This window comes from Mustela nigripes, chromosome 9 (genome assembly GCF_022355385.1).
Source record: "Mustela nigripes isolate SB6536 chromosome 9, MUSNIG.SB6536, whole genome shotgun sequence".
Lineage (NCBI taxonomy): Eukaryota > Metazoa > Chordata > Mammalia > Carnivora > Mustelidae > Mustela > Mustela nigripes.
The window spans coordinates 71904181-72192538 of record NC_081565.1 but is presented as its reverse complement, the minus strand read 5'-3'; the positions used below and the strand labels follow the sequence as shown (position 1 = coordinate 72192538).

Below are 288358 nucleotides of genomic sequence, written 5' to 3'. Positions count from 1 at the left end.
AGGAACCAGTGTCCATACTTCCTCAGTTCTGAACCAGGATACTGTACTTGATCATAATTTTATTCGGGTTTATTTACCTCAGGAGTTCTCAAAGGGCTATCCCGAGACCAATGATAGGCTCCTCCCTGTCATAGGCACCATAAGGTCAAAACCGTGATACTAAGATCATAATACTTAAATGATCTTGCCTCTGTCAAATACTAAATACTATCAGTAAATACTGTTAGTATTTCACGAGGTTACTTGGAGATTTCCAGAGGCTGTCTGACACGGGATGTCACAATAGGCTGAATGAAGAAGCTGTCTTTTATTAAACCAGACATTGTGGAGATTTGCAAAACAACAACAAAAAACATACAACAACCCCACTTTCCTCACTAAACCTTTTATTTAGACAATATTGGTATGTTGATAAAAATATGTGTTATTCATGTTAACCTGTAATGGGCTTATAATTGCTGCTTTGTGATAATTTAAAAAGTGCTTTTAACACTTGCAGGTTTTAATTTCTAATAGTGATAGCTAAAAACCCACATAAACAAGAGCTCTTTCAAGTTCTCAAACATTTTTAGGAGTATAAAGGGGATCCTGAGACCAAAATGTTTGGAAAACACTGGTTTGGTTGGAAGAATTAACATCCGTAAAAGAAATAAGATTCATAGACGAAATGAAGCCCAAGAGGATATTTATAAAATAGTCCCTGCTAACTCTCAACTCTGAACACAAAATGACAGCATCTGCCTAGCAACTGAAGCATTCAGACACCTGAAATGTTCCTCATAGCCCAGTGGTTAGCGGTTATGGACAAAACATTCTGGATATTTGAGTGAATGTGGGCAGGGTTCCATGGTGAGGAGGGTTCTCCCTGAATTATTTGGCACCTCATAAACCCAGCCTGAGCATTTTCTATTTAATTGGAAAATTTCATCATCTCTTGTTTATAGCACAAGGAATAGGACACCAGGCATCCTTAAGTGAAATAAAAATAGAACCAACTCCTCATTTTAAACATCTGGAATCTTTTCCTTGAAATGTGGCCTCCAGGTCTCTCCCACGGAATTAACTGGACTACGACTGTTCAGCCACTGTCCAAGGTGGTCGAAGCCTGACTCCATAAAATACTCAGTCACTCTGCGTCTCCACCTGCTCCCTGTCTACCGTGGCACGGTATCTACATTGTGCTTGGGTCTGATTTTCACTTTCATTGGCAAAGGAAAAGTAATGAAACAGCTGATCATAAGAGATCAGTTATGGAGGACACATTTTTTCATTAGAAAACAAACAGGCAAACAAACAACAAACAACGCCCCCCCAAAACTAACTTCAGTCTTCTGTCATAACTAAGAAAAATGATTTCTCTTTGTAAAAGCCTAACATACTTTATACTGTATCTGAAACTAAACTTGAAGTCAACAAAAGAAATCACCTCGCCGAGGGGAGGGAGGAAGAAAGGAAGGAAGGAAAGAAAGAGAGAGAGAGAGAGAGAGAATAACAATATATTAAATTAGTAAGAGGTTTTTTATTTTGTTTTGTTTTGTGGGTTTTTTTTGGTGGGGGAGCTGTTCTTATAGCCTGTTTAACATACTATACCCCAGGAAACATTTATATTTGCACAGACTTGCAAGCAGAAATTTTCATATTACTCTGAGAATCCTTCTGTTTGAACTTAACCTTTCTAAGGTTCTGACTTTTCCTGTTGTAAATATGTCCTTGCAGACTTATAATGTATGTGAAAAGTGCATAACCCTACAAAGATATGTATACTCATGTCTTGTATTATTATTGCAAGTAAAGAAAGCAAAAGAAAAAAAAAGTTATTGACACTACTTCTATATAATCCCCTCCATTGATTCCTAAGAGTGTCTTTGTGAATCCAAAGTGTCTTATTTCTTGGCTAATGAAACATTTCTATACTGACCCTTTGAAGTGGATATGCCATCATGTAATCCATCTGTAACTTGGAGCCCTCTATGTTTTAAGATCTCCAAGTCTTTCTTGGATACTAGTTAATCTTTTCTGGAGAGATTCTTTATTAGCAAAGCTCAACAATATGCATTCCTCCATGTACCTGAATACTGAAACAAAATAATGATTTGTAGATGTTATAATAGACAATGGCAAAACTATACCATTATCTTTATAGTTACTTTCACAGATATCTTTGAGCACATTGATACATTCTCCAGGGCTAGATTTTCCAATTCAGAAAACCAAGAGGTTCTCAGAATATTAGGGAGGGAAAAATAACATGAAAAGTCAAACATTTAGAATAACAAACTCATAATAACTGTCATTCCTGTTGTGGGGACTCAATTTCTTTGAACAGACTTGACTAGAAAAATAATATTCAATAAATGTGAGGATGTGGAATCATTATTGTATTTCCTTGAAATCATTCATAATAGTTAGAAAGACATCATGACACTGTAAGATGAAACTACTTCCGTAATTATTCTGCTGTTAAGAACTATAAACACATGAATGCAAACTTTGTCAATAGAATTTTATAAAATCTGCCATAAAGTGATCATTTACTTAGAGGCCCTCAGTCATCCTATCGCTTTAATGTTCTTTAGCTTTTTGGCATACCAGGACAATGATTTGGATGGGGTGGATCTCCAGAAAATATTTACTTCGCAGATTAGCTTGTGTGTGATGTAATCCTTTATTCATTGAAGTCTCTATATCCCATCTTTGTTTCCCTGTTAGTGTCACTCTAAAATGAAGAAAGGGAAGGGAAAGATGTGAAAATGCTTTTTCTTCTTAAATCTTCTACTATACTCAGCAAACACTGTTAATAAATGAGAACCTCAATGCCAGTTACAAAAGAGATGCATAGAAGGTATTTTGGAATGTCCTAAGGAGATGCCTCTTATTTTTTTTTTAACTTTTTAAATTTTTTTCAGTGTTCCAGGATTCATTGTTTATGCACCACACCCAGTGCTCCATGCAATACGTGCCCTCCTTAATACCCACCACCAGGCTCACCCAACCCCCGACCCCTCTCCCTTCCAAAACCCTCAGTTTGTTTCTCAGAGTCCACAGTCACTCATGCTTCATCTCCCCCTCTGATTTCCCCCAACTCACTTCTCTCCTCCTCCCAGTGCCCTCTGTGTTATTCCTTATGCTCCACAAGTGAGTGAAACCATATAATAATTGACTCTCTCTGCTTGACTTATTTCACTCAGCATAATCTCCTCCAGTCCCGTCCATGTTGATGCAAATATTGGGTATTCACCCTTTCTGATGGCTGAGTAATATTTCTTTGTATACATGGATCATATCTTCTTTATCCATTCGTCTGTTGAACAATGCCTCTTATTCTTAAGTGCATCATACATTTAGAAAGAAAGATGCCTTTATAAGGGGGGGGGGGGAGATAGAAGAGTAGAATTTCCAGTTTCAGTAAGTACGTTTGCTTCAGAGAAGGAAGAAGCAGGCAATTTTGACAGTCCTTACATATTTCTAGAAGGCAGTGAGATGCCCTATATTGCCCAGCATTACAACACTGATATCATAGATTTTGCCCCAAATAAGTCTCTCTGTCAATCATACATGAAAAATTGGATTATAAAATCATTAGAAAGGATTTAAATGTGTTTAAATTTGCCATTTATATATTCATGGAGATTATATAAGTATGGAATAACACCAAAGCCTATATAACAAATAAAATATCATGCTTAGCATAAACCAGGCAAAATATTTGGTTTAATATTTGATGCATCTGAACATTTTTTTATTGGCATTTCAGGCTATTTTTCCACTATCTTCTTTCTAGGTAATGTTGTTAATGAATAATACAGAAAGTATAAAGTTGTCAACCCCCTCCCGTTCCCTTTTGTTGGGGCTGGGCAATCAGCTGGTGCATTCAGTGGGACAGAGTTTTTTATCAAGGTTAGGGCTGAGGGAGAGCTTATGAGATCAGATATTGGCTAAATATTTAGGGATATTGAACAAATATATAAAATAAATGAACGGAGGACAACAGGAAGCAGATTTCTCACTGTTGAAGACAGTATAAATAGAGAAAGAGGGAATGCTAGAAGTAACATTGTACTACTAAACTGGAATTGAAAGTGTTGATATGGAATCATGTTTTTCAAGATACATAAATAGAAGCAGGTGTAGCTGCCTGTGGGCATGTGTGGATGTGTGTATATAGGCACATATTCCTTAGTTCTGTCTGCAGGAAGAATCTAGATGGAATGACACACTTGTAACAACATCCAAGGTACTCAGATCTTGACTCCTAAGTAGCTTCCGCTGGTTCCAAAGAAACCAAGGGTTCTGGAGAAATGGCTGAATATAATAAGGCTGGGACAGGGAAACAACCAGATGAGCCTGGACTATCTTGTGCCAGAAATAAAAATTGTCCCAGAATATTGTGTCAAAAGGACATAGGAGCCATCTTGAAGCAGCTTTCATTGGCTAACCCTGAGACAATTTGGTCATCGAGACATATAATAATAATAATGGGTTGTAAGACATTGAATGAAATGGGAATCTGGGTCAAACCTGGTGCAGAAGGTAGGGAGGTAGATAGAGGATGGATAGATAGAGATAAATTGGTTGGTCTAGCTTTTATGGTGAAAGGAAAACTCTATCATATGGTAGAATGACATACATATATTAAAAAAAGATCCAATTTATAAGATTGCCATTTGCCAGCCATCATAGAAATAATAAAACTGGTGGGTAAAGATCTGATGAGGAGCAGCGTATTTACATAGCCTCAACATTTTCTCTGCAAATTCCTTAATTACTTACCAATCAAGAGGTACAAAACACATAGAAAGTAATCTTATAATGGAGAAACCTGGAGAATACGATCTAAAGCAAATGAGAAGAGTTAATTGCACCAAGAATGGGACATATGGAAATCATGTGCCTCCAGAAATAATGCCCTGAGAACACTTCTATGATGCTTCTGCCAAAAAAATGTGTAAATTACAAGAAAACGTCAGATAAATCGTGATTGTGGGACATTCTACAAAAAATTGGCTGGTACCCTTCAAACTTTTCAAGGTCATGAAAGATAAGGAAAGACAGAAACTGTTCCAGTTTGAAGAAAACGGAAGAAATAGAACTGAATACAACATGTGACCTTAGATTAGATCTTACACTTTATAAAGAGAGTTGTTAGGAGAACTGGCAAAATTTGAATAGGTTTATGGATTAGATGGGAATATTTGATCAATGTCAGTTCTTTGATTTTAAAAGTTTGGCTGTGCTGATGTAGGAGAGTGTCCTCATTTTTAGAAAGTATGCATTAGAAACTATTAAATGTTAATAGGGTAACATGTCTGAAACTTAAATGTTTCAGAAAAATTTGTTGTAATGTGCACATAGATATATAGTGTGTATATGTGTGTGTGTGAATGAGTGTGAGAAAGAGCAATAAAATAAATGTACTAAAATGTCAATATCTGAGAACCTGATTACAAGGCATACCAGAGATCTTTGCACAATAATGCACCTTTTCTGTAATTTTAAAAGTCACTTCAAAGTGAAAAGTTAAGAAAAAACTCAGTTCTCCTCACTTCCCAATAAAAGGGCATCAACCATGATTTTAAAAAGCAAAACAAAACACTCACACTCATAAACACAAGAAGCAGTGGTCTGGGGACACCTGAATGGCTGGGGATGGTTAAGCATCCAGCTTTTGATTTCAGCTCAGGTCTTGATCTCAAGATTGTGAGTTCAAGCCCCGGGTTGAGCTTGGACTCCATCCTAGGCATGGAGCCTACCTAAAAAAAAAAAATGTGATCCAGAATATCTACAAAAAATAATTCAGGGTTGCATTAAACTATTAAAATTTAACAAGGAAAGACAGTTGTGTATTTTACCCACTTCTGTCTCCTAGGAGATGGATGTCAAAATTTGGGTTCCAAATTTATGTCCACTTTTCTATATTTCAATTTATTGATTTCTGGCTTCTCAGAGAGTCATTTTGGCAGACTGCATCTCTTTCCAGTATTTCTCAGTGAGGCTACTTTCCAAATATCCATCTAAATTTTTATAAATGTTCTCAACATGACCACGTATCATATCTCTCCCCTCTAGGAAAACAGAGATTTTTTAATTCCTAGACAATAACTAGTATTTTAATTTGAGGCACTGCACCTAAAAAATTATCTTTTCTCCCCTAGAGTTTGGACTTAAACAAGGAACCTTTAGATGGTAGGCAGAAGAGAGGAATATTATCAGAGGTGTCTCTTTTCAGCTCTGGAGTTTTGTAATACAGCCAGTTTCATGTTTTTCTATGGTTTTTCCCAATTCTAGATATTGAGTTTCATGATTAAAGCTTAACTATCTTACAGGTATGATGTTTTTTAAAGAGGGAATCTTGTTCAGTCTCAATATTTATTTGAGTTATAAACTACCATAAGCAACATTTTTTCACTGTCACATTCTTCTAAGCTTTTAAATTATTGATTGATTAGTAATTGTGTTTAAAGTTAAGAACTTCTCCCCCAAAAGAAACTAAATAATTTGCCTGCTGTGTTGGGAAGATCAAATAATTGAGTTTGGGTAGAAATCTAGGGTTACAGAGGTCCAGCTAGATCCAAAATGGTGATAATGTTGATGATGGTGGTGTTGGTAGTGGTGATATTAATGATCGTGATAGTGTTTGTGATGATGATGGTGATGATTTTGGTGATAAAGGTGGTGACAATGATAATCGTGATGATTATGATGGTGGTGGTAGTGACGATGAGATGATGATGATGGTGGTGGTGGTAGTGGTGATATTAATGATCATGATAGTGTTTGTGATGATGATGGTGATGATGTTGGTGATTAAGGTGGTGACAATGATGATGGTGATGATGATTACGATGGTGATAACTGTGGTTATGATGATTATGATGGTGATGGTGGTGGTGATGAGATGATGATGATGGTGGTGGTGGTGGTATCATAGTAATGATGATGATAGTGATGCCGATGTGGGGGATAGTGATAGTAATGACAATGGTGGTGATGTTGATGATAGTGATAGTGGTGGTGATAATGGTGGTGGTGATGAGATGATGATGATGGTGGTGGTGGTAGTGGTAGTGATAGTCATGATGATGGTGAAGGAGAAGGATGGAGATAAAATGATGATGATGATGATTGTAAGTGCTAACAATAAGAACTTATTTGGACCCATCACTTTTCGGCCTTTCGACTAAGGTCAAGTGTAGAACTTATTTGGACCTTCCTTTAAGGGTCGTACATGTCCTTGACATGTTTAATCTTTAAAATAATCCTATCAAAAACTATGCCCATTTATAAATGAAGAAGCTGAATTCCAGAAACACAGATAAGTTACCAGAAGTCACAGAATCAGTAAAATGTGGATCCATGCTCCAATCCCAGGTCAGTACATCTCATTCACCCTAATGTGTTGATTTAAGAGTTGTGCTCCTGGGGCACGTAGGTGGCTCAGTGGGCTAAGCCTCTGCCTTTGGCTCAGGTCATGATCTCAGGGTCCTGGGATCGAGCCCCGCATCGGGCTCTCTGCTCAGTGGAGTCTGCTTCCCCCTCTCTGCCTGCCTCTCTGCCTACTTGTCATCTCTCTCTCTCTCTCTGTTTCAAATAAATAAATAAAACCTTAAAAAAAAAAAAAAAGAGTTGTGCTCCCCTTCCAGGTCTCCTCTACCAGCACATACTTACTATATTCTCTAAATTTCTTGGAACCCAGAAGTTGAATGGGAAAGAATTTTAGTTCTGTCCACTGTTGTAGTTCAGATGTATAGACACCTCTGACCCACTTGTTGGGCAGGAGAACTATGGTAGCTAGATTACAGATACCAACAAAGAAGCCTCACACACACGCAGAAATCACTACCATAGCCGTTGAGGTCTGAATGAGCTGACTGTTACCTTTCTGACACTATTTCCTAACACTTTCATCATTGCTTACTCTGCTCCTATCACACTGGCCTCCTTGATGTTCCATGGACACATTAAGAGTATATAAAACTCAAGGTCTTGGCATTTGCTAATCCCTTTGTTTACACAAATAACATACACACCTCCATTTTTAATGTGTGTATGTGTGTCTGAGAGAGAGAGATTGATTGAGATTCATAAGGAAGAGCAGCCTCCTGAAATAAAGAGAGCAGTGGTTCAAAATGTATGGGAGATGTTGTTATGGAATCCACACTGATGTAGAATCGGGGAGATGCATGTTTCTCTGCCCCAGAAGTTTGGGACTAAAATGCAAAACCAAAAGAAATGCCATTGAAGGTTGATGCAACTCTGCTGGGTGGCAGAGTTCATTGCATGAACTCTCTCTCCCGTGTTCATTGCAGCTGAAGAGGGGGACGCTAGAGGAGACAGGCGCAACCTGAGGCTAGTGGGAAGAGCAGTGATCCTAATTATGCTCAAGTTAATGGGTGGGTCAGCACCACTGCTGGGCACCCTAAGGTGGCATCAGCTGCCAAGTGGCATCAAAGCCCAGCACTCAGCCACCAAGAGGGACAGGCTGAGCAAGAAGTACAACCAAGCAAAGCAGAGAAAGAGGAAGGTGATGATGTGCATTTCACATGAGGCAATCTTTCCTGGAAGCCTGAACTGAGGTCCAAGAACACAGAAGGACTGAGTTTCTGTCTTCGAGGGGCAGGAGCTCTTGAGTTCTGCAACTTAGGAGTAAAGTCTTAAAGTGATTCATCATCAGAGCTACACACTTGTGACAGCTGGGGATGTTTGAGTTAACACTAATGCTGAAGAGACCACTCGATTAGATCTGCTTTTTTTTTTTTTTAAGATTTTATTTTTTTATTTGGGAGAGAGAGAGAGTGAACGAGAGAGAACAAGCAGAGGGAGAGGGGGAAGCAGGCTCCCCAATGAGCAGAGAGCTCCATCCAGGGCTTGAACCCAGGACCCTGAGATCATGACCCTTTGAGCCACGCAGGCTCCCCTAGATTTGCTTTCTGTTCCTGAGTTCTTCAAATCCCTACTTTTACTTTGTAAATTTCTGTTATGAAAGAGGAGCTAGGAACAAATTAAAATTCTGTATATTTTCCTAACAAACTGTCCAGACACCCAAATGCAGAAACTGATGATTTGCTGTTTTTCATTGCTCTTCCCAATATAGTTAAAAGCTTGTTCAGAGACGGATCTGCTGCACTGCCATGACTTCATTCATTTCCTTATTCTGCAAACACCTGTTGAGTGTTTACTCGGTACCAAGTAGTTAATAGATCCAGCAAGTGAGGGTTATAATGCAGGGAGAGAGATCATTAACACAGTGTGCAATTAATAAGTTAATTATTGGGAATGTTAGAAAACACAAGTGCTATGGAGAAGGAAAGGAGAGTAAATTAAAATAAAGAGATCAGTGACGGCAGACATGGGAAGGGAAGGGAGGTTGCAGCATTAAGTAGAAGGAATAATTCTAATGTTTAGCAATGAGAAAAAGTCAGAATTGTTTAATTTGGCCCATCCCCAGGCTGCTTCCAAATGTGCTGCCGTTAGTTGTCCAGATGAAAATGTTCAGTTAGAATAATTGAACTAGAATAATTTAAATTCTTGAGCATAATAATTTAACTTTGTGTGTGATGATATAATTGATATGTTATGGCATTATTTAGTTTTAGAAATAAAAAAGGTCTAATTAGAAAACTGTCGGCTTCTCATCCCACAGATAAAAATACTAGACCCTGAGAGTTTAAGTGATTTGCTGCACCATCGTTCAGCCAGTAAATGGTATAAAGAGAACCAACATATAGTTTCATCCAAAAATTTTTTTTGTAAACACGATTTTCAAATGTTCCACCACGTACGTTTATTCTGATATTTCCTGTTTAGTTGTCTAATTCCCACACCATTTCCAATCCACCCCGTTCCTCCCTGCTTTGCTGCTCAGTTATGTGGGTGTGTTCCTGTGTATCCTTTAGGTGCTCCTTTATGAAAGTACAAAAAAATATGATTACATCGTGTACCCTGTTTTAGACACAAAAGTAACAGATAGACGCCGCTCTGTACTTTTGTTGACTTCGTTGTTTTTTAAAAGAGATCCTTTCCCCATTCCCCTAAATTCTCCCGTTCCTATCTTGCACCAAGGGATATAATACTAGCAGCGATCTTTTCTTGGCAGAGATTGGGACTATAGAACAGAGTTCTTTAATCAGGGTTTCAGTTAGAAAGGCTACAGTTTGCAGATAACAGAAACCTGATTTACAGAGACTCAAACAAACAGGCATTTTATTCTCCTTTTCGAACAAGAACCCCCCAGGTAGGTGTTTGCTGGCATTGAGTCAGCGTTCAACAATGAATCAGGGAGCTGGATCTTGTTTTTTCATGCTTCCATTCTTGAAAGCTGGCTTTTATCCACGTACTGTCGCCTTGCCATTGTGAAAGGCTATTGCGCCTCGAGGCATCATCTGAGGCCTGTCTCTCGGGTTGCTTTGTATTATTATCCCAGAAGGAAAATCCTGCTGCCAGGCCTCCCGTTACAGCCCATTGGCCAAAACTGAGTCACATGCCCATTCCCAAACCAATCACAGACCAAGAGGATGAAGGTTACCTGGCGCGTATACACCAATCAGGCCCAGGGGCGGAGGTAGGCGTGGAGCCTCGCGTCAGGAAGTTAGGGTTCGCCTAACTGTTCAGACTGTTACACCTTCTCGCGTCCCCCCCATCGTCCATTGTGTGGCCTTGCTGTAGTACATTCGTTCAAGGGCACAGATTTGAAGAAGAATAATAAAAGGAGAAATCACAGGAGAAGAAGAAATTGAAAGAATGGGGGAGAGGGGACTAATTTCTGAGATGGCACATGGAAGGGGAGGAAAGGAGACCAGGACCTCTGAACCTGGATAGAGGTTATCTTAGAATTTAAAAACCTGGGTGGCTCAGTGGGTTAAGCCTCTGCCTTCAGCTCAGGTCATGATCTCAGCGTCCTAGGATCGAGCCTTGCATGGGGCTCTCTGCTCAGCAGGTAGCCTGCTTCCCCCTCTTTCTCTGCCTGCCTCTCTGCCTACTTGTGCGCGCTCTCTCTCTCTCTCTCTCTCTCTGTCAAATAAATAAATAAAAACTTAAAAAAAAAAAAAAGCATTTAAAAACCTGTGCTCCGATAAGGCTGTTCCAAGCTACACGTTAAACATAGATGTAAATAAATATTAACAAATCCTAGCTCTGTCCTTATTAATGCTTGCTATTTACAAATGGGAAAATAACTTTATAGTGGAGAAATCTGGCAGGCATCACCTTAATGAAGGAATCAAAGTTAACATGGCCAGCAGGGAGATAAATTGAAACCATGTGCCACGTGATACGATGCAATGAATAACTTGCCAAATAGGTATAACCTATATCTAATCATGAGGAAGCATCAGGCAAGCCCAAATCAGGGATAGTCTGCAAATGGACTGGTCTCCGATCATCAAAATGTGAAGGTCAAAAAATTAAGAAGAGACAGAGAGCAAACTATTCCCGAATGAGAGCAACGTTTCCAGAATGAGAAACCTCATGACCGCTAAATGCACACACAATTGTGGACTGGATCCTTTTCCAACAAAGGACGCTGTTAGGACAATTAACAAAAACAGAAAGGAGTCTGAGGATGAGATGTTGGGAACTTACTGATGTTAACTCCTGATTTTGATGTTTGTATGAGTAGTAGTGCAGCATAATGTCCCTTTCTGTAGAAAATATACACTAAAAATATTTAGAAGTGATGGAGCATTATGTCAGCAACTTATAACAGATTCAGGGAACAAAAATGTTTGTATTATCTATGCAAGCTTTCCAAAATTTGATTGTGTTTCAAAATAAAAACATTGTTCTGCTGTTCTCACTTAATGATACATAGAGATGCCAATTCTTGGCTACATAGTATTCTAGTACAGGGAAGTAACTAGTTTTCTATTGATGGACTAAAATTTAGATTGCTTTGCACCCTATGCTGTTACACTCTATTCTGCAGTATTTCTGTACTTAGCATTTTTTATGTGTGCCACTTTTCCTGTAAAATAAATATCTAGAAGTAGAAATTATTTTCACTGATTTTCAATCAGTGCAAGATACATTTCCAAGATATATAGTACGCAGCACTCAATGACAACATATTTACTAAAACTATTTGAGGTTGATTGATCTGGTTTTGGTTTGGTTTGGTTTTTAGAGAATGAGGAAGCATGGGCATGTGAGGGGCTGGGAGGGGCAGAGAGAGAGAGGAGAGGGTGAATCTTAAAAAGGCTCTGTGTCCAGCACAGAGCAACGTGGCTTTAATAATCTCATGACCCTGTGATCATGACCTGAGCCAAAATCAAGGGTAGTTCCCTTTACCAACTGAGACACCCAGGTGCCCCTGATCTGGTTTAATCATATTTTCATTTATTGGTTGGACAAATATTTTTCAGTTTGTTCCTACAGAGTAAGCTCTGTATCAGTTCTAGAAAATAATAATCTTTGCCTTCAAAGGATATAAACATTTGAGAGATTTAGCAAGCAAAATTAAATTTAATTAATTTAAAGTTTTTCCCCAAGTAAACTATTTAATATTGACAAATCTTAAATGGAAGCAGAAAAAAATTAAAACATTTTTTTCTCTCAAGGTGTGTGAAAAAATGTTTTCAACGTGGGAAGGAAACCGTTTAAAAGGTTTAGCTTTTTACTAAAATCACTTATCAGTGATTTTAAGTCACTTATCAGTGATTTTAAGTGTTGCTATTAATATTATATCTATTAATACTGTCTATGTTATGGTGATTTCGGTTAAGCCCAGTTGGCAGTTTGACGCACTGATTTCTCTGTCTTTTCACCCAGCTTAAGGTTTCGTTGCACTTCCTTGGAGGTCAACCATCTCCTGAAAGATGGAGAACAATGGCCCATTTCTACAAGAATGAAATATTATTTTCAAGGTTGTTTTTTCCATATATTTCCCAGAAAGAACTCAAAAGTAAATACATTAATAAAGATTTTTCAATTATAAGTGGAAGCCACTAAAGACTCCTACTCTAGAAAATTTATACTTACAGAATTGACAAATCGCATAAATGTCCTTTTATGGGTGTTAATACTAGCTGTGCCGACAGAAGAGGGTCTCTATCAAGAATTTATCAAGGAGATTCCCCAAAAATAAATAATAGTGCAAAACCCAGGATATTCCTAGCCAGCTTTGTTAAGGAATAAATAATAACAATTAAGACTCCAATTACAAGGAAATAAATCTCTTAAGGTCAAAAAGTCATTCTCTAGGGGCACTTGGGTGGCTCAGTTGGTTAGGCATCTGTCTTTGGCTGGGGTCATGATCCCAGGGACCTGGGATCTAGCCCCACATGGGGCTCCTTACTCAGTGGGAAGCCTTCTTCTCCCTCTCGTCCTTTCTTGTGCTCTCTCTCACTATCTCTGTCACTGTCTCTCTCTCTCTCTCAAATAAATAAATAAAATCTTAAAAAAAAAAAAAAAGTCATTCCTCTAAATTGAGGACCTCCGTGAAAAGCTTTGGAGTTAGAGCTAGCGATTTGTCCCAATGTGAAGTCAGTCTCCGGTTTTGAAAGGGCCAGGCAAAGCCCCGGGTGCAGAACTGTGCCTGGTTGGGAGCCTGGCGGCTTGCGATGCATATCCTCAGTATTTCGTACAGTGAGTGTTCAGTGGGTTAATGATTTACCATCTCCAAGCCTCGGTTTCTTCAGCCCTTTTAGGAAATAACAATGCCATCTTTACCCAAGACCTAAATAAAAATAATCTAATCTAGTAGCGGGTTGGCCTTGAGTTGAGATTTGCATATGAGTGTGCCTGTAGATTTCTGTGGGGCATCTTAGTGCATCCTTAAAGACCTGCCCTGAGCCTGCTTTTCCAGCCTCACCTGTCTCCACACCTTTCCTCCTAAACTACACTTTGGAAATAATCCCCAGGATGCCATGGAGTTCCCTATGCAGCTTCACATCTGTTCCTCTAGCCTGGAATATTTTCTGCTCCTCGTGATCAGCACGAGGGTGATACCCATCAGGAAGCCTTGGCTCACCACTGGGTTTCCCACTGGGCCATGTCCAGCATGGGCGCATGGGCCTGTTCTTGTTGAGGAGGAAACGGGATGGAGGGGCAGAGAGAGGAGAGAGTTCAGGAAGCGAGAGATTCGAGAGGCTGAGGAGGTCCTTTAGGGCCAGATTGGGGAGGGCCTTACATGTACACGGAAGAGTTTGTCCTCATCTTAAGGGCACAATCTTACAAAGGCTAGAGAGCATTTTACTAGAGGAGTGACATGATCAAGATATCTTTTATTTAGAAAGATGATCTAGCCACAGTGACGAGGATAGATTGGAACTGGGGGTAGCATCACAAATCCAGATGGGGTCTCTCTGAATGACGAGAACATGTCTCCCAGCAAACTGCTTTCTCCTCTCCTCTGGAGTTTCACGGGAGCTGGTTGGTTGGTGTGTGGACCCAGACGGGGTGGCATTTAATGGGAGTCCTGAAGCCTTACCAAGCATCGGGAGGTGAATATCAGGGTCCCCGAGGGATGAGTCCGATTGTAGCAGCCCAACATCTCCCCATGTTCTGCTCTCAGCACTCCTTTCCTAATAACAGAGAAGACAGACGGCAACATGAATTTCTTCTAACAATGAACACAGAGAGGGAGTTGGAGAAGTAGGTGTAGACAGCAGAGGAAGAAGGAGCACACTTACAAAAGTTGTTACCTCTTTTGCCTACAGATACTGTGCTGGAAGCTTTTTCTACTTAGTGGTTCTCAAGCCATTATAATCACAGAAAGGACTCATTAAACCATAGAATCAGTGATTCTGCTTCTACAGGGTGGCCGTGGGGCCAATAATTTGCCATTCTACCAAGACCCCATGTGAGGCTGATGCTGTTGGTTCAGGGGCCATACTTGAAGAACCACTTGTCCTGTTTTGTTTCTTCTGTTCCTCTCAATAACCTGGCGAGGCACTCTTGGCACTGTTCCAACAGAAGAAGAACCCTCTCCTGGAGGACTTTGTAACCTGTCCCCTACCTTAAGTCAACTAGCAAGAAAACACAAAACCGTGGGGCCAGGTTGTGCTTGGCTCAAAAGCCATGTGTTCCCAACCTCACCTCCCTTTCCCCGACAGCTGTCTTGAGCCCTTAGCTAGGACAGATGGAGCTCCCAGCTTTTTCCTTCGCATCAGGGTCCCAATGGCCCACAGCTCTTAAGTGTGAGGGTGGTGTGTAAACGAACATATTGTACATCTGAGCACTTCCTTTTCTCCAAAAGCTGTTTTAACTCCTTCGGCTGTGGTTCCTCACTCTGTCCCAAGAGGTGATATCAAACTATTGCCTGTGCAGTTAGTTGCTCCTGGAACATTTTCTTTCAGAGAGGTATGAAATGAACATCCAACGGCTCCGCGCATAACACGGTGCCTGGAAGTCTGCAATCTGCCCACATACATCTTGCCTTTGATGCCTTTTCCAGTAAGTTTGAGCCTCCCCTTGTGCTTGCATTGTTAACCCTTAGCACAACCACAACCATGTGGTTTTATATGGAATTGCCCACTGTGCTCTCTGCAGGCAAGTCTTCCCCATTTCTTCTTTCTAAAAACATTTCCACATGCTGTGTATGTCCTATCAAATCCTGTTTCTGACGTTGGATCTTTGTCTTTACTTGCTGGTTGTCCACTTAGAGCTAGAAAGAAAGAAAAAAGAAGCACCCAAGGAAACCATTCATGTTCCATATACCTGTGCTTTGGAATGAATTATTTTATCTACAAGTAATATGTAATTACCTCTTTGGGGCCTGCTTTTTGACCAAAGGAAACATTTTAACCTCATATTTCCTTGTTGCTGTTTTCAAAGGTAATATTCAACTGATAAAGCAGCAAGGTTGGCTTGAGGAATTTTATAAATTCTTTCTTTCTGTGTTATCTACAATGAATATGTTCCTTTACTACAATATTCAAAAGAAGGCTAATTTCCCTGAGATTTTTTTTCTACATAAGGTCCGTCCCCCACCGAATAGAGAGGTAGTAAGCACCAACAATAAATTTTTCCCACCTGAGTTTGCACAAAGTAGAACATGTTAATCCTCCTGAACTTCCAAATTTACCTCATTGGTATAGTTCTTGTTCACCTCATTAACTTAGTATTAGTTGATTTAGGATTAATCCAGCTTAGTATTCCTTGACTCTGGGTAGCATTTTTGTCAATGTTGGTTTTGCTTTTTAAATCATTAGACTGTGCATAGTGTAAGAAAGTGAAAAAATTATTTTCATAAATGTGAATTTTCAGAGTCTAATGTATTTTTCCTTTTCTTCTCTTTTGTCTCTTTTTCTCTTCCCTCTTTCCTTTTCCCCCCCCTTCCTCTTGCTTTTCTTTCTCTTCCCTTCCTTTCCCAATAGTTCAGCCTCAGAGCTATCAGGTCGTGAAGGAGGGGACAGCTCCGGGAGGGGTGTCACAACTCCAGTGACGTGAGGAGGGCTGTGCACTGGCGGATGGTGGTGCTGGGTGTTCCAGCATGGGAGGTGGCCACATTTTGCAAATAAAAATACGGGAAGCCTAGTTAGGTTTGAATTTCAGTGAAACACTGAATGGTTTTCTTTTAGTGTAAATATATCCCATGCAATATTTTATACTAAAAAAAAAGTATATTAATTTGAAATTCAAATTTAGCTGGATGCCCTATATTTATTTTATCTACCAATACTATCCGTGTGGGGTGTCAGAACTCAGTCTCGATGAGAAGGGTTTCCATATGGGGAAGGAGCAGCAGGTTAACATAGAGCGTCAAAGCTAAGCAAGATGACAAGGACATCACTAAAGTAGAGACATCACCCAAGACACTGTCTATTCATAAAGTAATTGGTCAAATTGGGAAACATATTTTATATATATAATATATGTAAATATATTATATAATATATATTCCAAATAGTCAAAATTTGGAAAAAGAAAAAAATAGAATGAACCCTGTTTTGTGGGGTTAGGATTATAGACATTGGTGAGAACTCATGGTTGATAATGAGCAAATGGTATATACATTTGCTTGACATGCACGGACTGTCTCTGGAAGATGAGTGAGAAAGTAGTAATGGTGTTTACCCCTAAGGAATAGATCTGAGTGGCTGGGGCATGGAAGGGAAAAATGACTTCTTATATTTCCTTTGCTACTTTTTATATTTTGTGTCACAAGCTCATGTGACTTGCACTAGACGATATTTTTTTAAACATTTGAAAAATAGAATTGGCTGTATTTCAAATCAGAGTATTAGAGGTAGCAGGGAGCTTAGAGGTTTTTCAAGGCCACATTTGTGAATTTAAGATGTTGTAAAAGAAGACTAGAAACTTTAAGTGAACTTCAAGGTCAGAGGACGAAGTAGTGTGTTATATTGGAAAGAAAGATCTCTGAATGAAATTGTGATTCTATGCCATGGCAGCAAGGTGCCCTTGGGCAAGTCACTCACTTCTCTGAACCTCATATACCCCCATAGTACAGAGTATGAAGCAAGGGCTCAAGGTCAGCTCACTGAGGGATGAGTCCTGCTCAGCTTTACCTGTCACAGTGCATGAACTTGGGCGAGTCAACTGGACCCTTTAAACTGCAGAATCGTCGTTTGTTATGATTGCATTAGTTTTACTTTATCAAATATAAGAAGCCTTAGATTATTTAAAATGCACCATTATTTAATGTTCCACTAAGAAATTTTTTAAGTGCCGCAATTAATTGTAAGATGGTAACCATCACGAGAGGCATGCTGACTTCAAAATGTTAAAATGTGAAAAAAGAAATGCATCTTAGAATCAATGTCATATGATCGTATTTACCAAGGGAACAGATTTACAATATAAGAGGTGGTCCAGTGGTAACTGAGAAATAAATGGATACAAGTGAAGGAAATCAAGCTGGCATTTAAAAACATTATGAGGACAGGAGAAAACAAGAAACAAAGTAAAGATATAATGGGAAGTAAATCCCATAATCTTTATACAGTTTTGATCCAGAAAACAGACGGTTGGTCTGTTTACTTAGATACTTAGAAGTAAACACAACACAAAAAAATAAAATAAAATAGAACTGGAGTCCATTCTCAGGAAGACAGGACCTGGTGTCGAGTAATTTGGCCAAGAACCAAAACCCGTCCTCTGTTTTAAAATGAGATTTTAGGAGGAAGTGGCAGATATGTGGTTCTGGCTCAAGCATGGAGATAAGCAGCCCTGGGGAGCTCCAGGGTGGGTGGGGGTAGGTACTGCCTCTGGGCCAGCATCTGGGTGAAATCAAAAGGAGCAACAAAGTAAGAAGGGGATCTTGTGAGTTCTGTAAAATATATAACTCTAAGCATGAATGCCTGAGAATTTTGGAGGGATGGTGGCCCTATTTAATTGTCCCATTGGCCCTGGTAGGATACGGAAATTGAAAAATAGTATGGTTGTGTATCTAGGTGGTGTCACCCGTCCCACTAAGTAATCAATACTGGATCAACTCCCAGAACAAGGGAACCATGTGGGGGAAGGAGCAGACGATTACCCTAGAGCCCCAGCCTGGGATGAAAGGCATCCAGCCGATTGGTTGATCCAGTTGGTCAGGTCAGTCTGACCTTATAATCCCCCAGTGAGGCTGCGAAGTTGGGTGTTGAGAAGGAAGAAAACACTTACCTCAGAGAGGTGTTATAAGAATTAAACGAAATTACCACATCTGGCACGTGGTAAGGGCTCAATAAATGTTAGCTATTGGTAAATGGGGAACAAAAAAAGCTTTATCGACCATAAATTTATATCATTTCAGGTTTTTTTGAAGCACCATCATGATCAGATCCTGATTCTTGAGGCTCACAATCTAGACCTCTTTGCAACATGCTACATTATGCTTATTTCATGCACTATTACTTTAAGTTGAACCCTTTTGCAGTAAACTGCATTATATACACTTGTTCATAAACAATAGTTGTGTGCATGGGGTGCTGTTTATCTTTCAGATATTTCCATAATGCATACACATGATGTAACATAGAAACATAGATTTTTCTTTTAAAGAGTAAAGCTTCAGCACTTTCTCTTGAATGTTATTCTGTCATTTGACTACATTATATTTCTGATGCTCAATTTGCACTGAGTACATTATGGACTTCTCTAGGGAACAGAAAGAAATTTTTTTAAGTAAACATAAAATGCTTTGATAAATCAAAACATGTGAATGAAATTTCTCTTAAAAAGGTTCCAATCTGTTTTGAGACTTGAAATAAAGCTCTGTCTTTAACGTAATAGAAACCATTAACCCAAAGCCAACAACAAAGTAATAATAACTTGTTATAGGAGTAATGCATAAGCTTATTTTAAAAGGTTAGTTGTTATATAAAATGCAAAAGGAAATCTTGCTATAAACTAATTGTAAAGAAACTTAAAAGCTGTAAAATCTGTTCTTTCTGATTTAAACTGGCAATAAGAAGTTGTACGTTGTTTGGAATCCACACATTAAGAGCTTATATCATAAACTGGCCATAATCTCTCATACTGAAAAGTCACCCATATCATGTAGTATCACCTCAGTAGTAGCTCTGTGAGAATAAGACCCTGCCTGGGCCATCACAACTGTATTCCCAGTATCTAGAATGATGTCTGTCCAGAGTAGAGCTCAATAAATATATCTTGAATGAATAAATGAATGAACAGTTCATGTAGAAATTCAGCGATTTTAGAAATACCAATGAACAAAGTTCTCAATACAAAAAATAGGTAATTGGAGAATGATAATTTAAAATACAAAACAGTGATAAGAGCTTGCAAGTTTGGTATGAATCAAAGGGACAGTGGAACAGAGATCTGAAAATCTTAGCTCAGCTAACTATATTTAGTAAGTCACATAGCTGAGCCATGTAACTTCTGAATTTTTGTTTCTTCACCCCTAAAATTAAGAGGGGGGGTGGCTGGAACCAGTGATTCTAAAAGTCCTTCCGATTCTAAAATTCTATTATGCTGGAAACACAAAGGCCCACCTCCAGGCATGTATGGGTAGGCTTGCTCATTTTTACTTGAGATAAAAACAGAAAAATGTGTAGCTAAATCACTGTGAAAATTGACAATGTGGAATAGACATCTGGGTGTCCTCCAAAACCTGCTTTCCCCTTCTGCCTGGGCACAGAGTTAGGCTACGTATCTCAGCTTCTGCTGCAGTAAGATGTGACCATGTGTCCAAGTCCTAAGGATGAAACATTAGGAAGTGGAGTGCACCACCTTCAAGCTTGCCGTGTGAGACCTTCCATGCTTTCTCCTCCAAACCCTTCTCCTTCTAGCTTTCTGCGATGGTGACACACCATCCCCTCCAGTAACCTTAGAGGCCATACACTGAACATAGCTGAGTCATCGCCAGTCTGGATCTCTGAATACCTTTGTGCAGTACAATGCCTACTCCCTCCCTCGCCCCAGAAGTGTTGGGCACTTCTCCTCGGGTCTCTCCTGTTTCTGAATGTCCTGTAAACAGAGGCACTGGCTCTCTTTCTTTCAGACTCTTGTCAAGGATGCTGGTACAGTGAACCATAGCCTTGGAAGACAGAGATAGTGTCTTCTTGAGAAGCAAAAGGCAGGTTTCTTTTTTGTCCAGTGTGATAAAGATAACATCTTCCTCAGGGTAACAAAGGGCAGTTTTGCTTACAGCTCACTCTACAAGGTCCAGGTTCCCTAAGTTCAGGGATCCTTAGGGACGACTCACACTCACCCTAGGTGCTGAGTTCACACTGGACAAGCTATGTCCTCCTGTGGGACTTGGAGGATGTGGAGAAATGACACAAGCATGAAGCTCATGCTGCTTTCAGTGACATGAGTAATCAAGTCATATGTGCTCGACCCAGAAACTGTGTCTTCTGCCAGCTTCTATGAACCTATGGTGGGCTGCCTAAGTCATAAGCTCGCGAGTCAGGTCAGATCTCACATAGCCACAGTTCTTGATAGCTGCTCACCCTTCCCACCCCACAAAAACCCTGGACTCTTAGGTGAGTGAGTCACTACCTTTAGGTCTCTCTCTCTCTCTCTCTCTATATATATATATATATATATATCTCCATCCTTAACTGACATAGCAGAAGTCACATCTCCATTGAAAAATCAATATGAAATTAGAGTCAGCTACCTTATCTTTACCAAATAAAGTGATGAAAATAAAGGATATGAGTCTGTTAAATGAGGGAATTGAATTAGATAAATATTTTCAAAATGTAACAGGGTACACTAGTGCTGTGTCTGTTGAAAATAATGTTCTGTATTCAAGTATGTTTGCAATATGCTCACTGTTTAAATCTTATTCCCCCCTCCTTCCCTGGAGAGTCACAATGCACATAAGTTTATTAAAGACTCTGAGAAATCCTGTGGTAAAGAAAATTATTTGCATTATTTAACCAGCAGTATTTTCCTAAATTTTTTCAGCGTAACCCCTATTGACATTCTAGGAAATGAGTGTTCCACGGAATACACAGGGGGAAATGCAGGGCTAGATCATTTCTAACATCCCTTTATGCATCTATGAGTCAAACATCTGAAAATATGTAAGAAACATATTTATTCATTTATTAGACTAATGTGAGTACAGTCGGTGCTTCTTAAACTTTAATGTACACCTGGGAATCTTGGTAAAGTGTAGCTTTTGATTCTGAATGTCAGTGTAGGACCTGATACCCACATGTCTTTGAGTTGCCAGGTGATAATCAGACCAATGTTTGAGTAACAAGGATCTAGACAATACAGAATCTAAAAAGTGAAGAGTGACACGATGATTGTGTTAAGACATAGCAAACCTGTAGTTAAGGCTATGTTACTGCAAATGAGTTTTTTTATTACATATATGGGGGGAAAGTGCTCCAGAGTTCCTGTTGGACAGCTTAGGGGTGTTTTCAGAATTTTTCGGTATTACCTGATGAATTTAGGGACATGTTGACTAACTGGAAAAATGAATGGGTGTCAGTCTGGGGACTCTGTCTCATCGTGCAGCCTCTTCCCTGTTTAGAATTTTGAGCACAGCATTGAGTTCTTCAATAAAGACACTGCCAGAGAGTTTGTGATTCAACCCAGCAAAAGGGATTAATCTGACCAGATCGTTCCCTATCTGCTCTAGATTAAAGATGGAGAAACTTTTTTCTCTCCAGAAAAGAATGTTTTTCTTTCTTTTGTTTCCTCCTAACTCAAATTTGAATTTCCCTGGCCTATTTTTCAAGAAATCATTTCTCCCACTCTAACGGTTCTACAACAGAATTTTTTCAACAAAATGTAAAGGCATATGAGATCAGGTAGAAAGCTTATAAGGAGATGAGCTTACAGGAGCATAAAAACTTAATATTACTGAAGTTACTTCAAACAATGAAAGTTTGGCATGTGCTAATTAAGGAATTTGATATGTGTGAATTTGTTTCCAATTATGAGATCTGAGTCCAATAATGAATTCTTTGAACCTGTTTCCAAAGTAACATATTTGGTTCTATAATAAAATCTCATAGCAATCCCTAAATAAAAATAATTTGCAACCTTCACGCTAGTGAGAGGAAAAATGTCAAAGAAGGCGCACCACATGCTCTCAATGGGAAAATCATTTTTTTAAAATTTGACTTTGTAAGAATTTGAGAGAAATCCATGATATAATTTTATGTGAAATAAGAATAAAAGAAAGTCTTTCTCTGCTATAAGTAGACAATAAGAAAATGAAACCAATTCAGCGGGTGGGGTGATAAAATCATGAGTGCATTTTTCTTTCTTTTGGCTCCTGTTAATATTGGACTTCCACTCTCAGTAGACATTATGTGATTTAAAATAAATATATTAAGGTGGCTCATGCTGATGGGTCTGTGGAAACAGTAGTAGTTATGTCAATGGGAGTTAGAAAAATACCATATTTGTTTTGTTAATTTTTTTTAACATGATGGCGTGGGAGAAATGTTGCTTGATTGGAACTTTCTGTCAATGTAGTGTATAATCTGTTATACGGAGGGAAACTACCTTTCCTTAGAAACTTGGCAGAAAACAGTCGGCAAGCCCAAAGTGAACGGTCGAGGAGAGTTTAATCAACTATTTACAAAGGTGAAGGCAGGGTTTATGGCAGTCCCTGGAGGCATAGCAGAGAGCAAGCTGTTGTCACCGTAAGCCAGAGGAAACAAGACTAAGGTAGTCCCAGGGACCTAGGTTGGGCAGCCAATTGGAAGTGGCTACTGCAGGAGAGAGACAACTAATGTGGACCCGCAGCATTCTGTCAAGGGAAGCCCCAGAAATGGACATCCCGACCTCCCATCCCTCCTGCCCTTTTCGCTCCTAGGGGTGCCACCCCAACCAAAGCCAAAGGCCAAGGGAGCTAGTTGGTGCACCTCAACCTTGGAGTGGGGCGAGAGAAGCGTGGGCCGGGGATACGGAGGGAGCATATGGTGGGACCAGGGGAGGAGAAGCAGAACGGGGGGCTCAGACAACAGTTCAAAACCAGGATCTGTGCATTTACACAAGGGGGCACGTGAGGGCTCATGCTAAGTGCTTCGGGCGAATGCTAATGAAGAAAAATATGGCCAAAGGCGTTTCTGAAAACCTGGAGCATTGCATAAACATGTTTATTTCTCCTTATGTGCAAGAGTGCTCATGCTGTGTTTGCTTGGCGAAAATAAAATGTTCCCAGACATCCTGTGCTCGCCTTTGCATTAATAGCAAGAGCTAATGGATCTTAAAACAAGAAAAATCTCAGTCAGACCTTTGTTTAAAAATCTCTCCTACTCAGCTTTTATATGTATTATACAGAGAACATATGTGTGATATAAAAGTAATAAATCACCATTATTCTCTCATTGAGCCTCTCTTGACTTCCAAATTTCCCCCTAGAACAATACCTTTTTTTTTTTTTTTTGCTGGAAGTGTAAATGAGTGTTGATGGTGATGATGATGATGATGATGATGATGATGATGATGATGATGATGATAGCTATCACTTATTGAATGCTTACTATGTGCCCAAGCACCTATGAGGTCGGTGCTATTATCGTCTCTATTTTAACACTATATGGGTGAAGAATTGAGGCTAAAGGAAGATCATTAACTTCTTCCGGTTACATCAGCAGAAATAAGTGACTGGGCTTTTAAAGACAGCCAGATTACAGAACCCCAAATCTTAAACATCCTGTTATCTCTCTCTTTGGAAACATTGCATTATACACTTTTTTTTTAAATACTGGAAAAGATGATTGGTGTTCTTTAAAACTTTTGCTTGAAAGCTAATCATGTAAAACACAAGACTGCTAAAGATGGAGAAAGAACAAAAAGAATAGACAGCAGAGGTAGGGTGAGCAGGGCGGGGATACGGGCAGGGAGAGGGGGAAGTGTCCGCTGAGAAAGGTTCTACACTGATGTCTGTCTACATGCCGGTTCCTGCGATTCACGAATGTTTTCTTCTGCCCCTTTCCATCTAAACTGGGATGTTTTATCCTTCCTGTACCTAAATGATCCCTGTGAACACTTGGAAGTGGGAAGATCATTAACTTGGAAGTGGTTCGATCATTTTGTTGAATCTGTATGAAAGTCCTAGGTACTGAGTTGTAATAGGAGGGGTTTGCCATAGGCCTTCAACTTATCCTGTATCAGCTTTGTTCAATGAAATGCTGAGAAATGTGATGAAATTGTGAAATGTGCATACAGCCACATTGCATCTGTCATGTGAACAGCTTTACTAACATGTTTAAGCTGCTTTTGTAAAACATTCTGATCGACCAAACCAAATACAGATAACCACATATGGATAGCTGAGGGTTATCCAAGGGTTATCCATTTTACTCCGCAGCTTCAATGCTCAAAACATGAAAACATTATAAAGAAATAAACAACAATTCTCACTTTGCCTTGGGATGTCAAGGGATAAACTGATAATTATAGATTGTTGAGACTTGATACTTCTCCATTTCTGTACTGCTTGGCTCATTTTTCTATTTATCGGGTGGTAGTCCTGAAAAATATGTAAAAATGGAACCCTTCAGTAAGTTAATTTAATGACTTGTTAACAGCTTTGACAAAAAGATTGGTGATGAAATTAAAATAGTTATGGAAGATGACATATTGAGGTTAACAGTGGGATTCAATTATCCATGATATCCATTAGCATGGAAGGATAAGAAGTTGCTGGATATTTCCTAAAGCTTCAACCATATATAGCAGAAGAGATGAGAAGGAAGTCATTGGCTCCAAACTGATCCGATTTGCCTGGTGGCTGTGTGCCCGTGAGTGCTAGTGCGGATGTCGGAACTGTGGGCTTCTGAAGATGCTCCTGTAGTAGCTCGTGTCTCTGCCACAGCTAAAGAAGACCTTATCTGGGCCAGACCTGGATTTCTGAAATAGTTTCCTGTCATGGCCATTTGTTGTTTTTGCCTCTCTGGTATCCGTTCCCTTTTTCTTCAGATTACAATACTTCAGATTTCCTTTGAGAAGCTATTCCATCCCCATGTGGTTTGGTCATGTGGTTTGAGATGGATCGTGTGACCCAGCACTCAATTTTCTGAGCTATATTGATTTGCTCAGACATGGGCTCATGAACCAGGCCTGCCCTAGCATCAGAATTCCATCCTTCTAGGTGCATGGATTGGTTTAGAGATAGGCATAAACCCAAGCTGATGCAGAGTCTTGAGAAGGTACACAGACACACACACACACACACACAAAGAAAGAAAGGAAAGTCTTCTCTGTTTGGATGACTAGCACTAACAATGATATAATGCTAGAGTTATAGGGCATCTTTATGGATTCTATGAATGTAATGCAGAAAAAGCCAAGAAACTAATCCTTGCTAATGTTGTTTGAGCCCCTGGATCAAACTGTGCCTAAAAATATGAGTATTGAACTTCCAGTGATATTAGTTAATTTATCCTTATTTTTTGCTTAAATGAGTTTAAATCAGGTTTCCTGTCACATGCAACAAGAGATTTCTAAATAATGTAACTCTTATCTACATTTATTCTCATATTCTTGTTCTAGAAGAATCTCGTTATTGATCTCCCTTTTGATCTAGCGCTCTTCCGTTAAAGGACGTTTAACAATGAGTCTTCAGTGCTTAGCCGAACAGGCACAATCCAGTCTCTGCCTTACCTTTGGCTGGCTCACCCATGTGGCTTACCAGCATGAGGGCATTTGTAGGAAAGAACAAATAGGACTCAATGGGAAGCGGTCAGGGGACCATAGCCTGCTTGGGAGAGGACAGTGTGCCATCTGGGAGCAGTGTCCTGTGGCCAGTTTAAAAATCCCAAGTGAAATAAATATGGACAACTGGAGACGTAAAACAAATATTTCAGAGACATCATTCTGGGAAATCTGAGTCATCAAAAGGAGACCCAGTGACGCTGTAGCTCAAGGGCGAGGCTAGTTTCCCCCAGACCATCGGTTCTGCCTGGCTGCAGGCAGACAATTAGCCATTTGGTTGGGCCACCAGGGCTTACTCTGGAGAGTGGCCATGTTAAGCCTCACCTGGCAGGGGACACACCGATTACTACCAAATGCTCTAACCCTGTTAATATTCACTCAAGAAATCTGATGATTTGGAACCTGTGAGTGAGGGCTTTACTATGTTCAGCTGCAGAAAACAGAGGCAGGGAGCAATGGTGGCTGCCAGCAGGTGCAACCAACAGATCCCAGAGCTGTAGTAGGCTTCCAAGCATTGGCTTGGAAACCAATGCAGACCTAGGCTTGAGTCCCAGATCCACCACGAGCTACTGGTATGGCCTTAAGCAATGGTTTAAATTGTCTATGCCTCCGTCTTTTCATCCACAAAGTAATTCTTCCTCAGAAGATAGTGATGAGGATTAATTGAAAATGGTGTATAAAAGGTTTAGCACAAGAGTAAATATTCAATGAACGCTGCCTCTCATTATATCCCTATACAGCTGATAAGCTGGATGTACCATGTACCATTACCTGTACCATTAGCTGGTACTCTCCATCTTCGCACATTCCATTTTCTTCCCTTATGTTTCCCTACTGAAATTCTACCCAGCCATTAAGATTTAATTCAAAAGTCATCACTTTCAGGAAGGCTTCTTTCCAACTAGATGGAATCTTTCCTTTGGCTTTAGCTTTTTGTAACAGATAGAAACCACATATAGGGCAGTAGTTCTTAATCCTGGCTGCATATTAAAACCACCTGGAAATCTATTAAAAATATTGATGCCTGGGCCCCTATCCCAGAAATTCTGATTTAATTGGTCTGGGGTGAGGCTCAAGCATCAATATGTTTAAAAAGCTCCCTAGGTGATTCTAATGTGTAGCCAAGATTTAGAACTGATGGTTGAATGAGTATGTTCTTAAATAATGTTTATCAATGAATTCAAGCTAAGATATTAATGGCTTAAAGTTTTAATAGACTAACCTTTAGAAGACTTGTATTTTTATTAAAAGCAATATAAAAATGCAAAGGTAAATAAAATTTCTAAATAACATTTAGCCTAAAGAAAGTAATCATAATTAACTGGGGAGATGCATATAGAACTGTAAGCATAGAATATGATATATGAATGGTATCCTAGAAATATATCTGAAATATTGGGGGAGCACAAATAGAAAACATCCCTAATTTGGAGTGGCAGAAAAAGAAGAAGAAAAGTGGCTTTAAAATGTGGGTGCCACTCGGGGGACCTGGGTGGCTCAGTTGATTAGGCATCTGACTCCTGGTTTTGGCTCAGGTCATGTTCTTGGGGTTGTGGGATTGAGCCCCACGTCAGGCACCACACTGAGCGTGGAGCCTGCTTGGGATTCTCTCTCTCCCTCTCTTTCTCTCTGCTCCTCCTCCTCCTATGCTCACACTCTCCCCACACCCCCACTCTCAAATATATATATATATATAGAATATATATATATATATATGTATATATATACATATATATATTCTATATATATATAATCTTTTCAAAAATGTGGATGACATTGAGCTGAGTATTGAAATGCAAAAACAGGTTTTCGAGGTAAACCTCCCAGGCCACCTATGGAGGTGTCAGAGAGTACATGGCCCATTCCAGTTCATACACTTTCATCACCCCAAGAATGAACTGCTACCAAAGAAAATGGCAGCTCTGTCTGTCTAGGTCTTAGTCATGAGGGGGTGAGAGGATGTTTGGGGACAGGAGAACTATTTCTAGAGTAGTCTAGAGTAGACTACTTAGGTTTTAATAGACCAGCTTCCAACTTGATTTATTTTTTTTTAAAAAAAGGAAGACTTGCCTTCTAAAACCGACTCATAGGATGAGTATGATAGCATTCAGGGATAACTGTATCAGAAACTGGAATGCCCCCAACACTTCATTCTCCTCCTTTCTTCTGTACTTCTCCCTGAATGTCAGTTGCTTTACCATAGGCTTGCTTTGTCCGTGTTCCCATGGATGATGTCACAGATTCCTAGATTCACAGGTGCTCAGCTCTCCCACCCTTGAAAGCATTTTGAATAGCCCGAATTAAGTCTTGTCTGCAACCAAGCCAAGCACAAAGGCGAGATAGGGAGTATTCTGATTAACCTAGGTTGGATCAGGTGCCCACCTCTGCCTAATCACTATGGCCAAGGAAGCAGAGTCAATAGGAAGATGTCAGCGTTCTCTGAAGTAAGTTCTGTGGTTAAAAGAAGCATTTCTTAGAAGACAGGAAGTGAGTGCTACTTGGAAAAGAATAAGAGTGCTAGCTGGGCAGATCTTAAAGATAAATCACTACCACTGTCCATCTCTTGGGCACCTAGCTCTCTCATATACCTTCTTCTTTGTATTTAAATAATTCCCCGCACAGCCTCTGTGGTTGACTGATTGCAGAAATGGCTCCAGTTCCCCACTTTGCCCTCTACCCACACTCTTTGCAATGTAACTTTCATCAACAGGTGGATTCCCCCCCATCCTCTCAGCCTAGACCGGCCTACGGCTTGCTGTGGCCAATAAAGTGGGACAGAAGTGACAGTAGGTTAATTCTCACCCTAGGCTTGAAATGAAAAGGCCCTGTGTGCTTCTGTTCTTTCTACCAACATTAGAGCCAGCCCAGGCTGGTCTGATGGAAGATTATGGACTTTGGAGGCAGAGCCAGATCACTGTAGGTGAGGACATTTTAGACCGGACATCCCCTAGCCAGCCTACCAGCTTGAGTCGCAGACGCATGAGTGTGCGTAGCCAAGATCAATCAAGCCTCGCCAAGACTGAAAAACTGCCCAAGCAACCCACAAACCCATGAGCTAAGTAAGATGATTGTTGTTTTAAGCCACTGAATTTTGTGGTTGCACGTTAACAGATTTTTTTTTTTGTGTGGAGAAAGATCATCAAAAAAGCCAGTAGTTTATAAATGCAGTGATCTCCCATATAAACACAGATGTATTCAGCCCACCTCAGGGCAAATAGCTGAATGTCCAGTATCACAAGGTGATGTCTGTTCCTATTTAGTAAGTATAAATGTGACTTTTCTGATATTAATATTTGATGGTGGCAGAAAATGAACCTAACGCTAATCAAAACTTTCCACGCAGGAACAGGAGATAGAAAAGCCACGTTCAGGGGCAAATGCTACCTGGCGTTGAAGAATGCTATTGATCCTTGTCCAGAGTGCTCCAATTTCCTTTGGGAATTTCCCTTGGGCATTGCATGTGTGTGGCTCTTGGCAGGAGAGTGTTTCTAGCATCCTCCATCCACCCCCCCCCAAAAAAAAATACCCTGCTGGTCAGGCATAATAAGATACATGATGACGCTAGTAGGCCTCACTGGCATCTATGTGTTGAATCATTTCCCTGGCAGTATATCGAGTTCTTTAACTGGCCAATCTGGTAGCACAGGTTGTGCCAGCTGGGTGATTTCCCTCCTCCATTTTCATCAGCAGGAACCCCAAGAGAAGGGAGAGAGGTTTGGGGACGTTTGAACACCCAAGCGTCCAGCTCGCCTACAATTGGTACACGCCTAGGGGTGTAAGGATTTCTTCGGTGCTTAAGCGATCACCAGCTTCCGTGTCCAGATTTGAGATTGGTCTGGCAACGTTCTATTTGCCCAGTCAGCAGCGCCAGAACTGTGGTCCAGCCTGAAATGTGAACTAAACATCACCATCATTTTTTCCTCCTAGCCTTCATCTGCCTAGATCTAAGTTTAAAGAATTAGATCTCTGCCTCTGCTTTGTGCTTGGAAAGGATGGGTAGAGAAGGGAGGTAAAACCGTTTTCTCCCCTAACTTTAGCTAATGCCCAGGAGTGGCCTCGGAGATCAGACTTCCCAAATCCCTTGGGCTTTAACCAGTCTCCCACGTTAGCTTAGGCTGAGAAATAGACTTTTACAATTTGCCAGTGCATGAATCCCAGACCTTCAGTTATAGCACCACTGCTGAGGACAGAAAGGGATTCACTTAGCAAAACCATTTTGTTCTCCTGCTGCTCTGTCTTTAATATGGGCCGAGCACATCTTTCTCTCATGGCACCACGTGGAGAACTCTAAGAGGTGGCCCCACGCTCTGCTATCCTGACATTTTTCTACCATATCCTCTACAGCTTCAGTCTTGATGGAGCTGGGCTTTGAATTCCAAGATACCACAAGCTGCAGTTTAGCCAAAAGCTTCAAATCTGCGTAAAAGCCCAGGATTTGAACCATACGCTTGGAAGACTTTTTTAGAGGAAGAAGTGTGCTCTTCCCAGAGCATCAATATTCTGGGCAAACAAAGGAAATCTCTGACTCCTCCAACACCACTTTGAACCCTGCTCCTCTGAGGTTGCCAGCTCTGATTATTGGTAGGGGCTGCTGTCAGTGCTACATCGAAAGAATTCTGAGACCATGCCCTGAGTCTATGAGGAAGAATGCCATGATTAATTAGCTCTGTCTGCCAAGGTCAAGTGATAGGAGAGTAACAAGACATATGTCATGTTTTGTCATCCTTGTTCTACACCAATTAAGTGTAAGATTAGGTCTGCCGTGTGGCTTTGTCTCTACAAGATAAGAATTTGAGAATTTGATAAGCGTTGGAGATAAAATTTGAGAAGAGCCTCGTAGGAAAAGTCATCACCTTAACTCCCAAATAGAATAACCTTCGCTTTTCAGAAAACTAGTTCATTTGTATATATAAATCAACATTGTCGACAGAAGATCTTGTTTGTGCTCTGTGTATGCTCCAGTCATTCCCCTGCTGAAACTGTCACGTACTCAAGGTTATACATCTCTTTCTTTTAACATAAAAGTCAGGTAATAACTGGAATACCCCATATACTCTAAAGGAATCTCATCTTTCTGAAGCTCAAACAGAATCCCTGCTGTGCCCGCATCTCAGTCTTGTTAGGATCGGATGAACTTTGAAAACCTTAAAATGGTGTAGGAAAGCTCTTTTCCCTGTTTTCCACTTTGGAAACAGTAATACTCGGAGTCAATTATTTTTACCGCCGTATGCTTTTTTTTTTGCTACCTAATGTGGATCCTTGGTCCTAGAGCGTCCTGGTCTTTTTTGGGGGTTGCCCTCAGGCACTGTGAGTGGGGCATCTGCGGGATTCTGATTCCAGTACTAATGATCTGCAAACAACAGGGCAAGAGTGGGGACATGGAATCCTGCTTCCACTTCCACTCATTTCTGAATCTGCCGATGTGCAGGCAGGTGAGAAAGCTCAGCGGAATCTGATGCTTGCTCCTGAGAAACTGGCTGATTTTAGGTGGAAGTCAGCAGCCCTGAGCAGATGGGGTCACTTTTTCAGGGGAGGCTGAGAAGGTGGCCCAGGATTGATTTTGACTTGACCATTTCCAGGGATGACAATGGCTATGCCTCCTGCTGCCCAACGTCCCTCCTTGTCTTCTGTCCATTGTCCAAATCACATTTTCCAGTCTCCCAGTGAAACTGTCATTGCCGCGTATCTTCTGTGAATGCCCTCCCCCATTTTATCTTACAGCCTTACGCACTCATTGCAGTAAATCTATTGCAAACAAGCCGTGGGTGTTGCGGCACTGGGTAGAGTAATGAATGTGGAGCACAGACACGACGCGTGTCAGTGTCTTGTGCATTGAGCCTGAAATGTAGCAGGTGCTACAATAATCACTGAGGAAATGCAAGTATGGAATCCAAGTGACCTCTGACCTCTGTGCTGTAATCGGCCCAGGGCTGATTCCCATGCGGCTCCAGACAGCGTGTCTGAGTTCAAAGCTGGAAGAGCCATGCCGCCCACATCTGTCCCCTTTGATGAGGGGAGTCATCTTTCCTGGAAGCCATTGTCCCAAAATCTCCTGCTTCCTCCTCTTTCACCACCATCCCCTGTGGTCATGGAGGTTGGGAAATCATGTATGCCACATGAGTCTGGACCTTTTGGTGCCACGAACGGGTAAACGTTCTGTGATTAAGGAAGAAATGGGTGACTAGATGTTGGGTAGGCAACCAATGATGTCTGCAAAGAAAAAAAAAAGAAAGAAAGAAAGTCTAATGCACACGAGCCTCGGTCCCCACGGTCCATTCCATCTGCCCCCCCGCCAAGCAAGTTGTCCGTGCAGAGGCTGTGCTAAGTCTGAAGGTAGGGCCTTACTTTCAGACACAAACATGGAAGCTCTGGTACCAGAGGAGGACTCACTTCTGCAGAGGACCCACAATCAGTATAGCCGACTGAGGTCTTCGAAGCCTAAAGGTTTCTAACTGGAGGCAGAGACAGCCCTTAAATACCTAGAACGAAAGCACCTACCTGTGAAGTGTTTCTAGGGATATAGTCATTCCCGTCCAGTTCCACATGCTGTCAACAGTCCTGCGGGACCTTTCCCGACAGCCTTACAAGGGCCGCTGTAGACTCCTGACCCCACCCTGACCTGCCCCTTTAGGACAGATGGTCCCAGGGGACCCCAGTAACCCAGCAGTGACCCTTGCCACTCTGACCTCTCCTGGAGCTCCCTGTCTGTCACCGCAAGAACTAAACAGCCCCATCCTACACCCCGCGGAGGCCCCAGACGCTGGGCCCACGGAGTAGCTAATTGGTTTTTTACAAGCTTGAGATAATTCAGACATTTAAATATTGATGTTCATTTCTGGGCAGCTATAAACACAAAAGGGGGGAAAGAGCATGTTTAACTGCTTCCTCTGGTTTGTTCTCACCGGCACAATGGTCTTCAGTCAATGGGCCCAGCTTTCTGAAGAAGGGCTTCATTTGCATTAAAAAGGATGTGCCTGTCTCACGGTGACAGAATGGTCCACCCACTGGGTAGCTACTCTGTTCACCCCACAGCCTCACCTTTTGGGGTGGCAGGAGAGCTATGGAATGCCTGGGTCCTGGGCTGAGGGAAGAACAAAGCCCGCGATGTTCGGGGCCCACGGAAGCATTTTCCAGTAGCCAGGGAGACCCTGCTGAGGACAGAGAGGCCCGGATACCCAACTCCAGATCCAGAGTGGGAGCCCATGCCACCCCTACCTGTCTGTCCCTGAAGCACAGCTGTGAGTAGGGACGCAGGTGGGGACTTTGGGTGCCTGGAGTGGGTCACTGAGCTGCCGGGTCCAGAAAGGAACCATCTCCTGGTCCCGTTCCCCTCCTCCCTTAAAGTCATTCTTTGCTCTTGTCAGGGCCTCAGAACCACTTGTCCGTGTGTCTCTGACATCTGCTTAGGTTTTCCTTGCATTAGTTTGTATTGTTTCTGGAAAACGCCCAGCAACAAGCAGACAGTAATCTACTCCAGTGCTGATACTTCTGTCTATTTGACTGTTATTATTAAAGGTTTGTAATCCACCCATAGGATCTGCTTCTTTCTTAATCAGGATCAAGGATATGAAGATGTATAGGGGCGCCTGGGTGGCTCAGTGGGTTAAAGCCTCAGCCTCCAGCTCCTGTCATGATCCAGGGGCTCTTGGGATCAATCAGGTGGTATAGAGCTCTCTGCTCAGCAGGGAGCCTGCTTCCCTTCCTCTCTCTCTGCCCTCTGCCTACTTGTGACCTCTGTCTGTTAAATAAATAAATAAAATATTTTTTAAAAAAGAATATGAAGATGTATAAACAATGTTAATGATGAAGCATCCTTTGATTCAACTAAAATGCCATTAATATTACAGTACATAGGTCATAGAATCACAATTTGCTAATTTAGGCGTAATTGAAAGATAGATGGTCTTTGATACTGGGTTCCTCATGTTATGTTTGTTTATGTAGGTTCCCATATTATCACTCCTCAGGTTTTAGACTTCTTGAGGGCAGCGACCTCATTACTCTGGGGTTGTAGAGTCACATAGTTGTAGAGTACAGTTCAGTGACAGTACAAGTCAGAAGTTGATGGAAGGGACAGTTTCTTTCATTTTTCCACTAACTGTTCTCCTTTTATAAATGCCTAACTGGTCAGTGAGGAAAAAGGAAAAAAAAACAACAAGTTTATTTTAACAAGCCAGAAAATTTCAACCTCTTCATTAATTTTTACTTTTTCTCCACTTAACCACTCGGTCTCTTTTGGAAGAAGTGTTCCACCTTTCAGATTTCTGCTTCCTCTTCCTGTTTTCCCCAAGATGACCTCTGGGCACATGGGGAGAGGTCCTGGGGTTTCTGTGGCTTTGTGGAGTTTGGGGGGGCGCGGGGGGGGGGGTGACAAGATCCTCAGATCAGCAGAGTCTACCCTGGGTCCTCGTGACCTGCTACAGAGGCACTGACAAAGAATTTTCCAGGCAATGTGGACCCATCCCGGAGCAGGGAGCTAGAGTAACTGGTAGTTTTCTCTTTCTTGATCTGGAGCTGGTCATTTCCCTGCTAACTTAGTCCCACATTTGCTTTGCCAGTGCTGAGGACTCCCCAAAAATCCTGGCCCAGCCAGTCAACCTGGCAGTCCTCAATTGCTGCCTGTAACACAGTGACTGCCCTCCTTCTAGAGAGTTCCTGTCCAACTCTTCCTGAACTTTTCAGTCTTTCTCTCCTTGGTTCCTTTGGGTCTCCTTCTATGTCGCGGAGAAGCAGACAGCAGTTCAAGAGGTCTGCCCTTTGCCTCACTTTGGGGTATCTATGGGTTTACTTTATGATGGCCATTCTTGGCTGCCGAGGGTAGGTTACAAAGCTCTGTCCTCACAGAGCCACAAGTGGAAAGGAGAGCAGAAGCACCTCTTTTCACCTTTTACTTCAACTTAGAACATTTCTTTGGATATATAATGCTCTCGAGTTTAAGATATACCAACATTCTATATACCACTGAAGGAGAAAATAACAGTGCTTTGGAAGATGTGACACATTCTGGTGCATCCTGGTTTCAGAGATATAAAAGGGTGAAAATATATGAATGATCAGTGAATGATTTTTGTCTGTAATATATGCTCCTATTCACAGAACATTGACCCAAGAACCAAGATGGCGGCATGGGCCTGACCACTACTAACCCTCCTCTCTCACTTCCTTTTCTCCACAATCCCTCAGGCCCAGGGAATAAGTTGGGGCTTTTTGCTTCTCGTCATTGCATTCTCCTGCGACCTCAGGTCAGTAAGCTCACTGTCTAGCTTCCATTCCCCTCTCATGGAAGCGACCAATTAAGCCAGGCCTTAGCTCTTAAGATGATGGTACGATGAATTTGGAAAGTCCTTTCTGTTTCAACAAAGCCTGGCTTTCAAGCCTATATTGACTTGTGACAAAATCCCCTTTTGGACATCAGAAATTGAATATTAGCTCTTTTTTTTCTTTTCATTGTGAATGATTTCTGTAACAATCCTAAACTTCTAGAAAGTGAGCTTTTCGAATGCTTGTGGCAGAATGGGGAAGAGTTCAGTTAAGGAAAACAAAACAATTAAGGAGGGGGGAATCAAAGCACGTCAAAATATTATCAAAAAATTATGCTATTTTATTTTTATCACCCCACTAGGCTTAGCGTGGAGCAATGGGCAAAACTGACATGCAGTAAATTCTAGCAGAAAAACAAGGAATGAAAATATTTGCCCTCATTCCCAAAGCTCCTTTTTATGAGTACCTCTGAAGGCAGAAATTTGTATCATTGACTTTCTTGGCAATTTCCCACAGAAAACTTAGTTTCCAGGGGCCCCCACAGTGGATGTTGACTTAGAAGTTAACCTCCTTACCATTTCCAAATTGATAATATCTCTCCCACCAAAACTAACCCTGAAGGCCTATATACTTTTGTATTTCTTTGTGTTGCAATCTTTGGATGAGGAGTGAATATTTGCTTCTTTTTGCTATTCTAGGACTGGTGTCCCACAGGCAGAATAGAGTTTACAGATGGAAATTTTGGGGGCACCCAGGTGGCTCTGTTGGTTAAGTGGCTAACTCTTGATTTCGGCTCAGGTCATGATTTCAGGGTCAAGGGATCGAGGCCCACGAGCTATGCACAGGTGTCTGTGCGTTGAGGGGACCTGGCTTCAGGATTATTTTCCCTCAGGCCCTCCCTCTGCTGGCTCTCTCTCTCTCTCAAAAAAAAATAAATCTTTAAAAAAAGGGGGGGGGGGGCGCCTGGGTGGCTCAGTGGGTTAAGCCGCTGCCTTTGGCTCAGGTCATAATCTCAGGGTCCTGGGATCGAGGCCCGCATGGGGCTCTCTGCTCAGCAGGGAGCCTGCTTCCCTCTCTCTCTCTCTGCCTGCCTCCCTGTCTACTTGTGATCTCTGTCTGTCAAATAAATAAATAAAATCTTAAAAAAAAAAAAAGGTACAAATCATATGCAACTCTTAAAAAAAAGAAAATTGTTATCATATTGTATAAATATGACTTTTTTTTCCCACTATTATGTTGGTGAAGGCAGAAAGAGAAATTCCAGGGGCAGGACTCCTTGTAATGTAGGGCTTTTGTGCCGCTACTGAAACTTTTTCTTCCTGTCGTCCTTTAAAAAAGAACTTTACAGAGAAGCCTGGTGAAGTAATAGGAGTCGTTTCTTCCGCCAGGATTTAGCTGGCTACACAAGGAACAATGATCTCCGAGGGCCTTTCTCCTGGCTAGCCTGTCCCAAGACCCTGGGGACAAAATCTAAATATAAACCTAAAGTAGGGGCACCTGAGTGGCTCAGTGGGTTAAACCTCTGCCTTTGGCTCAGGTCATGATCTCGGGGTACTGGAATCGAGCCCCTCATCAGGCTCCTACTCAGCGGGAAGCCTGCTTCCCCCTCTCTCTGCCTGCCTCTCTGCCTACTTGTGATCTCTGTCTGTCAAATAAATTATAAAAATCTTAAAAAAAAAACAAAAAAAAAACCTAAAGCAATTAGCAGGTCAACAGTTGATAGTACCAGAAGTATACCAAAGAGATCATGCAATGATAGCACTGACTTATGAATAGGTAGCTCAATGAAGTAAAAACTTACAAAATCACACACACGGGGCGCCTGGGTGGCTCAGTGGATTAGGCCGCTGCCTTCGGCTCAGGTCATGATCTCAGTGTCCTGGGATCGAGCCCCGCATCGGGCTCTTTGCTCAGCGGGAGCCTGCTTCTCTCTCTCTCTCTGCCTGACTCTCCGCCTACTTGTGATTTCTCTCTCTGTCAAATAAATAATAAATAAAATCTTTAAAAAACAAACAAACAAACAAACAAAAAAAACAAAATCACACACACTTCTTCCTTTGTATTTTTCTTCCCCAAAATCTCATTAATTTTTTCTCCTATTTTCAGTTGCAATGTTTTGATCACATAACTGTCGTTTAAAAATATAATTTAAGGGGAACTATCATATTCCTTTAAATGTGCATTTCAAAGTGGGATCTTTATCATTGAGGCAAAATTGTGTGTGTGTGTGTGTGTGTGTGTATAGCACTTAATCCCTCTACTTCACTTTAATATGGCAGTATCAGGAACAGGAGTGAATGTCACTAAAGTTCACATTACAGACATTTCTTTACGATACTGGTTATATATTCTGCAAACGGATCCTAAAAATACATGAAACCTATTAGTTAAAAGATCTTCCCATATATTGGAGGGATTTCTCAAGCAGGATAAAAATATTGTATTAATGGTTACTAATTGTTAATGGCTTTCTCTAGCTGCAAACATGACCCAGTATTTCCTCATCAGGTTTTTATGCTCTTTGTAACAGCTCCTGTGCCTAAGTCTGTGTAACATTTCCCACCAGCAGGTTAATGGGATGCAACACACAAAAAAGGCCCAAGAATCTGTTTGTTACAGTCTACTTACTAAAGCTATGGCTACAACACTCCAGTGCTGAAGTCAGGGAAAAGGCATCATCCAAATACAATCCAAGGAAAATGCAAGCTGATACAGCACAAAGATGCTTTGTTTAAGAATGGCAGAAATTTCCAGCAACTATCTGGAAAAAAAAAAAAAAAATGCAGGATGGGAGGGAATGTAATCAAATAACAAAACAAACCCAAACTAAAAGAGAATCTTTATAAACCAGCACAAGGACACTTTGTTTTTAAGTGCACACAATGAATTTTAAAGATCTTTGTTCAGAAGGGAAATAAAGTATTATGAAGGACTGACACATTTGATGGATGGATGGTTTCTGGAAGAAAAAAAAAAAAAAAGAACAGAACAACAAAACAACAACAAAAAAACCCACCCCACATTATCAATTACTTTTTCCTTGTTTGGTTCCAGTCCAATAATTTTTATTTGAACAAGCCACATGCTAGCCTGGGTTTGATTGCAGGAAGTGACTGGTTGTTGTTAAAAGGCTACTATTTCACTCGGGGGCTTATCTCTTCCTCCCCCCTCCCCTTTCTGATGGGACTCTGATAGGAAAGGCACAGTTTCAGTTGTTATAAACAGAGTCAGGGATTGTTTGATAGACCCGCCCGTGTTTTGCTTTTCAGCCTTCCGTGGTACAATCTGGACAGGGGATTCAGCAGCGCTTCAAAAAACAAATACTTGAATTTAGCAATTTCTGTCCTTGACTTTGATATGAAATTTTGATTTTTCTGACATTTATTTCTCTCACAAATTTAGGTGTATCAGAAAAAAAAAACAGTTATGAATCTGACATCTTTTTTTCTTCTCTTTCTTCTTCTTTTCTTTTTCAGTAGACTCAAATGAACCGTGCTGAGAAAAAAAGGATCTTTATGAAACAGTTAAACTAAAATGTGTCAAGGATCTTCTCAAACAGTCCTATGCCTTGTTCTTGCTTTGCTTATTTTTTATCTAATCAAAACAAGTACATTAGGACACTGATTATTAGTCTAAATATAAGAAATATAGCTAATTAAACTATATTATTAAGTGTTACCAGTTTTCATCCATAATTAAACAAAGATTTGGATACAGTCATTAGCAGGCAGGAAATTATGTATGAAATCAACTGTTGATACTCATACAGACGTGTGTATGTGTGTGTGAGAGTATCTGCTATTCATAATAGCTTCCTTTATGACTGGATCTTTTTGCATGTTATCATGCCTGAGACTTAAAATATTTCCAGATTCCCAGAGTAGCATGTTGACAACAGGCTTTGGATTGTTACTTAAGTATGGTTCCTAGTTCTATATTTTAAAAACTAGTTTTAGGGGTGCGTGGGTGGCTCAGTGGCTTAAAGCCTCTGCCTTCGGCTCAGGTCATGATCCCAGGGTCCTGGGATCGAGCCCCGCATCAGGCTCTCTGCTCAGCAGAGAGCCTGCTTCCCTCTCTCTCTGCCTGCCTCTCTGCCTACTTGTGATCTCTGTCTGCCAAATAAATAAAATTTAAAAAAATAAAATAAAAACTAATTTTAGTGGTTATTCTTCTGCAGAGAATGAAAAAATAAATTTAAAAAAATGGGCTTAAGGATGGTCATTTGATTATTCATCAGAACATCAAAACAATTTGAATGAATTTGGATTTAATCTTGTTCAATGGAGGAAATCTAAATTTAGCAAACATTTGTTGACTTATTGGTTCATATCAAAATTCTTCTAAAGAAGATCACAAGCATAGAGAGACATGTATAAAATATATTATTAGCCCGATTTCCTGAAAACAAAATGAAGAAAACAAGAGATATTTTATATCAAAATTCTATAGCTGAATGTCTTATTCCTTTCTGACCTAGAAAAAGGTGGCTCAGAAGCAGCAAAAAACAAAAGCTGAAAAACCTGAAAAACCAGAAAACCTTCTAAAGAAATCACCCTGAGTGTGAATCTCTGTGCAATGCACAGGCTGGGTGAATTCATGCAAGTAAGGGCATTTGTTCCAGAGCCCATGGACTCACCTTTAAAATGAAAATGAGATGGAGTTTAAGGTTTTGTATTAGATCATTTATTTGGCAGTGTCTGGCACGCTCGGTGGACCTCGTCAGACAGTGTGGTAACCAGTGGGTGATTACTGGTTACCCAACTGTGGAATAAACACAGGTCCTTCCTAAGATAGAACAGAAGTCCACAGGGCAAGGTTCACACAAGTAATCAGTTACTTTCCAGCACCAGAAGTCTTGATACTCAAAATATCAAAACCAAAATTACACATCCCTCTTTGTCGCTATAAATTTTCAGTTGAGTTGACTAGTTTTAGTATTTTATTTGGCAATTATTCCTCCTGAAGCTATGATTTTGTATCTATTTGGTTTTAATAATTAGTCAAGTTCTAGTTGTGCATGCAGCAGCTTTACAGATAATAAAAATTTAATTAAACTTACTTTGATGCAACTTCGATTATAAATTTTCCTAAGCATTGTATAAATAATTCAAAAATGTATGTGACTAACATACGTCATTCAACAGAAAGTCAATTTTCAAAAACTCCATGCTCAGTATAGTTGTTTTTGTTCGGCTATCATAAACATTTTGCTCTAGAACTGATAGAAAATATACAGTTAGCGGACCTTTTGCCGGTATAGTTGTTACTATCCAGCATTTTCATAGCTTAGATTTGAATCCTGAAGCTGACTAATTTTTACATGATTCGCATGTTTACTGTTTTTGGAGCAAGCCGTTAGAGAACATTGCTGCATAGCAATCTAAATGTTGTAAAAATGCGTCTAACTACAATTTGTAATAAATATTTGACAATTCTTTATTTTACATTTTCAATGTCTTATTAAACTATACTTATACATGATAATTACCATCACAATAAATCATTTTCCACATGATTAATTAGATATCTTAAGATTTTCAAAGAATATAACATCCTCCAGGGAATTAAAAACAAACTGTTTCCTTTCAAGAAAGCATAAGTACTAAGTTTCGTAAGCCTGTAAAGGAAAAGTAGTCTATGCTGCTGTTTAAATCCTTGACAGACGTCATTCCTAGAGATTATAAGATTATTTCCAGCATGGCTTCCCTTTCAAAAGCCTTAATTTCTCTTTAAATTTCCGCTGGATGAATTCTAAAAAGTGCCTCAGTTTGGGTTACAAACTGAGAATGGAGAAGGAGCGAGTTATCTCTGCATGTCTCCCTTTCTTACGTAGATGTTACAAAAATTAGACTCAGAACTCAACCCTCTGGGATGAAAATGCTACACAGTGGCAGCTCTACTGGGGAAACACAGTCCTGCCAGCGCTGTTGTTGAAATGAGGTGGGGTGAGTGAAGAGGGCTGCTAGACTGGATGATCATTGGGTGGTATCGGCAATTGAGCACATCAAGGGGGTAGAGAGAACCATGGGACAGGGATGGTTAATACTCTACTTTCATTTGTTTGCCCTACTGAGTTTTTAACTCTCTCTGTAAACCTTCAGTAAAAGTGTTCATCGCAGACAGCTTGGGTTAAGGGTACATCAGAAGAGGAGAGGAAGTCTGAAAAGATAGCCTGGTGTGGAAAAGGGACAGAGGAGCAGAAGGCATCAAGCAGAGATCAAGAGTCTCACCAGAAATAAGAGATTACAGCCAGGGATGGTAAAGAGAAACAGAGACCCTCCAGAATCCTTGGAGGATGGATTTCCTACTGTATGTGGGTTGGTGGTGAATCACTCCTGTCGTAAGCCATAAGAGCAAGGAATCCAGCAGGCTGGAAGATGAGAACATCCAGTTAACTGACACATGGGTTACAGGGATAACACCTTTCTATATATTTTCCAAGTTTATATATTGTAGGACATTAACTATTATTATATATGGTATATATGGCTATATGTATCAATTTGGATAGAAGAGTAGGGATGTACCCAAGTTCTACACACCTGAGTTAGGCCAGCCACCTTTCTGAGTTACAGTTTTCACATTTTTTAAGGTGGTCACGATCCCTGCTCTCCTCACCTAACTGGGTTTTATAGGGAAGGAGGAAGCATGAGGAAACACTTTGTAAAGCACCATGCCTCATAATTAAACCATGGTATTAAAAGGCAGCCCTAGTGGAGTGGGAAGAAGTGCAATTGAAAGGTCAAGTTTGATTCCCCTTTGCTTACTAGTTGTACAATCTTCAGGAGGCCAATGGTTTCTCGGAATGTCAGTTTCCTAGTCTGTAAAATGGGGGTTTTCATACCCATTCTTCCCATCTCTCAGGGTCTTCACAAATTTCCGGATACAATGACATGTGACACACTATGTAAACACTCGTGGTCCATACAGAAATGAAGTGCCCACTGGTCTCTCTTGTGGATACATTTAATAAAAAACCATAACAAAAGCATTTAAATCTTGTTTCACTTAAGCCAAGCAGTGGAGGAGTATGTGTAGGGTGTCTCCGTGAATGAAAATTTCCCAGAATTACAGACTTTTCTAAAAGTCGTAGTGCACTACGCTAGATATTACACTATGAATGATGGCTCCTTCACACTATTTTACAAGGATTTCTATTAAAGGAAGTCATGTGACTTACCAGAATTGTTCCAGGTTCCATAATAGTGAAGACAAGTCCTGAATTAAATTGTTAGCAGTGGGAGCCAACATGCCAGCCTTGAGATTATAGACCCTTACAATTTTGATCACTTTATAAGACAACTAATCCATTCTCAACAAAACGTGTCTGCTTCCACTTCCCCCAAGTAATATTTACTCCAGACGTTCATTTCTTTGGAAGTATTAAAGAAAGGGAAAGAAAACATGATCACACTCAGCAGGTGATCCTGAAGCAAAATCCATTCTATATGATCCCTGCAACTCCCTAATTCTACAATAAAACGTTCTGGGGGTGGCAAGGGTTTGCCTTTAGTGGGGAGAGGTTTGTCTTCTCTACAGAGGAAACACCCAATGGATGAAGTCAGGCAAAAGGGACTAACCAAAGTTGATCAGGTCATGGTAGATTGTGAACTGAGCCCCGGTTCCTATGAGAGGAATACTGGACTTTCATGACTGATTTTCTCACACAAAGCAGTATGGTATCTAGTTATCCTGTCCTACACCTACCCCATTCCCACGCCACTCACTTCAGAAAGTGAATCCAATTTTTCTCTTGGAATATCTGCCTTGCAGGCTGTTTTGATAGCATGAGTGGGCGCCTTTGGGAAGGCATGGTGGGAGAAGCGGAGTGGATGTGAGCCCTGCTGTTGTGGAAAGTAGAAGGACTGGTGCCTGAGCATCGTCCTTCTCTCTTGCATTGTGCTTATCAAGCCTGCAGAGAGATTGAGGCTGGGGCCTGGAGGGAAAGGGGGAGTGCGCTTTGCTTCATGCATCCATGGGAAGCCTCAGGTTCAAGTTTTTCCCACTGGCAGCTGCAACACAGTCATCTCCCTGATTTTACCCTCCACTCGCATTTTAGCAATAAAATCTCTGCTTGAGAAGGAGTAAACCGTGCAGGTGAGTTGGGGAATGGTGAAATCACATACTTTAATTGAATACCCACTTGTGGAAAGCGGGTTTTAGATAGGTATGGAAGAAGGAGGCAGGAGACAGAAGTTTGACCTCTACTTCTATACTTCTAAACTGTACAGCTTTGGGCAAGTAACTTCTCTTTAAGCCTCAGTTGATTAATCTTTAAAGTGGGGATAGTAATATCTTGTTTGCTTTAAGGCGGGGTGGGGTGTGGAACAGAAGTATCTCTTAATGGCCACTTCTAGATTCAAGGAAAGTAAATATAATGTGAATTTTTCTTGAGCAAGAGGGAATTTTTTCCCAAGATTTTATTTATTTATTTGAGAGAGAGAGAGAGAGAGCTCATGAATGGGAAGGGGGACAGAGGGACAAGCTGATTCCCCACTGAGGCAGAAGCCCAACACAACATGGGGCTCACTCTTAGGACCCTGAGATCATGACCAGAGCCAAAGTCAGATGCTTAACTGACTGAGCCACTCCAGCACCCCAAGAAGGTCCTTTTTAATAAGTATATTTTAAAAATATAGTTTGCTTTACCAGCTTAGAGTATAAATAAATTCACAGATCCTTTTAAATGTGCAGACAAATTGTCAACTGTTAATTGCTCAGACTAGCTAGAAGTTCAGGGTCTCTCTCAGACACTTGGAACTATTGCTGACATATCGTGTAACTGTAGGAGACAGGGTCTTCCATAGACCTTATCATCCTCATACAGCCATTTATCCCAAAGCACTCCATTAGTGCTAGCATGAGTAAGCCAAAGGAGTTTCCTATCTTTAACCCAGACTTCTTTCAGAATAAGAAAGATCCATAGCCCCTGCATCGGTAGCTACTGATGCTGAGACTAGGTCACTGGTCCATTCTCCTGTTGACTTCATGACGCATTCTAGACAACCCCCCACACCCTGCCACGTCTGTGCTCCCCCAGAAGGGAAGAGACAGGTTTCAGTGTTCCTTCTTGCCAGTAGACTTAATTAGAGACCATGTGAAAGGGTTCAAACAATGTAGCATTTCAAGAAGACTTCTTCTTTCCCAGAAACCCCCTTAGTCTCTATACACATTTGTCCACCCTACTCCCAGGCCAAGTGCCACCCTTCCCCAAGAAAGTAATGTGCGCCCACTTGCCTTTTATCCACCAAATTAAGAAAAGACATCACAACACAAAGATAGCTTGGCAACCTCTACCACTAAACACAGAGGCAGCTGGCAGAGATGAGCCTCTGCCTCACCAGGCAAGTTCAGAGATTAGGCGTTCTCTTTGACGTTGATTCACTCAATCTTTTCAACTAAGGAGAATACTATAGAGTTATGCCCATCTTATCATAGATGGGAGAGCGGTGTGTAGTCAGTTATGGGGCAAATCAATTGCTGCTCTAGAAATGAATCCACATGTCCTGGATTCTCTATGATTATTGCTGTGCTACTGGTTCATTGAAGGCAGAACTTGACATTTCTGAATTGCATAAATGGCCTCTATTCAAATTAAAATGTACCCATCACTTAATAGTGGGGTTAGGCAGTGCCAGTGCTAAGGGGATGTCTCCCTTCATAGTCTGCATTAGCTGACCCAAATAAAGGTAATAAATACTCTTTAATATGGAAAAGGATGTTTTCTTAGTCTTAGGGCCAAGTACGAGTAAGGGTGCTTACAGACCAGTTTCATATTTGTAATGATCCTGTCGCTCCCTGTTTACAATCCTTCCCCCACCCACATGGCTTTCCATTACACTCAGAATAGAAAACAAATGCCTTTATCAGAGGTCAAACATTCCATGTGACCTGGACCCATAGATGTGGCAGTGACCTGGTCCTATACTATTTTTACTTTTTTCGAAGCCCTCACATTCATCAACACTTCCCCAGATGGGGCCTTTGTATCCACCTGAAGCTTGCTGCTCAGCGGTCACTGCCATGGCTGCCTCTTCCTGGCAGCCCCTCTGGGCAGCCCACTGCCATCTGAACTACTCCATCTGCCCACCTTGCTTCCTTGTTTTACTTCTCTTCATAGCATGTACGACAACTTTCATATTACACGGTTACTCATTCAGCTGTTTGTCTGCCTTTCAATCAGAATGTAAGTCCCCAAAGGGAAGAGACGGTGCATATGTTGTTTACTGCATCAGTCTGAGTCCAATTACACAGTAATTTGAACAAGAGAAGTTCAATATAAAGATTTACTAATTATGACGGGAAATGGGAGTAGAGAGGGGCTGGGAAATAAAAGGTAAAGAGAACCCTGAAGAATGTAGAAATAGCAGATATAAAGGAAGAGCCATCACCTTTAGGGCTGACATAGAGGACTCAAGAAAGAGCCTCCCCAAGACACCCCCCCCCCCCCAACACACACACACACCCTATGGCTGAAATCCGACCTTGTTCTAGAGGGCACAGCTGGAGCAAGAAGACCCTGATGGACATCTCTGTTCTGAAACTTGCCGGAAATCCACACTCCAGAACTTACTGGAAATTGATTCTGGGGTGGGGGTGAGGGGAGGCAAGAAAGCCGTTCAGGGAATGTCTCAGCAGAGGCAGTTTGCTCTGAAATTACATAAGGTGGGGGTGGAGGGGATAGTGAGGGGTGGGGGTGTGGGGGGGTCATGGAGGAAGCTACTGACTGCTGGGTGCAACTGATTCCCACCTGTGCTGTAGTAATCTGCCTAACCTGCAGGCAAAATCAGGAAGCAAAACCCTTTCCTCTTGTAAAGCCTCCCCAGCACCCTCTGTGGACAAAGCTTTGGTACCCTTTGACAAAGGAAACTATTTAAAGGGCCCAGATCTGTTTTCACAGAGCAGGCAAAGAGGATGAATTTGAAGCTGAGAGACAACAAATGAAAAATAGCCAATTTATTGTTAAATTCCCACATATGAGGCCACAATTTTTTTTTTCAAATAAATACTTGGTGGAGGGATACGTAATTTATAACAAAGAAGAGAAAATAATGAATAATGTGGTTGCTTTGCATACATCACATAAAGATTGGAACCCCAGGCCTAGCTTCCAATAGGAATGCTGCTGCTGAGCCTGCCCACATAAAAATTCTGGAGCTCCCCACTGTGTGAGATAAGATAAGCCCCCAGCTGACATCACAGCTTGGCTCAATAGTCTGTGAAAGTGTAAAAATAGGGCCTCCTGGGTGGCTCAGTGGGTTAAAGCCTATGTCTTCGGCTCAGGTCATGATCCCAGGGTCCTGGGATCAAGCCCCATATCAGGCTTTCTGTTCAGCAGGGAGTCTGCTTCCCTTCCTCTCTCTCTCTCTGCCTGCCTCTCTGCCTGCTTGTGAAGGGGAACCACAGGGGTGCCTGGCTGGCTCAGTTGGAAAAGCATGTGACTCTTGATCTCCATGTGGTGAGTTCGAGCCCCAGGTTGGGTGTAGGGATTACTACAAACAAACAGTCAAACAAACAAACTTGAAAAGACAGAAAAGCCGGAACAGAGAGTAGAAGAGTCAAAAGCAGCTCTTTGCCCCATCCACTCTCTGCGTTCTTCTGGGACCCTGGTGGCTTCATCTGGCATCTTTCTGAGACCTCACTGTCATGTAGATCTGCCAAATGAGCAAAGTGTGAATCACATCCAAGGGCAGTATTTCAAAACTGGACTTAATAAAAAGTAAAGAAACATCCTGATTTCTTGTTACTTTTCTATTGACACAAACTTTTGAAAGAGTTTAGGAGAATGCTTCCTGTCATTAGTTATTTGAGATTTCCTAACAGAGCAGTTTCCCCTTGGTCCACTAACCCTTTGAAATAGCTCTTCAGGTTCTATTACTAGGATTCTCATTCCCTGTCCTGGGATATAACTGTACAGAATCTCAATAAATATGGCCCAAATGATACAGAACCTTTTATACTGACACAACATGGTGTTTGCTCATGAATGCCATCAGCAGGTATTTACTGAGCACCAACTCTGTGCCATACATCATTCTCAGCATCTGGAGTGTGGCTGTGAACATAATCAAGTTCCAGTTCTTATGGAACTTTTGTTAACATTCTGGCAAGAACAGATAACATGGAACTTCCTACAGAGGCACCGTGGGTGATTTAACGAACTATTGAAAAGCTCCACTGGGAGCAAATAACCAACCCTAGAATAAGATGTGATTGTTGCTGGTGTTCTTAGAAAATTCACTTTCCTAGTGTAGAAATTGTATCACGCAAGTCTTCTAACTTTTGGTTCTCAGGGATGTTTCAAAAACAGTGCTGTCGGGGAAGCCTGGATGGATCAGGCGTTAAGCGTCTGCCTTTGGCTCAGGTCATGATCTCAGGGTTCTCCCCGTGCCACTCCCTGCCCCCTCTTCTCTATCAAATAAATAAATTAAATCTTAAAACAAAAACAACAACAAAAACAGTGCTGTCCAATGGAAATATGTGAGCAACATCAAGGAATTTAAACCTTCCTAATATCTGGGTTTAAAAAATTAAAAACAAACAGAAAAAATAATTTTAGTAACATATTTTGTTTAAACAATTATATTCAAAATATTAGAATTTCACCATGTAATCATATAAATTATTGAGCTATTTCATGTTCCTTTTTTGTTGTTGTAATAACTCTTCAAAATCAGCGTGTATGTGTTCTTACAGCACATCTCATTTTGGACTGGGACATGGGACAGAGGAGATTCAGAAAACTGTCCAGAGTTCTCCATCCTTATCTGGGGATGGAGATAGTATTTGCTGAATTGAATTGCTGAAAGTATCTGGGGATGGAGTTCACATTGTGAAGATCATCACAGCCTTCGTTTGCACTGGCCCTCCCACAGTGCCCAGCACAGGGAGAAACCCATAGAATGTGTTAGGTTGGACATTAAGTCATTGATTTGTCCACTGAGGCTTGGGATATCACTAAGAAGATTGATTTTCCACCAACGGTGAAGCATCTCTGCCAATGTCACGAGTTAGATTAGGCAAATGACACTGAGAAGTAAACGTCCAAAGCAGACCCTTAAATTCGTCGTCAACTTGGCTTTTTCTGAATTCCTCCAAGCCCCCGAAAGGCTAGAGGCTCACTAGGAAAAGCTACCAGCCACAGCGACCCCCCTTAAACCAGGGAGTTATCCCTAGCTGGATGAAGCGTAAAGGTGAAGGCGCTCTCTGCCCGGGACCATCCTTTCTGCCCACGGAGTCTGTTCCCACCTCCTTAGCCCCTTCCCTAAAAACGCCTCCCCGTCCCCGCCATTTTCCCGAAATTTGTCCCGTTGGTGGCCGACCCGCCCTATCTCGCGGCCCGCGTGGCCCGGCCCGTTTCAGCCGCGTCAAACTTGACTTGCTCCTCCAAAGAGCAGGAGAGAAAGAGGGACAGTCTTGTTTCTGATCCGGTGGAAAGGAGTATCTCAGGGGCGCAGCGGCGTTTTCTACCCTGTGCCTGCGTCAGGTACCTCGTTGACACTGTCCTAGTGCAGGACTGCGGAATGCGGGTGGTCCCCTTCGACTAAATTTCTTTGGGAATCGGGTGACCCCTGTCCCCGGGCCTCCAGCCCCACCCCGAGACTCCACGGTTACGCCCCCGCGGCCCTCGAGGGGAGCGACTTGGGGGTGCTTCCTCTCATAGCTCCTTGGGGAAACCGGCCCCACTTCGGGGTTAAATGGCAATCACAGACCTCTCGGGGCTCGGAGGGGCGCCCTCCCCACCCGCGCCCCTGGCCCCCTGCCCCGGGAAGCGTCTCGCAGCTCAGTCTCCTGCTCTAAACAAGAACAGGGGCTCGAGTCCGCGTTCACACGGAAAATTATGCCGGCTCCAGCGGCGCGTAAAATTGATGTGAACCGAACGGAGTGGGATCGGCGTGATCCTCCCTCTCTTGTCTCAACAGGGGTTTCGGCGCGTTACACAAGGCCGAGCTTGTCTCTTTAAGGAGACATCGGACCCTAATTAGTCTGCATTCCTAGCGCGGCCGAGGACCGAGGGGCCGAGGGTGTTTGGGTTGGAGGGGGGCGGGTGGGAAGACGAGACTCGGAAGATCTTCTGACCAACGCTCGAGTCTTACCGCCCCCACCACCCTCTTTATTTTGCCGCCGCCACCGCCACCAACACCCAGTTCTAAAGATGCAGCCAGGGCAGCAGCAGCAGCAGCAGCAGCAGCAGCAGCAGCCGCCGCCACCGCTTCTCCCAGGCCCACGTTACTTTGATTGACAGCTGAACAAATGTTTCCCCGGTTCGAACGCTCGCGCTAAGGAACGTCAGCCAAGACGAAGCTCCGCCTTGGGCGGGCCATCTCCGCTCCGCCTCCGCTAACCCCATCACGTTCCGTTCATTGGTCTGAACGGCGGACGACGCCCGGCCCCCACGTGGGCCTCAGCCCGGCCAGCTCCTCCCCTCTGGCTCGCCATTTGTCAGCAGTGAAATGATGGGCAGTAACACAGAACGGCGATTAATGTTCAGCCATCTCTGATTGGTTGCTGGAGACACCTACCGGGCCGAGGGTGGGCGGGGCGTTAGAAGAGCGTCCCAGAGCGGTCGCGTGGCGGGCCGGTGATTGTAGTCAATCTGGCCGAATCCTCGACCACGGTCGCTGGGGGTGGACTACATCTCCCGGGATGCTCCGCGGTCCCTCCGCGGACGGTTGTGAATATGTATCAGAATGTTAATGATTAGCTGCTGCTAAATTTGGTCAAAGAAGTCACCTACACAGAGCGTGTTGTTAGAGCTGTTCTGAGCGGGTGTTTGGGCTGTTGGCTGCTTGCTTCCCCCTCTCTCACACACTTGTATATTATTTTGAGGTGGTGTTCGCAGAGTTTGAAAGGAGAGAGAATTAAAAAAAAAAAAAGCCGCAAGCGTTTCACTCTCTTTTATTTTTATAATCCCCTTCAATTTGGGGTTAAAAAAAAAAAGACAAGAAAACAGGAAGGAAGAAAAATAAGGAAATGAGATGTGGTAAAAGAAGCTAAAAGGTGCCTTTTTAAAAGATCGTTGCTGTGAAGTGAAAAAATCTCCAGAGAAACCAAAAAGCACCGCCGAGACCTCTTCCGAACCAAAGGAGTTTGTGTTTGCTTTTAGGAAAGAAGAGAGAGATCATTCATTCGGAGGAATAACAACCAATTAAAAGACAAATAAAAAAAAGTTTGGAGTGGGACGAGCGAGCGAGCGAGCGGGCGGGCGGCGCTGCCGGCGGGCGCTGGTGCGCGGAGCTCGCACTTTTCCCGGCCCGGGGGAACGGCGCGGTAGCGGCGCTGGGCTCGGCGGGCGCGCCTCGGCGGAGCGAACGTCGGAGCGTTGCCGCGGGAGACGCGCGCCGGACAATGCCCGCGGCGGGCCAGTGACGCCCGCGAGGAATGCCGAGCGGCCCGGCCGCCCGCACCCAGCCGCCGCCGCCGCCGCCGCGCGTTCCTGCCGCCCGCGTCACGCGAGACCCGGCGGGGGCCGGGACCGCCCGAGCCGCCCCTCGGACCCGGCCGGCCGCCTCCGCCGCCGCCTCCTCCACCTCCTCCTCGGGGCCATTAAAGCCAATGAGCCGCGCGCCTCTGCCCAGCGCAGCCAACTAAATCGGTTTGGATGATTCGCGACCTGAGCAAGATGTACCCGCAGACCAGACACCCGGTGAGTGCGGGCGGCGGGGCGCGAGCTCGCCGAGCGCGGGGGGATTCCCCGCGTCGCCCCCTGCGCGCCGAGTTGTGTCTGGGGCCGAAGGGGCGGGGAGGGCGGCTAGCGCCCCGCGGCCCGCTCGGGGAGCTGCCTGCCGTCACCCCCCACCCTCCGGCGCGGTGGCACTCTCGGAGGGGGTGCGGAGAGGCAATTGAGTTGTAGCCATTTTCTTATTGTTGTCTTTGAAGCCCCTGGAAGCCGCGCGGAGCCGTTCGCCGTCCCCGCGCAGCGACTCCTCGGGGCGGGGGGGTCGGCGAGCGATGGAGGAGGCGCGACTCCGCGCCGGGGCGGGGAGGGCGCCCTCGGCGGCGGCGCGGCTAGTCCGGCTGCGGCTCGGGAGTCGGGGCGCCGGCCCCTCGCGCCGAGGGCCCCGGGGACGCGCGAGCGAGCCCGCCGGCCGGCCGCGGAGGGTGGCGGCCGCGTCTCCCTCCTCCCGCGACCTGACCGCGGCCAGACGCCATGGCGCGAGTCCCCCCGACGGGCCAGTTTCGATTCCGGGTGGGGTGGGAGTGGGTGCGGCGCGCCGGTCCCCGGTCGCCCGCGGTTGGCGAGGGAGCGGAGCGGGGTCTCGAACCTGCAGGGTCCGGGGCGGGCCAGAGCACGCGGGGGCCGGGGGCCAGCCAGAAACCAGCCCCTGTCGGCTGTGTGGCGAGGCCGGGGGTGGGGGGGGGGGGGGCGCTAGATGAGAGTTTTAATCGCTCTTTGCCTGCCTGCACGGTGACCCCCCCCTCCCCCGCTAGCGCCGCGTGGTATGTTTTCTCCATCTCCCTGCCTCGCCTGTGATGTGGGCTAATTAAATATTTTATTGTTGTTCTTTAGGCACCGCATCAGCCTGCTCAACCCTTTAAATTTACAATTTCCGAGTCCTGTGATCGGATTAAGGAAGAGTTTCAGTTTTTACAGGCTCAGTACCACAGGTAACGATATTGACTTTAGCTGATCCTCCTGTTTGCTTAGCTCTTGTCTCTCCACTCCCCCCCCCCCCAAACACACACAGACACCCCCCTCCCCTTTTTTTTGGCCTCCACAAAGGTGATATTATCATTTTTACTTGTGGGCAGAAAGGGCAAGTCAAGGCCTCTTTTATTCAGGCAGGTGTAAAGAAATTAAGCATTCTTTCCTTCTCCAGTAAATAAATAAAAAGGAGGCAGAACAATCGAAACTGGGGAGACTTGGAAAATGCTGAGGCCAAACTTTCGATATTGATTTATTGGGGCCAGGAGAATGGAAGGTTGGGAAGATTCTGGGGCCTTTTGACTTCCTTGGTTCTTTATTACTCGGGGCTTGATTCCGTCTCACTTTTTTCTGCCATTCCACTGAAATACCGTGAGCTTAGAGCCCTGGGAAGTCACAAGTGAGCGATTTCATTACTTTTATGCTGAAAAAATGTTTTCTTCTTAGAGGCAGTTGTTAGAGTGCCTTTGACATATTTTTCTTTTCGCTGGCTTTCTAATGACGTGTAATTCTTATTTCTTAAATGCAAGAACCAAAAGGAGCCACTGAACCCGATCCACACTTTGCCCCTGGGTGGTGGTATTCAACTTGTCTCTGTTTTGGAGGCAACAAATAAGACATCATTCATGAGACATGATTGATTCATATTTTCATTAATCTCTTTGTGGAACATTAAAGAAAAAAAAAAAACTCCCTTGTGACCTTTTGGGGGACTTAAATTTGCGCTTGGGTATGTACACATTGTTGTTTATTTTTGTTTTCTTCTTTCATTAAATGAATTTAGTGAATGTTCATTTCTGGATGTGGCTCCGGAATTAAATTGTCTAGAGGATTTTTTTTCTTAAACAAAAACCCCACATTTGATCCTCATTGAAAGGGCAAGTCCGGGCTGGTTCCAGTTACCCCTTTCTCTCCCACCACTTCTTCTTCAGTAATGAGGGTGCTATTTAAGATCGTTGATTTGGCATTTTGTAGGTGATGATTTAGAGGAGGGAATGTCTATTTATATTTGAAGAATGTAAGTCAGGGTCTGCATTGTACTTAGATTTCATTATGTCTTGAACAGCCTGAAGCTGGAATGTGAGAAGCTCGCCAGTGAGAAGACCGAGATGCAGCGGCATTATGTCATGGTAAGAAAACTGTGTCACAGATTCAAAGTGCCTATTAGTTTAGGATACCAAAAGCAAGGATCTGTTCAGATTGCTGGAGGCTGTAGGATAGATCCCCGTCACAGCGTGCAAGTGCAGTTGGGGTTGTGGGAATGTGATCATTAGCAGCCTGTAATTCCAGGATGTTATAACTTGTCTCTGACAACCAGCTTTGATTTGAATTTTCAAAAAGTTCAGCTGCGTGGGGTATGATCCTCTGTGCTTTGTTTTTATAGACTGGAGGGGAAAAAAAGACCCTCATTTATGTTTTGTCGATAGTCACAAGCAAAATGTTTTTGCGTTAGTGGTTTTCTTTATTGTTTTACTGCTGTTGTTCCAAACAGTCTTACCAGTTTTTCTGTATACAGTTTGATTTTTAAGGTTTCATTTCTTTTAGAAAATAATGATGGACATCAAAAGACACCAGATGCCTTTTCACATTTTTCTCGCTTTTTATGTTATGTGTGTGTGTGTGTGTGTATTTGCATGTGTTTTGTGTGTTTTCAATTTCTGTGGTGTTACATTGGTTTGAAGCGTGTTGTCGTCTCCTGTATAACCGATTTGTTCTGTCAGAATTTCTGTAATGACAGTTACGCTACACATCCAAAAAAAATCAGATCTGCTTTTTCAGAAGTCTTACCAAGCATGTTTTTATGCTTGTTCATAAAGGCTCCAGAGTAACTCATTCATTTCCTATCAAGCCTTTTTCCTTTGAATGTATGAACATGAGCAGTACGCTAAAAATGAGAAACGGAACTCTGAAATAGCATCACCTTTCTGAATAGTTCTTTCAAAGCATCAGCATTTGTTATGAGACACTCGCCATTAACTTGCCCGCTGTGCCTAGGAATTTGAGTCCATATGGTACTAAATTTTCAACAGGTCTTACTGATTCATCCGCTTGTGATGTATAAAGACAACTGGAGATTTTAAGAATGCTATATGTGAAGTTGATTTTCTTAGTTTTGTGAGTTACTCTCTTAGAGTCTGTGTCTTAGGGTGGCTGCTAGTTTATTCAGTTCCTCCTTAGCATAGGTATTGTGGATATTTTGCTTTAGGTGAGGCTTTTATGTTTGTTTTAAACATACTTGAGGCATTTGAAACAAACTAGGGAGACTGATGAAAGGCACGAAATTAATTGCTTTCCCTTCTTTGACAGTATTATGAGATGTCCTATGGGTTGAATATAGAAATGCACAAGCAGGTAAGTTACTTCTTTATAACCATTATAACCATTTGAAACGATAATAATACTGTGCACTTTAGAAAGAAAATTGTATGTTTTGCAATTTTATTCTTCATGTTTTTGTGATTTCCTGTATTTTGAAAGACTACTCAAGGGAATACTATCTTTTCAGGTGTGGTTCTCCATCCTTTTTGCATTTTGTCCTGAATTTAATCATTTAAAAACGTGACGTAAAATGTCTGAATGCATATTCAATTTTGTCCACTTTCAAAAACAGGATGCTAAATTTTAAAAAATGTCTTGTTTTTCTTTTGAAGGAGTTAATTTATGTATTTTGGGCATTGCAAACCTGTCGTAGGGGAGGGCTTTTCTTAGAAAATATTAAGAAGAGGAACTGTAAATTGTGTGGAACCTTCCTTGGCTTGGTGTGAAAGAATGGATAGTGGGTGAGCTGGGAGAATTCACAATGAAATCTGTGTCGCTACAAAAGAAATTGATGTAAAATAAAATCCTGGTACCAGTCCCCCGAGGATCCTTATTTGGGTCTTAACCAGGAACTATAACTGCACTTCCAAAATTTGTACAGGGTAAATTGAGCTTGATAGGAGCGTGTGATAGTGCTCAGCACTGGGCCTTCACATCTAGTAACTAGTTCAGCCAAAAGAAAAAGACAAAACAAAACAAAAAGATAATGATTAGTCAGAAAGTGTTGAGAGGTATGACTCAAACAGCCTTTTTTTTTTTTTCCCCCTTTAAGAAACCGAGTAAAATGGGGTTTGGTTTAAATTTTCTACATAGAAAGGGAAGAGGTATATAAAAAATAGTGCTTGGCAATAATACTCTATTTTTAATGACCTCCTAGTGAAACTGTTTCAGGTCTGTCTCATCAACTATTTCACAGTAGGTGTGTATGTATTTACCTGCTGGGAAAAGATGAGGGAAAACTTAATGCTTTTCCTTTCTTATTTATACTCTTGGTAGATACCATTACTCTCTAAGTTTAAAACATACAAAATAATCACTTATTATTAGGCCTTTAGTACTTATGGATTCCTTTCTGATATACTTAATCACCACGTACTTGTAGATAGTAGATCTGTCAGAGATGACTGGTGGACAGGAAAAGGCATTGGAGAAACAGTATTTGAAAACAGAAAGTTGGAAAAAAAGATGAGTCGTCACTTATGCTGAGGATCTTTTATTTCAGATACTCTTTTTACTTCATAAGCTATTTAATTATGTCAATATTAACATTATAGTTTGCCGCACGTTAAAATTAAGTGCTTATTTTAGCATCTTTGCCATTTCTGTTTAGATTCATAATGTAAGTATCTCCTGCTTAACAGAAAACCGTCAAGCTTATGTATGGACTCCCCTTAGCTCTACCTTACAGGAATAAATTACATAAGAGATACAGTTTGTTAATTATGCTCATTACATGGCATTTTAGGTCTGGATCTCATACATGTGTTTCTTTCTTTCTTTCTTTTTTTTTTTTTTTGTCCTCACCCCACCGTCCAAGATTAATTAGTGTCTTTTTCAAGATTGTGCCAGATGATTAATGTTCTTTTATTTTTCCTCCTGTATCTTATTTACCATAACACTTACTTTCCAGATCTCTTTATACAATTTGCAGTTTTGAGAGACACAGAGCTTGTATTTGATTGTATGCATTTCTTGGGGGGGTTGATATGTGTGATCCCTTAATTTTACACATTTTGTACCTCTGTAATTCTGTCATCCACTTGTCCAGGTGGCCTCAAATGCCATCCATTTAAAATTGAGAATAGAGTACATTTTCCCTTTTTTTTTTTTCTTGCTTTTAAATTCAATCATATCAAGAATCCTGAGGGCAGTTTATCACATTATGAAATACAGACAGCCCTGCAAACCACCTACTTATTATATTTTCTTTCTTTCCCCCTTTAAGCACAGAGGCATATCTGTCTTTATTTGTTTTCCTAGGCAGACAGCCTTGGTTCCTCTTGGCCTCTCTTCCAGATGCACTCGCTGGATACCCTCGTAATGGAAAGCAGCAATAATGCAGGGAAGTTGCCCTGCGGCATAATTGGGCCTAGTTCTCAAGATCGGGTTAGGCTTATTCACTTATTAGATTTGTGTCTCTGAAGGGTTCAAGAGTAGGAGTCCCCGGAGTCCTTGGAAGTACCCTAGTAATTGGTGGCCCTGAGATTCGAAACCTTTGTGTATTTTTTGGTTAACGCTCCTGTTCTTCTTGGCTGCTGCCAACCACAGAGTATTTATTTTTAGAGAAATTTTTCATTGGAACAGAAAATGATGGCTGTGATGGAGTCATGACTCTGTGACTTAGCAGACTGATAAAAGGATAAAAGCACAGAGCAGGGACAAAACAGGGTTGGGGGTCTGGTATTATGGGCCCTCCCCTTTCTGTATGATGTTCATCGTCAGTCACCCTGTGTTGATTCTGATAGAGAACTATAGAGTGAAATCTATGGGGAATTTGTCATTCTGAAATGAAAGCTAATGTAATTAGTACCAATTAAAGTACATTTAGTAAATTGGATTTAATCTTAATTAAGCCTGCATAATGTTGCCAATTTTTAACAATTATGTTTGAGAACATAATTAATTTAAATTTTGGTAACTGAGTAAATAGCATTAGTCTGGTAGAATTAGTTGATTTTTTTTTTTTTTTTTAAAGGGGAACTCGGTGACATGACATGGAATTAGAGCATAAAATATGAATCTAATTTCTGGTACTCTTTAGTGGGATCGATAGAACTGAGCAGAGGAAGCTGGGGGAAAAAAAAGAAACAGAAAAGTTAGGATGGACTGTTCTAGGCCCTGATGTGAATTTATGTTTCACCACTGTCTTTAGTTCCAACATGAGCATGAAGATGACAAATGGGACATGGTTAGAAATGACACATGTTTTATTGTGATGTCTTCATATTGGAATTTTTTTAAATGGAAGAACGTTGACCTTTATTCCCTAAAGATTTCCCTAAGTGTGGGGTTTTTTGTATTCTTTTTGTTGTTGCTGTTGTTCTGGATGGACCAGTTGGCCCATGGTTTAGTTGTTACTTTCTTGGCTGATTGTTCCTCTTTATAAATACAGTGTGGCTTCTAAATGGGTCAGTGGCCATGGGCAGAACAGGGTGATGCGTGCACTTGATAACATTGCTAAATACTGCCCGTTCCCATCCTTCACCTGTAACACTGTAATTAAAGAAGACCTCCCTGATTTAATCTGACAGCAGCAGTTACCACTTTAGAAAGCGAATATTGGATATAGATTAGGAGCAGTAGGTATGTGAGTTCCATCTATAGGAAGTCTAAATGGAGATGAATATACCGCATTTTGAGAATGTCACGGGACTTTCTCATAGTCAATATTCTGTAGTCTGAAGGTTGTTTTTGCTTCTAAAAAAAATTGAGCTTAGTATTTGAATTTTAGAATTTGGAACTTTTGGAAACCTACAACATTTAGAACCTAAAAGAAGTGAACACTGCACATTTGTATACACATGTCTATGTGTTTGGGGCCATGCATGTGTATATATATGTGTGTGTATGTATGCATGTGTGTAAATGTATGTGTGGATAGATACATAATTGTTATTTTTTAATCAGAGCAGGAAAACTCCTGTTTGACTGCAAGCCATGTAAATTTTATTACAAGACTTGGGCCACAACCATTTGAGTGCTCCTAAAATATTAATTGAATAGAAATGAAAGGGCCTTGCCAACTGATAGGATATCATAATCATAGCCTCTCTGGTCGATGGTAAATGATGATAAATGACATTAGGAACCTTTTAGCAAACTGTAATAACTACAAGGAGGGAAGCAGTATGGATTTGCATTATATCTGATACCCTCTAGTACCAAGTGGATTGCCAATACTGCTTGTTTAGCATTTTCTAAGGGCAATAGGATATTGATTTCTGACTTACAAGGAACAGCTCTATTTTCACCATTGAAAAGTATTGCAGGTTGTTAAGAAGAAATTGACTTGAAGAGGCCGACTGCTGCCCATCATGGAGCAAATAAAGCAAAACTGCCGAAGCATGGTGGAGCAGCGAGACGGGCCCTCAGCAATTTGTTGCTATTAATTTACCATGCTCGACAGCAAATCAATCGGCATCTACTTCATCTGCTGGAGAAAATGCTGTCCAGGGCAGATAAAAGGCTCGGCATGGTACAGAGAATAGACTGGATTGGCCAAAAGGAGGCTGAAGTTAATGTGTAAATAAGTGAAATGAAGGCCACTGTTGCAGAGGAAGCTGTTGTTAATTAGTTTGGTGCTTTTTTTAGCAAACTATTTTAGAAAGTAGCCTAGGATTTGAAGAGTAAAATGAGATTTATTGAGGTTGAAGTAATATATGACTGGCATGACATTCCAGCCTTGAGTGGACTTGGGTGCACTAAAGGTGCAGTAAATTTATTTGGGGACAGAACTTGCAGTGGAAGTCCATTTGTTTAAAGTTCCGTTTTGATCAGATTTCCTCTAAGAAAACTAATTAAAAAAAATACATTACTGGTTTCTTGCACATCTCCTGTCTTAGACTATAGGCTCTTGGATTTGGAGGATTAGATGCAGAGAGTAGGTGTTCGGGACTGTGTATTGTATTCTCCTACAGTGACTGATTATTTTTTTCAGCAGTGGATGATTGAATTCTTGTATGGCAATGAAAGTGAGCGATTTCCGAAGGTGGGATGTTATAGCCGAAAGGAATAAATCAATGAAAATTTTACTTGACAGGATTTTTGTTTGCTTTATAAACATGAGGGAATAGTCTAGGGCGTGGGGAACAGAGGATGCACACTGCTGCACTGGAAAATCTCAAAGGGATTACAAGTAAAATTTTGATGACTGTGCAAAAACCCTCCAGGTACAATTAGAAGAGGGTGGGGGAGGGGCTTCTTGGGCTTTTGTGTGTGTTTTTCATTGAGACTTAAAGCCACCTCTTCTATTTTAGGACTACTTAGCCTTCAGTAGTACTTCACAATTAATATTAACCAAACAGGTTATTGGTGGTGGTTTTTTACCTCTGGCATGTCTGATCTGGACATTTTGGGATAGGGACCCAGGCTCAGTCCTATTTAGTAAATCTGGGTAATACGTAGATTTTATGTTTTTCCCAAAACTCTTGAGAGGATCTAGTCTTGGGACAGTTGATATCAAGTTGGCAGTGCCTTGAACAGGACCCAGTGAGCTGCCATTTTACTTGTCACAAGGCTTCATGAGGAGCAGATCTGTGAGGAGGAAATTTAACCTGTCAGGGTATGTGCATAATTAGTGTTTTCTGGATGGCGTGGGTTTCCCCTTTTTCTCTTCTCACATGTAGAGTGCTGAATTTTCTTTTTTTGAGTTCTTATAGAATATCTGAAGATTGTTCACCTAAAGCAGTGATCGTTGAGTGGAATTGGAAATTCCTTTCAGTGGAAGTAAATGTTATTATATATCTGGCATGTGCTTACCGCTTATCTGGGCACACTGCCAAAATTCTTTAATTCTCACAATGATCCTAAGAAAGGGATTATGTCCAATCAAAGGGTGATTAAACAGGATCAGATCTGCACCAGGTGATATAGTTATTAGGGAGTGGATTCAGGATTCAGATGAATTCACCTGGGAGGTTGTCTCTTGGGAGACAGGTCTGTCCTGGGTTGGAGATTTCAGGCCGCCCTTTGTTCCAGGAATGGAGCGCCCTTGGGAGGCTGGGATAGGCCTGGGGTTTGTCATGAAGTCACTGAACTTTGGGCTCATACTCAGAATCCCTGGAGTGTCCGTCAGATTGCTTTCAGTGGGTGACAAGATGAGGGCCGCTTTCCCGGGGCGTCTCCCACAGCTGGGCTGAGGAGAGCTGACTGCTGCTGAAGACCGAGTTTGCTTCCTCCCTGGGCAACCTATTTTTCATTTGTTTATAAACTTGTTCTTCCATTTAACTTTTATCTTTTCCTTGTGGCTTCTAAAACTATGCCTGAAGACAAGGGGCTGTTTGTTAATCACCATCTTGTGGGTTTTTGAAGGGGAAAACAGGGAGGGGAAAATGTGATGTTTTGTGGCCTCTTTGTAGTTCAGAAAGAGGTTCTTAGATGCCGGAAATCACACACAGCTCAAACTAAAATGAAGGCAAATATTTTGCTTTTACTAATAAAAGATTTTCTTTGCAGCTTTCAAACAAAAGGATATTTCCTTCCAGTGCCCCTTAATTCGTACTGGATATTGTTTTTATTTATCTTCTGGGCAAAGTTCTTTGTATCTTAAGTAATAATACCTTTGAGCTGGGTTGGACTATCTTGTGTCTTTAGGCGCTGCTGCAGCCATAGTGAAATCTGGAGATCGTGCTGGCAAAGAGTAATGTTCTCACATTCTTCATTTCCCCTTTTCTCTCCTAGAATTTTACTTTTTTTTTTTTCCTTTTTGTACAATAGGATAGGTAAAGTCCATTGGGAATGAAATGTTTAAAATGTGCACTTAGGAGTTATATGTGTGTGTATGTCTGCGTGTATTGTTTAATGAGGACATTTTTACTACCTTTGATATGACTGGCTAGTCTGATTTATTGCTCCAGGACAGCAGTAATAGGTTTGATGGTGACGGAGCGAGTAGAGGGGATGTGATTTTTTTAGAAGGTGCTTTCCCTTGATCCCCTTTTGCACCTCCACTTCAAAAACCTAGCACTCAGGGCGCCTGGGTGGCTCAGTGGTTAAAGCCTCTGCCTTCGGCTCAGGTTGTGATTCCAGGGGTCCTGGGATCGAGCCCCGCATCGGGCTCTCGCTCAGCAGGGAGCCTGCTTCCCTCTCTCTCTCTCTGCCTGCCTCTCTGCCTACTTGTGATCTCCGTCAAATAAATAAAATCTTAAAAAAAAAAACAACAACCTAGCACTCTAGGGAGGGTGGCACAAAGTGGTCTTGTGGCTCAGTTACCACTTGCCAGAGCTGCACTGTTGGGGAAGAGCCCCGAGACAGCGTATTTGGGAGAGAGGCAGCTGAGTGTTTACACCGACAGTGGCAGTGTGTGAGGCTTAGGACCTGACTCGTTCCCTACTAAGTGTACTGCAATCAGGATGCATGAAATTAATACTACTCTACTTTAAGCGGAAAGGGCTTCAAAAGTTTTATTTATTTATTTACTTTTTAAGATCTTGTTTATTTATTTGACAGACAGAGATCACAAGTAGGCAGAGAGGCAGGCAGAGTGTGTGTGTTGGTGGGCGAAGCAGGCTCCCTGCTGAGCAGAGAGCCCGATGCGGGGCTCTATCCCAGGACCCTGGGATCATGACCTGAGCTGAAGGCAGAGGCTTTAACCCACTGAGCCACCCAGGCACCCTGGGCTTCGGAAGTTTTAGCGAAGACCAGAAGTCAGGGTTGTTTTGACTTCGCCTTAGTAACAGCTGTCAGTGGTCGTTGCTGTACGTCTGGAAAGAGGGATTTAGCCAGCATTCATCAGTGCAGATCTATACACCTTCTCTGCTTTCATTGGAAGTGACCCAGTGTTTACGCCAGGCACATGCTGTTTCTCTACCAGCAGGGCCAAAACTTTGCTCAGAACTTCACTGTGTAACCCGTGCTCTCGCCAGGGTGTGGAGGGAGGGCAAGGTGCGGCTTTTCTTAGCTGGACTGTTGGAGAAGCAGAAGAGAAATGTCCTGGGCGCCCCTCAGGTCCTCGGTCTGCCGGTCATTTGTGTCACTTCGTCGTTATTTTTGAGGATTCTGCGCACAGGTGCTTCAGATCTGTGCTGTGGAGGGAGCTTCTGCGTTTCGCGGCAAGCCAGGGTGGCTGCTGTCCTGGCGCGGGCCTGGGGCTCCGTGTGGAGCCTGGCCGCGGGGGGACACTCCAGATCCCGGCCGGGGCCTGGCGCTTGCCACAGCGAGCCGTGGAGGAAACGAAGAGGGGTACCTGCTTCCTGATTTCTTAGCAAGCTCATTCCACTGACTGTTACTCATTAGGATACTGTTACTTTCTGACCGCGTTTTCTGCTTCTCTAGGCCTGTGGATTATTTTGGTTAAGGAGTTTGAAAATACAAGGAAATAAAACCGGAAAGAATAGTAATTGTAGAAATTATGAGCACGGGTACCCTGTAACACCCTCTCTTTACACAGAGCTTAAGGATTTTATATGTTCTCCTTAATCTTCCTGCTGTTCCTGTAAAGCAAGTAGCAAGCTTTGGATCCGTGTATTTATTTAAATAGCTTCTGTCAGCGGAGTACTCCACAGTTTGCCAAGCGGTGTCATTCCACTGGCCTCCTCGAACAGATGACACTGAGGCTTAAGGGCTTAAGAGACTAGCCCAGTGTCACAGTACGGGCGGATCAGCCCGCGGGCGGGGAGCCTAGGGTTCACACAGGTCGGTGAGCTCGCCCGAGGTCGCATAGCGAGAGTCGCTGGCAGAAAAGGAAGTGGCCTTCTTGACTTCCCTTCCAGGGCTCCCTTCCCTGACCATGCTGTTTCCAGACAGCGAGTAGTGTGCTTGTTCCGGCGATGTTCTTGGCTCCGTGCGACGTGAGGAGCATGGCGATGCCGTTGGCAGTCCAGTGGGTATTAAGTGTCCTCGTGAGCTAGACCTCTGATCTGGGTGTTTGTGTGTGAGTACAGAGCCTTCCTCTTTTCCTCTCTGCCCTTCCAGTGCCTGGGCCCTGCCCAAAGGGAGGCTTAGGATCCACAAATGAAAACCCAAAGCCTAGATCCACTTTTAGCAAAGTGCCTAATACAACTGGCTTTTCCTGTGTTCCTAGAGTATGCCCTGCGAACACTATGCTAGGTACAACCTTGTTCCTTGCCAGTCTCCCTTACCCCCCTAGAATGTAAGCTTAATGGGAAAGGGGTGTCTCTTTTCCGTGCGGTCCCTGGTACTGAGAACTGTGCCTGTCACACAAAAGGTGCCCTGGAAATACCTGGGGAGGGGAGAAGACTCACAGATCGAGCTAGCCAAGAATATGTGTGACTTATTTGTGTGACTTATTATTTTCAGGGGCTACTACTGAGGTTCTAAGATAACAAAAATGGAGCTCCCAAGCCTAGTTAGGCCTGTGGTGCCTACTTATTAAGTTTGTGGGGAAAGTGACAGATGGAAAGGGAAGTAAAATGACTGAGCTCGGTGTACCTTTCGGGAGTGAGTTCGGATAGAGTAGAACACATGTATTTGAGCATGTGGAATCTGCCTTTTTTTTTTTTTTTTTTTAAGATTGTATTTATTTATTTGTCAGAGAGAGAGAGAGAGAGAAGAGAGTGAGCAAAAGCAGTCAGAGTGGCAGGCAGAGGCAGAGGGAGAAGCAGGTGCCCTGCCGAGCAAGGAGCCTGATGTGGGACTCAATCCTAGTATGCTGGGATCAATACCTGAGTCGAAGTCAGCTGCTTGACCAACTGAGCCACCCAGACGTCCCTGGAATCTGCCTTTTTAAAGATGAAAACATGAACGTGTCCTAACTGAATTTAAAATTCAGTTTGAACACCACTGTATCACTAGTCACTGTTTATCTGAAGAATTCTTTCACTGCTAATAAGTCTGCGCACATGTGGTTTGAGTGAGTGTGGGGAGAGCCTGATCTTGACACACTGTCATGTGCTTAGCTGACTACCTTCCAGATCAGTAGAAGTGCAGGTGTCTAGTACTTTTCAAGGAACAAGGAACTTTAAAGACCTCTTAGTTTTTTATTAGTGGAGATGGTATAGTGTTAACGAAAAAGTAATCATCATTACAGTATTTTTATGTAATCATCATAAAAATACTGTTTTTAAGTATTTTACATATTTTTAAGTAATCATCATAACAGTGATTTTTAGAGAGCTTATTATGAGGGTGGTAGTTCACTTAATCTCACAATAACCTTACGAGATTATAGTATATAATTATTTCCATTTTCTCTATGAAGAGGAGGCTGAGATACAGAAATTAAATAACATCATGAAACAGGTCCTTGGTTTGATTCTGTTTTTAGATTATTGGTATAGTAGATATTTCTGCCATGTTCCAAATGCTATGTTTGGGATACTCTACTACCAACATATACCCTACTGTTTCCCCTCAAATACTTGACTGAATCCAGGGATTCCGACTCTAGTTCTGGCCTTGCTAGTGACCAGCTTTGTGATACTGCTGAGTATTTGAACTTCTCAGCACTATACTTTTCTCAGTTTCAATTAGGGTATAAATGAACATCGAGATCCCTGTTAGCTGCTGTGGTCTAAAATCGCCCTTTGGTTTTGGTTATTTTCTGTGACCAGCTGACTAGAAATTGAGGCTTACTATCATTTTTTTTAGTCTTAGGAAGTTTCCCTAAACAACTCTTCTCAAAGGTTGCTTGTTTGCTTGCTTGCTTTCAGTCCAAAATAAACCTAATGAAGTTAGGAGTAGAAATGGATATTTAAGTTTATATGGTACTTTGTATTTTGCAAGGTGCTTGCTTTCTCATCCATTATTTAAGTTACAATAATGTTGCTAAAGTATTTTCCCTATCTTGGGGAGGAATAAAATAAGATATAGATGTTAAATGATTAAATCCCATAGTTAACTAGTAGATGGTTCAGAATTCACTGATTTATGTAATATCACTATGACAGGGGATATAAAAATATGTTATACCAGTATTTCTTTAAGGTCATCTGTTTTTAAAGATTTATTTTTATTTTTTTTTATTTACTTATTTGACAGAGATCACAAGTAGGCAGAGAGAGAGAGGAGGAAGCAGGCTCCCCGCCCAGCAGAGAGCCTGATGCGGGGCTCGATCCCACATCCCTGGGATCATGACCCGAGCCCAAGGCAGAGGCTTTAAACCACTGAGCCATCCAGGCACCTCTAAAGTCATCTGCTTTTATACCTTTATTTTGGCATATGTATTAGAAAACTTAACCATACAACTTGTGAAATGTATAATTTATATTGGGATCCAGTAATTTTCTACCAGTGTGTTAGGGGGTATATAGTCGTTTGTTAACTATTACGTAATTAGCTCCTGGGATTTGTTACCCCTCCAGAATCCATAGTAGATGTCAGTTTCTTTAGCCGAGGTTTACCTTGGGTCACTCAGTGTAAAACATGTCTGTAAACTGGCTTACAATGAACTTGAGATCTTTAGTCCTTGGGTGTCTTGCATTGTCCTATCCGGGATCCTTTATTTGGGGGAGGGTTTGCACTTCACAGCTTGGTTTATGGTAAGTTAATCATAAGCAAATAAAAGGGGACGATGGTTAATCTTGGCCGTTTTGAGTTGATGAATCAAAAACATAGTAAAGTGTCCTGTACTAAGGCATAAGCTCCGAAAAGGAAGAATGTGTTTTGTTACTTCTATACCTCTAAGCACCTAAAACAGTTCCTGGAACATAGTAGAAGAAATGAATGTGTGCATGCTGGAATAACTAAAGGAAGGGTATCATTTTCCATTTCATTGCCTTTCTACCTATGTCAACCACCTATGTGTAAGTTTTGTTTCTGAGCTATTAGGACTTTCTCCGCTTTGTGCTGAGCAAAAAAAAGGCCTAAATAGGCAATAAGGAGTTAGGTGTTCTCTTTGCAGTTTTGCCATAGGTCCTGGAGTTGGTGATGGGCTATTTTAAAATTTAGGATTTGGATTAATTACCAGACGATGGTTTATTTCTAAGGTGTCTTTTACCTCTAACATCGTATGATTTAAAAATAACCAGCATTAGCAAAAGGTTCATTTTTAATTTCATTGTTTCACATTAGAGACGTGCCATTTAAGTTGGGGTTTAGAATCAATTTTATGTGACAGGAAATTATGTATATATTGCATATATATATGCCATACCTGACTGAGAGAAGTATTAGACTATTGGAGCAGCTAATAGAAAAATCCCAGTGTTGCCAGTATTTTACAATCTAGAACCATGTTCTCTGTTGTTTTTTTCCATAGCTACGGCTGTGTCTTGCAAGTCCTTCTCTAGGCTAAGAGCTCATCAGTGACTAGATGGAGTTACAGATTTTTCCTGTATGTGTATGGCAAGTTTGATGATAATAATAAGTTAATATTTATTAAGCACTTCCTGTGTACCAGGTGATGCAGAAAGTCTTTCAGATGTGTTAATTTGTTTAATGGATAATCCTTGAGGAGAAGGGATCTGGTTGTCCTCACCATGTTAGAAGAAACTAACTTCAAGAGCAGCTAAGAAATTTGCCAGGGTTTAGTATGTTGCAGAGTGGGAATTTAAGCCTGGGCAGTCTGGCTTTGGAGTCTTTGTTCTTGAACCAGTGGTGATACCTGCCTCCCAAGTGACCATTTTAATATGGTAAGATTTTTTTGTTTTGTTTTTATTTTTAAAATGTACGTTGGTACTAGTCTGCTGCTACGTTCTGTACACAGGGAGCTTAAGTGTTAAAAATAATAGTGAGTTTTTTTGGGTATGTATTTGTATCAGAAAAGTGTCTTTTGAATTCTCAGATCAGTCAGTTCTTTGCCCCCTAGTCCGTGTTGGAAAGTGTGGTGTTGGGGCGAAGCAGGCTCCTGATTAACCAAAGCCACGTTTTCTGCCAGCTGCCGTCCCCTCCATGGGCAGTGTGGCTCCAGCCCTGCTTTCTTTCCGTGGGCAGTCCAGTTCTGGCTCTACGCTTCTTCAGCAATATGCAGTGGAAGGAAGACTTTTAATGAGTAATAATACCTGTGGTCTCCAGATTGAGTTTCTAATATACAAAACAATTCCTTTTTGTTTTTGTTTGCTTCGGGACTTTCTACTACTGTAACTGTTGAGTAGAAACGTGGATTGGGGTTAGTTTATCAGCCGAGGCTACAGGGCCCTGCGTAAGACCTTCATTTGGTTTAGTTACTCAGGTTGAAGAAAAAATACTATTTTTCTTTTTTTTTTTTAAATCAACAAGTGCACTGAGTTAATGAACCAATTAGGTTCATCTTTATTGAAGATATTCATTGCTGGCTCCTGGTCTGATGACCACAGCCAATGGGTATTTTTGTACTTCTGACTAGGAAATCTCTAGAACAGGGTAGTACCTTTTTTAACCACATGAGAGTGTCCAGAGAACTAAAAAACTGCCTGCTTAGGAGTAAAAATGGGATGAGGGTCATTGGCTGGGTTTTAAAGGATCCTTGAACATGGTCCTTGACTTCTTTGCAAAATTGTATGCCTTTTTCTATGGAAAAGGAGTCCGTAAGCATTCACTGATCCAGTGAGGAAGCCAGGACCCAGATGAAAGAGTTTGAGAACTACTACTAGAGCAGTGCTCTCTAACTGGGCCAATTGCTTTCTCCCAAGGACCATTTTGGCAGTGTCTGGTTGTCACAACTTGGAGGTGCTACTGATGTGGAATTTGTAGAGGCCAAGAGTCAACCTTACCTGGCTTCTCTAGTTAATTCTGTCAATTTGAGAGAACATGTCAAGTCATGGTTGTCTTTTTAGGTTTTCTGGTAATGCTAGGAAGAGTGAGGTTGGTGGTAGTGGGTTATTCCAAGCTCTAAATGGGGATATTCCATGGTCTCCTGCAATCATTTCTCCCTTTCTTCCCTCCCTCCCTTCTTCCTTTCCTTTCCTTTCTCCTTCCTTCCTTCCTCCTCTTCCCTTCCTTCCTCCCTTCCTGCCTCATTTCCTTCCTTCCTTTCTTCCTTTCTTCATTTCTGAAGGGAGATTTTTTTCATTGAAACTATTGGACTAGTGGAAGTTTTCTTGGCCTTAAGTGGGGCCTGTTTGTCCTGACTACTCGTAGAAGGTCCCAGAATTAGTCTTAGTTCTCTTGTAGGGAACAGTTGGTCCTTCATCAGCCTTCATTTGTCCATGCTGAACATAGTTGGTCATTTCAGCCGTTGTCATGGGCACTCACCTGGTTAGGACCAAGATGTATATGATAGACAGGACCACTTGAGATCTGAACATCATACCTTGGCCTGATCTGCCCCAAGTTGAGGGATCAGGGCAGTTCTGTCTTTTCACTTGGTCTCTTGCTGAGGTCAAAGGGCATTGTGCTTGTCTTTGTCTAGTCCTGGTCACATTGTAATAAACAAAATGGAACCCTGACTCTGAGTTTTCTCAGTAGTCTGTGGGTCTAGAACATGGATTTATTTTATATTTGAATGCATGGGCACTGATCCGTGAACCTGAGTTTTGCTTGGACTTACTTTTTCCCTCCTGTATATTCCATTGAGTTGTACTATGAATGTGGGTGACTGTTTTAAAAGCTTTTGATTTTTTGGGATATAGAATTGTTTTGGAGTGTGGCTTATTACCTCAAAGTACATCCATGTTGGTTAACCTCAAAAAATATTAAAGTTAACCTAAAGTGGCCAAAAAAAACATGGTGGCAATTCCACAGTTACTTGCTCTACTATTTTTTTGGCTAACTTGGACAGAATGTAAGTTTGGGCTTCTTAATGGAGAAATTGTGTCCTGCAAAATTCCAGAATGCCCTTCTTAGGCTTTCACCTTTATGTAGGTTCCAGGAATGTGGAGGTGACAGTTCGGCAGCTCGGCTTCCTTGCGAGTCTTTCCTTACATTTATGAGGTGGCAGATTTAGGAGAGGCTAGTTCAGGCATAGTACATTTATGTACAAAAACCTGACTTTTTAATATGGCTAGTTGTTTCCAAATGCTTGATGTGGTTGGCCGAGGAAGATGGCTCGAAGTTTGGACCTATTTTAACCAGATTCTAAGCAAAACTGATAGGATTTTCTTAAAATCTAAGCAAGAATTCAGGATGTTTTGCATCAATTTTGCATCCGTATGGAGAAAATTCTGGTAAGATCTTTGTTGCATTTGGGTTGTGAGATGGTATTCATGCCAGCATCGCATGCTTAGATTGATAAATCATCCTGCATCTTTTCCTTGATTCAGGAATATCTTGGAGGTACCGGCAGATTTGGTTCCAGACCATCACAATAAAGCAAATATTGAAATAAGCCAAGTCAGATGAATTTTTTGGTTTCCCAGTGCCTATAAAAATTATGTTTACACTATACTGTAGTCTACTAAAAGTGTGCAGTAGCATTTAAAAAATGCTTAAAAAAATGCACATTAAAAAACACTCTTGCTAAAAAAATGTTAGCCATCATCTGAGCTTTCAGCAAGTCGTAATCACTGATCATAGATCACCATAATAGGATAATAATGAAAAGGTGTGAAATATTGGGAGAATTACCAAAATGGGATGCAGAGATGTAAAATGAGCAAATGCTGTTGGAAAATGGTGCTGATAGATTTTCTTGATGTTGGATTGCCACAAACTCGCAACTTACAAAAAAAATGCAGTATCTGTGAAGCACAGTAAAGTGAAGTGTACTAAAACTCTGTATTTGATTGTCCAGTTTGGGGCATGCTTTTGCCACGTTTGTTTGATGCTCACCCCAAAACTATCTATGTAAGATGGAAATACTTAGCTTCTCAAAATGAAGTATCTAATACGGGACCTACAGTGATCCAGAAGATTATAATACCTAAACCTGAGGTTGTTTTAGTCTTCCTACATTGAGAGAGTTCCTTGGTGAAGAGAAGGTGGTGCGGGAGACCTCTGATGTAAGGCTGAGGCGAGATGGCTTTGAATTCTTCTTCAAGCAAATGCTGATTGCTCTCACACTACCTGTAGGGCACACTTTGAGGTCTAGGAAATTAGAAGAGGTGATAGGCTTGCCTTTGTGGAATTCTAGTCGTTTTATGAGATTTGGACCAATGTAAACAAAACAAGGCATTGTGTGGGGATGGCACTGTGACATAGGGGAGAGGGAGTCCGGAGGGGATTAAGGATGCTATTCCCAAGGTAGATGCAGGGGCATTTTAGTGGGCCATCAAGAGGAGGGGGTCACTTGGGAAGAAAGGAAAGGGGATAATTCCAAGTGAGAGCCACATAGATGGGTAAGAGCTGTGTATACTCAGGCTCTTGTTAGCATTTACAGCTTGATCGGGATGGGGAAAGGATGGTGAGTGGGGAAGGCAGGTTTGGGATTCATTTATAGAAGGCCTTGAATGCTAGTATAGTGTGTGGGCTATTGAAGGAGAGCAAGAAGATTAATCAGACCGTAGGGCAAGGATATGTCTGCTTTGCAGTTGCCTTATTCTCAGCAGCTAGCATGGGCCATGACAGCAGATGTTCAGTGAATGTTGGCTGAACTGATCTGGGAGAAGAGAGACAGGACTGGAGAGGGACAGGGTTGAGGAGGCATGTGGGACTCACAAGGAGGAACCCAAATGATGCAGCATTCATTGGATGAGGCGTGTGCAGATGCATAGGAGAGAGGTCCTAAGACATTGACCCCTGTAGCCTGGCAGAATCCTCATGCTGCTGATAGAAAAGGAAACCTTGGAAGGGAGAACTTGCTCTCGATTATGCTGGCCATGAGCTACCTAGGGAGGAGGGAGTGATAGAAGGAAGAGGAGGAAAGCAAAGTAAATGTGTTGCTTCTCCTTCTTTCTTGCCCTCATATCCCTGTCTTCCCTTCATCTCCTGCCAAATCTGTACCCCTGCCAAGGGCCTCAAGGGTTCTCTTACGGAAGACCTGTAGTTGTGCCTTTATTTTCTTCCCCGGGCGAGGATGCACTTTGCCAGGCAGCTCTTTGCAGACCGTGGATTTAGGAACTTCCCTTAATTTTAAAGAAGGCGTGTGACCTTTGTGTTAGTGTATCGAGAGAGTGTTTCTCTTCATCATTTTTGCTTGATTACTGCCATTACCTTTATATAGATAGAATAGTGGGAGTTTGCTAATTATCTGATTTTTGACTTTTTCCTTTTTGAAGTTTTTTAACATTAAAAATAGGTACAGATTCTCTAAATTATTCATCAGCTGTGGAAACTTTGCTCCATTCTTTTTTTTTTTTTTACTTTTATACCATTTGGCCAATGACTGTGTTAGGTCAGTGATTCCATATCCTTTTTGTGTTGAGAAATTTTGTGTAAACATGAGTCTGAGTCTGTAATTGTTTTGAGAAACTACTGTATTTCAAAACAAATAATTTTCCCCATTGTTCATTATGTATGATCTAAATACTGAAATTGCAATGAATGCTTCAGTCAATGCAAATTATATGTGCAGTTAATTTTCTTCTTTTTTCCCTAATGTGGCATATTCTATATTTTAATCTCCCCCCCCCCCCTTTAGACACTTGTCTTAAACTGCTGTAGTGGAATGAGAACAGCAATGATAGTAAGGAAAGTTAAGTAAACATGAAATTAAAAAGGCCATAGAGTACATTTTGGTAAACCAAAATATTGCTTGGTGGCATAAAACCACAGATCCATTCCAAAAAGAAAAAAAAAAACACATGCGGAAATGTGGTTTTGCTGTCTGTCATGCAGTCTGTTTTCAACTGTCAGAAACATAACGTTGCTTTCCGGGGTTTTTTTTTTTTTTTTTTCAAGTCTGACCACAGCTTTTAATTTCCTTCACTCCACCCACACCTCCCACCACACCTCCATGTATCTAGTGCTAATTTATGGGTGATTTAAATGTACTGACATAATCATCGACCAGCAGAAAGGTCAGCAGTTGTGGCAAAAGTTTCGTGTCTCAGATGTGCTGGGTGCCAATTCTGTGCTTTTGGAAAAGTCTATAATCAGAACACAGTGATTGTCCTTGATTTTGGACTTTTTTTTCCCCCCACCAAAGATTTTTATTTATTTATTTGACAGAGAGAGATCACAAGTAGGCAGAGAGGCAGGCAGAGAGAGAGGGAGAAGCAGGCTCCCCGCTGAGCAGGGAGCCCCATGTAGGACTTCATCCAAGGACCCCGGGATCATGACCTGAGTTGAAGGCAGATGCTTAAGGACAGAGCCACCTAGGTGCCCTGGACTTTTAAATTTAAATTGTGATCTTTAAAAGTGGTTTTGAAATGCTTGGTTGTTTTTTTTTTGTTGTTGGGTTTTTTGTTGTTGTTTTTTGTTTGTTTGTTTGTTTGTTTTGCTAAAAAGGTAGTATTAGGAAGAAGAATCATCCATGATCCTTCCACTCTGAGCTAACTGCCGACCTAGGCAGAAGGCCAAGGCTCAGGCCTTACTGTCTCTCCACCGTTTGCACTATGGCTGATGCAAAATTATGTCTGCCTACCCCTCCTCGAAAGTACTGGTCAAGGTTCAAAGGGTAATACAAAAATAGACACGTATATGTTTTATTTCTTTTAAAAGTACAAAAGTACAAAAAGTATTTGTGTAGTAAAATGAAACCTTAGATCTTTAAAATTAATTTTGATTTATTGGTAACTTTATGGTTTATGTCTTTTGTGGGCAACACAACTGTAAATTTGTCTTCAGGATGTGCTTTTAATTAGCCACTAGCTCCCTGTGATCTTGGTAAATTATTTAACATCCCCGAGTTCTCATGTGTAACTAGAAAATGAGGGGATAGGACCAGATCAATCTGTTTCATAAAATGCTGGTGCCCGAGCCCCAGAACCTGGGACTTGAGCATGGGCATTTTCCTAAACGCTCCAGGGTGATTCTGATGTGCAGCAGGGTCAAGAACCGGTGAATTAAAGCAGTGCTTCTCAGACTTCCGTGTGCATACAAATCACCGGGGATCCTGTTAGAATCCAGTGCTCTTTCAGCAGGGTTGGAGTGGTGCCTGCGAGATGATGTCCAGGTGATGCTGACGGTGCTGGTCCACTGACCGCGTGTGCAGTAGCAGGGAGCCATAAAATCTTTACAGTTTCTTCCATTTCTTTGTCATTACTTATTGCCGTGATATAGTAGTCTGTATAGTACATGGGGGAGTCCGTGTGCTGTGCGAATCACACCCCCGGGTTAGGATGTCAGGATTGATAGGTAGTGTGGTATCTGTATAACCTTCCCTTGCTTAGATTCCAGACCTGCATCTCTGGAACAGTTCAGCCAAGCGAAGTAGTTTTAATAGCACCTTGCTTCAGGCAGCCTGACTGCGTGCCGGCTGGGGGGCTGGTGAGCTTGGTACATTGTTACGGAGAAGGGGGCCACTTTCCAGTTGTCCCTCCTCTGCTCACTGAGAACCCACTGTAACAGGTGCTTACGCTTTCAGATTCTGTCTCCTTTCTTCCCATCCTCCAGTGGCTACCCTGCCCAGATTGACCTCTTAGTTCCTGAGCAGTATTTTAGGTAAATGAGGGGGGAAAAAAAAATTATGAAGTAGTACATTTTGTTCTAACTTGATTTCTCACGTGAGCACATTTGATGCAGAAAATTTATTAAGCCTAAGTTTTAAGCAAGCAGAACTCCCACTTTTGAGGTGTATTTTGTTGTGGAAGAAACACAAACATCCTTGAGCGGTTGGTTACATTGGCCATGCTCTTCTCTAACCCTATCATTTAGAAATAAAAAAGTACTGTTCATAATTGTAGTCCTTTCCTTTTGTTTGCTGTAGCATGGCATCAGACTGGCAGGCAGCAGGATCTGCTGGGAGGGCCCTGCTGAGGTCTGAGGTGTCTGCAGACCTGAGTTTTAGGCCTTCAGCTGCCCTTAAGCGGTTAAGTACAACTGTGGCCACTTAGCTTCTCCGTGTAAAGCAGGCAGGGATCAGAGAACGCTGCATTTATTAGTGCTGCGTTACAGAATTCTGTTGCCTGGAAGGAATATACTTACCACCTTTTCTAAAGTCCCAGGCAATAAGAAATTACAGTTTGCAATGTGGGAGTGTTGGTTTAGAGTAGTGTTACTCAGTGTGGTCTGCGGACTGGAGCAGGTCTGCGAGTGATTTGGCGTAGGTGGGCGTTAACAATAAGGAGCTTCCACCAGACTGTAAATCACACCCGTTTCTTCATTGCAGATGTCTTCATTGTTGAAAAACAAAACCAAAGAACAAAAAAAACCCCACCTAGCTGAACTGAACAGTAGTTGATTTAACTCTGGCACACGACCGTTGTCTTTTTGCTGCTGGCCAACAGTTTGAGGATTGGCCGCCCTTCAGTAGCCCTGCTGCAGAATATGTAATCAGGCGGTTTATCAGGGTTGTTGTATTAGTTAGGAATAGACAAATAGAGGTTCATAAATGAAGGTGTAACCTGAAAGATAAAAAAGTAAACTTAGAGGCAAGTTAGGTTAAAGGTAAAAACAAGTTCTCGGTCGTAGGGAATGTGCAAAACAATAAGTTAAGTCAAGGCACTTGACACAGATTCACAAGTGGGAAGCTCTTCAGAGTCACTGCAGTTTGTGCACTGGTTAGTGCAAAACTCATTTAAATTCTTCTGGAGTACTTCTTGAATTCTAGTCTTAGAATTTGGGTTTTTCCTTTTCATCGTCTATCTCCGGTGGAAAGAACGCATTTCTGTAAGCCTCATATAACTGTTTTCTGTAGTCTTAAATTACAAGAAGCTTTGAAATTAAGCGTGACTTCCCCTCCACCTCTCCTCCTCTCCCCACAGCCCGCTATTCTATACTCTTTAATACGGTGTATAAAATTTACTGCATCCAGGGCAAGTATCTGTTTACCAAGAAGAGAGGAAGAGAGATCCTTTGCCAGTGGCAAAACGTAAATACTAGAATGTCTTTTCTGGGTCATAGTGCAAGAAAGTGGAGAAACAGCACATTTTCTGGAGCTGGGCTTGTGACTCGTTCCTCTTCCCAGTCAGGAAGCACTGTCCTCTGTTATCACTGTGCCAACGAGTCTCCCACGTTCCCTCCACCCCATCCCCTTTAGATGTGCAGCCCTTCCCTGGTGTAATATAAATTAGTGAGGGATGCCTTCTTAATTGAGAGACAGGAAGAGCCTAAGCTTGAATCGATACCTAACAATACAGCTACTCAATTTGTAGCACTATCTAATCTCAGTTCTGTCTTAGAACATAACTACTTACCTTGAGGGATTTCATTCATAAGTGTATCCTCATAAATAGTTCTGCCAAGCACATATGGGGCAGCTAGTATTCTTCCCATTTCACGGGTGTAGATATGGAGTCCCAAATCATTTAGGGGTTTGCTTAAAGTCATGGTTCAGCTGGACTAGTAAATAGAGTCATCCTGGGATTTGGCACTCCGCAGTTGTATCATTCTCAGTGTCTGGTGTGCTTTCTGGAATGTTTCATCATCTGCGTTCAGCTTTTTCCCTTTGCCTTACGTAACTGCCCTTCACAACACACCTTGAAACTAACCACCTAACTAACCATGTGACTTCCCTATCCTAATGATTGGTAGCACCATACCCAGGTTTTACATGTTGGGATTATGGGTTCCTTACTTCTCATCTTCAGATTTTAGGGAGGTCACAACATGCTGCTGGTTTTCCCTGCGCAGAGTATCTCCTTTGCTTGCCCCCTCCGTCACCAAGCCTTACGTGGGCTTAGGGGCGCACAGGGAACACTTTGGTATTTGTCCACATTGGTTCATTCCTTAGGGGTCCTTCTCCCCTCCTGAAAGTCAGCCAGAATTCCCATCATGGCTCTCTTCACTTCTCTGCTTATTTTTACCCTTTACCTTGATGGTGACCTTGTCTGCTCCGTTTGATAGATGGATCCCAAATTTTTTCTAGAGCCTGCATCTCTCCTCTGAGACTGCCCTATGAAACCGAGTCCTCATTTCCATTCAGTGCCTCAAAAGTACTTAAACTCTCAGTGTCCCCAGATGACATCATCCCCCCGCAAGCCTGCTTGTGGTCCAGTGATCTCTATCTCGGAAATGCCAGACCCATCCACCCAGTTTCCCAGGCGGGAGACCTGGAGGCAGGTGATGATTGCCTTTCCTTCTTGCTCATTAGCCACACCCAGTCAGTCGTCTAGCTGGTCTCTATCTGGTCTCTCAGAATCTACTCCCAGTTACTCCCGCATCTATTTATTTCTCCAGCTGTCTGAGCGTGGTGAATTACTTAACCCAGGTTCTTCTTTGGCTTTATCTGTAAAATGAGGGCAGAGTAATTCTCATAGAATTGTTCTGCACTGAGGCGAAATACCTGCTACGGGGGAAATTCCATGAGCATTGGGATGACGACCGTGCTCGTGACCACGATTGGCACATTTAGCCGCCTTCCACGTTTAAGATGACTTTCCCAGTGGTCCAGCCTGAGTGGAGATAATACCAGTACCTTTCTTTCACCTGTCCTTTTGGTTGAATATGAATGTCGCATGTTGATGCAGCAGTCTGATCCGTTTTGGAATGTTCATGCCCTTTTCCCTGCTCCTCTCTCCTTTGTCTGTAAGATTCACTTCACCCTCAGTTACTCAGGGAACCAGAGTCCTCTGTTAAGCATTTTAAATACCATGCATTTTGTATCTTTTTTCCCCGTGTCTGTTTCCTTTGCTAGATTATGGGCTCTATAAATCCTGTGTTGTTCTGCTACTCCGTTTCTCAGACTATGACACAGTGCCTGGCAGAAAAGGAGACCATTATTGGAAACTGTGGACTTAATATGGCTCACATGCACCTCCCCAAAGCCTCGGGGAAGACTTCAGCCGGAAGGGGTTTCATCCACCCTCAGCCCCATTTCTAGGGCTCTTCTGTGTACCACCTAGGCCCCATATGCTGTTACTGTGTTTATTTGCCTTCGGTCTTTGTACTAGATTATAAACACTTCAGAGTCCAGATCAATCCTGCATTCACTGCCGTTCCCATCATAGCTGCTTGCTTAGAGTAGGAGTGAGTGAATGAGCTGGTATCTGAAAACGTCTTGTTGAATTCCCCAAGTTCGTAGCGCTGTGGGATTTCATACTGTTCCTATTCTGAAGTTATCTTCCATCCTCCATCTTTCCTTTTGTGGTATGTTTCGTGGTTATAAATCTCTTCACCACCATTCAAATATTATCAAGAAGGGGGTGGAGGTCCGAAATGTGCCAGAGTGTCTTGACCTCCTGTCTGGTATTTATCATAGCTTTCCTAGGAATCGTCCTCGATAGGTCCTTTCTGCCTCGCACATAAAGTTCAGGCTCTTCGGTGCGGCACTCAGGACTTTGCACAGACTCACCCTGGGAGACCTTTCTGTCCTCATTTTCCACTCCCTTTTTTATTGCACACGTCCTGTACTCGAGCTAATGGTTTTCAATTCTGCCATTAGAATCACCTGGGGAGTTGGGGCACCTGGGTGGCTCAGTGGGTTAAGCTGCTGCCTTCGGCTCAGGTCATGATCTCGGGGTCCTGGGATCGAGTCCCGCATCGGGCTCTCCGCTCAGCGGGGAGCCTGCTTCCTCCTCTCTCTCTCTCTCTCTCTGCCTGCCTCTCTGCCTGCTTGTGATCTCTGTCAAATAAAATAAATAAAATCTTAAAAAAAAAAAAAAAAGAATCACCTGGGGAGCTTTAAAATAATACACTGAGGCATGGGTTCTGCCCTCCAGGAGTGAGTTCACCGGTCTGTGGTAGGGCCTGGGCATTGGTGTTTGTGAAAAGATCCACCGGTGGTGCTGTTTTGTAAAGCCAGGCCTGGAAACCATTGACCAGCTCAGTGTTGGCCACAAAGCGTGATCTGCTCCAAGAGCTTTGAGCAGAAAGGGTTCCGCAGTCAAGCTGGATTGGTACCGCCTTTTCTGTGCGCCTTTCCACATATTTGTAACTAGCGCTATCGAATGAAAGGTCTCAGGTGTCCAACAGCAAAGGAACCTGCTTAACTCTATTTAAGCCCGGGGAGGTCATCTGGTCAGGGAGCCCTTTATGTGTATAAATACTTGTTAACAACATCTGCAAAATAAAAACGCTGCTTCCAGCCTTATCTCAGCTTTTAAGTCCGTTCTATATGTGCTCTTCTTTAATCACCTCTTCCAAATCAGGCCCATGCCCTGCCTCAGCCCTCTCTCTCAGAACCCCCATTTTACCTTCTGAAGCACTTCCCACATCTGAAATTCCTCTGCATCGACCTGTCTGTTCGCTTCTGGCTCCCACCCCTGCAGTGTGCACTCCACGACAGCGGGGACTTCTCTGTCTTGTTCACCCTTGTGTCTCAGCACCTAAAGTAGGCCTGGCAAATAGTAGGTGCTTAATAAATATTTGTTGAGTGGACAGAAAGGCAGCCATACACTTGTGGTTTGGGCTTCTTCTAAGGTACACATTTAAATATTTAGACTGCCTGCACAATTTAATTAAAAGCAGCTTGAAATACATTTGAACAATATCTAGAAGTACAGGAACAAGAGGGGATGATAGTAGTTTCTTAAACATTTAATTTTCTCAACCTATCTCGTAGAATATTAAAAAAAGCAAAAGCAAAAGTAGATACGAGCCTGACTGTCAAGATAATGCTATTTTTCTGATTATAAAGAGGTGTGGGACGGTGGTGTGGGACCTCTTTTTTCTTTTTTTCTTTTTGAACCAGCCTGTTACAGGTGGCTTCTCCCAGCCTGAGGGAGTCCCACCTCTGTGGATCATGATGAGTTTGGGTGAGGCATCCTTGAGTGATGGCGGACGTTTGTGTGGGATACGCTGCTGCACAAAGGACAAAAACACACAAAATCCGCCAGGAATTAGTACGTTCTGTGGAAAAACATCCCCCTACAGTGAGAGTATTCAAACAGGTTTGTTCAGGGTGGCAGGGAGGGGATTTGCATATTTGAATCTGCGCATGGATCCCAGCAGTTTCTGGCCTTTGTTTGGCAGGGAATGGAATGGCCTGTTCTCTGTAGGAGTTCTCATGCGGCCTCTGTGTCCCTGGCTCCTGAAGCCTGGCTCCTGACTGTCCCAAGTTCTGAGTGGGATTGGCATGGGGAACTGCCCTGCACGTGTGGTGGTTCCTGTGTGACCCACTATACCTCGAATTACCAGGAACTGCTCTTTGTACTTCTGGTGAGAGCGTGGATGCCAGTGCATGGCTCGGGCCGGGCCCTTCCTTGGGCTGTGAGGTGCATCACCCCGCTTTACTCTGGAGATACCCTCGTGGAGATTTACCTTGATGCAGCATATGAGGCGCTCCCCGTTGTGTGCTCTTACAAATACCCCAGTTCTGGTGGGGAGGATATCAGCCGTCTGGTGTGATTAACCTAAGGAGGGAGGTGGAGTGGCATCTCCTTTTATCCTATTTCTAAACAATCTTTTAAAACACATGTCCTGCCAAGGTTTCAGAATGGAAGTTGTGGTCATTTACTTACTATTTACTTACTATTGTGACGGGGAAGGGGAAACCTTTGGTAGAGGCCAAGGGGAGGCCTTGCTAGAATTGAAAGGACAAGAGAAAAGGAAATGCTGAGGAATGTGGATAGAGACATAGGTTTTCCAGAAAATAGAGAGAAGAGAAAAACAGACAAGGAAAGGAAGTCTTTAGCCTGAAGTAAGAGGATAGACTGAAAAATAGAGCATGGCTGTCAGTGTATAGAAGGCGGTTTATTGCTTTACTTGGAGGTAGGTTTCCTTGATGAGCTTAAGGACCATTTGTATTTTTATTTGTCTTACTGTTTTTTTCCAAATTTCCAGAGTTCTTCTGTCTTTAGGTATTTCTTATATATAGTTTAATCACATAGATCATGTTGGGAAAAATTAAGGTAGATGATCATCACCTGCTGTGGGTGATGAATATTTGCTCCCTCTACTATTGCTAAGGATGAAAATGCTTAATTGTTAGTCAGCATCCTAAGGCACCTGTACACTTACGTCAGTAGGAAAGAGTAAGGTGAAAACAGCTGGAGAGATTGATGGATGGATTCAGAGACAGGGAGAGAGAAGAGAAATCAGACAGCTGGCCTGAGGAAATGAGCGTTTGCATGGGGGTCTTAGGACTCCGAGTAATCAGGTTCTCTGACCAGCTCAACCTTGTTGGGCGAAAGCTGACCTCACGCTCACCAGAGAAAGTCATTTTCTTTCCCTACTCCTGACATCCCACTTTTCCCTCCCATCTTTCCCCCCCATTTTCCCTGCCACTCCCCTCTGGTTGAGCGGAGTATAATCATGATAACATTGGTTACAGTGTTTCTCAGACTTGAAAACTGAAATGATTTGACCTTGTGGGAGTAATTGGATGTCTGGCACAATGATTGTCATTCTTAACCTTGATAATATATCACTCTCAACATTTAGAGCTGTTTTTAAACACAATAACCAGAGCTTGGAAAATATGGTAAGGATAATAGGCATCTGTCGGGGATTTCCCTTAAAGACCTTAGAGAGCTCAAGAGATGAGAGGAAAGGGCACTTTTTTCTAATTGTGGCCAAAATGCATCAGTAAAATGCAGCTTTACGGTGGGGATGGATTGGAATAGTTCAATGAAATGTAGATACATCGTGATACTCTTCAGGAAGGGCATTGCCCCTTGTACTCTTGAGCTAGCATCACAAATAGTAGCACCTGTATATTTCTTTAGGACAAACAAATGGTATGCTTCAGGGTCTGCAGTGAACTGAACTACAGACTGGGTACTTTTTCTTTCCCCCCCCTTTTTTTTTTTTTAAGATTTTATTTATTTGATAGATCACAAGCAGGCAGAGAGGCAGGCAGAGAGAGGGGTGGAGGAAGCAGGCTCCCTACTGAGCAGAGAGCCCAACTTGGGGCTTGATCCCAGGACCCTGGGATCATGACCTGAGCTGAAGGCAGAGGCTTTAACCCACTGAGCCACCCAGGCGCCCCGGACTGGGTTCTGAATGGCATACTTTGCACTCAGTAAATTAGCATAGATAGGAGTTCAAAACACAAAACAGATTGACATTGCTTTGAGGTGTTACTGTTGATAGAATCATTGCTTTAGTTCAACTCCCTAAAGGAGGTGGGATTGGGGTGCTGACTAAAAATTGGTTCATATCGTTCAAGGTAAGACTGAGTATTCCTAGGTGGTACCTCTTTCTTATTAGAGGGAAGTGGGATGATGAGAGCTTTTAAAAGTCTTAACACTTGCCCCCCCACCCACAAAAAAGTCTTAGTTGTTTGAATTAAGTCCCTTATGGAAACTGATAGATGTTTTATTAAATTGATTCTCACAATGTTATCACTTCATTTATTGCTTTATTAAGCAATATAAAATATTTTGTGCAAAATAAGTACCTGAACTAAAATAAAACGTAGGCATCTGGTTTACCAGCTTGCCAGCAATGCTGACTGTACCTTTCATCTAAATCTCTATGCCTTATTCCAGTTTGGCTTTTTAAAAATTTTTTTAATACAAAAATTAGTTTTGTCCATTATAGTGGGAATTGTAGTAAAGTTGAATTTTGATGACAAGATAAAAACTGAGTTGTCAGTTTCAAGGAATATTACTACTTGAATATTACTCCTTAGGTTGAGCCTGGATTTTTAAGAAGTCGGAAAGAATTTCTCATTAGTCCTCTTGACTTTTAATCTAGGAACAAGCAGGATCAGTTCCAGAAGCTAGGGCATTTCTTAGAAAATTTGGAACGGATCCGTGAACAAATGAAGATAATTTATCTTTGATTGAAATAAAAAATTACAGTCTTTGGTTGTGTAGAGGTAAAAGAAGGGTGGGGGCGAGAGTTGCAGAATTTATTTGTACTTATTCCAAAAAGGATTTCAGGTAGAGTAAGGAGAAATTTCTCTTCACCTTTTTGAAGTGTTTTATATAATTGGTGAATGTATGTTCTTGATAAATGCTTAATAAAATAGAGTCTCTCTTAAAACCATTTTTGGCAAAGAAACTGCTGCAGAAAGCAAATTAATTGTGAAATGTTATTCAAGAATGTTTTTCTGAAACTATAATTATTTGTGTTTTGTTGTTGTTGTTTTCTGGTTGGCTGCTAAAATGGTGTCCTAATTTGTTTTTCTGTTTTAGTTCAACAATATTGTGTAGTAGGTTGCTCCTGTTTTGATGAGAGACTAAAACTCCAAGAAATATTTTTTAAACCAATAATTGCTTTTGATACATCTCTTTGATTACTAAAATAAAGTTATCTGTGCTTTCTCTCAAGTTTATTATGTCATAAAAATAAAATTTGTTTAATTTTTTTAAGGAAATCATAGGCGGAAGTAATCTAAATAAAAATTAGGTTTTTATTATATTACAACTATTTGAGGGGATGTAATTTAATTCAAGTGTAGGCTTAACCAGGTTTTTGTCTTACTTAAATGACTAATGTAATTTGTTATGTGATAAAGAAAATATGTATTTGATATTGTGTTCTTCAGTATTTGTTACTTTTTTAATCTAATGGTTGAATTGTGGCATTCTTTTCAGTGCATGATGTTGCTTTGCCATGATGCAAGGGAGTTAAAGCATTTTTTAATAGATCTTGAGTTTAGGAGTATGAAGAAAAAAGTGGTGAAAACTTCTTCCTTGTGTTTTTGTGTTCCATTACCAATTGGTTAGGCCACTGGACGTCTCCGTTTTGGAGGTGTTAGCCTCTCAGCATTCCTGTGCCAAATGTTGAGTGCATAGCCAAGGTGTTTTCATAGACTGCCTTTTTCTAAAGTATTTTGCATAGTTTGGGTGTGTGTGTGTGTGTGTGTGTGTATGTATGTGTAGGGATGGTCACTTACTGGTTCTTTTCATCGGAAGGTGGCATAAAGGTGGGAAATTACAGGAGGAGGAAATAGAGTATTGGTGAAATGAGGGTAGGAAAATACTATTTTTGAAACTTATTTTTAAATGACTGTCTTCATGGGTAGAGGAAGACAATCGAAATATCAAAAATTGTTAATGGATTCGACAAACGGCAGCTCTAAAAACAAATTACTTTGTTACGATTTGGCATGAACAATTGTCCTTTTATTGGGGCCGTTAATGCTATTTTGGAATATCGTGGGCATCTAAAGACAATAGTCTAGCTGCGTCTGTAAGGCCTCGAATACCACAATAACATCAGCAGCCCTAACAGCAGTATTTCAGAATCTTGGCCTGTTTAAATGGGCTCTCTGTGAACGTAGTTGTTCAGGGATGCATGAGCCACATCACCTATAAATTTGATTGGAAGCTACAGCGCTGGCATAGGCTGATGGATAGCAGATTAGAGCCCTGATTAACCATGTGATTCGAAGACTGGGAATATATTGTCTAAGCAAGATTCATCAGACGCAATCAGAATTTCAAGTGGTCAGATGAAATTCAAATGTGTATTGTGGCTTTTCTTCCCCTAGTGCTTTTCCTCCTAGGTTGCCTTTTTTTTTCCCCCTCTCTTTCCCCAAAGCTGAAAAATACTTCTTTGATGAATCTGCTCCTTACCCTAAAGCTGTCTGTCTGTTATTCATCAGAAAGCAGGTCGCAGTTCAGTGAGCAGAAGAAAAGATTTTAATAGAAGCTGTGCCAAGGGCTGTAATGCATCATTTTAGGGCCCTAATTACATTACAATGACAAATATCAATGGTGACAACAGCAATAACCTACATCCTTTAATGGCTGTGCTGGAAAAGGAGTTTGGGCCCCACGCCATTAGATTAGACTCAGTTTCAAAACATAGGCCATTAGAAGTGTGTGTCCACAGTATTATTGGCTGATCACTGAAGCCCAGTGGAAAGGCCTGTAAATAAATGATGCCTCCCTAAAGCTGGGTCCTGTGGGACAAAAGAGGCAAAATTAGTTGACCATGGAAGCAGCAGTGTTTCCGAGGCAACTTTAGCTTTCAAAGTGAGGAATGACCTGCTTAATTTTATGAAATCACACACACATCCACCCCCCTGCCGCCAATTAGCCTGACCATGAAAAATCCATTGGCATGACAACTTAAAGAAATTAAGAAGTCTTTTAAACAAAAGGAGACCTATAAAGAAAAAGTTTGCAAGACCCTTCCCTTTTCTCTGTTACGTGTGTTAATATACGTGAATAAATAAATCAACTTTTCTACTTTTCTACATTTATTTTTAAGAAAATGCAGATTTATTATTACTTTTTTTTTTCCCACAGTTGCTCAGACTTAAAATAGCCTAGGTCCAAAATCGAAGAGGCCAAATAAATACCTCTTGGTCTTCATTTTGCCCGATGAGTAAGTTTCCTTAGAGTAGTTTTTATTGCCTAGATTATGTAGGCAAACTAAAGAACTCAGTTTTCTTATGTGCCCACACATTTTTAAACCCTCCTAGCAAGGGACTATTTTATTTATGTAAACAACATAATGAGGAAAATATGCTTGGCAGATGGTTCTAAGCATTAGAATCATCAGTTTGGTCTGCCCCAAAGTGTCTCATTATCTTTTATTCTCTCCCCCTCCATCTCTCCCTACAAAAAGCTTAACAACCAAATGCCTTTGAGATGCAGTGCTTTCGGTCTGGTGAATGCTACTCTGTTTTCTCGGCTCACACTGGAATTTCACCCATAACCACTGTGGTATGTCCGCCCAGGTGGAGAGTGGTTAGGTGATTCCCACTGCAGCTTTTCATGGTGGTTTAAGCATTCTTAAAGGATAGCTAAATGCTCCGTGGGGCCAGTGCAGTAAATTAAATCAGGTCAGCACAGTTGGGTCCTTATTCACTGCTGTGTTACTGGTGCTGGGTTTTTGTCCATCCTGTTAGGACAGGCTGGGAAGGAAAGCCTGGGTTTGAAACTTCCTTCACGGTGAATTTGTGTTTTCTCTTGGCTGGCGAAGGTTTTAAGGTGCTGGCATTTAAAAGATTGCATAGCTGCAAAGTCAGAAGGGTGCTGATGAAAGAAGGAAACCTAGATTGCATGAGGAGAGTGTAGTGTCGCTGTCATTCTGGTAATGGCTTAGCAAGAAAAAGAGCATTTTTGTCCTCTTATAAAATGAGAAACTGACCCTGGATGGAATTTATTTTAAGAATGTCTCAGGAAAAGTAATTGCTTTACATTTTCTGCCTCTCTACACTTCTTGCCTGTCCTTCAACCCATCCCATCATTTAAAATATAAGCTATTTTGCATGTATGTGTATCAAAAAACCATGTGTTTACATGTCCCCATCCTGAAGTATATAAGGAGCAGTCGGATAATACAAATTAAGATGATCACCAATGAAGCTCTGGGTAGATTTTTAAAGAAAAGTTAGTGGGTAGCACTAATTTCTTTCTTTTTCTTTTTCTCTTTTTCTTTCTCTTTCTTTCTAAATTTCTTCTAACTTTCCTTCTTTCACTCACTGTAGCATCCTATTGATAGAAAATTTCTATACTTAACAGAAATTATTAGGGAATAAATTCTGTATTATCTGATGTTGCTGAGACTTTGCAGATCTGTAGTTCAAGAATAAGTAATGTTCCCAAGGTTAGTTTCTGTATATATACAAATCCCTTTCTGCTAAGTGTAGGGAAATTTTACCATGGTCTGCCTCTGCACAGTGAAAACCCTGGTGGGACACATTTTTGGAAATTTTCATGATTGAAGAAAACCTGCTGTTCCCTATCAATTTATAACTTCAGGATCTCAGTTAATCATCTTACCTGTGTTGGTTGGGTGTTCTTCTTTTGGGAAGTTGGGGGCTTTAGCAAAGGCCACAAATGAAGAAATCCAATGAGTTGCTGAGAGAAACTGGGATGGTAGGATGAATGTATCTTTACTGTTAAAACGAAAAACCATATTAGAATGAACAAGGGTCCTGTTGAAGGCTTTTGAAAACTGACTTCCAGTCATGAAAATTAAATTCCTTTTTTATGTTGTCCTGGTGCTTGAAGGTTGACTTTTTAAGATGAATGCCGGTTAATAAATTGTGCTATTAATGTGGCACTGTTGTCACTGCCTCCTTTTAATGGGCTTGCTGATGAGAGTTCTCCTCTTCCTTAGGAAGTACGCCAGCCAGAATATAAAGTGTGTTTTAATATCATCCTGTTAATATTTTGGGAATTTGTAACCAGCTGACTGTTCTCTTTATTGCTTTCCTTTCCTTTTTTTTTTTTTTTTTTTTTTAAATGCAGGCAGAGATTGTCAAGAGGCTGAATGCTATCTGTGCGCAAGTCATTCCCTTCCTGTCCCAAGAGGTAAGGCAGTTGGTTTGAGACACTGGGCTAGAAGGTGCCATTTTAGTGGTTTTGCAGAAGAGGGATTGTGGAACTGACTCTTTGGCCATGTCAGTCTCTTGGTGTTTGTATGGCACATTTCTAAGATACAGTGTTCACATTCCAACTTCTACACCTTATTAACATTCCGTGGAGAATAATTGTGTTCATATAATGGAACATTTTCTAACGTGTGAAGCAAAATTCAATTGTTAAAATATCTTGCTGTTATTGGACGATGTATTGTTGTTGCTCAGAATTATGACTGTTTTCCATAATGGCCTCTCATAGGGTGGATTGAAATGTTGCCCAGAAGGGTTTGTTACATGCTTTGGTCACTGGGCATTAAGAGTTGCCATAAAGACACATCCAGAGAAAGTGCTTTATATAGTAAATGGACTAAGGTAACTTTTGGCTAGCTGCTTTAAAAAAGTTACCTACTACCTGATGAAATCTTAACACTGTGTCTGCACTTGGAAAAAGATAGGCAGGATGGACTCTGTGGGCTCGGCGCTCTGAGTACCACAGACTTTGTGCCCCTCTCGCTCACCAGCCGTGGAAGCACACGCTGTCTGCAGATATGCTCATGTTGGAATGAGAAGGTGCATTTCTCGGGGATGGTGGCGTCCTTGTGACTTTTCTGGCCTCTTTTTGTTTGCTTGCTTGCTTTTGGTAGGCAAAGTTTAGGTGGAAGTGCTTCTGGATTACTGAATCCGTCATTTGCTCAGGTAAGAGCACCTGTGAAAAGGTGTGTCTCGGCCACCGAGTTTTGTGCTGTGGGCTAGAAGGCACCGCAGCACTTTCCTCCTACCCTCCACTTCTGTAGGTACGTTGTGGCGTTGCTTTCCAGGAGAGCTGCCCGTCTGCCTGCCTGCCCGTGGGCATGTACTGATGTGAGCCTGCAGCGGGTGTTTGAGCATGGGTGTGTATTACAGATCATGTGAATTCCTATGTAAATTCTTACTTGGTTTGAACTCGGTTGGATCTCAGTAACCATGGGTACCTTTCATCAGGTAAATATCCCACAGAGTACTCATGTTCACGAACCATGGATCTGAGTTAACATCCTTAATTCAAATGTTCTTCTGGACCACAAACAACAATGGAGGAATTGTCTTTCTTTTCCTTTAGCTGTGACCACAAAACCACTACCCACTATATCCGCATTTGCCTATTTCTGCTCAGGATTTGCTTGTGACTAGATTGGGTGGAGTTAAGAGGCCTGTTTGCATTTCTTTAGGAAGCCTGGCCTAGCTTGCCCAAGGCAGACCAGTGTGTCTCTTAGTTGAAGCTGCTCTGCTTTATGGAGCTGGAGGATGGGGAGAATGTGTGTGCAACCCACAGAGCTGTAACCGTGTGAGGTGTTACACCCCAGGTGGAGGGAAGAGTTTGAACTATCCCTGGGGGGGTATGACACTTGAGACCTTTGCAAGCATAGACCCCCCCATCTGTAATCACTGGTAGATCTTATGCCTATGGCATTTTTGCAGAATCTGTGGGGTTATATGCCAAAGGGGAAGGAGATCTTGGGGGTGGTGGTGGAGCTGATCTGCAAATAGGTTGTTTTCCCACCTGAGTTGTGTTGTTTGTGCTGGGAGGCCCATTAGGAGGAGAATGTGTAATGGTAGTGGTGCCGAGCAAGACCGGACTGGAATGAATTGGCTAAGGAAGTAGTTGTACCCCACAGAGGAAAGCCACAGGGAGATACTTGCAACTCCTCTCTGCTTGAGGCTGGGAAGACAGCATCATGATCTCACCACTTACTGTTTATTTCACCAATACTTTTGACATTTCTTGGTTAAAATCCTTGATTTGTGTGTAACGAATGACCTGTGTCATAGTTCTCTAAATCCTAAATCTTTTCTTCTGCTTTGGATTTAATTGGCTCTTCTTTTTTCAGTTTCTGAAGGTGTGCGTCTCTCTTTTAATGTGTGGGCCACAGACATGTTTGTTCCTGTCCAACCCAGGCCTCTCTGAGGTTTTGTGTCTGAACATTGCCCACCTCGTTTCATCTTCTGGGCATTCTGTGAGCATCAGACTTGTCGCTTCTGTCCTGAGGCCAGATGGACCGTAATCTGGAGGGAGGGAAGGAGGCAGGTTATTAGAGGAAGATGAATTCTATTTCCTGTCTCTTCAGAGGCATGGAAAATCACTCTTGCATGGCTGCGAGCGTCACTCGGTGCCAGGACTGAAGGCTCTTAATCTGATCTTTTAACACCGGCTCTCTGTGTGACAGTCTCACTGCCAAAACGGCAGCTGTGGCATTAGAATTTATTTTAGAACGTTTTTATTTAAAAATGAAATGATTGTATTTAGAAAAAAGGAGAACATTCCCTGAAGACTAGTACATATAAGGTACAGGACAGTGGTTGGAGGGGGTTTTTTCGGGAATTTGACGGGAACAGAGGTACATACCTTTAGAAGCCCGTTTTAAATTTAGCCTTCGTGTGCTTGTTAACGTACCTGCTTAATACTGCTTGTGGTTAGTATACCACATTTCCTAAAATTTAAAAAATTACACATGCAATGCTGAATGACAACTATTAAATAAATTTAGTTTTAAGTGCCAGACTTTTTTTTGGAAATAAGTTGTGTAATTGTGGTTCATAAGTACTTAAAGAATGTCTGTATTGCAGGAAACAATCATAGGAAAAGACATTTTCCTGGTAGATTTCACAAAACAGTTTTTAGAATTATAGCCAATGTATATTTTAATGATGTGTCTGTTGCACTTACTACTGCAGAAGTCCCAGGCGTTAGACAAAGGTAATTGCCAACTTTTGTCGTCAAAGCAAGTATCACATAAAATTCTTTTTCTTTCTTTCTTTTTATTTTTTTTAAAGATTTTATTTATTTATTTTGATAGACAGAGGCAGTAGGCAGAGATGCAGGCAGAGAGAAGGGAAAGCCGGCTCCCTGCTGAGCTGAGAGCCCGATGCACGGTTGGATCGCAGGGCCCAGAGACCATGACTTGAGCAGAAGGCAGAGGCTTAACCCACTGAGCTACTCAGGTGCCCCTAGTTCTTTTTCTTCTTCTTCTTCTTCTTTTTTTTTTTTTTTTTTTTTAAGGCAGGGTGAGGCATGCAAGCAGGAGGGGGAGGGGCAGAGGAAGAGAGAGAACCTTAAGCAGGCTCCATGCTCTGTATCATGCCTGACACAGGGCTTGGTCTCGCAACCCTGAGATCATGACCCGAGCTGGAATCAAGAGTCAGAGGCTTAACCTGTGCCACCCAGGCACCTCTCACATATAGTTCTAAAAATTTTATAGGATCCCTAATACCAGAGTTTAAAGAAGCCTCGTGAGTGAGTCCTCACCTGTCCGAAGCTGTTTTTTTCCTCCCACTTTCTTTTGGATTTTAGGAATGAGTAAGACTGATCTAGATTCTATTGCCATCAGGTTTCTTCTTTAAAAGGCAGATCTCAACGAAGTAAGTGGGAAGTTCTTCTCTCTCCTGCTTTGGGTCTCCTTCGCAGGAGGGGAGCTATAAATAATCAACTCCCCGTTGGCAGGTCCAGAAGCAAGAGATGCCAAAATGATGACAGTTGGATCTGGGTAGAGTCCTGGCCTCCCTGTTACAAATTATGTGGCTTACTATAGCCAAGTAAAGCTGGGTGACCTTTTTAGCAAATGGTTTGCCTCTGGAAGCCTCAGTCTCCTCACCTGTACCTGAGGTTAGTGTGCGATGCGTGCTTGTGCCCAGTAAGCCCCTCCGGATGCTGGGTCGCCGCGGTGCCTGCTACAGGAGGAGCAGCACAGCTCTGAGTTTCCTGTTGGAGAAGACGTGGAACCAGCCCTCCCGCCCCTTTTTACTCATTACCTTTCGAAGAATGAATTGGTTATCTTCCTCTCTTCTGTCGTCCTTATAGAGGAAAAGAGTGTAAATTAAAACTGAAGTTAGGGCTGTGAACTAGCTAAAAATCTCAGTGAGGCATATTTGGTAGCCCTAAGGGTGATTTCTCTTCTAGCTCCAAAAATTAATTTTCTAGTGTAGCGAACACCTGTCTCTCCCCAAGGAACAAGCAAATATCCGGAGAGGGTTCGGCCTGTAGTGCTGACCTCTGGAGTGCAGTGGTTTGGGATGTGGTCTGTGTTTTACCCACGAAGCTATCTAGAAAAACAAACTTCTCAGTCCACTTGGGGACTGGCTCTTTTCCAAATATCTGGTTGCTTAGCTGAAGTTAGTTTTGTTTTTACACGTAGTTTATGGATGGACTCTCTTTTTCATCAGTGATTTCAGGATATCTCTTGTAGACCGTTAGACCTTATGAGGCTTCAGCAAAATTGAAGGATGCTCGTAAGTAATGACTTGCCTGCAGGACCCCTCACCCCCCAACCCCTGTTTCTTGTTTCTTGAGTTACTTAAGTGGAGGCAGAACTGCTTTATTGCTGGTGGAGGAACCCTGTCGACTTGTTCTCCCAGACCTGAGGCAGAGTTATGGCAGAACCCCCAGCTTTGAGGCCTGGGCTTCCTAGTCAGCAGCTGTTTCTTCCTTGTTTGTGAAAATACTGATTTTATGGGAAATGAAATGAATAATTTAAATCATTCTTTTGACCACATTTAATAATAGTTCTCTGGTCATTAGAAATTTTAGGCTATAAAAGGGAAATCAGGAGTGAAATTTTTAAGCCTTTTATTTTTATTCTGTATTTACCTAGGGAAAAGAGAGTATTCCAACTTGAAGAGTTTCTGGTGCACATTTAATTGTGATTCAAAACTTGGTTTTTATTATCCTGATAGCCTATTTAGTGAGTAGAACCAAATAGTGTCTTCCTCTGGAATTATGTAGATTTATTTGGGTGCTTTCCATTGCATTTAAATAGTAGAAAATCATACATAAGTACATAATGGTATAATACGTGCTTCTTTAAATTCCAATTCCAATAGCAAGAATAGCTACGGTACCTGACTTTCTGTTTTGTACATGCCATAAATTTGGTCCTTTTAATTTGATGGCAAACAAACCCCTTCTATGATATGAGATATGAGTGTATCTCAAATGCTGCTTTTTTAGTACCTGGGTTAATATGGTGCTGAATTGCTCTGAACCACATTTTGCATGTATAGAATAATTGTAAAATGGACGTTGAAAAATGTGATCAGTCACTTTCATACTGTGCCTCAGGGAGGAAATGAACAAAATACAGTGGTTACATGCACTGGTGGCGGTGTTCTCGCCTCATAATGGCACCAGGTTAACTCGTCTTATTGCTTGTTAACTTCGTAAGGAACCACTGGCTTGTGATAACATGGTTTGATGTAGGCGAGCTTGGCTGAACTCACCAGAGATCTCCTGATAAGTATGCGGTGACACCCGCAAGACCATCTTCAGAGATCGTTCATTAAATGCCAGCAGCCTTCATAGGACACGTCTGCGTTCCAGTCAGGGCCATTTTGTCAGTGCTGGTAATACATTATGACAGTGCTATATATCTAAAGGATGTCCTGAAATGACTAATACACCTAGATTGAGGCTTTCATGAATTTTGTCTCGTTTTCGGATTCTTACATTGGACAATCTTTCATTTAAAGTCTGGGTTTTTTTTCCCTTACAAAACTGACTGAAGCATCAGGGAGCATAATCCTGTCCCTCGTTCCGTGGTTTGGCCAGCTGACTTCTTTTATGTGACCGAGTACTTTAGTGACAGTTGTGTATTTGGCGAGATCCTTATGGTGACATTATAGCCTGCTTGCCCTCGGTAAGTAAATGGTCCTCAGGAAGGAGAACTTCTCTGCAGGTTTCAATGTCAGCCTCCTTTCAGAAGCAGCAATGCCAACCCTTACCAATATGTGTTGAAAAAATTAACCTGCTTTCGAGAAACCTACTCATTTCTTTGACTTTCAGTTAGGTGATGATTGGATTATTACTGAATTATTACTTTACAATGCTTTAAGTAGAGCTTATAATATCTATTAAGGTAGCCATAGCCACATGTGGCTATTTAGATTTAAAATTAATCTGGGGCACCTGAGTGGCTCAGTGGGTTAAAGCCTCTGCCTTCGGCTCAGGTCATTATCCCAGGGTCCTGGGATCGAGCCCCGCATCAGGCTTTCTGCTCAGCAGAGCCTGCTTCCTCCTCTCTCTCTGTCTGCCTCTCTGCCTACTTGTGATCTCTGTCTGTCAAATAAATAAATAAAATCTTAAAAAAAAGTGAAAATAAAATTAATCAAAGTTACATAAGGTTACAAATTAAGTTTTCCAATCACATTAGCCCCATTTCAAGTGCTCAGTATCCACTGGTAGGTGGCTAGTGGCCACCAGATTATCAGCACAGATTTAGAAAGTTTCTGACATCGTAGAAAGTTCTCTTGGAAAGCAGGGACTTGAGAATTTATTGGATAGGTCAGGCAAGCATGCTCTGTCCTCGTGTGGGTCAGAGCAGTGAAGGTGAGGCTAGGTGGTCAGTAGGAAAAAGCCTTGTACAGTACTTTCCAAGCCTTAGTCCCAAGTTTCACAGATAAAATTGTATGTAAAACCTTGCATACATATTCAGTCTCTGAGATTTGAAGCTCAGAGAAGACCTGCCATTTACCAGGTATAGGCAGAATTAAACCTGGTGGGTTTTTTGTTTTGTTTTTGTTTTAAGTAATACCTGATTTCTTGTGGGACTAACATTTCTTGGGATACCATTAAGAATGGCCAATTTGAATTTAAAGCTTATTTGGGCCAGTAGAGTTGCTGAAACAGACTGAGTGGGATTTTAGCCTGACTTACTGGGCATGGAGTGACTCTTTCACTCAGATTTGACCTGCTTAGCCACGCCGGCAGTATTCTGTCTTACCACCTAGAGCACCACAGCGGAGCGTCAGTGGAGCGGCCAGAGGATGAGTGGCTTAAAGCCAGTGGCCTAGGGATATTTAACTGGGGATATAGAAAGTGAAAACAAACATTAGGCCATTTTTGTGTACTTGAAGTGCAGTCCATTGGAGGAGAATGTAGAGGCAAAACTGGATCCAGTGGGAAGAAGTTGGGAGAGGTAGCTTTCTAATAATATTAGAGCCCATTCTCCCCACATAGGAAAAGCTTGTGCATGAGGTGGGTGGAGAGATCCCTTCCAGAGGATATTATCAAGAGAGACTGACGTACTGCTTGGGGAGGGTATGGCAGGGGAAACGCATCTGTTGGATAGTAATGGCTTTTGGCCTGTGGCTGATACTACAAGGCCACCCACCAGTCCCCGCAGCCAGGGCACCATTTAGAAATCTGTAGGCTTTTGGGAAGGTGGAGAGACTTTTGTTGGTCAGTTTATAGTTACAGTGCTTGGGGCACTGCTGCCATCTGGGTCTCATGTTCTAAGGCTTTTACTAGTTCTGAGCAAGTGGCTTTTTATGTACATGTGGCTAATGAGTCCTGTTGAGCAGGAAGGGCATTTGGTCCAAGTTCAAGTTTATCTTTCACTCTAGAGTATTGTGTTAGCCTTCTGCCTGTTCTCCCTCCTGTCTGGCTCATCTCTCTGTCATCCAGTTTCTTTACTATCCCAGGTCTATCTTGCTGAGATGCAGAACTGATAACACTCAGCTGCTTTAAAATTTCTAACAAAAATTTTGCCCACCTGGGGATATCTGGGTAGTACGATCGATTAAACATCTGACTCTTGATTTCTGCCTAGGTCATGATTTCAGGGTCGTGAGATTGAGCCCCACTCAGGCTCCTCACTTAGCTCAGAGTCTGCTCGAGATTCTCTCTCCCTCTGCTTCTCGCATTCATGCAAGCTCTTTCTTTCTTTCTCTCTAAAATCAATCTTTAAAAAAAAAAAAAAAAAAAAAAAAGAATGCCTTACCAGGATAAAGTCCCAAGTTTTCTGCATGTCATGCAGAGCCTGTCTGTGTTTGGCCTCCTCCTGCCTTACACATTTCACTTCCGCTAGTATGGTTCTAGAGCGCGTGCCTGGGCCCTACCCATGTGACTTCGGGCTCTTGCCTTTGTTGTTATTTTTGTGAATACTTTTCCACTTAAAGTTTTGCCTGTGTGTTTTGCCCTGCCCGAGAAGGCTTTCATTCCCACCTTGCTTTGTCTCTCCCAATTCTGCTCCTTAGCCTGTTCTTTTGCAACCATCCACGTTGGTTCTCTTCCTTGACAGACCCGCGCCTTTCTCCTCCAGGGACCTGGCCAAAGCTCTTCTCTCTGCCTGAGATTCTTTTCTCCTTGCTTTATCCACAGAACTCCTGCACATGCTTCTGGTCTCGGTTGTTGGGTCAGCTTTCACAGGGAGCCTGCCCTCAGCCCTCAGATTCCATTAGCTGTCTCCCCAATAAGTGATTGCATAGCATCCTGTAATTTTCTTCATGGAAATTATCCTCCCGTTGTGATATTACTGAGCCTTTGGGTGTTACTCATTCACTGAGTGTCTTGTTCATGACTCTAGTCTTGGTTCCTGCCACAGTCATCTGGCACACAGTAGGTTCCTAATAAATAATTGACTGAATGAATAAGCAAGCAAAGCCTTTCCTGATGCTCTAGGAAGTATGCTGGGCATGCCTTCCTATAACCTCCCCTAGTATTATTTTATGTCTTGGCTTTGCTATATAATATAAGGTGCTCTGTGTCTGGGAGTTCCTTTTGAGGATTGGGGGCCATTATCCCAAGTGCTGACTTTTTCATGTCACGTGTCAGGAATATTAATGTTGTTCATTATAAAAATCCTACTTCACTTTACACCTCTGCCTTTACCCACTACCTCTTTACTTACCCCTATCAGTAAGGTAGGTAGGAGGTAAGGAGGGGGGAGTGGGTATGAAAAAAAAAATTCCAAGTTGTAATGTAGAGGTTTTTCCCCCTGGTTTTATTAGAAATACTACATCTGTTACCATGCCCTAAAATATTGGCTGGCAAGTATGGTCATTGTCATCTCTTCCCCAAAACCTACATTAAACACCTGTTATACATGCATTAGTGGTTTGTTAAGGTCTGTTTTCTCAGCAGGCTTTGTTGGACTTATGACTTCTATCGTTTCAGTCTCTTTCTTGTTGAAAAATTAATCTCAAGCCTTTTCCTGAAAAATGCAAAAAATAATTTGATGATGAAAGTTAAGTAGGAAAGTGACGTAATGTGTAGAATTTCATTCTAATGGCCCCATCCCTGCTTGTATTCCCTAAATCACAGTGTTTAATTGAGATACAACTTACACATCACAAAATTCATTTGTTTAAAATGTATATATAATCCAGTGATTTTCAGTAAATATACAGAGTTGTGCAGCCATAATCACAGTACAGGGTTTTTGTTTTTGTTTTTGTTTTTTGTTTTTTGGCTTTTTTGAAAGGTTTCTTTTTTAAAATTACAAATCTCAGTATTTTAAAGACTAAATTATTGGGCTTTCCCCCTACCCTTCCGAGTCCCAGTTAGAGCCTCCCTCTCTCCTCTTAGGCTTATTGATATGTTCTTAGTAGCACTTGATTTGGTGATGCTGGTAGAAAAAGTTCAGTCGGGGCCCCTGCGTGAGGGAGCAGCTTGAGCAGTAAACGGCCACAGGACTGTTGCTCTCTGCAGATTGACTGGGGCTGGAGTGGCTGTCACCACTTGTGGTGAGGGGGCAGAGGGGAGAAGCAGGAAGTGGGAGAGGAAATGAGCTGCAGGGTGGAGTGGGAGGAGAGAAGCCGACGGGGAAGGGGAAGAAAAGGGGAAGAGATGGCAGATGTAATGGGAAAACCATCAGGGTTCTAAGGAGATGTGAAAACTTGGTTTTCTGAGTCAGAGAGCTTCTTATTTGTTAAAATTGGAAATGGAAAAAAAAATGCCACCTTTGGGTCAGTTTTTGAGGATTTGGGGCTTCTTTATCGAGTGTTCATTTTTTTCTTTGAACGTTTGCCTTTTCTTTCCTGGGGTGTGCTGCTTCTTGGGTTACTAACATGGCTGAGTGAGCAGGGTCAGGGTGTTTCTGGTGCTTTCAGAGCACACTGGGAGGAGGCATTCTTTGCCTTAGGGAGCTTCAAACAGCAGATGATTCACAGTTGTAAGCAGAAATAGGGAAGTAAAATCCTGAACTACAGGTAGAGTTCAGCTGTGGTGTTAGCCCATGGCCACTGCCATGAAAGGAAACAAAGGAGCTGAATCATGACTTCCATTGTCATTTTAGCTTTTTAGCAAGAGTTTCTATAGGGACATCAGATGTCACTGTTCTGGCTCACTGCTGTGTTTCTGGTTTTCTCAGGAAATGCTCTTGATTTTAATGCTGAGCCAGAAAGATACCCTTTCTGCCCTCAGGCATCTTTGCCTGTTTTGGCAGTTGGGAGTCCAGGTTATGAAGCAAGAGTTGAACAATCTTCATGGTAGAAAGGCCTTAACTAGCTGTATTTCCTGCATGTCCGTCTTACAAAACTGTTTTTTGAATACGTAATATAAAGTAGAGGATATTTACTAATGTGGAAATATTTCAGTAATATATAGAAATTGGACAGAGTAGGAACTTAAAAAGGCTTTTGTTGAATGTTTGGATGCCTGAGTGGAATGAATGATACGTGTTTTGGATGTGAGCTCATGTGGTCCTTTTGGCTTTCAGTTTCTTCAAGTTTTGAGCAGCCATTATTGAATGTTGGAAAGTAGAAGGTGGAGAATCCATTACCAGTTGCTGTCCATATACTCACTTTGAGTATTTGAAAAATCCCAGTCATCTTACATGTCGTCTTTTTCTCTGTTGTCCAAGTACTGCCATTTTACACTACTCTGACAACTAGATTGCTTTAAATCTAAACATGAACTCTGTATTTGTAGGTTAACAGACTGGTTAGGATAGCTTTAAGGAAGAACTGCTGTTACCGGTCACTGTATAGAGTGTACCCCTCTGTTCCTTCTAATGTCTTTCTAAATCTTGAGGACTTTTACTTTCTTCAGATAGAGAAGGAAATGAGTTATTTCACTTTTGGGAAATATTTTAAAGAGTAAGAGAATGGATGGAGATACTTAGAAAGACGTTTGGGGCACCTGGGTGGTTCAGTCCGCTAAGCTTCTGCCTTCAGGTCAGGATCTCATGGTCCTGATATCTGGGCTCCCTGCTCACTGCTCAGCGGGGGAGTCTGCTTCTCCCTCTGCCTGTCCCCCTGCTCTTGTGCATTCTCTCTCTCTCTCTTTCTCTCAAATAAATAAAATCTTAAGAAAAGATGACTTTGAGATTGTTTCTTAAGCCCTTTTAAAACTCTTAAAATTAAGAAAAAATCAAAGGTATCTACTTTAAAGTTCAGAGTTTACTAAAAGCTCAAAATGCAGTGATCCATTTGACATTTTTCTTTCCATTATATTATAGGCACAAAATGTACATTTCTATTAGGAAATCAAGGGTGAAAACACCACGTATGGATAACTAAAGCAGTTTTCTTTTCCACACTCCACACCCCCTCTGACCCTACACAGCTGAGAGGTAGCAGTGTTGGTCACCCTAGTTAATGGCAGTTACTGTGTATATTTGAGAGTTTGGGAGTGTAATACCAGGTAGCTCAAGAGGAATCTCATGTATAATTGATGGCTTAGCGTTTTGTGTGTATTAAGCAATATGCTAGCAAAGCTTCATATTCACTTCAAATCAGTGGAGAAGGTTAGCCACATTTCTCAACTAGGATCAGTCAAAACAAGTTTCTTCCTAGCCACACAGAGGAGTGCTTGTCTTATAGCACGGTCTTTTTGGCTCTTCATTCACTAAACCTAGTTGAAAAAAGTCCAAAGGAGACCTTTTTTAGACTAAATCTGAGAATATAGATACTAGAGTGTTCAAGTGTATTTAGTTGAGAATATTATTTATATTTGGGGGGTGCTTGTGCACGCAGTGGTGTGTGTCCAGAAGTGAGTGAGTGAGTGCCTCCTTGCAGACACTTCTGTGCTACTTCCTTTTTAAAATATTACATAAATTATCGATACTCTGTTCTTGCTTATTCGCTTTAGTACTGGATAGAGGGTGGGATTTTCCTATACTATCCACCCTAGTTTTTCCAGAGGATAAATAAATGAAACTTTTAGGTTTTAGTTTTCTATTGCATGTAAAAGAAACACCTGAAGTCCTTAGACATTACTGCTAGTGAAAGTTGTACATCTTTAATCTCTTTTAAATATACAGCCCTTCATGACAGGAATTAAAGCCTTCTAGTGCTTACTGTAACAACAATCAGGAGAAATTTTAAAAATAAGTACTTCCAGGAAATATTTTCAGAATTTTTATGTAGTTGGCAGAGAAAAGGGGGTACAAAGAAAGCAGGTGGGGGTTGGGTTGTGTTGTTGTGTTTGTTAGTATTAGTGGAAGATGCTGGGCCACAGTGCACCACTGGATATCCAAGTAAAATTTAAGCTGCTTCTACCAGTTGTAGGGGTGCAGTTGGATGCCCATTACTTCTCTGCGGTAGAGACCCAGATGTACCCTAGACATTTAGTCAGTGACCACCTGGGCTTTTGTTTGAAATATGGAGACCCCTAAATCCTGTTTTGCATGTAATTGAAGTTAGAGGACATGTTAGGAAAAGCTGTTCTTGACTGACTAGAAAGCAAATAATTGTATTCTGTTTCTGATCTTCATTTATAGCACCAGCAACAAGTGGTGCAGGCTGTGGAACGGGCCAAGCAGGTGACCATGGCCGAACTGAACGCCATCATTGGGGTACGTGGCCTTTCCATTTTAGCTCTGATCTTAGTGTGTGTCATCCGCTTGCTTGCTCTCTCTCTTTAAATTTTGTTCCATCAAAAGGGCAAAAGGCAATAGGGGACCACAAAGTGAAATTCAGCACTTTGCCTTCTGTCTCATGGTCTCATGTGAAATTGGATGGCTACCTCCAAAGCTTTGGATCACATTCTCACCAATTCCAGTTGACAAGTTCCCAGAAATTCTCCCCTCAGGAGACCAGATAGTTATTTTTCATATTTCTTTCCTTTGCAATCAGCACATGTTGCTGGCCTAGGCCTGGGGGTAAAAAAAAAAAAAAAAAAAAAAAAAAAAAGATGGAGATTGCCCTGATGTAAAATGATTTGATTTCTTTGGTCTTTCCACAAATACAGAGTACCTTCATACCGTTTTTGGTGAAATAAAATGTACATTTTTGTATCTCCCAGCTACTCTTCCTCCTCTGTGATGAGTGGTTCTTCAGGGCTAGTGTCCATTTGTAGTAGGAGATACTAGATGAGAGGTGTACCTTTTGGCAAAATCCGTGGCCCAGTTAGGATATTCTTCCTGGTGATGGTAGTTTTAATGTTGCATGGAAATCCTGCTGGAACTCATAGGTTTGGGCAATCATTCCAACTCCCCTTAGATTTTTGTTCCTCTCAGATGAAGGTAACAAGCAATAAAATACTGTGCTAAAACTTAAGGGATAATAAAGGTGAAAAATCTTAGCTGAAAAGAGCACAATATTACATCTCTATTTATGCAGCTGGTACATGCAGTTCCTTAGATTATTGTAATGAAGACAATACAACTATACTTTCCTCTCTCTGCCCCCTCCCAAATACTTTCTTTTGTGTATAGATGATACACAAAAGTCTTTTCTCTTTTTTTTCCTTCCCTCAGTGTATCAAACACACTTTGAAATGCTAATTATTCCATTTACTTTCATTAAAATTCAAATTGCTGAGTGAAGATGCGGATAAGGGTCGCCTGATAATCAATCTGAAGTGAAGATATTGCTTCAATTATGCCTCTGTCTTTTAACAAGGAAATCACAACTCTGGGATGACTGGCGGTGGTGGTGGAGCCGGAGTCTGATTGTGGCTTGTTTTTTAATGGGCTATTTTGAGCTCTGTTTTGTGGTCAGAGGGCCACAATTACTGGTAGTAAATTGGAAGACATCAGAAATAGGAAGGGGCAACCTTTATTTCCTCAGAAGTGCGCCCTTGGAAAGAAGGCGGAATCAGAACCAGCCGTGTAGACTCATCTGTCGTACACTTCTACGCTCTAGGGATGAGGGAGAGATGAGAGATGAATACATTTTACAAGCAGTTTTTATTTCATAAAACTCCAGAAAATAGCAGCAGGTTATATATTTTTTAAAGTTGAAGAAGCTATAATTTTAGAGTTAGCTCTATGTGTTTGCTTGAAGCACTCGTGTTCGCGTTGGGATGTATTTTGGTTACCAGACCTCCCAAGGTCACCAGGGATAGAACCAGCATTTCTCACCCACCACACCACTGTCTGCTGTTGAAGGAGAGAACGTGTGCAGGAGGGCTGATAGGGGAGCGTGCTCGGTCATTTCTGGTTTATTAGTGTTCACTGTTTGTGTGAACTGCAAAAACACAAGTGTCCATCCTACCTTAGGACTGGTTGGCAGCAGGTTCTCCGGGAAACAGAGGCTGTTTTGTTTCTTTTCCCAGTCTTATTCGTTACTGTCTGCACAGTGGAGAGATTAATCTGAATCAAAACCCCATTGTTCTATGTTGACTATTTCTTCAAAATAGGAGGGAAGATCTAAAACTCAGAACAGGTTCCCTTCTCTTCACACATCAAGTATCTTTTCAGTGCTGTTTCATATATCTATTTGATTCTACATACCTTGTTTTGGATGGGATGGCAGATTGCCTTTTCTCAGGGAAAGGGTGATGTATGAGACTGTTGTCAGGTTACTGACCTATTGTGTATATATGGATTTAATTATTAAAATCTAGCAAGTTGAATTTTGTGACCTAAACAACTTAGTTGAAGATCTTACTCGGTAGAGACACATACTATCAAAGCAGTGCTGTTGGGGATCTGGTAGGGGTTCTAGGTTATTGGGGTCTGAGCAGGAAATGGAGTCACTGTCATACTCTCTTACTCTTCTGAAAAACAGATTGCAGAGATAGAAAAACAAACCCAGCAGTTGTAGGGAGTCACAAACCAAATGAAAAAACTCCCAACTCACTTGATACTTCTCTACTCCTGCTTTTCTCTATGGTGTGTGGTCTTTGTCTCTTTCAGCCCCAGTGATGCCTTCTGTCCAGTAGTTTTCAGTTATCACATGGTGGAATTTACAGCACATGCTTGCTCCTCTGTGTCCCCTTGAGCATGGCTGTGTTGTGAGGTGGTGCCATTTTGACTTGCTACTGAAAGTGATGAGGGACCAATTTTATATATATTTTTTTGTACTTGGTTTTGGGATTGGAGTCGGCCATGATTTTTTCCACTGAGGGAATGAAAATTCTCCTCCCAAGAGGCAAAGACCCATCTAAAGCCCCTGCGAACAGACCTTCATTTGTTTATCACTACATATGTATCTGTTTTATATGTATGCACACCATGCAGACAAGCGCAAATGTTCCCAGATTTAATGAAATCTGATGAAGCACCTTTTTAACTCTGCAATATTATTCTACCTTCATTGGTAAATGAGCCAAACCAGTGATCCATGCAGTTTAAATGCAAAATGCTGAAGTGAGCCCGAAACCTGGAGAGGCGGCTTGTTCTCTTGACAATAAGCTAGTTGTGTTTAATGGAATGAAACACAGTTATAATGATTTCTTTCACAGGTCATGTTCAGTTTAAAACTGTTGATAGATTGAAATAAGTTAAATATCATTTATCTTTTATTTATAAGGAGAAAACCTAGGAAAATTCCTGTGTTGTATTCTACAGTCAGTATTTTGTGTGGTGTTTTGAGTTGGTCATATCTCAGATTTCCTTGAAGCTTTCCCAGAGTTCCCCCAAATGGGCTGAGGGAATGTTATGTATCTAGTTTGATCTTGTCATGTGTCCTACTAGCCACTGTGTTTTTAAATTAGAATCTCTGCGAGATCACACTGTTGGAACAGCACACAAATTGTAGTTTTAAATCAGTAATATGATCTAATTAGAAATGATGTTTTCATTTCCTGTATTATTAAATTGAGTCATCTGACTATCTTAAAATGCTTTTTAAATCCATTACACTATATAATCAGCACATGCTGTGTGAATGTGGTTATGCTTAATAAAGGAGACTGGCTTGGAAACTCATAAGAATTTCACTAAAGAAGGCACCATTAGGGGGAAAAAAAAGTTTTGTTAGTATGAACATTGGAAAAGAAAATGTTCCGCTTTTAAAAATAGAAAGTGGGGTTCCTTTGGATTTCCCTCCACGCTCTTTTTTTTAACCTAACTCTTTGAGGGGGGAAAATGGTAGAAATATGCATTTTAAAAAGAAAGAAAGAAAGAAAAACCCTTAAAAAAATTCTTTAAGAACAGGTATGTCATGGTGTTTGTAGGAAAATGCAGTTTAGCACAAGAAATGCTGAACCTCAATTTTTAGCAGTGACATTTTAATGATAGGAAGTCTGCAAAATTATTTGCCATCAATTGTGAAGGCAATAACAAGCCTTGGTGGTTTTTCACACTCTCTGTGTTAAGTGCTTTCAGAATGACAGCGTAAACTGTGTTAGAGAACTCCAAGGAAGTAAAACTGATTAAAATGTTCATGCTTGAATGGTGCTGATGGAATAGTTCATTTGGACTTTCTCTACCTCCTGCAGCTCAAGCTGAAATATTAAAATTCAGTGGATTTAAATCTCTCTCCTCTCAGCTCAGGAAAAAAACATTACATTTTAATAGGTTTTAAACCCATAATTCATTGGTTTGGAGCAGCACTATTAAATCTATTTAAATATTACTTGTATTACTAAGGAAATGATTTAAATGACTTTGCCTTTACTATCCTATGTGTTTGAGTTAGTTTAAAAAAAGGAAGAAAATACCTTGGGGGATTTTTTTCTTTCTCTTAGCATTTTGTTTTATTGTCCTTGTCATATGATTGGGCCTTAAATTATATACACACACAGAAACACACACACACACACACACACACACACATTCCAGATTGGCATTTTGGCTGAGGGTCTTGCGGTATGACAGTTTGAAAATGTACGTTCCTCTTTTTCCATGATAGATTTCAAAACTGCCATTTTAAGTTCCAGAAGCATGTAGATACGCCATTGTGGTAGTGTTTCTTGTTGTCTTTGTAAACTAATCAGTCATTAGACAAAAAACTGGAAGATACAAATATGTAGGTATTTATAAAAATGTGTGTGTGTTCCTGCCTGTCTTATCACAGGTTCCAGTAACACAAAATTTGACAGACAATTAAAAATACTTCATTATTCTCAACAAAAGCAGAAAGATACTAAGTATCCAAGAGCCACATTTTCATCCCACCTCTGTATTTGCTAATAAAGGGCTTGCTAGAGGTATTGTTAATTTTGCTATAGTTGTGCTCTTGTCCTCTTTTGGGCACAGGTGTCCCCCCCTCATGCTAAGGGAGTGGTGTCCCTCCTGGGCTACCACATTCCCGCAGTTCCCTTTCTCCCCTTGTCTGCTTTCTCTCTGGCCCTGGCCAGTACAACTGCAGTGTTTCCCCAGGCCTGGCAACACCTGTCCTCAGCCACACGGTGAAGCTCTTGCATTTCCAGGTGCTCTTGGTGGGGAATCCACCCTTCACGTACCCCTGAGCAGTATGAAAGGGTCAGGTATATACACCGACCCCCATGAGGTAATCTGGACACACAGGCAAACATCCGGGGAAGTGACACCCCCCCCCCCCCCCCCCGCTGCTGCCCCATTGGTGGGTGGGCAATTTTGAGATCCTTTCTTCATTGCTCCACAAAGGGTCCCAACAGGACAGAGTTCCAGCTAGTGGCCCATGGTAGTCATTGACTCAGGGTTACATACCTTGTTCTCAATTTCCATTCTTCCCTGATTCACTGTCCCTAGGTCTCACTCCTGTCCTGGGATCTTTTTTTTTAAAATTACGTGCAGCCAAAGCCCTGTCTCTTTACTTTTGGACAAACTAGGAAACTCAGGATTTTACTTCATCAGCCCCGAGCCCTTCAGGGGGCTTGGGTAGGTAGGCAGCTGTACTCAGGTGCTGGGATCGTGGTATGTTTTTGGACATGAGTTCTGCACATAAAACATTATTTCTTGAACAGCTTAGCTTTCAGATTCTTTTTTAAATAAGTAGTTTTCCATAAATTTGTAGACGAGCTTCCCTTTCTTTTTCTTCTCCCAGCTGATACATGATATGGAATAAACTTAAAAACAAGCTGTGAAATAGATTTGGGTTTCATCAGAGATCGTTAACTCCACCTTTGTGACTGTCTTTACCAGAGAGTGTGCCTGGAGTTGAAAGGCTTTATGAGACATGCTGGCCCCTGGCTGCACGAGGCTTGCGGGGATAAAGGCTGGGGGAGGGGGGCTGCTGTTCTGCAGTTGCAGGGCTCTGCTCACCTGCTCTCAGTCCTTGTGAGTCCTTGTGAGAGCAGGTGAGCAGAGCCCTGCAACTCGTGCGTGCACGGGAGCCAACGCGGTCTTCATCCTAAGTCTACACATTCCTCTATATGTTGATATGCCTGCCCCTCACTCTTTTTGTTTTGTTTTTCACAGATTCATTTATTGTGGATCAGGGGGCTACATTATTGATTGATGCAGTCATAATCTAATCTTTGTACTACAATTTGATGAGGCTCTAAGAAGCAGCAATTTCCCTTCTCTCATGGCGAAGACTCTCATATATTTAAGTAATTTTTTTTTTTTTTTTAGCTCTGTCTCCACTTTAGGACTCCCTAAGAAACCTGGGTAAAGAACAGGATTTCTAATTTGTATTTATGGTATATACTCTGTCAGATTCTGTTACATAGCTTTCTTAGAAGAAATTTCTAGACGCTAGTTGGTTTTCCTTCCTTTCTTCCTCCCTCCCTTCCTTCCTTTCTTCCTCTCTTCCTCTCTCTTTCTCTTTTCCCCTTTTTCTCTTCCTCCCTCCCTCTCTTCTTCCCTTCCTGTTGCCAACCTGAAGTGCTACTCTTTTTCTTTCTGTTGAGGAAGGAACCCTTCTCTCGCTCCTTCCGGCTAATACGTGTATTTCCAGAGCTCAAGGTAGAACTCCGCACAGAGTGTGACAAGAGTTTCAGAACGTGTCTTGGTGGGTGCATCTGACTTAGTAAAAGGCCTGTGGGCTTTGCGTTTCCACTGTTAAGGAGATGTAGAGTTTCCCAGATCTGTGATCTGCCCTTCGTTCACACCAGAGCACAGCAGGCCGAGCCTGTGTAGGGGTCTAGGGCTCTGGGTGTAAGAGTTAACACAGAAAAACAGGCTTCACTCAGGGCAGCTTGCAAGCTTGCACTTTGTTATCCCTTTGATTGGTTAGTGGTTTGTTGTGTTTCTCTTTTTTGTACCCCTTTTTCTGATTCTCTTATTGACCTCTTGCTCTTAGTGTCCCTACAAGCAGCAGCAGTGCCCGTGTAGCTAGACGCTCTGCTTTGTGCCCTTCGAAGCTGGGAAGAAGGCAATGGACAGGCTCCCCAGAACAACAGCTCAGGGGTTTAAGGACTTAGGCTAAAAGGACCGTTGGTGTGTGTTCTCCTCAAAGCTCCGTAGGAAATTAGTTTGGGAATCTTTGATCTAAAAATGGATTTATGATCCTAGGTGTTTTCCTAAGGTCCTTTGTGAAAAGGTTAGAACCTTTTATCAAATGGTTAAAAATGATGATTATATCTACCCCTTCATTCATGCAGCAAATATTTGAATACCTTCAGCAAGTCGTATCAAAGGGGCGCATTTTATGTTCTCTTTGAATGATATTTTTAAACCTCTTCTAAAGTGTATTCTGAAATGATTCTCAAATTACATTTGAATCATCTTTAAGGTTTTGGTAGTTGTAAACTTTCTGGTTTTGCATTTTACTACACATAATCAACTTTCAATTTACACATTTTAATTTCTGTAAAACTTTAGTTTTCAAGAACAACAGAACAAAGAGAGACAGAAAACATAATAAAAACGAGGCATACATTTATGAATTTATATTTTTTATACTTGGTAGCAGGAGTTAGCAAGACATTCATTATTGATATTCTGTATGCTTCAAAAAGATTTATCGAGGTATAATTTATATAAAGTGAAGTTGACCCTTTCTAGCATAGAGTACTATGGATTTTGGCAGCTGAATACAGTCATGTACACTACCACCACAATGAAGAGAGAGAATATTTCTCTCTTGTCCTCCTCCCCAAATTCCCTTGTTCTGTATCATCAGTTTTTATCCCTACCCCAGCCCCTGGCACCTGCCCATGATGTTTTTTCTCCCAAAGTGAGCCTTTTGAAATGTCCCATAAATGGAATTAAACACTAATACAGCCTTTTGAGTTTTCATCTTCATTTAGAGTAATGCATTTGAGGTTTGTCTGTGCTTACCTGTATTCCTGGTTCCTTTGTATGGCTGAACAATATTCTGTTGTAGGGTAGACTAGTGTGTTTACTCCCTGAAGGACAGTTGGGTTAGCTGTAGCTTTTTGTGATTGTGAACAAAGTCCTAGTGAATACTAACATACAGATTTATATAAGTTTTTGTAAGTGAATATAAGATTTCCTTTCTTCTGGGTGATTATCTGGAAGTGGGATTGCCGAGTTACATGGTTAGTGTATTTTAAAAGTAACTGACTTACTATTTTCCAGAGTAACCATATAGTTTTGTACTCTCACTAATAACACTCTGTGAGACAACCTTTACTCCACGTCTTCAGCAGCAAGAGGAGTTGTAGGCTTTTCGAGTCATTAGCAATTTTCGATAGGCGGATTGTAGTACCCGTGTGTTTATGCATTTCTGTAACAGCTCATGACTTGTTGAGTGTCTGAATTCTTTGGGAAGTTTCTGCTCATATCTTTGCCTCCCTTTTTCCTTGAGTCAGTTATTTATTGTGAAGTTCTGAGAGTTTAAAAAAAAAGTACTGGATGTAAGTCCTTTGTATGTTTTGCAAATATTTTCTCCCAATCAGTAATCATTCTTTAATCTTTTTTTAATAGTATCTTTTGAAGAGCAGAAATTTTTAACACTGAGGAAGTCGGGTATATGAATTATTTCTTCATGAGCCTGAACTTTTGGTGGTGTCTCTCAGTAATCTTTGTCTCACCCAAGACCACAAAGATGTTCTCCTAGCTTTTCTTCTAGAAGAAGTATGTTGAGGCCTGTGATCGAGTTTGAGCTTACTTTGTTTGTGGTATGAGATGTAGAGCTAGTTTCTTTCTCTCTCTCTTTCTTTCTTTAGGTGGACCTTTGATTTGATGGTTCCAGCACATTTGTTAAAGTAACTCTTTTCTCCTTTGAATTGCCTTAACACCATTGTTGAAGATCTAATGGCTGTATGTATGTGGGTTCTCTTCCAGACCCTCTTCTGCTCCACTAAACTGGGTGTCTGTTCTTTTGCCAATGACAAACTGTCTCGATACCCGTAGCTTTCATTATCTTTATTCCCCATTCCGTTTTGTGCGTATTTTTTGCTGTTCTTGCTTTCTCTCTTTCCAGTAGCCCTCAGAACTTGGGTCTTCATTGTCCGTGTCCTAGAGACTGGCTGGTGAAAGAAGGGAAGGAAATACAAGCTCAATAAAAAACTTTCCAAAAACGGTCTCTATTGTGCCTCCAGACTGTTCTGTCAAAGGTGACTCCACTTCCTGTCTCCCTCTGGTCTCCAGCCTCCTCCTCATAGGGCTGCTTGTTTTACACATTTGTCTCTCTCTCCTCTATCCTACCTGATCTTCTGAATTACAGCTTGGGTCCTATTGCTCCCCTACTTAAAACTTGTCTCCGAGGGCTGCCAGTTTTGCTTAGAATGAAACCTAACTATCTTACTGTGGCCTACAGATTTCTTCATGAGCTGAATCTTTGCCCACCTCTCTGATGTTATATACCACTCATTCTCTTCATTTGTATTTCACCCACATTCCCACCCTGGCCTCTGTCTTCTCTCCCTGGGTCACCCCAGGCTGCTCTTGACCTCGAGTTTGTGCGTCAGTGCTTGTGAAGGCTCACCCTCCATGTCCTGACGCGGTCCTCCTAGTGCTCCTTTAAGTCCCAGCCCATGTCTCTCCGGAGAAAGGACTTCCCTGATCAGCAGGCTTTAGTAGCTCGTTTACCCAGTTCCTTCTCTGCCATATTAGCCTGTTCTGTTTTTCTCATAGCATTTACCATTTATTTGTTCATGAATGCATCACACCGCCCTCACTAGCAAGTGAGATTTTGTTCACTTTTCCTGCTGTGGTGCCTAGAACAATGTGTAGCTCATCACATTCAATTAATACTTGTACAGTAAAGATTCAGTAACTGTTTGTTCAATAAACATGCAGTAAGGGACGCCTGGGTGGCTAAGTCATTAGGCGTCTGCCTTTGGCTCAGGTCATGATCCCAAGGTCCTGGGATCGAGCCCTGCATTGGGCTCTCTGCTCGGCAGGGAGTGTGCTTCCTCCTCTCTCTCTGCCTGCCTCTCTGCCTACTTGTGATCTCTCTCTCTCTCTCTCTCTGTGAAATAAATCTTTTAAAAAAAACTTTTTTAAAAATACAGTAATTTATTATGTTTAATAAATATTTGTTAAATGAATAAATACTCTATTTTGAACTATTTTTGCACTCCCTCCCCGCAATGTGCATACTGTTTTGAGAGAAACTTTGGACTGGTAGAAAATCCACAATCCTGAGTATCACAGTATGATCTTAGGAATTTCATTTAACAGTTTTCTCACCTGTAGGCTGCATGGCTGGAGCAGATAGCCACTAAAGTATTCTTACTTTTCTAGCATTGTATGCATTGTATGGTTTCTAAGCCTCTTTATTTTGGTAACTGTAGGGTTTTTTATTTTAAAGCTAGAGAGCCTTTTGTGTCACAGTTATTTCTCTTGATTTACATCCGTAGGCTTAGATGCTTTTCCCTCAACAGGTAAGTAAAAATAGCAAATGTTTATGATTTGTTTTGTGTCAGTACTGCTTTTAATCTTCACATCAACCCCGTGGTGGAAGATAGTATTACTTTCCCAGCTTTACAAAAATTGCAACCAAGGCTCTGAAGGGGTAAGTAGTTTTCTAAAGGCCACGCAGGGAGGAAGTGGCAGAATGGGGGTTCCCACTTAGACCGACTTCAGAGCTCACACATTCAGCCATTCTGTTACACTTGTCCTTTTTTGTTCCCTGGACTCTGTGTTCTTCTTTCTTTTATACTAGATCAATAGTCTCTTCATCCCAAGACCCACTGTAGGATTGTCCAGTGTTTAGTGTGCAGGGCTGAGTGAGGGAAATGGAAATTGGGTGTGCCTTATGCACATACTAATTGGTTAGCCTGAGTTGTCTGAAGCGATTAGTTGCATAGATCATCTGGCTACTTCTGACTCATACTGTGTTTCTCCCTGTCTGTTCTAACTTTCTCTCATATGTAAGAATCACAAGTTTTTATGAACACCACTTTTAAACCGAGGTCCTTGGTATTTTAAGTCTAGGCCCTTGGATCTTCTTGGATTTCATGGTTGGGTATTAGGCTGTCTGTTAGCTCCCTAAAATGTTGACAAAATTATAGGTCAGTGAAAGAAATACGTATATTTTCGAGAGAAGAAATTTTGGACTTAGTTTCACAAAAGGTCCCATGACACAAAAAAGGTTGAGCCTGTGTTTTATGGCTGTAGAACTGTGCCGGGTCTTGGTGGGAAATAGTAAACTTCCTGGTGGGATGTGTGCAGCTAGAAAGCAGTTGTCTGCAGCCTTGAAAGGAGACATTGCTAGACAGAGTTGTTCAGAAATCTGGAGATAAGGAGTTTATACTGAATTTGTTTCTAAATATTGCCCAGGGGATGGGGGAGTTCATTGAGCTGTTGATGGTTTAAAAATAAAAAAACGAACAAACAAAGCAACCCAAAGCTATATTTATTTGGTTCATATCATCATACATACTATGGAACATAAGTCAGCCATTTAAACATTTAAGCTTAACTGACAGTTCGTGATAATGGCTGGTCAGGATGTTGTTTATATTAAGAGGAATTAACTGGAGCCAGGAGCTGCCTTCATTCATATAGTTGTATTAAAAACAATACAGACAAGTCAGTATTCCTTCAGAAACTTTATTAGTTTCCTGTTTATACCAGCACGCTTTAAAGTGCTGGGGAACAATGGCAACTAAAAACTGGTCCCTGCCTCTTTGGTGCTCATGATCTCATGGGGAGAGGTAGATCCGAAGATGGATAAATCATGTTAATATTAAATCATGAATCAAGCACCGGGGTAGCAGTTACCCAGTGAAAGCAGATGTGTGAGGGTAAGCGAATTATAGGCAGCAGTGGCTGAAGAAGGGAACGTTGGTAGAGGAGGACCCTAGAGGGCCATTGGCCTGTCAAAGGCACATAAATAAGAATCTGTGGGGATTGCCAGTATATTGGGGGGAGTCCTATTTGAAATTATTTCATGGTCTTATGATAAACTGTTTACTTTTTTCCTGCTTTCCATTTCTCCATCTGGAGAAAGTCTTGTCCATTCTGCTTGTGAATAGCAGCTGCTTGGTGGGTGCCATAAAAAGCCCACTGTAGTAGTCGCGCGGACCCAGTAAGTGATAGTGAATGCTAAGCCCTACACATAAACCCTGCAAGGAAGACTCAGAGGGGTACATTCACAAACCCTCTTTAAGGCAGCTCCACAGCCTCTCTGTCCCTTGTGATTTTCATACATTATTTTCCCATGGTAGATTTATAAAAAGGGGGAGATTTTATCCAGGCACCCAGATTATCTTCTCCACGGGGCCAATGCCGCTGTGGCTCTGAAGTGGACTGGCAGTCATGTATTTTCCCTCCTGGGTAGTTCTGGGTTGACTATAAGCAATTTGTAGAACGATCTCTGCACGAAAGAGTATGTGGGAGAAGGAACCGTTATAAGGGGAAGTTTAAGCTGCTGCCTACTTGGATTAAAAGCTCAGAGATGGTTTGGGGTCTCTTTCAGCGAAGAGCTTCGGACTGGCCTGTGAGCGAAGATGGATGTCGAGGCAGGTTTTGTTGGTTGTTTCTTGCAAGCTGAGCCTGTCCCTCCTGCTGAGGAGGCCAACCCATCCGGGTGCTCTATCCAGGCTTCCTTGTAGCTGGGCTGTGTGCAGTGACCCCATCCAAGTCCCATGAGATAGAAGAAAAACCCAGAAAAAGAAAATTGCCCTCTTTCTGCGTATGAACCTGGTTGTGTGAGGATGAGTTAATGCTTGGAGCCATCTTGGTATGGAAATGGGACATGAGAGAGGCCTTGAGAGCCAGAGGGACGTTGACACAAAACCTTGATATGGCCAGGTCATCCGACTAATCCTGGACTTGTTAAGTGAGAACTAAAAATCTCTGTTACTTAGGCCACTTTGATTTGGGTATTCTATAACATATACATCAGAGGGGCATGTAGTTCAGTGGGGGGGGGGGTGGCCCCTAATAAGTACTACTGAGGGGATAGTTGGTTATTCTTGCAGAAGAAAGGAAATTGGGTCCACCTGTCTCCTTGTTTGCAGAAGTCAATCCAAAAAGCACACGAAAGACAGAACCTTAAAACTTTCAGGAAAAAAAAAGAATCTTTATGGGTTGAGAAGTATTTTTTAATGGGTCACAGAAAGCTGAAACCATAAGAAAAAAGACTGATGATGTTACCTAGTTAAAATTACAAACACCCGTTCACCTAAAGATGAGGTAAAGAAAGTGGAAAGACAGGCCCCAGAAACAGAGAAAATACTGGCAACACATACAGCCAGCAAATGATTGCAATCCAGCTTCTGTCCATTAAGGACAAACTAAAAGTTTAATTTGAAAGAAAAAACAAAACTGGGAAAACTCACCACGGCCTAAAGCTCTCCTTATTCTTACATGAAAGTCTAAATTCCTTTCTGTCCCTACTCTGATTCCCGTATTTCTTTTCTCCCATACTTTCCCTTGCTCCCTGGGCTCCCACCAGACATTCTTTTGCTCCGTTGGTCATCTCAGGGCCTTTCTGGTTCTGGGCCTTTGTGCACCTGTTTCTCTCTTGCCTGATTCCTTTCTCCCAGAACTCTGCAAGGTGCTCTTCTTCTTAACTTTCATGTCTTAGTTTAGAAATCATTTCCCGAGGGGCAGTCTCTCTTGATTCTTATGAAGGATTGCTTACCTCTTGGGGTCAGACCTCCCTAGTTAAGAAAGGCCCCCATGGGGCAGGGAGTGCCATCACTGGACTGGATGGTGGGGGCTTGTGCTTCATTCTTGATACTGATAAAATCTACTGACTCACGTGTGTGGGTGTTGGGCTATAAGACTCTAAAGCCTGTTCCGCAGGGTGGGAGGATTTCCACTGCACCAGGCAATTCTCTAACACCAATTGGGTGTCCCGTAATCCAGCTCAATTCTGATACTATCTGAAGATAGCATCCTGCCTTAGCCCTGCCAGACAACTTCCCACCACCCCCACCACCACCATCTCCTCCTCTTTAGAAGCCAGTTGCAAGTCCAAGTTGTCAGCTGGGCTTCCAGTTCCCTTCTTGGGTTCCATTAATTTGCTAGAGCAGCTCACAGAACTCAGAGGAATAATTTAGTTACAAGATTAGTATTGTAAAAGGATATAACTCAGGAACCAGAAGATAGAATAAGATGATTTAAACAAAATATGGGGCAAGGGTGTGGAGTTTCCTGCCCTCTCCTAGTGCACATTTTCTCCAGCTCTCCCCTGCTGTTGGTCAGCCGGGAAGCTTTCCCAACCCTGTTCTTCTGAGTTTTTCATGGAGGTTTGGCATGATTGATTAAATCATCTGTCAGTGGTGATGGGACTCCATCTCTAGCACACTCCTCTGCCCTGAGGTCAGAGAGTGGGGCTGAAGTTCTAACCCTCTAATCAGAAGGTTCTCTTAGCAACCAGCTCCCCAAAATCACCTTATTAACATAACAAAAAACACCTTTGCTGCTAGCCTTGCTTGGGAAATCTCAAGGGTTCTTTGTGCCAGAAATAGTGGACAAAGACTAAATCTATAATTCTTACTATAAATCACAACATCGCAGTCTGGTTCAGTGTTTTTCAAATTGTGAGTCAGACTCATGAGTGTGCAGTGAAATCAATTTAGTGAGCCATTGTCAGAATTTTTTATTAAGAAGTGGAAGAGAACAGAAAGTATTATAGGAAGTAGGGACGCCTGGGTGGCTCAGTCGGTTAAACGGCTGCCTTCAGCTCAGGTCATGATCCCAGCATCCTGGGATCGAGTCCAACATTGGGCTCCTTGCTCCGTGGGGAGCCTGCATCTCCCTCTGCCTGCCACTCTGCCTGCCTGTACTCTTTCTGTCTCTCTGACAAATAAATAAAATCGTTAAAAAAAGAAAAAGAAAATATTACAGGAAGCTCTACATACCATTTGGTATTGCTAATATTTTGTTTTGTTTACATGTGTATTCTCTGCAGATACGTGCATGTCCACACATGTACAGTACACACATGAGTTTTGGTCAAAATGTTGGAAAGCAGCTCATCTCGGTATCATCTGAAATTCATTCTACTTTTGAAGGTTAATTGCAGGATTACTGAAGAACCTAAAGTAGATAGGCTTTTTAAACACAGCTTAACTTTTTTAAAGCACTCTGAAATAACTAAAGAACACTTTCCTGAGCAAGATCCTCTCACTTGGTGACTTTAACAACTAAAACCCAAAATAGAAGCATTGGTTTCAGCAAGATACATGTTAAAAAGCTCTTAAAAATTGTTTTTAAAGCTTAAGCAAGTTTCCAGGAAATTTTATTTCTCTTGTCAATTTGCTTAGAACTACCTTTTCTAGTAAACTTTGGACCACTTCAGAAAAGAAATTTTAGCAGGTTCTCCGATGGGAAAGTTAACATAATAATTCAGATTTGGGGGATTTTCCCCCCCCTTTTTTCTTGCCATTATCAGTTTGTGAGTTAAACTGCAAATTAAGACAATAGAGTTCTTGGCAGAGGAGTCACAGAATTGCTTACTTTACTTGTTACGTGTTTTCCTCGTAAAGACCAGCGCAGGGAGCTTGAAGAGCACAGAGATTTGTGGTGTTAGTATGAGAAACATCCTTGCAGTGATAATCTTCTTGTGGGTTGTTCTAAATGTAGGTCCTGCCCCTGCAGTAAAACTCGTTCATGTTTTAAGTCATTAGAGTGAGTTACAGATAAATTTCGGTTGAAAAATTCCTTGTTTTTTTCTTTTTATTCTTGCTTCTTTTCATATATTCACTTACTGGCTTTTGCTAGATGTATTTGTTAAAAGCAAGAACTCGTAGGGCATGTGGGTGGCTCAGTTGGTTTTAAGCTTCGGTCTTTGGCTCGGGTGGGCTCAGGCTCTCCACTCAGTGGGGAGTCTAGTCCCTTTCTTCCTCTGTGCCTCTTCCCACTTGTGTGTGCATTCTCTCTCCCTCTCAAATAAATAAAAAAGGAAAAAAAAAAAAGAAAAAGCAAGACCTCCCAGTCTTTTGTCCAGAAGGGCACATCTATTTTTCCCATCCCAACAACTACAGAGAATTAGAAAGAATAGTAAAATCAAAACTGTGTACTCTTCACCTAGACTAAACCAGTTAACATTTTGTCTTTTGTGTGTGTACTGAACTGTTTGAACGGAAGAGGCCATTGTGATGACGGTTCACCTTGTGATACATCACCATGCATCTTCTATAAACAAGGGTGTTTTCCTCTATAAGGGTACAGTTAACACATCCATATACGCAGTGTATTTTTTGTGTTCCCAGTTCTACAGTCCGCAAAATGTCTGTGGTAGCACTTTCTCTTCCCAGCAGTCCAACCCCTCCCACCCCCAATCTGTGACTCATACTCACAAATGTCTTTGTTCCTCAGTCTCTGCAGTCTTCTCTAAGGTAGAATAGTTCCCAAACCGTTTACTTTATGACTTGGACATTTTAGAAGACTCTAGACCAGTCTTGTGGCATGTCTCAGAACCTTGATTTGTCTGATTGTTTCCTCATGTTTAGATTCAGATTAAGTATTTTTAGTAAAAATACTACCTGGGTGCTGGTGTATTTATGGTTGTATCACCTTATTGGTGAAGCTTGGTAACTGTGGGTTGATGTTTGACAGTGAATCATTTGACTCCCAACAACTTCTTACCCATTGGTTTTAGCCTCAGTTGATGCTATTAATACAGTTGGGGTGGTGAAGTGGTAGATTTTAAATTATTTTCCCTTTTAAATTAATTTTCTGTAAAGAAGAACTCCCCTGACCCCTCATCCTCCTGTGTGTGTGTGTATGTGTGTGCGTGTGTGTGTATACACAGACTTCTGGATACCTTTTTCCAGTGATAGCAGTCACCATTTATTGTTTTTTTATTTGCCAAGCTCTATGCTAAGGGTTTTACATGAACAATCTCACAGAATTCTCCCAACACCCTTGGGATAGATTTTAAAACTGTTCCACTTTGTACATGAAGACACTGAGGCCCAGAAATGTTGAGTGAGTGGCTCTTCCTTAACGTAGATGGTGATGATCCCAGCTTGGTGGCTCTGATGGCCTCTTCATTATCCTGCATCACTGACTGCCTTTCAGGATCTCTTTTTTCAGATTGAGCCCAGCCCCCACAGACCATGTCCTTACCAAAGGGCATCTTCACAGTTCAAAGAGAATAGATACCAGCCCAGTCCTGGGCCCTTCCATAGGCTTGCTACTCCATTTCAGAGTCTTTTGCCTCCTCTTTCTCAGCTTTTCTCAGTCAGGGTGACTGGGTCCCCCATTACTTCTCTCAGCATGGTGTCCCCTGTTTAGCTCAAGGCACACATGCTCTGTATCCACGTTGGCCAGCTGGTGTAAGACTGTTGTGAACTTGTGAACCGTTCCCTAGTCCTTGGTCCCAGAATGCCCCACAGCCTCACCTATTTTCTTAGGGTACTGTGGACCCCACTCCTGGAAACTGTTTCTTAAAATGTGTTAAATGTGTTAGAATCTGTTAGAGTTATTATTCCTCATGATGCTTTTAAATTGTCTCAAGTTTTGCCAGTCAGGACCCTTCTCGTTGGCCCGGTGTCCTAGTTGTCACTCCCCATTAGTTCGATTTAGATAGCTTCCTTACTTCCTGGCACAAGAGCTCCGAGGCTCACCATGCACTTTTTTTTTTTTTTTTTTTTTTTTAAAGAAACCAAGATTTGACACTAAGTGTGCTGCTTGCCACTGGGGTATCTTTGTTCTGAGAAAGATGCTGCCTTTTATTTTTTTTCCCCTCTTTTTAGGATTTTTTTTGTGGTTGATAGCATAGTAGAGGTGAGAGTAGTGGGCAAGAAAATCTCTGCCTGGTTTCCAGCTGTTGTCCAGAATTGCTAAGGATTTGTATTTCCTGAAGCTCTGCATTTATTGTGCTCCTACTTGGTCATTGGCCTCTCAGGCCCTGACAGTCAAGCAGTTGGGGACATTCAATTAAAAATAATTCCTCCTTGGGACACCTGGGGGGCTCGGTTGGTTAAATGTCTGCCTTCAGCTCAGGTTGTGCTCTCAGGGTCCTAGCATTGAGCCCTGTGTAGGGCCTCCTCCTCAGCGGGGAGTCTGCTGCTCCCCCTCCCTCTGCCCCCCAACTCATGCTCTCTCTCTCAAATAAAATCTTAAAAAAACAATTCCTCTTTTTGTAGAAAGAAAACATTTCAAAAAACATTTCCTGTGAACTTGATTCGCTCATGGGTCCTTTTCTACCCTTCATTCCAAACTTAAAACTGCAGGGAAATAATTCTTTGTTATAGAAACTCCAGTAAAAAGCTATTAACAAAATTGAGGCTATGTCTACCACTCATTGCTGTATATTTTCAGAAGTAATTACTGGCTATTTTTCAAAATTAAATTAATTATCTTAATGGAATGCTTACTTGTCTAAGTTTAAAGTTCACTCCATTTTAATGTTTATGCTCTTGAATGGCCCATCAAGGGAACTGGGCGGGGGGAGGGATTTTTTATTTTGTATTGTTGTTTGAGATAAGGGAGTGTTTTGGGTTTTGTTTTTCCCTTTTTACTGCCCCCCCCCTTTTTAATTAAGTAACTGAAAGATAGTAACAGCCTTGGGGAGCTCAGTGAGAATTTTTCCAAGGTATGTTATCTTTCTTGGTAGGTTTTTCTCAGTTATGGTTACACAGAGTGTATTTTATTTTAATGTTTACTTAGTACTACACTCTATGTTGTTCTTTTTTGATTTTTGGCTTTTTTTTTCTTATAAAGTCATTTTTTAACTTGTCTATAATTATATGGTGATTTGTCTTATTTTAGTAACAAGTCAGTGTTGAACTATGTACTCTTAATATACATTGCCTTTCCTTCCATCTTTAAAGAGCAAAAAGTTTTATGTTTCTTAGCAGGACTGTAGTAGCATAAAGTAGTAAACCTTGCAAGTTAATTGCTCTGTAATTAACACAGATGGGGCGGAGACCAGAGGACACCATGGGGCAACTTCAGCAAGCTTTCCTTGTGTTGTAGGGCAACCCGTTAGGTTATGCTGCTTTCAGCTTCTGGAATAATATTCAGTGAAACTTAGTTTGCTCCTTGGTAATCTGCTTTGAGTTTTCCTCTGTCAATGAGAAGACTTGACAGAGATTCTTTTTTGTATTGAATTCTTGAATGTTATTTGAAGTTTGATAGATAGAAGCCATTTTATTTTTCAACCTAGGAAAGGCGGGGTTCAGTTGATTTGTTGATGACTCACTGCTTTTATTTAAAGAAGATGGTGTCTTATATGTTTGTGTTATTGACTAATCAGGAGTCATTATCAGTGTGCATCTGGCATTCTACTTCTAGGATAGTTTCTAAGTGTGAACTTACAAAGAAGCTTAAAAATGACCACCTAATACAGAAAGTAGTCCGTTTCATTGATGTAAACATTTTAAAACATACTAAATTATTTCTGTGTATCTGTTTTACATTTTTATCATATTTCTTTTGGTGACTTATTTAATTGCATTCTTATTTTATAATTTTGTATTTTAAACACTTGATAAAGATTACTCCTTTCTGAATATGTTTTTTTGTTTGATATTTTAAATGTATAGTGGATATGTTTTTTTGTTTGATATTTTATATGTATAGTGGATGACTTGTGAAATGGGTTCATGCTTAGCCCCTTCTCATTCTTTTTTTCTCTCCTAAGTTCAAGGCATATTCTGTTCACCAACATGATTATAATTTGGATGTTGCCATTCTTAAGATCTATGAAAGATCTATGATTATAATTTTGATGTTTCCATTCTTAGATCTATAAAGATCTAAGATCTATTTATAATTTTGGTACAGTAACATGTGAAACATTAAAACTTGTCAGTGCAGTATGGCATCCTAGAACAGAAAAATGGCATTAGTTGGAAAATCAGAGAAATCTGAATAAAGTCTGTAGTTTGATTAATAGTAATGCATTATGTTAATATTTTAGTTCTGATAATTTCTGTGGTTATGTAAGATATGAACTTTAATGGAAGCCAGGTAAGGGGTATATAGGAGCTCTTTTCAATGAAATTTAATTTATCAAAAGCTTTAAATGTATGACGAAATACATATGACTAAATAGTGGTAAGTTAGGTGCCAGGGGTACAGAGGCCGGAGGCTGGTCTCTTCTCTCCAGAGCATTACGGTCTTGCTGGCAAGCTGAGGTCTCCTTAGGCATAAAAAGATGGATAACAGTACCTTTCCAAGGCAGCCTGTGCCAGTGAATGATACAGGGAGTCCAGTGAGATAGTAGACATTTGGGATGCTTGAGAGGCCGTTGTAGAGTGGGTGGATGGAACATGAGGTGAGCCGGGATGGATGACTGACTATAGCTTAGTTAGGTGAAGGTGAGGTGGTTTTAAGAGATGGGAGATGACATGAATTGAGGGGGAAGACATACCAGTGGAGATACAGGATGAATTCATTGGAATTCAAGTGAGCTAACAGGAGGCTTCTTCTAATCAAAGTATGATAAGGGTCTGATGGGTATGGTGGTGGTAGAAATACAAGGAATTGAGAATTGATAGGATTTGGTGATTAAGGATGTAGGAGCACAGAAGAAAAACAAATCAATGGTAGCTGGTTAACCTGAGCCAGTGGTTGTTACCTAGGGGGGTTGTGTTAAACATTTCTGTTTTAACGTAATGCTGGACTGCCAAGCAGGGCTATGTGGCAAGAAGTTAGACCTGGGCTACCAGACGGTGGGAGAAGAACAAAATATTAAGGACTGTTGACTCTTTAGTGAGGAGAAGAAAAAAAAAAAAAAAACAAGGAAAGCTAATAGCAGAACATTTCAGACAGGTAGGAGAGGGCTTGGGGTCACTGCGGTATTCCCGCTGCAGGTAGAGGAAAGTTTCATCAAAGATATACGTATGTCAGAGAGAAAACTGTAAAATCTTGAACCAGTTGCTGTCTGGTTTCATGAGAAACCATCAGTTTCTCATCAGTTTCATGAGAAGGTTGGGTCTGGAATCCAGATTATAGGGAGTTAAAGAGGAAGTGTGTGTGTGTGTGTGCGCACGCACGCGTGCATGCAGGAGGGGGTTCCTGAGAAGTGGAAAGAGCAAATTTACACTAGTTTTTAGTGAAGTTTGGCTCTGCAAAGTCAAGGGCGTGCGTGCGCGTGCGCACACACACGCTCTCTCTCTAGTAACTGAAGAGGGCAAAAAAGGTTATTTTAATTAAATTTAACAAACATTTATCAAGTGCCAGTTATGTACAGGGCACGCATTAAGGGCAGTGGAAGACACAAAAAGTGATTAAAATACAGTGTTATTCCCTTCTGAAAAAGTGCTACCCCAAGTTCTTTTGGCATTCGCTTGGCAGTTCATCTCAAAATTCTAGGGCTGCTGGTATCCAGCTGGCTAGCCCGAAGGCCAGAATCAGTGACCGCACAACTGAAGGTGGGGGCGAGCCCTGGACAGTCAACAGCATTGAAAGGAGGAGGGACGGGCAGCTGACACGGCCTGTGTAGGCGGGGAGTGGTCTTGGCCTCAGAAAGGTAAAGGGTCTCTCCTTCCTCAAAGATGGACGGATAGGGAGGAGAGGAGAAGCTGGTGTCAGAGAGGCTTTGAGGTGGGATGGTGAGGCTCTCAGGACGTCTCTCCTGTGAATGGCGTGTGCAGCAGACTTGGGGTGTCTTTTCTGCCTTTGAAATGTTCTTGGTTGGGCGGAAAAATGAGGGTGATGGTGCTCATTTTTTGCCCTGAAAGAGAAAAATGTAAGTGAAACACCTGGATCATTGAAGGTATTGTTTCCGACTGAGGCTTTTTTTTTTTTTTTTAAATGTCTAATGAAATCGACGTACGTACTTTGAAATTGCCCAGGTATTCCGAGTCTCAGTGCGTGCAGGGAGCCCGGGTTTGCGTCAGATACAGACTCGCAGAGCTTAGTGTCTGGGAAGGGTGATAAGACAGACACATTTGCAGGCTCTTAATAAATGCTCACCAATTGAACTCTGATCTGAGGTACAAAGTGGCTGCGTGCCCGACCCATACACATGAAGTCTTAGGAGATTTATAGGAGGAAGGGAATTGGAGCAGTTTCTGGTGATTGCTGTTGAATAAGGTTTTGAAATAAATTTGCCAAATATTTGCCTTGTTTTCTTCATAGACGTTATTTTCTGGGCATTGAGAAAATACGATCATGTGCTCATACTTTTTGGTCACAGCTAAGTAATTGTATATAAGAAATTATGAACATGACTTTGGCTACTCAAGGAGAAATACATCGCGATGAACTATCCAGTTAGGTGGTGCTTTGCGGGACTGCGGGGTGGCTGTCAGTTGGTGGAGTATCTGGATCACGGCTCTGATTTTTCAATGTTGTATATGTAAACTTGCTTTAAAAGTATTAGTACCTTAAAAAAAGTGTTAGTACTTTATTTTATTGACTGTATTTTAAGTGCATGTAGCCAGAAAACAGTTGCAGGTCACTTGGAGAAAAGAGCTAATTAGTGCTGTACTTTGACTTTTATAGTCAGACACAGGAAGACGACAGGTAGAGGGGAAGAGGAAGGAAATAAAAATGATTTGGGGAGGAGGGAAAACCATTCACTTTTTTCTTCGAAGTATTTTCTTTAAATATTAAAAAAAAAGGCATTTCAAAATCCTTTTTATCAGTGAAGGGGAGCAGCATAGTGGTCCTCCTTGAAGGATTCTAGAAGACTGTTGGGCTATCATAGGATTGATCTGACAAGTGATTTACTTGAAGGCATTAATTAAAATGCAGTCGCTGCAAAAGTTAGTCTGAGAATTCCTCAGCACCACTTCTCCTGGAACACCGTTAAGCAGGTCTCCAGTGGAAGGGGGTTCCTGTGGAAGGACATACTTACCTTGGGAGATCTCCCCTTACCTGCCCCTCCTCCCCGCTCGGAGGAGGCAGCCAGGCCTGCCCAGAGCAGTTCCTGTAGCCCAGCGTGATGTGGCCTCTGCTGAGGTCAAGCACTCCTGCTCCAGCCTCTTGAGGGCTTTCTCCATGTGTCGCCAGTGTGCTGGGGAAAATGACTTTAAACTCTTGTCAGCACGGTTACCGGTGCATGCATCACAGTCCCACTCAGATAAACCTGTCACAACACAGAGGCGGCCGCTGGAGAAGAGTGCGAGGGCAGGCCTCTAGCTTTCCGTTCGAGCATCACTAAACGTGCACAGAGTGCCCAATTATTTCAGCATTATTGAGCAAGCCTACAGGAGGACCCCAGCCTTGCTACATTAGATTTTCTTTAGTAATTTGCTCAAGTACCGCTGAGGACACTTAAAGGGCTTAAAACTGTGGCTGCAACCAGTTTCCTTTTCTGGGTTGTTAATTCAGGTTTTCTCTTTCAAATTAACTCTCACTGCATGCTGTGCAGCGGCTCTGGGAGAACTGTTTAACACTAATTTTCTCAATTTTCAGCTTTTTTTGTTCAACATAACTGCTTTAACAGTTAGTCACGTATATGTTTTGATTAGAAATGTATGCTAGCAAGGCCGTATGTTTGGGAGAACAAAATACAGACATTTTGTTGAAGAAATCTGAGTTTCAGCTATTAAAAGGTACTTAGCTAATTTCACTATTTAAAAATTAAGTTCCTTACAGTAGGGTGCAGACCCCCCAAATCCAAGTTAGAAAGAGCATTTCTCCACTCTACGTCTCCCTCCCTCCCTTTTCTAAAAAATCTGTATGCGAAGGACAAATCCTTCCTTTGTGGGTGCTGGGTTTTCCGTGATCTTTCTGCACCTCGTTTCTTTTAATGGTGGGGGGACGCGGTTATAGGGAACAAGTTCAATATCTTTGTCTCGTTCCTCACAGCAGCAACAACTCCAGGCCCAGCATTTATCACATGGACATGGTCTGCCGGTGCCTCTGACCCCACACCCTTCTGGGCTTCAGCCCCCTGCCATTCCTCCCATCGGGAGCAGTGCTGGCCTTCTGGCCCTCTCCAGTGCCCTGGGAGGCCAGTCCCACCTGCCAATTAAAGATGAGAAGAAGCACCATGACAACGATCACCAAAGAGGTGAGTGATTTCTCTTGAGATTCCCTCTGCTGTTACCTGCCTGCCACCCGGGGTGGGTCCCGGATACTGTTGTTTATTCTGTCTCTGGATTTAATTTTCCTAGTGACTACACAAAGGATTTCTGCTGGAAGGTAAATGAATGATTGGAAGCAGTCTTTTTCCAGAGGACCCCCTGGTGGTTGGCAACAGTGAACGCAGTCCCCAAAGGCAAGGGGTCCTATTTCCTGGTTATTGCCTTTGATCCTCTGCTCCCTCCTATGTTCCCCAAGTCTAAATCAGTCGTGAAATCCCCACACTGCTCTGTGTTTGAAATAGTGAGTGGCATTAATAGCTGATTTTGACCTATTCTATTTGGGGAATCTATTTTGGGGAAGGCTTACTGATAAAGACTCACTTGATAATTTGACAATTATTATTTATAAATCAAATCAGCCTATATGGTGCAGTAAAAATCTCTCAGGTAAGAAAACAACTTTAGTAGTCTTAGTAATTGAGAAAGTGCAGCCCAAATTAATGAAATCTGTTGGTTTAACTACCTCTCTTCATAGGTTGTCTGGAAGCTTGAAATTAACTCATTTCTTCCTATAAGAACAACACAACTGTTTATGCTCATAACTGATTTAAAGGACAGTTGTACTCCTTTTAGATTGGTTTTCTCTCTCCATTAAAGTATCTGAGTGGTTCAGAGATACTTGATGTGACCACGTTTGTATGGTGCTTACTAATAATTTTTATTAGCTGCAGAAAAGCACATGAAGAAGTCTCTCCCAGCATTCCTTTGTGGGAATTTAGTTAGCCCATGGGTGGTTGATTGGTTAAGAAGGGTGTGGTTATAATTAAAGCCTCATATCTCCTTCTGTTTCAGTGTCATTACTGTGAATTACAATCTTGGGTAAATGATTTTTATCACATAAATATAAATTTCCCATATCTGATGTTGGAAGCACTGTAATATTTCTCATCCAGTTACATTAATGCTATGAAGCAGAGCTGAAGCTGGACTGTGAACAGTTTTTTAAGTGGACAAGTTGATAAGGAGTATAAATAATCTGAATATCCAACTTTAGTCTCTGAAATTGTGTCAGAGGTAGATTGGCGCTTTGTGGATCTCGTCGAGCAGTATTAATAATTAACTTTACTGCAAAGATGACATCTGTGCCATTTATTATTTAGCAGAGATCAAGTTTGATAAATGTATGATTTTATGTAAACTTACTGGTACTTTTCTTTTTTCTTCTTCCCACCACCTGTGTTGCTGCTGTTTGGCCTGTAGACAGAGACTCCATCAAGGTAGGACCCAACTTCACAGATGCAGGGATGGCTTAGAAGGTCTCTAAATGATTTGAGTAAATCTAGCAATGGTGAATTCTCTGAGATTTACAGAATGATTTGGTGGGCTTTACCAAAATGTGGTTAAATGTATTTTTGACTCCTATCAGTTGTGTGTGGTTGAGATTTTTGAAAATATTGGTCTCATTTTTCTATCACAATTGGATTTGTAGTCCAGGATGGAACTATGGAAAATCTGCGTCACATTGCTTCTTTCATATGTCTTACTTTGTGAGGAAGAATAACTTTTAACTTTTTCTCCAGTTACGGTTTGACTATCAGATAAATAATAATGAAAAGTAAATAAATAGATTTATAAGAAATATATATTAGTCTCATTTTAGAAAACAGTTCCATCCTACAAAACATATGAAAGCATTCTTCTCTGCCAGAAAGATATTTATTTAACAACATCTTGTGTTCCAGTATAGCAAGTTATTCTCCTTAGGGTCTGCATCTCTCTTATCTGCCTCTCTATCTCTTTACAGACAAGTTGTAGGGAGAGGAAAAGTATGTAGGAACTAATGACTTGGATGTGCTTGTGTAACACCAGAATGGGATGTGCTAAGGATGCCTGAATTTATAGAGTAACCAAACAAGAAAAACTGGCTACCACGGCAGGAAATGGAGAAAATACGAAAATTGCTTGATCACTTTTGAGCCAGGCACAATGTAAATACACCACTGTGTTATGCTTAATTGCCTGTATATATGTGTTCTGTAGAGATTAAAAGGACAAGGCAGTTCTCAAGCATTGGCCAGTGCACAGATGCTGTCAAGGCCCTTCCTTGTATTTTGCAACAATTGTTTTAGAACATAGTCAGCTACTTGTAGTTTTTAATGAAGTTATGCATATGAAGACTAAAATCCTCCCCTGAAACCACCTGTGCTGTCACTTTGAACGACTCTTTATTCCTTTTTTTTTTTCCCAAAAGCCTTACATAATGGAAAATAAAAATTAAGTATCTATTTTACCCTTCAAGAGTCTTTGGAATTTGAAAGGGAGTCTGTACACCCATAGAAATGTCAACATTTACAGTTGGAACTGCACACACTGAATTATTTAATTATGCTTTTATAGTTGTGTATTTTGTTGTATAATATGCATATCAGGACCTAGATTTTTAAAAAAGCAATTTTGATCAGAGTGTTCCACGCATGTGTACTTAGGAAGTGGTAGGTAAATGCCTTGACCAGGAGAAGCTGATAGCAGCTGTTGGAAAGCCTGTCTAGTTTTTCTGGGGCCAATAATATAAACGTTCCCTGCCTTCTTATGATAAATACATACCTTAAGGCAGGCCAGTGAACTAAACAAAAGCCTCCTCTCCTGCCCCACTCTGAGAAGACTGTGAAAATATTTATACTCCAGTGCACACTTTTGTGTCAATTACATTTTATATTCCCTTATGCCAGAGTAGGGCGTATTTTGAAATCATCTATAATCATTCTGGATGAGTCTGGGAGTGAGTGTCAGTATAGCTAGAAGCCAGGGGGAAAACAAAGAGGAAATAGAGGTGGATGATTTGGCCTTGATTTATTATGGAACAGTAGCTATAAATAGATGTTTTTGTTGGGTACGGTTCTCAAGATTTGAAGTTGTGTCAGTTTTGGGGCTGTGCTCCGGCTTTGCAAGGTGAAACAAGTTCACTAATTTTCGTAAATGTGTTCTGTGATGCTCAGAGAAGCAGTTAGTTGCTTGTTCCATTGATCGTCCCCATCCTCCCTTAAGTGGCTCCTGGTTAAGAGGGGCTTTTTATGATTGTCTGCTGTGTGACTTGAGATGGTTTTTATCAGCCAGAGCATGCCAGTTGCCTGCAGCTGGAGTCAGGCTTGTATGAAATAATTTATTCATGCAGGATAATGCTCCTTAACATTTAACAGGTAATGAACGTGACATAAATTTCCTTCTTGCTTTTAATTTTTCCCTTTCCTCTTCTAATGTGCAAACAGGCAGCTCTGGTACTCTAAATAATAAGTAATTTTTGGCCATCTGTCAAAAGGAAATTTCAATACAAATTTAAATTAATGGTGCCTGAAATTTTTTATAGCTCCTCTAAAAGCCTCTAATGTGCAGAAAATTCTGAATCTGCTGGTAGTAATTAGTGTTGCATGTAATGAGGATGTGGGCAATGTTATACAGCCCCAGTGTAACATTTTGATATGGTAGCAAAATTTTGATTTATACAAGGTTGTGGATGGGTTTAATTGTGAGAGACACTTTAAAATGTTTTCTTGACGTTACAGATTATTAAACAGGGCAGATTTCAGAATAGCTCATAAAATGTAATTTAAGCTTACTGTAAAGATTCAGGTAATTAAGGTGCTTTACCTTTTTAGGTGTCAAGTAAAATGAGAGTAATTCACTTGTTGAGGTGTTGGGCCTTTTTCTTCCTTTTCCTTTCTCTTCTTGGAAGTTCTGTGGCCACTAAACCACATGCTATTGGCTTTATTGATCTTGTTTTCTATAACTCCAGTAGCCAAGTTCATTCCTAAGCCTTTTATTTATAGACCTGTATCTGAAGTTTTTCAACAAGGGTAGAGAATGTAAATATGAACCTAAAGGAGAAAGCACTAGGAGAGCCCAAGAAGTTTATTTGAGGAAGAGAAACCAGAACGGGGTGTATGCTAGGGCTGTCGAGGTAAGGGTTCAGGGCACCTGCTTGTCACATGGCTATCTAGTAACTCCATGTGTCCAAAACGAAGCCCTAGAAACATGGACTGTGATCCACTCTTGTCCTTAGTGGTAGGTTGGAACGCCCAAATTTAGCTGTCCCAAGAGGCCCCCCAGAATGAGTCTCCTGCCTTCCTCTCCTCACTGGCGACTTTCTCACCATCTTCTGGAGTATTTAGTACCATTTCTCTCATCCTTTGAAACAACATAAGCAAAACCAAGGAAGCATTTTCTAGGGTGGTGGAACCTTCCAGTGTTCATGCCTTCTGAGGGCAAAAAGGTAAAAGTTGTTGGCTCCAAAGTGGTGACAGAGCAAATATTTCCACAAGCTGCCAGGGGCTGCCCAGTTGCGGGTGGTACCAGTTCACGAAGAGAAGTCATCACGTTTCTCACATCACTGTCCATTCTCTTCTGAGGGGCCGATGTGAGACTAATGATTCAGATCTATGGAAGCCAAGTTACCCAAAACTTGCTAGGGAATTTGAGGTTGAGAAACTAGTCTTATTACCCCCCAAATGTCTACACGTCTCTAATGCCCTCTAGCAAATAGTGGTATACAAATGAAGACAAGTTTCAATAGACATAGCAAAATTCACTGTCACCAACTATTGGTAAGCTCCACGGCCCCTCCCAAGTTGATATTGTGCAAGCTTTATTACTTCATTGGCCCCCCCTTTTTATTTTAAAGACTTATTTATTTATTTGACAGAGATCACAAGTAGGCAGAGAGGCAGACAGAGAGGAAGCAGCCCGATGTGGGGCAGAGAGCCCGATGTGGGGCAGAGAGCCCGATGTGGGGCTCGATCCCAGGACCCTGGGATCATGACCTGAGCCGAAAGCAGAGGCTTTAACCCACTGAGCCACCCAGCTGCCCTTCATTGGCCCTTTTAATGTATATTTTGTATCCTGTTTTTTATCCCAAATGTCTAACCTCGAGTCCGATATGGGAAGGATTTCCCATTTTTTTATTTGTAAAGTGGAGCATAAGTACATTTTTTTCCTACAAAATTATTTCATTGGCTCGTCTTCCCCAAAATGCTAAGTGCCTCATCAGAGTATGACCATTTTTAGTGACTTGTACACTGCCAGATTAATCTCCAAAAACAGTGTACCACCGTAAAATGCTGTGTTTATTCTCACACAATCCATTAGTATTGAAATTTATAGTTTTTGTAATTTTTGCTAGTGTAAGTATAGATGGTGCACTTTATCTTTCTAAACTTACATTTTTCAAGCTAAATGCTTTTCTATGAGTGTACATACTGTGTGTCCCCTCCACGCCTTCCCGCTGTCCATGTGAATTCTTTGTTTTTGTTTAAGAATTTTCACAATGATCTGTTTATTAGTAGCATCCAAGGCAGTGCCCGTTCATTCTGCCTCAGCTGTATTTTGGTGTTTTTTCTATGCGGATGACTAAAATTTTACATCATCATATGTTGCTTTTCTTCTAGTCTCCAAATATTTTCTGATGGCAATAAAGGTTTATCAATAGAGAATTAGACTCAAGCTATTTTTACATAAGAATTCAAGTATGTGATTCAGGCCAAGAAAGCACTTTTACCTCGTTAGTTGGGTGATAGAGGTGAAAGTGGGTTTTTAGCCTGAATCAGAATAACAGAATGATTACTTCTGTTTGCCACTTTGCTTTGTACTTCAAGACTTAATGGTTAAGGTTCTGTTTTAGGATCTTGTGTGACCCACCTGATTTTGTTTCCTGGCTCAAGGAGTATCAGCCCGAGAAGAGTGTTCCTTTTATATGTTTAACCCTTTGGCATGTGTTGTGTGGGAGAAAGTGGAGAAGAAGCCACTCGAGAAAGAAAGTGGGGGGGCCGTGGGAGAGGGGATAACCAGATGGTCCAGGCAGTTGTGTTTTTTAACCTCCCCCCACCCACATGCAACTGTGTAAAATAAGAATGTTTGTAATTTTACCTTTCAGGAGAAAGCTTGGTGGGATTAATTTTCATTACTAAAGGATTTAGAAGGATGTGTTATAGAAAGACAAAGGCATAAAGTAAGAGGAGACTGGATTTAGAAGAGGAATGCTAAGGAGAGAGTATAAACAAAAAATAAAAAATAAAACAAACAAAAACACCACCACCAAACTTAAACTGTATTGGGGCTTGCATTATGGCCTATTTTTTCCTTCAGTCATCAGTAATCTGAGAAAAGAAGCTGTGTAATTAAGGACTGTAACTTGGACACTGCATCTTATCCATTCTGGCCTCAGGAAAAATAAGGTGGATTCCTACTCAGTCCCACTGCTGCATGTGTACCTCATAGTTCCGATTTCAACTGGGAGGGTGGGTGGCATATATGCTTATTAGTCTTTTTTCAGACATGAGGAAAGTCTTAGAGGTGTTAAAGCCCTGTCCAAGGTCACATAGCCAGTGCCACCCTCAAAGAAAAGCTTTTTGGGTGATTCAGTCTGATTCTTTGTTAATAAAAATTTGAAATATACTTAGAGGTAGAAATAATAGTGCAAAGATCCTCCATATACTTAATATCAAGGTGTAAGAGCTATCAGTTTTTAGCCACATTTTAATCTGTTCTTTCTTTCTTTGCTGAAATATTTTAAAGCAAACCCAGATAGCATGCATTTTGCCTGTATGTACTTCAGGATGTAAAATGAACACATCTCTTTAAATAATAGACATTTTTTGGTCTAAAAATAGATACCCAGTAATAGATGTAATGCCTCTAATCACTCAGTGAAAGTATTTATTTGATAGCTTCTAATACCTAGCCTATAAGCAAACTTCTTTGATGATTTCCAATAATTGGTTAGCTTTGAAATGGGGTCCAGATAGGATCCATTTCATTTTGTTGTAGTATCTCTCAGGTTTCTTTTAATTTAAGTGTTTCCTTCACTTTTAAAATTTTTTCCTGTGCCACTGACTTGTTGAAGAACCTGGTCTAGCTTTCTGTAGGATGGCCCATATTCTAGATGTCTCTGTGTGCTTTCTTGCGGTGGCTGGAATGCTTTCTGCTCAGTCATACCAGGGAAAGTCTTTTTCTTATGCTGGGAAAATGGCTAGAAGAATGATTACCACGTAAGTGTTGGCGATGAACAGTTTAATGAAATTTACTAATAAACAAGGGAGTAAAATATCTAGAAATGATGCTGAGCAGTGATAAATAGAATTCTCTTCATATCCTTTAACCTTCAAACACAGACTATGGTGTTTATTTGAAATCCAACTCCACTTTCCAGACATAAATATTGCTTAAATCAGGGCTTTAAAAATAGATTTTTAAGTAGGATTTTTAAAATATGTTAAGTACATCTGTTTCCTTGTGGGTGGTGACCTATAGATGCTGTGTGCCCCAACAGAATAAAGTTCTCTGCCATTAAATTTTTAGCTCCTTGAGGGCAAGAATCTTAATCTTCTTTGTTGGAGCTGTATAGGAAGACAAATCAAGGATTAGTTAAGATGGGAATTGTAGTAGAATTAGGAAAATCCATACCCTGCTAAGAATCCTCTCTCCCTCTGGTAAGCTGTGTGTCAGTGGCAAGTCAGTTTAACTTCCTGAATCTCAAAGATAATGCTAGGTATTTTTCCAAGCTTTGTGGAATTAGATGGTTTCTTACGTAGTTCAATCCCATACTACAAGTGAATTTTACAATAAAAATCTTATGCCATAGGGTATGTTTCATCAATATAGTTGATTATACCATTAGCTACATAAACACAGTGGTAATTGTATTTCATTTTGGGGGATGAGGGTAAGGGGATAGTTTAATATTTTAAAGCATATCTCTTCAGCATTCAGTGTTTAATTCTTCAATTTTACAAAATAAGGTAATTTGGGGTTAAATGTTTCAGCATCGCTGTTGCTTTTTTGTTCTTTATAGAAATATTTGTTTCTAATGTGTATTTTATAATTTAGAGTTACTGTATCAAAGGACAACCAGGAACTTTTGTTCTGTGGGTTTATGATGCAGTAATTTGTTCAGTATTAATTGATACCTGCCCCTAGGCATGTGAGCTGTGTGAAATGTAACAGGTGCCCTAATTCCAGAAAATATGTTGTAATTGTTTGTTTGTCAGACAGATGAATAAATATCTTTAGGGCATAGCTGGTCCTCCGGTGGCAAGCATGAATGGATTAATGATGTGACTGGGGGAGACATGCTTGTTGGCTGTGCCCTCCTCCACCACTGATCACCCAGGCAGAACAAGTAATAATTAACGGGGGCAGGTTGGTGGTGGGGTCTGCCTTCCCCAGCTGATTTTTGGCAAGGGTGGTTTCTTCTACTCCATGAACCAACCCTCTTCCTTATTAGATAAACATTTTCATCTTGGTGTTTAGTGTATATAAATATAAAAAGAAAAGAAATATAACTAATTTTAAAAATAGAAATATAAATTTCTTAATTAGAATGCACTCCATCTATTTCATGGAAACTATTGCACGGTAAAGTTAATACCTTAAATTTCTTGAATTTTTAGAGCGACCCAAGACTTACTAAATGTTTTAACTAGCACTTTAATTTCAAAAGCGTTTTTTCCTCAAAATGTAGGTGATTCTTCCAAAAGAACTATTCCAAAGAATTGTTCACCATCTTTTTTTGTATTCTTCCAGTAATATTTACTCATAACCTACTCTGGCAAAATTCTAAGATCACCTGGCGTAGCTGCAAAGTCTCACTTCTCTGCTGGTAATCATTTCTTTTACCTGTATCCAACTTACATATTTTGTTCTATGTTGGTTTGGAGTAATTCATGTATCTTTTAGGTTAAAGGCTTCCTACACTTGGGGGCCATCACTAAGGGTTATATTTTCAGAGGTAAAGAGGAGTCATATCTAATTTTTACCATGACAGCTGCTCTGGGACAGGATTGAACACAATTTGGGTCTCATGAAAGAGGACCAGAAAGGAAGTGTGCTGAAGGCTGAGTAGTACTTTCTGCAAGAATTTTAGATTCTTTGAAATAAGCTTGCCATTAAATGCAAATAATAAAATCATATTTCAAGACTAACTAAATGCTGCTTAGATCTGTCAAGTCAAAACTTTAAATCTTAGAGTTGAATACTTAGTTGTTTTACTTTGAATCTAAAAATCGAACCAAAGTACTGTTACTTTAACTTTATTAGATACATTACTCAGATCCAATCCCAGTTGTTTCTGCCTGTAGTAAATTATAGTGCTCTAAAAAACATTTTGGGCTTCCCTTACTAGTATTGTAACTTAGATTCCTACTTATCTATTATAATTGTAGTTGGTGATTAAGCACCCTCCTCCCCCCACCCAGGGGACCCCCCCAATGCCTGTGGTTGAGCGTGAGCCCCGTGGAAAACAGCCACATGCACCTGTGTGGAGCCCATTCCGGCATCATCTCCCTTCCTTCCCTCGCTGTCGAATAGTCCATCCCCTCTGCAACCTCCAAACGTGCAAGAAGAGCTTATGCTTTCCTGTCCTTCGCGGCCCGCCACCCTTGGACTGAATTGCAGTGGGGTGGAAGTTAAAATGTCTTAAGTATTACTATTGTAAGTGAGCTTTCTAAGACGGTGATGGGGTGAGCAAGAGGAATTCTTTTTCATGGAAATGGACTCATTATTTAATTGTATCATACCCTAAGGATTCTTGAATCTGTCTTTCAAAATTGGTACTTTTCAAGTTGCTGAGTATTCAGATATAAGGGGAGGAAGAGAAGGAAGGGGGAAGTAAACAGGTTAGTGATGCCACCCAATGAGAGAGGCCAGTAGGCGAGATAATAACGCATTTGTATTTACTACTTACGGTCATTTTAATTGTAGAAATTTTTGACTATAATCTTCATTTCTCTTTCTTTAAACTTCTGTTTTCTTGAGCGACATTTGGCCTTTTGAACAACAAAATAAAATTGGAAATGCTAATGTTTTGAGCCAACTAAAGGCGGAAAATAAAAATGTCACCATGGTAACAAAGCTGCTTTCTAGATGGTTTCCTAAGATATGCCTGAACTAGAAGCAGATGTCTGATTTGAGAATCTTGCCTCCTTCAATGTAAACAAATAACTTCTGGGCAGGTGTTGGAAATAATATGGAAATCCTATTAAGGGGCCCTGGGTTCCTGTCAGTCAGGAAGCCCGTGCCACAAAAGGGCTGGTTGTCACATAAAGGAGCAGAGTAAATTCTCATTAGGCTTGAGCTTTTCCCAGGAAATGATTGTCTCGGTGTGTTCGCTCTCCTGTGAATCTGAATGTAAGCTGTTGCTTCTATTGATCTATTCACTGGCTTTATTTTTCTCCTCTTCATACCAGATCCTCCCTCGCCCAGCCAGCCTGTATTCTCCCCCTCACCCACCCCTTCCCTTTAGATTAACACTTGATCTGTGCTACTGCTCTGAGAGTTGTGACATTTGTGATTTTAACCTCCCACCCTGGGCTGGGTTGGGGGGGCCGTGGGGAGGAGAAGGGGAAGTCAGTCTTCATCCCTGGGCCTGTTGGACAAAGAACCTGGTTGATTAGGCCGCGGCCGTGGGCTGTTTGGAGCCAGCACAGTGAGTGGCTGCCAGTCCTGAATACTGCTCTGTGTGTATTTACTTGGGGTTATATTTGTGTTAATTAAGCAGAAACTAAAAGCATGAAGAGGCAGCATTTTGTGAACTTTTTAAAACGTACCTAGTTGTCTTGGTAAGTCTGTAAAACTGCGTGACTGCGCGTTAGCCCCTGGTCGCGTGGTTTTAAATTTAAATTTGTTACAATGAAATAAGATTTTAAGAAAAACTAGTTTCGTGGTTGCACTAGCCACACTTCATGTGCTCAGTGGCCCTGTGTGGCTGCCATCCCCCTGCCGGTATCACAGAAAGTTGTGTTGGGTAAGAAGAGGCTTTGGCCCAGTAAGGCTTGCTGGTTCCTGCTGTTCCTTCTGGTTAAAACCAACTGGGTTGTTCAAAGGCAAGGTTCCTCCGCATGCACGGGAAATAAGGGGCATGTGCATGTTTTGGTTTTGTAGTGGCTTCTGTTCTGCTCAGAAATCGCTGATGTGGTCAGCTGCACTAATATAGTGATCTTTAAATGGTTGTAGGTCTTTTTTTCCCTAGTGGAACTGGTTGAACAGTTTCACATGGATCTTCCCAAAATGGACCCCCAGGAGATGCATTTTTAATGTTTCTAGATAGAAAGTTGAGGCAGTTTGGTGGTGGTGGTGGGAGGGTTTGAAGGCTGTGCATAACGATGCCTCTTTATAATACTCGGAAGGTTAAATGTGGATAAGCACAAAACAAGGCTTCAGAAAAGCCACACTATTATTATGCAGCATTTCTCGGACTATAGTCCCTGAGACGCACTTCATAAAGCCAATAAAGCTCGCACTGGTGGTCTCCCGTTGCCCTAGCAACGGACCATGGGGCACAGTGTATGTGAAATGCATGAACATCTGTGAATTAATCTTTTTTAGTTTGTTCTTTTCTTGGCACTGATTGGGCCGCTCGGGCTTGTGCCTGTGACACTGTGTGTGGAGGGGTAATCTGGAGCAGTCCCCAGGGTCTTGCCCTAAAGTGGATGGTGGAATGGCAAGTGAAGGGAGATTTATCCTGGGTAGTGCATTCAGCAGTGGAGGGATTTGGCCTGACAGCACTCTCGGTAGGATGTTATTAGCTTACTTTCTGGTGCATGGGGAAATGAATAAAAATTTTTCTAGTAAATCTGGGCATTATTGGGTTTATTGGGTTGCCCTGAAAAAATAATCTTTGGAGAAAATTGAAATAATCACTTGTGTTTCTACCACAGTGATCAGGACTTGAAAGGTCTCTGAGTCGTCCAAGACCCTTGCCCCAGCCCCAGGCCCAGGTTTGGCCTGGGGATTATAATCAAACCATACTGTGCTAGTCAGAGGGAGGCTCCTGGATTGGGTGCTTAGGCTGGCATCTGTTTTCATAATAAAATCTCGTAGTAGCCTAGTCTGTCCTTATTTAGGAAATTTTAAACTAACTTGGTGACATTTTTGCCCTTGGGAAAATGGAGCAGATGATGACTAATAGAAAATTAGAGAGAGGCATCCGGGAATAATACTTTGGTTAGATAAGTTACTCCCCCACTCCTAACAGGATTGTCTTCAGTTCCTCCCATTTCCAAACTGGCACCCCCCACCCCCCACCCCGCCACCCCAGACAGTAGCTCTGAGCCGCAGACTCTGTGCTCAGTTCCTCCTGTCAGTGCCAGATGCTCACTTGTGAACTGGTTTGCTCACCCTTGTCATTTTCAATTCCTTTCTCCTCTTCCTTTTTTCTTCCTCTCCCCTTTTTTGGTCTCCCTCCAATATGGGTTGACCCTCTTTCGTCCCTGGGGAGGAATGAAAGAGGAATGTTACATAGGAATTGTCCCATGTTGGAGGGAGTCTGTGTGTTCAGTTTGTAGGGAGAAGAAATGCTTTAATAAGTGTATTAAGACAAAAGTCCGTGGAACATGCTAGTCCATATGTGATTCGCTTGGTTGTCTTTAATATTGATGGTCATTTAAGTAGGAAGAACTGTCAGTGTGGGTGTTTTCCTTTAGATACTAAAAAGGCACAGCTAAACCCCTAAGGCTGAGAGATTTTCCTTAGACAGCGAACCCCAAGTTACTATTTTAATGGTTCCTGACTTCGAAACCTGTCGGTGTTGATACATGAACTTGAAAATTGAGCAATGCAGCCTAAAGAAAATATTCCAAGGTGGTAGGTATTGATTTGGTAGCTGGAGGGGCAAATAGGCCTGAACCGGGTCTTTGGGGGTGCATGGTAAACAGTAGATACAATCCCTTCCCTCAAATTGTTTTTCCATTAAAGTATGGAACGGAGATGTGCATTCTGAGTAGAATACAATATATTAATGGATGGTTTCTCTTTATTTCTCTGTGCTTCCGGTTAGTCCCGAGTTCTTTTAAAACGTGCATATGAAACTAGTTTAGGACAGCTTTTGAAGGCAGTCTTCCCAGGAAGTTGCCAGGGCTGATGCGTAAATAGGTGCAAACCTGGAACCTCTAGCAAACACCCACGGCAGTGCCAGTGGCAACATTCTGCAGACTCCCAGCCTTGATGGTGGGGTGTGCCTTTTCACTCATATTCAGGTAGTGTTGGTACGAATCAGCAAAACAACTGGACAGATGTTTTATCACTGGACTTGCAGGTGTTTGAACCCCCTCAACTTGCTTTTCAGGTGGATTCTCTGATTCAAAAAAGTTTTCTCTTGCTGCCCCCAGTAAATAGCCCCATTTCAGTTCAGAAGAAATTGTCTTCTTTCAAGAATCTTCTTATTTTTTTCTTCAAGAATCTTTTTTAAAGTTACCAACTTTCTAGTTGATACTGGAAGCCAGGTCTCAGAAAATACAACAGTTACAGGGGTTATTAAAGACCTATAGGAGGAAGTAGAATTCTCTAGTTGTTCTTTGTGCCCTAGTCTAGTATTTGCTTTTTGAAAGCACAATTCTTTATGCCAAGAACTAAAAATTCTTAGATCTTCCGGTGAGAAGTGAGAATCCTACAGCGATGTAATTAATGGCCGTGAGTACGCTGGCTGCGGTGAGCAGACATGAGTTTGACGTTGCTGTTTCCTTCACCTGTGTTTGACCAAGTGTGTTATGAGCAGTAATTTTATAATCTGGCTGTTTGAAGGCTGGAAAAGGAAAGCGAACACAAATAATCTAGAAGGGAAAAGGTCTGTCTCTAGCATTCAGATTTTTCATTCTTACTGATGGACTAACCTAATAAACAACATAACCCTTCAGTTTTATTTTTAACTTTTTAATGTTCTATGTTTTTGAAGTGTTTATAGAAATAAAATTAGTACTTTCGTTCCTGTTGTGGATCATACCTGGATCTGTAAAAATACCGAAGAATTTTTAAGGGAGAAAATTCTCGCATGGTTTTCAGATGCATTGCAGTGGAACGTTTGGCCTAGAAGTGATCTCAAAAGATGGGGTTCCCAAAATGACATGCTAGCCCCCGTGTGCCTACCCCTAACATTTATGGGGCTTGGCAAAGAATACCAATGGGGGCCCTCGTATCATATGTCTGATTATTTAAGAGTTACAAATCCAGTTAAAAAATACACCTTCACGATTATCGGAAAGGCGAGGACTGAATTTAAGATTCTCCGGCCCCTTGGAGTTCATTGCTGAAACCACGTGGGCCCTCACCTGTGCTCTTGTAGTAGCTAGCCCAGCTCTCAGTTCAAAGCTTTGCTGCATGCCAGGGGCTGCCCTCAGGTCCAGGTAAGACTTGGGTAAACCCTGCATGAGGGTCGGGAGTGCAGGGTCCTGGTGCCCACCCAGCTCAGGGCCCAGAGGCAGAGTGTGTGGGGCCACGTCCCTTTGGTCCTGAGGGAGGGATTCAGCTGGATGCGGGCCCAGACCCCCGTCAGAGTTTTCCCTCTTGCCAGGTCGTTCGGTTTATGTATGACTTCGTTTATGTATGACTTAGCAAGCCCTACATTTAAGAGAAAAGAGGAAAGTGAGGATTTGGAATGGTTACATCTCAGAGTAATTCTTCATTAAATAAACGTCAACATTTTTATCCGAAGTAGGCCAAGGGATTGATGTTCTAAAATACAGTCATTTAGGAACAGGTACTTCTAAACTATGCTTTGTAGCTTTGTAGCTCGTTAATACATTTCTAATTATGCTTTCAAAATGCTCCATTGAAAATCGTAAATGCGTATTATACCTGCCGGCAGTGGTCATGAAAGGTAGAGGGGGAGCTTTTAAACTTGAACAAGTTGGAAGATAGTGGAGTGCCACGGTTGCTCATGGGTTGCCCTGAATGGCTGAGTAAGAGGCTGTCTGCTCCCCCCGACACCCCCAGTCCGGGGCATCGTGAAGCTTAGGCCTGTAGTGACAATGCCAGGCAAGGTTAGACCCAGAAGGATTAGTTGTAAAGACTTGGCTTTCTTAGACTAGAGATTATCACCGGGAACTAACTCGGGTCATGATTTCTGTTTTCATCCGCTTTTGTTCCTTTATGTGCTTCTGCAGTCGGACAGCTGGAAAGTGCCGCAGGAATATTTGAAGAGCCCTGTTCAGTAGTTTACGTGGAAAGTCATTGAATAATTCACATAACAAATGATTAGACAAGCACTTGTCCATCTAACTGAATTATTCTACATGTTTGCTGAAGCAGCAAAGGAGGAGCACAGCGTTTCCTCCTCCAGAGGGTATACAGTGGCCATATTGACCCATCTAGTTATTGGGTTTCAGCCTTTTGTTGACATTGTTGTAAATGAAAGCAGCCGGGAAGAGCTTTGGAGCAGCTGGGCTGGATAATTGTGAAGGATTCATGCTTGTTGCTGTTACCCCCAGTGTTTGCAGTGGGTTGTTTGCTTTGACTTTTGTTGAACTGTTGACAAAAGCATTAGATACAAATGGGAACAAATAAAGTGGTGAGATGCCAGGAGGGCTTGGCAGGAGTAGAGGTTTTCATTCCGACTTAAATGGGGGCTGTCGGGGCTGTCGGAACTTATCTAGATGCGAAATGGAAGGTGTATTGTGTTTGTGTGTGTGTGTGTGTGTGTGTGTGTGTGTGTGTGTGTGTCTGGTTTTCTTTTCAGATCCCAAACTGGAAAATAGTTTGCTGTTTATGTACCTTGGCTCACAGAGGTGAGAGATTTGAGGAGGCCACCATGTCTTACAACCTTTAAAAAGCCACGCTAGACTTCTTCCCTTCGGATGTTTTGCTGGTCAGGAATGCTGTAACACAAATAGACAGTTTCTGGATTTCCCCTTCCCAGCTTGGTCGGGGGTGGGGGAGAGATTTTTAATACTGGAAGTATTTTGGACTGGGGAGATGGCGCACATGACGTTGAGGTAGGGAGGATTAAGAAAGACAGTATATGCTAAAATAGTGTAGCTAGCAAAATGGAAGTCATTTACTGGAACGCTTTTAATTTGGCTTAAACAAAATACTCTTTTGTATATTCAAATGGGAGTAGCTCAGCTGTTGTGAAGCCAGAAAATTAATGGTATTTTGAGTGAAATAGCAAAAGCATGTCAACAACATAGCTGCCGATGATAATGCTGGCATTTTATTCATGAGGAATTATCAATGCAGGTTACTGGACAACATAGTGTGACTGAAAATGATTGAGTGTTGGAGAAGCTGCTGTCCTTCTGCTCGATGATTTCATTTCGCATTTGGTCTTCCTGGGGCTTCATTTGTGCATGTATTTTCCCTGTCACAACCTAAAATATAAAGTTTTCTGGGCTGAGGATTGTATGCATATTTCTCCCTTTAAAATAACCAAATGTGGAAGTTCCCTTTGAGTGTCGACTCGAAAGCCGTGGAGTATGTTTTCGGGGCCCAGGTGGTCAGTGGAGGTGATGGGTGGTGCTGGGGAGAAAGGTTCCTCTGAAGAATTGACTGCAGTGAGTCTATGGGAGTTGTCTAAGGGCACCTTAACCAACAAACCTGACCACCATGCGGTCGATGATGGCAAGTAAGGGATTTGGAATACCTCGTGAGGCCAGAGAAATGTTTACAAACCTTGAGCAAGAATAGACCAACTGTATTTAGGAAGTTAAATGCCCTCGAGGCCAGTGCGTTTCAGTGCTGTGATTAATCGAAAGGTTTGCTGAAAATGTATGTGAGTGGTCAGAATAGTTAAGCCATGCCTTTGTGTGTTTGGTCTTTAATTTTGGTTCGAAGCTCTTTGGGCACCTTCGTTAAGATCTCCTTTGGTCGGTACTGCTTTGCCCACCATTGGGTCAAGGAGGCTGGTGCTTCCTCTTCTGTGTTCCATTCGCCTTTGGAATTCCCTCCCCTGCTAGTGACAAAAACAAGGGATGATGGTACCTTTGTGTAGTCACTCTTCTTCGGTTCTAGTGCCTCATGTGACCGACTCTGAAGGAATTATAGGAGAAAAGGATGGATTCTGAGTTTATGCTAACAGTAGGAATGTTCAGTTTTAATCTTTGCAGCACCTGTGGTCCTAGAGACTAGTAATCATTTGAGCAGTGGAGGTGACTTTATGAGTAAAAGGACACGTCACAGTACTCTCCAGTTTGCCAAAAAGAACTGCAAGATGAATGCTCTCTAGGTTTCAACTCGTAGGTGCTATTTTGCCAACTTCAGTAGGAGGTGATCGAGTGCAGGGATGTAGATGTGAAGTTCGTGAGCAAGAAATCCCCGAAAGGGCCGGTATGGAGTGGGAATAGGAGCATCCATGGGCCTGAGCTGTTGACGCCTCTGACAGAGGTTAGTCCTCGAGGGAGGAGGCGGGGGTTTCATGCAGGTTAGAAAACATGAAAAGACAACAAGGCAAAAAGTTTGTCATTAACAAGCTGGAAGAAGAAAAGAGAGAGGCCTAGACTCCACAGACTTGACTCAGCATGACTCTGAAATTATAAGAGACCTGAGCAAAAACACAATAAAAGGCTTGCTGGCAAAAGGAGTGAGTTCAAGGGAAATTGACTTAAGCCGAGACAGGTAGATGGGCCCGCTGTGCCCCTCAGGCAGGGGTGGGGGCCACAGACGCACCCACGACCCCGTTTCATAGACAGCCCTGCCTTGGTCTTGCCTCCTCCTCTTTTCCCACCCCTCAATCATGTCTGCTGTGCTCTTCAAGCTGAAATAACATCCTCATAAAGGGTGACTCAGGGTGGCTCTTTGTACACTGTTTGAACCACATTTCTTCATATTGGGAAGCTGGTGTGTGTTAGGACCTGTCCACATCTGCGCGTGTGACACGCCGTGACCTCCATAACCAGCCTGCAGGCGAAAAGCAGTGTTAGAGATTAGAGGGCCTGGGTTCACACACTGCCCTCTGACATTTGCCAACATTGTGACACACTGCCAACTTTGGGCAACCTCCTTCTCTGTGTCCTTGTTACTGTAATGGGGCACTGGTGGGGGGAGGTGGTAAGGGTAAATTTTCAGGGGTGCCTAATGCTTAGTAGGTGCCCCGTGAATCTTTCTGTTAATACTTTTAGTGCACAATATGGATAATTTGAAAATAACTTGGTTTTATTTATTCTTTTGGGATTTAATATTTAAATCAACTTGCATTTCACAAGCAAACACCAGACTGACAGCAGAAAGCAGCAAACTAGAAAGAAATGTGTTAGGCTGTGGGGGAAATTATTCTGGGATTAAAATTTTGCTGCAGAAAATCTACAAAATGGATCTTGTACGTGCAGATGGTTGAGAATTAACTTTAGCTGATCCGAGCACATATTTAATTCCAAAGGGGATTTCGTGTTTCAGGATAGTTCAACTTCAGCTGAGAGCGTGACTTTTGTGTATTTTACAGCAAAAACCACTTGCCACTCATAACAGATGAAATTGGAGACCAAACCATGAGAACCTTGTGGGTTCCTGTCAGTCTGAATCCTCATTTTAAAAGATATTCCCTTGCTGGGGCAGCACAGTGTGCTGGGAGCACCGACTAGCCTTCGACTAGCCTCACACTAGCCTCATTGGCGCTGAAGGAGTGGCCCGCGGCCTGAGGTCCCACAGCTTACCTTGCGTTCTGCGGAGAGCCTCTTCTATTTTCATGTCAGATTATCTGTAAAATGGACTTCTCCCTCCCGTGCTGTAAACCGTAACAATTCTGGCATTCCTCTAATTGTGTGGGGAGAGGGAGTATACCCAATAGAGGCTTGTCGAGCAGGGGAGACTTGCTGCTTTTCATTATTTTACTACTCATACACCTAATCCCTGTCAATAAGGTCGGCTGTATGGGGAAGAACACACATCCCTGCACTATAATACTGATTTATTGGCAGCTCCTTTTCTTCAGGCTGAGTGAACAGAGCAATCTCACAAGGCCACGAGACTCAGTCTTGGTCTGGGCTTTGGCAGGGTGCATCTGAGGGTGAAAAGGATGTTTGCAGCATCTGGGGTGCTGGGGAGTGACGGCGGTCCTGGGTTGCAGCAGGGGAGGCTCGGGACTGCCACCACTCCTATTCGAGAAGAGCTCTTGTAAAGGTGGACGTCGAGAAGGCCGAGGTTCACCTGGGTGCTGTGTCTTCAAGTAGAGAGATTCGATTGACCTCAGTTTATCTAGAATGTCTGGAGGATTTCATACGGCCTGTGCTTTTCAGGCTGTTGAGACCATATTTTACCTTCCTTTGCTTATCTTTTGGTGTGTACCCTTTCAGGGATGCGTGCTCTGCTCTGCTACGTTGCTGTCTTCCAGACCTTACAAAAATGAGGGACCCCTCCCATTGTGGGGAGAGGGCACCTAGGATGTGAATTCAGATTACTCAAAAGAGTCAGACTAGGATTTAAGAACATTCCGTATTTCCTTAATAGGAATGACAAAAGGGCCAGAGTTCTGGAGAGCAGGAGAACACCCGGGCACTGGGTGGTGCTTGCCCTTACCGGGAGGGCTTTGGCGTAGCCAGGTCTCCCATGGGGGATGGGCAGTGAGGGGCACCTGAGCAGGTAAGGATTTCAGCTTCCCCACAGGGGCCACAGCCAGTCTCACAAAGTTTTAGAAGGAGTCTTTCAGATGACTCTTTGAGAAGAGAATGAACCTCATCTGGATGGTTAGAGCCGTCTTCCTGGCTAATCTGTTTTCTGTGAGACAGAGCACCTGGGAACCATCAGGCCATATCTGGGGGCTCCCCATTCTTAACTACTCACCAAACCTTTGTTTTTAGGAAAGTCTTATTTCCACAAACGCTCAAGAATCCTTTGTGAGATCAACTGTACTTGAGAATTCTTGAGTTTTTCTTTTTACTTTCTCCTACCCGAAATGCCACTTTTGAGTGCTTATTAGCTCAGGTTTGAAATTTGATGAAGAGGGATTCACATTTCTCTGGTTATCGAAACTGAACAGCAACTGTGTTTCTTTGTAGAGATGTATTTTATTTAAAAAGATAAGGAAAAGGAATATACGCTAGTTCAGAAAACCCTACAAAGAAAGACTCGATTAAGTGGAAACTTTCTAGAGCCACAATTAGACTTCTGTTACAGAAACAAGTACAAGGGAGGCCAGGTGGGGAGTAGAGTGCTCTCAGCCCAGGGACTCAATTAAAAATGCTTTAAAAATGTAATTCCAATCAATTTGGATAGTCTTAGAACATTGCAAGATGTGTGAAAACATGCTTTAAATGCCAGCAACCAGTGAAAAGGGCACGGTTTCAGAAACCCTGCTATAAATTATGTGCCTTTGGCTTTCAAAAATGCGCAGGATACATCACTGAGATATTCAGAATAAATATCAGAGAGAATTGTATAGTCTTTGCATCCAAGAAGGAATGAAATTTTTAAAGAGCTAGTTTTGTTTGGGCTGAGATCCTGAATTTTTTCTTAGGGTTGTCACAACATTTGTTTTGGGAGATGTACAAATCAAATCTGATTATAACAAATATCATTACAACGAAAATATCCCTATCATCAAACAATTTCTAGACCCCAACCAATAGTCCACTTACTTAAAACAATACTGAATGTAACCTAATTCCATTAAGGCAAAATAAATAATGTGGGTTAGTCTCGGAGGTTTTTCCTTCATGATGTACCTCCTGGAATCCACATATGTGAATTGGCAATAAGTGATTTCAAAAATGTTTGTTTACCTTGGGAATATACTGTATGATTTTTCTTTTTTTTTTAAAGTATCATTTTCCTTTCAAAGAATTCTGTGTATAGGTCCATATCAAAGCACTTGCTTTTGTGGGAGGGTTCCACCTCAAATGAAATGTTTTGGTCTGAGTCTCTGCTTTGCATATTTTAGATTTTTATTTTTATATCTAGAAAATTTTGCATGTGTAACTTTACCCTAAAAAAAATTTAAAGTTGCAGTATAATCCCCAGTTTACTCCTTGTAAGCCACCAAAACCATAGGCCTCAACTTGCTCAAATGTAGTAAATGTGAAACAAAACATAGGCTCAAAATACAGTTAACAGTGAGTAGTCATTGTCACATGTGAGTAGTTTTTGCCTCTGAGCCCTGGTGGCATTTGCTTCCAGCCTGGCTTTGTGTTCTTTCCTCAGAGGGATGGCTTTGTAGACCAGGTGGTTCTGGTTGGTGGCCCTTGCCTCTGGCTGTCCCTGGGCCCATCGCCCTGGAATCTTCCCCTTAATTGCCCGTACCTTCTTTAGTCCCTTCACATGACACATGCCTGAGGCTTCCCTTCCTGTTGCAGGAGGGGGGCCTGTTGCTTTCCTCAATGTTTATGAAAATTGCCAGAAGGCTGCTCAGTGTAGAGTGAAGAGGCACAGGCTTTATAGCCACTGTCATTGATTCTAAAAACAACTCTGCCACCTGCTAGCTTTGTGATCTTGGATAATAATAATAATCAGCACTGAGGGTATGTTTATTCTGTGCTGGCTAGGTCCTTCGCTTGCAGCTCTCCTTTGGTTTAATCATAACAGGCTGAGGAAAGTGGAACACAAAAACTAAGACGACTTGCCCACGGTCACCTGGAATATAATCCATCCAATGAGCTGATTAGAAGAACAGGGTTAGTCTCCAGCGCTTCCTCTCCACCTCCACGCAAGGGTCCGTTTAAATCTCATCTGAGCAGACCCTACTGGGTGTTGGATCTTAAGTGTGAGGATTAGAGGACGTGTATGAGGAGACCCAGCAAAACGCCTGCCACTTAGGAGGACAACTGTGATAGTATCTGAGTTTCTTCCTTTCATGTCTGTCAAATGCACAAAAATCCAAAGCAAATAGATGCTGATTTTGTGCACAGGTAATAATGCTGTTGTGATGTGTTCACTCGTGCGGGGGCTTACGTGTCACACATCCTTACGAGAGTACACTCTTCACTAGGGGAAGGCATGCATTTGTAATCATGGTGATTTGAGGCCATTTTTGTTACTCAGCATTTTGGAATGTTAAAACACAGTCCTGTGTGTGTTTTTCTGTTAGATTTCTCATGTCCAGCAGATGTAGCCTCCTCCTCTTACAGCTCAGAATCTGTTATCTGATTAATTGAAATTTATGCAGATGAAAAATCAGACAAGAATTTCACTTGTAGCCTCATCTGCTTGTTGGAAGTTAATAAAAATACTCTTACAGTCATAGACTTCCCTAATTTAGGTTTTACAGTTTTTGTCCTTTTTTTCCATGGAGAAGCAGGGGTAGTTTTGCTTTTTTTTTTTTTTAATGTATAACTACTATTTAATAGTACTTTCTGACTTAAGTATCTGTAATAATTTGTCATTTTTTAAAGAAAATTTTATTTATTTGACAGAGACAGCAAGAGAGGAAACACAAGCAGGGGGAGTGGGAGAGGGAGAAGCAGGCTTCCCACTGAACAGGGAGCCCAGTGTGGGATTCAATCCCAGGACCCTGGGATCATGATCTGAGCTGAAGGCAGATGCCCGATGGCTGGGCCACCCAGGCATCCCAATAATTTGTAATTTGTAATTATTTATGCTTGCTTATAGATGCTCATATTTTCAGTGTTCTGGTTGTAATTTTTATCAGCTGACTTTTGAAGATTGATGACACAGATTGCGGAAGGACCACTTACATTTCCTAACTCAGAGGCCCCTTTGGACTATTCTCAGTTTTCCTTTCCAGGCCATTCGTTCCCTCTGCTGCTAGCCCTCCTCCCTCCAAAAAAGGATGACCTTGGTACTTTGGAACAGAGAAGATGGGGTAGTTGTGTAGGAGTCATGGAGGAATGAATGCTTGATTGCAGTGCTGTATATTGGTTGAGAATAACATGAAGAATTAAGTTGGGGGCTACATACGATTGTTATTTATACTTTCAGAATACCAAACTGGGGCCCATGGCTTGATAAGAGCGTTTTTGTGCCAATTTGTGAATCTGTTTGGAACGAATTAAGAGAAATGGAATTTAATTAATTAATTAATCTATTTGAAGTGAAAATCAAATGTGATATCGGGCTATCCTGTCAATCCACAGTGGATACTCATTAACAGATATTTATGACTGGGGGCTTTAATCATTTTCAGGATCCCTCTTTTGTTCCTTGTAAGCACTGTCCACGCCACCCCGATTATTCATTCTGTTTCTTCTTTAAACACAACACTCCGCTTTTACATTCGAGAGCTGAGGTGAGGAGAGGGAGATGTGCTTTAGAATCCTCTCCCAACCACTTTGATCAGATCGGTTCACAGGCATCTCGTAAGTGCTTAAAGCGGGGCTTCCGTGGTAGAGTGGCAGTAAGGAAATGTTATTGTATGCTCATTTTAGTCTACTGCCATATCTGATGACCTGTTAATTGCCACTGATGTTTGTTTTAAAGACTCTAATTAATGGAATTCTTCACTGTTTTTGGCTCACCAGATTCTTTCCAACACAGGGCACAACAGATAAAGTAAATAAATCACTGCTTTTGTTACTACTGAAACTATTCTAGTTCAGTAGTCTAACTCATTGAGGGTACTTTCTAAAATAAAATATGTAGAGGGGCACCTGGTGGCTCACTCTACTACGCATCTGCCTTTGGCTCAGGCTACATCTTGATCACAGGGTCTTGGGATTGAGCCCAGGGCTCCTTGCTCAGCGGGGAGTCTGCTTCTCCCTCTCCCTTTGCCCCATCCCTGCTTGCATGAGTCCGCACCCTCTCTCAAATAAATAAATAAAATCTTTTTTTAAAAACATGTAGAAAGGGGGCGCCTGGGTGGCTCAGTGGATTAAAGCCTCTGCCTTCAGCTCAAGTCATGATCCCAGAGTCATGGGATCGAGCCCCACATCAGGCTCTCTGCTCAGCAGGGAGCCTGCTTCCCTTCCTCCCCCTCTGCCTGCGTCTCCACCTACTTGTGATTTCTCTCTGTCAAATAAATAAATAAAATCTTTAAAAAAAAAAATAAAACATGTAGAAAGAAGAAAAGCCAACTGGTGATAAAGTAGAATGAGCATTGGACTGGGAGTCAGGGAATCGGCTGTGTTATCCAACCTTGTGTATGGCCTCTTCTCTCTCAACCTCAGTTTTCCCACCGGATTGCATGACTGCTTGCGCTCTTCAGAACCTAGAACTTAAGGCGTATTATATGATAAATATAATGAAGTATTGTGAATTTCGTTTAATATTTGGGAGTAGTTTGATGATTCAGTATTTAATAGCAGTATTTGATTGTGCAAAAGCCCCAGTTTATTAGTGGGCCATGTGATTTTTGTGTCTTATCTCATTTTAGGGTGTTGTTTCTTTTTCCTTCAAGATGTTCATTTTAATTATATGTGAGTACTAGATCACAATAACAAGGGACACGATGACATGGTGGGAGCTTCAAAAAATTTTTTTATGTTAATAATCACAGGTCCTGATAAACTGATTTCTTCCTTAAGCTTTTTGTAAGACACTTCTATATTTTGGATTTATATATAACCAGTGCCAGATTTAACTTTTTACTTATTTTCTTTTCTGGAAATAAACTTAACATTGAGCCTGTACTGTCCCCCAATTTTTAAGGTTTGGCATCCTCACAGTGAAACTCCTTTTGAATTTTGTAAGCTTGTCATTAATTTCACATCTGTATTAACGTAGCCTAGTGGTGGGTACTCTCTTGCCTATGGAATCAGAAGTGGACAGTGTAAGACATTTCACATTTACCAAACTCAGAAACTTAAGGAGGAAAATTAATAAAAGATTAGCCTTATCAGGTGCTCTTAGTAAAACTTACTTCTTTTTTGAATGCCTGTTTGTACATAAAAGTGCGCATCAGATCAGAAGCTTGTTAGCAGAACAAGTAGTGAGCGGCATGCAATTGCTGCAGAATTCGGAGAATATTTTGTATTGTATGAAGTGCTCAGGTTTGTTAGAGAATAGCAGGAAATGTTAACTGTATTCTGAAATACATGGAATGAGGCGGAAAAGAAATTGGGCACAAGCCTTGTCAATGATGCAGGATGAGCCTCCTCTGTTTATGTGTACCGACCTGCCTTTTTGATAATTAGAAACTTTGTTTCTTCGTAATCTTGACCCTGTGAATCTAATGTAACACAGCTAGAACTAATCCGTAGGCTTTAATCTGTATCTATTGTCTGGGGTAAACCTCCTTGTTCATCAGCAGAATTCCATTCCTTGAATCAGAAACTAGAAAGTCCTAGCTTCCCCTCTTACATTTGTACGACCTCAGACAAATCCCACCACTTGCTTTTACTTAAGTATTAAAACCAAAGTGTTTGGACAGGAGCTTTAAGTTTGTTGTCCATCAGATTCATTCTGGGAAATATAATGTGTTGATGCGTTAGAAAGAATCTTGGCTCTACTCTGCTTACTGTGGTGAAAGGCGCTCACTCTCCATCCGCCAGTTCAATGAACACTGCAGTTTGGTTTTCGTGTTTAAGTATATAAATTACAAATAAAAGTCACTTTCATAGATTTGTTAGGTTTTGACAGAGGGCTTGTTTCCTACAGGGTTTTGTGGCAGAAGTCAAGGTCATTTGGGCCCAGCCTCTTTCCTCATAGAGTGACAGGGACGTACATACCGAGAATGTCATAAAATCTCTAGCTTTCATATTATCAGGTGTTGGAGCACATTTTCTTGGGAATTGGAGAGACAACATCCCCATGACGGTGGCCTGCTTCTAAGAGCATACTACTTTTCTAGCCACATAATCACAGGTATTTAATGATTTGGTAGATAATGAGAAAGCTATATACTTTCCTTAACTGTCTCTTAGGGGATATTTTATGTATTTTTGTAATCTGATTTTTTAATAACTTTTGGGCATGCAGGAGAATGTTACCAAGGGTAAACTCTTGACTAGCTTGAATTCCCTCACTTGCATCTCAGGTAACCCTGTTGACTTTGTAAAGATCTCATGCCGTAAAGAAGGCCACCTGGTGCAGTGAAAGTTGACAGCGGCTTAGAGTTTGGACCCGGAATGGCAATATGCTATGGTTTTCTTAAGTTAAAACTTCATTTTAAAAGAAGGAGAAAGGTAAAATAAGTTCACAGTCTCTTCTGAGACCGGGCAGGCCCAGCCTTACCTTCATCTACTACTTTAACCCCTGCAGTTGGTATCCACTACCCTGACATCCAGAGAGCTCTGAAAACAAAGTGTTTGCATCTCATTTGGTAACAAAACTGAACTGACTGTAGAAATATGAATGTTTGGCTCTGGGCTCTTATCCCAGAGCATGTACAGTAAGTGTATCTCACTCCCAAACACTGAATGTTTAAAGCACATCTGGCCTCTGAAGGATTTCCTGCCATGGAGCCTCTAAGTGCAGCCTTAGAACTTGCGTGCTTATCTTATCTCTAACTTTGCCATGGACAAAATGCTTTGAGGGCAAAGGCCTTGTCCTTTCCGGCTTTGAACATTCCTGTATTGCTGTCGGGGTGCCCCTGTCACAGCAGTCCTTTCGTTGTTACACTCTTGAATAAACCAGTGGAGGGAGGGAACAGTGTTCAGCCGACTCAGCCCATTCTCCTTCAAACAAGTCAGTCCACAATTTTTTGTCCAGTATCCCAGGCATAGTAAGTTACGCCATGAAACTGGGTTGACAGATAACTGAAGTTCTTAAGATGACAACTTATGACCTTTCCCTTGCGTTTAAAATAATGAGAATCAAAATGCTCTGGTCTCTCAGAGTGGTGCGCCGAGCCGGGTGGCGTGGCAGGTCATACCGTGCAGACCCGTCTTTCGTCTCTCAGGACTTGCTGAATGCCCCCTGTGGAGAGAATACTGGAAACTTGATAGGATTGCTGTGGTGATATTCTTCAGAGTGTAAGAAAAATGAAGGAATACAGCACATTCTCTTGAAGTTACAGAGATGAGGGGCGGGCAGACTAGGGCCAAATTCATTTCTTACTTTTCTTTTTCATTTCCTTTTCTTTTTTTGTGGCCCACGAACTAAGACTGGTTTTATATTTTTAAAAGGTTGTGAACAAATAAAGAGATTGCAACAGAGACCTTATGTGGTCTGCAAAGCCTAAAGTGATTACTAATAAGCCTTTTGCAAAAGAAGTTGGCCAACCTTTGATACAAACCATTAATTTAATTCCCAGCCTAACTCTTCTCTTTTGGATGAATCCTTTCCTCCTTTGTGTGCCTGTGCTTTGTGTTCAGGCGTCCCCCAACTCCATGGTCATTCTTCTGAGGGCTTAGGTGATACATTTTGTGTGTGTGTGTGTGTGTGTGTGTGTGTGTGAAAAAGGTGCTTTTTATTCTCTTTTTAAAATGTCCTCAGGAGGAAATTTAAGTGAAGATGAGATGTAGAACTAAGTGGAACATAAGCATGAAGTTGAGAGTTGTTTTAATATTCAGATGTGGAGAGAGCCAATTACAGGGCTTCCACGACACCTGTCCTGACTAGTTTGATGGAGGTATCATTACTCTGATCCCTTTATCTTCAACATTCCTTTGATTCCCCAAAGTGTGTGCATAATTTGAATACTGAGAGCTATTTAAAAATATTAACTTGGGAAAATAATCTGTTGCTTTTTAAAGAAATGATATTTTAATTCATATCTAACTTATGTAATCCTGGAATATCAATGTAGTTTAGGATTTATATTGGGAACTATTCTGTTTTTTCTAAGTTATTTCAGTTACATCAATATGGTTTTTATATCTTGCTTTTTTACTCCATGAATTGATCAGGTGTGAGTAATCTCACTGACCTTGTTGTGTTCTCCCGACTTCATGCATTAGTGAAAATCAGTTCAGGTCTAGAGTCAGAATCCCTGTATTCCAATACCAGCTTTCCTTCTTGCTACCTCAGGCAGTCCCTAAATCTCACTAGACTTCTGTTTGCTCATCACTAACATGGTGGTGATAATGATATCCTAACAAAGTTTTGGAGAGGGCAAATGCGATGATAGATGTTGAAATGATTGGAAAATTTTAGAGTGATAATCTTTCAAATGTCAGTTGGTATTGGTGAAGCAGTAATGACTCTCTGATAGTTTACCATGTATACAGATGTTGATTCATTTCTTAAGGTATTAGAACTGATAAGGCTGAGAAGTAGGAAAGAATGAGCTTGCTTCTTAATTTACATTATTTTCTTCTATTCTTTATAGCTTAAAGAAGGGAAAGAGGCATATATTCTTATGGTACTTATACTTAATTAAATGGTAATAAGTTAGCAGTAGTGTAATAGTCTTCTAAAACTTGGTGGTATAAAATGAAAATTATATGTTATATCTTTTTTATTTTTATTTATTTATTTTTTTTAAAGATTTTATTTATTTATTTGTCAGAGAGAGAGAGAGTGAGAGCGAGCACAGGCAGACAGAGTGGAAGGCAGAGGCAGAGGGAGAAGCAGGCTCCCTGCCGAGCAAGGAGCCCGATGTGGGACTCGATCCCAGGATGCTGGGATCATGACCTGAGCCGAAGGCCGCTGCTCAACCAACTGAGCCACCCAGGCGTCCCTCTTTTTTATCTTTTTTAAGATTTTATTTATTTAGTTGAGAGAGAGCGTGTGAGAGAGAGCGAGAGCATAAGCAGGGAGGAGGGGCAGAAGGAGAAGCAGACTCGGCACCGAGCAGGGAGTCCGAAGTGGGATTTAGTCCCAGGGCCCTAGGATCATGACCTGAGCCAAAGGCAGACGCTAAAGGGATTGAGCTATCCAGGTGTCCGTGTTGTCTTTAGTCTCTGTGTTAGCTGTGGGAAAAGTCCTTCTACCTGGGCTGGGCTGATCTTGTCTGAAGTCAGCTGGGTGGTCTAGAATGTCTTCAACTGAGATGATCTGGCTCTCCCCCATGTATTTCTTGTAGCCACCCAGCAGGCTAGCCAAGGGCTTGTTTTTTGTTTTTGTTTTTGTTTTGCAGTGGCAGAGTTCAGGTGAACCTTTGGGGCTGTACTCTTGGCCAAAGCAATTCACATGACCAAGTCTAGTATCAGTGTGAGAAAGCACTACCAAATGGGGCTACAGGGAGATCTGAAAAACTGTGGCCGCTTTTGCGGTCAGTGTACACAGTGGTCTTAGGAGTAAAGGAAGATCTTCCCAAGTGGGAACCAGAGGAGAGCCCCGCATGTGAGTCAGGGTAGTCCTGTGTTCTTGTGAACATCTTGCATAATTTCAGTGCTTACATACTCCCAATCCTCATCAGTGTACTAGAACCTTGGCAGCCTCACAGTCCTACTGCTTCACAAGAAATAGCCCACGCCCAAACATGCACCTCGTGTGTTTTAAATAATACAAAGAATATTGTTTCCAAGACAACTTTGATGAAATGTCAGCTTTCTCTAGGTTCTAAACCCACATAAGAAGCATTGTTATCCTCATCCCTGCTGGGTAATTTGTATACTGCAGGAGTTTGTTTGGAAACATGCCTGTTGTTCTTTAAAATATGCTTAATGCTAGATTAGAGAATAGATTTTTTTTTTCTGTTTATGCAAGCTCATTTCTAAAGCATTTAAAATAAAGAGCTTGGGCATGTATGGTATTTAAAAACCCTTCACATGATGTTTTTAAAACAGATCAATTTCAGCATTAAAATGTTAGGAATTCAGCCAAGGAAAATTCAACTTGGATTGTATAGCTGTAATGATAATGTATTATAACCATCTTCTTTGAAAGTGATTGTACTAGCCAGAGTTGAACCTGGTGAATTACATAATTTAAGAGTGTTTGCCAGAACACTGTTGTAGGGGTATTATTCAAGCCTTTCCTAAACAAAAGCAAAATGAAAGATGGATTTTATTATGAGGTACTTAAATCACAAGAATTGTTGTCACAAAATATCTAAAGATAACTCATTTGAATTGAACAGAAGGTCATATGTCTGCATGTCAGTTATCACACTAACTACTTGGCAGAATATTAGGATGTAAGAGAGCATGATTTCTGTTTTTTTAGCTTCTTTGGCTTGAATTAAAAATGAGTTTGCTTATTACTTGACCCAAGAAGTATTTTCAAGTCCAAAGTTATCTCAGAGATTGAGACTTTAGTGATTTGAAATATTGGCTTCCAAGTCATTAGGAAGTTTACTCCTCAGTCACATTATTTAGGCATATCATTAACCTTTTTAAAGATTTTTTTTTTTTTTTTTTTTTTTTTTTTTAAGGAAAAAGCTCACATATTCTTGGTTCACACTCAGCCCAGTAGCCCTTTGTCTCAAAGGACCATACATCGCAGGATGAATACTTTTGTGGGTCTGTGGCATCTTGTCTCCTGCTCCCCTCTCTCATTCAAGATCTTGAGTAAGAGAATGTTTTGGAGCGTCAAGTTCATCATTTTGTAGTATAAATATTGTTCCTCTGGAGAAGTGCTGCAGGTTGAGTTCCTTAGTACTTTCAGTGATGGAGATGAAATAAGAAGGGGGTTAAAATAAAATAAAATAAAAACATTTATTTTCGAAGCCAGTGCCTCTGCCCTGACACTGAGACCACCTGGATATGTGAGAAAGTCATCTAGACAGAATAGTTCCGAGATACTTCAGTGATAGTGTCACTGTTGCGGGGGATGGGGACAGGGAAGTACGTGAAGTGGGAGAGGAGAGGGCCACGTGAAGACAGGCAGAGATTGGAGCTATGCTGCCACACACCAAGCAGCGCCAAGAGTTGCCAGCAACCACCAGAAGCTGTAGATGTAAGGAAGGATTCTTCCCTAGAGACCTGAGTGGAAGCGTGGTCCTCCTGATACCTTGGGCACGACTTCTAGCCTCCCAAGCTGTGAGAGAAAACATTTCTGTTGTTTTAAACCACCTGGTTTGTGAGAATTTGTACCGCCGCCCTGGGGACTAATCTAGCTCCCAAGAGTTAAGTTTATCTGTCGGTTTTGTTCCATCACTCAGTGTAGCAATTGCTGTGTGATGGTAAATACAGGGAACATCTCCGTACGATAAGCTACAAAACTGTTCTTTGTTAAATGCTCTTAAAATATTGCTCTTCGGTCAGGAGCCAAGTACAGGCACTCTACTTGGGCTGTGGGGACACAGCGGTGAAAAGATAAATGTCTGCCCTCATGGAGCTCACAGTTCATTGGGAAGAGAAGCATTCACTCTAAAATTAAGAATTCTTATAAAATTGCCTCAGTGTTTTTTATGGAGCCTGCATTCTTGTTCCTTTTTTTGTCATTGTCTAGAATCCTAATCGACCTTTGGGATGCAGCCTCAGTTGATGGGACAAGGTGCCCGTGCTTGTCATTTCCTTGGGAGTTAGTCTGGCCGTCGAGATGCGTAGCGCCCACAGTCTTCAGCCTGCATCCTCCGTGGTCCTGTGTGGTGGCCCCACCGAGGCCACATTTTCTCTCATGTTGCCATCTTCCTTCAGAAATATAAAGTGGAGACTACACAGCTTCACAGCTTTTCCTTTTCTGGAGGTTTTCTTTTTTAATACACGTTTTAATGATCTTTTCATCTTCTGTATTTATAGAATTTTAAGTTTTCATTTCCTACATGTTTCAGACTTCTCGGCCTAGGTAGAGTGTATTTGAACTCAGGTCTGTCAGATTAATGAAGCAAGCTCCTTGTTGTTCTCTTGACTCCTTTTGTGTCCTCTTTTACTGAGGATGCCTCGTTGCTCTGTAGACAGGTTGGTTTCTATTGACCGCACACAGGCATCATTTCCTGTGCCTCTTATTAAAATCAGAGGACCATCTTCCAAGTGTCTGCCCTGTTGGTTTGAGTTACTTCATCCTCGGGATTCAGGTTTCTTCCTATAGAAAGGGAGGAGGTTGAAGTAGACAGGTGCTTGTCAAACATTTAGTGAGCATGAGAAGCACACATGGGTTAACTGCAGATTCTGAATCAGATGGTGTGGGGCGGGGCCTGCGGCAGTGCCTTTCCAACAAGCTCTCAGAGGAGATCTGCATGCTGCGGGACAGTGAGTGGGCCGTCCTCAGGAGTAAGCAGGGGACTAGATTTCCCCGGTCCCTCCCAGATAAAGATGAGCACTTCCAGTCTTGTTCAGTAGCACCTGCTGATAGCCGTGAGCTTCCCATTGAGAAGGCCCACTCTGGGTTTGGCATTCCGGTGTTCTTACCAGCCCTGCTCGCTGCGTCCCACCGGAAGGGGCAAGGTACACTCGGTGCCCTCCAGTAGTGCTTGAAAGGACCTGCCGTCTGCGCTTCACGTTTGATAGCTTGATCCATTTTCTTAGACTGAAGCTAAACCCACTTTCTAATGCATAATTAGCCTCAGCCTTCAGGTTACATAGTTCTTGGTGTGGCTGTTTGCCTTGGGTTTCCCCATTCCTTCATCTTATAGTAATGATAGATTTATAACTGTCCTCATAACTATGATTAAATGTCTCAATTCTTTTGCTTTATGTGGCGTTCTTGGCCACTTAATTACACTACATTAAATGGTATGTTGTTGCTGTCAGTGCACTTGGATTGCGTTGTGGATAGCATCTTTGGATATTTTGAAAAATGTTCCTATCATACAATTTGAGCTTGTAAACAGAAGTGCTGAGCATGCATAAATGCGCCTTAAGAAATTATTTCTTTATTGCTGTTTAGTTGAACTGATGGTGACACTAAACATCAAGACTTTGATGTTGTATGCGGCATTCTTCCCCACTAATTAACTTCATTAGTGCAGTTAATTACTGGGGAAGAATACCGTATAAAACATCAAAGTCTTGATGTTTAATCACAGCTTAAAAAAGAAGTTTTATACTCTTCAATTGCCAAACACATTCCAATTAGCCAAAGGAAGGTCAAACATTTTGTTTTCCCTCTTCTGGTCTTCCAAGCTTTTCCTGCTCTTCTGGTTGACCATTGGTTACTTGAGCCTGAGTGTTAATCCTCTAGGCAAGTTGACAGTGGCATGTGGAGGGCGAAAGCTCTTCCCACAAGCTGTAAACCAGCGTATGTGAGAGACTCGCTTTCTGCAAAAGGTAGTGAAGATTTCTTGTAACGTGGTGATGGCGGGGGGAGATTACGCTCCAGGAGTAATGGGTATTTTTCTCATGTACTAATTTTATGATTAATTTAGAACCACTCCATTTTCCTATATGTTACCCTTTTGAGCCACCTAACATCTGATAGGCATATTTCTTTAATGAACTCAGACTTCAAAGTTGAAGAAACAGGTATGGTTTAAGGGGATTGCACGGATGGAGGGCCCACAGAGTTGATTGTGTGACTTCTTCCGTGAGACCAGTAGTCAGGCAGCAAGAACAAGAATTCCTTCTCAGGTCATTTCCCTGTGGTGTGTATGTTAGATCAGTTTTTACTGTTTTTTGGGTTTTTTTGTGTGTGTGTTTTTTTAATCAAGTGGGGTTTGCAATAGCATAATGCAGTTCAGATAAGCAATTATTGTAATTGACCTTGGCGATGAGTATCCTTGGCTTTTACCACAGTTTACTTAATACCTGAGGATGGCCAATTATCTCATAATACCCACTTTATTGAGATTATTGTTTTAATTATGGCACTCAGAATACATCACTTTGTCAGCATTGTGGAGTCTTGCTTGGGAACACCACATTCAGGCGTTCAGAAATGTGTAAAGAGCGTGTATCCTCATCTTAAGGCATGGTTGTGATTGAGTTTTTTCTCACTCTCAACTCCAAACTATGATTTTGAAATATGTTATTTCTTACCACTTAAATGTGGGTCCTCCTGGTGAGAACAGCCACAGGGAGATAAAGTCTGGGATGCTATCGCTGCCTCTGAGCTAATTGTGCCCTCTGAAAGGGCTGGAGGTGACTTGGTTCTAACAGGTAGGTGGTTCAGGTTGATCAGGCATTCTAACTGACAGCAGTCCCAGCGGCTGCTGGTTATTTGAATACACCCTAGGTCAGAGGTTCTTAACTTTTAGAGTTACTTGGGGGCTTGTAAAATTGCTGGGGGCCCCTCCTCAGTCTGACTCCATTGCTCTAGGGCAGGGCACAGGTGGCATTTTGTTAGTTGTTGTTTAAAGCTCCACGGGGTGAGTCTGTTGTGAAGTCAGGGTGGAGAATCACTGCCCATTGAATTCCTCCCCACCAGTTTGTCTCATCTGTGACCCTGTCCCAGAGAATGGACACCTTTCGGTCCTTGCTGCTCTGTGTTTTACTCCTCTCCTCTTCCGGCCAGACTTAGCCTCGCCTTCCCCCTTGCCTGCCGTCCCTTCGGTCCAGTTGGGACCCTGGCAGCGCTTACTCCTCCTTCCCATGCCGTGCCCGGCCTCCTGATCCCACAGCGGTCTCAGCGGCCAGCTCCTGCCCCTTCTGAAACGTCTCGCCTTGCTCTTCTCTCCACGTTTTCTGGTCACCACGGAGAGATGTCTTGCCTCCCTGCTTTCTACGTTTCCTTGAATTGGGATGGACTTTATTCTTCGGCGCTTATCTCCAGTGCCTAGTAAACCACTTCACGGAAGTGTAATTCTGGCTGATGAGTTCAGTTGTGTGCAAGACACCCCCCCCCCCCGCCTTCTGTCATGAGCAGGGAGGATGCTGTTCACATGTGCCATGTGGTCCCATGACCACCCTAAGGTTAAGAGCTTTCTTGTGGGATACCTAGGAAAGGACAGGAACCCTTTCTTTTTCTAGTAGAAACTGTCACAGTGAATATCAATGAAGTGTTTACAAACTTGATTTCATTCTAATTATGTGCATACAAACATACATATATCCACACACATAGATTTGTACAAATATATACATATAAACACATATATATATTTTATATATATATATATACATATGCACACACCCTGGAATATATGCATACTGACACACACCACACACGCATGATTGTATGGAGTAAGTCACCAGGTTACGTGTCTCCATCTTTCTGAAACCTGTGCTGTTCTCCCCTTCTCCAGCACCCCCTCCAGTCTGAGCCGCCGTTGTCTCCCTGGACCACTGCTTCCCTTCCACAGCTCTGGTCGCCGCAGGCCCAGCGGAGACCTGCTAACTGTATGAGTGCAAGCAGGAACACCAAAACTGGTGAAAGCTCAGCTTTGACGATCTGAATCACAATTTTTAATTTTAGCATAGTGCAAGGTTTATATTATACACTTAGAGTTGCTTTTATTTTTAATTACTGAGTAATTTTTAAGTACTTTTTAAAGTCTTAACTCTGACTCTGGCCCCTGTCTAACATAGAACTTTCCAAAGATGATCTTAATGATGTTTAGAGCATGTGTCATCTCCTCATCCCTTCAGTGGCACTTAGTGTAACTGCTGAGCCCTGCACAGCCTGGCCCCTTCCTCTGTCCAACACCCCCCCGCCCCCTGCAACCTTACCCCCCCCCCCCCAAAGCCGGCCCCCCGCCCCTCCTGGCCCTACAGTGTCACTGCAGACTTCCTTCCCCTTCAGGGTCCGCACAGGTGCTGTTCCCTCTGTCTCCAGCTTTCTTCTCCTGGCTGTCACAGTTGGCTCCAGCTTTCGCTCCCGCTGTCAGCCTGAATATCATTTCTTTGAAGAGGCCATCCCTGGCCACCCTGTCAGTAGGCTGAATTTTAGCATTCCGTTCGTGTCCTTTGTAACACATTGCCATTTGCACTTATTAATTTTTTATTAATACATTAATGAGAGTGTATTTTTATGCCCCCTTACTACTACAGCAAGTGCTCTCTGAGGGCAGGGTCTCCATCTGCCCTTTTTACCGTGTGCTGAGCCAGTGCCTTACAGCCCAGCGGAGTGCCTGGTCTTCAGGTCAGCAACTGATGGTATTCAGTTTTCTGCAAGGGAAACACATGCTGTGTCCCCACAACCCCATTAGTCCTCACACTGCACTAACTGGAGAGTCATTTGTCAAGCTCCAGTGAAGTTGGGGTTGCAGGTTTAGACTTCACTCTTACCCCAGCTCAGTGTCGTGTCAGAAGGTGTGCTTGACGGGAATTCTGCAAAGGAGGAAGAGCAGATCTTCTGAAGAGGGCGCTAAGCCAACAAGGCAGGTAGGTGCCCAAACTAGGGAATCTGCTGTCTGAAACATTTGAATCCACACACACTATGTAGTGGTCTTTGCCCGGAACCCCGAGGAACTGCCCATCACCCTCTCTCAAAGCAAAGCTTTTGAAAGGAGGAGACACTGTAGCAGCTCTCGGGGCATCTTCTTGCCTGGTTGGGTCTGGCAAAGCCTTGGACTTTGACTTCTCGGCTCGATTCCAGAAGTCTGCATGAAAGGAAGGGGGCAGTGTGCCTGCCACTTCGTGTAGCTGTCTCATTTAATCTTCATGATGATCTCCTAGGACAGAGATCTTTATTTTACAGGTATGAACACTGAGGCTTCAGGGGCTAACTTGCCAGAATCACACGGCTGATAAGTGCTGGCCGGAGATTTGAAACCAGAGCGCACTCGCTCTAGCGCTTGTGACGGATCGTTTCCACCCCCTTCCGTCCAGACGCCACAGTGCCTTAAAACCGGGGCCTCTCTCACATTGTGTCCCCGGCATCTAACACCCTGCCGGTACGGAGTGGTGCTCCGCTCAAGCTGTAGGAGTTTCTTGGCGTCACTGCACGAGACTGTGCTTGCGAAGTCTTTTGTTGTTCTTTAGAAAGAGGAGTATAGCTTCATTTTTTCATCCACCAGCTAGTATTGAAAGCACTTATACAAAATCATCCTCTGTCCCTCCAGTGTGGCTGGCTCTTGCGGGGCTGCTAATGGCCTCTCTGACCCACTCTCTGTTCCCAGAGGAAGGCCTTGCCTGTGCGCTTTAGCTGACTTTCAGTGGCTCAAGGTCTATGACGTGCCATTTGGTGAATCCAGTGCTGGATGCCTTGATGCACATACAAAGCTGTAGGACCTTCTGCATCTAATTCCTATGCCCTGGTCGCTTCCAAACAAAAAAGATTAGCAAGAGGCTGGACCATTGGCTGTATTAGCGGAGGGCTATCCTGCGACAGGATGCAGATGTGCATGTGTGCGTGCGCGCGTGCGTGCAGATGTGGGGAGAGAGGGTTATACCTGCTCTTGGAGTTACTTTCGTCTTCATCCCTTCAGTCAGCGAGCATTTACTGGACTGTCCATACATTATGAAGTGCAGGATTCCCTCAAGCCGTGATTAGTAGTAAATAGAAAAGCATACCACCGGGCTAGTGCTCTTGCTTTTTAACAAAAGAGTGATTGATCAGGTGGTATTCCCTCCTTTCTCACTGTGGTGAGTGAGAGGATTTTCTTCCAGCCCATTTTCAGCATGCTGCTACTACCACCCCATTTAGCTCGGTGCCAAATTGCAGTCGGCTCCGTTCACTTCTGTTTACCCGAGCAGCGCCGCAGTGATTAAATGTCACTGGGGACACCGAGTACACAAAAGTAATTAACCTAAAAGGACGTGTTAGAATAAGGGTCAACAACCTCTTTAGCCCACCGTGCCCCCAGCAAGACTAAGTATTGACAGAGGTGTCGCGGGCAGGGCAGGGGCCAGGTGAGGGGTGGGAGGGAAGGACAGGGAAAGGTCCGAGAAGCCGGAGCAACCGACCGGCACTCCCGGTTGTTTGGGGCGGCAAGCAGACCGCTCTGAGACGTGCCCTGTAGTTCCCTTATGATTTCGCTCTTTGACCTATGATCGAATGGTGGTTGGTGGCGGGGGTGGTATTAGACCATGAACTGACTTCACTTTCAGCATCTCGGCCCTGATTAGGGCTGTTTCCTGGTTAGACCAGACTAAGCTTGCTTGGCACACACTTGGTGAATCAACCTGTTCTTCCAGTGTTTTCAGTATTTTGTCAACCCTGCATCTTTACACCTACTTGTCAGATGAAAACTGCTGCTTAGAATCATTTCTTCGGAAGGATTTGAAATTGCGTCTCTAGGTATCTGTGTCTGGTTTGTTTTCATCCCTCAAGTCACTTGTGAAACTGATATTAATGCTTTATATACTAAAATTTACATAAAACTCTAGATAGTCCTAAGTGACGTATCAGCCATTTTAAAGCTTTAAAAAAAAAAAAAAAAAAAAAAACAAGTATTATCTCTGTCTGCTCTATATTTGGCTTTTTCTTTCATTACCTGTGTGTGGTGACTTACTCTTCAGGAAAAAAAAAAGTGAGTAGTGAGGGATTTTTTTTTTTCCTTTTTTCCACATACCTCCTTGGGAGATAAACATTCTAGGAGATCCCCAGGGATCACTATTCTCTAAATGAGCAGCCACAGAAAAACTGCTGATGCCTGCATTCTTCATGTGGTCGGTCTGTCAGGCAGGATTCATTTAAATCCTGCCTTTTTGGTGGTCAGACCTGAGTAAGATTTGTTTCTCCCCGGTCACAGACAGGTGATGAGTACATGATGAAAGACAAAAGAGAGCCAGTTGAAAAATGTCTCCCTTATGTGGAAGATTTATCTCTCTTAAAATAAGAATAATTGGTGGCCTTGATACGTTTATGCAACAACAAATATTTCTTGTGTGTCCACTCAGAGGTCAGATCGTGGTACTGACCTTGGAGGGGGGTGGCTGTGCCCTTGCTGATGGGGAGCAAACAGGGAAAAGGTACCACCTTTGACCCTCTCTTCCACCTGGCATCTCTTCAGCCTTTGTTCAGTTTTAATTTGTGCACCACTTCCTCTCAGTGTCTTTTCAGCGTAGCCCTAAAAATTGTCTTGTCACTGTATCACTTTCAAAAATTACCACTTTCGACTTTTGAAGGGTGCCTCCTTTCTTTGGTGTGCCTGCACACACCTGCACTCGCACCCGCACACCCCCCCCCCCCCCCCCCCCCCCCCCCCCCCCCCCCCCCCCCCCGCCCCACGCAGCTGTTCTTCCGACTACGGCAGTCATTAATACTGAGTGCTGAGAATACAAAGAAATAAGGCACAGTAGCTTATGCCCTTCCGGAATGCACAACCTCTACTCTCAAAACAATGAAAATAATATGGGAGCAAGTAAGACATACGCAAGAGTGTTGTTGCCTGAGCAGATCAAGTTTTGTAGTCACTCCTTTGTTCAGCAGCCATTAACTGAGACACCAAACCAAGTGGATGGTCTCTGCCTTTGTGGGACTTCTAGTCAAGTAGAGGAGATAAGAAAATAATCAAAATGATGGGTGTGATACAAATGCTAGGAAGGAAGGAAGTAAGGGGTTATGATAGAGATTTCTAGCAGAGAGCTCCTTGGGTAATGCCACCGACAAGACCTTTCTGAGAAAGTGGCATTTAAGCTGAGACAGAGGTGAAAAATGCTAACCACTCAGAGGTTGGGGAAGAGTTCTTGGCAGAAGCCCACACTGAGGGATGAAAGACAGTGGGGTGTCCAGCATCCGACAAAGAGAAGATGCTTGTGTGAAGGGACATGATACCTATTGTGCCTTTAGGATTGTTGAGGCCTGTGGCATCCAATATAGTAGCCACAAGCCACATGTGGCTGTTAAGCCCTGGAAACGTAGCCAGGCCAAATCGAGATGTGCAGCAAATGCGAAATACAGGCCAGACTTCAAAGACCTAGTACTAAAAAAAAAAAAAAAAAAAAGTAAAAAGGTAAAATGTGTCACTAATAATTTTGATATTGATTATATGTTGATGTGGTATTTTTAGGTACAGAGGTTTAAATAAATAAATACATGACTAAAATTAATTTTACTGTTTCTTTTCAATTTTTAAAAATTTGGCTACCATAAAAATTTAAATATATCCGTGGCTCCTGTTATATTTGTCAGTTTTGTTCTAGAGCACAAACTTTAGTGTTTTAATGAAGGACCTTAAGACCAAATTGTCCAACTGTTTTTTACCATATTGAGATGGTATGAAGTTTCTTATTAGCCATCTGAAAACCGTTTGGCAGCCTCCCTTTAAGTTGATATACTATTGTTGCCTATCTTTGTTCTTGCTGAATTACCCTCGATGTTGTAGAGTATATTTGCATACATAATACATAGGAATATATATGAAGCTCTTGGAGTTAACACTCTCTGGAAGAAAAAAATGTTTAGCCTTTCAGATAGATTAAAACAGTTTACTGGAAAAAATAGCAACATGAAAAGACTTTCTTTTCCAATAAATTTTAATAGTTACTAAAATGAGGATTCTGGTCCATTAAGATAGAGCTTGCCAAGTCTTCAAGCTGAGTCACTTATTTTCTCTGAGCAGCTACTCTACTCCAGTTTCTTTCAAAGCAGCTGTTAGAAATGTGTTGATATTTCAATTCAGGAACAGAACACAGTGCAACTACAGGTCTAAAGTCAATTCCCCTTCCCAGAAAATTAAGGAAGGACATTTTTGCCAGCCCTCCCCCCCTTTTTGTTTTAGTTCAGTTAACCTCAGGTACCAGGTCAGACTTGTCAGTGAGACATAGTAACATTGATTATAAGGTGGTAGGTGAAGAATGATCTAGGATAAATTTTATGGGTGCTATACAAAAAAAAAAAAAAATTTTTTTTAAATCCCAGAAAGAAATGACAGGTGCACGTGTCTGTACTTTACAAAGTACATACAAGATTTATAAAGTATCTATTAATGAGGGAAAGGAATTCTTGGTGGAGAGCAAATGCATGTAGGAACATTAGGTCTTGTGAACTTTAAGGAGGTCCATTGGATTCAAGGGCATGCAGTGGCTTTGGGGTGATTAGCTGGGTTAAAAGATGGGACTTTGACGTACCATCTGTGGGCTCACTTCTCCATCAGTGGTGAGGGGATGTACTTGTCCCTTCTCATTCTCCCAGTTGCTTGCTCGTGTGACCAAGCAGTTCAGACCAAGAGCAGACAGTTGGCTGTCAACAGAGGGAAACTAAAGTGCCTACACAAGGATCAAACCTGTATTTTTGGTGTCAAAGCATCATGTTCCAGCAGCTCAGCTCGCCAGCTCAAGTAACCGTATTTAATGAAATTTCTGGGGTAGAGCCAACAGCTTTATTCCAGGAAGAGGAAATAACAGTCAAGAAACCCCAGGAGGACATTAAGATAATGTTCTAATTTAAAATCAATTTTATTGATACCTTATAAATTATTATAGCATTTTCTCCTGACCAAGTAATACATAATGCTGAGGCCATGGAAACAAAACATGAATGACTGACTATTGAAGTACTGTATAGTTTACTGCATGAAGCACAAAATATGTAGGACTTCTGTACTCCAGTATTTTTAACTCATCGAGCCTTCCGGACAGCAAGGTGTAGATTTCATTCATCTTTGTATTTCTGTACTTTAGTGGGTATTCAGTAGATACTTGTTGAAGGAGCCCCTAAGTAGACTGAGACTGTGTAGGGGTCTCACATTCGCATAGGAATTGGAGCTCTCCATGATGCTAGCTACTGCGTTCCCAACATGCATGCTCTATCTCGGGGGCAACGTTCTAAGCAGATAGCCTCGTTTTGCCCATTGGGGAACTGGAAGCTTAAGAGAGGTTCTTTAGCTTGTCCAAGGTCACACAGCTGGTGGTACAACCTAGTCTGGAACCCAGGGCTGTCTGACCTTGTACCCATACCGTAACCACTGTGGATACTGCCTCTCTTCTTAATCATTCCTCTCTCAGCTCTTGTTTTGATTATCAGCCAGAGAAATTTATTTTGCCCCAAGTGTCTCTTACCAGGAAAGAAGCAGAAAGACAAAGACAACAAGAGAACGTTTTAAAGCGCGTGTTGTTCATGACATGTTGTAGAAGGTGAAACATTTATTAAGAACAGATTCATTATTTTATATGGAGATTATATTTTAACAAGGGCAGGTCTTCAGAAAGTCCCGGTCATTTTTGAAGGTGAATTTTGATTTATGTTAATTTGGAAGAAGCAAGTTCTGTGAGGGTTATATACAGATTGTGTTTTTAATGACTTCCTTAATCAAGCAGGTTATTTTTAAAAAGTCTTACTGTCGTGAGCAGTAAACTGACACCAGTGACTAGCTTAGAGCCCTACCATATTCAGGTTTTTCACCACGAGCATGCTATAAATTTTAAGTTAATTTACATAAATTTGCATGTGTTATGAGTCAGTATGTAAGATGTGTGTATTTCAGCCAAATGATTTTTATTTTCTAATTTTTCCCAACTGAGGATTATTTTCTCTATCTCTGCTGGTTATTTTTTTAATAGGTGGGATGGTAAATATTAAAATGTTTTATTAGTTAATAACTAAATGAATAGAAATGAAAACATCCAGTGTAACACTATATAATAAAACCTCAATCAGAAATGCACTGGGCGGAGGTGGTTGGGGAGGGGGGCGCTCCTGGGTGGCTCAGTGGATTAAAGGCTCTGCCTTCAGCTCAGGTCATAATCCAGGGGTCCTGGGATCAAGCCCTGCATTGGGCTCTCTGCTCAGCAGGGAGCCTGCCTCCCCCCTCTCTCTGCCTTCCTCTCTGCCTACTTGTGATCTCTCTCTGTCAAATAAATAAAATCTTAAAAAAAAAAAAAGTGCACTGGGGTATTGTGCTATGTTTGTTTGGTATATATAGGTTTATTGAGGATATTACTTCTATTTTGGAACTTGCTGAAAGTATTTTGTAACTCTGAAATGCTTTGAGGACTAGTAAACAAATTGACCCAGCGTGACTCATGTTTGTCGGGCTCCTACTGAAGGCCCTTCTGCTTGGCAAGGAGAGTGGGCTGAGTCCCCCTGATCTCAGGCTGATTTCAGGCATTATATTGGCCTTTCTGAATTTGAGAGTGTCAACCATATTCATTTCTGCTTTAGTCCTATGTTTTGTTGCTGTTGTTGTTGTTCAGAGGAAATGATGCTTGAGGACTTTAGTTATGGCATCAGTCAAGGGTCAACAGGCCTCTTGAGCCTGTCTTCTCCGTCCTGCTCTCCCCCGCTGGCATTACCCAGCTCCCTCTGAATTGTCCCTGACCCAAACTAATTCCTGTACTGAATGAACTGCAGTTTGACTAGCAGTATTAATTTATCTTCTAAACTGGGCTGGTTTTGAGTAAAGTAGGCCTGGACAGCAGTTGTAAGGGGAGGGCAAAACCCTGGCCAGATTTTTGTGGTACCTCTTGCCCTGTCATCATGCCCTTGATCTGTTTGAAAATGGATTTACCCTTTGGTGCCAAGTAGATGGGGTGTTGGGAGGCTGTAGCTGATGAACAGACACAACAGTGAGTTTTAGAGTTTTAGAGTTTTAGAGTTTCTGGTCATGGTTGTCCAACCATTCCTTCTGGTTGGAATCTTGCAAGTGGGCAGGGACATATGAACTTATGCGAATGGTGAGCCGAATTAGCTTGATGTGCATTTGAAATCGAATTAGAAAGTCCGATGTGGAGGCGGTATTTATAGTCCTGCCTGCTGTATTGAACCAAAACCTTATTGTGTTGAAAGGAGATGTGTTTTGGTTAATAGCAGCCTATTGAAGCCCTATCATTATGGACCATCTGTGTATCTGTGCTGAGGGGCAGGGCTACACAGATGCCGAGAATAGTCCTTATGTGAGGCTTAAAATAGAAGAGCCACACTAGCTCTGTAGTAAGTGGCGTGCGGCGCAGCCCCAGTGCGGAGTTGCTGTTGCGGAGGGGCTCGGTTATCGGTCCGGGACTGTGCCTTGTACTACTCTATGGAGGTTCTTTCAGCTGGTCCTCAAAGCAGCTCCGGGAGGGAGTGGGTGGAGTATTCTTGTCTCAGACTACAGAGACTGAGACTGAGCAGTATCCCTAAGGCTACACAGCTATTAAGTGGAAAACTCTAGACTCAAATCCAGACAAGCAGTCTGACTCCAGACAGATGCTGTTGCCTGCTAGTAAAAATCTGTGCTACCTGTTATTAAAACTAGCTAATTGTAACAACACTACCTCTTGTTTTCTTTTGGGGGGAGGGTGTGTACTTTATAGAACTCTCTGTCATACATGGTCATCTTTGATCTTGGGGTGGCAGAAGAGGAAAGGTGAAAGGGCGGGGCTATCCATTTCAGCTGCTGGAGGTGTCCATTTTCTGTCTGACTTGGTCAGTAACCTTTTGTAAAATCTTAGTTGGGTTTCAAACTAGGACCTAGAATTTTCTCATTTGGAGGTGAAATGTGATTTATAATTTTAGGAGTAACTCTGTTAAAGCTTATCTTTTGCTTTCAAAGCAACTGGGATTTCCGTCTTAGACGACTTAACAAATTTTTAGTATTTTCTTCTCATTTGTCCGTGTCTGCCCTCTTTCTTTTCTTTCATTAAACTTCTTTTTACTATCCCAGTAATAAGAGTGTTTCATTTTTAAAAATGCAGAGCTCTGTAGTAAGCATTCAGATGTAAGGTCTTTGGCCTTGTCTTGATTGGCCTCTGCGTCTGACTGTTAATGGCCCTCCATTCTTAACACATTCGCCGATGTACTCACCTGATCCAACTGTAATGAGAAAATGTTTCTAAGTCTGTAGATTGATCCAGAGTCATGATGCAACTCCAACTACATTTCCTGTGTAGTGAGCTAAGGAAATACCTAACCTAGGTAAGCTTTTAAAATAATGATAGAGAAATAAAAGTATTTTCTAGTAAAACCAGACTTTGTCTTTAAAAGTATTTACTTAATTCTTCCTCTTCACATGCTCAGCAAAAATCCAAGTGGCCTTCCAGTGGCAGAATGGTGGACTTGTAAGATTCATGACGAGAGCCTGTGCCAAGTCCAATTTGATTCCAGAGCAATTATGTTATTAGAACATTGCTGATTGCCCCAGTGCCCATTGTGTAGCTTAACCTTTAAATGCTAGTGATAATTAACTACTTTATCATTCTACCAGGAAACTCCAACATATGACTCTGTTCTGTGGTAAAATTTCACAAATAAAATACTGCCCACAGAGCCAGAAACAACCAGTTAAGGAAAAGTAAAGCTGTTTGTACATATATGTCAATAAATAGGCATAAAGATCTAACTAAATAAGTATTACCATTTAGTGTTAATTTTTCTGAAAGTATCTTATAATTGTTTAAAAATCAGTTTTTCCTTTTGGACAAATTGGAAATAACTTTCAGTAGAGTATCTCAGAATCAACGGCTCAGGTTGTTGTTAATCACACAAACACACAGTTCTTTTCTTATTTTTGTAAAATAGCCAATGAGTAGGATGAAGTCACATGGAAATAGGTAGAGGAGTGGAGGGGAAGAAGAGACATGACTGTGCAGCTAATCCCCAGGGGTGGCACTACTCCGAACTTACTGTAGTGGATGGTTTCTTGTGTAACTGTTCAGCCGAGTGGTCTTCTGAAAGGGAATTATATGAATTTTAGGTTAAGATTGAGGAGTTCAAAAGGAATCTTTGCTCATTTATGTTCAGAAACATTTCTGGGCAGTTCTCTGATGCTCACTGGGCCAGGTCCCACCCCCCATCCCCCCACCCCGAGTAACACACAGCCTGTAGTGGGAAGTGGCCTTGTAAACAAATAGCCACATATTGATTGCCAGTGCTCTACTCACGGGGTGAACAAAGTGTTAAGGGAACAAAGAAGAATTGAGTGATTAATTCTGCCTGACAGCATCTGAGCAAGCTTTAAAAGGTGACATTAGAGCTGGTCCTTAAGAATAAGGATTTCAACAAAAAGATACTGAGGGGAAATGGGCATTCTCATAAGCCAGGGAAAAAAGGCTACAGATACAATGAAAATGCACAGAGCACTGGAAAACAACAGGCTCATAGTGCTGAGCTCTAAGGCCAGGGCCCTGGTTAGGGCGTGGAGAGAAGGGCTTTGGAAATGGCCACACACAGAAATGTGTGGACTTTTCCTCCCCTATCGACAGTGGGAAAACAATTTTGTTGTTGTTGTTTTTAAGGAATTGTGAGAAGTGGTCGAATGTCTCTTTGGGAAACATGAACCCTGGAAATGTGGAGGATAGATTGGAGTGGAGGCAGACTAGATAATGGGGTTCTGACCTCAAATGTTGTAGGTCGCGGGCTAACGGATGATGTTTGCAAGCATGATTTTGATGAAATAATGGTCACAAAAATCTGACCATGGCATAAAAGCAAAGCAGATGCATTCAACCAAGTCTTATGGCGTGGGAATGAGGATTGGAACTCAGCAGAGAAACAAGAAGAAGCTGTCTGATTTAAAAAATTGTTTGGCTTCTAATGTTTTGCTTTGGTCTTTGGCCTTACTTAATGATGTCTGCCATCTTTTCTGCTATTAAGCTTAAGGGTGAATGAGTAGGGATGGTTTCAGGATTTGGTGCCTCCGATATAGAAAATTCATTGAGGACTCTGATAGAGAATGGTACAGGAAGGAAGGGTTTAGAGGTACCCAGCCCTATCACTGGGAATCCACTCGTTCTTCCCATCTTCCTGACACCAGACCCCTACCTCCTTCCTGCTTTGGGAGCTAGTAGTGGAGCTGCTGTCTCCACAACTGACCACTAGGGGGTGATGTCTTGGTAGAGAAACTGACCCAGGCATTGGCTGGTGGGGGAGAGGGGGAGGTTCATTGATTTTCCTCTGATAGGCTTCAAAAGTTTAGCCACAAAAGAAAATGGGGCATTAAGGTTCAACGGAAGTGAAATGGGATATAGAAACAAAAGTTCTGGATATCGCACTGCCTCCCATAGTTCATTTAAAAGCCCTTATAAATGTTATGTATCTTCATAAATGTTAATTATTACCATCAGACTTAAGATAAAAGAAAAAAAATGAACAAGGGGTTAGTTTTATGTGAGAAGAATGAAGCTATCAATGAGGAAGAGCTTTATGGAACAGTTTCCTGAATTGTTTCAGATGCAAAGCAGAGGTAGTCTGGTGGTGATTCTTTGTTCTTCCTAGAACTTGTTTTCTCATCTCCAGGTGTTCTTTCCACTGCCCAGCCTGGGTTAATTTAGCACTCAGAGCTGGGCGCTGGTGCCCTGCTGAGGGGCTTAGTTTTTCTGGCCTTTTCAACCCGCCCTCCACAGGTCAGCCCTGCTTGTCTCTCACACCTCACCTGTGTGGTCTGTCCTGTACTGAGTCACTACCCAGTTCATAAGGTTGCTTCCAGTTTTCGTTGATGCTTTTCTCACTTCCTCATAAATGATGTTAAGCCTCATACTGTCTACATGTGCCCAGTAGTAACCACCGTGGCCTGAATGCCAGACAGACTCACTCTCTGTGCTTCAGTGTTTATTTTTGGCGTGTAGGCCTCCTCCAGTTGGGAGCTCTTTGGAAGAGCAGAAATGACAGACACTGCTCGCTCCCGATTGTGATCCCACAAGGGAGGGACTGTCTTTCCCAATTACCTGGTCCTAATTAGGGATTCCAGGGTTTCCAGGGATATAAAGGAGCAGGTTCATGAAAACTATAGGAGTCAAAAAGGAATAAAGTGAATTTTTGCAGGTGTTTCGTTTTTGTTATGATTATTTGCCACTCAGTCTTCCATGCCCTTAAAAAAGGGACTTAGCAAAATTCCGTAAATAGAACCTTTGTGTCACAGGATCACCATTTTTTGGTTGCTTAAATTCCCAAAGAGTACCTGTCTTCCTTTTTTCTTTGAAGAATTACTAGTTTTTCTCGAGATACATAGCATACTCTGTCTCTGGACAGGCTTAAGTTACTGGCTTCCCATCAGCCAGCAAACTTGGGGCTGGAGCCGGCTGGGGCCTGACTCTTCCTCCATTTTCTTTTCTATCTGCTTCCTTTCTCACCTCTTTGAAGATGCTGCGCCAGTGTAATCTCTGTATCCTTGGGACCAGATCCATCCTGTCTTCTGAATTTGCTGTTCCTTGCCTCCTTGCCTCCCTCTCTGGGCCTGTCTCCATTTCTTCTTTCCTGTCTGTTGCTTTTCCCCCGCATTCCCTCTTCCCTGTTTTTTTCTTGGTTTTCTGTCTCCACCTATGTTGCCCTCTTCCTTTTACCTCCTCCCTTCTCTCCTGTCTCCTCCTAACAGTTTTGCAGGTGCACATTAACAAACAAAAACGACAGTGCGCCTGAAAAACTCACTCTTCAGTGAATGGTCATTTCTCAACCCTGCTTTCTTTTCTAATTCCAGAGCTCTTCGGTATCCCCGTCTGCCAGTTTCCGAGGTGCCGAGAAGCACAGAAACTCCACAGACTACTCCTCTGATAGCAAAAAGCAGAAAACTGAAGAAAAGGAAATTGCAGCTCGCTATGTAGGTTCCTCTGCCTTTGCTTTGGGGGATGTCAGTTTACTCCAGCAGTCGTTTTACCCTTTGACTATTACCAACCAAAATGAGAACATAGGAGGAAAAAAAACATCTACTTGGAGAAAAAAAAATAGTGCTTGTCTTTATAGCTGCGTCTCAGTTGGCTAGCACAAGTCCTGTGTGTGTGCAGGTCTGCGCACGTGTGGATGTGAGTCGGAACAGAGTGCTTTTTCTGGCAGCTAATAGAAGATGTCGTGGGTGTCCTATAATACCATTCCTAGAGATGTATTTGCTTCCCTCTGTGTATTTCAAGGTGGTTGAACTTTCTGTGGTCAACTGGAAATGTTAAGGAAAAACGTAAAATCATAGAAACCCCGTTAAAACATGTAAAATGAATTCATGCTGAGGAATAAAGAGAGTTTTGTGGAGTATAACTTGCAGAAGCATCCATATGTGTCGCTAACATGGGTTGAAGCCCATATTCCTTCAGTGACTAAGCCTTCGGGTCACTTAGTGTGAAGGGAGCAAGCTGGATGGCACCGGGCTGGCTGCAGGCAAGCCCCTGCTCCCCCTTGCTGTGGTGAGGCCCTGCGGGACTGCGAGGCCTCAAAAAAATCAGAAAGTTTGGACTTGGCTGTGAAACCTCCCAATTTTAAAATGGTAACTACATAACCCAGTTTTTTAAACTGAGAGAATAAATCACACCCAGCCACAGGCAGGATTTAGCCCAGACAGGCCAGCTTCCACGAGATGCTCTGGAGTACCAAGTAAGCCATAGGCTTCAGTTGTTTAAACGGTAAAGCAGAATCCTCATATACCTACCTTGTAACATCATCATGAGGATTAGAGAATATAGTACATTGTAAAGTGTTTGGCACTGTTCGGTGCAGTTCATTTTTATAAGCTGTGAGGAATTCGTCTGAACTTACCGGGGTGAATATGGCCCTCGTGCGTGTGTGCTGGGGGAGGAGGTAATGCTTGTCACTTGTCAATGCAGGACAGCGATGGTGAGAAGAGTGACGACAATTTGGTGGTTGACGTTTCCAACGAGGTACGTTTTCTGGCTCGTTCAGCTTCCTGCTCTTGTACTGTAACAGGGACTACTAGCTGGAGTCCGCAGTCAGTATTCAAAATGTGTGCTTCGTTTCCAAAGGGGACCCACTTTTTATTTACCTGAAAAATGTATGTATTACTGATTTTATGTATTATTGATCCTTTTTCATTGTTATTCTATTCTATAAAAGTAGAAGTGTGTTTTGCTATCACCTTAAATGCACAGCAGACATGGGGTCAGCCTGCAGATCTCATTGACAGAGGACCTGTGGATCTGTTGGGTTCTGATTTTTGTTTTGAGTAAGTACAGCTGACCCTTGAATAGTGCAGGTAGGGGAGTGGTTTTTTGGGGCACCAACCTCCCAAGAAGTTGAAAATACACATGTAACTTCCCCCTCCCCTTTTAAAATAAGTGTCGTTGACACACAATGTTACATTGATTTCAGGTGTACAGCAGAGTGATTGAGCAAGTCTGCACACGATGCTGCCACATACACCTTTTGACTCCCCCACAACTTAACTATTAATAGCCTACGATAGCATCAGTAGTCGATGAACATGTATTTTGCAAGTTACATGTTTCATACTGTGTTCTTATGATAAAGACAGCTAGAGGAAAGAAAATGTTACTAAGAAAATGTTATTAGGAAGAGAAAATTCAATTTTTAGTACTATAGTGTATTTACCCAAAAAATCTGCATATAAGTGGACCCATGCAGATCCAACCCATGTTGTTCAAGGGTCAGCTGTGCTATAAATATTTAATATTTTTTTTTACCTCAATACCAAATATTTTCTTTAGCAGTTTCGTACGTCTTTTGTTATCGGTTATGGGACATTTTGCACTTCTCCATGCTTTGCGCTAGAAACATCCACACTCAAGTACTCTAGCATTGTGAATGTGCTGTGCTGCGTTAGTACCCTTGATGTTCCTTCACAGGATCCGTCTTCCCCTCGAGGGAGCCCAGCACACTCCCCGAGAGAGAATGGCCTGGACAAGACGCGCCTGCTCAAGAAAGATGCCCCCATCAGTCCAGCCTCTATTGCGTCCTCCAGCAGCACTCCTTCCTCCAAATCCAAAGAACTTAGCCTTGTAAGCTGTCCTTCATCATCGTTCTTAGCCTTGCCTGTTTCAAGATGATTGGCTTTGAATATTTTGTAAATTCGGTATTTTTCACATTTTCTATAGGGCTCTTGTTTCCAAATATATGTGTACATTCAGTATTCAAGTTTAATTGACAAAAGTACTTTGGGAACAGAGTGGGTTTACGGACTTAGCGGTGATAGATGTTTGTTTTATGAGTGTTTTTACAAGGACAGGGGTGGAATATGGGGAAATTGAGTGAAACGTGTCTCAGCAAAGATGAAGAAATACACACTGGGCTTACAGAGATGGTTTTATCACCTATGGTTTATGGTAAATTTAGTTTTCAGCTGGGATGTGATTTTGTTGCTAGCTTTGTTTGAATTACCACGCTATATATGACTGCAATAATTTTCCCTTCCTATCTAAGAAATAATCTGTCATTTACAAAAGTCTACCTTGACTCAACACCACAAATCACTAAAGCAAAAATGAAATTGCTTGCAACTCAGGAGAATCTCCCCATACCCTCTTCTTCTTTGGCTCTGTAGTTAATTGCATTTTTGTGTGTGTCTTCCTTTTTCCTTGCCAATTATTTCCTTGTAGCATAACATTAAAAAAGAAAAAAGACTCCGTTCTCATATAACCTTCTGAATTCACAAATTCACAACTGAAGGAAAGAGAGTTCTTCAGTTTGTCTGCAAGTTAAGGGGATGTGTCTGGCACGGGGCTACATTAAGTTTATTTCTGTGGTTCTCTCTTGGCCTTCTGGCCTTCTTGTATTGCCACCTCCTCTGTGCTGGTCTCTGTGACCATAGGGGCGTGGATCTGTTCTAAGAGGACCCATTAACCAGGAAGCCACTTGTGACATGAACAGTCTACCAGAAACACAGCTCAAGCATCCTTAAATCAAAGCAGCCAACAAGTGTTTGGTCACAGGACGTCATGATTTGTCAGCCTCTGTCTGACTCAGACCCAGTTTCCTGGAAATCATTGACTGCCCTAAATTCTGCTTCGGTTTATATCCTCTTGAACGTTGGTTTTGTGGTCTCAGGGAGCTCTTTCTGTTTGTTGGTTTGTTCTTTTTTAATTATGAAAATAAAGGCCCAACCTGAAGAACTTTTTCCATTCCTTACTCTTTTCCTTTTGACTTGTCTTTTTAAACGTTTAACATTATTGTTAAAACTGTTATGGGGCACCCGGGTGGCTCAGTGGGTTAAAGCCTCTGCCTTCAGCTCAGGTCGTGGTCCCAGGGTCCTGGGACCGTGCATCGAGCTCTCTGCTCAGCAGGGAGCCTGCCTCCTCCCCTCTCTACTTGTGATCTCTCTTTGTCAAATAAATAAATAAAATCTTAAGGGGGAAAAAAAAAACCAAAAAGAAAACTGTGTTCTGACTGCCACTATATTCTCTTCCATCTCTTGTTAGAATGAAAAATCTACTACTCCTGTTTCAAAGTCCAATACCCCTACTCCACGAACCGATGCACCCACCCCAGGCAGTAATTCCACTCCTGGACTGAGGCCTGTGCCTGGAAAACCACCAGGAGTCGACCCCTTGGGTTAGTAATAAGAAGGGCTTTCTGGGTATTTATGCTTCATGTTTTTAAAGAAATTCAAGCAATTTAAACAGTGCAATACCTTAAGAGTAGTAATAAACAGTATTGAAAAGCGATAGAGTTATTTTTTTTAACCTGAACCAAGCACCTTAATGACTTTTGAGAATATTACTTTAAGCGAATTTGAGCCCTGGATCCTATTTTTTTTAAGGTATATGTTAATGCCTCACTTCCTTATTGTTTCCTGTGTTCTTGGTTTTTCTCTTCTCTCCTTTCATTTTGGTGTGTAGCCTCAAGCCTCAGAACCCCGATGGCAGTCCCTTGTCCATACCCAACCCCGTTCGGGATCGTGCCCCACGCCGGGATGAACGGGGAGCTGACCAGCCCCGGCGCCGCCTACGCGGGGCTGCACAACATTTCACCGCAGATGAGCGCAGCCGCAGCTGCCGCCGCCGCCGCCGCTGCCTACGGGAGATCACCGGTGGTATGTTCCTGGGCCTTCACAAAAGCAAGCCATTCCACAGATCACCAGACGTTACTTTCGAACGTAGTTTATATAATTTGAGGTATTTGTAGAGGAACCCATCACATCTGTAAATTAAACTACACGCAGTTGTACTGTGAGATCCATTTCCTTTTCTAAGGAGAGGAAATGTCCTTGTTATTTTAGGTTTCCTTTAAATTTTAAACCTACAAGAGCAGAGCGAATGAACATGACTGTAGTGAACCCTGTGTTTCCCTCATAAACTTCAAAAATTAAACAAGTAATTTTTTTCATGTATATTCCATCCCCAGGTATGTTACCCCTAAAGTCATGAACATCCTGTCTTTTCATTAGTAGATACTTTTGTATGTGTACCTCTAAAAATCGTATTTAAAGTCTGTATTCTCCCAAGATCTAGAGAGGTATTGAGGAGGCTGAAATGAGTTAATGTAATTTTGTGTGTTTTTGTTGTTTTGCTTGGGAAAATTCTAGGTTGGATTTGATCCACACCATCACATGCGCGTACCAGCCATACCTCCGAACCTGACAGGCATTCCGGGAGGAAAACCGTGAGTACCTCTGAGCCTCATGCTCCCCACCGTGCTCCAGACCCCAGGCCCTTGCCGGCCTTTCTGGATGATCACTGCTAGGCAGTGTAGGGGAGCTCCTGGAGCTCGATGTGGTTTTTTTTGTTTCTGTTTGATTTTTTCCCTTGCAAAGAATTTCCATTTTCTCTCACACAAGAAAAGAAGTAATGAGGTGGGGTTTTGTATTTTCAATTTAAAATCTTGAGCTTCTAATATGGAAATGCAAATTACTGAGACATCTCCAGCAGTCAGGTCTGCTCTACGTCTGTTACTGAATTCTTTTGTTGCCTTGAAGAAAAAACGTCCTATGTGCAAACCTGGATGCTCAAAATTTGAGCGTGTTGGGAAAAGACATGCCAAACTTCAAAGGCTGTGAAAAGAAAGAAGTGTGGTCTTATGCTCAGTTTTGTTCATAGGAAAGGTGGCTTTGCTTATTTGGCTTCTTGTCCCAGGAGCTGGACATTTGGAGCATCTGTATTCACAGCCCCCTTGAGTTACGAAGGCAAAACGCACACATCAGCTTTTCCAGCCTCTTCTTGTACATTCTAATCTCTCACCATACCTCATTCCACAGCCTTCCATTTCAGTCCCGCACACCTTTTTATGACTACCTACGCACGGTTCTCCTGCTCTCTGTCTTCATATTCCCAGATACAAAGACTTGACTATAAAATAACACCACTCTTCCTTTAAAATCCTAGCTTGCTTCCTCTCTCCTGTCTTCAGGAAGCATCCCCACAGACCCTTCCTGCCTTACTAGTTCCCCACGGGTGTGTATGCTCCTGGCTCTTCCCGCTGGCATCCTGTCTGTCACCACACACGCCGTCCATGTGCTGCTTCCCCGAGCTGGTGCTTTCTCCTCAGCCTGTGCTACCCACACTTGACCCTCAGTAGCCAGTAAGTCCCTTCTCCCCAAGGCTTCCTTGGTGGCTTGGCTGCCTCGGGGCATTTGGTCTTACTGGTCCTTCCTGCAGCACTTTTCCTGTGGCTTCTTGTCTCACTTCAAAAGTGTCTGCTAAAGTGTCACTTATTAGAGCATTCTGCCCTTGCAGTCCTATCTAAAAGAGCATCCTTCTCTCGCTTCCTCTCCCCATTGTTGTTCTTTTCTACCTGTCTGTAGCTGTGATCTGCTTCTCCCTGCTTGAATGTAAGTTTGTGAGAGCAGAACAGAACTCTTTGCTGTTCGGTTATAGGAGTAGCTCCGGTGCCTAGAGTGGTACCTGGTACCTGGTGCTCACAGTACATACTTTTTAACTGAGGGGGAGAGAGTGCGCACAGGTGAGCCAGCCCGTTTCTTTCTTCTCCGATCTCTGACTGCTTCTTTATTCGCTGCTGTACACTCAGGTGCTTAGTTGTCACTGTGTTATTTCCTATAGGTGACTTCTTGGTGTAACTTACTTCGGTACAGTTCTGTGCTGAACTTCCCCTGTTGCATCACAGTGCTGGCTCCATAGCCAAGTTGCTCCGTAAATATTTGACTGATTAATAAGGGAGGCAAGGCAAATTAGACTTTGAGTTCCCTGAGAATCAAAGGTATAAATACCCATTACCATAAAGTTCTGTGTATTTGTGTGTGTTCTGCAAATAGTTGTTGACTGACTTAGAAGTCTTGTTGACCGAGAGCTCTGATGTATTTGAAGGTGAAAGTTTGGTCTCTTTCAGGCAGTGATTAAATAACAAGGTCATAGGATTAATCAAATAACTCAAATCCCTCTGAGTTCCACATGAACCTGTGGGGAAGGAGATGTTTCTTTAGGGAAAGGGTATCATCCCATGTTCAGGTACTGTGTAGTTACCATGTGGTTGACTAGCTGTGGCACCAGGGCTGTGGTGTAACCACTAGTGCAATACTGCCCCGAACCCTGCGGGGTGAAGAGAGGGGAAGGGAGCTTAGGTGCCTGTAAAGAAGAAGGACGGTCTTGATTTCACTTTGGTCCATCTGAACCACTGTTGAGTTAGAGCTGGTCTGATTCGGGAGGCATTTCTCTGAGCCTTGAGTGGGACTCCCTTTCTTCCCCCAGAATTATCAAATTGTTGAGATTCTTTTGGGAAGGGGGATGGGTTTGAGGATGGTTGCAAATTTTCATTCCTGGGAGTGATAGAGCCACATGTCATGCAGTTGGCAGATGACATTAGGAGTCCCAAAGAGAGCATGGTGGGGTCAACAAAGTTGAGTTCTGGGATGTGACAGGTCAAAATTTGAATTTTTACTCTGCCAATTGAGAACTGGAGGACAGTGTCTTAACTTGGGGAGCTTCAGTTGGCTCATCTATAAACCGAGGATGGCACCTGCCTTGACAGACGGGGCGTAAGAGTAATGTAAGATAATATCTCATGCGTTTGGGATGGTGTTTGGCATATGGGACTCCTCAGTCAACCGCAGCCTCATTTCCGGTTTAGCTTTGCCCTAGGTCATTATCAGCTTTTCAGGTGCTTATGCAGTTGAACTGAGCTGCATTTCTGTAGTGGGCAGAAATGACCCAAGAAAATTAGATTGGAGTAAATAGACTCTACATTCCTGTCATTGGTGTGTCTTTATTAAGAGGACGTCAAGACATGTAAATTCACATTCATTTATGCATAAAGAGATCATATATTTTTATTACCGATTTCTCAGAGGAAGTAATGATAACAGGTGGCTCGTCAGATCTTAAGATACAGAATTGTGAAACTTTGTCTTCTGTGTGTGTTTCAAGAGAAACGACTTTTTTGTGCTATAACATGAAACATAATGAGTCACCTAAAGGCTTCCCCTACTGCACACACAAAGTAAACTGCCTTTTTCCAGAAAGACTCAAAGCAGTTGTGCATCTCTGTCCTAATTAACTTTTACAGAATGAATTGTTAGATGTTATCAAAAGTTATAATTAAATGCATGTCACCAACTAATGAATAAAGTAGCATTTATTTAATAATTCACATTGGATCCTCTTGTCTATTCTGGTGAATTAGTAAAAGTTGCATTCAGCTTGTAATTGGAATGACAACGTAGTTTAATTTTGACGTAAGCCCGAAATGGACTTTCCTCCTCACCTATTACTTAAATGAGACATTTATAAATAGGGTAAAACTATTCAATTAAAACCATAGTACTAACTACATCGTGGGACATGGCATATGGATGGAGCCATGAGAGAAGAGCACAGGTTTGTTGGTTTTCAGCTGCTCATAATTCAGAAAATTTACCGTGGTGTTCTATTTGTTTTTGTAAAGCGGGATTTTTCAAAATAGGAACAATGCTTGAGACACAGTAAGCCCTTAGCAGTATTTGTTGGCTGGCTGATGTACGAGTGGGTTCATATGCCGCTTCGAGCCTGATTTTCTAGCATACTTTATAAAGCACAATGGCCAGATCTTTTATTGTGAATTTAAGGTCTTGTCCCATCTCGTGAGACATTGAAAACTTTGGAGAAGGCGTTGCGAAGTATGAGACAGATGAGTTCAACATTCTAGAACTGGACCTTTTAGGGAGAGTAAATGAGGTTGGGGGTGGGAAGGCCAAGGACCTTCTTTAAATATGCTGGGTTTTCATCGAAAGATGATGTTTCAGGTAAAATAGCATCTTCGGTGCACATGTTTTTAAAAAGAGCGATTTGCAGATGCCTTGGTGGAGGTGTAGTTCTGTCAGAAAGTCCAAGGTGCTTCTGTTCTCTTTACCGTCTTTCTTAGCCATTCTTAGCTTTTAGTGCTTTCACCTGCTGTGCTCACACGTGCTTGTGTGTCTGTATGTCTGGGTGTGTGTGTTTTGGTGGAAGAGTCCACTGTGTTCCCTGCACCCTATCCCTCCAGCCCTACATCTGTAGTTATGCGCTGGACACCTCAGACATCTTGCGTGTGTGTTATCTGCACGTCAAAGTCAGCATATCATGATGCTTCTTCTCCAGACGAGGCCTTCCTCCCACATTGCCCATCAGGAGTATTGATTGGTATTCTGATCCTTGTTTCCTAAGCTCAGAAACTCAATTATTATTGGCTCCTTCCTCACATCTTACTCGTTAAGTCCTGCCGAATTTTACATCCACTGTTACTTTTACTGTCTTCCTTGGGAACTAGCCTGGTTCAGGTCCCCCAGTACCTTGCATCTAGATGATTGGAATCATTGTCTCTTAGTCCTCCTGGCCAACTGTATTCCTTGCGATCAAATTTATTGTCCGTTGCCCCAGTTCCCCCTCCACAAAACCCTTCAGTGAATTCTGTTTGTGGCGTTCTTAGGCTGGCCTTGCAGGCTCTCCCTTTTTACAGCCCTCCCTTTTCTAGCAGATAGACAGCAGTGTGAGAGAGAGAGAGAGAGAGTGTGTGTGTGTGTGTGTGTGTGTGTGTGTGTGTGTAGTATAAATGTATATATTCCTGATGCATTTGATCAGACTGTGCTCAGGCCAGCTCCTCCAACCACTTAACCCTGGGGTGGTTATTGAACAAATGAATTCTTTGTATTAAAACCAGCCCAGGAATTTCCATCATTGCTCCCCATCCTTTGAGAGCCCTTGCTCTGCTCTTTCTGCCCGCCTCCCCCCCAAATTGTTTTTCCGTCTTCCTCCCTCCTCTGTGAGAATCCCTCCATTCTGCAAAACCCATCTCTAGAACCATGTCACTATCGAGACCTCAGCTTTGTCTTGAACCACCACAGAACTTCCCACTTCTCATATTTCATCTGGTATTGTGGCCACTTCTTTGCTTTTCTCATCAAACTTCCTAGATTAGAAGCTGCTAGTGGGCAAGGCCAGTGCCTTCCCTTGTTTTGTGTTCTTAGCATGACGTCTCTATCCATGTGGCTGAGAGGCCTTACCGATCCATTGAATCGGGTAGAAAAAGAGGAGTTCGTCAAGCCTGGGTTTCTGATTTCTAGAGTCTGGCTTTCGTTACACATTCCAGTACACTTCGCCAGCTACACGTCAGAGTTAGTTGAAATCTGATAAGATTCTTACTAGAGTTTTATTCTTTCCAGTCTTGAGTATCTTACATGTACTAATAGCAAGCAGAGGGCTGCATTACATCCTTAGTGTAAGTAGGCTCTTGACATTCTTGTTAAAGGGGGTTCCAGGAACATAGTAGGTGCTCACAGAGTGCTTTGTGGTTGAGTTGAAGAATATCCTATCAAAAACCTCGAAAGAAATCTTGTGTCTGGTTTCTTAACTATTTAAATTCTCAAAGCTCCTTAAAAACCACTTAGTGATACTAGGGAGAAGAGAAGGGATGGCTTTTCAAGTAAATTATCATTAAGAATGTATGAGACCATCTAAGTGTGGAATAACCTTCCTCTCCTTTCCTTTAAGATTTAGTCTCATGACCTCTTTCATTGCTAAATCAATAGCCTTTTTCTCCATCGTCATCCTTCAGAACCTCAGCCTTTCTCTGAGACCACTGCTGCCTTCCCCTCCTTGCCTGATTGGCACCTGGTTCTCTCCCCAAGGAACCCCCTCCACCTGCAGCTCTCTGAGGGGGTGCCCCTTGGTTTGTTTCATATCCTTGAATCTTCAGAGCCAGTGATGGGTGATAAAGGCTGTGTCATCCTCCCCACCCCTCTGCCGCCCCCACCACCAGTCTTTTCTAGAACTGAGCTCCTTTATCTTTTTGTGAGAAAACTCTGGCTCTTTCAGGCTTGTGTCATGGATTCTACCTACCCTTACGCCTTGTTGGGGGATTTCCTTTTTATTAAAGACTTGGCGCTGACTTAGGGTCTTCCTCCTTGGAGCCACCCTCATTCCACAGGAGTCTGGTGTTCGCAAGGTCAGCCCCCAGTAACCCTGTCATGGGGCTTGGACCCCTGTAGCTGTGGACCACTGCTTGGCCAGCTGTAGCTGTCCTTGACTGTTTAAAAGGCTCACAAGGAAGGATCTCGTCCCCGCCCCCCTCACTGTGTCACTTCCAGAACCCAGGTGACCCATCCAGCACAGCCTTCTCTGCTTCCACCCAGCCGGAGTGATCTTTAGAACCGCACATCTGTTCCCAGCTGTCGGACTGTCTCCCAGGCACAGACCTCCTGTCTAGGCTCCTCTTCCCGTTCTGTCCCCTCCAATCCATTCTTCACCCAGCAGCCAGAATAGCACTTTAAAACATGAACTGAATCCTGTTATTCCCTGCCGAGAAGTCCCAGTAACTTCCCACTCCACCCAGGATAATGTGCATTCCTCATCACGGCCCACCAGGGTTTTTTCCCGCTGCCTGCCCTCTGTCTCTCCAGCCTGCCCCTCGCCACTCAGTACACACTAGTGTTCTCACTTGTTTCTGCTTTAGGGACTCTGCATTGTTCCTCTACCTCCATGTTCCACATTCCTCCCCCACCCCCCCACCCCCCCACCCCCAGTGTGTACCAGGGCCTGCGTCCTTTCATCTTGTCTCTTCTCACATGTACCCCAGACCTGTGCCGCGTGCGTGCGTGTGGGGGGGGGGTGTGTGCGTGTGTGTGTGTGTGTGCGTGTGTCTTGCCATCTGATGGGGATCTGAGGTTACTTATTTTTCTGCTTATATATGGTATTTGCTTTCCCTTCTAGATGTTGACCCTGGAGGATAGAGACTTTGTTCACCCCTGATTTCCCAGCATCTTTGATAGTACCAGGTTCAGAGTAGGCATTCAATAAATAGTTTCTGACTAAATGGATACCAAACGTTCCGTCTCACTGTGGCCTTCGTATTTGCCATGCCCCGCCCCTTCACACCATCTTGTCTTTGTATCGAAGCCCCATTGCCTCACCCCGTCAAATCCCACAGTACCAGGCATGTCCACTGTTCATCGCGTTGACCTTCTGACACTGTTATATTTATTTATGTGATTATCTCACTAATCAGTCTGCCCCTCGACCTACCTGCTGCCTACTCCCACAGGCTGTAAACTCAGGAGAACCAGGGATGCAGGGTTTGTTTGTTTTTCTTCTGTTGTAACCCTACAAATATGGTGCTTGGTACACGGGGATACCCAAGAAATTTGTGTTGAATCGTTGAATCTCTTAATACGTTGTCAAGTGATTGACCATCTTCTCCTATCTCTGGACTTGCCGTCTCTCTCAATCATCTGTGTCTCCGACTGCTCTTGCTGGAGGGTCCATAGATGTAAGCAGCCCCCTAAATCCTGCGTTCGTCCCCTCACTGTATGATCTGCTATGGCATTACTGCTCTGCTCCCTTAGCTTCCACTCTCACTTCTTAGTCAATAAGCGCACGTTGTCTTTCTAACCTAACCTCTCACCTGAGTCACAGTACTCTGCTTACTGTTGAACTCTTTGGATTCCCAGCTGCCCTTAAATTAAAGAAAACCAAACCAGTTAGCTCCTTGAGTGTGTAGCTTTTGGTCATGCTTCTCTGTCTCTTCACTAACATGTTGTCCCCCTGAATCACGTGGGTTCTGAGCCTGAGAGCCCTCCTACCCACCTCTCCCAGGTCACTGGTTCAGTGTGTCTCCCAAGTCCTGTTGATTTGACCGAGGACATGTCTTCTGTCTCTTGTCTCCCGAGCTTCCGCCTCCTTCCCCGCCAGCAGTGCCACGTACCACGTTTCTGCTACGGGCTGGGCCTCTGCTTCTCTGTTGTTACCGAGAAGGAAAATGCCCTCCGCTATCTGGCACCACGTCTTCCACGGCCACATACTGCGTCATCCCTCCTGGGGACAGTTCGGAGGGTGATGAGGTCCTTAGTAATGGGACGAGTTTTGATGAATGTGGCTAGCCTGTAGCTTTTTGCATTAAGGTGCCATAAACTGTTTTGATTCTAAAACTTCCCTGAGAGGTCCAAGCTCCAGTCCTTTGTGCACCCACAGATGCTTTCCCTTGGTATGTCTTTCCCAAACTTCGTCCTATAAACAGAGCACATTCCAAAGCTTCATGCCAAAGCAGAATGACATAATTTCCAAAATGGGCTATTGCCCATGATAGAAGACAGGCCCAGCTCCCTGTCCCCACCCCGTGCATCACACAGCCTCACTGATGTGTCCACCCTGACCTCAGCACCCTAAGAATAGAGATCTCGAGGGAGATGTTCGAATGGAAGTTGCATTTAGAACCAAATGTTTTCATAAGTGTAGAGCTTTCCTTGGAGATGAACTGGAGTTGGAGCTGATGATAGGCACTTATAGGTGGGCCTTTGGGGTAGTCACACAGGACGCCTTTACAGGTCCTAATTTCATCAGGAATTACTTGAATTAATGATTGTCAAGTCCGATAGGACTTATTGTGGTGCGTGTGCTGGGGTCACAGCTGTCGTTTCACTGTGGGCCTAGAGACTCAACTCCTTGGAGCTTGATCGTTTTGACTCATTGATCTCCATTAGTAAATCACTTGATTGGCGTGAATTCATATACAGGCAGAAATAGTATCACAGGCTTCTGGGTCACCCAAAGTAGAAAACAGAGCAAGTTTGCAGAGTGTCCTGAATATACTAGGTGTTGGCTTTACTAGATAGATACTATACTAATGTTGACTTTCTTATTTAATTCTCTGTGAAGTGTAGGTAGCATTCTCTCCCTTTGAAAGATGAGAACTGAGGTTCAGAGAGGCTCAGTGACTACTTAATGCCACACACCAGTTAGTGAAGAGTCGACCTGACATTTGATCGTAGGTCTAGCTCTGAAAATTAGGTTTTCTCCTTTGTACCAGGTAAATTTGACTTACTTGCAAATTATAAAGTTACACTGAAAAGGTTTTCTTTCTCATCTCCTCACACTGATCAGTTAACTAATGTTTTTCACCTTCCGCTCCTACTTTTCCTTCTCCCACTGCACTACCGTAGAGCGTACTCCTTCCACGTCACCGCAGACGGCCAGATGCAGCCTGTCCCTTTCCCCCCCGACGCCCTCATCGGACCCGGAATCCCCCGGCACGCGCGCCAGATCAACACCCTGAACCACGGGGAGGTGGTGTGCGCGGTGACCATCAGCAACCCCACGAGACACGTGTACACGGGCGGCAAGGGCTGCGTCAAGGTCTGGGACATCAGCCACCCCGGCAACAAGAGCCCCGTCTCTCAGCTCGACTGTCTGGTGAGCGAACATGGAGGCACCTTCATTCAGAAAACGGGATGGAATAGTGAGAGACTTGGTTGAACGGGCAACACATGGAATTGATTCCAAGTGGGTAATTGTCTTCGGTGGTTTGTGGCCCTTCATGTGGAGAGTGCAACTTTCATGAGTCCTGCCCAATTCGTGGGCACAGGCTCACTACCCGTTTTCCGGTCTGATAAAGGAGTATAAGAAACGTTAAAAGCCCAGGAGGGCTTCTGTGAGAGCGCACCTCTCGGTCTGTCACATGGTGACATTACCAGAGTAACGTCTTGCTTTCTGCGCAGACAGTAGACTATTCCCTTGCCTGTGTCTTGGGCGTTTGTCCTTCCATCATTTATAAAACTTCTGCTGGACATTCTTCCTTAAACCAGCAGTGGAATTTCTGCTGCTCCACAATGTTAGGCTGGTTTGACATATTTGTTGTACACAACATTCCCAGACCCTCACGTTGGAAGGACCTTTTTTCTCACTCCCCCTCCCTTAATATGCCTCGATCAAATTTTGCCTCCAGTTGATGCTGCTTGATCAACCACTGCTGTCCAGGACTCGTGCGCTCCTGCGTTGGGGTGTGTGTGTGTGTGTATGTGTGTGTGTGCGCAAATGAGTCAGGCAGCTGGGTGATTTGGTTGGTGGTGGTGGGAGTTGGGTCTAGATCTTTGCATTTTCATGCTAATTAAGATTAAATATCTCAGCACTAAATTTGTAGATCAAGTTTAAGTACTTCCCTAATTTCATGTAATTTTCTAGCATTAATCCACTTTATCATTGTCATAAGTAAAAATGGCTCATTAAAACCAGGAGGGAACACAATACTTTCCTGGATTTCTGCTCTCATGTTAATGCTGTTTTCCTTTCCTCATGAGTGATCTCTTGATGGTTTTTGTCTCTACAGAACAGGGATAACTACATCCGTTCCTGCCGATTGCTCCCTGACGGTCGCACCCTCATCGTGGGAGGGGAGGCCAGCACTCTGTCCATCTGGGACCTGGCGGCTCCGACCCCACGCATCAAGGCAGAGCTGACGTCCTCGGCCCCCGCGTGCTACGCCCTGGCCATCAGCCCCGACTCCAAGGTCTGCTTCTCGTGCTGCAGTGACGGTAACATCGCCGTCTGGGACCTGCACAACCAGACGCTGGTGAGGTGGGTCAGCAGGATCCCTGCCCAGGGCACGCCAGGGAGCCGATTTTACCTCTCTGTGCCAAAGAGCCGTGTGTGTCTAAAACAATGAAATAGAATTCTGCTAAAATGTGTTAGGAACAGGCTCGTTTGAAAGGTGGCTAGAGGGCGCCTGGGTGGCTCAGTTGGTTAAGTGACTGCCTGCAGTTTAGGTTATGATCTGAGGCTCCTGGGATTGAGTCCCGCATCCGGCTGCCTGCTCAGCAGGGGGCCTGTTTCTCCCTCTCCTCCCTGCTCCTGCCCTCTCTCACTATCTCTGTCCCACTCTCTTCAATAAACAAATAGAATCTTAAAAAAAGAAAAAAGTCTAGAAACAAATTACTGATGTAAAATCTTATTTTCTGCCTTTGAACTTTTGAACTTACCAAATGAGGGATTGTTCTCTTTCTTTGTTTTGTTTTTTTTTGGGACATTATCCTAAGTATCACTGTTTTGGGTTTTTTAAAAAAATGAGGTCATTTTTACATAATTAATGTACATCATGTTCCCATGACCTCATGAGCTCGTTAGACGTCTATAATTTGCCATCTGCCCTTGCTAACCAGCCGTCACTGTCGCTAGACACTCCCCAAGAAGATTCACAGCACAGGGCAGTGTCCTCCATGCCACGTGTATCCCACGTGTGCCTTCTGTCAGTAGATCATCACTGAAGCCCTGCCACGGGCCTCAGCATTGTGCTTCACTCTGAAATGGTCTAGATTATCTGTAATCCCACCATTAAGGATGGGTCGATGCACTGAGATGTCTGTTTAGAAGTGAAATTATATGGCATTGGTGTTGGTAGGTAATGCCCTGAAATGAGTCTCCAGATGTCAGCACCCGAGAGAGCAGGAAGTATGAGGTATGATTTGCTGAAGGGTGTGAGAAGGTTGTAATCTGGCCTAGCCGCAAGTCGAGGGGAGTATGTAAGGAGAAGAGGCCTCTACTGGCCATCTGTCAGATATTTTTTGCAGGACTGAGCTCTATGCATGATTCCAAAAATAAAGTGGTCACCATTTGTTTCATCTTGGGTAAGGCTCTTACGAGGAACTGCTTCTAATCTCTTCTTTTCCCAGTGTCTTTTGTACATTCTGCCAGCTCCTGGAACAGCTGAGCCACACTGAGTTTCTTTCCATGTGCCTTACTTGAGAGCATAGCCTTTTTGTGGTCTTGCACAGCCTGCTACAGTTGCATAACTGCGCACTGGCAAAATTTGCTCTGTGACTCCTGTGGCCATCCCCATAGCTTTTGTAGAAAGGAACATATAACATGCCTTACCTCCTCTTAAACCCTTTCCTTCATATTACAATGATAAAATCAGTCTTAGATGTATTTTTGATTAGTTCATATACATATAGCTGTGTGTTTTCTTTTATTCCAGTTGGAGATTTTTTTTTTCCCTTTGGTTATATCAGTTGTTTGTTGGGATGACAGTCAAAGACCCCTAACTGTTCAAAAATAAAAAGTGTAAGAAATTGAACCTCTCAGTTAAACCTGAATCTCTCTATGAATATGCTTTCTTAGTTGAATAATTAGAAAACACAGTAAGACCTACAATGAAACTGATCCCTGAGAAGTTCTCAATTTTTTTTTTTTACTGAAGTATAATTAACATTGAGTGTTATTGTAGTTTCAAGTGTACAAAATCATGATTCAGCAAGTCTGTGCATGACTCAGTGCTCATCACCACAAATGTACTTTTAATTCCCTTCATCTCATTCACCCATTCTCCCACCACTTCCCTTCTGGTAACCATCAGTTTGTTCTTCGTATAAGTCTGTTTGTCTCTTTTTTTCTTCATTTGTTCATTTGTTTTATTTCTTAAATTCTTACAGATGAGTGAAGTCATATAGTATTTATCTTTCTTTGACTTATTTCAATTAGCGTTATACTCTGTATTCATCCATGTTATTGCAAATGACAAGGACTTACTCTTTTTTATGGCTGAATAATATTCCATCTTATATGTATACCACATCTTCTTTACCCATCTATCAATGGACACTTGGGCTGCTTCCATATCTTGGCTATTGTAAATAATGCTGCAGTGAACATAGGGGGGCGGACATCTTTTCAAAGTAGTGTTTTCCTTTTCTTTGGGTAAATACCAGTCATGGAGTCACTGGATCTTATGGTAATTCACCTTTTAATTTTTTATAGAACTCCACACTGTTTTCCACAGTGGCTGCACTGACGAGCTCGGAATTGAGTTCACATAAAAACTAACTTTTTCAAGGTTTTCCCTCTGTTTTGACATTTTTCAGGCAATTCCAGGGCCACACAGACGGGGCCAGCTGTATTGACATTTCTAACGACGGCACCAAGCTCTGGACGGGCGGCCTGGACAACACGGTCAGGTCCTGGGACCTGCGTGAGGGGCGGCAGCTGCAGCAGCACGACTTCACCTCACAGGTACAGGCGTGGGCCCGGGACACTCCAGAAGACACAGTTTTGTGATATACATGACAGACTATACCATGTGACAAAGTCCCTTTTGACTCTGGGTTAGATAACTCAGTTCTGTCAAAACACAGTAATGTGTACTAAAGGATTAGAAAAAAATCTCATTTATAAGCTTTTAGCAGGTTTTTCCTGCAAAGACCATTACTTTGTATTCTTTGAATTTTGCCTAATTGATTCATTAAATGATATTGTGCAGATGTATGTGTTACTTGGGCATCACCCATTTGGCTGTGATTTCTTCTTATATAATTGGAATCATCTAGACTTCCTTCACAATTTAAATAGTATCCTCAGAAGAAGCAGTACCTCCTGCGAGAGGCAGCGTTTCTTCTCTAGGCACCATCACTCTGAACTGTTCCACTCGTAGATCTTTTCTCTGGGCTACTGCCCAACCGGAGAGTGGCTGGCTGTGGGGATGGAGAACAGTAACGTGGAAGTGCTGCACGTCACCAAGCCGGACAAATACCAGCTGCATCTCCACGAGAGCTGCGTCCTGTCGCTCAAGTTTGCCCATTGTGGTAAGCAGCCCCCTCCCGTCCATTTCCTGTCCGTGACAGTCCACCCCCTTTGCCCTCCCGCGGATGCGTCCTCACTCCACTCCTTTGGTTTAGTAACTTGTCCCTCTTCCAAAGTACATATGTGCCTGCGTCTCTAATGCCATGTGCCGATCCACTCACCATTGTTGGAAGGATAAATGACTCACTAAATCTAGGACAGTGAGCTTTATGTTTCCAGTGAAAAGAAACTTTTGTTGCAAATTAGAAGAGTTTTCCATGAATAGTTTGTGCGCTATAAAGCAAATCTCTGGTATCTGACACAGTAACACAAACAAGACCTTTTTCCAAACTGTTTCTGTAGGCAAATGGTTTGTAAGCACTGGAAAGGACAACCTTCTGAATGCCTGGAGAACACCTTATGGGGCCAGTATATTCCAGGTAACACTTGTCCAGCTCCCATCTAGTGCGTGCTCCCTGCATGGCGATGGTTTACCCAGAGTCTCTCTGTGCATTCTGTCAGATTAATAAGGCTCCTGAGTGTCCTCGGAGGTAGGGCAAGAGAAGACTACCTTGCCTGAGGGAAGGTGGTGTCACAGCCCCACAGTGTGGAGCTGGGGGGGGGGGGGTGACCTCCAGTTCTCTTCGACCCAGGGCCGAGACACTGCCCATTGCACTAACCAGCTTTCCGTGCCTCAGTCCCATGTATACGTTAGAGTTTTTGCATCCTCTGTGATTTGTGTGTGTGTGTGTTGTGTCTTTAAAGTGCTTCTATTTAAAAACGTTGAGCATTTTGCCTGAATATTCCTATTAGTATTGTTATTTCTTTGATTTTTTTTTTTCCCCAAAGAAGTGTTGTGGAAAGTTTAGTAAATCTTAATTAATTTCAGAAATGTTTATTCTTACTGACTTAGTGGTACTTAATGTGTAGTGTGTGAAATTATTTGTAGGAGGACCAAATGGTAGATGTGATCAACATGGGCACACTCATCGTCTCTGTGCTCTCCCTGGCTGGAATGTGGAAATTTCACAGGCAGTTTAAAGAACACTTCTCTTTTTTAATCTATACTTGGGATGTTATTTTTTAGATGTGCTTTTTTTTTTTTTTAAGGGACAACAACAGATTTGCAGTTTTCTTGAGCGTAGTATTATGTCATCATAGAGTAGATCAACGCATAATACAAAAATACATATATTGAGTGAAAATACTGTGCCAGGTAATCGATAGGACAAAAGTAGCTGATTATTGCTGTCATGAAATTTATAACTGAATATAGTATACATTGTTAATATTATGGGTCACAACCTTTCTGGTGGTCCCAAAAAGGACTGGGAATTAAAAAAAGGAAATCTATATAATCTTAGAGTGGCTCTTTTATAGTAAGCATAAAGTGTTGTATCTTTTGTGTATACTGGATTGTGAAGTAAAATGGATTAATTACAGGTTACAGTCAATTGGGACGCCTGGGTGGCTCAGTCGGTTAAGCCGCTGCCTTTGGCTCAGGTCATGATCCCAGGATTCTGGGATTGAGTCCCACATTGGGCTCCTTGCTCAGGAGTCTGCTTCTCTTTCCATCTCTGCCTGCCACTCTGCCTGCTTGTGCATGCGCTCTCTCGCTCTCTCGCTCGCTCGCTCTCCCTGACAAATAATTAAAATCATTTAAAAAAAAATACAGGTTACAATGAAAAAAGTTTGAGAAACACTGGCCGTAGGTTAGCTTCTGCACATCAGGTGTTAATTTTTTAAGTCTTCAGAGTTCTGGTTAAAATCCTGCAGCATTCATTTGTTTAGCACAGTTCAGTTCAAAGTTGACCTTGATCTCCTTGCGGTTGGTGAGTTGAGCATGGTATCCAGGACTCTTAAGTATGGAACATTTCTCCTTCTAACTGTTGAACTCCTCCCTACTTGGAGATATGCATTCTTTTTTCACACAGGAGAATTGGGCTTTCTATTAGAAATATTTTTACTTTCCCAATTTCAAAAAATGTAGTGTTTTCCATGACATTTTCCACTTGAACTCTGAGGCAACTCTCTTGAGGTGGCAGGCAGGTGAGCGGTCCTGACCTGTTTGTAAGGTAGGAGTTTCACCAGGGTTCAGTGACCGGCCTGGTGTTCCACAGCCCGACCTCCAAGCCATCTGACGGAAGTGGGGAATGCTAAGAACACTCTGCTCTTACCTGTCTGGAGAAGAGGGTTCGAGACCAGGCCTTACTTCTTCAAAACCTGTGCTTGTGCAGCTGGCTTGCCTGCCACCTGATGTCCCCATTGCAGGAGCCTGTAGGCTAGCGTGGTGAGGTGTCCCTAGAGTGTCCTGGGCCCCGCCATTTTGAGGGAGGGCCGGGACTGCCTTGCCTGGCGGGCTGCTCCTGTTTGGACAACAGGACACCTTCACGCTTGTTTTTACTCTGTCGTCCAGTCCCACCTCATGGGTTTTTCTTTCAGTAGGTAACATTTGTATTTGTTTCTTTCCTAGTCCAAAGAATCCTCATCGGTGCTTAGCTGTGACATCTCTGTGGATGACAAATACATTGTCACTGGCTCTGGGGATAAGAAGGCCACGGTTTATGAAGTTATTTATTAAGGACAAATCTTCATGCGAACTGGACCCCTTCTCCTTGTAGCACTTTGTTCTATCATCCTCTTCCCCCCGCATCTAAAACCAAGGATTTCAGATACTCATTGCAGTTGTGGAGTTTAATCCCATCTCTTACCCCCACTTCCTCCCTTGCTATTGAATTGTGAATACTCATTAAGAACCTGTGATACCAAATCTTCAGCGCTCTGCTTGGAAGAACATGGAATTACCACACTTAACAGTGACGGAATCTTTAATTATGTATTATATCTGTAATATATTTATTTTGTTTAAAGAAGGCTTTCTAACTTTGACTGAATAAAGCTGTCTGCTCCTGCATTGATAATGAAGATGCGTTGTATTTGATACCCCTCCCCCCCTTTTTTTGGCAAAGGAGGGGAAAGGAAGGTTTAACATAATTGATGAAAAATGTCACTAAATGTAGACTAAGGACTGTATAGAGATGTGAAATGTATAATTACATATGGAAGCAATATGTTGCTGTGTTGTTAGATTTTTTGTTTTGTTTTGTTTTCTACTTACTTTAAATGTTTGGAAATTTGAACAATTAGAACATGACAGGCCACGTCGTATTCATTTGAGTCTATCTGGACAACTTTTAACCAATATATCTATAGCTTTAGATTCTATTTGATAAAAGTAATTGGACTTTTTTTTTCATTTTTGACTTGTTGACAAGTGTCTTTGTACTAAGTTTTTAATTCCTTTTTTTAATGTATTATAGACAGATGAACAAATTAAATTTGGCCTAAAGAGAGAACTTAATCCCTTCTGGATATTTTTGCCACGTTTCTTTACAAAGGGAGATGTATACCTTTGGGCAGTTTTGTCATTACGAGAAATTACAGGCTATATTTTGGCATGTTCTTTGGGAACTGCGCGGATTCAGGGGAGGAGTCCTCCTGCTGTGCAAGTCAAGTCTTTTACAAAATGAGGACAGCAGAGGAGACTTGCAAGGACCTCCCTCTGAAAACCAGAAAGAATGGACTCTCACCTGGGATGAGGACTTGCTTTCTTTACCTCCGGTTCTTTCCCTGTCTTAGTTGGATGTCCCCGAAATGGACACAGGCTGTGCCATTGTGCCGGAAACATTGTGTTATCTTTTATGTTGTTGTTGTTGCTGTTCAACTATGATATGTGACTCCTCTTTTTTTTTTTATTATTTTTTTGTTTGAATGCTTTAAAGATCTTTTTAAGTCTGTGGATCTGCTGATGTACAGTGCCTTTGCTGCTATGGATCAAAATCAAGAGAACTGTGTAGATAAACTTTATTGTGTAAGTAGAAAATTACTTAATTTCATACTAGAAACGGATGGATGCTGCAAGTTGAAATGGACTGTCCATTGACGTTCCTAATGTGGTAGCAGAAAAAAAAAATGGTGTCTTAAGTGCTTAGTGTTTGATGTCATTAACAGTTTCGTAAAACTCTACAGTGTAGAAAGATTTTGATACTAAACTGTGCATTGTACATAGTTCTAATGCATCGTATTGACCACCAGTACTTCTATAATGGTAGATTGTTTGTGCATTCAGACTTTTAAGCATTAAACATAAATAACTTCTAGTATGCTTATTTCTAATTCTTTGTTTGGCTGGCTTTCATTTTTGTCCGACTGTACCACTCCCATATACTAAAAATTACTAGCTTCATTCGAGGGAGACTGGTGTTAAAGTCACATGGGCTTTGTTATTATTGCATTTTTAGTTTTGTTTTTATTTTCATTTGACAGGAACTAGAAGGGAGAGCAGAGGGAGGTTAGCAAGGACAGGTTGTACCAAACACTGACCGAGTGCCTCTTCGGTTTGTAAAACGACTATCAGAAAGTCGTCACGTTACTCAGATGCTTTAGGGCTGCACTGTTCGGTGTGGTTGCACTAGCTATTTGTGGCTATTTAAATTTAACTCTACTAAAATTAGTTTTAAAAAAATAGGTTTATTAGTCACACTAACTGCATTTCAAGTATTCAGTACCTGCATATGGCTAATGGCTACCATATTGGACAACTCAAATTTATAGAACACATCCAGCATCACAGAAAGTTCCATGGGAGCAGTGCTGCCTTAGAATTAGCTTCTACACACCATTTGGGTTTGGGAAACATGTCAAGTGGAATACCCTGGAGTTGTTGAACGCATGAAGCCCAGTGCGCTGCTGCTGGTGGGGTGTGTAAAGATTGAGTCTAAGAAGGTGCTTAAAGAATTCTAAATACCCAAGACTTGAAAATCTGTCATTTTAAAGGATGCACCCAGTAGAAAGAAGGCTGGGGTTGGGGGCTATGGTCTGGGGTGTGCTCAGTGCTCAGCTGTAAGACACACTAACTCTTTAGCATTGACTTTTCAGCGGTGTGCACCAGTGGGGTTGGAAGCTGCACTTCATGTGTGAGTACTGTGAATGCTACTACTTCAGACGATTTTAAAGGATTCTTAACTCAGTATCTGTGCATCCTTACCAAAATGTCTTTAAAGGTATAGGGATTTGGAGTTGAAAACAATCATTTGGTATAAAGAATATGACACTGGCACCATGTTTATATGTCCAGAGGGAGAATGTGCCTGCCTTAGGGAGATGGAATTCCCCGTTGGTGCCTGGTGGTCAGATCTCTTTAGGAAGATCCAACATTGGCCGTTGAGATGAATGCTTATATAGACCTAGCCTTTTAAAATTAATGGGTATCAATTTCCTCTCATTGCCAAGGTTTTATCAGATTAGATTTTTATGTCTTTGATATAAATCCCAGACCTAGATTGATCTACACAAAAATCTTGGTGTTGTAATTATAACTTGGTTTACAATAGTTTTTGCTCCAAGTATGGTCTCTCAGAATTCAGAACGACAAAGATAGGAATCAACCGGAACCAGAGTTGACTTGTTCCAGTCAAAGAACACTGGTGTATGACTGGAAGAGTGACTCACATGAAACTACCAAGAAGTACAAACTCAGATTGAGGAAGCCATCAAGACTTTCCTAAGAGAAGCAGATAAAATGTAGAGTGACCAACTCCAAGGTCTTTCAAGTGTTTACAGATACACATCTCCCTGGGGCCGGGACTTAGCAGGGTGGTTTCCTGTCTAACTAGCTGCCAGAGGTCCAGCCTTGTCTTGGAGGGTGTATGCTAAAACAACCGCAACCCTGTAACACCTACCATGGCTAGGAATTATGCAGCCATGAGATACAGAACCATCTTGTAGCCACGAAATTCTAAGACCTTACAGCCAAAAGCAGGGGAAATTGATAACCCCCCAGTTAGAAGGCAGCATTCTAGAAAGAGATGTAGTATACACATGAACAGCTAGACCATCAGTGATACCCTCAACTACCAACTAGGCTGGCTGCTTCCTCAGTCCAGATGATCTCAGCAGAGTTGTATCACCTGGAAACAAAACATCCAACTTGAGTATTTGTCATTTGTTATTTTTGGCAGTTGTAAGGAAATTGTACTGGAATTCCTTGCCAGCATCAAGACATTATAAAGTTATAAAGATGTAGGTACCAAAAAATATAATAAGCCTTCATGTTCTTGAGGCTCGTTTGCATTGCTGTCTAGCTCCTGGGCAACCTGTAGAGTGGCGTTCAACAGTGACCTCTGGGTCCTGCCGACCCTCACCAGTAGAAGCAGCGCCTCACAACCAGCCTGTTTTTCTGAGCTAATTGTGTTTATTTGCCTGTCAATTAATTCCAGCTTTCACTCAGAGCTGACAATGGCAATGTTTTCGCTCTGTTTTAGTAACCTGAGCACATCAGGAAACCTCTCATGTATCACTCTTTTTAACAACAGTGCCACCATAATGGTAGGAACTCTCATTCATTATAAGCCACCACATATTATTTTAGTTGGGTTTGGGTTTTTGGCAGCAGTAACAGAATCTTTTGGGTCCCAGATAGGAATTAGCAGGGGGATTGGTCTCTGGTTCACCTCTCTCCAGGGAAGGAAATATCCTGCTGCGATCTTAGGTGTTTGGCCTATAGGGAAGGAGAATTCCTGCGGGGCTGCCTTTAGACTGGAAGAAAATAAAAAATAGAAGTGTTTTCACAAAAAATCGCCCCGTTTGGTCTCACAGCAGTATAGACAGGCTGAGTGCCAGAATACTGAGTTTACATAAAAGCGCACGTGGGATCAAAGAAGAAAATCAATTACCCAAATGCCTTATCTCTCAAGGGGGACAAGCTGACCTGAACCCCAAGGCTCCAGACTTGGGGGTTGGACTTCTGTGCTATCTGCCCACCGTGGCAGATTTGGGAGTGTTATGGATACCCGCCTTGCTTCTCTCCGCTCCTTAGTTTCCTACAAGTTACCCAACTTGGGAATTCAGCATCACAGAAACTTGAAAATTTAATCACATGCCATCTTTTGAGTTCCTTATAATGTGTCTACTGTGGACTGTGGTACATACAAGGCAAAAGCCCACTTTTGGCCACGTAGACTTACTCAAGCGGGACCCTGGGCATCTTACTGCCTCCCCAATTCAAGTGACATCATGGCTTAATGAGAACATTTATAACTAACAAGCTTTTGTTATTTTGGAAGAAGACTTAAATTCACTTAAATGTCATGCTTTAATTGACTTGAGCCCAGCAAAACTAACCCACACCAGAAGGTATTTGTGAACTATTAGGATTTTGAGAATTTAGGCAGTAAGTGTTTGGACTCTAGGTGTTCAAACACCCAAGTGGTTTTTAGAGGCCTAGCATTTTCCCACAGAGACCTCATAAGTAGGGCTAGTTGGCCATTTCCCAACCTAGTAGGTATCTCCATAGCTGTTTCCAAAAAACTACTCCCGAGGTAGTATCCTGGCCATACCTTGTGTCATGTGGCGGAAAGTATGAGTTGAGCTGGACATTTTGTTCTCCCAGGAGACTGGGAGGAAGCAGGAGAATTAGTCATAGTGAGATCTTAGTCAAAGATCCTGCTGCTGCCCTTGGGCTCATAAAGGCTCCAGCAGAGAAGACTAAAGCGGAGCATGTGCCCTTCCTCTTTATAAAGACAGAAAGAGGCACCAGCAGGAGCCATCGTCAGATGGAGTGAGACCCCTGGACCGCCATACATCAAGCAGAAGAGTTTTCCTGAGGACAACTTGCTGTTATTTGAAGCACTTCAGTCGGACACCTCATCACCTAAAGAGTTGAGAACTTACCCCTATCCATCTCAACATCTATGAAGTCAGCTTTCAGCATCGTGATTCTAATATGGAGAAGTCTGGTGTGACTGAGAACAAAGCACGTTCCCCCAAAAGCCTGTTAGCCTTTCCCAGGGGAATGAAAACAAGTGTCTGGAGTGATTGAAGAAATCATCAGTTAAACTTCGTTCTCAAGTCTCCTTCAGATATTAATAGCCCCTTTTGTTTTTCCTCCAAGTAGACAATCACTGTTAATGAAATGTGATTTCAGGGTTTATGGCTGAGTCAGGAAATTCAACATTGAGTTAAAACACCGACGATCAGTCAACCCCACCGCACCTACATCTTTAGGCCTCAGCATTTTTGTGGAACAAGAACAGCCTTCTGGGCACAAACTGGTTATGAAGGTTACTCTGAGGACAAAAGCCGTGGTTTATAGACACTTATTCCTGAGCTGTGGTCTTAAAAATAAAGCGTAATAAATAAAGCACCCCTAATGAGAATCGTAGTGGTGGCTCAAGTTGCTTAAAAGTGAAGGACGTGGTGTGAATCTCTCAAGGGCATGCTTGCTTTCATGTTGAGGGGCTTGGCTGAGGTGGTTGGTCTGGGCCTACCTAGCTCTGCTGACATCCCTGCCGCCCCAATTCCCCCAACTCCAGGCCATGTGGGTGGCTTTGAGCCAGGAGTACCAAATGAAATTGCGTTCAACTGCTTCAGGCTTTTGGCAGACAGCATTTACTTGAGTATGTGCTTTCCTTACTGAAGATCTGTTTTCATATGAGTTCCAGAGAGGAGTGTTATGATGGAGTCTTTTCACATTGCGATTAGGTTTGCAAAAGTCGTGTGAGCTTGTAACCTGACCGCAGGGATGGAGAAGGTAAGGCAAGTTGGTGTTTGAGCTTATATAGATTTACCTTACCTCCCATGCTCCTGCCTGGACCCCAAAACCCCCCACAAAGGCACATCCATCTGTGGATAGATGCCTACCCATTGTTTTTGAGGGTGTGATACAAGCGAGAGCCTTCTTTTCCTGCCACCTCGCTGATGTTGCTCTACCAAGTTTTATCTTTTTAAGAATTTACCCATTTTTTGCTGTGAATGATTTTATGGCATCATGATTTACTTCAGTCGGCCAACTTTTTCAGAAAATGAAAAAGCCCATGTGGTTTAATTTTCCAAATGACCCTGCCTCTCAGAATCATCCTATCAGGAGCACCTGGGTGGCTCAGTGGGTTAAAGCCTCTGCCTTGGGCTCAGGTCATGATCCCAGGGTCCTGGGATCGAGCCCCACATCAGGCTCTCTGCTGGGCAGGGAGCCTGCTTCCCTTCCTCTCTCTCTGCCTGCCTCTTTGCCTACTTGTGATCTCTGTCTGTCAAATAAATAAATAAAATCTTAAAACACACACACATATCAGAAAGATCATATAATTGCCTATCTCTGTTTAACTTATTTCACTTAGCATAATACCCTCTAGTTCCATCCACATCATTGCAAATGCCAAGATTTTGGGGGTTTTGATGGCTGCATAGTATTCCATTGTGTGTGTGTATATATATACACACACACACACACATATAAAATATTAAATCTATATATTAAATATTAAATTAAAATTTTTATATTATATTATATATATATATATGTATATGTATTTACACCACATCTTCTTTTTCCATTCTTCTGTTGATGGACATTTAGGTTCTTCCCATAGTTTGGCTATTGTGGACATCACTGCTATAAATCATTGGGTTCATGTGCCCCTTCATATCACTACATTTGTATCTTTACAGTAAATACCTAGTAGTGTGTTGGGTCATATGCTAGCTCTATTCTCAACTTTTTGAGGAGCCTCCATACTGTTTTCCAGAGTGGCTGCACTAGCTTGCATTCCCACCAATAGTGTAGGAGGGTTCCCCTTTTTCTGCATCCTCGCCAATATCTGTCGGTTCCTGACTTAATTTTAGCCACTCTGACTGGTGTGAGGTAGTATCTCACTGTGGTTTTGATTTACATTTTGCTGATGTCGAGTGATGTTGAGCACATTTTCAGGTGTCTGTTGGCCATTTAGATGTCTTTTTTGCAGAAATGTCTATTCATGTCTTCTGCCCATTTCTTGATTGGATTCTTTGTTCTTTGGGTGTTGAGTTGGATAAGTTCTTTATAGATCCGGGATACTAGCTCTTTATCTGATATATCATTTGCAAGTATCTTCTCCCATTCTGTCGGTTGTCTTTTGGTTTTCTTAACTGATTTCTTTGCTGTGCAAAAGCTTTTGATCTTGATGAAGTCCCAATAGTTTATTTTTGCCCTTGCTTCCCTTGCCTTTGGCGATGTTTCTAGGAAGAAGTTCCTGCAGCTGAGGTTGAAGAGGTTGCTGCATGTGTTCTCCTCAAGGATTTGGATGGATTCCTGTCTCACATTGAGGTCTTTCATCAATTCAGAGTTTATTTTTTGTGTGTGGTATGAAGAAATGGTCCAGTTTCATTCTTCTGCATGTGGCTGTCCAACTTTCCCATCACCATTTGTTGAAGAGACTGTCTTTTTTCCACTGGACATTCTTTCCTGCTTTGTCGAATATGAGTTGACCATAGAGTTGAGGGTCCATTTCTGGGCTTTCTATTCTATTCCATTGATCTATGTGTCTGTTTTGGTGCCAGTCCCATTCTGTCTTGATGACAGCTTTGTAATAGAGCTTGAAGTCTGGGATTGTGATGCCACCAACTTTGGTTTTCTTTTTCAACATTCCTGTGGCTATTATGGGTCTTTTCTGGTTCCATATAAAGTTTAGGATAATTTGTTCCAGTTCTTTGGGAAAAAAACCTGATGGAATTTTGATACGGATTGCCTTAAATGTGTAGATTGTTTTGGGTAGCATCAACATTTTCACAATATTTGTTCTTCCAATCCATGAGCAGGGAACATTTCTCCATTTCTTTATGTCTATCACAATTTCTTTCATGAGTACTTTATAGTTTTCTGAGTTCAGATTCTTTGCCTCTTTGGTTAGGTTTATTCCTAGGTATCTTATGGTTTGGGGTGCTGTGGTAAATGGGATCGACTTCTTAATTTCTCTTCCTTTGGTCTGGCTCTTGGTATATAGAAATGCAACTTATTTCTGTGCATTGATTTTATATCCTTTACTAAATTCTTGTATGAGAGCTAGCAGTTTTGGAGTGGAGTCTTGGGTTTTCCACATAAACTATCATACCATCTGCAAAGAGTGAGAGTTTGACTTCTCCTTTGCTGATTCGGATGCCTTTTATTTCTATTTGTTATCTGATTGCTGAAGCTAGTACTTCTAGTACTGTGTTGAATAGCAGTGGTGATAGTGGACAGCCCTGCTGTGTTCCTGACCTTAGGGGAAAAGCTCTCAGTTTTTTCCTGTTGAGAATGATAATCACTGTTGGCTTTTCATAGATGGCATTGAGGATATTGAGGTACATACCCTCTATCCCTACACTGTGAAGCATTTTGATCAAGAAAGGATGCTGTACTTTGTCAAATGCTTTTTCAGCATCTATTGAGAATATCATATGTTTTTTGTTCTTTCTCTTATTAATGTTTTACATTGATTTGTAGATGTTGAACCAACCTTGAAGCCCAGGAATAAATCCCACTTGGTCATGGTGAATAATCCTTTTAAGGTACTGTTGGATCCTATTGGCTAGTACTTTGGTGAGAATTTTTGCCTCCGTGTTCATCAAGGATACTGGTCTGTAATTCTCCTTTTTGATGGGGTCTTTGGTTTTGGGATCAAGGTAATGCTGGCCTCACAAAATGAGTTTGGGAGTTTTCCTTCCATTTCTATTTTTTGGTACAGTTTCAGAATAGGTTTTAATTCTTCTTTAAATGTTTGGTAGAATTCCCCTGGGAAGCCATCTGGCCCTGGGTTCTTGTTTTTGGGAGATTCCTGATGACTGTTTCAATCTCCTTACTGGTTATGGGTCTGTTCAGGTTTTCTGTTTCTTCTTGGTTCAGTTTTGATAGTTTATATGTCTCTAGGACTGCATCCATTTCTTCCAGATTGTCAAATTTGCTGGTGTATAGTTGCTCATAATAGGTTCTTATAATTGATTGTATTTCTTTGGTGCTGGTTATGGTCTCTCCTCTTTAATACATGGTTTTATTAATTTAGGTCCTTTCTCTTTTCTTTCCAATAAGTCTGGCCAGGGGTTTATCATTCTTATTAATTCTTTCCAAGAACCACCTACTAGTTTCATTGATTTGTTCTACTGTTCTTCTGGTTTCTAGTTCATTGATTTCTGCTCTGATCTTTATTATTTCTCTTCTCCTGCAGGGTTTAGGCTTTCTTTGCTGTTCTTTCTCTAGCTCCTTTAGGTGTAGGGTTAGATTGAGTTCTTGAGAACTTTCTTGTTTTGTTTTGTTTTTGTTTTTTCAAAGATTTTATTTATTTATTTGACACAGAGAGAGAGATCACAGGTAGGCAGAGAGGCAGGCAGAGAGAGAGGGGGAAGCAGGCTCCCCACTGAGCAGAGAGCCTGATGGGGGGGCTCGATCCCAGGACCCTGAGATCAAAACCTGAGCCAAAGGCAGAGGCTTTAACCCACTGAGCCACCCAGGTGCCCCCTTTCTTATTTCTTGAGAAAGGCTTGTATTGCTATATACTTTCCTCTTCTGACCACCTTTTCTGTGTCCCAAAGATTTTGAACAGTTGTGTTTTCATGAAATTTTTAAAAATTCTTCTTTAATTTCCTCATTGACCCATTCATTCTTTAGTAGAGGAAAAGTAGAGGAAAGCTGGAAAGAACTCAACATGGAGTTCTCAATCATGGAGTTCTCCATGTTGAGTTCTTTCCAGCTTTCCTCTTGTGGTTGAGTTCTAGTTTCAAAGTACTGTGGTCTTAAAATATGCAGGGAATGATCCCAGTCTTTTAGTACCCGTTGAGACCTGGTTTGTGACCCAGGATGTGATCTGTTCTGGAGGGTGTTCCATGTGCACTAGAGAAGAATATGTATTCTGTTGTTTGGGGTAGAATATTCTGAATATATCTGTGATGTCCATTTGGTCCAGGGTGTCATTTAAAGCCTTTATTTCCTTGTTGATCTTAGATGATCTGTCCATTTTAGTGAGGGAGGTGTTAACATACCATACTATTATTGTAGTATTGTAGATGTGTTTCTTTGATTTTGTTATTAATTGGTTTATATAATTGACTGCTCCGATGTTAGGGGCATAGATATTTAAAATCATTAGATCTTCTTGCTGGACAGACCCTTTAAATATGCTATAGTGTCCTTCCTCATCTCTTTTTATAGTCTTTGGCTTAAGATCTAATTTATCTGATAGAAGGATTGCCACATCAGTGTTCTTTATATATCTATTAGCATAGGAAATTGTTTTCCACCCCCTCACTTCAAATCTGGAGGTCTCTTTGGGTCTAAAATGAGTTTTTTGCAGAGAGTGTATTGATGAGTCTTAATTTTTTTATCCATTTTGATACCCTGTGTCTTTTGATTGGGGCATTTAGCCCATTTACATTCAGGGTAACTATTGAAAGATATTAATTTAGTGCCACTGTACTGCTTGTAAGGTGATTGTTACTGTATATTGTCTCTGTTCCTTTCTGGTCTGTTACTTTTAGGCTCTCCCTTTGCTTAGAGGCCCCTTTTCAATATTTCCTGTAGGGCTGGTTTGGTGTTTGCAAATTCCTTTATTTTTTGTTTGTCCTGGAAGCTTTTTATCTTCCTGTCTATTTTCAATGAAGCCTAGCTGGATATAGTATTCTTGGCTGCATGTTTTTCTCGTTTAGTGTTCAGAATATATCATGCCATCTTTTTTTGAGGTGAGTTTTTATGCCTTGTCATTTTATCCAGGTAAGAATAGATGAATGAGAGAGAACAAAATACTCAAAGGGTATTAAGGATCCCAGAAAAATATACACTAACCAAATCTGAAGAGACCCAAAACTGTGTGTGGTGGTGGGGGATGGGGGAAGAAAGGAGAAAAGAAAAAGGATTAAAAAGTATATATGTATATACATATACATATTATTTTATATATATATATTGGGTTAGCAAATAGAACAGAGCCACACACTTGATTTTGGGTGTATTTTGGTCTGTTAGAACAAACTGCCTCCCAACATTTTAAGGAAAGAAAGAACACATGCGCGCGCACACACACACGCACACACAAATAAGGGTAAATATGATGAAGGGATGGAATATGACTGTAAAGATGAAAATCAAAAAGAGATTCTAAAAAAGGAATTGATAAGTTGGTTGAAAAAAGAATTTAAAAAAAAAAGGAAAGAATGTGATCAGGCTGGAACCTAGAACAAAGGCATGCACTAGACTTAGGGTATATTTTAATCTGTTAGAAGAAACTGTATCCCAAATTTTAAAGAAAGTATAACCCATATGTATGTAAAAAATAAGGTTAAATATAATGAAAGGATAGAATATGACCATAGCAATGAAAATTAAAAAAAAAAAAAAAAAAAAGATTTGTATAAAGGTATTGATAAGGTAAAATAGTTTTTAAAAAGTTAAAATAGGACAGAGGAAAATTTTTAAAAAAATAGAATAAGAAAAATAAATTAAAAATTTAACTTTGAAAGACTACAGAATCATGGGGAAAATAGCCATGAATTCTCTATGCTGTATTCCCATTGCTCTTAAGTTTAGCCATTCTCATTGATTGGTGAACTTGGTCTTGGCTGGATGTTCTTGCTGATCTTCTAGGTGAGGGGCCTGTTGCTGTGATTCTCAAATGTCTTTGCCCAAGGCAGAATTGTACCACCCTTGCCAGGAGCCCGGCTAAGTCATCTGCTCAGGTTCACTCTCTGAAGCTTTTGTTCCCTGAACGCTTCCAGCAAAGCTCTGGAGAACAGGAATGAAGATGGCGGCCTCCCAGTCTCTGGCCCAGAGGGGCTGTGAACTTGGGGCCCCACTCCTAGTGCGCTCTCAGAGAAAAGCAGTCAGTCTTTCCCGTCTTCCTGGTCTCTGGCTGCCCTCTGAGCTCACCTAGCCTGTGACCAAGCGCTCTGTCTCTGGCACACAGACCTGTTTGGAGTCTCCAAACCCAGCAGATTCCTGCTACATGCTTCAGCGCTGCTTCTTCTGCAGGAAGAAGGAGGAGGTCTCCCTAGATCTGCCATTTGTGGGTTCCCTCCTCGAAGAGCAGTGGCCTGACTGTGCTGCGTATCACCACAGTTTAAGGTAACCCCAAGCTGAGAGCTCACTCCTCGCCCCATCTCTGTAGCCAGCTTCCCCGCTCCGATACCTGGGAGCTCTGCTGCACTCAGATACCCCCGGTCTTTCTGTGACCCCACAGGTCCTGAGACCACACTGTCACCCCAAGGACTCTACCTCCCACTTAGCCTCTGGAGGGACATCCCTCAGTGGGGCAGACTTCTAAAAGTCCCCATTTTGTGCTCTCCCATTCCACCACTTGCTGGGAGCTGGCCTCTCCCCACACAGTCTCTCCTCTGTATTTGGCCTCGGATTCACTTCTCTGCATGTCCTACCTTCCAGAAAGTGGTCGTTTTCTGTTCCCAGAATTGGTGCTCTTCTTCTCTTTGATCTCCTGTTGAGTCTGTAGGCATTCAGAATGGTTTGATAACTGTTTACTGAACTCCTGAGACCTGAGGAGGTCTTGTACTCCTCTGCCATCTTGCTCCTCCCCCCTTATATTTAAATGTTATAACTTTTTTTTATTTTTGATATTACTTTGATAATATGGTGTGAATTTTTTCTTTTTCTTTTCCGTTTTGCCTCGTTTTCTTTATCTTTAGAGAGCACTTCACGGTAGGCACAATAGTCTTGTTTGAAAGGTGGACCACATGGGAAGATTTTCTTTAATCAAAGATTACTCATGTGTATTTTGATTCCTGACCTCATGAAGGCCCAGCCATGGTGGTTAAAGCAGAATTGTTTACAGCCATGTGAAAATTATACTGAGATAGCAGGGGTCCTGCCCACAGGATTGATTAAGCTGCAGGGCAAAGGACACAGGTTGCTAGAAATCTTGATAACCACTATTCTGGGTCCATGAAGGCATTATGATCCACTGCTCTAGATTGGGGAAAGTCTGATTATGTAACCTAGGCACTTAATATCACAGGCCTGTATTAAAAAGCTCAATTCTCTCAACTGCCAAGAAAAGAATTCTTGGGGAATTCAGAGAAATGATTTTGTAGAGTTTTAATTAAGATCTCATCACAGAGCTTGGACCAGTTAAGTGACTATCTGAATTGCTTTCCTTGGAAAAAATGAGGGCTTCCAGAGTCCACACCAGGACACAGAGCTCTCTGGACAAGCCCATAATTGGTTCCCTAGAGGAGAACGGGGCGGCAAGGACTGTTTTAGGTGTTTTCAGGGTCAATCTTTAAGGATGTTGCCAAACTATAATCCTGTTCATCTGAGGTCTCTTAAAAATCTTTCCTGAAATCCCCAACAGTCCAGGGAGGTATCACCATGTCTGGAATTGAACACAGATACCATACTTACTTCTATCTTTGGAGATGATTATCCACAATGCTAGCCCAGACTTGTAGGCTCAGAAGGTAGTAATAAATGGTAGCTCTCCTCCTGATTGATTCACCCACCTCCCCTCACGTTGTTAGATAAGACAGCATTTCTGGTGGATATTCGTGCTCAGAACTATTATTGGACTAATTCATATGTGTAGAAATTCCCATATAAAATGTGGCAGTAATCAAGCAGTTTGGTAACTGTGTTGAACAAAACAATATTTGTACAACTTTTTGTAATGCAGATGGAGGAAACTTTTTAAAAAGGGTATCCAGGTTTTATTCCACTAGGAGCATATCTTAATGTCCTAGCAAATGCACAGCCCATCACACGTGTGTGGTTCCCCATACTAAAGGGATATGGATAGGAAAATTTGCCTCTTTCACTCAGAGGCCACCCTCTTTGCTACATATCTCTACAGAGATGCTTCTGTTTTTTTTAGCATTATGCTGTGGCTCAAATGAATGTCTTATTCTGAAACAGTAAGTTTGCTGAAGCTGAGTTGTAAAAATTCTACTGCATACGTATTGCCATCATGGGAGCTTGGGAAGATGATTATGTTTTACTATAAGTTGGTAGATGACTGAGAACAAATTTGAGAAGACTTAAATATTAATTCATTCCTGTATTCAACACATGTCTATTCCATGTCCTCTATGTTTTAAGGAACTGAACTAGGCCCTGGAGATACAGAAACAGAAACAGAGCTTAGGAAAGAAATAGGACTGCACATAAGCCAAGATGTGATTATTACCTTATTGGATGGATAGTATAATAGGGGTGTTCAGAGCACTCGAGGACCACATGGAAGGGAACACAGCCCAGACTTGTAGGGTTAGGGTAGGATTCTGGAAGGATAGCATCAGTGGAGGCTTCCAGAAGAAGTGACAGATAAGCCCAAACCTGAATAATATGTAGGGATTGGTCAGATACGGAGTTCATGCATGTGGGTGAACACTCAATTCAAAAGAAACAAGTGGAAATGCACAGAGGTGACAGCATGGAGACTTCAGAAAACTTGGAAGCCCTTTGGTGTGACTGGTAGATGGAGTGCAGCAGGCCGGGTATAAAATCCAATGGTCATTAGACCATGAAGGCCATTGTGAGCCATGTGAGCATTCACGACTTTTTACTCAAGGCAATAAGATCTAGGAAAGATTATCAGCAGGGGAGTAGCATTATCTGGGAAGGAGCACCTGTAGAGAATAGACCAGAAAGAGAGTGGACTGCACTCAGAGACCATTTTGGAAGATATGGGGGCTATCTAAATGAGAGATAATCATACCTTAACAGAGAGACTGACAGTGGAGATAGCCTCTCAGAAGGCTATCAGGATAGGTCACAAAATCAAAGAGCAAACTAAATAAGCAGCCTGTGGGGCCAGAAATGGAGTGCTTTTATCTTCAGAATCTTCCAAAGCCCAAGGAGCCATTTTTTCCCTAGAGTGTTGCCATAAAACATGTTGGTTCCAATCATCTCTGACTTACTGGGTATATTCTTTCAGAATTCAGTTTCAGGAGAGAAAATCTAAAGGGACCAGCTTAGACCTCACCTCCTAACCCCAGGCAGCCATGGTTGATACATTCTGTTACCAGGGACCTGGATGGAGGAGGTGAAGAGCCAACTGGAGCAGTAGCCCCAATGATATGGGGGGGGGGGGCGGGGGGAGAAGTCAAACTAGAGCCAGGCCCCCAGCCTGGCAACTGTGTGGATGGGTGTATGATCCTCTGAAAGAGGAAGAGGAGCAGGTTTGAAGCTAGGAGTGGGGAGTAGCATTTAGTATCGGGCATATGTATGAAGAGGTCTTGCAGGAAAGTGAAAATACAAGCCTAGAACCAAGAGAACAATATCCTGGCTGAGGAGATGTCCTCAGCTCTCGTATGATGGTAAAATCCATGGGGATGGAGATGATTTATACAATGCCAGCCCATACTTGGGAATGGACAAGATGGTGTAAGGACAGTGAGTAGTATGAGGGGAAGAGAGGCTTAGATAGAATCCTCAGAATTCATGTGGGCAGATCTAAGAAGTATTAGTGGTAAAGTAGGTTTGACCTGGGCTGTCATTACCAGCCTCAAGATGATGGCCAAAGATCCCACCTCCTGGTATTCACCCTGGTGTGAAATATCCTTCCCCCATTGGACTGAAATTTATGTATGTAACCAACACAATGTGCAGAACTGATGGCATTTTAAGTTATAAGATTCTGTGTCTTTTGTTTTGCTCCCTCCCTCTCTCGGATCTTTCTGCCCGTTGCCATGTTGTGAGCAGAGAGAACCCCATGTGATGAACAATTCAGGCTTTGGTTATCCTCTAAGGGACTAAACTTGGAAGCAGACACTCCGACCCTGGTCAAGCCCAGGCGACTACATCCCCAAGTCACAAATAGCTACTGGATTCATGACAGATCCCGAACCAGAATCACCCAGCTGAGCTGCTCCTAGATTTCTGACCACTGATACTGTGAGATGATAACTTCTTGCTGTTTTAAACCACTGAGTCTTAAGGTAATCTGTCATACAGCAATAGATAATGAGCACAAAGCGCTCTGTAACTTAGAGTTTCTAAAATTGTCATTCCAGCTTAGTTAGCATACAGTTTTATATTAGTTCCAGGTGTACAATATAGTGATTCAACAATTCTATGCATTATTCAGTGCTTGCTGTGATAAGTGTGCTCTTGATCCCCACTTCAGCCACCACCACCCCCCGCCCCCCTCTGGTAACCATCAGTTTGTTCTCTAGAGTTAAGAGCCTGATTTTGGGTTTTTCTCCCCCCCCCCCCCCCGCTTTGTTCATTTGTTTTGTTTCTTAAATTCCACATATGAGGGGTGCCTGGGTGGTATACTTGGTTAAACATCCAGCTCTTGATTTGGTTCAGGTCATGCTCTCAGGATTGTGGGGTTGAGCCGCATGTTGGGCTTCCTGCTCAGTGTGTGATCTGCCTAACATTCTCTTTCCTTCTGTCCAGCCCTGCATGCTCTCTCTCTCTCTTAACAAATCTTTTAAAAAAATACACATATGAGCCAAACCATATGGTATTTGTCTTTCTTTGAGTGACTTCTTTTGCTTAGCATTATGCTCTCTAGATCCACCCATGGTGTTACAAATGGCAAAAATTCATTCCTTTTTATGGCTGAATAATATTCCATTGTATATGTAGACCGTAACTGCTTCATCCATTCATCTATCAGTGAATATTTGAGCTGTTTCCATAATTTGGCTATTGTAAATAATGCTGCAATAAACAAAGGGGTGCATATATCTTTTTGATTGGGTGTTTTTGTCTTCTTTGGGAAAATACGTAGTAGTGTAACATGGCAATTCTATTTTCAATTTTTTGAGGAAACTCCATACTGTTTTCCACAGTGGCTTCACCAGTTTGCATCCCCACCAACAATGCACAAGTCTTCCTTTTTCTCCACATCATCGCCAACACATGGTTCTCGTGTTTTCTATTTTAGCCATCTGACAGGTATGAGATGGATACCTTGGATCCTGTCAATGTTTTTCCTCTGAAAGTAATTCAGTTCTATTATTCAGGTTTCTTTGTATAGCATTTTATTTCCAATCTTCCTTCACAAATTGTTACTAAACCAATAATGACTTTCAGGGTCACTTGTTCATTTCTAGCCATATTTATTTATTTTTCTTAATAAGTGTAATAGCCCTATATGTGTAACTTCTTGGGACTTTTATTGGTTAAATAGATTTTTTAACATCTAAGGAATAAGCTCTACAAAGAAGACTTTTTTTTTAATTCACAGTGCAGAAAAGAGAGGACTGCTAGAAAGAAGGAAGAACAGTTGTCAAGAAGGAAAGGTGCTGAGCTTGGACAGCACCTGCTAATTGTATGTGAGCTTTATCTTCATGCAAAAATGGTCACCTCTTAGAGGGCATCTGCATTCTTTTTCCCTGGGAGGGTGGAAGAGAAAAGAAATCTGGAGAATTTAAGTGGCTAATGGAAACTTTAAGGCATTGATTATATTCTGATTATACTCAAATAATTTAAAGATAGTAAAAAATTGGTCGGTGTCATTGCTTTGGAGACTTCTCTGAAAGACTAGTACAGTACTATTTCTCAAAAAATGAAGGGGGATGTAGTTCTTTATTTAACCTTCAACTCACCCTAACAAATAACAAGTAACAAATGGCATGAAATATTTGCAACATATATGACAAAGTTTTAATATTTTTCTATATAAATAGCTTTTACAAATCAATTAGAAAATGTACTAAATAGAAAAATGGACAATTGACACAAATGGAGATTCAGCAAAGAAGAGAAATAAATAGCTATAATTAGAATTTATAACTGAACAAATAAAAATTAAAGATACCATTTTTCACCTTTCAAACTGGCAAAACTATTTTTTTTTTAAATCCAGTGTTAGGAAGGCCTAGATAAAAAAACATTCTCAAATACTACAGAGGAGAGTTGAAATTAATAAAACTTTTCTGGGGTACCTGAGTGGCTTGGTTAAGCATCTGTCTTCAGCTCAGTTCATGTTCCCAGGGTCCCAGGATCGAGTCAGGTGGTGCCCCTGTTCAGCAGGGAATCTGCTTCTCCCTCTCCCACTGCCCCTGCTCATGCTCTCTCTTACTCACTTTTTTTCAAATAAATAAATAAAATATTTATTTAAAAAAAGTTTTCTGAAAGACTTTTTGGACATTTGCTTTCATCATCTTGCTAATGTACATAAGTCTTGACTCAAAAATACAGTTTCTCTGTTTTACTGTGAGTAAATATCTGAGGATATAATCAAAGATTTTTTTTTAAAGGATTTTAGTTACAGTGGTTTGTGAAATCTGGTTACAAGGGACAGAACCCCAGTTTGAAAAGGCATAAGTAAAAACAGAGCACTTACTGGCCAGAGGAATCCAAGAGTTTGAAGAACCAAGGCATAGAAGGCAGGAAGGTAGCTGCAACAACTGGACTGAGAGTTTGAATGTTGACAAGTCTCATCCTACCACTCTTCTTGCTGTTCTCTGAGCATTCTCTAATTTTTTTTTAAAATACCTTTGTTTCTAAAGATTTTATTTGACACATAAAGAGAAAGTACAGGAAGGGGGAGCAGCAGGGCAGAGGGAGAAGGAGAAGAAGATTTCCTGCCAAGTGGGGAGTCCAATGCGGGATTCGATTCCAGGACCCTAAGATCATGACCTGAGCCAAAGGCAGCCAGCCAACCGACTGATTCTCTCAGGCATTGTATATTCTCTTATTTTTAAGACAGACTGGATCTTTCCCATGATGGGAAACATCTCCATTGGTCCAATGGATGTTATTAACAAAGGAGTGGCTGACTAATCTCAAATTCTCTGAGTTCTAGTGCAATTCCAATTCTACAGAAAGCCTCTGATGCTCCATTCAGAAGCTCACCCATGGAACTGTCAATTGCAGTGGTGAGGATTGGCTTTTATGTATTTTTTAAGATTTACTTATTTATTTTAGAGAGCGAGTTCATGAGCAGGAGGAGGAAGAGTGGGAAAGGAGGGAGAATCTCAAGCAGGCTCTATACTCTCACCGAGTACAGAGCCCAATCCTGAGCTCCATCCCAGGACCCCAACATCATGATCTGAATGGAAATCAAGAGTCAGATGCTTAACCAACTGAGCCACCCAGGTGACCCCAAGGATTGGCCTCCATTGATGCAGATATACCCAACTGAGGTGGGTTGGTATGGCTAAGATGGCGGGATCGTGAGAACACATCGCAGTTCCTGTCATAGCCATGCAACCTTGGAGAAAGGGGAGGGTACAGTGATTGGGTAGGTGACTCCATAGAGATCTACTGGAAATTTTGGGGGGTTTCCATAGGATAAGCCAAACACTAGATGGAGTATGGTGTCTAAAGATGGAACTAGGGATGGAGAATGAGAATCATGGGGTAAACATCAGACAGCCATTGGTGACTTTACTGATGGCAGAAGACAAGAAGTTGACACGTATATCACTGAATCTCCTACTATATGTTACTTTCTTGAGATGGACTTAACAGCATGGCTATAGAAGGGAGGCACTAATATTTATTACATGCCTCCAGTATGCCTAACCCTGAAGAAAGTACCCATATACCTAAATATCCAAATACATTGTATATATGAATATATGAAACATATATGTTTTATACATTAATATATAGGATATGATGAAATTTCATATCTGATTTCAACTTTGTAAGATTTAGGAGGTCTGTTTGATATAGAACAACATGGAAATCTGAGAAATGTTAAATAAGTTACCCAAAGTTGCACAACTAGGAGATAGTCAAACCAGTTTTCAAACCCTGACTCCTATGTGCTGGAGTCACCTCATCTTTCTCAAAATTTTGAGATGAGTCACCTCATCTTTCTCAAAAGTTTACCCCAAAAATATTTTAAGGATTTGGCATGTTTTTCACTAATGCCTGCATTACATATACCATTTTCTTTTCTTTCTTTCTTTCTTTCTTTTTTTTTTTTTTTGCATTTCCTAAAGCTTGAGTTTATATAGACTGATTTTTCTCCAAAGTAAAATGTATATACCATTATTTTTGCGTATTTATAAAACTTTCAAAGTTAATTTGTAACTAAATGTCTCCCAAACAATACCAATCCCTTACCTAATATCATCCTTAGGGAGATGGCTCTTCACGGGGTGAGGGAAATACTCTTCTCCAATATGCTCATCTCTGACTGCCCATTCCTTTGAGAGTCATGACAATTCACCACACAGTGGCTGTCCTACCTCTTTCACATTGCACGGGAGCTAGGGCTGGCTTTGGGACGGATGAGCATATTAAAGTGTCCAGGAGCCACTCGATCCTGTGTCAAACATCACCTGCCCAAACCTTCACCCACCCTTTGAGGGCAGAAACACTAAGAGCTGTGCTGTTTAGTAAACCTGTACAGCAAATTCCTTCTGGTTTGAAGTTGTCTGTTGATGAGCATATCATGGAAGACAGAATGAAGAGCTTTGTGAAATTCAAGCTCCATTACATCTATTTCATCCCTTTGATCTTCAGGCCTGTCACTCTGTTTTAGAAGGAAATTGGATGGTCCTGACAAGACTGTTCTTCACAAAACAATGTTGATTATTACCTAGTATTCTGTGATCGTATGGGTGTTTGCAAATTGATTTTTTTGATTATTTGTTCTAGTATTTTCCACGTCTGAACACTAAACTGACTACACTATGATTTTCAGGGCTGTCCCTTTCTCAATTTCAGATATAGCTCTGATCTCTACTGTTTTTACTGTTCAATGGCCTCACTGATCCCTGCTGAATTTTTAAAATTGCTTTTGAAAAACATCATTAGGCTTGCTTAGATGTTATGTAAGGGGAAACACTTGAAGGAAATGATAACTTGAACATTTACAGCTAATTTTTAGAACAGAAAACATGGTAACAAAGACTTAAAATCTGGAGTTTCTTACAGATTTGCCAGGCCACCTTCTGTAGCCCTAAGGTTGGCCCTAAACAAAACCTAGAATGTATAAGGTTAGCGTTATGGGGGCCTATCAGTAAGTAACGCTTCATGAAATAGTTAAAGATGTTTAAGGCTGATTGATTCAAATATTTGTTCCCCTTGGCAAGCTTGCTTTTTGAAAGATACACACAGATTATGGGATAGGAGATACTTTTTAGACACAGAGAGACTTGTTAGCCCTCCAAAGGGAATAATCATCGATGGAGATCAATGCAACTGCTTTTTCCTGCTATTAGGTTCAGCGTCATGTTAGAAGCACAGGTGAGATGTCCTTGTCATTAACGCACTATGAAAATGGGTCGGCAGCCAGCTTAGTAGAGTCTTACTCTGTGGAAATGATATCAAGATGGGAGCTTTGGAGGTTGTACTTTGACTCACTTATTGGGAAACCAAAGAACAGCTGTGCAAACCTTTCCCAAACATCTGGGGGTAAATACAAAGTGAATATACCTGGATGTGCTCCGAATGGGGAAACAATGGGATGGTCTTCATTCTCTAAGTCCTTTCTTGGAGCCTTCATAGGCTCACTGGTACACTTAGCTTTGGAGCGTCAAAGTAATAGTTCAGTAAAGAGAGCTTTGTGACTCCAAGGCAGACAGAACCATTTTTCAATTGCAGAAGTACTTAATTCTTTCTCACTTTAAGTGTGAAAGCCATTTGGGTGATAGCCCAGACAGGGTATTGCAGACCGGGAGTGAAAAACTCTTGGCCTCTAAGAAGAAACAGTGCGGGGGGGTGGGGAGTGGGGGGTGGAAAAAACCCCTCATTTACCGTTTACTAAGAGACCAAGAAAAAAAAATATTGCATTTAGAAAAAATTGCTTTTGGCAACTGCGTTTAAGACTCTCAGATTTGGAAGTTAAACATGGGAAAATGTTATAAACGGGTTGCACCATATTTGTCTATCACTCTCTTTTTGAAGTGGCAATCTGGGGGACTGGAAAGTATGAACACATCTCTATTCTGGTGCAGCTTGCTGAGAACTGCGAGTTACAGAATGAAGCCTGCCTGTTGGGCTGCTGCTTATAAATAGAAGGAATCTGGTTCATGCCATGGCGGGGGGTTGGGGAGGCTTCCATTTGATTTCTCGCATGTGGGTGAAGACGGCTACTGTGTATTTGACAGGGCAGCTCAGCTGTCATAGGCTGGCATGTAGTGGCAGAAGGAGGAGAGGGGCCCAGCAAACCACCATTCTCTGAGCGCGCTTCTTGAAGACTTGGGATGTTCCCTATAGCAATCAGCCTCAGCCTTGGGTTAGGATTCCGGGGTTGGCGGGAGTGTCACAACGGAGGCCCTGGGAGGTCTGCAGTGTCAGTCACATGGCTCTTAGCTGCCCCCTCTAGCTACTGGGCAACAACACATCCTCCCAGAGGACAGGCATTCTCTTCCTCCTCCTCAATTTTTGATGGGTGGTAGCTATTTTATGAGATGATGGGCCTAGAGAAATTTGAGAATTATGGGAGGCTCATATTCAGGTAGGAAAATAATATTATTAGAAAAGAGGTAACAGTACCTGCTGAATAGGTTACTGTATTTACAGCATTTTATTTAATTCCCACCATAACACAATTATGTAGGTGGTATCAGCCCAACTTAAATTCATGGAAGTGGAGCTTCAGGGTAATGAAGTGATCAGACCCAAGTTTATAACCAGGAAGCAGTATCAGTCTACCCAACTTGAGCTCGACAGCATGGCCAACTGGTTTACCTTTTCCTTGCATGAGGAAGTCACACCTGTGGGTTGTGCTGAGAGCTGATTACCCTAAAAGACCAGTGAGCCTCTGTGATGTAGCCCAGGCTATGGCTTTGGTCTTTGCCCTTGTACAGAGGAGACGTGGACTCTGTGGTTGCCAGTCTCTGGCAATTCTGTCAAAAGCCACATACTATAGTTCAGCACCGGGCCCAGAGGGGATTAAAGCCATTTGTCAAGACTCTGTGAGACTTTCCACATTTTCAGGGTGAGCAAAAAGTCCTTATTTATTCCTCTGAGATTGCTGTCATCCAGCTGTCGTTTTGGCCCTTTAGAAAGTGCCAGACTTTGTGCTGCTCACCTGGCCGTATTTCTCACAGTGACAGCAGTGTGTATGTGTGTTTCTCTGTCTTCATCCCTGGTCTCTGGTTCATTTGTGTTTTTCTTATGCTTTGTTATGCTACTGTTTTTCTTATGCTTCAAGTCTAAGCCCCAAACATCTTCAGGGCCACTGTCATGGGGATGCTTTGGAGCCTGTGAATAATATTCAGTGATTTTCAGACTTCTATCAGTTTGATAATACACTTCTCACCAGCCTGTACATGAACAATGTGCCCTGGAGAATCATAACTCTGCTGTGTCCTTCCATAGAGATCTTGCAAGGGCTTTATCACTCAGCTTGGTTGGACATAAGCAGGCATTGGGTCCCAAAAGTTGATCCGAGGACCAGATCATGTTTCTGAAAAAGCTTTCACCCGATATTTTTTCTTTTCTTTTTAAAGATTTACTTTAGAGAGGGGAGAGGGAGAAAAAGAGAGGGCAGTCATGTGCACGAGTCAGGAGAGGGGCAGATGGAGAGAATCTTTAAGCAGACTCCCTGCGACCCCCACCCCTAATGTGCATGGAGCCCAATGCCGGGCTCAATCCGATGACCCATGAGATCATGACCTGAGCTGAAACCAAGAGTCAGACACGTAACCAACTGAGCTGCCTAGGTGCTCCACTTTCATCAGATCTTGAACAAATAGATGCATGAGCAGATGCAATTAGTAAGTTAAAAAAAAGCTAGCCAATTCAAAGAAATAGTCTTTCATCTAAGTGTACATTCTTCATAACTGTGTGTACCTGTGTTAGATATATTTTTTTTAATCAATGGACATTACAGAGGGCCAATGTTTATTTTCTAAGGCCTATTTTATTTATCCGTCCCCTTCAGCAAATGGTCAATTCCATATGGATTCCTAAAATTACTAACAGATTCCTTACTATTCTCTGCAATCCTCAATCTGGCAACCAGTAATGCCATATATGATTTTTTTTCTATCTCTACCATCCTACACCTGCATCTCCCAAACTCCATCAGCGGAGAGAGTCTCAGAAGGGGAGGAAAAGCAGAAAACATTGGAAACAAGAACATAATTCCATTGCTATACAAAATATATATATATATAATATTTAAATTACATGTAATTTGTAAATACACAGAGCATGTATTTACATATTTATATACATTTGTTTATAGAGGCTCTTTGAATGTATGTAAGCTAAAGATTTTTCTTTGGATGCTCTAGCACTTAGTCTTTTTGACGGAGACCATTAAAAGTCAGAGGATTTACTTTAGGGATGTGAGAGGTAGCCTTAGAGTCTCTGTGGTCTATTTTCTTTTCTTTCTTCTGTTGCCTTCCCTCTCCTCATTCCCCCTCTCCTTCGCAGTACTGAGCTTACACCAGACAAGAGGGGTTCTTCTTTGGCCTCGTACCCTAGAGAGCTCTACTTGTCACAAAGAGACATAAATGAATTAAAGACCATGTGGGCACCTCTGTCGATTGGGATCCAGTGTTCAGTACTGGGGTGGTGTAACCCTAAACATCCACGCTCGTAATTAACACTGTTCAGGCCCCAGGGAAATGGGGACCTTCTCCGTCCCTGCCTTTTGTCCTTAAAATAATAAAGATGGTTGGGTTGTATCATTGATACATCAGAAACAAACATTACTTTGGAGCTAGTGACAAGATTTGAATGGCAGAGGCACTTAGGTAAGAGAAAAGACAAATTAATTAACTTGTCAAATCATTGTTCTCTGATAGCATGAGTATGATAGTCTCATGTGACCAAGTATCATTTCCCATTAGTGCTGAACATACACTTTCTTATTCCTCCTTGTGGTTCCAGAGATATTTACAAATTAGCACAATATTCAGAGCACCAGCACATGGAGTCTGAGAAACATTTTCTAAGATTAAATAATCCAATTACTACTAAATCTGTCTAGATATGGATAAAGGTACAGTGTGAGAAGTATTCTGCTTTACGTTATTGCATGGTTCTAGATACTGCTTTGAGAGATGGTGAAAATCACGATATGACAATGTATATATTGAAGTGGAAATATTTTATAACTTCTATAGCAAAAATAATCTATTATACACAATCTAGATATCATGCATGAGCATGATATATAAAGGAATTCTGTTAACTCCAGGTACTACTTCTTTAGCAGAGTGAATGTTCTCCAAATAGAAATTAATAATAAAAAATTAACCTAGGGCTGCCTGGGTGGCTCAGTGGTTTAAGCCTCTGCCTTTGGCTCAGGTCATGATCTCAGGGTCCTGGGATCGAATCCTATATCAAGCACTCTGCTCAGCAGGGAGCCTGCTTCCCCCCCTTCTCTCTTCCTGCCTCTCTGCCTACTTGTGATCTCTGTCAAATAAATAAATAAAATCTTTAAAAAAAATTATCCTAGACTATAATATTTCAAGAAATGTGTCTATTTTAGCATTGGTGTCAATAGAATACAAATACATGCAAATGCTGATTATAACATAATTAGTGTTTTGCTGAAACAAAGGCAAGAAAAGTAAATTTTATGGAATATATTTGTGAATTAATGAGTTATTTTATTACTTATCAAACAGCACTATAGCCCATCAAAGGAACATTCAGACATGCACAATATAATTAAATCCAGTCATCTTTGAGAGTTTGTTGACTCTCAGTCATATAAAAACCCATAGCTTTAAACAGAGTTTTCCTTCTATCATTGTGAATATTTATTTGTCAAGGAAGGGGCTAGAATATGTATTATTTAACAGTCTGTTAACCCGCTTTGTATCTTATGACTATTGAGCTCTATAGCATATGGGCTACCATTCGAACGAACCCTTGTCATATTTTTCCTTCTTTCCGCTCATTTTCTCCCTTCTTTTCCTTTCTCTTCTCTTTCATGTAGCTTCATTTCTTCCTCTTATTCCTCTCTTCTCTTCTATTTGTCCTTCTCAATCTAATGCACAATCTCAAGGGCCATCTGTATTTTTTCTAAAGCAAATCAAATCCATGCCCAAATCTCCACTGCTCCCCAATAAGAAGAAATCCAATTTTTGTCATTATAGAGATGGGTATGAGGGTGGAATTCTCTTCCCCCTTCTCTTTCTCTAGGGCCATATAACAAGTTGGAAGGTTTAGACAGCAGTCAGAAGGCCCTCTCTTTCAGACATCACATTGACCCCTGATGCCTGGTGTACCAAGCTGGGTGCCTCACCAGAGGTGGGTATGTCTGCAGCTTCTTCCTTGCCAAAGCTGAGACGCAGTGTCAGCGCTGCTCTTGGGGAGCTTGGTGGTTAGAGTCCAGGCCCTCTAGGGTACCACAGCCATTCCCTTCTGGGGTGCTGCCTCCTTCCAGGGCACTGGGAGAGCTGGGTGTGGGTCACATTTTTTTTAGGGGTCTATCAACCCCAACCCCTTTCCAGGTCAGGAGAAATATCCCTGCTTCCTTTAGCAAGATTCTAATGCCCCCTCCCTCTCCACCCCTAGGGTGATTCCTTCAGAAATCTGATGCTTCTGGAAAAATAAGACTGAGGGTCAAGACAAAGGTAATTTCTGCTTTTATGAATCACAAACTCCTCCAAAGCCAGGAACTGAACACAAAGTCCCATCTATCTGTTTGGAAGAAAGGTAAGATAAATACTAGAATGGCAAAACAGTATTTTAAAAAATTATCTCACACATTTGGACTTGGGTATGAAGGGAAAGCTGCACTGAATGCTTAATTCTGGAGACTTAAGGACACTTAGAAAATTAAGGGGCCCAGCTAATAATGACTGGTTTTAGGTTGTAAGGGAAGTTTCAGATTTTGGTGTAGGTTATGCACTCAGCTCACTGGAGAAGATTTGGAGACAGGGACTCCAGGTCATATTTCTGTCCAGGAATGGAGTCAGTGCACTTGGCTGGCACCTACCCTGAGGTCTGTCTCTTGGAAATTAGTGTTTTCCTCAAGCTCCAGTGTTCACCCCTCCTCCAATACCTGCCTGATGTCACATATATACTTAACATATAGGCGAAATTAAACATGCTTAAAGGTGGGCTCTTTCTTTCTATAGTCACTTATTCATTCAAAAAATATTTGTTGAGGGCCTTCTGATTACGTGGCATGATACTAGGTGCTGGGTGTACACAGATGCACAAAATAGGCATGGTGTTGCCCAGTAAAACTTACAGCTCATTAGAGGTGAGAATCAATAAACAAACCAGTAAATCTGAATTACAAACTGTGCTAAGAGAGTGAACACAGAGAATGACTAGGACATCAAAAGCTAAAACATCATTGTATGAACAACTGAAGGAACTAGAAAAGCTTTGCGAAAAGCTTTGCCTTCTCCATAGAAAGCTCAGAAACTTTCCAACTGTACATAAATTTTAAAGGATGTCATATGAAGACTTTCTTTCATTAATTGTAAGGAGTTGAGCTAGCATCAACAGCTGGAAGCCTTAGATCCATGGTGGATTGATAGGGTGCAAACTTTAGTGAGTTGTAAAGGAATGGAATGGTTTGGTTGAGGAGAGGGGTGATAGTATTTTTTTTTTTAAAGATTTTATTTATTTATTTGACAGACAGAGATCACAAGTAGGCAGAGAGGCAGGCAGAGAGAGGAGGAAGCAGGCTTCCTGAGAGCAGAGAGCCAGATGTGGGGCTCGATCCCAGGACCCTGAAATCATGACCTGAGCCAAAGGCAGAAGCTTAACCCACTGAGCCACCCCAAGTGCCCTGGGGCAACAGCTTTGACTAAAAATGGCCACACTTAGTACTCAATAATAAAAAGGAGTAAATACAGGACAGTGTGGATGAATCTCAAAAACATTAACGCTAAGTGAAAGGAAACTTCTACAAAACTATCCTATATTGTGTGGCTGAAACTCTAGATCAAACAAAGCTAATCTGTAGGGGGTGACCAGAACAATGATTGCCGGGGGCGGGAAGCAGGACAGTAAGGACTAGGATTAGCAAGGAGGGGTTGTAAGGGAACTTTCTGGAATAATGAACATGTTCTCTGTCTTGACAGCAGTTTGGTTTATGCAGGTATATGCACGGTCAATATTCATCCAATGGCTCATTGAACATTTGTGCATTTCACTATGTAGATATATATGTATTTTAAATATTTTTATTTATTTGACAGAGAGCACAAGTAGGCAGAGAGGCAGCCAGAGAGAGAGGGGGAGGCAGGCTCCCCGCCTCGCAGAGAGCCTGATGCGGGGCTTGATCCCAGGACCCTGAGACCATGACCCGAGCTGAAAGCAGAGGCTCAACCTACTGAGTCACCCAGGCACCCCTACCACGTATATTTTTACCTGAAAGTAAATAAGGCAGGAAGACAGGAAGACAAAGAAAGGATGGAAGGGAGAAAGGAAAGACAAATAGTGAATTTAGTTTATGATTCGCATGCTGGAGTTTCAAGGGTAGAGTATACTGATGTCTGCATCTACTTTAACTACATGAAAGTCAGATGGACAGATGAATGGATATGCAGATGGAACCCAGCACAGGGAAGCAAGTGCACCTGGCTCCAGTGTCCCAAAAGACCAGGTTTGATCATTTGCTATTGACAAAATCCAAAGGCAGAGATGAGTGGTAGTGAAAGAAGAAAGGGATTTATTTCAGTGAGGCCAACACTGGGAAGACAGCAGCAGACTAATATTTCTTCAAAAATGGTCTCCAAAATGCTGAAAATACTTCTTGGTTCATATAAAGAAAATGTAGGACAGGGCTTGGTGACTATGTGTAGGTGGGCAGTAAAAGTCAGGTGGATCATTGTCTTGGGGTCAGTCACGTGCAATCTTGCTGGCAGTCCCTGTTGCTTGAGGAAGGAGTTTTGGTTTGCATCATGGGATACTTTTGCCTGTGGGGTCTTTGCCTGAGTTAAGAGATTGGCTGCAAAGAACTTAATTAGAAAGTTTGAGGTCGAAATGGAGGTAGTCAATGTCCTTTCTCACCGACATGTGATAAGGCAACATAAACAAATGTTAACAATACTAGAATCTAGGTAGTGGGTATGTGGGGATTCACTGTATGATTTATAGCTTTTTGGATGTTTCAGTTTTTTCTTAAACTGTTAAGGGAAAAACAGTCCCTCTTCATTGAAGATCTGTTATAATCTGTTTATCACAGTGCTATGTGTTTTAGACCTATTATTTCTAATACTAAAGAAAATATAATTATTAATAAACTTATATTTTCTTCTATTGTATATTTATAAATCATAATGACAGAACTAGGGCTGAGAGGTCACATAACTTGTCAGGAACCATATCATGACTTGGCACACCTGTGTGTTTTCAGTCTACACCTGTGCTATCCAAAATGGTACCCACTCTCCTCATGTAGCTCTTGAGCATTTGAAATATGGCTGGTGCAAATGAGGAACTGAATTTATAATTTTAATTTAAACTTAAAAAAAAACAAAAAAACCCCGATATTTAATTCAGTGAGTGAAAACTCCCTTCAGTTACTGGAAAAGTTTCAAGTATGTTTGTAACAACTTGGGTAAGTAAAGCTACTTTTTCAACTGTAAATTTTATGAAATTTAAATACTTACTAGCAAATATCCTAATGGGAATGTAGCATTCAAACTAGAATATGCCATAAGTGCAAAAGTTGACATGTTTTGAAGAGTTACTGTGAAAAAAGGGATGTCAACTATTTCATTAATAATTTTTAAAATTGATGAAATGTTGAAATAACATTTAGGCTGTGTTGGGTTATATTTTTAAATATTAAAATTAGTTCTACCTCTTTTTACTCTTAAAAAATATTACCATTGCATGTATGACTCATATTTTTGATTTTTTAAATATGTTTATTTGCGAGAGAACATGAGTGGGTGGGCAGTTTAGAGGCAGAGTGAGAAGCAGGCTCCCCACTCGGTAGGGAGCTGAAAGGCTGGGCTCGATCCCAGGGCCCTGGGATCACAATATGAGCTGAACGCAGACTCTTTTTTTTTTTAAAGATTTTATTTATTTATTTGACAGAGAGAGATCAGGCAGTAGGCAGAGAGGCAGGCAGAGAGAGAGAAGAGGAAGCAGGCTCCCTGCTGAGCAGAGAGCCCGATGCAGGACTCAATCCCAGCACCCTGAGATCATGACCTGAGCCGAAGGCAGCGGCTTAACCCACTGAGCCACCCAGGCGCCCCGAACGCAGACTCTTAACCACCTGAGCCATCTAGGTGCCCCTCGTAGTGTATTTCTATTGAATGGAGTTGGTCTATGCTTTTACCAGTATACACCAGCCTGGGTAATAACTGGTATTCAGGCTAGGGGATGGGAGTTGTCAGGAGCAGGTGTGGGGTGGGGTGGGCTAGGATGGAAGGGATCCAAGTCACCAAGACTCTTTAAAAATGATGAGATCTGAGGAAACGTTAAGTAGCATTTACTATACACTAGGGACTATTTTCAGGTCTTGACATGTATTAATTCATTTAATCTTTACTGTCATTATCCCCATTTTGCAGATGAGATGGAAGCAGAGAAGTGCATACGTGGCCATTGAGCAGCAGCTAAATCAAAGTAAAGAAACTGCCACAATTGGGATATACTCAGAATTTAAAACATGCTCTTTCAGACTTCCCTTAAGTGGCTTCTATTTACAGATTTGCTTTCAATCTCTCAGACTCTCGAGGACATTTTCTTCTAAGACGATACTGACCCCTTTTTCTGTACAAGTAGCTCTCCGAATTGTAAAACTTTCCCAGAATTCGAAGACATTTGTTCAAACAATGGGCATCAAACTAGATAATTGGCCAATAGGAGTACAATGTCACTGAGCAAATGGATTATTAGAGGGGTCCCGTTTGAGAATTCATCATTTTCTTTCAGTAGGAAGGGTGGTTTAATCTCTCTAAAAGCCTGCCACACCCTGTGATAATTGACTTAGTGGCAGAATTGCCTTGCAGAAAGCTCTTGAATTTCTCTAGCAGTGATGCTGATGGAAGTCTCCAAGAGGCTCAGGAGCTGCTCCGGGTTGTTCTTCCTAGCTATTTACGGAAGGAGAGAAGGGGACTACTGCCTTCAGAGGCAGTTAATTTCCTAAGTGCCAGGCTCTGTTCATTTTGATGAGACCTAGGATTGGCTGATATTCTAGAAACTGCAACAAAGAAACTCAGGTAAGTTGTCAAAGGTTACTTGAGCAGCTTGGATGGTAGGCACTGTGGGTTTCTAGTACCCGAGATCAAGCCTTTCCCTTCTTTTATGAGTATGTCTTAAAATTCAGGTCAGTACTGATGCCAGTTATAATCCCCGTCTCTTTCCAGAAGGCATTGCCTGCAATGGTTATGAGACCCAGCATGTGTATGCTGTTAACACACTGGCAAAGCTTTCAAACAGTGAAAGAGGAAGCTCTAAAAATTCAGAAGAATGTCACCATAATGCCAGTTCTAAGAGGGCAGAAGGGGATAACATGGAAAAGTCTTGAAGAGCCGAACACTTGGAGCATGACAAATGGTAACTCCCACATTCTAAAAACATAGAAGGTGCCAAATACAAGTATCCAAAAGGTGTTAACTTCTGGCACCACAGAATGAAAGTGTCCAGGTTTGTGAGTCATCCGTGATAAATAGCAGAGAGCTTCTTGTATTTAGTTGACTCTAGACCACTGCCACGTCACGGGAGGTCCTGACCAGAGCAGCAGCCCCACCTAACCTCGTTAGGAATGCAGAGTCATGACATCACTCAAATCGACTGGCGATCAAGAATCTGAGTTTTAACCATACCCCTGGACTAACCCTTCTCCAACCTTCTGTGGTGAAGGTTAAGTGTTTTGTTGTTTATTTTCTTTTTAAAAATTGTCACTAGCCCATTCTTTTGTAGAACATGTCCTTCAGCGAGACAAATTCAGCTCTCATCCACGGCCTCTAGCAGCAGCATCTGTGGCTACAAAAGGTTTAGATCCTTGCTCTCAACATGTACTCCTTTCTATTGGAGATTGGGAACAACAGGTGTGCAGGCTGGCACCAGTCCACAGACCCCACTGGGAATAGCAATCATCTAAGCCATACTTCTTCAGTCCACTGGCCCTCCTCAGTCCCAAAGGATCCCTGTTGCTGCCGGGCCCTCACCAACCTTTGCCATCGAAGACCTCGGGATCTCATAGAGGCCAAAATCATGGAGAGGAGAGTGAACCAGAAACCAGCCCTTCCACGTAGGCTGCTCAGACGGTGACTAAGCTCACTTTCAGCTGAGATAGATCACACAAAATTTAAGTTTTGGATGGACTTCCTTCTTATGTGACTGGATTAAGATGGTGAATTCCAAAGGTTTGCTTTTCATGTATTATTGTTGTTGTTCATGAAACTCCCTGTTGCCATGCGGACGTAGGTAGGAAGAAAGTAAATTTATTTTCAAGTCTGTCTTCCAAACAGGGCTGAGCTTCTGATTTTCTCCTGAAAGGCTGTGTTACAGGATTTGGCTGGTCAGATAACATTTGGAGTTCATCAAATTCTAATTGATGAATAAACACAGGGACAATGTTTCTTTCCCGGCCTTACAGAGTTGTTAGTGTCAGATGACCTTGAGCTGTTATGAAAATTTTGCTTTACTTTCTACCCCATTTGGTTATTCTCATACCATAACCACATCTCTTAAAATCTTGTTAAAATACATTAGGGCTTATTACATCCCTTGTTTATATTAGGGATTCAGTAAGAGAAGGTGCCAATGATGTAAACACTACATAAAAGGAAAGGCTTCAGAGATGAAAAAAGTGCTTAATGGAGATGCTTAGTGGGAAATGAATTCTGATATTATCCAGAACCAGTTCTTATTCTGAGATGGTCCCCACTTACAAAGAGTGTCAAAGAGCCTTTTAGCAACCTTCAAAAAAAAAAAAAAACAAACCCAAAAACAAAACTGTGACTGTTTAAATAAAAGTGTTTCAAACTCTTTATCTGCTATAAATTGTGTATAGCCAAGTGGGTGCATTAGGACTCCTACTAAATCTCTTTATCTGGTGAGATAGAAGAAATGTTTTTAATTTCCCTGAAATGTATTTGCTTTTTCCACAGCTTTAGATAATACTGTTAACCCCCTAAAAGAAGCCACTTAAGAAATAGCTGTTTAACCTACAACACAAACAGTAGCATAAATCCTTTGGTATTTTTGAATGTTCAAAAATGAATAATTGTGCCTGTTCTAACTACCACCTCTTCTATAAAAAGGAGCCTGGTTTGTGACATTTACCTAATTTAAGAATACCTACGCCAAGTTATTTTGAACAGCTGCTCAGCTAGGTTTCTCGAATTCACTTGTGATGGAAGTATGTCTTCAAGAAAATGAAAACCATGGTCAGATACCATCTGATACCCAGCACCATGGTGGACAAAAGAAAAAGGCCATCATTAGAAGGCGCTGGTGAGGGTACGGTGCAGGAAGACTCACAAGCTGGTGGTGGTATGAATTGGAGCAGCTACTGTGGAGAACAACTTGGATTTATGGAGTAAAGTAGAGCATTTTTCTTCTAGGTGTATGTCTATGGAGATTCTTACACGTGCACACCGCAATATACACAAGAATCCTCGTATTAGCCTAGTTTTTAATTCAGAAATTCCCAACAGGAAATTCAAATGGCCACCTGCTTGAAGAAGGGATAAATTCATACCGTGATATTCATTAAACTGCAGCAAAAGTGAATTAAAATATAGCTACATGCATCTGCGTGGATGAATCCTAAAAACAGAACGTAAGGGGTGCCTGAGTGGCTCAGTGGGTTAAAGCCTCTGCCTTCGGCTCAGGTCATGATCTCAGGGTCCTGGAATCAAGTCTGGCATCCGGCTCCCTGCTCAGCAGGGAGTCTGCTTCTCCCTCTCCCTCTGTCTGCCAATTCCCCTGCTTGTACTCTCTCTCCCTCTCTCTCTCTTTCTCTGAAATAAATAAATAAAATCTTTAAAAAGAAAAAAAAAGAAACTCAAATGAATCATTAATAGAAAAAATAATTCATCTTTTTGGGGGAAGAGGGGAATAATCAATGGAGGAGAGTCACATGGTAGAATCTAAAGGAACTGGGTCAGGTTTTATTTCTGAAGTTGGGTGATGTTTACATGGGTGCCCTTAAAAAAATTAGATTTTGTGCATGTAATTTGTAAGCATAAAATTTTCATAACAAAGTAAAAGTCAATGGAAAAAGGTTCTGTCCTAGAAAGAAATCATGGGACTTTTATCTGCGAGGTCCTTCAGGTTATTCTGGGTAACAAACCATCTCTAACTCACACTGGCTTAGTGAAGCCATGCTTATTTTTCTCTCATTGTTACATGTCCATCGAGAATCATCAGGGGCCTCTGATTATTGTAGTAATTGAGGGACCCAGGCTGACAGAACTCTTATGGAAAGAGCCTTATGAGTGTCACCTTTGGGAAAAATTACCACCAGATCATCACCTAGAGAGGCATTGGTGGGGAGGGGGAAAAGGAACACAATAAGTCAAACACTGGCTCCTCAAATTCCTACCGGGAAATGATAAATCATGTCTGCTCACATTTCCTTGATCAGGTGAAGCCCTCTGGCCCTGCTACCAGCTGCCAACGTTGTCAGGCAATCTTCCTAGGTCTCTGAAAAGAGAACATGACTATTTGCTAACAGACCCAGTAACCATAATGACTTCCAAATAGGACAACAGCCAAGTTTCAAGTTCATTGCTGCTGCTTCTATCTAAAGCTCTAGAACTCACATCTAGGCTTACTTGCCATTCCACCTGTGATAAGGATACAAGGAGCTGAATGGGGAAGGGATCTCTATTGATGGTCTTAGGGGAGAATCCCTTCTGGGGAGAGGATGCTCTTATGCCAAACAAAAGCCATAACCTCAGAGTAAAAGCCTCTTTTCTTCTATCTGTGGAGGTGGAAGGCAAAGATACTCAGCATTCCACTTCCCAGACCTGGGAAAAGGCAAGTTAGGGGGGCAGTGAGGATGGGGGGGGGGCGGTGACAGATACCAACAGAACTCCACGCTGATTTGAAAACACAGCAGGCGGAAGTTGCAAATTCCTGGCCAAGATCTGCCCCTCCCTTTAAGTCAGAGTACCAGGGCCTCCTAGGCATCAGACACCTCTGCATGTAGGTGATCAGGGGAGTGAGGAAATATATACCAACCATTGGACATGGGTGGTAAAACCAACTACCAATGGCTTGCCCTCCACAGTGGGGCAGAGACCAGCTGTTTATGCTGGAGTCCAATTCTTTGTCCAGGACACACTGGGAGACTACATTGTCCAACCTCCCCCACAATTAGGTTTGGGTCTTGGAGTCTGAATTCGGGATAATGGATCCTTGTGGATACATTGTGATGTCCAGACTTGACCATAAAACAGCAGCACGATATTTCATACCTCGTCAATTCCCTTGTCTTGGGGCCAAATGCAGAGGAACTATTCTGAGGAGCCAAGTGGATGGTAGAAGCCTGGGTCCCCAAATCATCTCATTGAAAGCTGGCCACTGAAAACCCAATGGGATAATGCTGTGAGCAAGAAATAAGCTTTTACTGGGACGCCTGGGTGGCTCAGTCGGTTGAGCATCTGCCTTCAGCTCAGCTCATGACCCTGGAGTTCCTGGATAGAGCCTTGCATCAGACTCCCTGCTTGGTGGGGAGTCTGCTTCTCCCTCTGCCTCCCCCCTATTCTTCTCATTCACTCTCTCTCTCAAATAAATAATAAAAATATTAAAAAAAGAAATAAGCTTTTATTTTATTTTATAAGATCTGGGGGGTTTTAGTTTCATCAGCTAGTGTTCCATTACTATAAATAATATAAGGGACAACAGCCCCTTCCTTCAAAGCTAATGCTGGCAAAGATCTCTGCTGGGTTGAATTCAGATAATTCTCTGGAATGAGTTCTCCTAGTATGTAAGAGAGGCTTGTCATCTTTTCTTACTACTCTCAAAATGGGTAGGCAAGCCAGGCCTTACCCATGTGTTAGGTGATCATTCAGAGTTGATATTATAATTTGAGCACATATAAATTCTTCAGGTGATTTTGAAATTTTCATCCCATTCAGACTTTATGGTTGTCTAGGACTCTGAACCTTAGCTTACCTCTGCAAATGATTTAAGAGCTGGGTATTTTTTAGCAAAAGGTGTGACATGATTTAAGAGACGATATAATTCTATAAATGTCTGGACAGGCTACTTTATATGCTTTAGGGTCAGTTAGGTATAATAAGCCCTTGAATGAAGGGGGATACAGGTTCCAAGCGCTATTAAAATAGCTGTATTGTATGTATGTGGAATAGGGAGAGAGAAATGTTCAGAGTGGAAGAGCCTGGAGTCCAAAGTAGGCAAGAGGCAAAAGCAAGGGTCAGAAAGGGAGCTGTCTGGTGAACATTTTTTGTTTTTCGATGAGAAAAGAAAATACAGATTGCAGTCATAGTGGTAAGAACCATAAGGTGACACTTTCGTAGGTGTGGTGGCCCGAGGTGGGTTTACTCTTCCTTATAGAAGGGGAAGGACAAGCCTGTGGTTATTCATAGTCCCATAGTGACCCTGGGGAAACTATGAAGGCTGGTGTCCTCCCTAGAAGAGTCAGCTGAGGCATCTGAAGGGCTTGGCCCTTGTCACATGGAGGTGGCATTCTCGCCTTTCGGATCCATGTCTGGAGATGGCATTCTCGCCTTTCAGATACATGTCTGTGAAGCAGCCTCATGAAGGGTTGGCTCCTGAGTCAGAAACCTAAACCTTAAATTGCAATCCCACTGCTAGTTCTTTTTTTTTTTTTTTTTTTTTTAAAGATTTTATTTATTTATTTGACAGAAATTACAAGTACACTGAGAGGCAGGCAGAGAGAGAGAGAAGGAAGCAGGCTCCCTGCCAAGCAGAGAGCCCCATGCGGGACTCGATCCCAGGACCCTGAGATCGTGACCTGAGCCGAAGGCAGCGGCTTAACCCACTGAGCCACCCAGGCGCCCCCCACTGCTAGTTCTAAGTGCAGCTCTGGGCACAGGCCACTTTCCTCGGCTTTGGGGTCCACATCTGTAGTATGAGGACTCCACAAAAATTTCATGAGGGGCAGGTTAAGGAATACATGACATGTGCCAACAACTACAGCAGTGCCTGCATATGACTGGCATCCAATAATATTTGCTCTCTTCATTCTGTCCTCAATTTGATACTAAGTTACTTGAGGGAAGGAGCAGGCCACATCTCATTTTGCATTGCCCTAATGTCCTGGAGCACTGTCTGGAAGACTGGAAATGCTGGAAAAATGGTTTTCAATGTGCCAATGCCAAAGGCCAGTATGAGGCTTTGGGGCTTACCACTGGACCTGAGTAATTAAAATACCTTTATCCCTCCATGAAATTTCCCTTAAGATAGGTGTATTAGGTAGGCTTTACCGTCATCAGCATTTACCAGAGACTGATAAGACAGAAGTTTATTTCTGACTCATGTAAAAATCTGAATGGACAGGGCAAGGCTGGGGTAGTGGCACCACTGTGTCCCAGTGACCTCTGACTTCATTATCCACAATGGAGAAAAAGGGCTAAGAGATGGTATACTGCTGCTGCCTTTCATGACACAACCGGGACCTCTCCCATACCTCCTTTCCTCACCTCCCAGTAGCCTGAAGTCAGAGCTGCCACAGGACTAGGGATGGACTTCTTATTCCAGACTACCATGAGGCTTCTAGAACTCAGAAAGGGAGATTAGATATTAGACAATGATCTGCAGTTCCTTCCACAGGCATTCTCCTAGAATACTTCCTGGAAAATATCTTCCTGGAAAATTCTAGGAAAATACTTCCTAGAATACTTCCACAGGCATTCTCCTAGAATACTTCTGGTCCCCCATACTGGACCAGAAGTAGTAGCCACTTCCCAGGAAGTGGAAGGACGGTCTAGAAGCATCCTGAGTCCCGATGAACAAGGAGCTGCCAGATAGTCTTGAATTAGGCATTTATACATGAGAAGCAAATTGGTTTCTTAAAATACCCATTATTTTGGATCTTTGTTATCTACAAGTAAATCTATATCACAAGTGATGCAATCAGTCTGGTGTGCCTGAGTGTCTGTGTGTGAGCTGGAGAAAACTTTACCCTCTGCCTACGTTATTACCCACCCGGGAGCAAGTGGTCCCTCTCTCTCATGACTCAGCAGCTATGCTGACTGGCAGGAGACCATTCCTCTCTCCACCCAGCTGTGACTTCATTCCATTAGGCTAAAATTTAGATCAGGGTGAGTTAACATACAAAATTGTACCCCAGTGGCTTCCAATTTATTCTCTTCCCACTTAGAGGGTTAGGCCCCGTATACTTAGTTTTACACTCGCAATACGAATTATACAAGACTCTTAAAAAAAATCCAGCCAATCAGAAGTAATAAGATGATAAAACACAGTCCTGCTTTGCTATAGGAAATCTTGGTATGTGAAAATTCGGATATATTTAACACAATTTGTAGTGCCTCTACAAAAAGACTGATCCCTTTACAAAATAAGCAGAGTAAGAGGTGGGTCCACCTAATAATTTGCTGAATATCTAGATACCTTAAACATTTAGCGACATTTCCTTACACATTTATAACACTGTGCCCAAATTACTTCAAGTGTTCACATCATCTTTCTATTACCCAAAGTGAGATAACCAGCTCACAGACCCATGTTGGATCTAAATAAAATAGATGGAATTTCATCCACATAATATTGTTTTTCCAATATATTTACTGCTTTGACATTAACAGTAATGATGAATAATAGGAAGGAACAGTAAGGCAATGTTACCCAGAAGCATAGGAAAGGAATTAAAATGGTGGCCAGCCTGTACCAGATCAAGCCTTCCCATTTTTTCCCGTTACTTTTTTATCATAGTTTAGACATTTCCCCTCCCCTCATACTTTAGAATTCATACCTTGTATACTTCATAAAGCTTATACTTTGTATATTTTTAATGTCATTTAAAAAGTCCCAACTTGGGCGCCTGGGTGGCTCAGTGGGTTAAGCTGTTGCCTTCGGCTCAGGTCATGATCTCAGGGTCCTGGGATCGAGTCCCACATCGGGCTCTCTGCTCAGCAGGGAGCCCGCTTCTCTTTATCTCTCTCTGCCTGCCTCTCCATCTACTTGTGATTCCTCTCTGTCAAATAAATAAATAAAATCGTAAAAAAAAAAAGTCCCAACTCTAGGCATTCTCCTCTCTTCCACTGTAGCTACGATACCACAGAAGGCTGGAACTAACTTTATGATCCTCAAGGCAAGACCTCCAGCTGGCCTTCATATCCAACAGCTTTAAACCTCTAATAAAGAAATAAATAGAAAGAGCGCCTAGAAGGGAAAAACAGCTTTTCATCTTGGCTGTCTTTTGTTATGAATTCTTAAAAAAAAACAAACACAAAAAACTGTGTTTGTGGTCACCCACGATTCCACGGAGAAGTCCACTTTTTGTGAGGAATTACATAACTCACCAGCTTTGTAGCTACAGTTCCATTTGCAGCCCCAGCTGCCACTTGCTGGGGAGGAAGGGCCCTGGCAAGTGTCCAAGGTCACACATCAAGCAAGGAAATCAGAGTTCACAGAGTGCCGAGCACCATCTCCACTGGTTTATGCCCGGGCAAGTGAACGGTTCCGTTTGGCTCTCAGGTTTATTATCTTCTCTCCCATTCCCCGGGAGTATCTTCTCCAGATAGGCTGGGGCTGGAAAGTCTATCAGTGCTCTAAATGCAAGTTTATGGAAAGATACCCAATCAGCGGAGAGAAAACCATATGTAGATACAGACGATATATGAATAGACAACTCTTAGACCTGTGAGCTGTTTTCTGCCCAGATACTCATTCCCCTCACTCTGGCTCTGGGAAGCAGGATGCCCCCTTTCCAGGGGTCCCCCTCCAAGGCCGCCTCATTTGAGGGTTTACACTTTCAACTCTAACACAGCCAGAGCCCCCTGGAGACGTCTTTCTCCAAGACTCCACGGGATGTCTGCAGTGGGGATTTCCCTTGCCTGGTTTCTGGGTTCACCCTGTTGGTTGCTGAACCCTAGTGCGCCCCACTTGGAGGAACACAGCAGAGACCCCCCCGCTTGGATTCACTTTGGTTGTGTTGCTTTGCTTTCCTGTCTTGCTACTGAGATGCTGGCTCATCTCCTGTCTCCATCTATCTTTGGAGAAATGCTGGAGGAGGCAGACAAGAGAAACATTCAAACCACTCCTGCCTCTGCTTCAGAAATGACCAGCCCACTCCACCTAACCACAGGCCAGGTGCTTCCGGCCTGCATCCTTTTGCCCCAGGGAACCCTGCCCATGAGCCCTGGTAACTACTTTCTGTTCTGCCTTCTGTTTGCTTCCTGCCTGAACGACTGAGACTTGTTGGGGAGGAGAACAGGGCAATGGAAGCGACAGAGCTTTGTACCTGAAGTCAGGAGCCAAGAATAACACCTTCCCCAGAGGTTCCCCTGCAGACTTAAGTCCATTTATTTTTTAAAAAGATTTTTCACGCGTGTTCTGTATAATAGCTAAAAGCCAGATTCGCTTAAGAAAGTAGAAACAGAAGTTAGCATGCAAATCTGAAGATTTCGAATTATGTGCTGGGAGTTCAGCTGAATTACCTGACCGAAAGCAACTGGGCAGAGCTGGCTGCGTCGGGGAGGCCCCACAGGTGAGCCGCCTTCTCTCCACCCCATCACACGTTTTCATCCTCAGATCTGGGGCGGAAGTTTCTAGAAACTCAGAGAAGAGGGAATGAAACCTATCATATCCCCCACGAAGATTTTCAGAATATGGCCTTTTCTTTCACAGAGCGGGCTTGCTGTGTGTTCCCTTATCGCAGAAAAGGAAAAGCGAAAGGCTCCGGGAGCTCATTCTGTTCACGTGCGCAAGTGCGCAAATCGACGGACCCCCCTCATCTCCCAACTTCCGGCGTCTCTTTCTCGACAGCTATCCGAGCCCAGGGAGCATGCGCAACCCTGAGGGGCGGGTTAAGCGGAGGAGACGATTGGTGGGACGTGCGGTCTTTTAAAGAACCACGTGACCACACCGGTGGCTGAGACTACGGTGGCTCCAAGGGGTGACTGGGGCTGTGGAGCCAAGCTGAAGCCAAGACGCCAACGAAATTCTTTTTTTGAGAAGCCTCCCCCTCTCTCCCAGTGTGTGGTTTATGCTTTGCAGCAGAGAGGTGGGAATTGGGTTCCACTCTGCCTCCACCGCGCCATGGCTCAGGCCAGCCATTTCTGCCGCGCGCTGGGTAGAATTCCCAGTCGAGGGCTGCCCCAGACAGATGGCTGGCTGGCTTCCTCTTCATTCATCCCGTGTTCCCGTCCACTGAGCATTTTTTATGTGCCACACAGGGTTTCTTAGCACTCTACTGACTTTAACTCATTTATTCCTCATGGGACCTCTAGAGGGGGGCACCGCTTTTATCAGCACTGCACAAAGGAGGAAACTGAGGCAGAGGTAAGCGAAGCTTCCTTCACGCCCTCTTTACTAGGAACTGTTTTCGGTTTATAGTTATTGGCTGGGAGGTGGCAATTTCTGGAGAATTTTTCTGGAACGATCCGGCTGGAACCCCTTGCTCACAAAGAAATCCACACGTTCGTTTCCGTGACGGACCATCCAGACAGAAAGAGGGAGAGTATACAATGGGGGCGGTATCCGTGATATTAGAGCCTCCTCTACGACTGAGCAGGTGGCCTGGATGATCGTGCTCACAGGGGCCCTGGTAGTTTTCAGATTTTTTGTCGGTCTCTGACCTTAGATCAGTGGTTTCCTAAAACATCCCACATTTCCATCCAAAGCAAAGGGATGAACCTATACCTCTTCTCAGGCGACCGTTCACAGGGGTTTTGATAGCCCGTGCAGTTTGAATACCACTGTGGAGCCAATTCCAAATCGTGCATTGTATCATCTGCAGTGGTCACCTTAGGACACAGAAATCGAGAGGAACGATGGAGTGTGGTCCTCGGTTCCGTTCCTCTGCTGGCAATGAGGAGACCTTCGGGCAGGCTGGTAGCAGCTCTTGCTTCACCTTTGAGGCCCCCTCCTGTCCTTTGAGCTGAGCATAATCTCGTGTGAAAGTTGACTGCACGCCTGCTGGGGCGGGAGGAACAAAGCCAGGCCCTGGTCGAACTGCAGTGGCCCCAAAGCTCCTCCCGAACTGCAGCAGAATGATAAACTGGGGTTATGGGGAGATTGCTGACAGATGCTGTGGGAAAACTGCAGTAAAGGGAGAAAAAACATGGAGGGCAGGGGAAACTCATGAAGGCGAGTGGTTGCAAACTTAGGTCATTAACCTCGTGAGCTGTCACGGGGCTTTCTAGTAGCTAGCTCCTGCTGTTGTAGTAGATGGAACACCACTGGGAAACTGGGCAGGATGGCGTGGGATCAGCTCATCACCTGCCGAAAAAGGGCTGTTATCCAGGACAGCTGGCATTTGTAAGGGTGAAGAGGTTCTGGGGCTTGAGTCTCTGCTCCGTTCTTATCCTGTAACCCCAGAGACAACACACTGTGTTTCCCGCCTCCCACCCCAACACCACGATGTTCAGGCAGTCTGTCCATTTGGCTTCTTAGAATGGGTTAGTCCAATGCAGGTTGGAAATGCTGGTTATTTTAGTTAAACTCAAGCAATCTGATGGGCTCTCTCCTCCTGCCTCCCTCTCTCCCCACCTTCTGAAATCCTTCACACCCTTCAGTGCCCATCTCAGAGGCTGCTGCTTCTACAAGCCCTCCCTTTCTCCCCAGTATTGTCTGGAGCTAGATTTCATCTTGCCCTCCTTGGTGTGTTTCATATTGTAGCATGCACAAAAAACCATCTTGTATTTATCTTTCTTATTTGTGTCCATTTCTCACTTTGACCCAAAGCTCCCTGAGGGCAGGACTCATGTTTTGTTCATCATCGCTGCCTCCATATCACTTTGTACACAGTACCTCGTACAGAGTACATGCTTAATAACCTCTTGTGGAATTGAAGTAAATTACAGATCTTCCACACTCGTGGTTGCATGGAGAACAGCCTGTGTTTCTACAAACTTGAAGATACGTGGGATAGATTGGGGAGGCATGAGCTGAGCCGTCTGGGGGAGCAGAGACATCTGCAGGGACTGAATATTTCTATGCTGAGCTAGTCCAGGTCTGTCTCCTCCCCAAGCCATCAGCCCTTCTTGTGTTTTCCCCTGGAGGGTCTCTGTTCTTCTTACTTTTCAAAGATTAGCTAAATTGCCACCGCCGCCGCTGCTGCTGCTGCTGCTTCTTCATCTTCTTCTTCTTTTTCTGGCATGCTCTGAAGGCCTCCCTGGCACCTCCTCTGCTCTTCAGAGAGCTTAGTTTGTACCAGGCGGAAGGAACCTTCTGTGTTCTAGCAAGTTCGCTCACCTCCCCTCTGCTCTCTGTTAGCCTTGATCTGAAGCAAGGAGGGGAACTCCCTGTCAGGAAGACTCTGATCTTTCCACAGGCTTGGGCTTGCACAGCCCCAGGAGGTGATTCGAGAATGTCAAGTCATACTTGACCTTCAAAATCAACTGGCTAAGAATGAGCCTCACCAGCCCCATGGCCAAGCTTGCCATTGCTGTTTTAAAATACCTACCTAGGATCATTTTGTGTATGTTAAAGGATAGAGCTCAATACTTCAAAAATAAGTGAACACAGTGATTCTTCTCTTTCTATTCTAATGTTTTAATTATTATTATTTTTTGGCCATTTGTTTTAACCCCCAGGGAATGTTCTATAACTACAAGGGCCCGTACTTTAATCACCGTCTCTAAATCTGGACACTCATTTTCATCTCTACTTTCTCAATAGAGCTGGATTTTGGGTATTCAACAGAATTCTTGTAGTAGGTACATCTTATAAAAATAGATGGAGATGAAATTTGAGAGGCTGGGTAAAGGGTTTCTCCTCAGATCCTGGCGACACAGCAGAAAAGGTGGATTGTGGAAGACACGGAAGGGGAGAGGTCTTTGGAGGTACGTGGCCAGAGCAGACACAGCTCATTCTGTCCACATGGTCAGTGGAAACCCGGACGGAGGCGTGAGCCCTCCCCTGGCCCTTACCGTCCACCATGTACCTTTTGGACCTCAACAGTTCTCATCTTCTACAGGCTCTTTCTCATCACAGCCCAGACCCTGTGACTGGAAAGAAAAAGAACCTCCCCTTTCTCCTCAGTGTGGGCAAGATGCTGGAAAAAGTGTGTGTAAATCCATAAGAGTAGAAAACACAGCTTTGACAATATGTAACTGGTGAGTTTACCAAGCAGCATCTGTGACATAAACAAAACAGTGCATTGCCGTCTTTCCCCCAACAAACCTGTGAGCTTGCTTCAGTGGGATTAATTGTCTCCTGCCCAGGATGTCAATGCTGGCAGGTCTTTCTGCTTTTGCCTCCAGTCTTACATAAAAGATACTCCGAGGTCACTTGCGGTTGCAAGCACAATCTCCATTCAGTAATTAGAATGTCATGGTGCAGATGTTAATCAGAACTTTGAATGTGACAGCAACCAGTTGTCTGGCTACCTTCAGCTCTGACCTGTTTCAGGCGGGGTCCTCTTGCTTCCACCCCTCCGGGTTCGCCCCCCATTCTCTCCTTCCTCCCCCCTCTCCTCATTCTCTTCCTTTTCCTCTCACTCCCATCCCCTCTCCTCCTCACTCCCCTGCCTCCACCCTCCCTCCTCACTCCTGTCCTTTCTCTTCTCCCCTCCTCTTCCTCCTCCTTCCTCTCCCTCGTAACCCCTCCCTCCTTGTGCCCCTGCTCCCTTCCCCTCCCTGCTCCCTCCGGTTCCTCCTCACCCCCCTATTCAGCCCCTCCCTTCCCCCCTCCCTCCTCACCTTCACACCCTTCCCTCCTCACCCCTCACTCCCCTGCCTCCTGCTCTCTCTCCTCACTTCCCGTCCCCACCAGCCCCGTCACCCTGCTCCCTCTTCATCTCTCTTCCTCTTCACCCAATCCCTGCTCGCCTTGCTGTCCCCGCTCTTCACCTTCTCCCTGTGCGCTTCTCCCTGTGTACCTCCTGCCATGTCCTTGCCAACGTGGTGGGAGAGGGATGGAGATGAGCCTGAAGCTACCATCCCTAGTCAAGTTGCTTATGATTAAGGGTTTTTTTTGTGGCTGGGTTTTTTTTGTGGCTGCCTTTTTGGGCTCTTTGAGGTACTCTGCTGAGCTTTTCCTCCTGCTCCCATTACCTGTGTGGATTCACCTGCATTTGGGGTGGCCTTTTGTAACTCCTCCCTTAGCTGGTGGGTCCCCAGTCAACTCCTTCTGCTGAGATGTTCTCACCCTGGGTAGACGAGATAAGCTGGATCTCTTTTGGTACCGCTCGCATCTGCTGCCAGGATCCTTTGCCCAGCCAGCCCTGAGGATGTGGGCTGACCCACCAGAGAGCACTGTCCTGCCTGCAGCACCAAGAGGGAGGCAGCTCTTTGCTCCCTGGACACATTGTCCTTGGAGAAGGCGGAGCTTAGGTAACACTCCATCCTGGCCTTCTTAGCCATGAGTTGGAAACTAGTCCTTGGTGTATATATTACACTTCAAAATTTTCAGCAACTGTCCTTGAAACTCTCTCTTCCAGCCTATTACTCTATATCCTTGAGGGTAGAAGGTGGTACCCCATCGTTGTCCCGGTAGAGGAAGATGGGGGTTCATAAGACAGTAGCACTTCTTGCATGAAAGAAAAGAGAAAAAGAAAAGGAGAAAACCACTTTGCTTATTTCCTTTTTCCACCCTCTCTGATCTCCTCTTTTTTTTTTTTTTTTTTTTTTAAGATTTTATTCACTTATTTGACAGAGAGAGAGATCGCAAGTAGCAGAGGGGCAGGTGGGGGGAGGGGTGCTGAGCAGAGAGCCCAGTGCAGGGCTCAATCCCAGGACCTTGAGATCATGACCTGAGCCGAAGGCAGAGGCTTAACCCACTGAGCCACCTAGGTGCCTCTCTCTGATCTCCTTTTATATTTTTGATCCGACTGAAAGCTTCAAGATTCGGGAGACAAGTTTTTGAGACCTTTCCAAATGGTTCTGTATGAAGCTGCAGGTCTTTCCTTGCTCCCACATTGACACGTGACATCCTTCGTTTCACTCCTGTTGAAACAGAGGCTGGAAGAATTTAGTTCGAACACACCACCGTGCATATTATCCGAAGTAACTCTAATGAACTAGATATGTGTCTCTTACCTGCCCCTTTCTAGGGACAGCAGGTACACAATTTGGACCTGCCACCATCAACAGCAACAGAAGAATAAGCCTGCTGGGGTCAGTCCTTTTTATTTATATTTATATTGCCCTAGACAATGCCGGGGTTTTACTGGAGGGGGCAAGTGGGAAGGGGTCTCAGCTCATTTCTGTGAGCAGAGGAATAGAAATTGAATGTTTTTCTCTAGTGTTTCAATATACAGAATGGAGTGGGGAGAAAGAGGTGCCTATTCTTTGGCATTTAGAGGGAACTCCCTGGTCAGCTCTAGTAACTAATCACAACCCCCAATCAACAAGGTTACAGATCCTGCCATTGCACAGTACTTCCCTTTATGGGCTATGATGGCTGTCCCCTAATGTAATCATGCTGTATTACAAACAGCCACAAGCTCACTGACCTCTGAGAATCTGTGTCTGTTGTTGATGCTTCAGAGGGTTCTCTTGAGGATCGACCAGATGGTTCTGCTGATCTGGCTGGGCTCACTCATCTTGAATGGGAGCTGGCTGAGTGCTGGCTGTTGGAGGATGACCTCGGCTGGAGTGATGGGGGAGAGAGCTGGCTCTGCTCCCTATATTTCTTCTCCCTCTATATATCTTCTCCTAGCTCAGGCAGGTAAAGGCACCAAAGTGAGTAGAAATTTGCAAGAACTCTTGAGCCTGAGGCTTGAAACTGGCACACTTACACTCAACTTGGACATCCTGTATTTTTTTTATTTGCTAAGTCTGGCAACTCTGTACTTCATTTTCCTGGTCCAAATAAGTCCTATGGCCAAGGCAAGAGTGGAGGGCCAGGGCAGAGCACTCTGACCACAGTGGAAAGCCTTGCACAGTTATCTGGCAAAGGGCAAGGCTCTAGGGCTGTTAGAGTAATGCAATTGACCTACTCCATGGGCTTTTTTTTTTTTTTTTAAATTTCTATTTTTCTGGCTAAGGACCAGCTATTTATAGTGGTCTGCCCCATGGTCTCTTCACTTGTATTGCTAGCAGTAGACATTAATTTATTTTCAGGACTTTAGTTTCTACTTCTAGGGGAAATTGAGAAGTGTCCATATTCTCCCTTGCTAAAATGACTCCTGCCCTCACAGAGCTTTGTAAACAGGATTCAGTTTCCTCCTTGGGCATTGTGATGAAGTTCATTGCCTTTTGGCCCTTTATGGTCCCAGAGAGAGTCAAAACTGTACATGTGAACTCAGAGAATATCAGGGTATTAGAATCACTTGTGAGAAAGATGGACAAGTGAGCCAGAAGAAGGGCTAGAGACTTGGCAAGACAGACCCAAGGAGTGGCTGGAAGAAGCTGGCACGGGGAAAATAAATAACTCAGGTCATGGTTTCCAGGCCTACCTAACTCCCCGAATCATCTGTAGGTATTCTACATTTTTTATTTCCTTGTGAGGACTAGGGACTCCTGGTCCATATCAACCTTAGAAATTCAGTTCCTCAATTTGTTTCCTTATAGGCTCAGATGCATGTCAGTGTGAGTAGAGTAACACCCCTTGATGGAATTAAGGTCGGTTGGAAACCTTCCTGTGTGAAAACTGATTACACACCATAAATCTTAGTTAATCTCTATTTTTTAAAGTTATATTTTGTTAATTTCATGACCACTATCAGGGATAATGAATACAAAAGTTGTATTTGACTCTTCATGCTTACATTTGCTTACATTTTTGACTACCACACTCTTTGAGGGAAAAACCATGCCAGGTCTGTGCTAGTGTGGAATATTCAGAATTTGTTTCTCTTTGTGTTCAATGCAGTAACCTCACAATTTTTCTGATATTTAAGTATTTGCTTTGTTAAGTAATACAATTTGAGGACTGGAGGAAGAGGGAGTAGGTATCAGCATGATTTAATTTTATTGCTTTTGAAGTAGCAAATATTCATTGACTTACAGACAGATTATTTAATTTCTCTGAAAAAGTGTAGTATACCATGAGTGACGGCCGATGATGTGTTTTTTTGATAAGTACTCTTAAGAAGACTATTTATAAATGCAAAATGCCAGCAAAATCTTGGGGAAAATGCTGCATATTTCTTTAGTGAGTTCATAGTGATCCACTGTACCCTTTTTGTTTCTTCTGTGCTCCTTAGAAATCCTTTTTCTGGTGTGCCTAGGTAGCTCAGTGGTTAAGAATCTGGCTTCGGCTCAGGTCATGATCCTGGGGTCCTGGGATCGAGCCCCACATCGGGCTGCCTGCTTGGTTCTCCTCCCACTCTCCCTGCTTGTGTTCCCTCTCTCATTATCTCTCTGTCAAATAAATAGATAAAATCTTAAAAAAAAAAAAAAAAGCCCTTTACCTATTTAGGAATTTCTTTTCCCTGTTTTGAAGGAAATATTCTGCCGAGTGAACCACTTTTATATCTGTTTTAAATTCTTGATTGCTTTATTAAAATTCATTTTTAAGAGTTTTTGTGTAGCTTGGATTTATGACCCTAAGCACTTAAAGTCAACAGTGTGTCAAGTCTAGTTTGGCTGGTGGAGTGAAGAGAATATTTAGTACTGTACTGAAATTTTATAAGCTTTGGCTATAAGGGGTAGAGATCTATATTCATTTAGAAACTAATATTGGAAAATGATGCCTTGTAATTTTATAGCGTATCATCTCAGTTGACTCTCAGAATTACTGTTGCGAGATGTAGGTGGTAAGGTAGTCATATCCCTATGCTAATGAGAGAATACCCAAGCCTCAGAGAAGTTGACCAGTATGGGCCAGTATGTCCTGGTGTGTTGAAGAACAAGGCTAGGAATCCAGGTTTTTTGTCTGCAAGACCTGACTTTTTACATGACAGCATATGGCTTTTAAGACTGAAGTGGTGGGGCGCCTGGGTTGCTCAGTGGGTTAAAGCCTCTGCCTTCTGCTCAGGTCATGTTCCCAGGGTCCTGGGATTGAGCCCCACATCGGGCTCTCTGCTCCTCAGGGAGTCTGCTTCCTCTTCTCTCTCTCTCTGCCTGTCTCTCTGCCTACTTGTGATCTCTGTCTGTCAAATAAATAAATAAAATCTTTAAAAAAAAAATACTGAAGTGTTTTAGGGTTAGGTCTGGATATGCAAAGTTGGAACAAGGGACCAACCCTATTTTCAAGAGCTCGTTAGGAGGTTCACTGAGACACAAGTCAAAGTGTGCTTCAGGGGCTCCTGGGTGGCTCAGTGGGTTAAGCCTCTGCCTTCAGCTCAGGTCATGATCTCAGGGTCCTGGGATGGAGCCCCACATTGGGCTCTCTGCTGAGCAGTGAGCCTGCTTTCGTCCCCCTCTCTCTGCCTGCTTCTCTGTCTACTTGTGGTCTCTCTCTCTCTCTCAAAAAAAAAAAAAAAAAAGTGTGCTTCACAGCACAGTTTGAGAAGGACGAGGAGAAGCTGAGGGTGTTAAGGGAAGGAGGGCCCAATTCTGTCAGGGTTGGGACTGGGCAAGAGTTTTAAGTTCTTAAGGTTACAAGAAGGAGTCTCAGTCTTTGACAGTATTTCTCTTCCACAAGGCCTGACCATGAAAGAGGAAGTGTTTTTGTTTTTGTTTTTGTTTCCCCTCTGGTGAGGCAACTGAGTGATCGAGGAATTGAACTGATGGTATTGAAGACAGCAACTCCAGCTGAGCAGGGAAGTCTGCAGTGGTTGAAGAATTCTTCGTCTGGGTGTTAGGAGTGCTGCCAGTGGAAGTTAGCGGGGCTAGAGCCTGGAGAGGAGACAAGGACTCCAGACCTTTGCCCTCTCCTGGAGCTTCAGTCAGTCATTGAGGCAGATGGTACTTTCCAGAGATGGCCACAGCCATGTCTTTTGTTCCCCAGGCTCCTTCATAGTGTCACCTTCTGTTCCCCCATGGAGAGGCTGAGTCTAATTCTTCTTCTTTTGAATTTGGGTGAACTTAAGACTGCTTTAAGCAGTGGAATACACACAGGGGGTGCTATGTGATTGCCGGGCCTGGCTGCAAAGGGGGAAGCACAACATTGTTTGTTAGGACACTTCTACCTTAATCAGGCTACTTTCTATAAAAATAAAATTAATATGTCAAGAATGAACCATTTCTGTATTTTTTCTCCTCATCGCTACCTATGATCTATCTCTCTACCATCTATCATATAGAACTCTTAATACAAGAGAAAATGTTTCTACCGCCGTCAGCTCTCTTCTGCTATTTGTTTTCTACTCTGAGTCAAATTATGGATATGTAAAATTTGTTCATACACAGGATCAGAAATAAAAGTTGAAGTTGGAAATGGATCTATTCCTTCGTCAGAGGACTGTACTTGTAGAAAAAGGCTGGTGAACCAGGGAAATGTTGTACCCTTGCCCAAACCAGGCTAATGTTTACTCTTGTGTTTTGAGGTTTTTCTCTATCTCTCTGGTTTCTCCTGCTCAGTTTTTTGTTGCCACTTTTTGCTCTGTCCATCCCTTACTTATTGCTGGTTTCCATGGTTACTCTGTCGGCCCGCTCTCCTTTACTTTTTATTCCTATTTCTTCCTACACTTTCCCTTCCCATCTCACTCCCCACACTCTCCAAGGTTGATCCTATCCTCTTTTTTGGCTTCATTACTATTTATTGTGGACAGTCCTTAACTCCACAAGCATTTACTGACTGACTTGTGTGTGCCAGGCATTCTTCTAAGAACTGGAGATGCAGTTATAGCTTAACATTTTTAGTGGTTTAAGGCTTGCAAATCTTATTTTCAACTGGCAATGATCATCACAGAAATTCAAATATTATTGTATAAATTTACATTAACATAAAATATGTGTTCCGAAGACGAATGTTTAGGAAAAAATGAAAAACTGGTTAGCAGCTTGAGCCAGCAGACTTTTCCTACCTCTTAACTTGGAAAGAGTATCTGTTTATTCTTGGTATTAAGGTAGCATGATTGATGAGAAAATAATTTTCCCTTTTTGACACATATTGCACTGGGTAGGATGCAGTTGGGAAGTCCCTATGCTGACAGCTATTAATGGCAGAAAACCTGTTTGAGGCAGATGCCAGAAGGGAAAGAACTAGGAAGTGTCATCTTACTCTGGTCTACTTGGCTCTCACACTTTGTGGATTGTACTGGATCACTGTGAGCCAGCTTTCTGGACTTTAGATTATCTTGATTGACTTCTTTCTTGGACTGGAGTTATTTGGTAATGTTAATAGGACTTTCCAGAGGAATAGCTAGGAAAAATAGCATCAAACCATTCATGCAGTTGAAAGCAGACATCTTTGGTGATATTTATATTGGGCAGAGACTGTGCCTTATTTTGGGTTATGTATAAAGACATTCTTGGCTTCCAGAATTCTAACCCTAATGTAATTTGCAAAATTATTTGGTTTGGAAAAATGTGGAAAAGCCAATTTTAAGTAGTCACGTAGTTCTTACTGTCAGTCCATTGAAGAGCTTAAAGATCAATGTGAAGTTACACCCCACTAGTACTATTAAAAAACCCCAGTTTTTTTTAATAAAATAAGTTCATTAAAAAAGAAAAGAAAAGAAAAGAAAAAGTCCCATCAGAGTAAGAACAAATAGCCCACATCTTTTCCTACCTAGACTATTTGCTTCTAGACTTTCTGGGTGTTTTTTTTTTGTTTGTTTGTTTTCTATTGTTATGCTGTTGAGGACACCTCTTCCTTTTGAATTCAAGATACCAAAAGGCTTTGTTCTGGAACTATTTTCCACCAAAGCAGCTGGTGGTCTGGTAAACACAGAAAGAGTGCATAGCTTTTAGGGAGCCTAGCATTCTCTACGTAGACCCCTGTTCTGCAGTTCCCTAATGCTGGTCAGTACAAATCACCTTCAGCTCTGTCTTGGGAGCTGCTCTCTGGTAATTCAGTCCTAAAGACCTATAGGCCAATTATGAAGACACACCCAACCACGGTGGTGGGTTCCGTTGTAGGCAGCCACTTTGAGTTTCCTTTTGTGTTACTGGATGAAGAGACCAGTGAAGTTGAAGAGAAACACAAATGCATCTGCACTGGAGATGAGATAGGAAACAAACAGGAAAAATGAACGAGAGTAGAGAGCACATTAAGGTAGGAGCAATATCGAAACTCATAAAATTTCTTGGAGGCATGGTAACTACTGAGTAGAGTACAGTGGAGGGGAGTGGAGAGGAGAGAATGCATTGAAATACCCAGCGGGTATCAGGCCCTTGACAAAGATTTTCCTAACCTCTCTTATTTAAATCTCACAACAAAATTAGGGTGTGACTATTATCCCTAACTCACAGATGAGAAGGTGAAAGTTCAAAGACAGGAGACAGTTTGTGCCAGATCATACGGCTCGTAAAATGACAAAGCTGGTCTTTGAACCCAAATTTGAAGCCAGAAGCTTTGCTTTTTTCCAACACCCCACCAACGATAGAAGCTATCCATCGACTATTTTATTTCATGATGCGTCAAGAAAGAGGGCCATGATGTCCTCAGGGTTGCTGGAAGTGTCAACATCTGACCTTGCAAAGTAAAAACAATTGAAGGAATGAACTTCATAGAGAATTAGGGAAACCATTTCCAGTTTCCAGACGTCAGCCTAGGAAACAGTCTTGACACTCAGCTTCATAGTCCTCTGTGGCTTCAAAGGACCAGCTGCCAACCTGAGTCTCTGATTCTCCTGTTAGAACCAAAGCGACAAGGAAGCGTGGGCAAAAGAAAGGGTAAGGTGAAGGGTTTTGTGAAGACGCGGCATCTCAGTGGTGTGTGGTTCACCCCTCACCTTCCACTAATTGGCTGCCGAATGCTTTTCTTCCAAGAGCTAATTAGAAACATCCTACCTGGTGCTTTAGCAACATGAAGATTCTTTCTGTTGCTGTTAAGCAGGGTTTTTTTTTTTTTTTCTTTTTAAAGAAAGAAACTTAATTCAAAGTTTAGTTTCAATATGCTTGAATTTTAGTCTCATATTTCTTAGCTGAGGCACATTTTTTCTTTTGGATCAGAAAGCACTCCTGGCTGCTACCAAGCGTAAGAAATACCGTCCTGAGACAGATGTCTATTTCCTCTGCCAGGCTGGTGTGGAAGCCGACCCGTGTTTCCTTCCCTATCTGAATGGCAGGGGAAGCAGCAAGGAGATTTCAAACATTCTGCCCAAAACATTTTTTCTCACCCTCAATGCTTTTGCCACATCCACTGTCTTTTAAAATAGCAGCAAAATGGCTCTGGAAGTAGATGGTGTTGATGGCAGGTGAGTGGCTAGGGACTCTAAGCTTATGGGTCACACCTATCCCAAGAGTAGGACAAGTTTGGGACTAGGTCAGACCTGGATTTGAATCTCAGCCGTGATGGTTTACAAGCAGTTTTGTCTTTGGATACTTATGGGACAGACTTGTTCTACAGCATCACCTTTCCTGTGATCTTGGGATTTTAATTAAGGCTCACGTATTGGAGACAATGGGTGGTAAGTGCTTGTCCTTCGTAAGGAAGGTCTAGACATTTCTTTGTTGACTTTACTGGGAAGTAGGAAAAGCAGTCTTTGAACTCTGTCCAAATTGCCCACCACCCCCAGTCTGTGAAAGAGAAAAATGAAATGATGTGGGGAGGGAATGGGAGAATTCTTTGAAGGGTCTGAACAGGATTAGAAAAATGCCAGGTTTTTCTCTAGTGCTTCCTTCGTGGCCTTGATCCTGGAAAACCACTATTAAAAGCAAGGGCTGTCTGATGGAAAGGAAAATTGATGTGTCATAATCCTGCTGTTTGATGACCTAGAATAGAGATGGGCAAACTTTTTCTACAAAGAACCAAATGGTAACTATTTTAGGCTTTAGGGGCCACATGGTCCTCGTTGTAGCAATAATCCAACTCCACCATTATAGAGAGACGGGCTTTCTAGACAATAGGTAAATGTGGTTGTATCCCATTAAAACTTTATCTCTAAAAATCTACTGGTCAGATTTGGCCTGTGGGTCAGAGTGTCTGGACACTGGTTTAGGGATTTACCCATTAGTTCTCCAGATTGGATCAAAAGTGAATTCCCAGAAGAGTGTCTGATGGGCGTTATGAGATAATGAAGATTAGAGTGTCCCATAATGGCCTAGTCAAGAAAAGTTGTGAAAGATTTGAAATGGACAAAAAAGATGGCCTGGTCATTTAAATGGAAGCTGGGCATTGTCTAGAACACTCTACTTGGTTATGTAATTCTCTGGGATCTGCAGCTTTCACTCTCTTTGAGTTATAAAGAGATAATCTCTCTTTATAATTTAGTTTATATTATATATTTATACTATAATTTAGCTCTATTGTTTCTGTGAATTTTAGAAAATTGATTCATGGTGATACAAATTATTTCTGTCCAGAGAGATGCAAGTCTGATGGGTATTCAATTCATGCCTCTCTCTTTTCCTCCAAAGACACCAGTTTTGTATCTATTCTGCAAGTTCCTTTCATTCCAAATTCCCAAGGGCTTAAATATATAGCTGAACTTTGGATTCTCCTTCCAACTATTTCTAACATTATAACTGTCCCCCCGTTAGCTAATGAGTTCAGGACAATTTTTGAGAAATGTTTATTTTATCTTTGCATAAGAGTTGTGATTTTGTCTTTTAACATCCAGAAAAGGAGAGGGAGTCCTAGAGGAAGTGTGTTGAGCCAAGAGAGACAAGAACTGGCCTTAGGCCCACCCTGCATCACCTCCCCCACTGGCCCTAGGGCTTCTCTGTAAAATGGCACTGACCTCAATGTCCTTAGCTTGGAATACTGGGGAGTTAATACCACTGGGGCTACACTTGGCCGATGAGGGATGAGAGACAACAGATAAATGCTTTCACTTTCCTCAGTTTCCTCTACCCCCAGCTCTGAGACACATTTTATCAAGGCCTGCAGTCTGTCCTCATAGGATGCTCATCTTTGTCCTTCTTGGGGGCCAAGTTGATAAAACACACCTGAATCGGCTTTGCCTCCTTCTGTATCTTTCTTCCTCTCCTGCTCTATGGCTCTTTAGGATCATGACCATATGTAAACAACTTGCATGCAAGCCTCTGGGTGTGGCCCTACTTGTCAGAAACTTAGGCTAAGACAGGAAGAGAAGTATATATATATATTTTAAATATTTTTATTTGCTTGCTTGACAGAGAGCACAAGCACAGAGGGAGCAGCAGGCAGAGGGAGAGGGAGAAGCAGATTCCCCACTGAGCAGAGAGCCTGGATGTGGGACTCCATCCCAGGACCCTGGGATCAGGACCTGAGCCAAAGGCAGAGCCTTAGCTGACTGAGCCACCCCGGTGCCCTGGGAGAGAACTCTACTTTAACTGTTTGCTGGACAAGCATTCCCAGTTTCCTAGAAGCCAAGTGGACCCGGGGCAGGATAGCCAAGAGTGTACTCTGTTGCGAGGACCCTCTCCTAGAGAAGTGTTTGCTGGGGTGAGGCAGCCCTGACACAAAGAGATTGCCTAAGGTGCACGGAGAGAGGGTGGGAATTCATCTGGAGTAAAAGTGGTCACCCTGGAATTGCATCCCCTGCCCTGAGGATTGGTCCAATGGGAAGCTGCAGGAAAGGACTTGGAAAAATTTACAGTGAATCTCATGGAGGAGCCAGAATTTGAGGAGTGCTTTGCAAAAGTCATTAGACATAAAAGAGAACCATAAAAAGCATCAACTGAAAAAAATGTTTTATTCCCTTACCACTTATTCCACTTGTTTCTCTCTCTCTCTCTCTTTTTAAAGAGAACTTTTTATTACTTTTATGTACAGAAACTTCAATAGCCCAGCCCAGTTTGGCAGCCACTTCTTTAGCCTTTGCCTTTTCCAGCTTGGCAACGTGAGCCATTGACTTCAGACCTGGGACGTCGCCTGCCCAGGGGCAGCAGATCTCATATCTGTCATTGTCATTGGTCCTGGTACATTCCACCAGCTTAGCTGGAGCTCCTTTGTCTTCTGAGTTCACCTGTGTGAAGGCTACCAGGATGCAGGTCTTCCTGGGGACCAGATGCCCCAGCCTGGCCTTCCCCTCGATAATGCAGTAGGGGATACCCTACTGCATTGCTGACACAGGGCAGGCAGGGAGACCATCAGCTCAGTGGGATCCACCTCATGTACGATCACAACCAGCTGTGCCTCCTTGTTGTCCACCAAAGTGAGGACAGTATTAACCTCAGATCGAAGGACAGGCGGCCTCTTAGTGGGGACATCCCCTTTGCCCATAGCCACCTTCTTAGTCTGGGCCAACAGCCTCTGCTTCTTCTCTGGCTTTATTTCTGGCCTGTACCTGTGGACCAGCTGAAGCAGTGAGTCGCTGTGTGGCGGTCCAAGGTGTGGGAGAGCTGGTTCATCACGGGAGGCACTTGTACAGTTTATAGAGAATCACCCTTTGTCACTGCAGCCGGATGTGGCAGGGCCATTTGACTAAGCGGGTGAGGTCCCTTTTTGGGCTGGATGTCCTGTCCAATGCCAAAATTCTTGGGCCTTTTCTCAGACAGAGGAGTGAGCAGCTTGTTGTCCTCCTGTTCTTCATGTCAGAAGCTTCGGGGCCACCTTCTTTCCCTTTGCCTTCTTTCCTTTCAGCATCTTGCATTGCTGGAGGAGGGAGTGCTACTAGCTTCTCTTGACCATGAAGGAGGTCAAGTGACCTTGAGTAGGTGAGGAGCTGGATGAAACAGAGGAAAAGAAGAGCGAGCATGCTGCCTTCCCTCTTTACTCATGTCTGAACAATTGTGGGTTCAGATTAGCAGTGCAGGAGGTGATGTGTTCTTAAATGTCTCCAGTGTCTCTCCACATCATTCCTGTGTTGGCACTGAAAGTTTGCTAAGCAGTTCAGTCCTTTCCTAACTCCCTACCATGGCCAGATTTCTTTCACTTAGAATTTGCACTTAAAATGTGTTAAAAGTTGGGTCGCCTGGGTGGCGTAGTTGGTTAAATGGCTTCCTTCAGCTCAGTTCATCATTCCAGGGTCCTGGGATCAATCCCCACATCAGGCTCCTTGCTTGGTGGGGAGCCTGCTTTTTCCTCTACCTCTGCCTGACTCTTCCCTGCTTGTGCTCATCTCTTTGAGAAATAAATAAATAAAATCTTTTTAAAAGAATGTGTTAAAAGTAAAATGACCATTGCTGTGATCTCTGTGGAAAAATTTTTTTTTCAGAGATTGCAAGAGTTTGAAGTTGAAATATTGACATTTTGATTTGGCCTGGATATTTTTAAAACGATTTTATTTGTTTATTTTGAGAGAGAGAGGAAGGGCAGAAGGAGAAATAGAGACTATTGAGCAGACTCCCCACTGAGTGTGGATTCCCCACATGAGACTCTTAATCCCATGACCCCAAGATTGTGACCTGAGCTGAGACCAAGAGTTGGGCACTTAGCCAACTGAGCCACCCAGGTGCCCTGCCTGGATTAGACATTTTTTTTTTAAAGATTTTATTTATTTATTTGACAGAAAGAGAGCACAAGCAGGGGGAACTGCAGGCAGACGGAGAGCGAGAATCAGGTTCTGCATGGAGCAGGGAGCCCGATGTGGGACTTGATCCCAGGATCATGACCTGAGCTGAAGGCAGACGCCTAACTGATGGAGCTACCCAGGTGCCCCTGGATTACACTTTTTTTTTTTTTTTAAGATTTTATTTATTTATTTGACAGAGATTACAAACAGGCAGAGAGGCAGGCCGGTAGGGGGGAGGAGGAGAAGCAGGCTCCCTGCTGAGCCGAGAGCCTGATGTGGAGCTCAATCCCAGGACCCTGGGATCATGACCTGAGCCAAAGGCAGAGGCTTTAACCCACTGAGCCACCCAGGCACCCCTGGATTAGGCTTCTTAACACTGAGATTCTTTAATAACTAAAAATGCCTGGGAAGCTATGGAATCTGCTTCAGGTATGGTTAAGGGCCAGGGAAGGGAAAGTTAATAGTATTTAAGGGCTCTTTCTTGAGTTTATCCCATTCCATAAATTACTTATTTAACTTCCCTAATTTTATTTTCCTTTAAAGTGGGGGTACTGAACTTGGTTTATAGGTTTGTCTGTAAAGATTAAATAAATGAAATGCTTGGTGTGGGATGTGTTGACTGACTGATCAAAAGAGAAACACGGGTGTGGAACTCAGATTCCATTAGCCAGTCATTTTCACTCTCAACTGATCTCAAATGATCATCATCAAATACCTGCTTTCAAACCCTGCTAACCAGTCAGTCTTTAAATACTGCTGTAATCTTCGAAGTGTCTTTTTCTCAGATAAATGAAAAGGCAGTTGTTGTTTTTTTTAAATTATTGCTTGGATGACATTTTCTAATTTCTATTTTACATCCATCAGAGTAGCCCCGCACTTTTCCTGATGCACCTCAGTGTAATTTTCCCTTCGTTACTGAAGAACTTCAAGGCACCTTGCCGTCAAACCTAGCAACCTAATTAATAAGGAGCATGGGGCTGAGATGCAATTTTTTAAATTCTCAACTGCTCTCTCCTGAGCAATTTAATCCTGGAAGAATATACATAAATTTCTGCTCTAAGTCATAAGATGTTATTTGTCACTCATCAAGATAAGATTGTCATTCTTGGGATGAATTTACAGAATTGCCAGAACTTTAAAAAAAAATTATTTATTTATCTATTTATTTATTTATATTTTTAAAGATTTTATTTATTTATTTGTCAGAGACAGAGGGAGAGAGAGCGAGCGAGCACAGGCAGACAGAGAGGCAGGCAGAGGCAGAGGGAGAAGCAGGCTCCCTGCTGAGCAAGGAGCCCGGTGTGGGACTCCATCCCAGGATGCTGGGATTATGACCTGACCCAAAGGCAGCCACTTAACCAACTGAGCCACCCAGGCATCCCTTTATTTATTTATTTTTTTAAATGAGTGAATCAAGAGTGCTTCCCTCTTTGTTCACATGCTTCTGACTTAGGCTTCATTCTTGTCATTTTCTCTTTTTTTTAAAAGATTTTTTCAAAGATTTTATTTATATGCGAGAGAGAGAGAATGAGAGAGAGAGAGAGAGAGAGAGAACTCGAGAAGAGGAGGCCCAGAGGGAGAAACAGACTCCCCACTGAGCAGAGAGCCTGATGCAGGACTCGATCCCAGGACTCCAGGATCATAACCCAAGCCGAAGGCAGTTGCTTAACCAACCACTGGTGTGCAAAGCATTTTGTCCTGGGACTGTTGTCAGGATCGATGCACCTTTTTCCCAAAGCTGAGCTATCACTAAGAGCATTTCTCTTAACAGCCCTCGCCCCTCATGGTCTCCCCCACCTGAATTTACTTTGTAAAATTTTTCCAAAGAAGGGGATAGTGACATCTGGGGAAGGATTTTAAAAAAAATTCCTTCTAGGATATTAGCAGTTATACCAATTGCCCATAACACGTTCACAGAAGAGCTATAGACATTATGACTTGAGTCCGTGGAGGTGCGGGATCTCCTTACGATAAGCAGTAGCACCTCTCCCCCAGGTTTGGTCCAAATGTATGCTTTTCTCCTCTGAGGAGTATCCTGTCTGGACAGCTATGTGGCAAGTCTCAAACAGGGTTGACCCTTTATGAAAGGTCACGAAATGTTACGAAAGTTTGACATAGGTACATTTTGGTTATTATTTTAGCTCTTTTTTTCCTTTCTCTTCCCTTTTCATCTGGCCTAAGGGGCTCACCGTTCCTTACTGTCTTGTGGACCCTACTGCCTTCAGGCACATGGTGCTTGGACATGTAGTAGGTCCTCAATGAATTTGATAAATTAGTAAATGGCATACATAACTGAGGTTCTTTTATCCCTACCCCATTGCTAATGGGCTTGTTTTTTCCTGCAAGTTTGTAGTTTACAGAGTGTGCTGTGGAAGTCATAGAGCAGAGGTACTGCTGTGATCCCCATGCCCCTGAACATTCAAATCCATCAGGAGGCCCAATTAAAAACATTTTCATAATGTATATTGCTCTAATTTGCTCATGTATGTAGATGAAATTAGAATTAATAAAATGCAATGATGCTTAAAGGCCTTACTGGACAGGGTTTAACATAAGGATGAAAACCTGTAAATCTGTATTTATTGCCAGGAGAGGATGTTGGTAAGTTGTTCTCTGACAGAAATGAGTTTTTTGTTTTTTGAGAGGGAGTGCATGAGCTGGGGATGGGGAGCAGTGGGGGAGAGGGAATCCTAAGCAGCCTCCATGCCCAGCATGGATCCTTATGTGAGGCTTAATCTCATCACACTGAGATCATGATCTGAGCCAGAATTAAGAGTCAGTTGTTTAACCAACTGAGCGACCCTGGCACCCCGAGAGAAATATTTTTTACTTACGTGTTTTATTATTATTATTTTTTAAAAGATTTATTTATTTTAGAGCGAGAAAGAGTGGGGGAAGGACAGAGAGAGAGAGAGAGAGAAAATCCTCAAACAGACTTCCCAGTGAGCAGGGAGCCCCGTGTAGGGTGGAATCCCAGGAACCTGAGATGATGACCCAAGCCAACATCAAGAGTTGGGTGCTCAACCAACTGAGCCACTTGGGCACCTGGAGAAATGAGGTTTAAAACAGTATGGAAAGTATAACATCATTCCTGTAAGATAGTATATAAAATACTAAATAGATAGATGTTAGATAAATAGAGGGAAATCAGGACAAAAATGAATGATCTGACAGGAACTCTTCATTTTTAGTTTATTTCTCATTTTGGTAGAATATCATCTAGTTGATTTCTGAGCAAATGAGCACAAAAGTTTAGGCTTTTAGATAATTCACTTTTTTTCCCCTGTCATGTTTTTAATTTATAAGAGTAAACAGTTCTATTTTTATTTATTTATTTAGTTCTATTTATTTTTTAAAAACAGCTTTCTGTTCTTGTTCTATGGATATAAATTTCTATAATGTCCTGAAAATTTATTCTAATTATTTGTGTTCTCTATTTTTTATCAGAAAAAAATTTTTTCTTATTTGTTTGATCTTGGGCTTTTCTGTTTGTCCTTGGTGAATCCTGGTGATCTCTGGTTAAGCTGGTCATATTGAGAACAAGGCAGTCAAGATCAATATAAGCTCTGTGGGTATGATGGGGCTTTGTCTACTAGTGACCCTTACCAGTAGGTTCTCTGACTCTTGCTGGGTCATCTAAGTTTCTCCAATTTTTTGCTGACATGGGGGAGGTTAGGAGTCTGCCTGCCAGCATTCTGAAAGGTGATTGGAAAGGGACTGGAAGATCACTGCCTCATTTATACATTTTCACTGTCATCTCCCTCTTTTCTATTTCCTGCGTGATTCGTCCTAGTTATCCACTCATCCTAGGACTTCTAAGTCCTCACCCTCTGGTTTAGAAGCTCTAGATAAACCTGTTCGTTTTTTTTCAGATGGAAGAGGTGGGAACTGAACATCTGCGGTAGAACCAGCATCTGGAAACCTCATGACTGCCTGTTCAGACTTCAACCAGAAAAGTCCTAAAACATAATATGCGGTATGTATAAAAGATGCATTTGACTTAACATATTTTTAATGTATTTTTAAGCATATTTAATATATTATAAATATAAATTTAATATATTTTAAATATATTATAGCTGTATTTAATTGAGAGAAACAAATAGTGCTTTGACCAAGACTAGACGATATACATAGTTTTGCTGGAAATAGCTAATTATATAGGCAATTAATTCATTCATTTTTACAGTTGTTTCTGTAGGTAGTTAAACAGGTGATTACTTTTCATATGGTTCCTTTTTTTTTTTTTTAATTTTTTAAAAGATTTTATTTATTTATTTGACAGAGAGGGAGATCACAAGTAGGCAGAGAGGCAGGCAGAGAGAGAGGGGGAAGCAGGCTCCCTGCTGAGCAGAGAGCCCAATGCCAGGCTCAATCCCAGGACCGTGAGATCATGACCTGAGTTGAAGGCAGAGGCTTAACCCAGTGAGCCACCCAGGCGCCCCATATGGTTCCTTTTCTTATATATCATGTTAATCTATAGAAAATACATGTTTTGCTATAAAATATTAAGTTGGTATAGAGGGGGATGCATTAGAAGTTGAGGTCCTTCTATCAGTTTTCTCTCTCATTCAATCTGCACACCTTCTAGGAAGTTATCACTTTTAAGAATTGATGTCAGTACTCTCTATTGCTTTTTTGGCTATTGTTTCTAACCCTTTCCCTTCAGTTAATTTATTGTGTTAATTAGCATGCCTACTGAAAGTAGATGGAAAAGTTTAGGATACCTCCTCACAAACGCGGATCACTTGGAACAGGTCTGTTGGAGGGTAAACAGCTGTGAATTCTGGCTCCTTCCAGGGGCTTTCAATTAATTACAACAGACTAATATTTCCCCAGTTACCATGGCTAACTGAAGACTGAACATCATTCAAATTGGCTTTACAGATCATAACACTGGGTATCAGACTTTTAGAATGATAATTTTAAAGAGTTTCCTGGTATTCTGTGCTGGGAGAAGGATCCAGTTGGGAGAATAAGAATGAGATGAAGAATTTAAACTGACACCCAAATGAAAGCCTGTGTGCTGTGAGAAGCATTCAAATAATTTTTTAATGAACTGGTTCCTTTGACTTATTTTAAGATCTATATGTAGGGGGAAATAAAAGCATGACAGGAATAGAATAGATGAGAAAAAAATTAAACAAGATTCTGCCCCATTAGTTATGAGTGACAAGGAAAAGATAATAGCCAAAAAGCAAATGGAGTTTGTTGGCAGAGGGGGATAATGATAATAGGACTTCCACAAATATATCAGGGAAGAAATAGATAAAAGTTTTTTAAAAAGTTCGGTCGTCAGTAGAGATAGGCGTACTGTGAATGACTCTATAATGGTGGAGATGCTGGTGTTTCAATTCCATCATTCCCAGGAGACGTAAAGAAGGGAAGTTCAGATCACTAATGAGTAATAAAGAAAATTGCAAACATGGCTATGAAAAATGCAGGTAAGTGACTGTTTGTACTTGGAAAATTTGAAAATAGACCTATTGGTACATCTGGTTGAAACTTCCTCTTGAGTAATGTGAAACTTAACTAATGTACTTGCAAACCACTTTGGATGCATAATTTTGATAAGATAATTGTGCTGATTGAACATGAACTAAGTCTCTAAATGCATCGAACTCTAGAGTTGCCAGTTTTCAAAGAAGGAAGTCAGGGAAAGTGGAATAACAAGAATTTGAGGTATCTATGATTTTATTCTTAAGATTGACCATCTTTCTCCCTTAGCTCAGAAGGCCAAGAGTCACAAAAAGCTATGTACAGTCCCTTATGTAATGTGAGTTTAAGCTAACAAAATGTAAGCACACATGCCATCTCATTCCCTCCTCACCTATATTTGCCAAAAAAAAAAAAAAAAATCCCCCAAAAGAAAAAAATTAACCGCTTGTTCGTTGACCAGACACAAGGAAACAATATAGTAGAATTTCTGATGTACAAATCATGTCTCCACAGAAATATCTACTGAGATGTGGCAGGAAAATATTAGAACTTCTATTTGTCTATTAGTCTTCTAATTCTATAAACATGTTATTTAAAGTGAGAAATAATTTTATGAATATTTGATTTATTGATTGACACTGGCATCCTTAATTTGGAGAGTTTCACTGCAAAAAGATTGGATTTTGGTAGATGGTTGATCACTTGCTTATTTTCAGCTTCCTGCAAACTTTTTATAGACTATATGGGTCTGTTTATGTGGTCTTATAGAAGGTAATATCTTGCTTGAATCTCTATCTTTCAATGGAAAGTGAACTAATAAAGATCTCTGGTAAGACACTCCAGATAAAATAACATCAGTGATCAAGCAGGGACAAAGATCAAGAACAGAGCAGAGCGGACATTTCCCCACCCCTCATATGAGTGGCTGGTTAGCCATGTAGGACGTGGAAACAATAGCAAGGTAATCATCTAACTAGTGCACATAAGGCTTTAAAACAATCAAGGAGACTTTTTCCACGTGAGAATTTACACTCACAACAGAGGGATTAGCTATGGACAGTGTGAGGCCATCATGAATCACATTATGTTGAAAAGTAGTTTTATTTCACTTTATTCCATTGTTCAAATTGTTTAAGTTTTCTACATGTATAAAATGTGTAAATAGGTATCTATATTTTGGGAATGCTCATCAAAATGTATTAATGATGTACAGGTTTAAGAACGCTTGGGGCACCTGGGTGGCTCAGTGGGTCATGCCTCTGCCTTCGGCTCAGGTCATGATTTCAGAGTCCTGGGATCGAGCCCCGCATTGGGCTTTCTGCTCAGTGGGGACCCTGCTTCCCCCTCTCTCTTTGCCTGCCTCTCTGGATACTTGTGATCTCTCTCTCTCTCTCTGTGTCAAATTACTTACTTACTTACTTACTTACTTTAAAAAAAAAGAATGCTTGGAGATCACTATGTGTGAGCAGGTAGATTAGAAAAAGATGTCGAGCAGATTCTCAAAGGGGGTGCTCCCTAATGCTTGGCTGAGATTATTACCTTGTATGTCATGTTTGTTTATTTATTGATTTATTTATTTTTAAAGATTTTATTCATTTATTTGACAGACAGAAACCACAAGTAGGCAGAGAAGCAGGCAGAGAGAGAGGAGGAAGCAGGCTCCCCACTGAACAGAGAGCCTGATGCAGGACTCAATCCTAGGACCCTGGGATCATGACCTGAGCTGAAGGCAGAGGCTTAACCCACTGAGCCACCCAGGTACCCCGAGATTTCTTAAACTATTTTTTTAAAGATTTTATTTATTTATTTGACAGACAGAGATTACAAGGAGGCAGAGAGGCAGGCAGAGAGAGAGGAGGAAGCAGGCTCCCTGCTGAGCAGAGAGACTGATGCAGGGCTCCATCCTAGGACCCTGGGATCATGACCTGAGCCAAAGCCAGAGAGGTTTAACCCGCTGAGCCACCCAGGCATGTCATATTTAGGTATGAATTCCATGACACACACTTTGCAGTAATTAAATTACTCTGCTATTTTATAAATTCTTCTATAAGTCAGTCATGGCATTTTTCCTATTCTTTCATGGTGTGGAAATAAATGAAGACGGATCAGATGAGAAAAGCAGAGCCTATTTATTGAGGGCCTGTTTTAGCAAGGGAGTCAACCACCATCACTTGTGTTTGGCAGAGACTCAAAGGCAGGCAGAGGAGAGGAAATGCTTTAGAGTGGAAAAAAGGGAAGGTTTGGGTATGCCTTGCTTGGAGGGGCGTGAGGCAGAATAATCAGAAGGTAGGCATCCTGTGTGACTGGTTAGGGGTGCATATTTGGCTTTCTCTGATTGGTCTGAATTGGAAGCCGGGACAGCGGTCAGCAAAGCTGTCAGTAGTTAATGGACTCCTGGCCATTTTGGACTGATTGTTACAGAAGTTATTGTTTAGCTTTCTGGATTGTTGCTGGAGGTAGCTATCTGACTTCCTGGAAGTCTCACAGTGGGTGGGTTTCCTGGTTGTGTTGTGCTTTCCTGGGAAGGTTTCTGAGGGTTGTGTGTCAGAGTTCTGTTTTTACATGTGTTCTGGGCATTGTCCATTTGTATATTTAGTCTTATAATGGCTATTAAGAATGCTCCTTTTACCACTCCCCTTAAAAACACACTCTGGGTGGCTCAGTCAGTTAAGCATCTGCCTTCAGCTCAGGTCATGATCCTGGGGTCCTGGGATCGAGTCCCGAGTCAGACTCTTAGCTCAGCAGGGAGTCTGCTTCTCCATCTTGTTCTGTGTGCTGCCCACCCCCAACTCCTGCCCCCCGCCCCTGCCACCGCTTGTGCTTTCCCTCTCTCTGACAAATAAATAAACAAAATATTTTTTTAAAAAATACCGATTTAAAATACTATGGAAATCACCACATAGGCTAGTTTTGAAACAAGTGCTTGTTACATTTTATTAAATATATTACATGCTTTGAGTAATACCTGCTCATTAGAGGGAATTTAGAAGAAACAGAAAAATGAAGAGAAGATATAAAGGTCACTAAGGGTCCAAAAACACAAAGAAAACCAATGTTATCTGGATGAATTTCCTTCCTGTTTTTTTTTTTTTTTATTTTTCTATGTAAGGAATTTTAAAATAACACGTATGTGGAACCATACTGTTTTTCCAAGATTTGTTTTCTGTCTTCTTGCTCATTTCTTATTCATATTCTTAGTCATTTGTTTAAAAAGTTAAAAAATTCAAGGAGCTCCCTGCAATTCTGCTGTATTTATCTTCTGCTCCTCATCTGTCTCAAGTGGGAAACAGGAGAAGGTGGCAGTTCGCCTACTGGAAAACCACATTCACGTCTGTTGCTGTTCTTCTATTCCCCAACCTTTAGACCCAGAGGAAATTAAGGGGAAATGGCACAAACAACCATTTAGTTAGATAGGCCAACAAAGATATATACACATTCATGAAGGCTTCCCTGTTCTCGCTTCTCCCCCCATGTGTCCACAGTGGCTGAGTAGCCTGACATTACACAAAATAAAAGTGAGCTGTGGACTGACACAGAAGGGTGTGTCTGAAAATGCTTCTGTTATGTGGGAAGACATACCATGCTTATAAATAAACATTGTGCTATTTGACTGAACATGATGTCTTTGAATAGTAGGGATTTTGTTTTGTTGGTATTTGTAATTCATTTACTCCCCTGCCCCTTTTGTCCCTCAGGGTTATTTCTAGCTATTGAGTTATGAACACATGATAAGGAGAGTTCAGAAATACTGAATTTATCATATTTGCTGTGGGTTTGTCTTTTGACCATGGATAGAGATTCTTAATACCCAGAGGACCACAGGTCTTCACAGAAATGAACACCTTCACTCTCTTAAATGGTGTGGACAACAGTCTACCCATTACCGTGCAGAAAGGAGACCATTCTTTTTTTTTTTTTTTTTCAAGATTTTATTTAATTATTTGAGAGAGACAGAGAGGGCAAGCAGCAGCAGAGAGGCAGAGGGAGGGCGAGAAGCAGGCTCCCTGGGGAGTGGGAAGTCCAAGGTGGGACTCCATCCCAGGACTGCAGGATCATGACCTGAGCTGAAGGCAGACACTTAACCAATGTAGCCACCCAGCTGCCTCAGAAAGGGCACCATTCTTCTCCATAGGCCAGATATTTCTTCACCAGCATTTCCCGAAAGCAGTGATTTAGGTAGTAATTACTGAAGCCCTGTAGAGTTAGAGTGGGACAGGATAAGGGTGGCGTTAGATTAAGTATTACACCATAATCTCATTACCTCGGCACAAGAACTTTAGCCGATGCTAAGTACTAGGAGGGGAGACCAGATGGCAGGGAGAGAATCTGAAAATTCCAGAAGTGAATTGCACAAAAAATGTGATCTTTAGTTATGCACAGATCCAAAAGGACCTTCTGACTTATGTTATGTCACCAGGAATCAATAAACAGCTGGTCTCTATTCAATCTGGGTCATCAGTCTTAATACCAAAAGGCAAGTGTCCATGCAAGGTAGCACCTAGTAAACATTCCATAGTGCCCTCTACTTTTCTTCTCTGAGTTTGCTCATTCTCTCCTTTATTAAAGCTGGTTCCTTTATGGTGCCCTCAACGCTCCTCGCTCCCCATCTCCTGTGTTTTCCAGCACAGGCTGCCCCTTGAGAGTCATGTTCAGAGAACTCTCTCACGCTTTGCCAACTTTACAGCCTGTACCTGCACAATGAATGTCAAAAATCCCCACCTCTACTGTTTTCTGCTAGCTGGAGAAGAGCTAGCAGAGGGTTCGAGAAATACAGTGACAAGAAGGAAGAAGAACTTTCAACTCTTTAGACTACAGCTAGAATTTATTTAATTTTCAGAACTTCCCTGCAGCCTACTTGACAAATTTTCTTCCCACTTTTTCATTATTTTTACTTTACTCCATGTGAACTAATAAATCCTGACCTTGATCTTACTCTGATAAGAGAGGATTTGCATTCTCCCTGCTCTGAGAATTTAATAGAACAAAACTTTCCTACATGGATGGACCATGAAAGGTGCCTGGTCTAAATCAGTTTCCCATTTTTACAAGTCCTAGAAGGTTCAAGAATGCATCTTTAGCCTAGTAATTCTGAAAAGAGGTTCCACGAGTTTTCAGGAAGATCATCCCACAAATGTGGCACTGATTGTATCTTATAGGCTAGAATATAACTAACATATTTTTCTGATTAAATTCCATTCCATCCATGTTAAATGATTTGCTAAACATATCAAGCCATACCTAATAATTAGGTTGTAGTCGATTAAATTGCTATAAATAAGACTGCTGTGAACATCTTGGTAGTAGTTTTTCTGAATTTAAGATTAAGGTAGTATCCCAGAAGAAGAGATTTCTACCAAAAGAGTCTATCAACACATAATCCTTTTATCATTTCTTTTTTATTGATTAAAAAAATATCCATAAATCCTTTTTTGGGTGCTATGCTATTAAAACTAGTCCAACTAATATTTGCTTCATAACAGCAAAGGTTAATGAATACTTACTCCTTTCATCTTCTTTTCCTGTTTGTGTATTGTGTTACTGTTTAAGAGAGCTGTTGATGAAACTGAATTTTTTATTTATTCAATTAAAATATATTCTTTTAATTGAAGATTAGTCAGGTAATATGGCACTTTAACCTTGAAATGCTTTAAATTGAAGAAATAAACTGAATTACATGATCGTTTTATTGAATATAATTTCTGAACTGCTAACAAACTAGTAGATATTGAGTTACTTTTTTTTCAAAAGATCTTTGCATCTGTGAGTAATTTCAAATATAAACCAATTTGCATAAAAATAAAAATATTCTATTTTGAATCTTCTATAAAATAAAAATAATAGTACTTCAGAATTTTTTGATATCTATGACTATTTTAAGTAAAAATACTTTAATCCCCATATATTTCTTTTAAAAAATTAGTTAAATTTTTGAGAAATCTTGGGAGTAAGTCTAGGGTATGGGAATTCACTGAGAAAGTAGATCCTTCTTAGGTTTTATTCTGGTATTTCATAATATTTAATGATCTGTCTGTGTTGTATGGGATATAAAGAAATACAAAATGAGTTCATTGTATTCAAAGAACAATTTAAATGAAAAGAGAAGGCATAAACATAAGTTGAATTTTTATCTGAACCCCAGTTTAACTATATAGTTGGACCATTTGAGTATCATAAGTAATACAGCATAAGTTCCAAATTTGTAATCAAATTTCTGTAATAAGTTGTAATTTGATCAAGAAATAATACATGCAGAGAAATTATTCCAGAGATTATTTGTGAAAGAGAAACCCTAACTGCTTTGAGAGTGGGCTGCGTGTGTCAGAGAAAATTCCTGAAAGAAAGAGATATTTGTATCCTATCAAAATTTCTGTAATAGTGGCTATGTGGAGAATTTGTGGGAGGATTGTATATAACAAAGCTCTTTATATGGACAGAACATGACAGGTGTTCTACCCAAATCACTTTTTATTTTATCAAGCCACAGATGGTTCTAGAATGTTTCTGTAGTCTGGAAATTCTGAAATGAGATTGACAAGTATTCAGGAAGATTATCTCACAAATATCATACCAGTCACAAGTATTATAAGAGCAGTGGTTTCTTCAAATTAGAGTTTGAAGCACAGGAGTCCTAGTTAGTGGGTAATAACAGTGCTGGGCACCTTCACAGAAATACAGAAATCTCAAAGAGCTTGTTGCAATTTAGGCAAAAGTACCATGAGATATATGATACAAAGATATACAATTGTAAAAGGCATACTTCATCTTCACTAAATGTACTGGTTTGAGTCCTTTGAGAAGCAGACGTCAAGGCAGAATTGGACATCCAGGAGACCTGTGGGGGGAAATGTCTGTGAATGGTGAAGGCATAAGAAGCAGATTAGGTGGAGAGAGCCTTCACACCAAAATAAAAGTTTGACACTCATGAAAAGAGAAAGGAAGGGAAGGAAGGTTGGTTTAGAAGAGACCCAGACTGCAGTGAACCTCAGAAATTCTCAGGCAGGCACAGAGCCAGATCAAGTTCAAGGAAGACTGTACCAACTCCAGCCACAGTAAAACTGGTGGTAAATTATATGTGAAAGGCTGCCTGGATTTTTAGTAGCAAAGGATTATAAAGGGAAGAGGAATATTATGTTACATTTTTAAAAGAGATTTTATTATTTATTTATTTATTTATTTAGAGGCAGTGTGAGCAGGGGAAGGGGCAGAGGGAGAGGGAGAGAGAGAATCTCAAGCAGATGGCCCAATTCCATGACCCTGAAATCATGACCAGAGCTGAAATCAAAGAGTTTGACGCTTAACCAACTGTACCACCCAGGCACCCTAGGGGAATATTATATTTTACAGAGAGGTGACTGGGATTTCAATTTCTAGCAATATATGGCAGACTAAATGGCATAAAACAATAAAATCTTGACTGAAACAAAATAGCTGAATTGGCTTGGTAAAATATAACAAAGCAGAATATTCAAGATTGTTAAATTCTAGGCATCAAAGATGGTGAGGAACCTGAGAAGCTAAGCTGAATATGGGAGTTAACTTTTGTCTGCCTTGCGATGGTGGTGGGTGCTGGTTCTGATGACAGTGGGCATGTATGTTAATGGTCAACAGGCAGAAAATAAGAATGGTATCTCTAGTCTTGGTAATGAGGGGACTTAGGGAAAAAAAATGACTCTACCCCAGCCCCCCATATGAGGATCCTGAAAGTAATTACCCTAAATGACAATACACTGGGGGTATGGGATACAAACAGATGAACACTATGCCACAAAGCCACTTACTAGCACAGGGAGAGGGGAGGAAATAAAAGGCTTATTGGTCTTTTTGACTTGGGTTCTGGGAGGTAGAAAGTCTCCTTTATGACACCATAATTATAAGTCTGTGTGTACATGGGTTTGTTATACTACCTGTATGATTTGGTAATCTATAAACCAAGAATTTATGATAAGGTAGCATCCCCTCCAAACTCTGGTTTCTGGTAATTTCTCTGGGTGGCCTGACAGAAGCAACACAGAGTTTTTCTAGAGAGATATAGTATCAACCCATTCCTTAGCAGTCCCGCCTGTAAAGTCTAAGTGAACATGCATTGATGATCCAAAATTATGAAATATAAAAGGAACAAAAAACCCAAAATAAGAAGAATTTGAGGGAATAGAATCAGCAAAGGGAGGCTTTAAAATAAGTAATTTTAGAATGACTAAAATCCAATCCACAGCGGGGATACTTCATAGGGAAACGTAAAACCTAGAGGAAACTTCAAAGGTAAGATCTTAAAAGCAGCCTGGAAGAAAAGACATGTTACTTAAAGCATAATGACCGGAGGTGAGCAAACTTCTTGAAAGCACCAGTAGAAGACATTCAGGAAAAATGTTGCAAATAGAAAGCACAAAATAATAAATAAATACAAATATGGCGATAAATATAAGTGGTCTGAATTTGATTAAAAGTCAACAGCTTTTCTGATTGCACTAAAGATATCAAATTAGGTATGAGCTGTTTATAAATGATCTTTAAAACATAAGGTCAATGGACAGAAAGGAGGTGGGTGGCATGGGGGGGATAGGTGAAATAGGTGATGGGAATTAAGAGACCTGTCATGATGAGCACTGGGTGATACAAGGAAGTGTTGAATCACTACTTTATATACTTGAAACTAACATTACACTGAAATTTCAATAAATTTTTTTTTTTAAACCCATAAGGTAAATGGAAGGGATGGGAGAAGTTAGGTCACAGAAATATTAACCAAACAAACATCAACATAGCTATATTTAATTCAGACAAAGTAAATTTAAGGTCAAAAGTATCTTTAGAGATAAAGGGATTACTACGTGATCATTACCATTTTAACTCACCAGGACTTCTATATTCTGTTATAATAGAGTTCCTAAAATTGCACCCATTCATTTATTCAATATTAACTGAAAACCAAGCTATGCCAGACTGTTTTAGGTACTTGAGGACACACTGGTGAGCAAAACAGACAAAAATGTCTGCACTCTTGAAATTTACTGTCTAGTCTAATCTTTGGGAGCGGAGGATAGGTAATTAAGCACTAAGCAAAGAAACAAATTTGGGGAGGTAATGTGTACCATGAAACATAGTGTAAGGTGAGGAAGAGAAACCATATGGAAGAACTATTTTTAATAGAGGGTAAGGGGACGCTTTTTATTTTATTTATTTTTGTTTTTTTAAAGATTTTATTTGACAGACAGAGATCACAAGTAGGCAGAGAGAGAGAGAGAGAGACGGGGAAGTAGGCTTCCCGCTAAGCAGAGAGCCTGATGTGGGGCTCGATCCCAGGACTCTGGGATCATTATCTGAGCCAACAGCAGAGGCTTTACCCCACTGAGTCACCCAGGCACCCCAAGGAGACGCTTTTTAAAAATAAAGTGACATTGGAGCTGAGACCCAAAGCAAGTGAAGGAATCAATATGGAGCTATAGGGGAGGAGCTTTCAAAGCAGAGGAATTAGCAGATGTAAAAACCTTGAGCAAGACTCTGCGTAATGTGTTCAGGGAAGAGCAAGGAGGCCATTGTGATTAGAGTGGAGTGAGCAATAGAGAAAGTGCCAGGAGATTGTGGCAGCAAGGTAGTCCTGAGTCAGATCATGCAGACCTCGACGGCCAATGTAGTGATTTGGGATTTTTGTGTGTGTGTGTGTGGGGGGGGTGAGATGGATACCTTGGAACAATGGTGTAACATGTTACACTTTTGTTTTAAAAGAATCACTCAAGCTGTGGTGCAGAGTTTAGACTGTAGAAGGACAAGCAAACAGGAAGACCAGTTTGTAGGCTGTTGCAATAATCCATGAGAGGTGATTGTGGTTTGGACCACTAGAGAGCATGAGAATGAGTCAGATTCTGGTGTAATTTCAATAACAGAGCCCATGGGATTTGATGCAAGAAACAAAGAGGGGTCAAGAATGACCCCATGTTTTCCAGTTTGTGAAGTGGAAACATAAGTGTTGTCCATTGTTGAGATGGGGAAGAGCCCAGAATAGGAGTGGGTGTGGGAGATTGGACATTGGACGTATGAATACCTAATAGAGAAGAAATGAAAGAATTTCAGGGAGCAGGAGATAATCTACTGGGTATTATGCAGGTGGTCATATGTTTCCCCCAGTTAGTCTGTGGGTTGAGAAGAGAAGAAAAGGGATATAAATGATTTAAACAATGCAGTTAAAAAGTTTTGTTTTGTGGAAATATACTCCTGCATATCATGCGACCTTCATAAAAATTGTCCACTTACTGGACTATAAAATGAGTCTTCAAGAAATTTTAAGAATTGGTCATCTGCACAGCACATACTTAAAGCACAGCACAATCATGGAATATATCTGTGACTAAGGACAGCTGAAGGATAACTAAAAGAAAGGTAGCAGGCTGGAAAGAACAGAATTTTGGAGAAATGCAATATCAAGCAAGTATTTCTGAGAAGCTGAAGCTTCTACATCTAGACCAGCTCCATGTCTTTGGTTTTACTTGCAGGATAGCCGTAAATCTTGGCTGGTTCTTAGTCAGGAGTTCCGTTGAACTAGGCTAATTCTGGTTCTCTCCAGCAACTTCCCAGGATTCCCTATAACCTGGACAAAATTTTTTTTAAAAGATTTTATTTATTTACTTTATTTTTTATTTTTTATTTTATTATATATATTTGTATATATAAAATATATATATATATATATATATATATATATATATATATATATATTTATTTATTTGACAAACAGAGATCACAAGTAGGCAGGGAGGCAGGCAGAGAGAGAGGAAGGGAAGCAGGCTCCCTGCTGAGTGGAGAGCCCAATGTGGGGCTTGATCTTAGGACGCCGGGATCATGACCTGAGCTAAAGGTAGAGGTTTTAACCCACTGAACCACCCAGGCACCCCAAACCTGGACAAATTTCTTAAAGGAGACTCTTTCCTTGGAATGTCTAAGTCTCAAGATGCTCTTTTCTTTTTTGAGTTGGCCTGCAATCTGTATCCCTTTGGCATCCTGAAAGTAGCTGCGATTGTTGGGCCCACGACACTTGTTCTGGTCATGCCTAAATCGAGGTGGTGGTGGCGGGTGCTGTCTTTGGGAGGCTAGAGCTCCCCTGATTATCCTGGCCTCGGGTTCCATGACTGCTACTTCCCCACTGTGTGGCTGGCTCACATGGCTCTGTTAGGGAATAAGAATTGAGCTGATCCAACATTGATTGCCTTCCTTAAGCTTGGGACCACCTCAGGACTAAGCCCCAAGTCACGAAAGGGGAAGCCCTGTAGGTGTCTGCAGTGCTTGTCCTCTTCCTGAGCTTATTTTCACTCTGCTTGAGCTCTCCTCTTCTGCTGCTGCCCTTCCAGGCTACAGACTTTGCTCCTCGTATCCCATGGGGAGATCCTATTGTGTTCCCACTATGATCCTGCCATTGGCTTCATTGGTTTTTCTGGCTTTTTTGGCAATGATTTCCACCACTGTTCTAGATTGTGTGTTTTCTCAGTTATGTGGGCTTCAGGTTATTCTTCAATTCAGTTAGAGAACCTGTCTCCAGTCCCACTGGGACCTGGGCTGCAAAAGTATCATGCTCATGATGGATGCCGGAAGTGGAGACCTGTGCAGATGGGACAGTGAGTTTTTCCATAGTTTTCTAATGACTGCTATTTTTTCCTTATTATATACATACTGCATATTGAATTGTAGAAACTTAAAAAAATGCAAAGAGTATGAAGAAGGAAAAAAAAAACCATTCATATTCCTACCATTTAGGAGTATTCTTTTTTTTTTTTTTAAGATTTTATTATTTATTTGACAGAGAGAGATCACAAATAGGCAGAGAGGCAGGCAGAGAGAGAGAGAGAGGAGGAAGAAGGCTCCCTGCTGAGCAGAGAGCCCAATGTGGGACTCGATCCCAGGACCCTGAGATTATGACCTGAGCCGAAGGCAGGGGCTTAACCCACTGAGCCACCCAGGCGCCCCTAGGAGTATTCTTTGTTAATATTTTGATGCATTTACTACCTGAAATTTTTAGGCATATAAATGAATAAATTAAAAAAAAAAGAATTGGATTGTACTTTACATTCAGACTTTGTGCTACATTATTTATTGATATAAGTAAATATGATTCTAGGGGCACCCAGGTGGCTCAGTTGGTTAAATGTCAGCCTTAGGGAGATTCAGTCATTTGTCCAGTTATTTTCTGTTTCCTCTCTTTACCTCCACATTATCTGGTCCAAGCTCCACCACTGGCTTGCTGTGAGTTTTCGGACAAATGATTGAACCTCCCTAATTGTCAGGTTTTTTGTGTGTAAAATGGGGATGATAATTTCTCGTTGGGTTGTGGTAAGGATTAAATATAACATGTACAGTGTCTAGTCTGCCTCATAATATTTTGGGTGTTATTCATGCTGTTATTAAGTTGCTGGTGGAGATAGCAAAACATGACGGCTAATATGGACTCTGGCACAAGGCTGACCAGGTTCTGTAACTAGATTTGTGGCCTTGAGAATACACTTATACTCTTGTGTCTCAGTTTTCTCACCTGTAAAAATGTAATAATAGTATCTATCTAAGGGTGTTTTTATGAGGATGAAATACTTTAATGTATATGAAAGTACTGAGAACAATGTCTAGTACATCTTTAGTGCTATATAGTGATCATCTGAGTTAAATAAAATTTAACTTTATGCCATAATATTTATGCCATATTTTAAGTCATAGGTGGATGCAGTGGTTATAGAACAAAATTAGATCATGTTACTTTTGTTTCCTCAGTATTTTTGTTTTCCTCTGAAGTGTTCAGTATCAGAAGAATTTTGTTTTCTGAGATTGTTGGTCTTAAGTGTGCTCAATTTGACTAATTCCCAAAGAGGTACTTACCAAATTGTTGGGATGGCAGGTTAATGTTTTAGAATCATCAACATTGGAGATGAGTCAGCTGATGCCTACTTCGCAATTCTTCAGCAGGGTCCAAGAACATGAGAGAAGTGTTCTGAATAGAGATAGCCTTCTCTTTTTATGTTTATGGGACCACTGCCATCCTTCAAATATAGAGAAGTAGTTGTGGACTGAAGAGACTGATTTTCTTTTAGAGATTAAATGTCTTGACTGTCCCTGGGCAAAAAAGCATTCACATAGAGTGAAAAAAATATAAGCAGTATTACTCTGTTCCTCCTTCCATAAGACTCTTCATAAAGAATGGCCCAATAGGCTAGAAGACTTTCACGCAAATCAGAATTATTTTCCACAAGGCAAATGAGAATTTTGATTGCCTCCCTATGTTTTAGAAGTACTAAGAGTTTTTCAAATGAGGTCCAAAGTGCAGCAAAACATAATCATCCAACTTGGAAGGCAGCCATGGAATGAGATGACTGAATAAATATTACCATCTAGCATCATTTATCCCGGGCTCTAGTGGGAATGGGAAAGAGGTTGGGAAGGAATTTCCTGCCAAAATCCAAGGTTAAACCCAAAGAGAAGTTAGTACCCTCCAGGGGCCATTGTTTCCCCATTATGAGCCTTGGATATTATTTCATTTCAGTGATTATTCTTAAAAATTATATTCTGAAAGGGGGTATGCAGAGCTGATTTTGAACATCTATAACTCAAAAATTCATCAGGAAATACGATGGTTGGTTTGCATGGATGTGAATACATACCTTTCCTGCTGGCCTTTTCTTCAGTATTTTTTTTTTTTTTTTTTAGTGACAAATTAGGGACATTAAAAATTCCTTGCAGTACAGGCACTTGATTATTTAAAGTGAGATTGTGGACACCTCCATTAGCCCTTGACAGAGGACACAAACCATAAGCTGGAAACTGAAAGCCTTGAGACAATAGAATAACTGAACAGACCTGAATCAAGCATAAACAATGAAGTGGCTTGAAAGGGTTGGTCTCCCCAAAATGTCACGTTCCACGGAAGAATGCTTTCTCTATTTGATCTGTCACTAGAGCTCTCAAAACATGACACTCCTTGAACATAATATACTTTGATGATAAACTAGATTAACTTTCCCAGTACAAGTGAAAGGCCACCTGTTGCCAGAATGGCCATATTCCTCGTTGGCTGTCTTGTAGCTGTCATCACTTCAATGCAATCTGCAGCCGACATGCTGGAATATAATGAATATGTCAGAAGTTGGAGGTCAGCCATCCAAGTACATGAAAACTTGGCTTGCCTACAGTGTCAGCATGGAGGCCTTCCCTATCATCTTGTGCAAAGGATTTCTGCACCACTTGATTTGTTTGCACAGGGCTTGTTGCTGTTGGATGGGGCGTATTTCTGTCTTTTTGACAGCCTATTCAAATATTTGCAGTGTGGAAAAATAGGGCTTCTGGTTTCGAGCTCTTCAAATAATAATAGGTGGTGTGAAATGCTGTGGTAGCTGATGGTGCTGAGGGTCCGTTGTTGGTTGTTGGTGGAGAAATATCCACAGAGACTGTTAGAAGTGTTTTGATTGGAGTGGAGAGTTGGTTGGAAGGTGAGAACTACTGAAGAAATCATACAGGGGCTCAATTTTGACCTTCTTCTACCCACCCTTAGCATACAGGTTCTTGAGTCGGTTGGGCCACAACTCTTGGCATAAGAAAGTATAAGATCATACGTCCTAATTATTTATAGGTCATATATTTATAATACATATAATATGTATCCATTTTTCCAGGTCACAGTAATGAGGAACAATAGGAGATTTTTTGCTTATTCGTGGCATATCTGTTCTTTCCTCTCAAAAAGTAGTCTGTTTTAGCTAACAGCATCAGGAAGAGGCCTTCTGAAGTTTTGGTCAGTATGATTAAATAATTATGAGTATTTCCATTGGTGGAAAGTAAGAGAGCTTAAAGCCATCTTAACTATTGTTAAATACTTGCTCCTAACCTCGAAAGGCCAACTAAAAGGACAATTGTGTTCTTGGCTTTAGCTAGGGTAGAGTTTCTCAACCTTGGCACTGTTGACATTTTGGATTGGGTAATTCTTCGTGGTGGTGGTGGAGGAGGTGGTGTCCTTTGCATTGTAGGATATTTAGCAGCATCTTTGGTCTTTATCCACTGGATACCAGTAGCACTTTCCCAGAAATGACAATAAAAAAGATCTCCAGAGATCCCAAATAGCCAGCTGTCCTGTGGGACCCACTAAGGGACACAGTTGTCCCCCAGCTGAAAAACACTGAATTAGGGGTATACTATGATCCTAGAAGTATATTACATTGTGATAACATAAGGAAGCAAACGATAGATATAAATCCATCCTCCTAACTCTCCTCCACCCAGTTTTAACATCAAAATGTCAACTGAGGAATGGGAGGTTTAAAGCACTCTATACCATAATTCACATTCATACATCCTAAGAGTATGGGTTTGGGCAGCTAAGGGTGTAAGATTGTCTTCTATTGGTTTTGGTAATAATAACAATAATAGCTCATATATCAAGGGGTAATTATGGTTCCCCACCCTGTGCTAAGTCACATGTGCTAGTTTATTTACTCCTTCTAACAAATATAGAACTACATTATCTTGGTCTCTTATCAGATTAGTACACTTATCAGATGAGTAAAACCTTAGAGCTTTTAAATAACTTACCCAAGCTTATTAAGTAAGTAACAGAGCTTGTACTTTGAAGCCAGTTGGTCCCACCAAGAATTTGGATGTTTAACTACTTACATACAGTTTCTCCCTACGTGGACTGGATCACAGTAGAAGAGGCCAAGGACTGAACTGTCACTCGTCTCCAACCACTGATGTTCAGTAGATTTCTTTCTAGCACATCCACATAATTTAGGCCTCAGTGAGTCACATCCTATAATCATTTTATGAGAACAAAGTGGCAAATAGCTAATTTAAAATTATCCCTGTCAAAAAGAAGATAAGAAAATTACGCGTGGGTTGATAAAAAACATTTTATATCTCTTCTAAAACACTTGTTAAATTTTATCGAGATTTGACCTTATAAACTTAAGACCAATGCATCGGCAAGCTGCGTGCTCAGTAGGAATTCAAACCCCTACTCCATAGTTAATTTGCCTTAATTAACTTAATGTTTAAGTTTTGCTATTTGTTTCCATCATCTCTGACATCTTCTACATGTGTTGACAAGGGGGAAATATCTGAATAGTGCATTTCTTCCCTTTTTTTTTTTTTTTTCCCTTTTGCCCTGCTGGTAGAGTGAACAAAACAAAAGCTGAGACACCAATTGGTGCACGGCCTGGGAAATGAGCTAACAAATCTGCCATCATCTATGATTTCTTAGTCCGATGTCAGAGCTCCCTTCCCCCTTTGTTTATTTATATATTCTTTTAATCATTGCTTCCCTTCATTTAGGCTGTTACAATTTTCCAAATTGATCACAAATGTAAGAAGAGTCTTTCCTCTTAGTTTTTTTTTGGTTTCTTAAGTGGGTGAGTTAGGTAATTTCTTCATGAATGCTTAGCAGGCACTAAATATTTACTGTCTCATGGACCGCCTTAGATGAGTCAGAGTAGGAGACATCAAAACAGAAGATACAGACAGTGCCTGGCCATATGAAAAATATTGGTACTGCCATGATGGAAGATAGGAAAGGCAGTGAATCATCATTACCATATTTCACTGATCACTTTCGAAGTACTCATTGTCATAGAGAATTTCAAACATATATAAGAATAGAAAGAAGAGGAAATGAATCCCCATATACGTCTCACTCTCCTCAAAAGTCATCAAACTGTGGCCAGTCTTGTAGCATACTGTATTGGTTATCCATTGGGGTAAAATGAATTACCCCAAGTTTAGCATCCTAAAACACCTTGTATTTATTATCTCCTAGTTTCTGTGGATTTGGTCTCCAGATAGGGCTTATTTGGATCCTTTGGCTAATCTCACAAGGCGGCAGTCACCTCATCCCATGTGGGAAGGATCGACTTCCTAGTTTACTCAAGTGGTTGTTGACAGGAGTCATTGACTCATGAGCTGTTGCAGGGAGGCCTTTCTCTGTTCCTTTCCACATGGCTATCCCTATAAAGCATCTGACAGCATGGCCCAAGCTTGCAAGCAAGAAGGGAAGTCACAGTGTTTTTTAACCGAATCATTAAAAGAAGCATCCCACCATCCTTGACAATTTCTGTTCTTTACGAATAAGTCACTAGGTCTAGCCCACACTAAGGGGCGGGAATTACGTAAGGGCATAGCTACCAAGGTGAGTGAGGATCATTGGGAACTATTTTAGCAGTCTGCCTATCACACATACTCACCACCCTTCACCTCTACCCTCCTACATTATTTTGAAGCAAATCCCAGATTTCGTATTAGCTTTTCTGTAAATATTTCAACATGGATCCCTAAAAAGTAAGGGATTTTTAAACAAACATGTCACCATGGTACCAATATTACACCTAAAATTCTAAATGATAAGAAGTTACTTTTATCAGTTTTATTGGCAAGATTTTTCTTCCCCCCCACTTAGTGGGGATGAATTGTATATTGTATTTCTTAGTGAAATGATCAGATTTGATGAAATATATTACAAACAATGAAACTTAAAAAAAAAAAAAAAACACCAAAAGAACTGTCCAGTCTAGGGCTAAGTTCAGGAGATAGAAGGATTTTCTTTTCTTCCTTCTCTCTTCACCTGGCTTTTCTTATTGATACAGGTATGCCCTTGTCCTTGAAAGTTTGCAGTATGCCACTTCATTTTTATGAAAGATCTACGTTAGTACCTATATTTCACTAAGTGAAAGAAATTTGAGGAGGATTTTGCTCTGAGAAGAAAAGCGAAGCCATTACTATTCTAACGCCCGTCTTTTGGACAAGCAAAGTGGCAAAATGTGGAAAGGGGTAGGAGGCTTTGCTTTCCGCCATTTCAGCTTACCAGAGGTCTCCCAGAAATGCTTCAGTCTTGGATGGTGGGGGAAATGCAGAATCATGCCTTTTCTTGATATCAGGATACCAGCCACCATGGGTTGTTAGATACACCAGGAATTTTATAAGAGCTTTTCAGGTGGGAAAGAAAGCACCTATATTTATAGGTGTTTACACAGCTTTTTAAATTTTATTTTATTTTTTTCTGATAGACATCCCTTCTTTAGTTCGAAAGTTTGATTTGAACCCAAGCCTTTTCACATCCAAAATCCAACTATTCTCCTGAGTCTATTGGAACACCACCCACAGTGTCCTGCTGACCTCCTCCGTGGCACCTCATGACCCATCATTTCTAATCTGTCTCCCTTCAGCACATGTCGGAACAAAAGACTAATTTCAAGGCGTATCACAGTATTCTGGGCTTGAGGAACTGTTCCAGTATGGTTGAAGTCATCATTATATTTTTCCCCTTCACTGAATGGTATATTGGCCCTTAAACAGTTCTTAAGAATCAACGGGGATTTCTGATGGATAGGTGCTGGTACTGGAGTGGTAGCTGTTTGGGCTTCAAGACTGGACACTGTCAAATGTTTATGGTTTTGAGAAAGCCGTGCCTTATTCCGAGGGATTTGGCAATTTTTATTGCCTTTAATTGTATTGTGCAGAGAATGACAATATTCTGCAAAGATAATTACTATTTGTTTCTCTGCTAAATTTTAAGCAGTTCTTTTAAAAGCCATTTTAAATGACAATTAGGATCCAAATTTAAAATGAGGTTCAACTACTTGCCATGCTAACAAGGCTCAGCTCTCAGCTTAGGTGAGACTCAGATGAATCTCTAACCTCCTATACACATGCTAATTTGCACATGTGCAGGCATTGACATCTATGTCACAACTCACTCCTCTGCCAAATTTCTTTTGGCACCAACTATAAATTACATACGAATTTGAGTTATGTTAAAATGTGAAAAGTTCTGCATCTTAGACTTGATGAAATACAGTAATAAATAACATTTGTAGGGTGTATATGCTAGATACTTTACCTATGTTATTTCACTTAATTTTTATAGTTTTTTTTTTTTTTTTTTTTTTATCAAACCATACTATTATTGTCCCCATTTTGTAGATGAAGAAAACTGGGTTGTGGGGAGTCTAAGTCATTTTTGCCCAAGAAAAGGCAGAATTGAGTCCAAGCTTAAACTTGAAAGCACATGCTATATTTACTTCTTTGCTTTGAGTAAAGCCTTACTTTTTTAATGCTCTAATGCAACTGCCCAATAGATCTTTCTGTGTTGTGAATGTTCCTGTGCTAACCAGTATCTTAGCCACTAGCCACCTGGGGCTACTGAGCGTTTAAAATGTGGTTAGGATGATGGAGCAATTAAAGATTTAATGTTATTTAGTTTGAATTAATTTCAATTTAAATAAGCACATGTGGCTGGTGGCTCCCATACTGGAGAATGAAACTCTAGAATGAAGGTCACTGTAGTCGCAGGAAAATACCAAAGAGTTAAGGCACACAGAGTTCACTTATACTCTTGCAAAAATCATATCTAAACAAGTCCAAGTATTCTGAAGTAATTACTTCTCCAAGACAATCTAACTATTCTCATGGTCATTTGGAAGCTGGTCAGCAAATTCCTCTTAAAGAAAAAAGGGTAACTGGAAAACTATCTTATCCACTGGTGGGGATTAACTCATGATATAGAAAGGTCCCTGATGGGATTCTTTTTAGGCTCACTGTGACAAGTTTTTGTTGATGTTGTTATTAATACTTTGTACACTACTTTACATCTTACCTATTGGTTTCCAATTATCTTAGTGAAATTTCCCAAACATTCTATAAGGTTAAGGAGAACTGGTGTTACTAACCCCATTTTATAGATAAGGACATTGAGACTCAGAGAGGTTATGTGACTTGCCTAGGGTCACACATGTAAGGAGTGACTTACTCCAGGGCTGGTATCTAGAGCTTTGGACTCCGGGTCAGTTGTGCATTCCTCTGAACTATTTGTCCACTTTTTTATTCAAACGTATTTTTTTCAAAAATAAATATACACCAAACAAACTCTGCTGGTTAGAAACTCTGGCTGTGGGTGAAGATGATTCCATGCAAACTGATGGAACAAGATGTCACCCAACAGACCTTTGCCCCTCCTAAGAGAAGCCTTTAACAATGGTTTGAGTGATGTCATTGTTTTCAGGTTGACTGGCTTCCAGCCAAGTGGCTGGGATTCAAGAGCCAACGCGAGGACGCTAATTCTGCTGGTCTTCAAAGAGGCCATATGAGCAAGTGCTAGGTTTGCCCTTCTCAAAGAAAATGAATACATCCTAATCTCAGTTCCTCTCTGGGTATTTTGTTTGGCTTTGAGTACTGTTCCTTTTGTAATTAAGTGGGAAAGGGAAAACAGATGGTCACCTTGTCAAATCTTGTTTTCAAGTTAAATACACACAGCCCTCTCTCCTAAGTAGGATAATTCCCTTTTAACGGTAACGCTTCCAGATAGCCAAAAACTGGTGATTTTGTAGAGGATCCAGTGGATATTCATGTACTGTCCACCTGCTTAAACAGTGCCTTTGGAGAAAAAAAGATACTTAATTTTTATGGAAACACCACCTGTAGTCTTCTGTGTTGTCTAGAACAGTAATCATTTAGCTTCTCTGTACTTTGGTCACATGGAGCAATAGTATTTATCTGGGCACTGTGAGGTGCCTTTGGAGAGAAGATTAGAGGAATAGTGGAGAGCTTTCCAGATGGTCCCACTGTCACCTCATTTTGTTTGCTTTTTGGATATCAAGGAGGATCCGGAGAGGGGAAGGAATTAATAATTACTCAAACCTGGAAGCCAATTTCTGTCTTCCCTGCTTACTTCCTAGAACAATGAGGTCATAGTGCTCAGAGGCTAGGCCAAGAGTGCTCATGGCATAGGCCATTCCCGGATTTACTCCCCCCATGTCATGGAGAAGAGACAGAAACTACCTTCAGTTTAGAAAAACGTTTTTTTTCTTTTTTTGAGATGGTATAGAAGCGAGAACTGGAGCTTCTTGTCTTTGCCAATTTGAAGTCTGTTTCACAAACGTCTCCTGCTGACTTCCTTGCCCTTTTAATGACATGGTCTCTGGATCACCTGCATTATGCAGGATAAAAGTGGACTTCCAGACAAAGAGAAAACCTTGGTTCTTTCTCTATTTCTAGAAAAATATGAGATTTTTGTCATTGCTTTTCCATCAATCAGCAATGATTTATTGGGTGCCTACTGTGTACTTCGAATGTGTTGGATTTCTTTCCTCTTGCCCTGAAGCAGAACACATTGATTTTTTAGAACCACTTTAGTTAAGACTTTAATTTAAAATCCAGTATTTTTTTTTTTTTAAATGTGTGTCATTCTGCTTGGATTTCTGAATTCTTTTGCTTTCTGTCTATGTGTTGGCTTGGAGGACTTACTTTCCTTCTTCTTTATTTCCTTTAGCCAGAAGTAAAGGAGACAACTCATTTTTGTGAAGTTTCTTTTTTTTTTTTTAATTTTATTTATTTATTTGACACAGAGAAAGAGAGATCACAAGTAGGCAGAGAGGCAGGCAGAGAGAGAGGGGCGAAGCAGGCTCCCTGCTGAGCAGAGAGCCCCGTGCGGGGCTTGATTCCAGGACCCTGAGATCATGATCTGAGCCGAAGGCAGAGGCTTAACCCACTGAGCCTCCCAGGCGCCCCCATTTTTGTGCAGTTTCTTTTAAAGAGTTTTGACATTGGGGCCAATGATCTGGCTAATTCAGATTTGTAGTTACTATAAATGATTACTATCTAAGAATACATAATTTGGGAGATCATCTAATACTGTGTACATACCTTAAACATATGCCTACGTATAGCACGAGTAGCTTTAGACTCAGTTTACTGAAATATACTTTTAACTAGAACATCAACCTTCCATATCTCATAGTTTTTATAGACTACCCCCAGCTCTTATGCTTAAATATTGGTTAACAGAGCAATAAAAAATGTATATGTAAAGATCTATTTGATAAACATTTTGTATTCTGTTAACATATTGTAGAACTGAAGAAAACAGCCCAACAACCCTGAATTTTACCGTAACTAAACAAATATTATTAGCTCAGAAGTGGAAACGTAGGTGTCAACTCATTGATGGTTAATAAAATTTATTATTAATGAATTAATTGGCCAAGTACAAGTGTGGGCCATATAAGTCTTGTGTAAGTGGGGCTACTGTTCAATAAATGACTTTTTTCACTGGATCTTGTCTTCCCCTATGCTTCTTAAGGAGGGTCCTCTTTGCATTATTCAATGTTTTTGCCTTACTTACAATTCTGAGAAAATGTTGCACAAAACCACAAATATTTCAAATGCCACTGTTATCACGGAATTACTCATTCATACTGCAAATGAAACTGGGAACGTTTTCGCCATTTAGAACTTCCAGAGCCAGAGTGAACATCACAGTGAGGGTCCAAGGTTAAGCAAATGTGAAAACGCATTCATTTTGTGTGTGGGGTGTTTGTTTTTGTTTTTTGCTAATGAAAATGCAAGCTTAGTATCAGTAACAGATTTCTCTTTCCCTCTTCCTTTTGTTAAATTATTAGCTGGTGATTATGTTTAAAAAGGAAATTATGAGAACATACTCTTCTTTAGCAGCTAGTCTTGATTTGATGAAATGTATCTTTTATTTTTTTAATTACCTTATTTGTCTATGTGGTATTGGGATTTAGAAGTTACGTTTTATTGGAAATCGTTTTTATTTTAATTTTTTTTTTTTTTGAGAGAGAGAAGATATGCAAGTGGAGGGGAGGGGCAGAAGGAGAGGGAAAGAAAGAATCTTAAGCAGACTCCATGTTCAGGGTGGATCTCAACCCAGGGCTTGATCACAGGACCCTGAGATCATAATCTGAGCCAAAATCATTACCTAAGATTTGGATGCTCAACCAACTGGGTCACCTAGGTGCCCTGGAAATAATGTTAGTAGTTTTAACTTGTTTGGTAAGCTCAGACAGCTTAATGAGCTCAACTTTATATGTAAGAAAACCATGTTCCAGTTCCTCAGAACCTATTTTAAGACTGACGTCTCCTGAGGGATCCTTATTCACCATTGGCCTTTATTTTTGATCTTTAATTTAGAAAATACAATTTTTCTATTGTAATGTCCTATACCTAACTTCTTACTTTCTTTGTGTGAAGGGGGCATTTGGAGGTGGTCACAAGAATTCATTTTTCCCTCTCTGCATTTTGAAGATGGAAAAGGAAATTATCTGTGCACAGTTTAAACTCCTAGATTATTACATAGGGTAATAAGAACAGCATGTACTATTTACCTGAAATGGTGCTTTAAATTAAGAAAAACACAATGCTGATTGCTTTTTTAATGGTATTGATTTGGGGGTTCAGAAAAATGTCTGTGAGGGTCCTCTGTGGATGGTGGGCTTCATGCTGTCATTGCCAACTGAATCTGGCATTGACAACTCAATTTTCTTTCTTTTCCCTTTTGCCTTCCTTTCATTGTCAAAGACCACCATCCTATAGTTGCTCTCTGCTTCTCCTCCCCAAACATGAGCACACATTATTTCACACTTAGTACTGAATATTGCTGTCTGCTATTAGTTCAACATCTCACTAAATATGAATGATGACTATCCACCTGGAAGTTAAAACATGCAGTGAGGACTCCCCCTTCCCCCGCTTCAGGGGTTACAACTTGAAATCAACATTTGTGTCCCCTAAGGAAAAATTATTAAGACATTTCTAGAAAATCACTACATTCCTATTTGAATTCTAATGATATTATAATCAACCCAGAAAAGGAAATCACCCTAAAATTTAATATTATGATTACAAGTGTAACCTTGCTGAAGGAGAAAATTTCTAATTATTAGATAAGAAGAGTCACATCTCTTCAAGTAAAGATTTAGAGCACTGCATCTCTGGAGAAAAGGTCTATTTGGGGTGGAAAAGTACTTTAGGCACTGTGCTTACCATGTGGCAAATGGTCAATAAATACTTATTGCCTCAAATTTGAACGTTGGCCCCCTCCTAAAACCATAGAAAGTGTTTCTGCTAATTCTTTTGCCATTTTTAAATACCACATTGATTTATTTCCATGATGAAAAGAAAATTTTCCTTCTAAGCCCTGCTAAAAATTGATATGAGACAGTAAGAGAAAAGACTGGAAAAAAAAAAAAAAAGAAGAAGAGAAAGAGGAAGAGAAGCAAAGGATGGAAGGAAATGAAAACTGCATTCACATTTGGTTACTGTCCTGAGATTAAGCCCGACCACACAAAAACCCAAAGGAAGCAAGCATCATTTAACATTCAACTTGCAATTCATTTTGTGACTCTATCATTATGCCAGCTCATTTGTCTGCAGTTTAAAATGTGTTATAAAGTCAAACTTAGAAGTAAAATTCTTTCACTTCCTGATACTAGAATGAGCGTAGTACATCTGCCTGTTTTGGATCATTTTGAAGCATTTCTCAAAGGTTAGTTCCACTTTGCCTGAAAGATGGTGTTTGAACCATCGAAAACTGTTTCATCAAAACTTTATCAGATCGCAATTTCTTTTTTAAAACTCCCTATTGGCAGAAAGCACTATTCAAACAGTTTAACGTTAGTCACCTTGCCCTATTAATTTCATTTCTGAAATGTCTCCGAATGTAGCCCTTTTTATCCATAGCCCTGGCACTGTCCTCTGTCACGAACACCTCTCTACCAGGCCTGCACCTTGTCCTGGGTTGATTTCTCTTCCAGTCTTTCCTAATTTAATAATTTCTTCAGGCTGTTATCAGGATTATTTACCAAGAAATAGGATAGATTTTGAAGGTTTTTTTTTTTTTTCTTCCAAAGCCTCCAATGGCTTTTTTTGCTTACGTAATACAGTCTGAACTATTTCACGGTCTTTTATCACCTAGCTCCCAGCCTCAATTTCTCCTTCATCCCTCTACATCTATTCAGTGTTGAACCAGTGAGCTCTACAAAAGCACCAGATGCTCTCACATTTCTTTGTCTTTGTTCACTCCAATTTCTCATCCCAAATGTCCTTACTCTGTTTTTATAGTTACGGAAACCCTAGCTCAACTGAAACATCACCCCTTCACGAGGCCTTGGGTGACTGTTCTTTACTCTTTCCTCCCATGGCACCCAGAGTAAGTTAATATATTAAAGATGGAAAAGCTTCTATACAGTTCAGTAAAACTCCATTCAGAAATCATGCAACACCAAGTAAAAGAAATGGCAAACAAATTGGGGTAAATAAAAGACGTGTTTATTGGTTCATGTCACTGCAAATCTAGTAATTGAATTGGCCAAATGTGGTGCCCAGCTAATGTTTTCAGGAGTCTGTCCTTCATTGTATTTCTTGGCTCTGATTTCCTTCATGTTGATTTCAGACTCCAGCAGACCATTTACTCCTGCATGATAGGAAAGTAGTTCTCAGAAGCCCCAGATTTACATGCTGTTTTTAGCTCTTAATTTCAGATGGAGAGAAATCCTCTTCCACAATACTTATATCAACACCCAGCACCCCCATCACAGAACACTGACTTTCCCTGTTTGGATCATGTGTCCTCTCTGGATCTATCACCATTTCTGGAAATGTTGGAGGACTCTGATGTGCCAGCATAGGTAATATGCTGGTTCCTGTGATGAAGGAGGTGAAACATGTGACGGACAGGCACCCTAGAATACTCTAGAGTGAGGAAGGCATCATCTCCAAGAGGAAGGTGATTTTTATTCATTATATCTTCTGTTGGGTTGTGTTGTTTTGCTCTCCATTATAGCTCACTGTTGATGTGTATCTTACCCTTCTAATTCTAAGCTACTTGAACGCATGTATCTACATATATTTAATAAATGTTAGGGGAATTCAATAAATGTTAGTTGAGTAAAGGACTTATAGGCAGATGACAAATGAAATAGCTCCCCAAGTTATCATTTTAAATGGGCTAAGGATCTTTTTGACCTTTGTTTAAAAAAAGATTTATTTATTTATTTTAAAGAGAAAGAGAGAGCACAAGAGGGAGGGGCAGAGTAGAGGAGAGGGAAAGAAAATCTCAAGTAGATTCTACACTGAGTGCAGAGGCTATCAGGCACCCCATCTCCTGACCCTGAGATCATGACCTGAGCAAAAACTGAGGGTTGATTGCTTAACTGAATGGGCCACCCAGGTGCCCCTCTTTTTGACCTTTTCAAAGTCTCATTAGTGATCCCTGATATTTTTTAATGATTAAGGAAGATTAATCTTCACAGAAAATGGTGGAGGGGGCGCCTGGGTGGCCCAGTGGGTTAAGCCTCTGCCTTCGGCTCAGGTCATGATCTCAGGGTCCTGAGATCGAGTCCCGCATCGGGCTCTCTGCTCAGCGGAGAGACTGCTTCCTTTTCCCTTTCTCTCTCTGCCTGCCTCACTGCCTGCTTGTGATCTCTCTCTGTCAAATAAATAAATAAAATCTTTAAAAAAAAGAAAAAGAAAATGGGGGAGGGTTTACTATTTAGGATAACAATTTATTTACAGTATCAGACTCTGAACACTTCTATCTATGCTTTGGCTAGCAAGAGCCAATTAAATTAAAAAAAATTTTTTTTTTTTTACTTAGAAAATGCTTGCCTTTTTTTTTTTTTTTTAAAGATTTTATTTATTTATTTGACAGAGAGAAATCACAAGTAGATGGAGAGGCAGGCAGAGAGAGAGAGAGAGAAGGAAGCAGGCTCCCTGCTGAGCAGAGAGCCCGATGCGGGACTCGATCCCAGGACCCTGAGATCATGACCTGAGCCAAAGGCAGCGGCTTAACCCACTGAGCCACCCAGGCACCCAAATGCTTGCTTTTAGTAGAGAAAATATTGATAGAGTTTATTACCATCACTAAAACAATGATACTTAAAATCTGCATTTTTAATTTCTCATCATTTGGCAGTAAGATTTGTTTTATACTCTTAGAAAGTATGAGGTCTTGACAACTAGAATTTAAAGTTTTCAAAATGGAAAATTAAAGGGTAGTTCCTCATTTCTTTCCTTTTCTTAGTAACTTTAAATAAATCTAAGAAAATGACCCTGCTTTGCATATTTTCACTCTAAATTCTTTTAAGTACTTTATTTAAACTATTTATTTCACGAGCATGATGCTGTGCAACACTGTTGAACAGTCTTGGCCATGGCATGGACAGCACCACATTGTGAACACTGTATTTGTATTGTTTCCTTCAGTGAGCTTTTAATAAAGCAATTTCTCAGCTTATTTTCATCAAATCTGTGTTCTAGAGGTTGTTTCATGTAGAGGTTAAGCCTGCTGGGCTTGGAATCAGACTTAACCTGCTATGAAATCTAACTCTGCCACTCATTAGTGCTGACTGTCCTTGGCTTCTGAATTTCAGTTTACTCAACTCTAAAATGGGGCTAAGAATATCTGGCTTAGAGAATTGGGAAGATTAAAGGGGATAATGTGATATTGTATATGGAATATTTGGAACATTATTAAAGGTTCAATATAAGGGATATTATGACAATAGCTATTAGTGTACTTCTACTGGTACCTACTGCTTTAGACAGGAAGCAAAGCTGGAAATCACTGGGAAAGGAATCTTTGTGCAGTTATATGAAAAGTACTCCTGCTTAGAATGGAAAATGGGGCATTTAGAAGAACAATGTCCTTGTTTTGTCTTTGGTAAGATGTCCTGCTTTCAACCCTTGATGGACTTAATGGCTCTGTTGCTTTATTCTTGCATGCCCTCTCTAACTGCAACTCCCAGTGTTTTGGGCAAAAAGCCCCTCTTCCCTAGATGGACTGTGAGAACCACAAGATCGGTCCCATCATGACTTTTCACCTTCCACAGGATAGAAATAACCTACCCCATTTGGGGCTACATCCAATCTTGTTTCAAAATGTAAAGCTGTTATTTCTAGTTTCTTAAATATCAGAGATGTGATATGAAACAAGGCATAGCATACAGAGAGATATAAGCAGATATCCTAGGGCTGTAATAAGACTAGAAATCATGGAGCTTTGCTATGATTAGTCATGGTGGTATTAGACTGATGATGGCTTGCCTAACCTTACAGTTGCCTTCATTATGGATTGAGTACCCAGTCTTCTACAAAGAACATTCCTGTTTAATATGTGTATATAGAAGGTGTTCATTCTTATATAATCCCCGCCTACTGTCACTTGCTGTTTACATTAATTTTAAAAACTTCATTTTGCAAGAATTTCAAACTTAGAGAAATGTTGCAAGATTGTTTAAGAAAATTGTAAAACATTGGGGCACCTGGCTGGCTCAGTTGGTGGAGTGTGTGACTCTTGATCTCAGGGTTGTGAGTTCGAGCCCCATGTTAGGTGTAGAGATTACTTGAAAAAAAAAATCTTAAATGCAGAGAAATTTGTATTTAAATTTTCCCCAGATGGACACATTTTGTTTTGAATTAACACATGTTAATTATTGATGAAGGAAACAGGAGAATAATTATGACCAGTTCAAAAGTTCATTTATGGATCAGTAATATGGAAGTGCATTTGCAAACCTGGTGGTTGCAAGTGGTTGCAAACCTGGCTTCTTACGCAGTAGGGGAGGAAGCCAACTGAATCCCCGCTTGACAAAATTTCTTTCCATGCCTTTCAACAATTATTTTGCTTAGTCATGATGATTTGCTAATTTTAAACATTTTGCCCCATATTCTTTATCATTTCCTCTTTCTCTAATTAAATTTTTCTAAAGCCCTTTGAGAATCATTTGCATGCATCATGCCATCATGCCCATTAATACCTTTAATTCACCGTGAATTGTGGACGAAAACACATTCTCTTCCATAACCATGGCAAGTTATTAAATTCAGAAAATTCAACATTGACACAATACTTTAATCTACACCGCATGTTTTGTCAGTCAGTCTAATAATATCCTCGATGGCATTTTTCATTCTCTGGCATTGAATTCAGTCCAGGGTCACACATTTCATATAGTTACCAGGGGCTTTGTAGTGTCCTTTATATTTTTTAGAAACTTTATAGTTTATCTGTTTTGGAAATTGAGAGGCAAAGATTATGGCGTGTGTGTGTGTGTGTGTGTTTGTGTGCGCGCGTGCGCGTTTATGTATGTCTTTGTTCACTTCACTTATGAAAATATCCTGGGCTATTACGTCAAAAGCTGACTTTAAGGGGGAAAAAAAAAAAGAAAGAAATGAGTTTCTACTCCAAAGTACGGCAAGGGGGGAAAGAGTGAGCATAAATCAGAACATCAAAGTAAGCCCCACCATGCCGACAGCGTACACATAGCTCTTGATGACTTTCCCATGCTTACTGAACTGAATAAGTATAAAAGCTTTTCGTGTGCATTCCTATTCTCGGGCCCAATACAGTACGTTAACCTCAGAATATCAAATCGAATCAGGGGTTCTGAGAAGAGCCGCCTGCGAAGCGGTTAGAACGACACTCTTCATTACGCTATTTTCAGGCTTCAGACAACCATAACCAGGCTTTTCCAACCTCTCACCTATAGTCAGAAAGACACAACCCAAATCAGAGACTACCTTCCGGCAAGGGCTTCCAGACAGCTTAAAATTCGAGGTCCACCGAGACCCGGAAGGGCAAGCCTGAAGTGGTTAGGAAGAACATTTTCTTGGTGACATTTTCCACATGCACAGGCCCTGCAAGGCTGCTCCCCACACAGTATGTCAGCACATATTATGCAGTCTGGGGCTGAGTGGATGTGTCAGCTGCCCATTAGACCACACTAAAATAGAATTGCTAGGTGCCTGAAGCATGAAGCATGATATTAGATAAAGTGATGAAATCTCACTCGATTAAAGAGCCAGGTCAAGGACAGTTACCTCAGGAAATTCCTTTTTTCCTCGAATATTCTCGCAACTTTGATGAATTTATCGTTTTCTTGCTTATTTTTCATTATCGTCCGGGGCTTTATGAACAATAAAATGTGCCCTCAGCAGGCACTGACATATTGGAGTGATCAGAATCATAGGTTATATTGATTCAAAGAAAGAAAAGGGGGGGAAAAAAAGACGGGATTGACATTGCCACAGGTCAAAAGCCTTTGGAAATGTGGGATTGATTTGTTTAGACAGTTGTTTGATTTCTCTTTCTTTCTCTAGCTCTTTTTTCCCCCCTAGTAAAGGGATAAGAAAAAGAACAGGGAGGGTAATCTTTTTTATTTTAGGCCAGTTGAAGGATAGGAACAGAAGCATATGGTCTGGCAGAATTTTTATTTTTATTTATTTGATTTATAAGGACAGGAGAGAAATGCTTCTTGCAAAGGGCTTCTTTTTTTCAAAAGGACTTGCAGCCTGAGCGTAAACGACTGCATACCTCCATTGCTTCTTAAAACCAGGGTTGGAAAACCACAGCCAGCCTGGGTAAAGCTGTCTGGCTCCTCCAAACTGTGGAGAAAAAAAAAAAAAAAAGGATTTTGGTTCGTTAGTGCTGCACTCTGGTTTAGTTTCATTTACAGTAACATTTCAGAAGCAAAAGGAAGGAAAATGAATATTTAGGGCATTTTGGTTTTATCCTTAGAGCTTAATGGTTCTCTCCACCTCTCCCTGACCCCACCTTCCCTGCCAGAGAGGGGTGGAGGTTTCTCAGACAGTGGGATAACCCAGGATGTGCCTGCCAAGCAGCCCTGGGGGCGCTATATTCAAATTAGCTGAACATGGAGACTCATTCAATTGATTCAACTGCCTCTTCTTTGGGTCTGGAAAACCACAGTTGCAAAAGAACTCCTCTGGAGAACTGAGAACATTTTGCAGATAGAAGCTTCCAGCACCACATGAGGGTCCTTGACACACTCTCAAACTTAATAAATGATGGAATTGTTTTAGTTCAGTGAATTTCCCATGTAACATTTTAACATCGGGCTCCAATTCCATTCTATATATGTAGGCTGCTTGAGTTTTAAGATTCCTCTTTTTCCCTTCATAAAACGGGGATCATATTAGCATCTTCTACCTCTTCTAGCTTACAAGTCTATGATATAATGAAGATGAAATAAGGTCACTTATTTACAGGTATGCTGAGTTTTTAAGATGGAAAGCCTTATCTAGATTCCAAATGGTGTCATGATTATATTTTCATCCGATATTAATTTTTCATGCGGGGGGACAAAGAACTTGCATGACCTAGTGAGCTGTACTTACTTGGAATGTGAGCTGGAGCCACACTTAAAATTTACATCTTCTTTTTCAGCACTTTCCTTAGACATTACATGATGTTTCTCTAAGTCTAGCTTCTTATTTATAACAGCATTTCCTAGGTGAGAGTTGATGTCCAAGGAGGGAATATGTTAGGTAGCAGCCTGGTGGGACAGGCCGGAAATGCGGGAAGGTGTATGGGGTAGAAGGTTGATGCCTCAGTTTCTCCATAATTGAGAGGACAATAGTGAGAGGACAAAAGTTTTTTTCTTTTCATGACAGAAGGGGGGAAAAAAAGTGTGATTACTTGCTGCATAGAAATGTTAGACAATCGCTTCCAGGTCTGATCAACTGAAATCTTTCTTTTCCTTTTCCTCTGGAGCCAAGGGTGTTTTGTTTTTTTGTTTTTCAAAATATTGAAGTGGTTTGAAAGATCAGAAGGCAGTTGTGCTAAATTTGCTATTATTAGCATAGAAGTGATAACAGCTTTCCTATCCCTTGGGAGAAGAGGCGACAGTTGGAGGCTGAGGCATTCTCAGTGCAGTATGGGCAAGCTTCTCGCCAAAACAAAAGGAGTAAGAATATGTGCCTGTGAGAAAATGATGAGTCTGTTACTTTTTCTCAGAGGGAGGTGCATGTTGAAGACACACAAAGAGGTAAAAGTGAGGGCTACGAAATGGGTGGAGTTTTAAAGCCTCCTTATGCCTACTGAGTGGGATTCTGGTCTTCAGAAGCTGTGCCCTGCCTGGTGGCTGCTCTCTGCCTTCTCAGGGCTCCTCGGGGCACTGACGTTTTCCCGAGTCACTTGCTTTGGGAACTTAGTTTCTTTGCTTGGATCATTTTACTTTGGCCAAACAAAATCCTTCCTATGGCTACAGAACAGGGAAAAACCTGGCCAAATGTTGATGGCAAGGTAAGGGGGCATCAACTTTTAAAAATAAGATTTTATTTATTTAGTTGAGAGAGAGACCGAGAGTATGAGAGAGACAGAGAAAGCAAGCACAAATGAGGGGCAGAGAAGGGTGGAGGGCAAGGGAGACGCAGACTCAGTGCTGAGCAGGGAGCCGCACCTGAGTCTTGATCTCAGGACCCTGGGATCATGATCTGAGCCAAAGGCAGTCTCTGATCCCACTGAACGACCCAAGCATCCCAGGGTGCATCAGTTTTTTAAGATGCAGGAGGAAGCGTTTGCCCCATGTTTATCTTCCTCTTCATCAAACATCTGGGCAGCACCAGGCAGGAATTGTATCTTACTGACAGTCACCTTGCTTATGATGAAAATTATATGTTTTGTCCTGAGCAACAATAAAAAAAAAATTACTTTGAAACCTCTCCTCGACACCTCTAATGAATACAATAGATAAAAGAATATGCTAATCAGAAATGGTCCTTCTTTTCACCGTGATAAACTCAGCAAATCTTCCATTAAAAGAAGGGTTGGTTCTCCCACATGGGTTGTGAAATCTCCTGGGTTATATTAAGGCCATAAGTGCAGTTGAAAGTGGCTCAGAGCCTCACTTGAGGGGTTGGGTACTCTTTATTCTTCATTCTTTCCCAAGGGGCTCTGATTAGCCCAGTGCTCATTTGGTACAATAATGGAACAGGAAATTTCCCAGCGGCGACGGCAGCAGAACCTCAGGTGAATGTCTGCTACCTTGGGAGAATCAGGTCATTCTCATGTCTGCTGGGGCGTCGTGCTCCCCAAGAGAAGGGGCTGGGAAATTAGACCCCCTCTGACGGTAAGTGCAGAGCTTCTGTTGCAGAATATTGTCAAGCAGGGTGAGGGGTGCAATTTTTGTCTTCGCCATCAAATCGCCTTCCCATTTCCTTCTTCTCCTTTAAATGTATGCTTTGGTTTTATTTATTCTACTCTCACATAAGAGAACTGAAAGGGCTAAAGGCTCTGGACCTGTAGGCTTCTAACCTGAAGGGTACATCATTTCTGTGCTGAACACCGATTTACATCTCCTCGGCCAGCACGAGGGAAGAGACACGTTTCTTTTTCTTTCCATAACGCCTTCAACGACATGACACATGAATGATGGAGTATATAATGATTTAACCAAAGCCTGATCTTTCCGCCTCGGGGCACACACAGCACTTAAAGCCTCAGTGAGTCCTTATTTATTTATTTATTTATTTATTCATTTAATCTCTGAAGTAGAGAAACCAGGGTATTTAAAATCCACCTGTTTTTTAAGCCTTTACAGAGAGAGTTCATTTCCCTTGGTCCCAAGAAATTATCGCCACAAACTAAAGTCGTCGAGTTTTAGTTATAGGGTAATTGCACAGATATTTAAATTGCAATTCTTTCATTCTCTCATCACTGGGGGTTTTGTGTGACCTGTCCTTTATTTGAGCCCTGTGCAGAGGAGAAATTGCATGTCCTTCAATCCCAAAGTTAATCCATCCGTCATGTCAGTTTGACCGATTAGTTTCTTTCCCAGGGACCACACGGAATATGCTTTCTGCTGGATTCGGCTAGATTCGTTCTTGTCTGATTCACTGGGTTGCGAGTGATGTGATGTGCTAGGGAGCTTGCTTGCAGCCAGCTCTAGGTTTCTTAAGAGCACCGGAGTACCTCTTGAATGATGTGGGAATTTCTCTAACATTATTGACATGGTGATTCCTTTAGGGGAGGACAGCCCATGGTCTTTTCTTTTTCTTTCTTTCTTTTTCTTCTTGTCTATCTTATCCAAATATGATTTAATACAGGGATGAGTGAGGGAACAGGAAGGGAGATGAGGCAGGTCTCATATATTTGGGTTTTAGATTAATCAGAGTCATATGGAACAGTGAGAATTGAATTAATTCAGAGTGACCTCAGGAGAGACCTCCCAGTCCCCATAATCCAGTGGCACTTAATTAGGGCAAAGCTGTGCAGTTGGTGCTTAAAACTGATCACATGAGTGGAAAGAGACGATGAAGGAATAATAGAAACATTCTTTGTTTAGGAAGGCCTTGACAATTTAGATGTGGTCAAAGAGAGCGCACAGTGTCCCTGTGTGAAAGACATTAGTTTTGCCTAACGTCCATTATTACCTGAATCCAACCAAGATGGAATTTCAGATCCCAAGCAACACAGCAGAGAAGAAGGCTAAGAACAGCTGGTCAGTGAGGGTTAGAGGGGTGGGGGTTAGGGGTGAGGGAACATCCTTGGGAGGATGACATTTGATCTAGGCCTTGAAGGAGATGGTCAAGTTAGCCTTGTAGAATCTTCCAGGCAGAGAACACAGCACATCAAAGTCTGTGCTGTAGGTAGGTAATGTGCCTGGTGTGTCTGAAGAAAACTGAGGAAACCAGATTTTCATGGAATATTGTAAAAGGGTGATAGAAGGAAATGTAGGGACCTGAGGGGGTTCTTCTCAGCATGCTTGACACTGATGGGCATGAGAGGCAAGGTTCAAGATGTAGGGAGAAGGTTGAGAGGGGGGAGGGGTAGCTTCATGAGTTAGGATGAGGGGAATGGAGTCCATTATCCATGCGGAGGGCTGGCTAGAGAGGGGAGTCTAAACAGGTCCCCCATCATAGCAGGAGGGAAGAAAGGTTACATGGGCAGTGCTCCAGGCCACAAGGGAGATTTGATGTTGGGAAACTCTTAAGTTCTCTTCAGGTGTGTGTGTGTGTGTGTGTGTGTGTGTGTGTGTGTGTGTGTGTGAGAGAGAATTCATCAACTAAGAGTAAGGATGGGCAATATGTATTGGAGTTTTTAGGAGATAGAGAAAGTCATGAAAAGGAGAAGGTCATGAAGTTGTTGTCTAGGGCAGTCATTCCTTAAGTGTGGTCCAGACCAATAGCATCAGCATCCCCTGAGTGATGCAGTTATTCCAGCCCCGCCCCAAACTGACTGATTCAGAAATGTGGGGAGTCGGGGCCAGCAACCTGAGTTTTCACGTATCCTCTAGTTGAGTCTGTGGTAATCTCAAATTCAAGAAACACTGGCTCAGGGTAACAGCAGAATGATAAATTTTAGAAATGTATGTTTGCTGGGGAGAACAAAGGAACCGCCTTGAAGATAGTATTCAGGAATGGGAAATGAGATCAGTCAGCAAGCTCATAGGCTCTCTCTAGTCCTGACCCTCTCTGTGGGTGTGCAGAGCAAGCTGCTTAGATTTAACCTGGTATGGGGATTTTCCAGATAAGAACAGCAAAAGTAAATTGTTCAGCAAATTTGTAAAGGTATAATATAACAACAGAGCATTACAAGTCAGGTAAGTGGGAAACCGAGGGACCACGAAAATATATGATCAATGGCTAATAGTCCCTGGGGAGGCCAAAGATTCTTAAAAGCTGGGGTATGAGAATAAGCTGGAAAGAGAAAATGCTTGAAATTGCAATTATGGTGGGGTTATAGTTGCTAGCAGTAAATCTGGGAAAGACCTTTGGAGTGAGCAGTTGAGGCAGAGTGGAGGGTATGAGAGTTGG

General features: G+C 41.9%; 1 protein-coding gene and 1 pseudogene across 11 annotated transcripts; one reads left to right on the top strand and one right to left on the bottom strand.

The window, feature by feature from the left end:
- Positions 1–50755: 50755 nt before the first annotated feature.
- On the top strand, positions 50756–191657 carry TLE4 (TLE family member 4, transcriptional corepressor). 11 transcript variants are annotated; one of them, XM_059411800.1, is made up of 20 exons: positions 50756–50947; positions 51812–51909; positions 53013–53076; positions 54254–54298; positions 85816–85878; positions 98399–98473; positions 121799–122000; positions 123274–123290; positions 169505–169624; positions 170616–170669; positions 171612–171764; positions 173181–173313; positions 173601–173794; positions 174287–174363; positions 183098–183347; positions 184261–184508; positions 186788–186935; positions 187354–187504; positions 187845–187921; positions 189955–191657. In XM_059411800.1, exons 1-20 carry the CDS (start codon positions 50903–50905, stop codon positions 190060–190062), a joined length of 2322 nt encoding a protein of 773 aa, XP_059267783.1. In that variant the 5' UTR covers positions 50756–50902; the 3' UTR covers positions 190063–191657. The 11 variants fall into 11 exon arrangements, with proteins under 11 accessions (XP_059267783.1, XP_059267782.1, XP_059267787.1 ...); XM_059411799.1 differs by having other exon boundaries at positions 121796–122000; XM_059411802.1 differs by lacking the exon at positions 50756–50947 and adding an exon at positions 51368–51490.
- A 40328-nt stretch (positions 191658–231985) lies between these two features.
- On the bottom strand, positions 231986–246699 carry LOC132024159 (large ribosomal subunit protein eL8-like; annotated as a pseudogene).
- Positions 246700–288358: the final 41659 nt, after the last annotated feature.

Excerpts from the sequence above, each read along its gene's own strand:
- TLE4 (XM_059411799.1), top strand. The coding sequence starts at position 50,903 with ATGATTCGCGACCTGAGCAAGATGTACCCGCAGACCAGACACCCG. Across the intron at positions 173,314-173,600 it reads ACCAGGAGTCGACCCCTTGG|CCTCAAGCCTCAGAACCCCG; the intron begins GTTAGTAATAAG and ends TTTGGTGTGTAG. Across the intron at positions 174,364-183,097 it reads GGCATTCCGGGAGGAAAACC|AGCGTACTCCTTCCACGTCA; the intron begins GTGAGTACCTCT and ends GCACTACCGTAG.